Genomic DNA, 261039 nt, shown 5'->3' on the forward strand with positions numbered 1-261039 from the left:
CCTTCTTTATGTAGTACTGCTGGGCAGCCTCAGCAGGTTCAGTATCAACACTGAACTCACTGGAAGTTAGTGGTAAATGTAAGTTTTTCTTAGGCAGAATAGATTGAAGTTTACATTTTCTATACTTGATTTTTTCTCTAGATTTTCTTTCTTTGAAAGTATTTATTTTTCCAGTTTTGTTTTTAATATCAATGTTTCTCCTATTCTATTCATTTTCTCTTTTGACCCGAAACTACTTTTTGTGACTACTTTGCTCTTATTAGACTGTAACATTTGTGATCAATTTCTTTGCAGAAAAAGTAAACTGAACTGCATGTTTTGATCCCTGTTTTTTTCCAGCCTTAAAATGACATTACTAGTTCTTTTACTCATACCAGTCAAGAAGTACTGAAAACGCCTTGACCTTTCTGCTTTTTGCTTTGACATTCGTTAGTCTAAATCAATTGACAAATCTGTGGATAGACCAAGTGGATTAATTAATTTCACATTTCACCTTCTCAGAATTTGTTATCATAAAAAAAAAGTTATATGCTGTAGATGGTGAGTTTGTTATAAAACATGAAAACCATTAAAGCCACACTTACAATTTGTTGCTTATTAATGGCCATAAAAAGAGTTTCTTATTTGCTATATGACATAGTGTTGAGTCCTGAACTGAATTTACAGGAACGTGGTGTAGAAAGGAAGAGTAATCCAGCTCAAATTCTCACTGGTGTCACTGGTGGATTGGAGTCTCTGGAGTCTCCACAGCTCATGAGCACAAGGACTAACAAAAGGCCAGCCATAAATACCTAAATGCACAGAGATAACATAGCCAGAAGCTGAGATGAGAGGGAAAATGAAACCTGGAGGCAGTCATGAGAGAAACTGTTGCAAATTTAGGTGAAAAGTTAAGTAGTTGAACATATGTACACAATTGGAACGTGTTTCGATTTGATCTTAGTATGAGATTTTTCTGTACTATGAGAATTTTAAAGACTTTTTTTCTCCAAGCCTTTTGAGGGTGCTGAGCCCCTTTTCTAGATAACAAAGCTGAGGAAAGGGATGACTGGAAAAAAACAAAAGAAAAGAACAAAAAGCCTTGGCATATCGTGAGACTCCGCTGAATTTTTAAAATGCAAGAGATGTGGAAAAACCGTAGATAAATTGTTTAACTTCACTCTTTTTCTTAGCCAATAGCTGTTTGCCCTAACTTCAGAGGAGATGCCCACCAGGATTTAGCTGGAAGGGATCATCCAGTCCAAGAAGCAGTGTTGAGGATACCCTGGGCTTTCTTTAGAAGTTACTTGTAATATTTATCATTAATGTGAAAAGGATAACAGCTAGTTGCTTGCTTGTTTTTAAATTATAAAGATGAGTCTTTCAATGTTGGTGAACAGTGGTTTGAAATAATAATATTTTTAGTGTGCAACTGTTATTTTTCTACAGAAAATGAGAAAATTTCTTTTATCAGAAGAGAGAAGGAAAGAGATCAGATCTCAGCAGACCTCTACCTCCTCACTCGCTAATTGCCCAAAGAGGAAGAGCTTCATTCCTACTGCCTTCATCTCAAGCAACCCTGTGCCATGGGCTTCACCCATGTCATGCCACAGACATTTGCACATTTTTCAAATTCCTGACTTCAGAAAAATGTGGAAACAAAGTCTCTGGTGGACACATAAATAGTATTTTGTTGTTCTGAGGTTATGCCTTTGCTAATTTTCAGGTGTCTCCTTATGGTTGGGCAAAAGGAAATTCTTTTTCCCATTGCACACTGGGAGCTTAAATAACGATGATTTTCTTTGAAGAGCAGATAAAAAATTAAAGAATATAGAGAAACGGGATGCAAAGGATGATAGTGCACAGTGGGTGAGATAAATTATTCTCAAATACATAAATTGATCCACCTCACTAGCTATTAATATAGCTCTTGCAGAACTAGAACATCCCCCTACTGTAACAACCCTGATAAACTTCTTCTTATCAAGGATCCTAGTTTAAGGGAAACTATGAACATTTTGCTAAAATATTTCCTATAAATTTTGTCGACTTGTTTAAAAAAGAAAAATTAGGGGCAGGAGGGTTTAGAAGGTGGTGTATTGCCTAGTGGGGTGGTGGAGATTACATCTATGGAGGTTTTCAAAACCCAAGTGGACAAGCCTGTGGGCAACCTGCTCTAGCAGATGCTGCTTTGAGCAGGTTAGATATAAATCTTGAGGAGTCCTATTCAACCTTAATTATTCTGTGATTCTGTTATGTATGACATTTGCTGCTTTGTGAATGCACCAGTTGTGTGGGATAAATGAAGGATGATGTCCAAGCAGCACTGAAAAGCCTGCATTCCAGATTAAACCAATAAAAATTAGGTCAGCCTACCTTACTTGCCAGCAGACCTTCTCTCTGAAAACTCATGTAATTTGTTGTTATAAAGTGGCTGGTCTAAGTGCCTTTGCAACTCTAAAAATAGCATTTCTTTTCAAAATTATCATGTTTTCAATTAAGGTTCTCTTGCCTATTACGAAACAGGAAACATATACAATAACTACTAATTGTTCTGTCATGGCAAAATATATTAATTAACCTGAGAAAGGTAAGAATTGAGCTCTCTGTAAGTACAGAAGTTATGTGTCTGAAAGCTTTGAAACAAAGCATGAAGAAGATAAAAAAATTGGTTAAATATAAACCAGAGGAAGATGGCAAAACGAAGGAGGTGAGATATAGTCATCAAGGAGCAATACTGCCCATGGTGTTGGTTATCTTTCCAAATGTTAAGAAATTCTGAAGATTTCTGAAGGTAATCTGTTGAGAAATCGTCTTTGTCATTTCTGCAAAGATGCAGAAGCTGCTTGGAAAAGCAGTGAAGTTGAAAACAAAATGTTGTATTATTTCAGAATTGCTAATTATTCAAAATAGTGATTACTAAGCCCTGCTCATTTACGGAGCCATGTTCATGTGGTCAATTTGGACAGCCTCATACTAGCTCTGTCCAGGTCCAAAATCAATTCTCACCCTAGTCTTGAGTGTTGCTACATGCAGGCCTTGCCCATGCTGTTATCTTCTGCTCCAAGTAGACTTCTCATAGAGTGAGGCTAATGCTTGCAGAGTCTAGATGTAAAACTGGAAAAGGGTCAGGGTGTTATTTTTGCCTTACGTCAAGTTGTAAATAACACAGACTTGTTGCAATCTAAGTTTCTGTAACTACTGTCAATGTAAATATTTTGGGTTGGTTAGAGGGAATTGGCAATTATGCATCAATATTTGCACTTCCAGCTCAACGGTCAGTGACTGATACCACTTTGCTTTAGTTCTGCATGTCATTAGCAGTCCAAGTGACTAGAAACCTGAGCCTAAATAACTGTAAATGGATAAAGTCAAGTAGAAAGACACAAATACTGCCGTTTATAGAGCTGCAGAGCATGAAAGCTAGAGTTACCTACAGTCAGCATGTGCTAAAAAAACTGTTAAAGCTGGTAAGAACTTCTATAGATAATTGTAGTTCTCTCATAAACTTAAAGCACGGGTGAAATCAGAAATGCTTTCATTAATGATGTTATGGACCACTGTGTAGTGATGTTGTCTTGTTGTGATTCAGTGCCATGGAAAGCATTCAAGGATTTCTTATACAGCTGATGCCTTTAGTTTTAAGTTTTCCTATTCTCCTTGGACGTGTTTTTCTGATGTGCTAGGGTGATGAAAATAAAACAGTCCTATTCTAGTTAAGAACTCAAGGACAGTTTCTCCAGACTTCAGGCCCTAAGCACAAACTACGTGGAAAGGTGGAGGGTGGGTTCATGCAAATTAACCAGAACCTATAAAAGTGTAAGATTTTGTGAGCAACCTCCTCCTTTCCTTCCATCTTGGAGCCATCCAGGCAGGGGCCACGACTGTGGCACTTATATTGCTAGGGTGTGGCTTTTGTAGGCCTTTCGTAGGCCTCTCAATAAATACCCATTTTATTCTCCTTAACTCTGTGCATAGCCTCTGTTCCAGCTCCTCAAGGCATCACAGCAAGGAAAATAAGCATTAACAATATTTAACATCTTTGATTCATGGAAGTATTATAAGGAGTTCTCAGAGAGAAGGGTTTGCTTTGATTTCTCAGTCTTATTGACCATTAAAATAATTTTATGTCTTGAAACCTGTGAATCCATTACATGAAAATTTAACTTTTCTCTCTGTGTTGTGTGCTTGATGTGTTCCACATCTTCCCTGTCCTTGTCCCTCAGAAAAAAATTCACAGTTACTGTTGTAGGTAGTAGGATTTTGTTGCTAGTAAAAATGATGCTGAGTTAAGAAATGGTCACTGAACTGCACTGTTTGATGCCTAATTTCTAAGTAAGTGTTACCAAATCATAGCTTCAAATATTGTTACATGTAGGAGTCCAAACACCACTGCATACATACTTTTTCCTCATCCTAGAAAAATATTGCCAAACAATGAAATATAGTACACAGGACCAAGTAGACTTGGTGGTACTGAAAGAAAAATGAGATGGGCAGTAGGCTTGACATCTCTGAGTTTACAGATCATCTTTGTCAGAAAAATGGGCCACAATGATACATACAGGTTGTCCAATTTGCAAAGCGGGCAATTTGAACAGTTACCCAGACAAGAAACTATTTTGTGGTGCTGATCAGGTATTATGACATCAAGACAGATGATTGAAGGAGCTGGGCCTGACACCATAGATTAAACTCAGGTGTGTCCAGAGGAAATTGATTACATATTGCCCAGTAGTATGATGCAGTTAGAGAAAAGGGCAAGGCTGCTCTGTAAGGCCTTGTAGCAGTCCAGTAACACTTATGAATAAGATGCATAGAATTGTCTGAAATGTGCTAGCCCCAAATTGAAGTGGGCCTTATTTGCCAGGAGAAACCAGTAACTGTCTCAGGCTATTTCTACTCTAGAACCAAAATAAGACGGTATTTGAGGTGCTGTATGCACAATATATTTAGTTTGCATACACAGCTTTATCATCTCTCTTGAGGTCTTCTGGGCTGTGCTAGTGATGGCTGTGCTACTGTTTCCTTGGCTTCTCACTTGGTTTCTTCACAAGCTGAACTATTTGACTCTTTCCTTGACAGAAAAGTGCGGAATTTGTGCAAATCATGTGCTTTACAATACCTCTACTTTCTTTGTCTGCAATATTGATTAGGTAATGAATCAGTGCATTGAGTTTATCCCTTTTGCATATCATCTTCCTCTTAATATAAGGAAAGAACTTCCCAAGACAAAGGTGGCACTTGGATTTCTTGTTAAATGATACTGCAGGTCTAATGGGACTAAGTGAGATAAGCTACTCTGAATATAAACGTGGATTCCTGACTTCTCATTTCTTGCTGTGCTGAACTTTGTCTAAAGCAATGTGCTTAAAAATGTTTGAATTGCATCCCAGAAAGCTCCTGTAAAGCCTGAAATAATAAAGTACAATGTGTATGTGTAACAATACCCATACACATAATATAATTCAGCAATAACATGAGAGGGGTTCAGCATGAATTCTCTGCCTCATGGAGTGATGGAGGGATCTCTGTCTTTTTCTACTTTTTACTTTTTGGTATATGGATAAGATGCATGAAATGTTGTTTCGTTTTCCTTTTTTTTTTTTGCTTGAAAACCTCAGGTACCTGGGGTTACAGCAGTAGGCACAAAATAGCACTTAATTTGTATTCTGCAAGGGCTGGAAGAAATATAACCTTGTAATTCATAATTAGCTGTAAGACATTTACAAAACTATGCTCACATTGATGGAATAATTTTTATTTTAACTCTTCACAGTGCTTTTACTCTGAATTCCCCTGCTTTGATCTGTGCTATGGATCTCATACTGGGTTTTCCCATGACCCATTGGGCAGTTTAGGGCCCCTAATAAAGCTGTGCTCTCCTCTTTGTAGCAAGATTTGCAAAAGCCTGTATTCGAGAACTGGTTAAGAAAGCACATCTTACTCCACATGCTAGCGGTCTGGGCATATATGTTGGTTGTTAGGCTTCAGCAGTGTTTTAGTAAATTCTTAACAGCAAAAGCACACACTCCAGTGTATTATACAGAATGATGCTCTATCAGTGGGAATTCCTGTGTTTATTAGACCTGTGAGTTGTTTATCTGCTTTCTTTTTGCCTTGTTTTTGTTTGTTGGGTTTTTTGCCTTTTACTGATCAGTCAGTCCCAAGCATACTTGTAGCTGTACCTGCATAAAAATTTTGTAACCCTGCATCCTATGCTACAGATAAGTTACTTTTAAATATACTTGGAACAATATGGTATATAGGCAAGACTTGTATTTTACTTGTAAAAACAAGTAGATAGAAACAGATTTTTAAGTGTTTCCTCAGAATCTTATTGCTCTGCACTCATTTTTATCACCTTATACAACCAGCTAAAACAACCAGATTACCTGTCAGGTTATCTATGTTTCTCCTCCATCCAGGGCTTGTGTATTCATGGTAAAATATGAAATGATCTTCTGCTTGAATAACTCTCTTCTATTTACAATATGAAGAAGAAATTGTTGGGTGACTTATTTTGTTTTTCCATTAACCAAGAAGCTTAACATCCTGCTTTGTATTTTGCAGCATGCTTTCCATTATACCTGCCAGATGGGTTCAGATGTCTGTAGGGAGCTCTGGGAAAACTAAAACTTGCCAATGTGGAGACATACAGGGAACAATGTAATGAACTCCTATCTTTTATGTTTATTTATACATGTGAAGTTTTTTTCTAGAATTTTCTCTTGGTTCTTCTTATTCAGTCATGTTGATGTTTGGGTAATTGTTTGGGTGAAGCAGGTAAAGAAGCAGGAAGGGCCTTTGCAAGTGTTTTACAGGGTTTTACAGAGATGTTTATTTCAGCCACTTGTGTGCACAGTCCCGGAGTTCAGAGACAAAGGCAAAGGTGCTGGTCTGAGGGTCTGGGTTAAGTACATGGGGGTTTTGGGGTGGGGGAAGTTGTATCAGAGACCAATTACCAGGGAGCATGGGGGTGTTACAAGGATGGGATTAAGGCATGGGGGCCAACACGGAAACAGGGTGGGAGTGACCAAAAGGCTGACGGACAGGGAGAGGGCATGGAGCTGACCCAGGGAACAAGACAGGGGTTGTTCTGACCTGATAGAACAGGATTCGTTATCAAAAGGAGACATCTGAGAGAGAGGCCTCTCATGTCTTTCTAACTAGGAGTGCCTTTCAAGGTCTCCACAACTCCTTGTTTCTTTATTAATTAAAAAGGCTTCTTTTGGGGATTTTAAAATTAAATGTTTGAGGCAACTGAATGAATACAAAATGATAAGACAATCAAAAACATTCATGAGGTAATTTTCAAAATGCAAGCCATCTCCTGAGTCACCAATGTCTGAACAGGTTTCATCTTGGATCTGGTAGAAAGGTGAAGTTTTCTTGGCATGGCTTTTCAGGAAACTGAGTTAGGAAAGGCATTCTTCAGCATAGACTGGTGCTCTGGTGGCTGTTAGCAGTGGGGTCGGCTGTGACTGAGCCATACGAGGCAGAGTGAGGGTGGTGTACCTGTTGGAACTCCAAATAGAAATTGTTAATTTTGAAGGAAAAGGTTGTTGTTACCTTAAGACACTCTCCCTTCTTTCCCCCCTCGTATCATCCCCCACTTTGTATTAAAAAGGAATTTTGGGAAAAGGGATTGCTAGCTGGGTAGCAAAGGTAGGGAGAAGAATGGCTGTGGGAGGGGGACCATGGAGGGGAAGGGGAGGTAGGAATTTGAGGGAACATAAAGAAAGGGTAATAGGATTTGGGGAAATTTTGAAATGAGTTTGACTTACTTTGTGGGTGGAAAAAGGGGAAATTGGGAGGGAGGTAGGGAAGGCAATAGGGATTGAGAGAAGGCACTTAAAGGAGTGTGAGTTATCAATTTGGGAAGTTTGGGAGCTATAGAAAAGGCCTTCTGCTTGCAGAAGGGTTGCTTGGTGTTTTGTGTTGTCTTTGTTTTTGGGTTGCAGCTGCGGCTTGATGCTTGTTGATTTTGGGCTCCATTTCTTTGGTTGTTGTGTGGGGGACAATGTCTTTTAAGATGGGGGTAGTTTGGTGCATGTTTGCTGCCTTGCACTGGGACTCCACCAGGTCCTGTAGCATTGGCTGCTTGGGGGCCTTTTTTCCCTGCACTATATCAAATTCCACAGTCTCTCCATCTCCTACATTGCAAAGATATTTTCTGGGGTGATTTTTCTTGATTGCAGTTTGATGAATAAACACACCTTCCTTGGTGTCATTTTGGATGATGAATCCGTATTTATTTTTTACACTGAACCATTTAACTTTTCCGAAAACTTTGTGGAAATGACTTTTTTACTTTTGTCAGTGAGTTTGCGTCTATGGCTGTGTTGCTGGATGTGCTGGTCTTGACAAGGTTGTTGCTGGTTGTGGCGTTGCTGTTGCGGGCAGGAAGCGCAGGATTGGAGCCCGAGAGGGACGAGCGGCGCCGTGCCGGCAGTGCAGCGTGTGCCGGCGGGGCTGGGTGCGCGGGGCTCCGCGCCGGGCGGGCGGCGTGCGGCTTCCCCCGCTTTTCCCTTCAGCAGCACAGGCATGGGGGCAGCACAGTTGGTGTGCAGGCGATGCAGTGCACTGGCAGTGGCGGCACAGCTCACCCTGCTGCTGCTGCTGCTAGTGGCGTGGCTTGTGGCGCGGCCGGTGCCATGGCTGAAGGGACGCGGCGACTTGCTGCAGGTGTTCTTGTGAGCTGCGCAGAACCTCCGAGGGCAGACAGCTGTTTCCGGCTCCCGTTTTGCCGTTTGGCTGGGAGCCGGTGGGGTTGCCAAGGGTTGTCTCAGTGTGGCCCCGGCCCGAATGGCGGTGGCAGGGTGGCCACAGGTTTTCTGCAGCGGCAGCTGCTTGGCACCAGTTTTCATAACATCAGTTTTCATTACAGACTAGAATGACCAGCACCCAGACCTGCGGAACATTGTACATTGTCAATGGAACTTCAGCCTATTATTAAAGTTGTTCTCCCTTGCAATTCAGCAAGACAGATAACTGTTCTCTCAGAGATGTGCCGTGCAAGTCACTGTTAATGCTTGTTTAGTCTGCTGTCCTTACGGACATTCCAGTAGAAGCATGCAGCCATTTTGTCCACTTGGCTCTTGGGAACTGTAGGTACTTTCATAAAGGACCAAAGTTGATTTCTGCTTAAACCAGAGATTTGAAATATCAGCATGGATTTATTTTGCTCTCTTTTTAACTTTATCTTTTATGGGATTTACTGAATGATTGCATCGGTCACTGGAATCTGGCCTTTTCTTCCAGGACAGCTGTGACATCCATAGTAAATGCTGGCTTAGAAGCTTTGTTATTTCCCCTCATTTCCACCATTCCACAGCCTGCATACAGCATGGCAAATTATTCACAGGTGGGGATAAGCCTAAAACTGGGAATTTTAGGAAACCTAAGGGATTTACATAAATATATGACTGTAGTATAGCACATAGCATTAGCATTGCATTGTCCTGTTACCGATAAGTAAGGCTTTATAAAAGTGAGGCCTTGTAAAATCATGTCTCAGGCCTGTTACTTCAGCTAAGTAAGAAAGGGACTATGGGAAAGACACTCAGCTGAATTAGGGGTAGAAAAACATGTTACATAACCATCGTGTGTTCTCATCATGGTGTATGGTGGCTGGTTGAATTATGTTTGCTATGATTTAAAATGTTGTAACTGATAACCGGCTAATGGCTTAAAAAGGTTGGGTTTTTGGAATAAAGGGGCTCTCCTTTGCACCTACTTGGGGACCCTGCCTCACTTCAGACCCTCACCTGAAGTCCTGTAATGCTCCAGTACTCTAAAATGTCATTAGTAATCATAAGTGCCATTCAGGCTTCTACACAATTGTAAAGCTGCAAGAGAAAGCATATTTGTTTGAAAAGGAGGGCCAAATATACCTTTACAGTTACACTGGTGATCAGTCTCTTCTTTCCTATATCCTAGAATATGTCTAGGAAAACAGTCCCTGAAGCAAAGATTCAACTAGACCGTTGGCAATGCTCAGAAGCTGATCCTTAGGGAGGTATGGCTGATGAGCGGAAACATACCATGCTGTTTCTCTCAAATACTCTCTCATCTTTCAAATAATCTGGGGCTCTGCCACAAAGCTGTTTGGTTTTTTAATGAAGATAGTATCTTTTTAATAGCTTCAAATTGGTTACAGTTTCATGAACCTGTTCAATCAAACCTTGAGACTATGCCAGCACTTACAATATGATGCAGCAAGAAATTTCATTCGTGTGATCTGAAGAATTAATTTTTTCTTTGTCTTCTACCTGGAGCTTATTAGTATTAGTCCATGTCTCTGCTTCTAGGAACACTTGATGATCATTCACGTTTTCTCTTCCAGTCCATCTCATTTGATCAGAAGAGCTTTGTGGCAGTCTCTTCCTGACCTAACTCTGCCCATGTTCCTGCAGTGACCTCTCAGGTTGAGAATTTTAGCTTCAGAAAACTGGAAACCACTACTCACTCTCTCACAATACTTTTTTATCAGGCAGAATGTTCATCATAAATGTACACAAGATGTAGATGTTTAGGAGTGTTAATTAGGAAAGATGGCTTGGGACCCCTCATTCCTAATCACCTTCTTAAATTTTCACATCATTTGTTTGTCGTCTAAGGTCACATCATGTGTGACAGAGTGTCACTTTGAGTGATCATCACTCCACAAAACAAGCCTCTATCCTTCACTGTTCATATTTCACAAACTGAATAGTGTGTCTTCCAAGGTTTTCTGCATAGTCTTGCGCTTTGTGCTGTTTTGGTAATGAAGCTGGGTCGTTGTCTTTGATCAGAGTGACTGGTGTCTTATGGTTTGCTACTGGAAGGAGGGAAATGCACCAAATAAAGAGAGAATTCAGAAGAAATACTAGAGGCAGGGGGAGGGGGGCATGTCGATTCCTTGTCCCTTTAGAGATGAGCTCTGTCTCCCATGCAGGAGCTGTGGAATAACTCCTTCATCAAAGGAGCAGCAGCATCCATTATCATTGCATTAGGGAAGAGATAGGGTACCTTTCTGACTGTCCTCTATGGTTTATAGTCCCTCTGTGTCCTAGAGTTTGAGTGCGCAGAGAAACTCCTTTGATAATGAATTAGCAGTTTTGCAAATTTGCAATTAGCCAATTGTCATTCTAAAGACCTCCTGTTCCTTTATAAATCTTACTTTTCAGGGTAGTAATTTGACAGCAAAGAGGAGGGGAAGAGGGTGAGGAGGGACAGAGTCACATTATTACATGGCCAAACATAGGCCAAATAACTTGGTAGCAGTAGATACTTAATTTTTCCAGTTAATTTTCTTTCTGACACTATTCTGCCAGAACATTTTCATTTATATTGCAGTATAACCTAAGACAGAGATCTCCATGGACTGGGAGCATGCTGCTAGGAACAGAGCTGATACATTGCTAATAGGTTGTGTGTCCAGAAGAGGATCTTAATAGTAATGTGTTAAAATCTTTACAGGTTTCTGGGAGGGAAAAGCAGGAGCAAGAGAGAGTTTAAGCAAAAGATATCACCACCACATGGATCCCTACACTGTCTTGCTGGTCCTTCTTCATCCTGGTCTTACTGTTGGTGGTCCAAGGGTTGTTCTTCTGGATGTATCACTTTTATGCAGTCCAAGTCCCAGATATCCACAGGGTATAGATGCCATTGTGAGTATTTCTGTCTGGATGGTGATCAAACCTTCACCTCCATTAGGCCTGGAATTAGTTCCTTCCTGCTGTGCCATCTGCACTTATCTCAAGTTCCTGTTTGGTGGTTCATCTTATGGGAAGTTCCTTCTTGTGGCTTTGACAGTGTTTTGAGACAGTTCAGCTGCATTGTTTAAGTCCTTACAACTAGGAAGCAGCTTCTTTGCAAATCACTTCTATATTTTTTTGCCAGAATTGCTTTGCAATGCCACATTCTTTCCCCAAATTCTCTTCGGCATGGAGTGTATAAACTTTAAGGAATGTCCTGGTTTAGGGCAAATTTGGGGGAAAACCTCCGGAAGGAGCCCCCAGAAAGCAAACCCCCATGACTCCTCCCCCCACCACCGGGTTTGGGAAGAATTTCCTCAGAGAGAAGTGGAAAAAAAACTTGTTTATTTAACAAGCAAAACACTCCCCAGCACAAAAAAACCCCAACACCAGATGACAAAAAAACTCTTTCACCGTTCTGAAGGGATGACAAACTCAGAAAGTCTCTCTGGAGAGTGGTCTCCCAGTTATCGGTCTCCAGCGCTGGGGCACGACTGCTGCAGGTCACAGAATGCAGACTCCCGGTGTTTCTTGGTGTTTCCCAGGTCCCCGTCCAGAACAGGTTCAGATGGTATCCAGGAAAGGAAGAGGGAGGGAAAAAAACAGTCCAGAAAAAACTAGACTGCCTAGCTGAACTAACTAATAAGCAAAAACAAGAAAAGCAGGAGCCAAAAGCGAGCAAGCGAGCGAGCAAAAGCAAAGCCAAGCCCAGCCAGCCAGCAAGCGAGCAAACCTCTCCTAAACACAGACCATGGGGGAGGTGAGCAGGCTGATAACAAGACAAAACAAACCTTCACTTTCAGATTCAGTCCTGAAAGCACAGGACATAATACCAAGCATAAACAGAGCACATGATTGGAGATACAAACACCATAATGCCACACTAGGACTAGGAGTCTTCCGAAAGACATATTTCATAAGGTATTGCATTCTTTAATTGGCTACATCTCCACTATGCAATCAGCAGTATCTTTCTTCCTTAAGAGTAAGATGAAAGGCAAGAAAAGCTCTTGCTCTGATATCTCAATAAAGAGTTTTTAAAATATAAACACCCTCAGCAGTAGAACTCCATTCCTTCCTTCATTTTATGTTTCCCACTTTTAATTAGTAAGTCTCTGAGCAATTCAATGCCACTTTGACATTGTCTAAGACTGTGCATTGAGTATGAACCAGATTACCTCCAAAGGTTCCTTTCAATCTAAATTACTTCTGTATTCTAAAAACAAATAAATTAAATTATTTTATTATTCTAAAAAAAATAAAACTCAACCCAAATGGCCTAGTCTTAATCTTGTGTAGCAGTGAAAAATAGATACTTATTTCTCTTTTTGCTTTATGTTACTATGAAAAAATTAATGCTAAGCCTAAAATTCTGTATACCTAGAGTGTTTCCAAGGACCAAGAAGAACCAGATGTGAATCACAGAATCATAGAATAATCTGAATTTGAAGGGACCCATAAGGACTATCAAGTCCGACCCCTGGCCCTGCACAGGACACCCCAAGAATCACATCTTGTGCCCATGAGCATTGTCCAAATGCTTCGTGGACTCTGTCAGGCTGATGCTGTGAGCACTTCCCTGGGGAGCCTGTTCAGTGCCTAACCACCCTTTGGGGAAGAACCTTTTTCTAATATGCAACCCAAACCTCCCTGGACACAACTTCAGGCCATTCCGTCAGGTCCTGTCACTAGTCACCACAGAGCAGAGATCAGTGCCATCTCCTCCTCTTTTCCTCGCATGGAAATTGCAGACTGCAATGATGTCTCCCCTCAGTCTCCTCCAGGCTGAACAGACCGGGTGACCTCAGCCACTCCTCATACAGCTTCCCCTCAAGGTTCTTAACCACCTCTGTTGCCCTGGTCTGGGTGCCCTCTGATAATTTAATATTTTTCTTGTATTGTGGTGCCCAAATTTGCACCCAGTATTCAAGGTAAGGCCACACCAGTGAATCTATGAAACAATCTAAATCCAGACTGAGGTTCTCTTGAAATCTGAAACCTTGTCATGTTATATGTAGTCAAGGACAAGATTCTAGGAAAATTAGATCATTGTTTGAAACATATAAAAGCTGTTTATCCTAGCTCCTCATGAAATTCCCATATTGTTCAAAGGGTTGGCAAGCAAACAGGCAACTTGAATTGCAAGTCTGCTATGTCTTCTCAGTGACCCTTTTTGTGAACTGATATGAGTGTCAGAGGAAGAGGTAAATCTGTATCTTTCAGTGTGTGGGGCCTGAATCACAAGCAGACTTTTGAGAACATTTCTCTAGAATGTACTATTACTTTATCTGACAGATGGAGAGCTGTTGGATTAACACCCTGGGGATGTTCCAGTGGATATAATTAGATTTAATGGGCCATGATGGAGGCAGAGGAAATATGGGGAAAATACTGGGGAAGGCTTATTCTTTATTTAGTATTACTTAAACTTCTACATCAGCTTCTTACCTTAAGTGAGTAATGCTGAGTTGGAATACATAGAACAGAAGAAGAGTGCTAAAAATTAAGGGGACTCTTAATCAGATTGTAGTTTGAAGTGCATGAAAAGGAAAGTGTTCATCAACCTTTCCTGGCTTGCCTTCATTACCAATTTGACCGCTATGTCTTCTGCTTGCTTCTCAGCAGAATAAGTGCACCATCACTATGCACCCTAAGTATGTACATTTTATGATAATCCTAGAAATTCCTACTATTTTTTCCTTACTTTTATTTTCTGCAGAGGTTAAGCAGCACAGTGTACTTCTGGTGTCTACTATATTTGCTTTGAAATCAGTTTTTGAAAATATCTTTAAAACTGCATATCTGGAGTAAGTAGCAGAAGAAAAGAGGAATGGAGAGAAGCAGAACTTAAATGTGTTTCTAACTCCATAAATTACTTGCCTACAATTCTCCATTGCTAGGAGCTGGGGTCCTCATTTCAGAAAGCAAATGTGAAAATGCCACTCTGCAAGAGCAATAGTACTTAAACCCACTGTGCAGAAAGGTGACTGAATGTGTGAGATGAAGCCAAATATAGCCAGAGTCTCTGCATATATAGTTTTTCCTTTTTACCCTACCAAAGAAAATCTAATCTGGGAGTGAATAGAGTAATGCTTTGTGTTTCTGATTCCGTACTTTACTTTCCTGTAATGTATACTTATTCTTCTGAAAGTTTGTCTGAACTTCTCTTCTTCTTCTGATCCTCATGATGATGGATGATGACACAGCCATATAAAATATTGCCCAAACTTTTTAATACATAGTACATCATCTATCATCTAGGGTTTATATGTTCTAAAGTCATTGCCCTTCTTTATTTAAACATTATGTGAAATCATAGTTTTTTAAAAGATACGAAATACTACCCACGCCTTTTTCAATATCAAAGATATAGTATGAGTCACTGTTTCATTTAATTCAGCCAGTGACAGCTGTGTTCATGCAGCCTTAAAGCAGGCAGAGCAATGTTACACAGCCCTTGAAAAAAAACACTTTGTGAGAATGATAAAGCCTCCATAGAGTGCCTGATCAGCTGCTTTGGAGGACTTTGTTTAGCAAGACAAGCATCAATTAAAGGAGAGGGCTTGCTCAGCTTTGCTATTGCAGCCAGTTGATTTGGTGGAGTAATCAGAGATTAGAGTCTGAAAAGGAATTACAAAAATGAAGTTGTAGGGAGATGCTTTGTTTAAATCCATTTTGCCTTGAAACTGTTTTTGTAGCATAACACTTTCCCAGAACCACTTGTCTTTCCTTTCAGTCATTGCTACTGGATGAGAGTAGGCATGGTTACAGTACAAAGACATCTGGGAAATAAAGAAAAGTGGGGACTGCTTTCTGTTCCTTTGTATTTTGGTAAGTCAGTGCTGCTCACAAGCAGGTGTGCTTGAGCATGTTGTTCTGTCTCACGCTCTCTTCCTTCGATAACGAAAATGCTAAAAAACATTAACTTCCAACTCATAGAAATTAATTCATCATATGTAAAAGCTTTGGGACTAAGACTGATGAGACTGAGGAAGACGAGACCAATTGTATCTCTCTCTATACTCTGAGGCAGCTGCAGATATATCCCAAATGAGTAGTGTTGAGCAAGTGTGAGGACACAAATGTACTTGTAGTCTCAGCACACAAGAGCAGTGAAAATATTGTGTGTTACTGACCAGGCCCCCAAAATGGAGAATTGAAGAACAGGGATGCAGACAAAACCTTTGCCACCAAGCCAGGGGAGCAGGCTGCTCAAACCCAGCCCACCATGACTCTCTATGCTGACAGGCCTGTGGGGGTGTTCAGGGAACACAGGATTAAACCTGAATTACCTTCAGGAAATACAGCTGTCATAAACCTTTCACCAGTGCAGGACATGGGAAGCCCCAAACTGTGGCTATCCTGGACCATGCCACACATCCATTTCTGTAAACAACCCTTCTCCTAGAAAATTAAGATCTCCTGGGAAAGAATTTTCCTGGGGAAGAGGTACCAGCAAGTGTTTGAGAGGAGGAAAAGTTTAGATAGCATAAAGAACGAGCTGTACAACCTTTTTTCCTTGCTTAATTTTCTTTTTAATTTGTTCAATTAAGGAAGGGTATGGAGGGGAAGGCACATGTTGTGACCCATCATCAGGGGGAGCATGATGTTTGTTATAAATTCTCATCAGTATGAACAAAGACACCAGACTACAGGTCAGGGAATTCCTGTGCTTTATTGTACAGTTGCCTTAACTCCGGTAACCAGCCTATTATTTAGACTCATAAGGTGTTGGCTAACAAGCCCTCGAGTTTATACAGTAGAATTTCACAGGTGGTTCATAACAAGCTGTTAATTCTGTACGGTACCCTTCAATAAGCTCTCAGCTCCTCAAAAGAAATTTCTCAAAGATGCTGGCTCAAAAGCAGAAACATTCTTCCACAAGCTCCCCAGTCCCACAATAAACTTCAGTACAGAGTATGGAGTAGAATATGAGAGCTTTGCTTTGCCCAGGCAAAGCAAGGGAGGAGAAAAATAAAGGTGGAGTAGAGAGAGAGAGAACAGAGAATATAGTCTATAGTCCATAGATTCCATATTTCTCCTGCTGAGTCAATAATGGCTAAAATTCCCTGGAATGTATATGTGTTATTTATACCCAAGACTTTTTAAACCCCACAAATTAACATATTTGACTGCCTTAAGGATGATTCTGCTGAAAACACAGATTGTGTGATATAAAGATTTGCCTCATCTAGTATATGACTATCAAGTGTAGGAAAATCTGCTTTGCTCAGAATTTGTAATAAATCAGCATATGTTATTTTGTCACAGACTTTCATTTGAGAAAAGGAACTTGCTCTTAATCTGTTAGCATAGAGGGCATATATCTATATGGATATCTGCTTGAGAGAGATTTTCTCTTCTTGTATGAATTTTCTTTTAGCAATGTCTAGGCTTATCCCTTTGGAGTTTCTATTTCTACTACAGCGAATTCAGACAGAATATAATTCTATTATAGCTGAACTGCACTGTACCTTTCCTGTAGACTTTTTTTCAGTGAAACAAATGGCTGAAATTAAGCTTGTTTCATTTTATTCTTTTTTAAGAGAAGCTGAATGTCAGCTGCTCATACTGCGTAAGTGTTCACCTACTGGTTTTAAGAATGTGTGGCTAATCAACTAATCAATCAATTAAGAAATACTCCAGATGAACTTTCCTTAATATCCTAACATAGATTAACTCTGATGTCTATGATTTTTTTTCCCATCTAGGAATTGGTGACAATTGCTTTCATCGCTTTTGCTGGTTGAACCCATAGCTGTCAGTTGTTGTCTTGGGTTGCAATGCAGGATGTGACTGGAGGCGTGTATTCTATCACCAGCTGTTGAGGCCAGGTGGGGCAGTGATCCTTATCTCTGTGGGAGGTATTCTCTGCTAATGGGCCATCTGTTAAAAACACGTGGGGCAGTCAACGTTATCCTTTCCACAACCCATCCTTCCTCCAAGATGATATCGTCTGTTAATGGGCCATTGAGTTCTACTGTATGACTGATAAAATTACATCATCCCATTGGGAGGTGCTCCAGCCAGGGGGAGGAGCCACGCCTTTCCTACCTAGATAAAAACTGAGATTTGGAACAGCAAAGCAGCCTTTTCCCACTGGATTCTAGAGGAAAAACCAGACCTTTCCACATCACCACTGGACCTTCAGAAGAAAACTGCACCCTTCTACAGGACCACTGCTTCAACTGAACCACATCTGTTATCCAGGACTGCAGTCACCATTTAATGGGATTACTACCAACACCCTGACTGATGGGGTGTCAGGTTGTATTCTAACTCTGTCACTTTTTAGGTTTCTTCTCTGTAGTACTGTATTTCTATTTTAATTTTCCTAGTAAAGAACTGTTATTCCTATTCCCATATCTTTGCCTGAGAGCTCCTTAATTTCAAAATTATAATAATTTGGAGGGAGAGGGTTTACATTCTCCATTTTAAAAAGAGTCTCCTGCCTTTCTTGGCAGACACCTGTCTTTCAAACCACCACAGCTGTGTACCTCAGAGTCCTGCTGACTGAGCTCTCTATGTAGTTGCTTTCTAGTCTCTTCAAAGTCCAAGTTCTCACAGGCCTATTAACTCTGCTGTGTATTCTGATGAGGGTGCCTGGCTGAAGAGGGTATATGTGCAAAGGCCTATTGCACAAATGTTGCTGAGTGAGCATGTTCACAGAATTATATTGATGATGTGTGGCACACAGCATTGTGTGTATAGACTGGCAGACTATCACAAAGCTGCATATGGACCAGCTTGTATTAAATGTGTTCTCTTCTTCCAGTGGTTTTTGCAGAACTTTTATATAAATTTTTCCTCCTCTTTTCTCACCCCCAAAAAATTCTGAATTTTTCCACTCCACAAATATTCCTTCCCACCTCCACTTTCCTCCCCTTCCCAGCTCCCACTGCTGTGGATGGAGCTGAAATTCTCTGCTATTTTTATTTGATAACTTAAAACTGAAGTACATAGCACCTTTTTTGATAAAACATCGCATTTGTGCACAAGCATCCTTTTTACAAATGGTTTATGTGCAGAAGTACACATTCTTCTATAGATACATTCACCTTGAAGATAGTATTTTGCGTCATAAATCTTACATGGTTGCTTATCTTAGGACTAGTGTTCTCCCCCTCAATCTCTCTCTTACGCCACTGCCCACCACCAGTACTTTATTTATGATTATACTTTAACCTTATCACTAACGGTTCTGCATGCTCTCAGCACAGCACATTCCTAAGTTAGTTTCCCAGGGCCTACTCTGGGAACTGCAGTCTTCAAGCCTTAGCATTACTACTACTATTATGGTTTATACACTTTATATTCTAATATTCAGGATTTCTAGTCCATACGGTAACAATACCAACAGGGATCTGCAAACAGTGTTTGCTCACTAAGTTTTTTATTCTATTAATTGTTAAAATCTTTCCCATTGCTTTCTCCCAACACCCATGGTATTTGTTGAGAAAAAATTTTCTGAAGTCTGAAACTCTGAAGTAATCCATTAATAATTTTACTGCTGGCTTCTTGTGCCAGTTTTAAATGAAAGACAAAGAAAAAAATAGGAAAGTGTGCTTTATTGCAGGTCAAGGTAGCAGCCTAACTTTAGACCTCAGTCACTTTATTTTCCTCTCCTTAGTTAGATGTAGAAAGTTTTGAGTACTGGCTCGTGTGCAATTTGATGGGTCCTTTTTATGCACCTTTGTCATTCAGAAGGTCTTGCAACCTCTACTCTTCTCAGCTTTAACTTCAGTACTGCTGAATTAAACCAGCAGCCCAAGAAGAGTTTGCACTGCTCCATCCCTGGCTCAAGGAAGAGGAGTAAGAGGGAAATTTTAGAAAGTTATGTCAAGGCCAGCCCTGGCTCTCAGAGGGTTCAAAGCTGCTCCAAGTCTGTATTAATTCATGCTATAGAGAAACAGACCCAATAGATCTTGGTGCGGTCATAGATATGATGAAATCCTCTGCAACACTGAGCCTGATGGAGGTCCCAGTGGGAAGAGCAGAGGGAGTCTCTGATACAGCTTTGCTCCTAGTGTTTTTCCTGCAAGCCGTTTCTTGAATGCTTACAGACCTCTTCTGAAAAGGTATTCTACCTCAGCAGCATGCTTTGAATCCAGAATGAAAACTGGAAAATATTTTGCAGTTTGATTGAATGATAAAAAATTGAGAGCCAGGTCCAAATAGCACTGTTTTTTTTTTTTTAGGGACTTGTTTACAGAAGCTGAGCCATTTGCAATGGCTTTAATGTTAAAAGTCTTTTCATTTTCCAGACTACTCTGCAGCCTGTTGATTAATTCATGGGGAAAGAAAGGAAAGTAAAAACACAATAAACCTATTGAGTTTTTTTCAAGTATTCAAATGAGAAAGTCAAAGCAACCAAAATCTTGTGCTTGGCATTCCAACAATCCAGTTCCTGACTCATAATGACAAAACTCAGCCCTAATGAAGTACTGCCAAGCAATTAAAGTAATCTCATGAAGATTAAACTGTTCTTCCCTCTGAAAAACACTGCATTTATCTCATCAAGGATTCTTATCACTTTAAAGGTATTAAAAGGCAAAAGCTTCACCTCTCTTGCTGATGGAAAATTATGTGAAAGGAACATATGCAGTTGTGTTGCCAGACAAAGGCTCACCTGCATTCACAGCATTACTGGTTGCACTGAGCTGGACACAAAGAATTATGACTGTGTGGCTTCCAACAGGGAATTTTAAATATTTTGGTAGGACTGAAATAATAGCTACTATATAAAAAAGAGCTTTTTCTTTTCTATCAAGAGTTTTAATTCAGAAATTCATTTTGTGGCCATTTTGTCTAAAGCATTCCCTGTCTTTTTTCACAACATTTTAACTTGCTTTGTGAGGAAAAACATTTTTTTGAAAAAAGGTACAACATGTAAACTAAAATGCTCCTGTAACATTCAGGAGTGAATACGGATTTTGAGACTATGTCCCTTTACCTAGCCTAATACTGAGCCCAATACAACTGCTAATAGTTCTCTCTTTTCTTCCTTGGAGGCTTTAATCCAAAGCAAGCCTGCACTGATAGAGATTTCACCACTGTTTTTTGCTGCACTTTGGTACTAAGTTGCAGCAAAATGCTGGACTCAATCTCTAGTACTGAATCTACAGATAGTTGGAGCTATTCAGTAAATCTTGTCTTCAGCTTATTTGCTTAGGAAAGGAATAAAATCAACCCAAACACAGTTCAGAATGGTGAAGGACCACTTTTGATTTAGTAGCACCTGTTACAAAACATGAGCTTGTTCATGTTAGATGCAGAAAGATGCCTCAGCTGAGGATATGTTTTGGTGCAATGTGTGGCATGTAGTAACCCCTAGGAAGTAAGGAGAAAATTAGGTCTAAAATTGAAAATCCATGTAGTTTACATATGCTGCTGTCATCTAGAACTCATTAATATGCAATTGATGTGTAGAAGAGGATTCAGTTGTACACTGCAAAGCTTTTGAATTATTTAAACTGAAAAGGTAGCCTTAAAATTAACATTAGTGTGTCTGCATCTCATAGTATTGGATTTTTATGAGAGTCTTACCCTATTGTTCAAATGCTCCTAAAAATTTGGTAAAGAGCACAGGCATCACATAGCAGATAGTATTGTACTACAATTCTTATTAACTTTTATTTAATTCTTTGAACCTACACATTGAACAACAGTCAAGTGTTTGAGTATTTGTCAACTCGTAGAAAGGCCTAGGAGCAAACAGGGATAAAATGTCTATATTTTAATATGATTTCAAGTATGTATAGTTCCCTCCTTGTTCCATTTGACTTATCATGCTGGTCCTTTCTTTGTTTGTTCCTAAAACTTGAATTAGACCATAGGGACAATTTCTCAAAGTTTTCAAAATGGAAATGGATGATGCAAACAGGGCAATGCTGTCCCTAGATGTCCTGGTAGATATGTATCTCCTTTCTGGAGATGAGATATGAAATGTTGCCTGACACCTTGAGAGTGTGTGTGTTTGTGTCTTTGTACGCTGCAAGGAAGGAGAAATTATCCATCTTCCATGAGGAAATTTGAGGTATTTAAATAGGCTTTTTTATAATAATTAAAAAAGAAAAAAAAATTTAAAAATCCCACTGAACTGATGATTTGTTGTGGTTATTAATCCTGATTTATTTATTTTAATAAATCTAAAGAATTTTGCTGAAAAGAATTACTGGAATGTCCTCTGATGAAGACATTAATTAGAAAAATTAATGACATGACAAATACTTGAAACATGAAATGCTTATGTTTTCAACCATTCATTGTTTGTCAATTCAGATGCATCCTTTTCTTAGATGCTCTAATTTCCTTCCGAACACAAGGTATACAAACAATTAGCATTTTGCAAAGCCTTTTAGGCCTTTTGGTTACATACTGAGTTAGATGCTGGTTTATTTTCATGACCACTATGATGCTATCTTTACATGAAGAGATGCAGTTATTTTTAAGTCAGAAGTGGGATTCTCTAAGGAAAATAGTTCAATATTTTTCACCATATGCATAGTTAAACATGCTGCAGCCTTTGATTTTTATGCTGTAGCAATGCTTATTCTCAAGTACCGATTTAGTGGAAGAGCCATGCTGATAATCAACATGGTTTTGCATAGTGGCAAGGAACTACAAGATCAGCTACCTTGGGTATTCCTCTAGGCTGAGCTGCTCTGAAATCTCTTTCCCCCAGTTTTATTCCAGGTCTAAAAGAGGTGGTTCTTTCTCTTACATGTCATCTCTGACCTTTCTGCAAGTTTGGATCCTTCTGACAGGAAACTTTCATGAGAACAATGTTATTGTAGCTGTGGTGAAAACATCAAGTGTTTCACTGTTGTAATACTTGTCTGTGAAGATGGACAGTAAAAAGATGAGTAATAAGATGAGTCTAAACTATACCTTGAGATCCTAGCAACATGAGTTGCTCTTTAATTGCTCTTATGTTTCCCTTAAGCTAAGAAAAGTTAATGACTGAAGGATTTTGACAATTTTGCTTCCAAATTTGCTCTCCATAGAAGCAGAAATTTTTGGAAGTCCCTGTTCCTGGGTTCTTTATTTCAGTGTATCCTTACAGAAGCTTCAAGAAGAGTTTTAGCTCATAGAGTTTTATGATTTTAAAGTTACTTTGCATCTCCTTTTTTAAAATCTTAGCCACTTCTGTAATTGCTGGAAGTAGTTATTTTAAAGAAAACTCATGTCTTGTATTTGGTCCTTTAGTGATGATGTAATAATGTTGCAACATCATTATGGATTACAATAACCATTTAGAAAGAACAGTTTTTATGTCTTCTCTGTGTATTTGGTACTTTTGCGCTATTCTGCTACACCTATACTCATTCTGTATCAGTTAGCTGAAGCAACACTGTACCAGAGCCTCGGTTTTTGAGAACTTGTGAATGCACCCATCTTAAGTGTAAACTGTTCTAGATTGTTCACAGCAAGGTTTTCAAAAGAACTTTCTATTCACATCTGTAAATAAGGGCTACGTTTCTAGGCTGACTCTGTATCTACCACGATGAGCTCTTTGAAAAGCTTGCCATCTATTCTGGCATCTAAGTGAACACTAAAACCTTGAAGAAATTAATTCCCAGTTATGTCTGCTAAGATCTTTCCAATTTAGGTGAACAATTTAGCAAAGTATCATAATCAATCAAATCTACATGTGTTTCACTTCAGTATTGAAATGAAAGCAGGAAAGTGTTAACTGAGAGAAGATGCACGGCTGACTTTTGTTCACAAAGCAGCTCCCAGAGCCATCAATGAGTTAACGTGGAACTAACCAAAGGAGTTAGCATCAAGTTGTCACCAACAGTCCCCTATGGTATAACCTCATACTTCTCTATCACTCTTGTTACAACAGTTGTACTTTTTAGTTTTTGCTTTTGCCATTTTTTCATGATATAGGATACTGTTGAATAGCTATGAAATACACAAAAAGCTCAGATTTCAAATACTTTGAGTGCTGTATAGAAGAAGCTGTTGCAATTGTTTTTATTTCAAGTGTAGGAAGAGATTTCATGATCAAAGGATATTACCTGTAACTCATGTTGCTAGGATCTCAAGGTATAGTTTAAGCTCATCTTATTTTGTATGCTGTATAAAATCTTAGAAATATTTTCCCCCCAGAATTTAGAATAGAAATGCAAGACAGATGAAAAGAATTTTAAAGATGCAAAGAAATACTGGGATGATGATGAGTGCATTTAGCATGTCTATGGTCTACTATTCAAGATTGGTTATGAATATATAAGAAACTCATGGACACTAATGGATGCCTTTTTATAACCTTTGAAGCAAGAGTTTTTGGGAAGCTAGTGGATGTGGATAAAAATGTAGTACTGCAGTTGTTAATAGGTCTCTCATCCCAACCCTCAGATGCAGAATAGCAGAAAGCACACAATAAGAACATTTTCATACCTACCAGGGGAGCAGTGAAAGCCAGCAATGCAGGCTAAAAGTCACGTCCTTCCTTTTGTATAAAATTTGAGATAAAGTGTTGTGCAGGCATAAGCTGGGAAAGAACTGAATGAAAACAAGAGAAATAATTTTTCCAGCTGTCACAAGACCAAACAATAATGGAATATCCTAAAGACAGAGAAGATAAAAAAAAAAATTTAGGAAAAAAGGCCTTCTTTGGGGATTCTCACTAGGAACAAATCAAGACTGCTTCTCTAGGCAAGAGATATGGATATTTAAACTGCCAAATTAATTGATCATGGTTTGGAAGCCTTTGTACTCTGGCAGCAGTAGTTTCATTTCCTAAGAGTCTACTACTCCAAGTAGGCTTAATTTGAACTAGAATAAAGGTGTAGCTGTACCCTATGATAAAATTTGCTTTTCCTTTATTGTTTTCTAAAAATAAGCTCTCTTGCTTACACACAAAATTTTCAGTTCAGCCCATTTCTAAAAATGTCTAAAACTAGGTAGCTGCTAGGTCATCTTGATAATAATCTTATATCTCAGTAGACTTGAAACTTCAGCAAAATCTCATTAGCATGAAAAATATAATTTATATTCCATATTTCCACAGAAAACATTAATTTTCACTATACAGATGTCCATTCAGAGCTCATTTGCTATAGTTTCTATAGTGCATATAATGTATTACCATGCAAGAACAAACTGCAGTCTGTAAGAGTGGCACTGACTGTGAGCAGTAAGAGTTTGAGAGACAAAGTTACATAAAGCAATAAAAGTAACCCTAGGGAAGAGTATCTCAGGATAAGGTTTGAGGGGTATATCAGCTACATTAGGACAACTGCTTTAAAAAATCAAGAGTGTTCTCCTTGACTGCTGTGGTTTATTCTAAATTGATGGCATAAGGCTAAAATATTTTTATTTTTATATTATTTTACACCATTATTTATTTAACCTGTGCAGTCTGATTTGTATTTCAGTTTTACCATTAAAGTGTCTAATGCATAATATATTTTTAATCCATAAACTATTTTAAATAGTAAAATAAGTCTCCAGGTACATTTTTTCTTTCTTTAGTTTTTCTCCACAACTTCCTCTCCCCAGTTGTTTGGTGGTTTTGGTGTTTTTTGTTTTCTAACTACTTGAGCCAGTTTCTCTGGCATGACTCAAATATCCTCTGTCAACAAATAAAAAAGCATCAGAGAAGATGCTGACAGCTCTGTGATTCTCTTCTTGGCTAGAGACTGACTTTGCCACAGTATAGGCCAACTTCAAGACTTTTCTAAAATTTTTTGTCTAAAATTTGCATTAAAAATTTTGTCAGGGATGCAGGGATGGGTACAGTCGTCCTCTTATATCCATCCACCCATGCTCAACATATTCAAAGTCTAGACACGCAGTCCCAAAGGACCTATACAGTCAAACCACCAAACCTTGGGAGAACCAAGACAAATATTCTGATAATGTCTTTTTCATTCACTGCTTTATGGACACTTTACATTTTTATTTTGGTTTGGTTTTGGTTTGGGGGGGGGTGTTTGTTTTTCTTCTTTTTTAATCTCTAAGCTACATTTTGAATGACTAGAAAAGTTGCTATCTTTGGAACATGTCTTAGTTTAGTCATTAAGAGAAATGGCATTTCTTAATAATTTATTCAATAACGAATTAAGTATATCTTCCTGCAAGTGCTAGAATTCATGCCCTCTACCTTTTATCATTAATTATATTAATTTCTGCTAACTTTTTGCACTATTTATTCAGTGAGGCACCACAACTTGATGACAAGCATTTTTCATGTATTGAGGCCATCAGAAGGGGCAGTCCCATGGCTAAAGGCAGAGTATAGAAATTAGACAGAAACTCTACTTTCCATAAACATTGTTTGAGATTTTGAACAAGTCTTCTCCCTCACACCCAAGTTAAAAAAAAAAATAATAGTTTAAGGATTTAATTGCTTGCTTCTTTAAATTTATGACAAGTCCAATTTTGATGTATGGTTATTTATAAAGAGTGAGATTTTTGTTGACTTGGGTATCTAGCTGGAGACCGTCAAGAGCAGTAGATCTTAGAAAAGCTGAATGTCCAAGCTTTTTATAGAGTGTTGCAAATTAAATGTGAAAAATACCTAATTTCTTATTTTTTTCCAAGACTGAGCTGGTTCTGTGAAGGCTATTAAAGAAAAATTGCAAAGTGTCATTATTTAAGTACCCAGACTGGCTTTGTGACTATTTGTATTATATCCACGCTCATGTCTGGCTTATATTACCTTTAATAGGACATAGGACCTCAGGATATAGAAATGGAAACCCATACATTATGCTTAATACACATATTTTAGAGTCATTATGTTATACAGTGAAATTGCATAGCATATAAGACCTCAAGCAGCGAAGTGATTTCTCAGGAATATTGTTAGAAAATGGCAATAGTTTAATGTGGGAGATATGATACTTCACAGAAACTCCCTGTTCTGTGTTTTACTAAGAGCCCCCTAGCAATCCTAGCTGTCCCCTAAATGCCCTATCTTACTTGGATTGTGCTTTAGGTAATTCGTTTTCCTAATGCAATATAGTCAGTTCTCTCTGAAATTTTCTTTTGATGCCTAGAGACACATTATGTCAAAACTTGGTGAGTTTTCTAAGCTTATGTATGGAAAAGATTTATAGTCAAGCTTATTCTTTCTCTATACCAACATAGTGAAGAAAGGAAGGACTAGAACTATAATCCTTTTGACATCCCCAGCAGGAATCCAAACTTATTCTTCTGCCATTATAAGATTAATATCTTGCAATAGTATGAACCAGGGACAATTATCCACCATCACTGAGTATGGTAAGTGTTTTTCATTTCTATATTTCATTTTTGCTGGTGAATCATCAACATCTGTGCTTGTGACTGTATGCATCAGCCATATGCACTGATCACCAAATAGGAGCTGGAGTAGAAAAGGGGGGGGAAAACCTAACGTATTTTACCGCCCCAAAAATTTGCACTTTTGACTTGACCAAATTAATTTTTCAAACCTGTTTATTTTGATGAACGGCTAAAAAAACACAAAATGAGACTTAAATATTTTGTTTGATGCTTCTTGGAGTGACATTTTCCAAACTGATAACACCTCATGTGAAATATGTTTTGCTGTGACTAACATGTTGAAAACCATTAACTTTGTTTGATGAAATCTGAATTTTTTTTATGTCTTTGCTTGCTAGAGATCTTCCTATACCCCCTAAAATGTTGGAAATGTCTAAGAAATCCAAACAGAACTGAAATGCTGAGTTCAACCCTTGAATATGTTAAATTGCTTTAAATTATTTCAGTTGTAGCTTATTTTATTACACTTCTTGAGTATTTATCTAACTTCTAAAAAGTACACAAAGGTTGATAAGATATTTCTTTACATGACATCTGATGATGTTGAAATAAACACTCAAACATTTCCTATCTCATAGAAAAGTATAGGATATTTTGTCAGTTGGTAAAAGTAGTAAAATAAGAATAGCTTTGAGGTAGAAATTCTCAAAAGTCATTCAATTTAGGAATGTTTCAGCTGTTCCAATTAAAGTTCTCAAAGGATGATTCCTTTGAAATCACACAATTCTTTGGAGTAACTTATCACAGTACATTTTCTCATCAGTGTGAATTAAAAAAAAAAAAAAGGAAAAAAGCCCTTTGAATTTCTGGTCTTTCAGCATCTCCCTCCAGACAGAGCATCCTTCCCATGAGATGCATCTCCTACAATTCTCCTATACCTTGTGATCATGAATCAGAAGCCAGATGGATGGCTGCAGGGGCCATTGCACAGGAGCAGTCTGAGAGTGTGCTGCACTTAGGACTGAAGCCAGACTGAGATGCTCTTTCCACACCTCTGTGTTGGTGAAGATTTTGGGGACCACAATGTAACCAGAGTAAAAAGAGGGTTCCAGTACAAAGTACATCTCCAAGAGAATGACATGGGAGGTGAGGAACGGAAACAGGCAGATGTGGAATATCTTCTATAATTTTTGCTATAGAAGGAAAAGTGCTGTATAACCTCACCCTGAAAGAATTACACTTCTAGGAATGCACCACCATGGGGAAAAAAACAGAACTTACACTCATTTTTCTCAAGTCTACACTGTAGTATAAGGAGCAGCACAGTGATTTATCAAACATGATACGTACTTAATGCTTCTTGATGAACTGGATGAACCGAAATATTCTTGGTTGAACAGGCACAAACCACAATAGTTTGTTTTCTGAATGTAAAACAAGGTTTTTTTCGTATTGGAAAACCCTTAACTCCCCTCCTGATAAAATTTCTTTCATAAAGTTATTCAAGTCAAAATTCCCCCACTGGTTTTTGTTAAGTAATATAAAGACAAGATATAAAGGATACATTAAATGAAGGTTTTAATGTTTGTGGTGTCTTTGCCAGATCCAGAGAGTGTGCTCCATTTTAAGTGCAGAGATGGTGCTACAACTCATAATATCCCTAAAATGGGAATGAACTAAAATGAACTCATTACAACAGTAGGCAGAAAAGAACAAGCCTCAAGTAAGTCAGTCAAAATATTGATTTTTCTTGATTTTTCTTTCTCGTGTCACATTAAGGAAAAAGTGCACAAAGAAGAAGAGACCAGTTGTTTTTTTCACTTGTGGACAACATATAACATTGAATCTAAAAAAGAAAACCCCAAGCAACACATTTCCTGAAACTGGGAAAATGAGACCTCAGTATTAAAAAAGTCCATGAAAAGGGAATAATAAAGCAATTTCTCATTTGACTTGCATAGCACATTGCTGCAGCTGTAGCTCAGCTATATCAGACAGGAGTCTGGGGTGAATTTGGTACAGAAAAGGAAGGCTTAGCAGTTAGGCTGTGGTGTGGCTATTTGACTAGCGAGGGACTGGTGCTCTGCAGTCTGGCTGTGACCCACGTGCCCAGCTCCAATTTCCGTGGAAAGCACAGCAAAGGGATGGATGACAGAAAAATGTCTTCTTCTAATCTAAAGTTTAAATGTCACCAGGTTGAGTTCTCAGCTTTGGGAAGTGACTCACAGAGTTTATCTGCAAGTTTCTAGCCTCAGCTTGCATTCCACACAGAAGCAGGGCAAACCCTTAGCACCCTCTCCATGTAGTATGTGGATGTATGCTGAAGATTTTAAGGCCATCTTCCTTATCTTCATAGCACACAACAAAGTTTCTCAAGTCTGTGTGGGTACTTCAAGTGGCATTTTTGTCGTGGGTTGTTTTCTCCCACATATTTTCCATTCACTGGCTCTCCTGCTTAGGGACTTTTTCTCATGCAGATTTCAAAGGCAAGGCAGCCTGGGAATTGGACATTTAGTCTGAGAAGATGATGAGATGTTTAGTTTAACTTACTGCATTCAAGTAGCCTGTACAGTTCTTGGGCACATTTGTATGGCATATAAAGATTGTTACGCAATGTGCAAGAAACACTTGATATAATTTTCACCTTCATTCTGTAGGAAAAAAATACATGTTTGGAACAGTTCCATTGCAACATAGGTCCAACTGATCCTTTTGTGCCCTGTGTAATGGTAAAGAAGGGATGACCATTTTGCATTGCAAAAATCCTCTGTCTTTATTCAAGACCAAAGTTCAATGTCAAAGCTCTCTACCTGGCACAAAAAGAGGGAGATTTCCTTAGGCAGTTTTTCAATCCTTAAGCAACAAATCAATTGCAGATTTTGGGCAGAGCTAAAAGAACCAAAGTCAAATTTCACATCGAAGATGATGCACACAAAGGGTTCACTTAAACGCTTGGCTAGAAATATTAATGGTTATTATAACTCATATTAATTGTTAACTGAACTAATAAAAACTTTGACATTTACAGCATTTTAGGCTTAGGGGAAAGAAAGAGCTTTTCCTCTTATTTCCTAGCACTTAAGGATTTGATCAAAACCTTGGAAAAAAATTATGAAGAGCTTAACCTCCTAAATTAATAAAGGCTCTGAGAAGAACACTATGATGAAAACCCATTCAGCTCTCTCACTACCAACACTGTGATCTTGTCCTGGGGTACAATGCAAAAATGTGTATTCTATCACCATCTGTTAAAATGTAGGAGGGATGGTGATCCTTATCTCTGTGGGAGATATCCTCTGCTGATGTGCCATCTGATAAGATCAGGGGGATGATCATCGTTTTCTTTTCACAACCCATCCTTCCTCCAGAAGATATGTTCCGTTAATGTGCCATTAAGTCCTATTGTGTGACTGATAAGATTACATCATCCCACTGGGAGATGCCCCAGCCAGGGGCAGGAGCCAAGCCTTTCCTACCTAGATAAAAAACTGGGGTTTGGGACCCGAGGGCAGACCTTTCCACTGGATCCCAGAGGAAAGTCGGACCATTTCCACATCATCGCTGGATCTTCGGAGGAAAACTGCACCTCCTACAGGAGCACTGCTTCAACAGAACCACATCTGTCATCCAGGAGGACTGCAGCCACCATTTATACGGACTGCTACCAACACCCTGACTGACAGGGTGTCAGGTTGTATTTCTGACTGTGTCGGTGGTTGTTTCTTTTATATTATTGCATGTATTTTATTTTTTCTCTTTTCTCCTATTAAATTGTATTACTGACTTGGAGTCTCGCACTGGTTTTATTTTCAAACCAACACAGATCTCTTTAATTACGGGCACAGTATGCTTCATAAATATTTGTTTACATCTTCCTGCATGACAGTAAGGGGAAAATGTTGAAAGAAATTTTTATAATCACAGTTTAACGATCTGCATTTTAATTGAGATTTTTACGAATAATTTCATAGGAAGACAGGAATGTTCCAATAGAACTGATTCATGGTTAGGCATTTAGAGTTTAAATTGTCCTACTTTGTTATTTTTGGACCTATAAGGACATGGGGACAGGAGCATCAAAGTATTTCTAACTGTTAGGGGTTTCTCCTCACTTCTATTTGCAATATTCTAGAAAAACACATCTTATTTTCTTATGTCTGCCTACTTCTGAACAGTCAAAGCGCATTATACAGTGTTTTAAAGAAGCACTTTAATTAAAGTTGATAGTGGGGTCTCATACATACTTGCAAAACACTTGACTCTGCTGCTGTTATTCCCTGAGATGCCCTCTCTGTAATTCCACTTTGCTGAAAAAAACCCCACACTTTACTTGTTTTTCATTTGCCTACTTATCCAGTTTCTTCTCTGTTTACTCAGCTGATGCTTACTTGACAGATATTACTGTTACAGTATTGTTACTTACCAAATAGAGAGTTAACAATGAAGTAGTGGAGCTGACAGAACTTCTTCCAAGATAATTTCTGCTGGTGTGAGAGTTCCCGTGTCAGCTAAGCAAGCAGAATTGGACCAAGATGTCTAATGGCCTGTGATACTACTATTGAATCCTTATTTGGAGCTGTAGCAAACTCCTCTCTGCCATCACTTTGGTCTAGAGGATAAGCACAGCACCAGTAATGCTAAACTGAATGCTTAACTCCATTAAATGGTGTTGAAGAACAATTTCAGAGCTTTTGGTTTTTTCAGAGTATTTTTTTTTGGTGTATTTCTAACAAAGTGTACAGAAAAAAAAGTCTGACAACCGATCTTCTCCTTCATTTATCTCTAATATCTGTGATACCATTAGCCAATCTTAACCAAACCTGCCAGAAATGGAACTTCTTTTCATGACAAGCTGTGTGAGAGAGGATGGCTCAAGATTGTGTCACTTTGGAAGAGGTGGTGAGTTTGCTCTCTGTTACCACATTTTAGTTATCACATTTCACTTCAGATACAAATACCAGATTAATGTAGCTCACTGTTTTCAAAGTGGTCGTCTAGTAATTCTTGTTTCCCTACTGCTGTATTCAGAGCTTAAATGTGTTTATTTTCTTTTTGATTTTTCCTTACTGCTGATTGCTTAGATACTTAACAACTCCTACAAGCATATGTTTTGTAATTGTTCATTTACTACAAGTGCAGGAATTTTTTTTTTTCTTAGTATAGACATAGTAAATCCAAATGTTCTTGGCAAGTGCACCAAATAAAAATGCAGTTCTTCCTACCTTCTTGTATAAAACCTTTCAAATACATCTCTTTGGGTATGGTCCTTTTCCAGGTGTGCAAAGGGGTTGCTACCCTTTTGGATTGAAAAGATCACAACTGGGACCAAACACACTGGGAATGCATTGGAAATTCTGCTTCAGTTTGGTTCTTGTAGAGATAAGGTTGTAATGTTGTATCTTTTTATGTTCTACTTTCAGTTTTTCTAATAATCTTTTCAGTATCTCACCTCCAATATCTAGCCTTGCCTTTTCTCTTGTGAGCTCTCATCCATTTAAATTAGTAATCTTGGTCTACAGAAGGATAAACATGAAATCAGAGTATTGTCCTTTCTGGGCATGGAGACCTGCAGTTTGTGAATGTTCACTGATTTCTGCCAAGCCTCCCAAGTTATAGGAGATTCTTTATTTGAGTGTAAACTTGAGTTTCCACTCTTCCCATGAAAAGTTACATTTGGAAGAAACACTGGGGTCACATAAAGTATATGATGAGCAGAAAGCTCATGCTCATTTTACTTCAGGTACTTTTCCAGCTGTGTGCATGTGTAAAAAATAGGTTATTAACTTAACACTATGCATAAAAGTCATCCATAAATAACCTTTTCATTTGGTTAAGAAAGAATCCTCATTTGATTAAGAAAGAATACACACACTTCTCTCTTTTGCACGTAGCTTTTGTAATCCATGCCTTGGATATTATCCTATATCTGATTATAATGAGTATGTGTCAAGTATCTCTTTTGATTGATCATCCTCCTCCGTGGTTTGCCTTACTTTTTGTAAGATACGTTTTCACTTCCAGGCATGATGTATAGCTGTCTGAAGTTATATTGTAGCTGAGAATCTCTGGCTTTCACTTCTTCTGATTACCTTTTTATACCTGTGTTCAGAGACTATATTCCATGTTTTGTCATATGCTAAGCAGCCAGTCTGATGAAAAGCGTGAAATCACCAAACAAACCAGTACTTAAAAACCAGGAAAAGAAATGTTGCACTTAATTATTTGTACTCTCATTTAACCTTAGGTGATACTCTAATAGGCTCTGATTGAAGGTTCCAGCAAGTATGTATGCATCCCAGGAAACAATTAGCAGAGAGTAATACTGCACTCTTCTCCAGAATGAAAATACAATCTCAAAGCAAAATAATGCTACTTACTATTGATGTTCCATCTCAGCTGTTAACAAGAATGCTCACTTTCATTAGATAAATATGTCATGAAGATTCTAAAATTCAGTATCTTAGGCATTTTTCAAATGACATAATAATAATTTTTGTCTTTCTTTACATAAAACTACCCACCAGTGGTGGAAAAAAAGATAATGGCACAAAGTTAATATCACTGTGGTATCCTAAAGATAATTCATGTTTGATCAAATTTAGATATAGTAAGTTGAACTGTTCTTCCTGTACTAAATTCAACAGCAGAATTTCCAATGGGATTGGAGAAAAGCAGCTGAGTCACTTACTGAAGATGTAATTTTTAGAAAAGAAAGAGACCTCAGACTATGATATTGTCCCATGACCAAATATAGGGGAAAACTAAGCCTTTCTGTCTTTTTTGTACAATTGCAGAGTGGTGAAATTCTCAGAGGATGAAAGGACTGAATGTGATATTTCCTGACAGGATATTAGTTTTATGAATCTAAATATAGAGTGGACAGACTGCATGAGAGTCACAAACTCTGAAACTCAGTGTGAGAGAATTATAATCATCAGGACTATAAAACTGCTATTTGTGTAACGTCAAAAGAGTTCTGACCCATGCCAGAAAGAAAGAAACCAGAAAGAATCCATCTTCATAAAGTCATGTTATTCACTGACCGGAGCTCCTAACGTAGGCAAAAGGATGTGCCTTGCCACGTGAGGATGGATTTCCTACACAGAAGATAGATACATATAGAAAATGAGATTATGAGAAAATGCAACTTTCTGAGAATCCAAGATTCAAAAGTTTAGCTGCAGAAACTGAATCTAAAAAAAACCCACTCCACTCTGAAACTGTTTTTATACAGAGAGCCAGATTGTATTCCAGAGCCTTTCAAACTTTTTTTCTCACTTGACATGCATTTGCTTATTACCAGGAAACATAGAGTAAATTAATCTTATTTTATTCTTCCTCCTCTTCAGGGCAAGAATTAGTCTTCATGAGGTTTTGTTCTTTTAGGCTGACTCCTGCATCTCCTTGGTTGCTATTGACTCGAACTCAGAGTTATAGTAAAGATCAGGTAGGTTACTTGAGGAAAGTTTTGTGGGGAGGCATTGTCCTTTTGATTGCAAAGCAGCCTGTAAAGAAAGTACTGTAACTTTGCACAGCTTTTTCCCAGGGTAAAAAAACCTACCAAGAAGGCCCTAAAATCAAGTGATGAGTGTGAGAAACTCCCTTTCAGTCTAGAGAGAGGGTGGTTATTTCACAAGCTGGTGGTCTTCCCTTTTCTGCTGCCAACAGCTATTTCTCTTCTATTGATGAGACAGAGAAACCAGGCTTACTCTTACACTTACTGCTGTCCCCATTCATTTTTTCATACTGTGAGGAATTGGGCAAGAAGCTCATCCCTCTCATTAAATGCAGAATTCGTCTGCCTGAGGCTCAGTGGAGTGATGTTGCATTGAATATACTCCACCGCACTTATCCATTGCACCCAGGGAGGGCTGTTGAGTTGTATCCCTTTGAAAATAAGATGCTTGTTCCCTCTCTACTGACAGGGCTTTTTTCCAACTCCAACAACATGGATAACTGAGTTTTGTGTGAGTTGCTAGTTAGGGAACAGTTAGAAAGTATTATTTACCTTGAGGGAAACTCAGTTAAAAATCCTTTCAAATCAAAAAGCCAATTTTTTAAGACCTCAGACCAAAAAAAATGTTCAAAATGTAATGTGGAAATATTGAGATGGTGAAGAAAATAATTTGGTGGCCTTAATGAGTCATATCACTGCTTTGCTTGCCACGTTTTTCAGTCTCTTATTAGCAGACAAATGGACATACACACAGGAGCATTTCCTCGCCCTGGCTTGTGGCAGAGCTCTAGGTTCAGCTGCTTATGAACTTTCGGCCATCTTCTCTGCCTTTGGATAAGTAACTCCTCAGTATGCTATTGCAATTCTTGGATATTTGGCCATTTCCAAAAATAATTCCTTGTGAATGTCCCTGAGTTTGTAGAATCATTTCAAACTATGAATCACTGAGATGTGCTACAAAGGGAAAAAACAATAGCCCCCGTCACTGTTAAATTTATGGCTTAAAAGCTATCAACTCAAGGCCTGTAGAAATAAGATCCTAATTTGGCTAAATACTCCAAACCCAAGATGGAGAGCGAGCACAAGAGCTGTTTCTGAGCAACTTCTCGTCAAGCAGCTGAAGCTCTTGGCTGTGGTTTGGGGTGCTGAGCTTCAAAGCTCTCCTGTGCTGCTCCCAGGAAATGCAAGCCTTCAACTTTCTCTGCCACTCAGTGTTCAGCAGAGCAAAGATGGGACACTCACATCTCCTGGGAAGCGTTCAGATCTTCTTTAATTCCCACCATATGCAATCAGCACTGGCACTGATGACCGTGACGTTAGTGTGTATTTCAGGCATGGTATCTTCTGCTTGCATTGCCTGCTATATCTGCAGCATGTAAGTTGCCATAATTAAGGCAAATGTGAAATTGCCTCTCCAAAACAAGATTTTTTTGCACTCCCTCCATGAGTTGGCAATATCAGCCACATCCTAGTCAGTTTTAATGAGATTGTTAACACCTTCAAACGGACAAATAAAATAAAATTGCTCTCCTGGCTACAGAAACTGCTATGATTTACATCGAAAAAGGCCCCAAGAATATGGTAGAGCATTTGAATTTCTGCTACACACCATTGTTTTTCCCCTTTATCTGTGAGTTTCAGGTACAGGCAGGGAAATGTCATCATATTTAATTATCTGTTTATATCTGTATGTGTTTTTCTCAGGAGAAACACATTATGGTGTACCTGCCATAGAGCACAGAGCCAGGACATAAAGTTTTATAATAGTTTTATCCTCTCTTCATTAGATCCCCCAAAAATAATCTTACAAATTATTTCTCCATTTTGTCTTCCTCATGCATTTTCCTCCTCTCCCAGACATAGTGGGACTATCTACCATGTTCCTAATTTTTTTATTAACCAGCTGCATTTTTGTAGATTGTTACATATAGGTTGTTTTGCAACCTTTTCTAGCACTGCACTTTTGTAGATATAAGTTTTTTATGTGTGTCCTGGTATTTAGACCATCTTAAAATGTCCCTAACTGACATCACCACATTTTTAAAGTGCACAGAATGCTTGTGTGGGCATTTGTCTGTAAGCATATTTTATAAATACATTCCTGTGTGTGGAGAATTTTTTTTTTCTTCCATGATTACACATTTTTCATATATGATATGATATGATTACATTTAGACGGACCATGAGGGTCCAGTGTGTGAATTCCTAGCAGGTGCTAGTGAATTCTAGGGAATGTGCTAGGGAATTTGCAATCAGAAAAGACCAAAGATTTTAATATACTTCATATAAATGTGTGGTTACTGAAAAACATATGATTTAGTTGAATGTGCAATTACTACTTGATTGAATGGCACATCTATCTTTGAATAAATGTTAGGAGATCTGCAAAGTAACCTATGAAATGAGGTTAGGATCGCTGAACTGTTTGAGATAAAACTGGATGGAATATTAGATTAAAGCAAAATTTTTCAGTCATATTGCTCACTAGCTGGAAAATAAATTTTTGCATGACCTAAACAATCTCCCAGTGGTGAACTAAGTTCAGGAAAGAAATTCTTTTAGTAAAAATGAGGTTCTTATAATATTCTTATTTCTTGCAGCATTTTCAAAGTGAAAGCATTTTCTCTTCAAATTCTAATTTTAGATCATGATAAACAAAAGTACAATTTAAGGAAGAGATATCAGCACTAATAGAAAAGTGCAGCTTTAAATTCTAAAAAAATGGGTATGCTTTTCATTTAATCTAGTGATGAGTTGGAGGAGGAAAGCACCTTTTGCAAATTACATTTTATTTGTTGCTAGCTACTTTATGGTTTCAGTCACTAGCTCAAAATAATCAATTTTTTCTGAAGCTCCACCTTTCCAAGAGCTATGATAAAAAATAGCTTCACATATTTCAGACTTTCATTAATTATTTCTACAACTATGGATTTCTGTGTTCATACAGAATTTGGAAAATAGCAGGAGAAAAGCTTAATGTCTTGCTTTTAAGTATGGAACTAGAAGGATGTGTCTAAGAAAGTCATGAGATTGCCTATTTTTACTAGACACAGAGAACTCATCAAAATTGACCAGAACTTAAAAAAAAAAAAAAAAAAAGATACCTACCCCCCCAAAAAAAAAAAATTAAAAAAACCCCACCACCATCCACCCCAAAACATTGCAACACCTTCAGAAAAATTTTCAAAAGGCCTCATTCTGCTATCCTGCTATAACTGATTTCCGAGTTTCCCAACTATTAAGATTCTGCCACCTTTGATGAATTTGTTTCATTTAAGCAAAAAGAATATCATCCTATCTACCTCTCCCAAGAAGAATCAGCTGTAGGGAAAAATACAAAGTGTTAGGTTGTTTTATGTTGTGGTTTTTTGGCAGGAATTTCAGGTTAATTATTCTATGTGTTTTATCACATTCATCAGGAAAAGAGAAGCCATTTTAGAAAGTGTTCTTGATGCTTGATTCTGAAGTAATAAAAAATGCTATAATAGGAAGTCTGTTTCTTTAATCTTCTTTTCATGTTTTTCTCTAAATACATTGTTTTGGCTACGGAAAAGAAGAGAGAGAAAAAAATTGGTAACAGGAGTTCCTCATATAGTTTCCTTGTCAACCTATTCAGAAATCAACTGTTGGATTAAAAAAAAAAAAGAAACTAGCAAAACAAAACCAAAGAAAACAAACAAACAAAAAACCCACAAACAAACAAATCAACAGGAAAAAACAATGTGCTTTTATGCTGGCACCAGGAAAAAAAATGAACACGAAAAGAGTTTATCTGGGACTTAGCTGTTTATTATCTTGTGCCTGTGCATCTGTAGAAGTGAAAATTGCTTTGACATTTCATGGTAGTGATAGTGTCTACATAGTCCTGTGAAGACATCTCCAGCAGCAAATTCAATGCCAAACGCCTCATCTGTCTGCCTGATGTGAAATTCTGGGAACTATCATGCAAGCACATCACCTGGCATGCTGGGAGTCCACAGAGGACATTTTTGGTGCACCTGCCCCTGTTTTGCTCCTGGCAATAGAAGCTGATAAGATCAGCATGGCTGAAGACAGCTGCAAAAGGCCCCTCATCATTCCTGTGGGTCCCTTCCAACTCAGATTATTCCATGACTTGTGATACCCCTCCCTCCTAGGGCCATGCACTCCTGGAGCACAGCCATGAAGCACCGACCATGTCCCTTGACCACCCTTTGCCTTACTGCACAACCCTGGGGCTGTGGCAACACCAGCCTTTCTGCTGGAGCTGTGCCTTTTGCAGGCACCTTTCCTACTGCCCTCACTTCAGAATAAACATGTCACATCCATATGGGATGCCTGAACTTTGCCCTTTTCTTCCTCATCAGCAGACCCCAAACCACAGAGTCCTAATAGTTTCAAACAGCTTTGCTAAGCAAAGAGCTACAGAAACATTTAATCACTATGGTCTTCCCTGATATGCAAGCAACCTCTCTTTGGCTATTTTTGGGGTTCTTCTCCTTTTATTGTTTTAATGAAATATGAATGCATTTTAAAGTGCCTGTTTTAGTGGTTCTTTAGATGTTTGTGATCTAATCTGAGCACAAATTAGGTGGTCCTCACATTCCAAGCCAGATTCTGCAAATTAGTTTAATTCACAGTAAGTATTTAAGCACCAGGCTAAGAGGCTGGATTTTCAAAAGAACTCAAGAAGCTGGACTGTGTAGACACTTAAAATTCCACCATGAACGATAGAGCAGTAAGATGTTGAGAGTTCTCTAGTTTTCAAAACAGCATACAAAAAAATTATATTTGTCTTGGTAAGAGAAGAGAGGATTTGAAAAATTGTCCTATATTTGCAGACATTAATTCCTGGAAATGTCACTGCAAATACTCCTGGATTGATTGTTCAATATATTTGGTGAAAACCCAGTTCTTCCTATCCCTAATAGAGAATTGCAAGTCTTGTGTATTCTGCCAGCAGAGAAAATTTATCTGCCTTTGTTATCAAGGTTTCTAAATTTTACTTTTCAGATTTTGAGTTAAACTTGTTTTTCAATCCATAACAATGCACAGCCAAGTGCATTCTCATTTCTAGTTTAATTGGAGGCCAGCATGTTTGGCTGGATTTGTTTGATAGCTTTTTCAATTCCTTGAGGTTCCATTGATTTGTGATGTCTTTTATTTGTAAGTAAAGGCACACACAACTTTTTTCCAGGCCTTGTTATTCCATTATAAAGTTACATAAAGGACTAAGTGCCTATTGGTAATGGACAACAACCAGTACTGTTGTGTCCCCAAGTCATCCCCTTCTGCTTCCCATCTTTCTATTTCGTCTTCAAAGTTTCCTTGTCTCTGCAAATATTCTTATTTTTGCTACATAGTTGCTGGTGCTAGGTGGATACAGAAACAGTGAGGCTGGCCTACGAGACATACGGATGGCTAACTCACCTTGTAAGGGCAGGGCTTTAGTGTAAGCCATGCCCAAGTTACTGGATTAAGTTTGCACTTGGGATCATAGGCTAAAAGAGTCCTGGTAGTGGGCTACATGGGCAAGAAAAACTGTGCAAGTACTGATGCTGGCTGCAGATACTGACTCACTTCTTTCCAAGCATGATGTGCAACAGTCTAATGTGGTTTACAGATTTCTTGAGAGACCCATGGGTATTATGCCAACCTTAAGATAAAAATTGAGAGAATGGCTCTTCAATTTCATTTACAGAGAGGAGGGTTTCAGTTGTGTATTGAGGAAATGTAGTATTCCCACAAAGTGGTAGCATTAGGAAAAGGTCTCCATCAAGCATCTAAAATTGTTGGGGTGGGGGTTCTTGTTGAGGTAAAGCACGTGAAGAAACAGAAAGGGCCTTTGTACGGGTTGCACAGAGATGTTTATTTCAGCCACGTGTGTGTACAATCCTGAAGTTCAGAGGAAAAGGCAAAAGTAATGGTCTGGGGCTTTGGGTTAGGTACGTGGGATGAGCAGGGCAGGGAAAGAAGTATCAGACACCAATTATCAGGGGACATAGGGGTGTCACAAGGGTGGGGTTAGGGCACAGGGGCCAACAGGGAAACAGGGTGGGAGTGCCATTCAAGGTCTCCACGTAAAATGTCCTGGATTCAGCTGGGAAAGAATGAGGACTGGAGAAATGGAGAGGAAATGTAGAAAATTGAATTAGGAGATGTAAGACTAGAACTCAGTATCATTCTTTTCCCTTTTCAGCACATTAAAGAGATCATTTTGAAATCTGATAAGAATCAGTTTGTCTTACATGCCCTGTTAGAAACTTTGTTCTCTTTCTTTGTAGTCTCTGGCCCCTCTCTTTCATTCTTATAGGTGACATTAACAGCCATTTGTCAAGAATGCTTCAACAGAGGCTTCTGTTGTGACATCCTCACAGAAACATTGTAAGAAGTCTGCTACTCAGGACACAATTATCAAGCAGTGAGAACAGCACAGAAGGCAAGCATTTCAAAATGGAGTCAAAGCTGTAGTGAAACACTTGCCTCAAGCTAAAATAAACCAGGTAGACTAGAGCTAAAATAAACGCATGGTGCAGACACATGCTGAGTAGATGTAGCATTGTTTTTATAATAAAATCTTCTACACTTCACAGTATAATATAAAAAAAAATTCATTCTCTACTATCTCATGGCAGACTGACACCCTGTACTGGCTCAGGCCTCCCCTGGTATCATCCAGGTCCACATAATAACCACTCAGAATGACTTACCATTTAATATGCTCACATTCTATATAGTGACTATTTTTCTGACTTCTGTAAGATTTTTTCTTGTTCTAAAATTTATTTTAAAGTCCCACTGTTTTCTTTCTATCCCCTCTTTGTTTTTAACCCAAACTATTGGCTGTAGAAGTTTTGTCCAGAGTACCCAGCAAGGTAGCATAGGTAAAACGTGTCTAGCTCCAGCTGAAATTAGTAAGACGACTTTTTATAACAACAGGAATCCTGGCATGCACTTGGGAGCCTGTGAACAGGATGGTGGCTTTTAAGCCAGAGCCCTAGTGTCTAATTCCTCATAGGCAATGGGAGAGAAAGCTTTTAATCTCCATCAGAAACGTTCTCCTTCTCCTATGTGTGGACTTGTTGTGTGGGTGGTGAAAAGGGAAGAAAGCCCTGTCACTCCTCCAGACTTCTTATAAGATTCCTGCTTTCTCTTCATGACAGTAACAGGGAAAGAATAATTTCTGAATGACCTAAAATATAAGGATTGCTCTTCTCTGACCTCCCCAGCTGACTGGCTGCAGAGAGGAAAACTGTGCAATTGAGAGATGTCAGAAAGGTAGATGAGGTAGTTTTTCTTCTTTTAGTTGGTAGTATAGAGACACAAGAGCACTTGAACATATATCTTTCTGGTTGATATAAGCCCTGGAGAGAAAGACTTGAACTAGTCTTACTGTAATATGTGTATACATTATTTCAATTGTGCAGCAATGGAGGAAAAAAAATATATATACCTACCTGTCTCGGTTTGAAAGACAGGTGTCTAGTAAGGAAGTCAGGGGCTTCCCTTGAAGTGGAGAAAGTAAATTCTCTCCCTCTGAATTAGTCTAACTTTGAAATTAAGGGGCTTTCAGGCAAAGATATGGGAATAGGAATAACAGTTCTTTACCAGTATATATAACAAGGCAAACAAAACAACAGCAACTATGGAATCAATAACAAACAGAACAGGAACCCAGTAACAGTTGTCTCGGCCGCAGGCACTTTCCCCCCGGTGCAGTTACCGTCACAGCTGGCAGGGGGCGTTGGTGGCTCCCGGTGGGCGGGGCAGGTGCGATGATTCCCCCGCGCCTGCAGGGGGCGCTGTGGCACGAGCTCGGGGAGCAGGCGGTAGTGGTGGCTGTGTCCCGGATGGGAAGGGATGGAAAAGAGAGACTTTGCTTCACAAACCTCCCTGGGGCAGTATCGGGCCCAGTGCTCCAGTAGGACAATCAGGAACAGCAAGCTGAAGTGGCAGGGCATCCTGGCAGGGCAGGGGTGCAGGGTCCAGCAGCAGAAGAAGAGGCAGCTCCCAGCTGGGCTATGGCGGTGATAGCAGAGACCCTCCTCCTCCAAAGCCAATGGTGAGCGAGAGAGCGCAACTGCCCCCCTCTCTTTTTACCTGTTTCTAAATCTCGCAGTGTCCCCCACCCTCCAAGAGAAACTCCCAAAAGCCAGAGAGGTTCCCCCTCCCCTGTCTCAAATACCTAGTCATCAGTGCTTCTTAGAATGCCAATGGGAAAAATTCCACTGGCAAAGAGAAAAAGAAAAAAAAAAAAACAACCTCCAAGACTGCCTTTATCCCCTTTAACCCTGCTGACCATATATGAGGAGGTCCTAGCATTTGAGAGCAATTGAACTTGTTGTGGTCATACTCTAAACATATGAGAGTAGTAGCTGTCTCTAAGATTCCCATTCTTAAATGTTATGGCAGTACCTGAAATGACTCAAAGTTCACTGTAAATGTTACATACTTTCTGCTCTGTGTTGATATTAGGGTGGCATGTTTCCCAGTAGCAAAGTAAATAATTAGCACATGAAAAGTAGTTATTTTTGTTAATAAACAGCCTACAGTGCCAGTTTGTCCAATATAAACCTAGTGGATCTGTATGCCTAGGCAGCACATATAATCCATGGGGCCATGGCCTCAAAAATTCTGATAATACAGATAGGGTAAGGGTGGTTGCTAAGTGGCTGGAAATCTGGAACCTTGGAGGAAGAGATGATTCTATAGTTGTGCTTCTACTTCAAATTCACCAATGATGAAATTAGCTGTAGGGAATTCTCTCCCTCTGGATGGACTGCCAGATTAATAACACTCAAAACAAAGGCTCTGAAGAACAGCAGGCAGAGCATGGTTTCATATGCCTGGCCATATGAGTGGAGTTTCCTTCCATTCTAGTAAGGATGATTGCATTAATATCTGTCTCAGTTTCTTCTTCTGGTCCGACTGAACAGAATCCAGTGAACCTGTCTTTGTTAACTGGTACAGACTAGCTTGTCACACAGGAAAAGGTAGTCTAGTCTGGCAGAAGAGGCATTGCAGCACCCTTAGAGAAATTTTCCTAGTATACCCTGTACCACAGCTTGATTTGGCTGAGCAGCTGGTTTCTAATCCTTCTTCGACCTCCTCTGGAAGAGGTGAGGGTTTGACTTTTCATACAGGTGTCATTGAAAGGAGGGGATGGAGAATCAAGCCTACCTGCCTGGCAGGCCACCAATCACGTTCACTCTGTTAGTGCAAGGAAGGAGAGCTGACTGTGAAGAGTAGGATGATGATCCCTTTTAAATTAATTTGCAGTGGTCCAGATAAGATTAACAAAGACGTTTCAGCCCCTGAACTTCTTGCTACTTAATGATGAAAGTACAAAAGTGCCAGCAAATTTAAAGATCTCCCAAAGAGCCACCCTCACTAAGCAGGCATTTGCCCAAATATGAGACATGAGGAGGGAGGTATTGTGGGATAGGAGTGAGGTTCAAAAGAAATACATTAAGTTGACTTCTTTTCTAATAGGAATAATAGGGATGAATTTCCTTTTTCTTGAAGATGCGGCTTTCCAGAATCTGTAACACACTCTTGCGGAGGCTGAAAGCCCCGCAGAGAAAGAGCCTGCCTCTCTCCCATGGAGGGAATGCCCTTATGCACTCCCTCCTCATAATGGTTATAATGTTTCCCCTAGCATGAGTGTTTCATGTAAAATGTTTGTAATCTATTGGTCCTTCCCCCTTTGTACTGCCCCTGTGCCTTCAGATGATTCGTTAGTTGTTCTACCCCGACCCCTGGCTCTCCTATATCAAGCCTGCTCCCTCTGCCCCCTCGAGCCATTTCGTCCCTGGACCCTTCGAGAAGGAATAAATTCCGCCTTGGATCACCACACGTGGCTCCCGTCCCTCTCTCCACTGTCGGCAGAAGCGGGGCTCACACAAGAGAGCTGAAATCACTCTCCTCCCGAGAGCGGGAACGTGCCTGTAACCACCAGGACGTCTTTCTAACGATGCTTCTCTGGAAGGTCGCGGCACCAGCGCGCACCCCGTGCCCACCGGCTCCTTCCCGCCGGTGCCGCGCTGCTCCGCTGCCGCGATACACTCTTAACGGTTGCACTAAATGATCTTAGGGGTCTTTTCCAACTTAGAAAATTCTGTTATTCTTAGATTCATTCCATCTGTCATACAGTTATGAGATGAAAGGGTAGTTGGCTCGAGCTTGGAAGTGAAGACTTCTTTACCTTAGGAGTACTATTTCTTACTCCTCTTTGTCATTTTTTAATCACTTCAACATGCAAAACTGCTAACCTTAGCTCTCCTCCTCCTAATTAAGCAACAGCATTAAAACTCTTTATTAATGGCACCCCTCCCAGGTGGCTGCAGATATATATACATTCAGGGAGTAATTGCTTTCTGGCCCTCATTTTAATTGGCGTCTGTGGGGGGCCTGTGGAGTTCCACTGCCTTCATCTCCCACTGGCTCATTGTGCCTGTGACACAAAATTAGAAACAGGGAACTACTTTCCAGATCTACATCTGAAAGAAAATGTGAGGGGGAAAAACTAACAATAGTTAGTAGATGAGATGTAAGAGGAAGTAGACTGAAGAAAACAAAGTCTTTCACTTTAGTTCCTTCTTATATTGGGAGAAAAAGAATTGTAAAATTTTTTCTGGCATTTCTATTTTCTCGCTTTGTCAAACATGATGCAGCTTGTAACTAGGTTAACCAGATCCTGAAGGAACTTAAAGACCATTTAAAGGAAAGCTTAAATAAAACTTACTTTGCAAATATAACCCACAGATTTCTAGGTCCTTGGAGTCTCAGGCAAGGAATGTAACCCAAATATGAAAGGAACTGCCTCTTCCAATTCAGACTTTGTCAATTAAGCTCCAGAAAAAATATTTTAGTTTTATTGAAAGTTCCTATTTTGTTGAAAATTGACCCTTTTAAAGGTGCTGAAAGAAACTTTGCCTGAAGAAAATACTTCTGTCAGAGGAACTCCAAAAAGCAACAGGTTGGAAGAAAAATGTGCGTTTATGCTTGATTATACTGAATTTAGTCAGGAGGGTTTTATGCACAGAGACAATGCTTTGTTTTATGCTTAGAGTTTTTGAGACGTGCTTGAGCTAGGTATTTCAAATTAAATGAACAGTAGTAAAATGGTAATTGTATTGTTCTTATATGTCTTCAGAGTTAATATATTCTAAGACAAACTAATTCATATCCATCCAAGCTATTGTTTCAGGCAGTAACTGCAGACATTTCTACTCTGTAGAGTGTTCCAGTTAATGTTTTCTAAATTTTAATCATAAGGACTGGAAACTATTTTTTAAGTGTGCAGATAAAACATCATGAAAAGAAATTCTGTCTCATTTCAATGTTTTAAAATAAGTTTTGTTCAATTCTTTTTCTATCAACACAGAGATAACTTATAAAACTGCAGATATATAACTGCCTCTTTTGGAGTTGGTTTTTTTTCAACATCTCACAGATTTGACAGTTTTCAATTAATTCAACTAAATGTACATCTCTCATTCTTCTTACTCTTTTTCTCTGTAAGTCTTGCTACTGGAGTAGAGTTTTACCACAACCTAAAAATGCCCCAGGGCCACACACACACGATAGACAAAGTTTTGCACCTGAGTGTCAGTCCATGGTAATTGTGGTAATAGTGTTTTTTTTCTTCTCTCCAACAAAAGGCTGATTACTGTTGCCAGCTCTGTGCACAGTTGGGTCTTTCTAGAGGTCAGTAGCTCCTCATCACATCTGTCTAATTAGGCTGATTGGTTCACAGCTCGAGCCAACCTGATTGAGAGATGTGCTTGGCTCAGTGTCCTTTTTAACATTTCTAGTTAGCACTTCTAACTGCTTTTTTGTGCGTTAAATGAACATTTGCAGAGACCCTTTGGGACCCACTCTGCAGCTTGAAGCAAAGACGCATGACTGGTGTAATGCTGAAGAAGTAAAACCTATCTTGATGACATGCTGCAGGTGAGCTATGCTACAAATACATTGAGATCTTAGTTTTAAGTTGTGGCTACATTAAGAGAAAAAAACAGCCATGGAGTTCAAAGATCAAGGTTTTGGGTACACATTCACAAAGCAGAGATTAAACACAGAGATTAGTGCAGGCTGATTAAACTTATTTTCCATTTAAAGGTAAATTTCCATTTAAAGGTCCATTTAAGTTTGGCCACCCCAGATTGCTTTTAATCTGTTTTGTGGAAAGTATAAACAAAAAGCCCACTGTACTTGTTTCAGGGGTTGTGAGCCTACAGCTGATATAGTTTCAGGCCACAATTCTTGCAGTCCTTTCATAACTCAGTGATGCCATTCAGTTCTTCTCCAGGGCCAGAGACATTTGCTTAGGACCACAGGCCTCAGAAACACAGCTTCCAGTGTTTCATAAGAAATAGATTTTTCTAGTAGAAGTATCATGAAAACACATGAGGAAGCTGATGATGAGTTATGCTGGAGAGCAAGAAGGATGAGACAGGGTTGTGCCTGGAATGAGCTGCCTGACTTCTGTGCAGCAAGACCAAGAGGGAAACAGGGGAGAGAAGGAGGCTGCGTGATGTGAAGCAGAATTCAGACACTGGTTCATCTTTTACATCCAAAACATAGAGATGTTTGGATTAATGAGATTTATTCACTCCATAGTGGTGGCCTGTGAGCTAATTGTTGGCTGTAATTCTTGCGATCAAAATAATTATTTCAACACATTGTGCCTAGGAAAGCATTTGCAGGATATATATACATATATATATATATGTCAGATTGGATTTTGCACTCTTCTAAATGTGCAATTTTTCTGTTCTCAGAGGAACCACAGCACTTACATTACAGCCTTCAAGTTTTCCATTGACTTTGATGAGCAGTCACAGGAATGCTGTAATATTTAATATGCATTGTGAATTTAATATGGCTAAATGTCCCTTTTTGTTGAACCTTGTAATGAAAATGTCTCTAAATCTCTCTAAACCTAGAACTGTCAAGCGCTCTACTGTGTTGGAGTTCTGCTATGGTTAACTAACAGTTAATGTCAAGTGCATCACCATTTGCAGAAATCATGTTCCTCTAAAACAGATGAACCACCTGACAGATCTACATCAAAATCAGAGACTCTTTTTGCAGTTTCATTCGATTACATGTGAGAGTGTTTCATAATCTGATGTTCCACTGTGCAAATTTAGAGTGCTGCCATTAGCTTTGGAAGCACTGCAGTAAGTCCACCATCCATGTATCTGACTCAGCAAAACTAAACCCCACATTCCTTTTCAGAAATTGAGTTCTTAATATTCTACTCTTTTACCTTTGTTTACTCTTAAGGGATGAAAAAAATCAAATTGTTTCATTTTGGAAGAGAAGGAAGGTGTTACAGCCGCAGCAAACTGTACAAATTTGATCCATTTTCCATTTCAAATATACATTCATATGTACAGCTGACTTCTACAAAAAATTTTGCATTCAGAATTAAAGCCTCATTTGAACACAGTATACACAGAGCATTACCTCCTTTTATAGAAGGACTACTGCTCATGGGTAGTTGTCTAGAAAAGGTCTTACTTCAGACACATGACAGATAAGAAATCAAAGTGTTTCCACATGCCTTCCTTCTTCCATGCAGCCACATGGCTTGACCAAGCTGTAGTGACTCACAGGTTTTAAAGGCTTTGTCCGTATCATAAATGTTAAACACTGGAAAGATTTGTCTGAAGAGATGAGAAAAATTCTGCACAATTGCGGTCAAGGGCCAAAAGTAGAGTATGGGTGAGAGAGGGCAGTTTGCACTGGAATAGGAGTGAGGGAGTTTAGAGAGGTGTTTGTTGTCTCAATAAGTATAGGTATAGGTATTAGTCTTCATGCCTACATGGCTAAAGGCATTACACCTGAAAAGCTGGGCCTAGGGAAGGCTCAACAGTCTTTGACAGGATACTTTACATTGTTGAATTAGAATTTCAAGGAATAAAAGACCACCTCTTCCTCTTAACTTTGAATTACAGACCTTCATGCTAGCATCAAGCTGAATGAAGTCTATGAGTCTATAGTGCATCAGTGTTCACTTTTAATAAAGACGAACCAGTTTTTCCTCTCACCTCCATCAGCTAATCACTGACCAAGTCCTAGCTTACTCTGAAACATGTTTTGAAAACTGCCTGCAGTCTGTTCCAGAGTCCACGTGTTGTGAACACAGGCACATAGGTTCTATCAAACATATTGATAGACAAATCACTCTATAATTTCATGGTCCTTCCTTTCCCACCTGAGAATAGAGGGAAAATCCTCAAGCAGCAGCTCAAAGGGACATGTTCACATGCCTTTTAAAAATGTGCCCCAAGAAGTCTTACAGCTCATGGATTTCTTCCAGATCTCCAATGAGTCTTCAACAAAGGTCAGGACACCAGCTCTTGCTGAGCAGCAATTCAGCTCCTCCACATTGGGAAAATTTATCCAGCTGGTTACAATGCTACCTAAGCTGCTTCTTCGCATCTGCCAATAAATCCCAAAAGAATTATAGTGTTGTAGTTTAATCTGAGTGAAAAAATAGTAGGTTAAATTTGTTGAAGAGACCTGGCAAACCATTTGTTAGATAAGGCCCCCAATATCAAAGCTACTGTTGTGGGGATTATATAAAACATTTACATGTCCAGGAAAGATAGTGGAATATGAGCTGATAACTAACGTGAATAATTAAAGCAGAAAACCTTTGCTTCCTGAATTAATATATAACATTTGAATGGAATTAACAGGAACCCCTCAGGCTGAAATAGGAACATGGCTTTTAAACTGTGCTGAAATGCATTGGAATAGTTACACTTCTTTATGAGACAGATGATACAGAAAAATACAGAAAATAGGAATGTACGTGCTAAAAACAGGGACTGTCCTTTCTGCATTGGAATGTATGACAGCTAAAACAAATTGGTTTGGCTTTGTAATTTAAAACAGTGACTGATATTTTGTCAAGTTGCTCCCTTGTGGGAGCAATGAGAGCAATTAATTTGTGTCTCATCTGTGGTCCCAGGTGATGTAGTTAAAATAGTTTCTGTAATTTCAAGTTAATGCTTGTTCCTCCTTTTGGTGAACTCTTTTACAAACTTGCCCTCAGCTTGTATTATACCCTCTGCTAGTAGAAGAGTTGAAACTTGGGAATAGAGACTTTAGACTTGAGCTTAAAAAATTATAAGATCGAAAGAAATTAAACTTCCACATATGTCTTCAAAAGCAAGTTGGGTTACGGCTCCCCTCTTTTCACTGGGGGGCCAACCCTATGCCTGGCATTTCACAGAATTTCACCTCTTCTTCCACTTACTTTCTTTTACATTTTTTTTGTGAAGAGCACAGTCCCATAGCATCTTGACTAAAGAGGAGGACAAGGTATTTCAGCTGGAGACAGTGGGACAAAGTTGCCAAATGCAAACGTGCTGTTGACATGGATATTGCTTCCCAAGAGGCCTGATCCTCGTCCCAGGGACACTCTAGGAGGAAGATGGAAAGAAGTAATATTCAAGTAATACTCATCATCAGAATATCTAACTTATTTCTTGAAACAAGCTGTATGTCTATGCAGAGAAAATTTATGCTTTCAGGAAGAAATTTCCCCTAAAATTTAATTTCTCTTTTAAATATTAATCACAATTGATGGCCTTAACTATTCAACAAAGCAATTATTTGTATTCTTCCACGCCTTTGGGAATTTTTGAGTGGTCTTCTCAGAGATAAAATGAACACTGGTGTAAAACTGTTTCACAGAATGAATTTGTATGTTTCAGGAGATGCTTCTCTCACAGTGATTGAAAGAAAAAAGTAATCGGCATAATTTGGTACAATCAGATGGTGCAAAAAGCACTGGAAAGAAGTAAGTACTTGAGAGTAATAAATCCAAGGATTTTTTTTCTATTTTTTCATTCCACTTGAAAAAAAGCCCACAACATAGTTAAAGCATTATTAGAATAGATGTTGATCTCTCTGGCTAACATTTCAATGAGTTAAAACTTCAGGGATGTTTGGCTATATTCCAGTTTTTTTCAGTTCTGTGCTCTTTTAGGAATTTTAATTTTTCTTGGATAATTAGATCTCTGACATTAGACGCATATAATTAACAGGGAAAATGGCTTGCATGCTGACTATAATAGCACTGTCTGATCTGTTTGCCAGATTACTGTTATGACCTGGTTTTTGGAATAATTTTATTCCCACCAATAGCAGCAGACATGCCTAATTGGAGCCACTTCAATTTGTTGGAAAGGATGAAATCCTGGGGTCTTTTACTGATTTCAGGATTTTGCATGCATCCTCAAAATTTCCTTCTAAGATAATCCTTTTTCAACTCTTTTTTTGATAGTTGAATCTGAATTACTTCCCCACATCAATAGAATAATAGGACTGAAACTTCATGTGCAAAGCTATGTGTGGCTCAGAGATGTTTCTTAGAATTGTCACAGAAGCTTTTACTGTCATTTTCAAAATGTACTTCTCTGGGTGGGAGGGAAATACGTTCTCTTTAAATTAAAATATTAACTTTATCTGTCTGTTGTTAGCCAAAGCTCAGGACTTGAGTGTCATTCACATCTTTTGCAAAATTGTCTCCAAGACTTTTTTAATAGCCTATTTACCAACTGCTAAATAAACACCACCTGACAATAAAGGACTGGAAAAAAATGTTTTCAGCTTCTTGTTACCATATCTTTTATGCTACTTACAACTTACGATTTGCTATTCAGACCAGTTAAAGTTTTGGTTCACTAAAATAAAATTTTCACTTCTCATTCTATAAGGATTAAAAAATATGGCTACGAGGTGAGTGGAGGCAGCACCATATTACTTTTTATTTTTACTTCTGAGCATGGGGTTCAGGAGGAATTTTTAGGTGACTAATATAAATTTTAAAACATAAATAATAACAATAACAGCCAAAAAAATAGGCCTAAAGTGTTTTGGACCAAAGTGGTGTTAGGATTTTCAGCTGAGTGCTTGATTATGGTCCAGCTTTTCAGTCTAGGCCACAGGAAGCATGTGTCATATCTGTGGCATAAGAGAAAGGTCCATTAAGCACGTTTTAAAAATCCCAGGATGATCTGAGTACAGAGTATTACAGTTCCTGGAGAAACAGCTGTTAAGACATGTTCCAAACATTCTTATCATTCCACTGGGTGCAATACATTAAAAACATAGATCACAAATAATTCGAAACCTTTACGAACTCTCTGCAGTTAAAGCATATTATTCACATTACTCCACATTCTTTACTTTTCTATGTGGAAAATAAAAACAGATTTCCTACACAAAGATCATATTAGAGGGTCAACAAATACAGAACAGAATTTTTTTTCTAAATCAGATCACCTTCTACACTACAACTTTTAATAAATGGAGGTCTTTGTGCAGTGATCTTTTCCCCCATCTCTCCTGAGCATAACTCCTTATGTTATGCTCTAACATGCTATGCTCCAGCATGTATGCTCCAACATGTCTACAATACATGAAGCTACAACTGTGCTAAATATGCAGCATGTGAGCATACGTGGAAGTGTGTGCATTTATAGTTACTGTTTAGATTCCACCTTTTTATTTCAATGTCTTTGCTTAAGGTATCAGGTTTGAAAACAACACTGTACTTTTTTCTAAAAAGAAAGATGGCTTTATACTTCTTCCTCCAGTTTCTAGTAGTCAGTGCAGAACAGCACTCTGTTTGTCATAACAAACTGAGAGGAGGGGAGCAGCAAAGGGAAAATTTTTGGTGATAAAATTTTTGAACACAGCCATTTTATTGCACAAGTTAGATTTACAGTGCCACTGGGATTGAATAGACACATGTTGTATTGCACTAAGAAATAGTTTTATATTTACACTGAATGGTTTATCCCACTCTTCCCCCCCAAGTTGTGGAGTGGTAGAGTCCGTCCTTTCGCCCCTCCCCATCAGCGGCGTCCCATTGGTGGCTGGTCTGTTCCTTTCCCCCCCCCCCCCCCCCCCCTTTCCCTGAGTTTAAAAGTGCCCTCCATCTTCTCTCTCACTCTCTCGCTCTTTTTCTCCTTTTGCGACGTGTGTGACACAATAAACTGTGGACCATATTTTCACACGTGAGAAAAGAGTCTTCTTTGGTTTTTTGCCTTTGTCTATGAGGATTTCCCAACCCTTTCTGATCCAGAGCTAGCCAGAGGGACCACAGAGAAAAGGGATTTACCTCAGACGCATACCCACTTTTTAAAAGGTCCTTCTTTTTCTGCAATCTTTAACACCAGACAGAATCCCCCACTATTTGCTGGTTTCTGTACAAGCTCAAATTAGAACAACTGAAGAGCTCACAATTTACATACAAATTTTCTATGTTTGCAGAAGTTCATATCAGAGGGCTGATCACATCCCTTTGCGAAGACAACCTCCTTTCTATTCCAGTTTGATTACTAGAAATTTTCATATTTTCCTGTGAATCAAGGTCATTTCCTGACAGAAACTATCTTTTCCTAATGTCTCATCTTTTGAATGCTGAATGTGGACTGCAGAGTCAGCTGTATTTCCTTATATCTGGCCTTTCAGAGGAATGCCTTAGTCTGAAATAATCCCTTAGGAGATGATGGGTATTCTTTCTGCTGTAAACTTCTGCTTTCCTTAATTTTGGGTCTGTGTTTACCTATGTCCAACCACCGGCGCTCAGTTCTGTTAGTTCTGCTTTTGGCTAAATTTCGACCATCTTAATGATCATTGCTCAGTTGTCTTTTCTTTCTTCATGGTCCAAGTAAAGAGGCTAATAAGACACACAAGTGTTATGGACTACAAAATGAAAATAGAATTTTGAAATTATAGAGATAACATTATTTAAATCATTATTCACATAACTTTAGCTGTCTCAGTTATCTTACCAAAATCATTTTGACTAACTATATGGATAAATCTCCTACATACTTCAGTACCCTACCCAGCTTATTCAAAGTCTGAAATCATAGACCTCAGTGATTAGGCATGTGAATTTGAGATGTCCCTTTCCATGGAAGCAGTGGGAAAGATCCAGTTCTTGCTGTGTCCAGTGTGCAGTCCCCTTCTGCCTGAAGAATTCAGACAGATTTTGAGACATCAGAATGACAGTTACTGAGTGGTTTTCCATCAGGTGGCATGACTAACAAACATAAGGAAACCTAGTGTGATTCTTTCTTTATTCCACAGGAAAGAAATAGTTATGAATGAGGAAGGTAAAGGTACACATACTTTGGACAATTTCCCCCTCAGTTTTCTTTTATTTCTCCTCTTTTATGACATTTGCACTTCTAAAATATTTAATATCTCTGCCAGTAAAATCATAAAATCATTTGGTCTTGTAGCTGAGCTTGACCCCATTGAATAATAAGAGGCTGTGATCTGTAACTCTTAAAAGAAGCGCTGAGCCCGGGATGCTGTGTTAAGATTTCAAATGGACATCAGTTGTCACAGATAAAAAAACTGTATGAAATGAAGCACAATAAAAGTAGGTGTTATTTCTATAAAGAAACCAGGTTTTAAATGTTCTCAACTGCAATGCTTAGTGGTTAAAATACTACTTGTATTCTTAATAGTAAGATCTGATTTTTTTCTATGTAAATTGACCTGAATACTATAAAATGGCATATTTCATAGACTCATAGGATTGTGACAGTCTTGTGTTTATTAAGAAGACAAACTTGCCTTCCTATTATCATTTGTCACTGAGCTATAGGACTTTTTATTGTTTCAAATAAAACAATATAAATCATTATAGATAACCTCTTGCAGTGTTTTTAAAGTTTATGTTTTGTTTATTTAAAATTTTATTTTCATTTCTATTTTGAATTGGTAAATATTTGGAGAGCTAACAACCCAGCTACCATCAATATCTTTTAATTTTTACATCTTTTCAAGAATCAAGGAATAAACCAAATATATTTGGTCTTCAAGATATTAACTTTTTAATCCAATTTATAAAGGGCTGAACAATTACTTTCTTGATTCTTGTATGAGAGCTGTGATAGATCTTTATACTAAATTACATAGTTGCAAGCAACCCTCATCATACACAATTCTATTCTAGTTGACACATGCACTAATCTGATAGGTGAAATGTTAATCTTGATAATAATTTCTTATATTTCTACAAAGTTTTTAATTCTTTAATATCCAAAGGCATTTAAAAGATTTGATGTGCACTACTGAGTTCTACAAACCCTATAGAAGAGCCCCCTTTCCTGACCAAGGTCATTATCACAATAAGAAATATTTTTTTTTCTTCCAAAGCAAAATACTTTAGTACAGCAATTGCAGGTTTGCAGTCAACAGTGAGGTTCATTCTGCATTCAGCATGCATGTTTGTGCCTATATATTACAGTGACAAGCATGCTGTAACTACCTAGGACAGGAAATACACAGCCTGTTAAAAATAAAAAAGCAAACTATATGTGTGTGTGTAGATATATATATATATATATATATATATATATATATATATATATATATATATATATATATATATCCATCCTTGTGTTCACCACCACTTATGCTGGGAATGTTTGCTAGATCTTATTTTGGATTCTATTTACACTCTAAGCAAAACATTGCTGTCAATACATTTTTGCTGACATTAGTTAAGAAATAGCTCATGATGACGGCATTCAATACCAGAGTAAATGGAAAGAACAGGAACCTGAAACAAATCCAGTAAAGCTCTGCAATCTCTAATACCCAGCTCATGTCTGGAAAAGCTAACAACCAGACAAAGGAATTTAAAGAGAAATTCAGGTCAAGAAAGGTCTAGGGAAGAAAGAAGCGATTGAGGCCCCCTTCTACCAAAATCTTTCAGAAAAAAAAAAGCTTGAGATCTATCATGGTTACCCTGTTGGAGCTTCCTCCCACGATATCCTGGAAAATGTTGATGATAAAAGAGACATAGACCTGGCTGAGATGGTATGATTATGTGAGACCATTCTGACTGCTACTGACAGTCACCAGGGAGAGCCTTAATGACCATCCAAGGAAATAGAAGGGAAGCAATCTAGAAAGAGTAGAGATGATTATGTTGTTTATCATAATTCTATTATCTCTTTAAATTTTTTGTGGCATGGATACCCTGAAAGGATTTAGTACGTGGCTAAATCAGCAGTTCAGCAGCCCATTGAACTGGTTCAGGTCATTCCTGTTACAGTCATATTGGACTAAATCAGTAAATGGCTATTAAAAAACAGGAATTTCTAGGAGCATCTGTGAGTTGCAGGAAATGTTGCTACTGATTCTTCTTTTTATATCACATTCCTATAAAAAGTGAGAAGGAATTATTGCCAGCAGAGATGTAAAATCAGGTTGGGACTGTCTCTGGTTATTTAAAGATACTGCCATGCTTTTTGTAGGACTGAACATATTACATGCTGTATCTTGGCTAAATTCCATCTTTTATAATTAAATCCTCTTTTCCCCTTCTCAAATATTTCTCACTTTCACAAGAGGATGCAGCACTCTTCATTTTCCCGGTCTAGATGTCTATGTAGCAGTGTTTCAATCTCATTGTGACCTCCCTAAAAGATACATTCAAGTTGCCGAAGATGCAGTGTGATCTGTGCATCACTCCCTGTGGCATTGTTGTGGATGAAGAGAAAGAGGGCTTTGAAATTAATGCTCAGGCAAAGGTTCCAGTTTTTTTCCTGCTTAAGTACAAGTAGAAATCTGTTGGTTTGGCTTCCTCCAGTTACTCATTCGCTAAACTCCCTGGAGCAGTGGAAGGCTTAATACTTTACCTCTAAAAAATACTTTGAGATGATTTAGTCAAAATGCAAGCCACCAGTGTTCCATTAGTACTGGGGATGTTTTCAGGGCATCGACCAGCTTTTGCTTCCAGCTTGATGAGCTGATGATTGTAGCCCTCAGATGGCATTTAGATAAGCAGGAATCCACAGGGGTTTGTTAGTATATTAGCTGCTCAGTGAACTGCCAAGATTTTCTAGTAAGCAACCAAGGGGTGGGTGATTATAAACAAAAAAACCCAGCCTCATTGTACTATTTTAATCTTGTTTTCTCTGTGGGTACAATGTTTGCTGGAGAGAAGAGCCCACCAGCCTGTCACTTGGAAACACAGAAAGATACTCTGAGCAATGGTCCTTGCAGTCAAGTAGCCAGCTGTGGGTGAAGCAGATATTTGAGAGAAGAGTCCAGTGAAGATATCGACCAGTACATCTGGGCAAAAGCACCATGCCAAAAGTAAAATTCTCATCACAGATGGCACAAGGTACCCTGTTGCCAGTTTCCACAATGACAAAATCTATTCGACAAAGAAACAGAACTATTTCTCACCTGGAGTACTCACAAATTGGACTGAGGGACTTGGGGTGAGGCTGATCAAGTTTCACTACAAGTGCTACTACAACAACATTTTTTTGTGTGTCTAGTGGTTTTCTGTGGCTCTCAGTCTGCATCCTCTTGGAGTTGGACTCAGTGGACTTGATTTGTTTTCCTTCAAGAGTCTGCTTTAGAGGAATCCAGACTGCAGGAACCAGACTGATTCCTCACTGCTTTGTACACTTCTAGTAATTTAAACCAGTGTCATCTACAAGCAATATCATCTCTATATGCTCCCTTAGAACCTCTTTGCTCCAGAAGCATGGGATGATTTATGCACCAAGCTCTGAATATTGAAAATTATATTGCCCTCTTTCCTTATTTTTTCTCTACTAACACAGGAGCCTAACAGAAATAAAATATTTGATAAGTACTGATTTCTTATCATTCCTTTAGTGAAATGGAGCCCTGTGCATGTATATCATTGGCAGAAGTGCTCAAATATTTCAAAGGAATGTCCATACTGAAAAAGCCAAAAAAAGGGAAGCAAAATCTATGACATGGGCCAGATCCCACCAGCTTACTCTCTTACTCCCACCAGCCACTGTGAAGGTCTCCAGCAGGTAGGACTTGGCAGTACAGCAAGTGTGTATTTATATATTCCTGGAGTCGGGAGCCTCGGGGATGTTCTTATCAGGCTGGCTTCAGCCAGAGTTTAGGAAGAACTACAGGAGCCCCAGCGCGGAGGGGGCACCACACCCTGTCACCTTTGTGTGTGGGACCAGAGCTTGGGAGTGAAGGAAGGCAGACAAGACATAGCACCCACACAGCCAACATCAGATCTCCAGAAGAGGAATGGTTGGCAGGGACTCCAGGCAACACACAACAGCCTTTACACAGGGAAACAACTTCAGCTGGGGGCTGGGAATTGGCGCTCATGTTTTATTCATCCAAATTGCTTTTCCCCACTCCAGAAATCTACAGAAGCTGTTCAATTTCCTCTTGTTTAGCACTGTGCTGCAGTGCTCCCATTTCCTCTGCATACCTTCCTGTAGAGACTGATCAGCAGTAATCACAAGTGCAACTTCTCAGGAGTGAAGCGTGGGTTAGAGATGTAGGTTCATCTAACTTGATCAGTCTGTTTTGTTATACTGTGTATTAGATCTTCAACAGCCAGCTCCTGTGGAAGGAAATAAAAATTTAACAAATCAAATTTCTTTTCCTTTTTGCTTTTTTGGTAAAACTTTATGTTTTATTCATCTTTCCCAAGCTAATTGTCAAGAAACTGACAAATCTATCCTGGCTGACAAGTGAGTAATTGGGACGAGTGCAGGAGGTGTTAGTACTAATTTGGTAAAACAATTAAAGAGTGGTATGATAGTCGCACAATCATGACACTACAAGCTCTTCATACAACATGTGTGCAGGATTTTACAACATATAGAGAATTAACTATTAACAAGCCACTCCACATCCATTTCAAAGGTAACCTGCAAGTTCACCATGTTTTTGAGCCTCTTAACAGGAAAGACCAGATGACAAGCCTTGTGGGGAATCAGGCAGAATTTAGTTTTATGATTCTCACCTGTCAGGCTGCTGAGCTCACAGAACAGTCCTTGCAGGGGGCAGGCCATGGCTTGGCTGTTCTAGGCTGGACCATCAGGGAAGGATGCCAGAGCTGGAGTATTCAATTTCTGTTGCCCTGCCAAGATCTCCATTGCCCACAGCTGCCCTAATTCTGCAAAACTGTGGCTCTGACAAGTCGCTGCTCATTGCTAAGAGGATGATTTTACAGCAAAGGCAAAATCTTACTTGCTGGTTGAAGAAATTATCTTCGCATGTAGAGAATTCCTCCAGCACTGAATGGAATGGTCTAAGACACTGCTGCGTTTTAGAAAGCAAGCCCTTGGAAATAAATTCTTCTACTTACCTGCCAAATCTGCCACTCTGAGCTCTGTATTTCCTTCAAGCTCAGTTGTCACTGCCACTGCCTGAAGAGGAAACAGTGTACTCATTTTGATCCTTGTAGTCGTGTTAGTGACTACAGGCCAAATAATAGGTTCTACTGGCAGACCCTTAAGACACTCTTTTGCTCTGAAGTAGCTGTACAAACAAATAGCATTGCAGCATTTCATTTTTATTGTCTGCTAAGGATTTTGGTATCTTACATGCTCTGTTTCAAAAACATAAAGATCTTTTCCCCATCTAAGTTCTAGTCCTGAAGATTCACTGGGGATTCAAAGAGAAGCTGATTTTTTTTATTTCCGTCTTCTGCATACTTATTAAGAATACAGAGGCTGCAGGACAATTTCTGCTCTGGCTTTCATCTGTATAACCCCTATTATCTTGTAAACTTGCTTTCACTTTCACACACTGATTATTTGAGGTGAAGGGGGCCTGCAAGGCAGCTCCAAGTAGTAATTGTGTTTCTAAGGGATGGAGCCAGAGGGGAATCTGGTGTTCTCTCCCAGAGCTACAACGTACTAAAGATCATATCTGACTTAGACCCCATCAAATCACCTCCAAACACCTGCATAGATTCACTAAACAACTACTTCTTTTTCTTCTCACTTTCCAGGATGTAAGTATTGCTATTATAAATATATTTGGGTTCCTTTTTTCTATTTTCTTGACATGAAAGAGTCATCTCCACCAGCCATATAGAGTGGCTCCTGCTCAGCGAAGTGTATCTGGTGGGAAGCACATCCATTCAGCCTTTCACAATACAGACCCTAATTCACCAGGGAAGAAAGCTGACAGGCACCTTTGCAGCAGATTTAAATCAGAGGCAAAACCTCTAGCAATATAAAGCAATCTGAGCCAGACAGCAAAGTTGTGCCGACTTTCTGCTGGTAGTACTGCAGACCCAAGTATGACTTCAGGTGCTGCATCCTCAGGAAAGACGGCACTGGGGGAAACCAACAGACTCTTCCCAATGGCTGCTTCTGCTCTGCTGCTGCCTGATGGAGTGTTATCACTATGACAACCTATAGGTGTAGTATGTGCATGATAGTGGGAGCTCCAGATGACCCAGATTGCGTGTGCATGGCTCAGAGCTGGGCTTCCCTGCCTGGGAGGGGAGCAAGGAACACATGGATCCACAGGTAACTCTCCCCTGACTCTGTCCTGTCATTTGCTAGCAAGTTTGGGATGTGGGCAAGGTGGGAGCCTTAGAGACACTGAGTAGCTAGGATTTTAAACAATCTTCTCTGGGACAAGGAAAAAGAGTCATTTTTCTCCTCTTTTTCTAGAGCCCTTTTGCTGGATTCTTTTTTTCAGTGAAAGACATGAAAGAATATAAGGGTAGCCTTCAACTCTGTCTTCTCAGTCTGTTAAAAGGTAAAATGCTTCCAAATCTCATATACATTGCCTGCCTCTGTGTGTGTGTGCGAGTGTTACTTACTTTCCCTATTATGACAGCACATACTTCTCCAGAGCTATTCACAGCATTAGAAATACAACTCCTCCCTCCAGTACCATGTGTGTGCGTCTGTGTGTGTGTCTGTGTGTGTGTGTCCGTGTCTGTGTATGTCCGTGTCTGTGTGTCCGTGTCTGTGTATGTCCGTGTTTGTGTGTCTGTGTATGTTCGTGTCTGTGTGGTGTGTGCCTGTGTCTGTGTGTGTCTGTGCGTTTGTGTGTCTGTGTGTGTGTGTGTCTGTGCCTGTGTGTCTGTGTCTGTGTCTGTATGTCTGTGTGTCTGTTTGTGCCTGTGTCTGTGTGTGTCTGTGTGCGCGCGCGCGCGGCTCGGGCTTGCTGCTTCAGCTCATTCTCCTCTATGGGGCTGGCGGTCACGACGCTGCTCCACACCTCCAGGCTTCATATGGAGAGGGAGGAGTATCAGGGAAAAGCAGGCACACAATTGACCTACAGAACCATCGATAACTTACTCCCTCGCAGCACAATTGCATAGGAAAGGAGAGGGAGGAAGGAGGAGAAGGGAAGGGAGAAAAAGAAAATCCAGAGAATTCTCATCTGGCAAATACAGTGAAACCAAGCGGTCGGAGTTCATTTGCTCTAGAGGAGCAGCGAAGAGAGAGGACGTTAAATATAAAAAAGCAAGAACCATCTGTAGCTTTTTTTCCCCTGATAGTAGCAGTGTTTTAGAGGTAAAATGATTCCTCCGAGCAGCAAGACTGAAGTCAGCGTGGAGAGTGTGGAGAAAGAGAATGAAGTGGAGAGCACAGAGCAGCCCCCCTCTCCAGCATCAACTACCAGCCAGGAATCAAAGGTACTCAGAGAATGAGATTCTTTCTTCTCCCTCTTTCTTTGTTTTGAAAAGAGATGTATTTCTTTGATTTTCATTTGGAGCCCTGTGTCAGGATCAGTGGCAGTGTGCTATGAGCCATCTCTGACTGCGATGCCTGCTCCGACACCCCTGCTTCTGAATTCTCCCTGTCATCTCAGGAGTCTGAGCTGGGAAAATACCTGCCTTCTGAGATGTTCGGGTTTGTGGATTTTTGCCTGTGTTTTCTCCTCTTTATTACAGTAACATCCTGGAGTAGTGGCAGGTCTCAGGGAGGGGATCACTGTCAATGGATGTTGTTAGCTATTTTCACACCAAGTATCAGACCACTTAAAGGGGTTTTTGTTGGAAAAAATTATTTTTCTCAAAGGTTCAGAGGAAATATTTTTGTCTGGAGGCTTGGGGTATTTCACCTGACTTCTCTGGCAAACTCATCAGTGAACTTTCATGTTTAATGAGCCTTTTAAAACGAGCTAAGCCACAGCTTTATCACAATGTACACCACACAGAAAAGGATTTTTTTTTTTTACAGCCTTTATTCTGTTTGTGAGTTTTTCAGTGTGGTTCAATTTACCTTACTGAAAATCAACTTTCAGCCCAAATGGCGTGACCTCTGAGTTTTTAATTGACTTGCATGTGAAAAGTTTTTCTGACTGCCAGGGTGTTACTTGGAAGACAGAGAGGTAAAAGGTAAAGTATTAACCTTACATAATTAAAGTTCCTTGCAGCTGGCTTGGATAATATGCTTTTACTGATCCTCTGTTACTTATGATTGATACCATGATAGCATCTTACAGATCTTTCTGTGAACTTCATAGTGATGCTGTGTAAACATATAAAAATAGGGAGGTTCTTGTCACTAGGAGCTTACAGGTGGGTAAAGCCTCAGGACTTAGTGTGTGAGCAAAACAGCTGCTTGACAGGGAAGATATGTGCTGGCCTGAGTTTAAAGCCAGTGGGTGGCTGACTGGGTCTAATAAAGAAAGACTGCTACATGTTCTGCAGTTATAGGTCTCTACTTTCTGGAGAGTGAGTTCAAATTTTCTGTCCATGTGGGTAGAGTTTTGATGCAGGCTTTGGGCTTCTTTATTTTATATATTTATTTAGAAGCTATATTCCAAGGAGGAAAGCTGAGGTATTCCCTGTGTAGTACAACCTCTTTAAAAGAAAAGAGTTTTTCCAGTAATAATAGCATACAACATTTACTATATACATTTCTCTACTGGAGTCCCCCTGGTTTATGGAAAATGAAAAATAAATGGATTATTGGTATAAGACCAGGCTCTAAAAGGATATGGTACCTAAATCCTACCCCCCTGAGTCCATTTCTCTGGAATTACTGAAGTGTTATATGGGCAGTGGGAAGCTTTGCCCCTAGTTACTTTTGGGTCCCAAAAGTAACTGCAGCCTTCACTGCACTGCCAGCACCAGCTGCTCAAGAGCTCTGGGCTGTGCATGGGACCTGGTGGGCTGTGTGCTCCCTGTGATCCCAGCTGTGATCCTCATCCTGTGCCAGAATGGTTAAGGAGCTCCATGTGCCACTTGATAACAATGATGCTTGAGGGACTTTCCCGCTGGGTTACAGAATGCTGTGCCCAAAACAGACTGGCATGGATCCAAAACTTAGAGAAAGTGAAGAGCTGCACAGAGGGTTCCTTCTTGCTGTTTTTCCTCCCATGTTCTTCCAAGGATGACAACAGGAATTTGGCACATCTGGCCAGAGAACAAATAGGCTGCAAATTAGTTTACAATCAAACATTATCATCATCAATTTTTTTCAGTCTTTTGAGCATTTGAAGCAATACACTGGAATAGGCAAAAGCTATGACCATGCAGTTGATGCCATTACTTGGATAGAGATATTCGAAGTAAACAAATAATCTGTCTCCTCACATTTTAGAGCTGCAGATATGATCAGATAGCATGATGTATTGTCATTTCAATAGATAGAGTCAAAAGAGCCTTCTGATCACTGGGGTAATAAGCTTTCTTGTTTTGGTCCAAGGAAACAGGAGGATTGAAAAAATTCCGTGATTTTATAACGATGTTGTTTATGCTTGGGTTTTCTTTTATTTGTTAAGATAATTGTTCAAAAACTAGAGTCTGGCAGAAACATAGGTCAGTGCTTTTGTCCTGTGGTGTCCCATGCTGAGGGAGCTGTCCTGTCATTCACAGAAAACTAAGCTTTCTTCAGGTACTCTGCTGCCTAGGTTAACAAGTTCATGTCTGCTGCAGTTACTGCAGAACAGTTTGTGCAGTATCTAATTAGCCCACAATGACTTTTTTTCTGTGGCAAAACACTCCAAACTTGCCAATTTTTTCTGTGGCAAAACACTCCATTTATTATGACTCCAAATATACAAACAGAACCTTCAAAATGCCTTTGAAAACACTTCAGTAGAAAAGCAATTTTGAAAAAAGTAATGTAGAGCTAATATCTCCAAGCTTCCTTTCAGTCCAAAGTAACCATGGACATTGGTAGCACATAATCCCTTGTCATATTAAAGTCTAGAAATTAGTCTTATCTCACACCCTCCAGATTGTACTTAGAAGATGACAGAGAGCAGGTACTGCAACTTTTGAGTAGAGTTTGAGAGGCAGAACTTCAGGCTGCTACCAAGTAGCTGAAATTTGGAAGGATGACTCTCATGTGTTAGTCACACACCTATGTTGCAGGAAAGCAGCTCACTCTTAGACATATGCTAAAGCATCCCAACACCTTTCCTTATGGATTAGGAGTGTAGTTGCAGGTGAGCGCACCCTGGCTGTTGAAAGATCCATTCTGTGGTACTAAATGTACTGCTACTGTGCTAAAAACCCTAAAGCCTGAGTGGCTAAGAATCTTGCAAAACTAATAATTAATTTATTAAACTAATTTCTTGGTTCTTGAAAGAAAATCTACTTCTCACCTCAGTATGACTTGAGTGGATACTTTGAAGTTTATCAGGAGAATGACTTGTAGGACCCACAAATACATGCAATTCCTAAATTTATTACATTCATGTGTTTGTAGTAATGGTTCCCACCTGTTTGGGATATTTACATCTGGTTTCCAAGAGGGCAAATTATTAGTTTGTCAAAGCATTTTGTAAATTTACAACAGCAAGGGAAGAAGTCATTAGTTAATGAATCCTGGGGGAAAATTTCTTCTGGGTGGTAGCAATTAATGACAGACTGCACACTTGTTGAATTACTAACTTAGCAAATAAGCAGAAATCTAGTGGCAGCAGAGATCATATTTCTGATGTCTTTTATCTATATGTACCTTGGAATCTAGTAAAGAAAACTAAAATTTGAATTAATATGTGTCCAAAGACAGGAATCCTACACATGGCGTGATTTCTTTATGTTTTGGCGTAGCTGGCACATAATTCTGTTGACTTTATTCTTGCTTATCTCACTGATGTTTGTATATTAAGAGAAAAGAACCCATCTGCTCATTTCTTTAGGTATGAATCAAGTTGTTATCACTCTCCTGTGAGCAATGGCTGGGATATTCCTGGATAATAGGGTTATCTTTGAAAATTCTCTTAGCATTTTTAGGTTTTAGGGGACACCTGAGCATCTAAAATGTTTGAACTAGTGCCACTAGGCTAGATTAGCACTGCTGATCTTCAAGCTATTAGAGTTCCATGTCAATATGTTAAAAGTCTTTCAGGGTTTCTCAGAAGGGATATCAAGTCCTGCCCCTGCCATTAGGGGTAATCTGTCATGTAAAATTTACTTATTTGAAAATATTGATGGATTTCTGTGAAGACTTTTTTTTTCCCCACATATTTCCCATTTTCATCTACTTTATTTGATAAAATACAACTGTAATTGTGTTGTACTGTAATCACACATCTTTGGAAGGATTCAAAATTTTTCTCTGAACCACAAATTCATGGGTCAAAGAAATTTCTTACACTCAGGTCATCTAGGTAATTTGAACAGCCAAAAAAATTGAAGAAAAAAAAGATAAATTATATCTACAAATAAATATGGTATCTGGACTACGTATTTTTAAAAATAAATGAGTCAGTCTCAGTCTGACACTTTCACACACTGACTACCCACTGGACAATATTCAGGGAAATGCAAACCATTATCTTCAAATTCAGGAGATGCAGAAGCTGTTCCAACATGAGCTAACCTGATAAGCAGTACGTAAACTGGAAGTTGAAAATATTAGGAAGCAAATAAAAGGATTAAACATTGAAGTTCAAGATGCAGACTTCATTTATGAATATCCTATTGAATATCCCCACACTGTTCTGCTGGATCAATAGAGCAATATTGCTGACTTGAGGTTTCAAAACTAGGTGTTAATATTGGATATTGAACTAACATAAACAGCTTAAAACTCTTTGGATTGTGGGGGATTTAAATCACATAGAATTTGTGCTATGCTGTTAAGCAGAAATCTTCCTTGCTTAAAGAGTTAATAATTTATGAGGCTCCATAGATGGTTGCTCATCAATATTTTAAAAGGGCAGGGAGTACAGTGTGCAGTTAGTGTTTCACCCTCCACACCAATGATAAATATCCAGCATGTAAACTGCTGTAGTCTTCAAAGGAATACCAAACAGCTTAAAAAAATCCCGTGAAAAGGGAAGAAAGAAGAGTTTTGCTTCTCAGTATTACTTCCATGCCTCTGTGTAAAGTGGTGAGTAGATGCTGTGAAGGGAAAGAAATTAGATTAAGTATTTTTATGTGGTTTGCGACGAATTATGTAAAGGAAAGTTTCATTAAAGCAGGAAAGTAATACTCTAACCTATCAATGTCTCCTCAGCAGACTCATTCTTGTGTTTACACTTGTTTTGACATTTCTTTCTTGCCCTTGTTCTGATTGAAACTCTCTGGTATTATTTTTACTTTGATATATATGTCATATAAGTTTCTAGGCACTTTGAGATATCTCAGACAAAAGAGAAGTGTGATCAGTGCATTCTCTTCTATCCACACTTTCAATGGTGCCAAAATGGAGAAGACATCTATTACCTTTCAACAACTAAAAATTACTCAACTGAAATCTGGTGTGTTAAAAAAAACCCAGATTTTTAAAATAGTGCTAATTTTCACTGAAACAAAACAAGTTGTTTACACTGATGGAAGAGACTTCAGCCCTCTGTCTCAGTCTCTTACACTGTATTCTTTCTTCTTCATAAAGTAATTCTGTTGAAATCAGCTTTTACCGCTATTTTAAAAGGCTCTGCCAGCGTCTGTATGGTCTAATAATGGCTATGGGATGTCCTCTATGCTTCATCCTCTTCTAATTCCAGTCTGCATTTATTTTTTGCCAGCTTGTGTGGCATTATAATTATAATAATATTGCTTTATCTTAAACATCTCCTTTCCATTCTTGCTGCAGGTTTCCATCGCATAATAGACTTTCATATCTTTCACCAGCCTTTTATTTTTTATACTGAATAATCTGGACTGACATAAATTAAACTCTTCGTTGTTCATCTCATTCTTGTAGCAGAGCAGTGCACCCATTTCAGTATTGTATAATCTTCCTTGAAAAAAAAGTGACTGAGTTTGTGCAAGATATTCTCTATGAGAGCTTGTACAGTATCATTAACTCCCCGAAATCTTGATTCTACTGTTTGTGTCTCCTAGTCACTCACCCCTTGGTGAACCAGAGGTCTGCATTCTGTTTTTCTGGAATTTCCAGGGGATCCAGGCAGGATACATTTTTCTGTCCTCATCTGCGTGGTCTCAGGCACAGAAATTTGCATTTCCAGGGTTGAACTTCACATTTTCTTGACTCCAGGCCTCTCCTTATGTGACAGTGCCTCCCACCTCATATTAAATGTCCCCATCTGACCATGTACCCATCCACCCAAGCTGGAACCAAGGCCCCTTCTCAGCTTCCCATCCTACACTCACACAGTCACACCAGGTTTCCTTACCCACTTGAACCCAGATTTCTCATAGCACATTCTCAGATGTTCCAAGTCTTAAAACAATTTAATCACAGTGCAATAGCAAAATAACAGCTTGAGGCAGTTGCCTCCAAGGAGGGACCCCAAACCAAGGAAGCCCTGGGGGTTTACACCTTTACAGGAAAACGTGGGAAAGTCTGGAGTTCTCTGCTCCTGCCGTGTTTCTGAGGCTGTGCCACAGGTCCCCATACCCTTTGTTATGCAAAGGGTCAGCAGTTCACAGTCTTGCCTGGGGTCCTGCCACCCAGAGCTCAGTCTGCAGCTGTACACAGAGCTGTCTGCGCCAAATCCATTCCTCAGCAATGCCAGAGGGAAATGGCCTTATGGCATGCGTAATCTTAGCAAAAAATCCAGTAACAAAAGTAGAGAGAGCAATATTGACCCTAAGACTATGTCAGTGCTGTTCTTTGAAGAGCGCTAATGACCAACCCTCAATCTCTCCTTTCAACAGTAACCATCTCCCACTGAACTTTCCATAAAACTTATTTACAACTTTCCTTCTTTTCCGTCTTGGCTAATAAATTCCCTTTCAGCAGCGTATTCAATAATTTAAATGAAATCCAAGTAGACGCAATCTACCTTTGACCTAAAACATTTTCTAGAAAATTGTTCATCCTATTCATTACAACTGATCTAGGAGGATTTATCTTTTTTTATTGTTTAGTTTTGATTTGATTTTGTCAAATTATGTTGAGGGCAGGTCTACAAATTTGTATTTGCTGGGATCAAATTTTCTGCTTCTCAACAGAGACCTCTATTTCACTTCACATCATTTCTGTCTTGATAAAGCTTGTTAAGGAAACTTGTTTCTGGACTTTTCAAAATTCTATAGCAGAGTTCAACTAGTTTCTTTTCTCCCTTTCATCTCAACAGACACATTAAACTGCTTTTTTAATGTCATGCCATAAATTTCTGTAATCTCTTTCATATTATTCCTGTTGTTTTTCCCCAGGATCATGGTTCTGGGAAGAAGTTAAGCTGGAGTGTTTGCTGAAAGTCCAAACCAGCCTTTATTCTGTCCTTACTGTACCACAGCTTTTTTCTTCTTTTTCTTTCCCTAGCCCAAATCTGTCCATTGACATTTCCTAAAATACATTTTCAAAGGACTCACTCAGCTTTTCTTTCCAAGTAATATCCTTTTACCTGAAGAACTGTGCTTGAAAAGTCCAGTTTTATCTCCACACCATTTGTTTTATTTGTTTTCTTTCTCTTGTTCCCCTCCTTACCTTCTTTGTAGACTCTTCTTAGTCCAAATTTCCTTTTTGAGATAACTATTTTCCTGCAGTTTTCCAAGAGCATGCATTCACAGAGTCTTTTTATTTATCTTTGTTTCATAGCATTAGTATTAGTATTAACAACTTTGAAGAAATTAAATGTCTCTTACACATCCAAGCACATTCAAGATAGCTCCGCTGCTTTCCAGACCACTGCTGAAACATTCATACCTTCCTATAGTTACTAGTTCGGATCCTTCCATGTCACGCTCCAAAGAGTGAGTGATGTGGTCTAAAATATACCTCTAGGTATATGAGAGTGCTGAAGGCCTGAAATTTCTTCAGGGTAATGGAGTACATCAATTTTGGATTTTTGAAATCCAAAATATGGCTTAGAGATTGGTTTTTCCTGTGCACTTTATTTAGTTTAAATGCAAGTAAATCGTAACCACTTGATAGAAAGCTGTAATTCTTTGTATGACAAGCATTTTGCATATTGCCTAGGAGCCATTGCTGCATACTCGTGATGGGTATAAGATTAGATATTTTACAAATTTATACTCACATTTGTCAGGCAGAGGACTAGGCTTTCGGATGTGAGCCTGAGTTGAATATTCTTAACACAGTACTCAGTCCTGCACAACTTCCAGTTGCATGAGGCAAGTAGTGATTCAGTGTTAAATGAGCACTTCCCAGCAAAGTGCTGAAGCATAAGCAAGCTTTGCATGTTCATTAGCAAAGAGGACCCGCTGTGAAAGTGAGAAATCTATGTGCGAGTGACTGAAATAACTTGACTTTGTTTTCTTTTGACACATGCCTCTGTTGGAGGAAACTCCCTTTGATTCAGTAGACCAACTGAGAGAGTAAATGCTCCTTGTCAGGGAATTTAACTCAGGAGCCCTGTAAAATGTACAATGGATGACTAAAAAACAGATTTCTTGTGTCTCTGACATCAGCAGTTACATGACAAATGGCTTGTCCATCTTCTTATTTATTAAAATGAAATGAGTTTTATGTCGGTAGTCTCACATAAACGTACTGCAGGCTCATGGAATTTTTCTCCCTGACAGGTCAGCATTTCTTAGCTGACATGTTTTTAAGTGATGAGAGTAGTTTGCTAAGTACTGTCAAATGAAAGTGTTACTGTTTAGGGGCCACAGTGGCGTTAAAAATACCATATCATGAATAATTGTAAGACAGAGGTATTTCCCAGCCATAGATGGCTGCAAGTTCAATATGGAATTGCAGTCCTTTAGGTGAATAACAGCAACAACTTTAATGCTTTTCTTTTTTGTAGACAAAATATGCTCCATCTCTGCCATTTAAAAGCTTTATTAAAATACTACACATGCACTGCTTTATTTTAGCAGTCTAGTATTCTGAATAGAAAAGGAAAATGAAGCTGACCTACAGTAACTGATGATTAGGCTTAAGTAACTTCTTTCCTAAGAAAGGAGCAATATACTATAAACTGGTATTCACAGAGCTATTAAAATCTACATTTAGAATATTTTTTTCGCTTTTTCATTGGAGTAAGACAAATGTATGTTTTGGAGGCACAGCTACAGATGAGAGGGCAAAGTCAACCTGACAAATTGTTACAGCAAATGCTGATAGATACAATCTTACAGACAAATACATCAGTTGAATACCTCAGTATTCAAATTTTTTTTCTTTTTTTTTTCTTTTTTTTTTTTTTTTACAAAAATTGCTCATTCATAGTGAAGGGAGAGCTTTGACAGCTTTTGTCAGCCAAGGGTCAGATTTCTGGCATGATGCAAACAACTCACTTTCTAAAAACGTCACATATATAGGTGTACTATTCATCAGTGATTTGCCAATGTTTTCCCCACCAGTTTAAATGCTGTGATTCCCAAAATCAAAATATCTTGAGACTGAAATGAGAGTCTAAAAGCCCTGACTCAGCCTTTATTGCCTTTGTGCACACAGTGAGAAATGGCCTTGTACTGGGCATCTCTATGTTCACAACAAAACATTCAACGTGCTAAACTTGTCAGTGTCCGTCACTTCTTTGCAGTTAAATTCAGAATCCAGTTGTTAAGATGTTTCAAGCTTATATGCATTTTTAAAATGTACCTACTCCTATCAGCTAGTATTAGTCAACTCAAGGACCTGGCATATACATTTTTTGTTTTATCTGCTAGTGTACTTATTTATATTATTTATGTGTGATATTAGATAATTTCTCACTTACATTCACACATCCTCTTTTAATTTAAATTATCTAGTTAAGGAATAATTTACAAATAAACATAAGGTGACTTCTAATGATTTGCCAAATATTCTGATAACGAGCTTTCCAGTGAAAGGTATGCTTGTGGAGTGCTTTTAAAAAAAAAACACTTGCTGCTTATTTTTTAATGTCAAAACATCTGGTCTTGAGGAATTGTTCAGTTTCTTAATTGTGTAAACTTTTGCTAGGGAGCTTTCCCTGATTTCAAGTGAAATTTCCAAACAAAAGAGGAGGGGGAAAAAATTGCATCCTAGGTTACATGGTACAGCTTCACCTATAATTAGAGACCAACTATAGGCAGGTAAGTAAGTAGTTCAGTCCCCCTATGTTATAAATGGAACACAGAACAAAACTGTTTTATCAAAGGTGATTTAGAGGAAAGGCCTGTTTTATGTGATCTGAATTAGCCTCTCTGAGCAGAAATCTTTTTCCATTGACCAGAGTAGGCAGCTACAGCTGAGTTAAAAGCTCACATTTAAGTAAGGTGAACACCAGTGAGATTCTGTCAGAGCAAGGTCTTGAACCTTGCCTACAAAGATTGGTCAGCTGTCTGTTCCCCTGCATGGCTAGTCTTTCTGACTTTCCACTCTCCTGCCCACGTCTCTCAAAGATATTCTGAAAAGCTGCAGTTGTTTTTTTATGCCAATGTGGAACAAAATCATTCAAACTTTGAAACTTTTTGCTAAGCGGAACTGCTGTTTCCAGGTAGTCCTATAATGGAAAGTTATGCACCTATGAGAAAAAGAGAGGGAAGTGTGTGAAAAGCTGCTGTTAAGCTGTAGCCACAAAATGAATCATGTATCAATTTCACGAAGTATGGGCACGCTAGGTTCTCTGGCAGGTTCACAGCAGTTACATCTACCTCCTGTAGTTAATTATTATGACAAATGGATTTCATTCTCCTGACCATTAAAGATCTAGGCAATCGGCTAACTTTTTTGCTGCCTCATCCATTCACACTCTGCCTTTCAATGTTTCCTTCTTCCCTCTCTGTTCCTATTCCCACACTAATGCTTTAAACCATGACCAGGCTCTCTGATATAATGAGTCTTTACAGGAAAAACCTCCATGTTTCCAGGCTTAGCCAAGTTTAGAGATTTCTGTTAAGAAAATAGACGGTGGTTCTTCTGTTAGGGAAAAGGACCTTTCATAAATACTGACGCTTGTGCCATAAGTATTCTTGGGGAAAAAAGCAAACCCCACAGTTTGTACTTTCCATGTCACCTATACTCAAGCTGTCCTTGCATTGTTCACAGAGGAATTCCTTCAGTTACATTTGATTTCCTCATATTTTCTGGTTTTAGTTGGCCTTTTTCCTCGCATGTGGATACCTATTTATCCCTTGACATAACCTCATCGTGTCTTTGTATGTCTATGCAGGAAATTATACACAAATTTAAAACCTGAACAATGAGGTAATACAAAACGTTCCTTATGGAGAGGAAAAAAAGCCCTCTTCCTAGTTTCCCCATCTTGTCTTCTCCTTTTGGGATAGGTAGTTGAGGACCAGTACTATTCAAAAGAGCCCTTTGCAAGTGTGCTGCTGCTGAAGGTCTTTTGAGCTCCAGCCTCACCCAGAAGTTTAGGTTCCCACAGATTTCCTCAGGCTGCAGTTCTGCCTTTCAACAGCATTGGGTTTTTTTAGCAGTACCTGCCTGGCATCCAAGAAAGATACTCTGGACATCTTCCTTGCAGATTATCAAAGCTAACATGAATGCCAACAGCTGTAGTAGATCTACCTGAAGCCTGCTAGAATGTAGAAAAATTAAAGGCATTTCATAATGGTCCAAAAAATTACAGTCAAACCTTAAATGAAAAATCTTAATAGAGTGATTTTCATCAGAGGAGAACGCAACTATGACTAGATGCTGGCCATAAGAAGTAGCCACTCAGTCTAGTAAAGAAAGCATCAGTTCTTTTTAAAACAAGATGAGAAAGCTAGCCTATTTTTTTCTGGCATTGTAGGGAACACAGTGTAATAAAGACAATATTCCCAAAGTAGCAATAGAGGTAATGTCAATTTATTTTTACTACCAGCTGCTGAATTCTAGAATAAAAAAAATCTCCTTTCCATGAGTTAATATGCCTCCAGTACAGTCCTACACATAGCCTCTGCTGCATATAAAAAAAATCAACTGATGGGACAAAATTGATACAAGTCACAGAATTTAGCACTGCACTTGCTCTTTAGTTCAGCAGTAGACAGTAATTGTATTTCTGCTGCAATATTTCACATCCCTTATAAGTCAGTGTTACTCAGGTAATATCAAGATTGAAGAATTGCACCTACTCTAACAGTAGAATAGATGAGACAAAGGAAAGGTCTTCATGGAAAACCCCCCTCTTTCATAGGATTCATATTCACATTCTTTAAAACTCTCTTTCTGTCAACTTGAATTTCCTTTCTTCTTCCTCCTATGTCCCTGCTTTCCTGCCCTACCTGAATCCCTCATGTAGCCCCATGCAATATGCTGTTCCTCTTGAAGTCACAAATATTATTTTTGTCAGACAAGGCGTCACAGTTTTACTGGTTCAAGATCTGACTTTCCTATCAAAGCAGTAATTCTTATTAAGTTAAATAATTGGTAACTTATGTCAATGGCAACAGCTCTTTTTTCTTGCAACATCAAAATTATGAAACTTCATTTATTAGGTGAATACAACATTGTGACAGTATTACAAGCTTTATTTTCAAAAACATTTTTACAATTATTAGATGTTAGTGTGCAAGATTTCATTAGCAACAGTTTAACTTCAGAGACTTTTGAGGAACTTTTAAAAAGTTTTAACATTCAGAAAAAAAAGTAGTTCTTCGGAAAGAGTTATAGTCTTAAATTCTTTACATTTCTACATATGGTATTCTGTATGTAACTATCTTTTTACACAAAACCAACTGTCTCAGTATGAAACCGCATTTTTACAGTTCAGTCATTATAATCTTGAAATTTTGATAGAGGTAATTGGAGAAGGAAAATTGTGCAGCTGGTGAGGATAAAAATATTTTTATTTTGCAGGGCTTATCTTGAAACAGTAGCTGGCTAAAGATATGTTCAGCAGCTTGGAGGTTTAGGTAAAAATATAAAAGAAATGGATTAGCCTGAGGCAAAAAGAGTCAAAGATAGATCATAAATCTCATACTTAAAAATACAGATTAATTAACATCTCCAAATATATGTGTTTACATTGTCAACTCCTTGAAGCAGTGTTCAGCCCTTCAAGTGTCTCCATGAAGTGCCAAGTAACTGTGTGTCATCAGTATGATCAATGTCAATACAATATCATCATATCAAACAATATCATCATCAAGTTAAACAGATTTTCCATGTGGAGAATTGCCCTATTCTTTATGTAGGACATTGAATGTAGTTTTTGCTGGGTATGACTAAAAAGTCATAACAAAAAGACAAAAGACAGAGTGAAACAGAAACTTGGTGTAGCAGTAACAGATTCATTGGAAACTGGTACTACAAGCATAATTTTTCCCAAAATTTTTGGAAGTGCTTTTTTAAAATTAGAGTGCTACTAGAGTAGATTTGTTGAAAGGGATAAAGGTATACTGTAAGTTGCACTTTGAGAAGAGCTTTAATGGAAAATGTAACAGATCTGGACTGGATCTGAAAATAAACATATCTTTGCCATGGTGAACAGTAAGATAACTGGATGCAGAACAAATTACTAAGAAAATGTTATCAAGGTAGAAAAAACTTTAATTGACAGCATTTGTTATGTATGTGGTAGCTGCTATAGGACTTAACAGAAAATACAAGATGAAGGAAACCCTGTGAGTACCCAGGTAAAGCATGGAGAAGTCCAGAGGATTAACTAGCTTTGCTCCTTCTGTGCTATCAGTTCTACCCCTGATCCAGGACTTCATGCCAGAGTGGTTTCAGGGCAGCAATGTGCACCAGGACTGTATGGATCCTTTTAGGCTTGTGGTGTCTGAACAGGCACTGCCCGGGTGGCCAAATGCCCTGGCTTCCTGAGTGGCTGGCAAGAAGCAGTGTTCACATGGTGAGACATTGCTAGTCCTCAGGAGGAGTAAAAGGAAGATAGGAGGCAGCAAATCTGCTACCAGATTGCAAAAATATGCACAAGAAGAGGAACAACGAAAAAGAAAAATTGGAAGGGAGCCAACACACGCTGCTAATATTCTGTAAGGTATAAGTTCCTATGCCATCTCTCACTGAGAAGAGTTTGAAATGGAAGCATGGGAACAAGTTGTAAAATTTGGATCTGAATCTCTGTGAATAGGCAGCAAAGAAGGGAGTGAAGAAACCTGTGGGATCAAGTAAGACAAAATATCAGCCTGTGGGCTTCTTTTAAGCCAATAGGCCATCCAGCATCCAAATTCTGGAGTTGTGTTCTACCTCTTTCTTTGAAAAACAAAGTAATATCATCTCAAAGTTAAATCACAGTAGCTAAGCAAGAATTGGACGGAATTGTTCACACAAAGTATGAATCGATACAAGTGTTTAGGAAGGACAGAAGAAGCAGAAGCATAATGTCGCCTGGATCTGCCTATATTTGGCTGGGGAGCAGCACAGTTTAGAAAAGAGCAGTTAAAGAAAAAGAGGAGGAAATTGAAAAGTCAGATAAAGTCAGCCAGGTAACAGAATGTCAGATGTGGCCGGGTGTTTTTTCATTTTGCATGCAGAAATCCTTTCATTTTAATTGACAGTATAAAATATTTTTAAGAAGTTTTATTTCAAAACATACAAGCAGCAAAAAACCCTCCAATAACCCATCCAAACCCTGAGCCTTTACTCAGGATACATGCTCACTGAAGTCGGTGGGAGTTAGCAGTAAGCAAAGACCTTAAGATTTGGCCCAGTGACAATTATTTTGTTGTAGAGCTGAGCACTTACATGTTTTCATTGCAAAGCAATTTTAACAGTGTCAGTTTTGAGCCCCAGAAGTAAGAGTGGAAACACTGACAGAATATTAATTATAACAACTCTCAGCAGGTCTCGGACTTGTTTTTTGTTTTAAGATGACACAAATGTGATAATTCAGTATGTGGGTTGTGGTGTTCATGTTAATTTACTGTCGATTAGTATCAGCCTCTCTTCAAGATGTATTTCCATATTTGCTTCAAGAGATATATTACCATTTAAAGTATTATAAAACAGCTCTGTTAACAAAAATAAAAGAAAATAAAATGAAAATAAAATTGATAAAATATATTAGTGGAAACTATTGCTGTAGGTAGGCCAGCATTTTTTAGCAGAACACTATTGTGTTTTGGGTTGGTTTTTTTTAGAGGTCCAAGGGTGTCATACTGAGGCATAAGATCAGTAGGGGTACAGACACGAGATACAGTCAAAGATGATTAATCTTACATTCACAACCACATTTGCTCCAGATTATTCATGAGAAGGAAAAGAAGCAAAACTCAGGTCCTATTATTATCAATCTGGGAGACTCTCAGCAGGTAGTTACCAATGTAGCTTTTTTCACCTCTGCGGGGCTACCTGGATTTACATCAGCCTGAAACCCAGCCTTTTAATGTCCAAATTCCATTGTGCCGCATCCACCACAGCAAAGATTAATAAATGACTGAATCAGGAGTTACCAAAGGGGAATGAGTGTTCCATTTAGAAGCTGAAATGGAAAAGAGTATCCAAAAAGAGATGCAAAATATGGGATTCTGAGAAGGGACCTCAGAGATAACAGTCCAAATGCTTTCTACATCAAGAGGCAAGCGATAACAACATCCTAATAGAGGCAAAGTAAGGAGATGACTGGCTGCTTAGCAACCAGGTGCCTGAGGTGAACCTCAAAGTACAAAAAAAAGATATTGCAAACACCTGATTTTCTTGAAATTGAAAGTACAGGGTGATTTTTTTAAAAAATGAAAGGACTATTCCTAACCATCTCTTGCTTTCTTCATGAACTTTCGTTTTGGTTTCAGGAGAAAAAATTGGAGACAGTTCTGTTGTCAGACTATGAAAGGGAGACAGGAGCTACACAGAGGTCGGCCCCAAACACTTTTCGTAACCTGAATTATAAAGGATGTCATGCAGCTGATGCCACCCACGTGGGAACCATTATTCAGCAGCAGGGAGAATAGAATCCTGGATATAGCTACAGGATTTGTAGTCTTTGCCTCTACTCCTGAGAGAAGCAACCGGTCTTTTATTAGGTGAGGAAGCAGTGGAGATCACAGAGACAAAATATTTTGCAGCCCTAATATTTGATAATGACTGAAGGGTTCTTTAGTTTGATTTGCAAAGTGTTTTGATTTATGCACATGTTGACAAAGGAGGGAGAATTGATGATAATTTAGTTCAACATGGTGAACTTAGTAGATCTTACTTTGGAGCTGTTAATCTGATTTTCATCAATTGGATTACAAACTTCAGAAAGCTACAGTACAGATTCTCTGAAAGATATTGTCACTTGTTATCTTGAAATACTGCAAATTTGAGAAAGATTCTCTGCTAGAAGCAGGCTGAATGCAAACCATGGTTGAAGGTTATTACAAGCATTTTCCCCACAAAAAAATAAACTTGAATCAAACGTGTTAGGAAGTTTGAAGAAATACTGATAGACACTAGATCTCATGAAGATAATGTAATATGAACTCTTTTCTTTCTAGATTACAGTTTCTAATACGGCTTGGTTTAAAGAAATACAAAGGAGTACATCAAAGTAGAGCTGTTCCAAAACACAGAAGCAAAAATTATGTTAGATATAAAATTTGAGATTTTGGGTGTGGATTTGTACTGGTTACACCTGGAGGAAGGCAGACTCAGAAAGGTTTTTCTCTATGAGAACTTCCTCTGTAAGCTGATGGGACCAATTGAAGGCTGGTTGAGTTATTGACAGCCTGAGAAACCAACTAGAAAAGTTAGTTCACTCTGTGAACATATATTTTGAAGGAAGTAATGTGGAAAAAAAAGCTCTCATTTATTTCCAGTGGCTGAGCAGGTAATACCTGTCTGGGCTCCCTCCCATGGGGGGCTCGGAAGGCCGCTGGGCCCCGTTTGCAAACCAGGGGACCCGATGGCCGGGGAGAGGAAAGGCTCGTTGGTAAGATCTTGCCCTGCTTCCTCTCCCATGGGCCCGTGGCTCTGGGGGGGCCCGGCTCCTGCTGCTGGCTCGGAGCAGCTTCAGAGGGGCCGAGCCCGCTCAGCTGCCCGCGTGGCCTGGGGAGGAGGCAGTTGGGCCTGTCTGGGGAGCAGGGGTGGCCATGGGCAGTGTGTGCTGCAGCTGAGCCCCAGAAAGGCTGAGATCTCAGTTGCTCCTCAACCCGCAGGCCCGGGCCTGGCCCAGCCTCTGCAACTTCTGTGTGAAACTTTAACTCTTTCAGTGCTCGGATAAGACTTGCAGACCTCCAATCTTCCTTTAAATGAAAGGGAAAAACAGAAAAAATACACCAAGTCAGCGAAGCAAAAGCTAAGTTTTTAGAACTTTTGCTTTGAAACAGTTCATTCTTAAAAGTAACACCCAAGAGTTTAACATGATCCACAAACACAGCTCTGGGAAGGCTGTGAAAATAGAAAAAAAATCTCACAAATTTTTTTTGCAAATTTTCCGCAGATGGCTGCTGTTCATGGAAAAAGTGTAGTCAGAAAAAACTGGGGTTTTTTTCTGTCTTTGAAAAAAGTCCGTATAACCAAACAAGAGGAAGCTCATCTCCCTGAAGTAAACTGAACAGTATTATTTAAGTAAAGAACTGACTGAAGGGCCTTTGTATGTTGTTGTTAAAAAAAAAAAGAGAAAAAGAAAAAAGAAGTGGTCTAAACATCTTATTCTGAATTTACTATTTTCTTTTCCTTTGTGTAGTTAATAAAGTTTTTTATACCCTTTTAAGTTTTAGGCCTGCCTTGCTTTTGCTCCTTGTTCTGTCTCACAACAGAAAATGAATATTTAAATTGACAAATCAAAGCTATAACATTATTAGTGCATTGACCAAAACATTCAAATTAAACCAAGACAGAATTTTACTCAGTTTTTGATTGAAAAAAGCCTTACATTTTTCTTCATTTTCATTCATACAAGTATTTATTTTGCATATATTTCCTTCTTTTTAGAAACTATTGTAAACTTTTAAAATGACTGTGAGTCATTTGAAGTTACAATGAAAATATAATTTTGCAGGGAAGGCAATGTGAGCTCAGGGTTAGTCACAATTGCAGAAAATCTAATAGTATCTACCCTTTTTGTGCCTTAGGACTAAATAGACAGTTCTGAACAAAAGAGAGAGAAAAGGATTTCCCTGAGATTTGATGGCAATTTATATACTTAATAAATTGTGCTTCCTCATATCTATCACTCACTGGACTGCATTACTTTATTCTGTCATATCTGATGCTGAATTTTGAAGATACATAAAGGATTTTGGATCACATAGGAGACTTTTCATATTTTTGGGCTTTAAAACTTCATGTAGTTTGTTTCACATTTACCTTACATATTTGCCAATCCTGTTTCCTTGCAGAGTTAGAAGGTGACACACATTAAAATGTTGGATAAGTTCAAACCAAGTACGGGAGCAATTGTTGAGAACCAAGTGAATTTTTAGCTTGGTCTAAACCAAACCAGAGTCATAAAGAATGAACAGCTCTGCTAAGCAAACTGCCTGTTTGGCTACATGTGCAGGCTGACCCTTTGATAATTCAGAGGTCTGCTAACTCGAGATGCAAACACACAGCTGGAAAGGAAGTAGTACATCAGGAGAGAGCTGAGGGCATGGGATTCACAGAGACATTTGTGGGGGCAGTGACACCTGGACACGCCTTCAGATTTCATGCTTTCAAGCCCTTAGACTCTTTCAAGGATTTTTGCTGCTATGCTTTGTCATGTCAATCAGAGCTTTTCATTGTAGTTTAGGACTCTATGTGTGAAACAGAATCACCGAAAGAGGCCTGTCTAGAAAGGATTATATTCTAAATAAGTCTGAGAATCTGTGAGTGGATTTAAAAAATAATACAAGATAGGAGAATCTGAGGACGATTATCAGAGCTGTGAGAGCCAAACAGATTATTTGAAGGTACCCAATGAATCACCAATAATATTATTGGTAGGTATCATGGAAAATGTCTCCTCTTTGACTATTTCAGTACAATATTCAAGCAGAAAGTTTGAATTATTTAATTTTTGCAACACTAAAAACCATATTTTTTCTAACAACAGCTATGCAATCTATTTGGGAAAACACACAAATATAATACCTAACAGATTCTGCAATAATGAACGCTCCCTCTTTGTCTGTAGTTGAATTAAAAGGATACAGCTTCCAAAAAAGCTGGCTAGAGCAAACCCATCTACATGATAGGGTCAGATTTGCAGACTGTATAAATCATCTACAATTGAAATCAGTTTAGCTAGTTGTACTAGCAGAGTATTTTGACTATTTATTATTTAGAAACAAGATGGTGGAGAAGAAATCAGCTTTGTTTACAAGTTTTATCATGGGTGCTTTGCCAATAAAAAATACAACCCCTCAAGTATTAGAAGTATCCTTTCATCTTGTTACTGTTGTAAGACATGGTACTCCTCTCATCAGGCAAACACACATATTTTTTATGAAATTGCATACTGCCTTTAGGCATGTTATAATCTTATTTTTGCTCATTAAAATGCCAAGGCAGAGCATTTTCAACTCAAACCCAGTAAAAAACCTACTCTTGTCTGTCCTCAAAAATCACTTGCTTTTCTATCTCTCAGTTTTAAGACGAAAAACATTAGCCTTCATGCTCACAAAAAAGTAAGCACTCCTATTTGAGCTGATTCCCTGTTGGCTCTGGACCAGCACAGCTGGCTGGAGCCCAGAAATGCTGTCAGGGTAGCTTACACCCTGGTAACATCCAGTCCTTCAACAATACAAGTAAACAACTGAAGTATGTTCTGAGAGTTGCTAATACAAATTGAATGTTCCTTGACCCAGAAAATGAACTGTACTCAGTGGAGGAGATGCCATGCATCAAGGCTTTGTTCTCTCCCTTATTTGAAAGGCTCTTGGTCCGAGTACCTTTTGGTAATAGCCCCTGTACCTGACATTCTCTCTAGCAAATCTCTACACAACATCATCTGAGCCATGTGTGTTGAAGTCTTTCTTTTATAACAATGTGAGAGCCAAATAATTTAGAAATTTACTCTAAGAAGCTGCAAGGAAGAGGAAATGATTCCTTACAGAAGATGGATGTTTATCTCACAGCAGAGTGAAATCTGTTGACAGAGCATTTTTAGACTGCATTCTAAACAAAATAGCTACATTTTATAAGGCTTGCAGGATTCAAACTGGCTTGATGGTTATTCCAACTCTGTTAATATCCTGAATTATTTGTAGTGGATCTAATGAGATTGTTAACATCAGTGTAAAGAAAGGGATAGAAAGGGATAGAGAACAGCAAGCAATATTTTTTTTTTTGTTTATTGCTAGTCCAGTAAATATATAGTAAACAGCTGATGTCTGAAAATAAGGGCTTGGTTATATAATCAGTCAGTGAATTAGGGTTGATAAGTGGGACTCATTTATTAATTTCTCCTGGAAAATATTTAAGAGTGGAAATGTACGAAACAATCTCCCCATTGGCCTCACACTGCACAGCAGCCTCTGCTGCTAGCAGAGATTGTTAGTAGTGACCAAGAAGGCGACAATACCAAGCGTGTTGGGAAATAACCTGATGCGTGCATGCTGCGTGCTCAACAGCCCCTGATTCATTCTTCCTGTCTGCTTCTACTGAGCCCTGCTGACTGCTAATGTAGACAAGCTGGAGAATCAAGGGGAAAATTATTCCTACATATCAGAGAGCACTTAGGAGCCTGAATAAAGTACTCTGCAGGGTGGATGCATATCTTTGTAATTGCAAAGCTAGGGGTTATAAAACAGCTCAAATCACTTATATTTTTCCGATTTTCATGGGAAGTTCTTAAATTAAAATTGCAGAAAAGTATTGGGTACTTGCAACAATTACATCAAATAAAGTCCTGGTGAGGGCAGGTGCAGTTCCCATTCACAACAAAAGCAGAAGCACGTAGCTAACACTGGCAATGAATCTGAGTATCTGTTCTTTTGCTTCCTCCTGTTTTCTGCTTATAGCAATTAAACAGTTGTAGTATAGAGGAATTAGGAATGGAGGAGTGCTGATAACAGAGCTTTCTGATCCCTTGAAGCATGAACATTCAGTGACTTGGAGGAAAATTGAGATTGTGATGCAAGATACAGAATAAAAGAGGTTGATTAGACTCTGAGGTTGAGCTGTTGCGCTTATCTCTACCTTGCCTGTAGGGTTAATATGTGCAGTCACTGAGAATCTGTGTGACGGAAAAGCTTTTAATTAGAAACAAAGATTTTCCCCTTACTCTAATTTCAAACCACAGGAACATCCTGGCTTTAAAATCAAGGACTCATATTTCTGAAGTGTTAACATTGGGAAGTCTCGTGATGCTGCCATAAGTTTAGAAAACCTCCTGTGCTTTTGGGAATGTTGTTTTCATTTAAATAAAAACTAAATTGTAGCCTTGCTCACAATGGAGAAAATGTGAAAGTCTTAGGAGATTTATTTCAAATGTTTCTTAAAGCCTTTTTGTGCTTGATTTAAAGGTTGTTTCAGTCTCGATACATGATTTTTCAGTGAAGAGTTGAAGTATTGAGTGTAGAACAACCCTAGCTGCAGGATTTTTTCCCAAAGTTTTGTAGTGTTTCTTCATAAGGTTTAACTTTGGACTCATTCATTCTGCAGAAATAAAGTATAAATAATAATATTTGCATACGTTCCTCTCAGTTGAAAGATTTGATTCCTCCCTCAGGCGAATTTTATAGCAACTGTGGCATCACAAGTACATTAACTCCATTTACAGCAGACCAAAATCAGACATATATTACATGCCTGTATTTAATTACATTTGAAATCTTGCAATAAAAGCATGGGGATAATCCACAAAAAATTTCAAAATGAGGAGATGGTGATATTTAAGTAAGGGAAATTATGCTTACTCAACTGCAGTCTAATAATTATTTAAGCTTTTATGGTTTTATAGTTTACACAATATGTATAACAACCAGTCCTCACCCTTGCTCGGGCCAACTTTTCTTAAGTAAACAATCACATACCATTGCCCTATTTCAAATTCTCTCATTAGCCTAATATGAGAAAGTTGGATCTGATTTTAAAACCAGATGCCAATCTTCTGTGGCCCTGTATACTCTCTCTTACGCATGAAGGGCGTAAAACCTGCTGATCTGAGAGGTATTTTTAACAGTAAAAGTGTCTAATTAGCTGCGCAAAATGCTAAATTTTGCTGATATTCTTCATTTTCTCAGAGTCACTTCTCTACACATATAACCTATTTGGGATGTAATAGTCCCAGAATTCCACTGGTGTTTTAGGTATGCAGTGCAAGCCAAACATGTGAGTGTCTTCCAGTTTGAATGCAAATGGACATGAAATCTGTATTTGCCTAATGACAAGGATGCCCATCTTGTCTGGGAATTATTAAACCACATGAACACATAATGATTCTCAGTGAATTTCCGAAAGGACTATCAGCTTGTACAGAGCCTACCAAATATGTGCAAGTAACTTGCTCAACTCATTCTTGGGTATGTGTCCTCTGAACATTCTGGGAGGGAATGCACAGAATACACACAGTTGCATGCTCTTTAGTGTTTATCCATAAGTTTGGGCAGGTATAGCCTAAATAATGGACTATTCTTCTTTGGAAAACTTGACTTTTCTGCTTGGAGGGGGAAAAGCTGCTGGTAGACCCCTTAACTGGTAAATAGCTGTGCACAGGATAATGGGATAAGGATAGCAAATGCAAAGTCTCTTAAAATGTACTTCATACATTGTCCAAATTAGCAGGACTGTTGTTTTATGATAAAAAAAATACCATATTGCACAGCTTAGGTTTCCTTCTCTGGCAGGAACAGCGTTTTGAAATTTAGTTAGCTTCATGGATGGCAAATCAATAATGGATGCCATTTCAGTTACCTTGTGGTGTTGTAATTCTCTGTGTTTTGCTATACTAATTAGGTCTGACTTCAGTGAGAAATGTTTCAGGAGCAAGGAGGTGAATTATTGCTGAGTTCCTGGCTGTCACTGTGGAGATGAAGTAATCTCGGAACTGAATAACCTCAGTGGTTTCAAGAGCTGGTAACTTAACATCCAAGATCTCACATTCTGATGTTGCAGCTGACAGTGAGTTTTAGGCTCAATCAGTCCGTGGCTTATGCTTCAGCTGAAAGAGTATCAGAAATCATAAACTGCACTTACCTCATAGTTGGCATTTAATTACTTAATTGCTCTTATTTTCACATTCCCCTAGAGACTGAAAGTGTCTTGCAAATAGGTATTTCCTTCTTTTGGATCCAAGGCTCCTCTGCTGAAGGAGTTGCAGGTGGGAGAGGTACATGTGGGATGGGCCCCAGGCTCTGATGCCTCCCTACTCCCAAAGCCACTGTGGACGAACAGCTCAGGAAGTAGAATGCAGTTTGCTTCCGTGTAGCAAACCTAAACACTGTTAACTGAAGCCAAAAGCAGCAGCTCTTTGTCTGTTTACTTGACTCTGGGATTTTATTGTGAAACATTGGGTAGAGAGCTAGTGTCTCCCTCTCCAGGTACAAGCTGCTTGTTCCTGAAGGTGGAAAAGAGACTTCCCCTCAGAGTGTCTCGACTTTCCTCTCCAACAGTGTGCTGTCAGCTACATCATAAAGAAAATGGATGGATCAGGAACAGAATCTAGGGAGAGCAAGTACTCTGAAGCGTGACATACCAGTTCTATGCTTTTTTTGGGAAAGCATGTAAACTCCCTTTATATTAGTGTGAATGATGATTCCAAATAATCATTGCTTCTAACATAAACAGTTTCTAATATAAACCATTCCTGCTGGTTACCACAGACGGCCTAAGTGGCATGGAAAATTTCAGTTGTTACATCGCAGTCACCCAGAGAATAGCAGTGGTGATTGAAATTATTTTGCAGTGGTTTGAAAAATGCTGAGTGAAAGGTGATACAGAATTATTGCACTTCACAGAGGGCAAACACAAAGCAGACTCAGAGCCTGCTTTCATTTTACCTGGCCTGTCCTTGTGGGATGTTGGAGCTGACAAAGCCGCAAATTCATGTGGCTAATTTCCTAATCATTTCCATGCCTCAGCCAGTACCCTTCTCAGCCTTATACGAAATTAGGGAGGAGGATGAAAAAAGAGAGGATGGCTGATATTGCACAAGAGCATTTACAGATAAAGACTGTGAGTTAATAACTCTAATTTAGTAATGCCTTATTGTGGTGCTTGATAGTCTGACAATCAACACACAATACAACCTACAAGAACACATGTGAATGTGTGTTAACTAGTATTAATGAATGCATTAACTATCAATTGGCCTACTAATTACATTTTACTGCTGTTAAGACTTCTGTCCTTAAAAAAATAAATAAAAGTAGAATTCTTAGTCAAAACTAATCAAATGTATATAATCTAAAATATATTTAATATAAAATGCATATAATCTTTTTCAGCCAAAGTCAAGAAATATAAGTATATCAAATATATTTACTGAATTCACTTGTCATGTACTACCATTTAACAGCTATTCTTGTAATGGCTTTACAGACTAAGTATTTTTAGAGGATGAGTGCTCTAAGTTCCCTCATGCTTGAATACAAAGTGTCTATTCTCTAATGCCTACATCTTGCAGCAATACATCTTTACTGTCATATCTGCAAATAAAGACCAAAAGAAGCATTCATTAGGACTATCAAGTTTATCATCCATCAGAAAACATATGTAGGGTAGATTGTTTTCTGATGTGTTTTCTTTGCTCAGAAATTGCTAGTTAAATTTTAAAGTCAGTTTTATTGTTCAGGTGGTTCAAGGTCTGACAGAAGCTCCGAGATTTACTCAGCAGCAACACACCCCACAATCAGGAGCCTTGTATTGCTTTTAGAGTAGAAAAAATAGTAGTTATAACTGGTTTATTTGTTGCAGCTTCAGAAACTGAAACGATCCCTCTCCTTCAAGACGAAAAGCTTGCGGAGTAAAAGTGCAGACAATTTCTTCCAGAGGACTAATAGTGATGTGAAACTGCAAGTAGACTTGATGCCTGAGGTGAGCACAAGCACTGGGCAACTCCCCAACTCAGAGAGCCAGGCATCTTCGCCCACCAGAGCCCAACAGCTGCCAGAAAACAAGACTCACATCTTCCAGGAGCACATCTTCAAAAAACCAACCTTCTGTGATGTCTGCAACCATATGATTGTTGGTAAGAAACATTTTGTTTTAAATCTCATTGTGTGTCCATGCTAGAACTTGCAGGATGACCTTTCTCTAACTTCTGTGAGCCCAGATGTCTCCTTGAGAATATTCATGCAGAGACATTGTGGATTTATGTCGTATCTGCCACAGGCTAACACAAGTTCTACGTTTGTTGACAGATGTCTTGCCCTGTAGGCACATATTGTTATCACAAATTACAGGTGAGGGATTCAGCTGGAATCAAACTCTTCTGTCATTCAGGTTATACTGAGCACCAAGCACAAGTTGTATGCTACACTAGAAGCAGCAGAAATCCATATTGCAAATGTGCCCACTGTCCTCACTGTTTCCCACAGCAGTAATTTTAACTCACTTTCTCCTCATGTCTGCCCTCACACCCTGCATCACCCTCAGTTCCCTTTCACTGTGGTGACCATACCTACCTCTCCCAGCTGTCCCACTAGTCACTTAAGGGACAAGCAGTAGCATCTGCTGGGTGGTAGCCTCTTATCTGCTTGTATGGGTGTGAGTTTTGGCTATCTAGGATGAATATTTTGGGAGACTAGGTCAAAAACCAAATATACCAGCCGAATTTACACTGCAGACTTTCTTGGGGTTCTTCTACCTGATCCCTCCTATGCACAAACCTTGCACTACTTTATGTGTTTGAAAGATACGCTTATCTGCTCTCTGAAGATGTCCATGAGTATGTAAGTTCTCGCGAGGGACTGACTGACTGACAGACAGGAGATAATTTTGTTACTGTCTTTAGTATGCAGGAAAAACCTCTCTGCTGAGCCCTGCTTGTAAGGTAATTTTCAGTGCAGTGTGAAGACCTAAAAAGCCAGCATCCATTCAGATCATCCATGAGGCTTTGCAAGGAGAGAGCAAGAGAGAAGTGCAAGTGCCTGGTGGTGCCTGCATGGCCACCACAGTGGGAAGCTGCAGGAGTTGCTATTCAGAAATATGATCCTGGAAATTCACATCCTTGCGGCTAGTGTTATACACATGATTTGGTCTTCCTGCTTACCATCTACTTGTCCCAGCACAGTAGAGCAGGAGTAAATTGAGTGGCAATTTACCAGTGTGAAATTGAGAGACACAATTTCCAAGCTTTTTGGCAGGACAAGGAGCTAAACACTGATTTAGCTTCATGTAGAAGTAGTACAGGTCTTTGAGTTCAATGTCTGTAATTTGAATAGCTCACTGTCAGAAACTTAGTCCCTTGGCATGGAAGTTACTGCCTTTTAGGTAACAGTATGGTAATTTCTTTAAAGATGCTAATAGGACTGATCATCATTTTTCAAATGTGGGTGCTCAGTGCTCCCCACTCGTGTGAGGAATTTGTGGTCTTTTGAAAAGGCAGCTGTCTACAGAACATTAAAATTGATGCAAGACAATCTTGCTTCCATAAATTAACTTATATTCACACTTCACAGCTGTACTGAATCCAAGGAAACTAAGGAATTTTAATCACAATTTTTTGGTGTCACTTTCCTGTCTTTTAAGGTTTCTTTTTACTTAAAGTGGTAAAATAAATAAAAAAGAGAAGCAGTAAAGTATCAGTATCAGGGAAGTTCACAGTCCAGGAATTGACAGGAAGTCTGGAAGAGCGGTTAATTGAAATAAGTTTATATATGGGAAAAGGCCTAGAATTTGTCTGCTTCAGTAATGTGGATGGATGTTCTATCAAAGCTTACTTTCACAAATACATACTGCAATATAAGTTTCTTGAATTTCTGGCAGCTTCTTTTGAAGTTGTATGGACATAAATATCATCACAAATCTGCATGACTCAGTAGTAGTGTTTCAAAATACTGCTGCTCATGACAGATTATTGCTGACAGCAAACTTTGCAGAGAGTAAATCCAGTTCATAAACACTCCTGTCCTTCTTTTCTGGGCAATCTGTGTCCGCCTGGAATAGGAAAGTCCTGAAGCACAGCTCTAAGCATCGAAACATCAGCTTTAATCCCCTGTGCTTTCTGAACTTTTTTCTGTTCTCTCTGCTGAGGGCTTTGTTTTTCTGTTCTATATCTTGGCCACTTCATTAGCTAAAGAAGCCTTTTATAATTGCTGAAGAAAATAACGTGACCTATTTTGTCTGGTGGCAGTCTGAGTCAGGTGAATAGTTCTGGCCTCCTCCACCTCATCTCTGTTTAGAGGTAAGGCAGAAAAGATGTTAAGAGTATTACCTTAAGATGCCTTAGAGTATAGATGCCCTGATTTTCAAAGATAAACATCTTCTCTATTCCTGCCATCTTCTCTCTTTGAACCTTTCTGCAGTCATGCCTGGTTTTGCTGTATTGTATTTTAAGCAGCTTGGTAGATCTCAATGTTACTGTTTGCCATTCAATTAATCCATATAGGTTATGCAGCTGTAGTTTATAGGAATAGAGAAGCAAAATAGGCAGCTTTCAGGAAACTCTGTCAAGCCTGCTCCCAAAGACAGACTGAAAAAGCCTCATTTCTGTTCAGGGACTCTGAATTTATGATTGAAACGTGGAGCCTATTTGTTCTCTCTGTTTGCATTTTTCACAGGCAGCTACACTTAACAGTAATGAGTCTATGACTTTAAATTCCTCATTGATGAGAATAAAGACAAAGACAGCTACATGCTTTGAAGACTGGAGGAAAGATTCCAGGAAAATTGTATCTTGACTTTAGATGGTTTCAATTTTGCCACCAAGAATGATTCCAGGTTAACCTTAAATGGCACTCTCTGAACTAAGCAGCTCTGTTTGGTACACAGCAACGTAATGAGCAGTGAACAGCATGAACGTGCAGTGACTGCTTCAGTCTCACTCATGTGGCAGAATCTGTCTGTAGCTTCAAAGTGAGCAGGACACATGGAGCACAGACAGGAGGTTTCCTGTGCTGCTCTTTCCACAGCAAAATTAAAGAACTTAGAACATTATCTTACTATAAAAAATATGTGCATCATCCCTCTTTGATTCCTGGGCACTATGAGCCAAATACTGCCTTTGGGATGCAGTGGTTCATCCACATATTGGGGTCAGTTGTCCAACCACAGCTTCAGGTTATGAAGTCTCAACCCCCTGTCTTGCCCTCTTCCCTTTGCCGTTGTTTATGCTTTTTGGGTAAGAGTTGTCCTTGATTCTCTAGCTGGGAAGACATTGTTTTTTCTAACTACCCTATGAAGAGAACTTACTAGCACCTAACATGAAGTTTCAGAGTTACACACTAAGCAGCAGAAAATCTGAAAAATATAAAAGCTAAAACCCAAGGCATCATAATCAGTATATATATATATCAGTAAACTTACTCTTTCAAATGTTTTACATGCATCCCAGAGTGCAATGCAACATATTCAAAAGAAAATCTGTTTATTGATTTGATTTCAAAAAAGAAAAAAGAGTATTAATAGTGTGCTTCATACCTCACTTTAAATGCAGGAGTTGGAGTGGTCCTACTAATTGTACTAGATTGAGACTTAAGTTCCACCTCAGTAAACAGAAGAAAAATTTGATACACAAGCAGTAATTTTCTTTCAAATTAAATAATGGAGGAAATTTCACATTTGAGGGAGCTTTGAAGAGTGCATACAGAATCCATTTTGCATTAATGGGGCCTTCTTACAGCAGCTAATTCTCCAATAAAATAATCATTTCTAATAATGAATTCAACAGTAATAATTCACAAAATTTCAGAACAAATCAATAGTGTGTTGGAGCAGACTACATACTCCTTTCTCCCATTCACTGTTTTACCACTGTGAGTGCCTAGAATAAGTTTAAGACTGAGGGTTCAGCTCCATGGAGGACTACATATTTTCCTAAACACCCTTGAACATCCTCTCACAGTTTCTATCTTAGAAAACCATTAACTTGATGGGTTTGGTAGTAGTATTTATCACTATTTTAATATCTAACCCCAGCAAGGGAAAATCAAAATGCCTTTTGGAACGTCTTGTTAGATCATAATTTAGGAGACACTGGTTTTATGGGGTTTTTATTTTACATCACAGTGAAAAGAAAACCGAGTCAGATACCTCTGAGTTGCATCGTATTATCTACCATTTCTTGTGTTTAGTGAGAATATGGTAAGCCTTGGCAATGGCAAATTAAGGGAGACAAAACTGCCTGGCACCAGCAATGATAGATACTATTAAATCAATGTTGCATCAGATTACAGTCTTAAGCTATGCTGGTCAGAAGGAAGTTCTTGCTCTTCTTCAGTCTCTGGTGTGTCATCAATCATCTCTGTGACGCTTCACTGTTGAAGAAAACATGATGTCAGTACTCTATAGTTGAAAAATATTGTGTATTTTTTAAGAAAAACCTCCATCTGTAGAATTCTCAATGTTTTACTCATTTGCAGATCATTTCCTGTGCTGATTCACATGGAAAACATGTTATTTCCCACATATTCCAAGCATATTACATGCAATTAATGTATTCCCATCTAAGTCAAATATAAAGTAAGAAAAAAAGTAAGGCACTTTGCTTTAAAAAATATATTACTTGAAAGTCCATCTTTCAAAGCTGTGTTTTAAAGAAATATCTGCTTGTTTATATTGTATCATTCTTTGTGTTTCCAAAGTGTTCTTAACTGTTTCACTCCATTCTTAACCTCAACTATGGCACAGAATTTTAATCAAACACCTAGGGGTTTTTTGCATACCTGTTAGAACCTGTTAGAAGTCTGCCTGGAACAAATTGAAGGAAGACCAGAAAAAATCGTGGTCTGCAATGTCCAGTAACAGTCAAAACCATGTTCTTCTGGGTCACGCCACCCCTGGCTTAGGTAGCTGAGATATATGCACTTATAGGTATTCTCGGGGCAAACAGATTTCTGGTTTGGATGCAGATTCTCTGGACCTTTGCAGCTCTGGAGGTAAATAGCTCAGTACTTGTCTTCTCAGGAAACTAACCAGACTGCAGTTAGAGAAACCTGTGGAAAACAAAGAAACAAGTAAAAAAGATAAAACCAAAACACAGCAGTAGCATATCTTCCTTTCAGTCTATTAATCAATAGTGCTTAAGCAGTGAAATTGTGTTATTCCTTCAGAATTGACCCATTCCTACCACCGCCTATTCTGATTTGGCCAGTCATTCTGGAGGTTCAGACAGCCAAAAAAGTACCATTAATAATTCTTTCTCACTTCATCTTTTAAAAGCAGCCTGTATTTCACTGTGCAGTTCTGATTGCTAGAACTTTCAACTGCTTTTACCCCCAAAACTGTATTGTAAAATCCTCTAGAGAGTTAGGCTCCAAGTTGATAAACTGACCAAGCTTCTCAAATGCAAGAATAAGGAAAGAGGTCTAGACTGAAGCTATGATTCCCCTTTTCTGTTAAATCCTGCATTTGAACACTTCTCTTAGACTATCAGTAACTGCAACTAATAAGTACTGGAAAACCTCCATGGTTAGAGGAGGTGTTTATATAACTATAATTTATGTGGATGTTTATTAAATATAGAAAAATTTTGCAGGAACTATGACACAGTGCTTTCTGCGTCCAGTCTGATCAGGTCTCTCTTAAAAAATACGCTTGGCTCTTTTTAAGCTTGCTGCCTCATTTCATGAAGTAAGGATTCTAGTTTGGTCCAAACCTGCCTATATCCAGCTTTATCGAGGTAAACAAAGGAGCAGTAAACAGTCACAGATTGATTAGCACTTCCTGGCAGCAAGAAAAAATAGAAGTACTCTTGGAAGCATGACTGTAACTGACTTTTTCCAAGGCTATAGTAGTTTAGAAGATTCTTTTGACAGAGATCTTGGAAAAAACAAAACAAAACAAAAGGCATTTTTTTTATCTTGCAGGATGAAGGAAAAAATAATGTTATTCATTCAGTCCTGCCCCCACTCTTCCTAGTCTCTCTAGCATCTCCCAATATAGATGACCTTGAGGAAAGAGGTTTGTGTCGCCACTTCATCAGAACAAGAGTTGTCCTCTGGAAAGAAGGGTAAAGAGCTTCCAGCGAGGGAGACATACCCCTGGAGCAGGGCTTGTGTAGTCACAGCCAAGCCTTCCCACATCTATTCTCCGGAGACACTATTACTATTACAGAAAAAATTTGTGTTGTTTATTATTAAGAGTTTTCCTATGGAAAGAAGCTTTCAAAAGCAGCTGAAGCCAGACTCCTTTTTTTTCATTTGTGATGAAAAATCATGAAATCATGCCAGACCAATGTGATAGCCTTCTATGATCACATGACTGGCTGGGTAGATGAGGGGAGAGTGGTGGATGTTGACTACCTTGACTTCAGCAAGTCTTTTGACAATGTCTCACATAACACTCTTGTAGGCAAACTCAGGAGGTGTTGGATGAGTGGATTGAGAACTGGTTGAATGGTAGAGACAGAGTCCAGTTGGAGGCTCATTACTAGTGATGTTCCCCAGAGGTTGGTACCAGGTCCTGTCTTGTATAACACATTCACCAATGACCTGGATGAAGGGATGGATGTATCCTCAGCAAGTTCACTGACATTACAAAACCAGGAGGAGTGGTACAGAGTCCTGTGCTAACATCCAGTGAGACCTGGACATCCTGGAGAGTTGTATGGAGGGGAAGCTCCAGAAATTCAACAGAGGCAAATACAGGGTCCTGCACCTGAGTAGGAATAATGCCAGGCACCAGTACAGGCTGGGAGCTGACCTGCCTGAAAGCAGCTCTGCAGGTCCTAGTGGACAACAAGCTGTCCAAGAGCCAGTGTTCTTGTGGCCAAGAAGGCCAATGGTATCCCAGAGTGCATTAGGAAAAGCTTTGCCAACAGGCTGTGGGAGGTGACCCTGCCCCTCTACTCAGCCTTGTTGAGGCCTCCTCTGGAGTGCTGTGTCCAGTTCTGGGTTACCTGGGCAAGAGACACAGGGAGCTCTTGGAGCAGATCCAGTGGAGGGCTACAAATATGATTTGGGGGCCTGGAGCACCTTGCTTAGAGGACAGGCTAAGGGAGCTGTTGTTGTTCAGCCTGGAGTAAAGACAACTGGGAGGGGATCTCATCAATGATCGTAAGTGCCTGAAGGGGGGTTTGCAAGAGGATGAAGCGGGGCTCAGTAGTGCCCTGGGAGAGGACAAGGGACAACAGGCACAAACCGAAACAGGAAGATTCATCTGAAAATGAGGAAGAACTTATTTAGTCTGAGAGTTACAGAGCGCTGGGCCAGGTTGTCCAGAGAGGTTGTGGGGTTTCATGTTACAGAGCTATTCAAGGCCCATCTAGCCATTATCCTGTACAACCTTCTCTAGTAGAACCTGATTCACCAGGGGATTGGACTAGATGATCTCCAGATGTCATTTCCAAACCCAGTCATGCTGTGATTTATTGAAAATGGGCCATTGTGTAACCTTCTAAATAACTGGCATCAGGTGCCATCCCATATATTACTAAATGGTCTACTATCCCTGCGTCTACCTCCTAATCCCCTCCACTAAATTTACTCCTGGATTTAGGATGCTTTGTTTCAGTTGACAACAATTAATGGCTCTGGGCACCTAAATCTTCTAGCACTTTTGAGAGTCAGTGTGAGTGAGACACTTAAGTCATCTCTCTCTGCTGCAGTAAGGTTTAGGGCAAACAAAAACATTGTATTTTTTTAACACACATCTGCTAAAAACTGGTGTAAAATAATCATTTTGCCCTATTAGATTGAAATTGAGCCTAGCTTAATCCTACAATCTCTTTCTTGAGTTTATAAATCTCCATAAGCATAGACCTTCCCACTTCTGAGTGGAGCCCTGTAAGAAGGGCCAAACAAAAGTCTTATGGAAATATGAAGTACTAATTTACCTAAAATGTACAATATGCATTTAACTGCTAGTTATAGACCAGTCAGGTATAGGTAATATCATCTGGACTCTCCAAAATTTCCCAACAGTGGATAATTTGTCTGTTAAAATAAATAAAGTGGGAATAAACAGAAGTAAAGACATAGAAGCACATATAGTATGCACAGTGTAAGTGTGCTCCATCTACTTCTACTCCTATTTTTGATAAACATGACAAAAAGTATCCAATTCATACAGCCCCACATTTGTAGAAAAGCTTCGGGGAGCCACACATTATCCCTGTATTAAATTATTATTTTTCTTTGTTAACAAAGAGTTAAAAATACTTTAAAGCAAATATTAAAAAGAAAATACTTAGTCTGTTTATCCTCTGAAAGGACTTCCTCCTCTGAGATGAGGCAAGAATGTTATTGGTTAATTGGATAATCAGGAACTGCTTAGCTGAGAAAAGAGGGTGGAAATATATTTTAAATTCTCTTCTGCCCTTGAACAGCATCAGACATGTTTCACATTTGTTAGCAGATAATTTTCAAGCAGATAACTTTAATTTGGGGAAAATTGCTATTGATATGAAACTGCAGTTAATCCTCAGTCAGAAGAGACTTTAAAAAATGTTGACCAACATTTGCTGTTTAATTAGATGGAAAACAATAAGCATTTCTAGAACATCTACAATTAATATTTTAATATTATGTTAGCCATGGTGATTTTTAATCAAGAATTACATTAAAAACCACCAAACACTCTACTCAGTAGTGAGTAGGCTTCTGGTATCATTGCTCCTGTTACCAGCTCTAGTGAAAAACACAATGGCAAGCTCAAGGTTTTTTAAAGGCCAAGGGATGAAGCAGAATGCAAGTGGGGTTTTTATGTCCTGCTCTGTACTTTTCCAGAGCTCACATGGAATACTGGGTGTCTTATGGGTAAGCAAATTAAATGCATCTTCTTTAAAGCTGACTTTCTTGTAAAAATATTATTTTTCTCATTAGAGTCCTTATCTACCAGAGTGTGACTGTTATGTGGATAATTACAATGCTGAATATCTGAAAAAAGCATTTTCTAGAAGCAAAATTATTAGAAGCTTTACCTTACTCTGAGTTTCAGAAATCTTAACATGAGGCACCTAACAGAAATGCTTTTGCAGAAATAGCACACTGCCATCATGTAGAGTAAAGTGCCTGCCCACATTCGCTTGTTGCTGTCCTTAATATAGAAGGATGTCTCAGAGAGCAGAGATCCTTGTGGCTCACATGGATCATCGCATGTTTTTCTGCTTTGGTAATAGGAATGCAAGCTACCACAACTTCGCCAATGCTCTTCTCTGAACTGCTGAAATTTTAGTTTTCCAGGTATACACAATCTGGAGCTGTTTTCTTCTTTGACATAAGTTTATGTTATACACGGGAGGATACTGCAAACACATGGATCCTGACTTTTAATTCTGAAGACATGCTCAGTTGAAAATAACATGTTGAAAATTGTGGTGTCATGGTAATTTCCTTTATAACATACAGGGAGTTGTCTGTATCCATGATTTGACAGAAGATTTTCTTATTCATTTAATTAGTAATTGGTGCCACATGGAAGTGTAGCTGTAGGTGTGCTTTTAGGCCAGTACTGCTATGTACCAAGTAATGAATTGTATCAGGTTATAACATCTGTTTGCAGCAGCAAGGTGAGATGTTCTGTCTTGCAATGTTTATTACACAGTAAAAAATTCCAATGTGGAGAGCATCTGGGTACCAGGTTTTATTGAAGAAACAATGACATTACAGATTTTGCCCTCACACTAACTTCTTCCCATTCCACCAGCCTTTAATTCCCTAAGTCTCCGCTTCCCTGCATGAAGGGGTCACTACTAGTGACATTGGGCAAAAAGTAATTTTTTTATCCTCCTGTGATGTGGCTTGAAGATGCCCATCTGGGCATCCCCCGGCATTGATGTCCATCACTGAATGTCCATCACTGATGTACAACATTGATGTCCATGGCTTCCTCATTGTCAGGATCTTTCTGCACTTACCTCCCCAGGCCAGGATCTTCACCTTTGGCCCCCTTCTTTCTGAGACCACTTCTTCCTCTCACAAACTCGTTTCTTGGCATCAGATCTTCTCTCTGGAAACCAAGCTCACAGTTCCTCCAGTCTAAATAACGTATGTGCATAAGAATAGCACATGACCAGCCTTTTTACTAGTGCTCTGGTCTTCTGTCTCTTTATTAATTGGAGGATTTGGGATACACTGCTTTTGTTTAGTCAGTGTTATATCAACATTTCCAGCAGCTAATAGTGGTTGCAGCTTGCAAGTAGCAGCCTCCTGTCTGAAAGTTCAGGGGTTCCATTTCATACATTCACCCATGCACTTACACAGCAGTTACCTGCTGCTTGTTCCTGTTCACAATTTCAGCTGTTCTTGGCCTATGACAGCTCCTGAATCTTTATATCCGTATTGACATTCAGCTCTGTGCAGTACCTTCTGACACAATGACCTGCTTTTTGCTGGACTTTTGTTATATGTTATAGTTTTGTACACTGTACAACAGACAGATAATACCTGCCAAGCCTTTTGCTGCACCTGTGGTTTTCCCTACCCCTGATAGTGGTAGCACAATTATGATTGATGTTAATTTAGTTTTTGGACAACAAACCACGTAGCCATGCTGGTGCAAAGCACATGTGTAAATGAGAAAATCTATGGCTTGTGTTGTCTTGGTTTGTTCCTACTGGAATCCAGGGGGAATTCAGGCAATGCAAATACTGTCTAAATATGGACAGTTTATAAATGATGCATTTAATTATTCATGTGGTAGACAAAATCTTAGAAAGCAGATTTTTGGTGATTTTGATTAATGATTTAAGTATTTAGAGATAGAGTGAAATTTCAGCTTAATGTCCCCATTTTTTTCACTGTCCAGATCGACCCTTGGGCAGGTAATATTCTTTTTGCTTTTTCTGAGCTACATAAACTGTACAATCACTTGACAGAAATTTTTCTTATTCATTTAATTAGTAATTGGTGCCACATGGACGTGTACCTGTAGATGTGCTTTATGCCAGTTCTGCAATGTGTCAAGTAATGAATTCTCTCAGGTTATAACAGAGAAGACTGAGATTACCTCTTTGAGTAGATGCCAGTTGTAAATGAAGTGTTTTTACTGCCCAACCTGTGTGATTTCACTGAAATTGGTAACTATTTCTGAAAAAAAAACCCATCTCCACCCCTCACCCCATCCCCAACCTGCACTTAGTGTGAAAGGTTTTACTTGAATATTTTTCCATTGGTTGGAAATCAGGAAGAATTTACAGAAAACAGGAACAGATATTGGAAGGGGCTGCCAGGGAAGGGACGGAGTCACTCTTCTGGAGTTTAAGGAAAGACTGGATGTAGCATTCAGTGCCATGGTCTGGTTGAAAAGCTTGTGTTAGGTCATGGGTTGGATCGATGATCTCAGAAGTCTTTCCCAAACTAATTGATTCTATGATTGTATATTTTCCACATGGAAAAGAAACTGACACACATTTTGCTATAAAATGTGATTACAAAGTTCTGAAAGATAGAAGCACATTGTGACTAACTGTAGAAATAACTACCCTGAAAACTAATCCCACCAAAGTGGTGTAACTACCCAGTTACTTATGGTGGTGCCCTGAATTCCCTCCAGTCCAAGCAAATCATGATGTCAATTACACCTGTAGCTTCTGGTGATCTTCCTTAGCTATGTGTGGTCCCAGGTAAGAAATGGCTTTGGAATGAAAATCTGCGTGTGTGGCCAAATCCTGACCAAACACTAGATTTTATCCACATGTAGTTATCTTCTTTGCTCCATTTACCATCTCCATCACTAGCTACTGTAAAATGGAAAAAGGAGGAAGAGGAATTGTGGTCCTGGTAAGTCATACATCAGTACTTTTGCATGCAAGGCCCATTACTGCAGGCACTGCCAGTCAGTTTGTGCTAACATAGATGTGCAACAACACTGGGAGCTTGCACTGGTGAGGGAGTGGTTTTACTTCAGGAAGAAAGAGCCCAAACCCTCAGAAAGTCTGAAACAGCAGAATGCCAGTGAACAACCAGCTATATATATATTATGGGGCTTTTTTTTACTAAACATTTTATAATTATAATTGATTTTCCTGGTCTTCTGACAGTCTCTCATTTCAAGCCCATTGATGATGAAAGAGCCACATAAACAACAGGCTGTATTAAAAATCCATTAGCAGAGGAGAAAGGACAATAAATCCCTTTGCTGAGCAGGTCTTCTTTTGTTCTGTAATTCTTTTCCCACATTTTCAGCAAGCTCACCGTTCTGGTCTTCATTTCACATCATAGTTTTTTTTCAGATTCCTTGTTTCTGTTTTCCAACTCCTGTAATGGTACAAGACCCTTGGAAGATAAAGGTTTTGGCACATGTGAGCAGCCTTACAAAATTCAACTGCTTTTTCAAAGCATTTCAAAACACAGGAAAAAAAGGCTACAACTGATAACTTTTCATTACAAAGCATGTAAGAACACAGGTGCAAATAACCTGAGCCTGTCAAAATGGAGATCTTGTTTGAAATCTAAATTTCATCATCTTCACCTCAAGAAGAGTTACTATGTTTACTAATACTACTGAGACCAAGATCAGGAATTTATCTCTGCTTGTCTTCATTTGAGATAACACATCAAGTTTAATTTCTCCATGGTCCCTTGTCCTATTCAGCTCCAGTGCCATCACCTCCCACAGGCAAATCTACGCCTATCTTTTCTGAAATATTTTCCTTCTCAGCAAAGCAGCCCAGTTCAAAGACCTATAAGCACAGGCTCATCAATCTTGAAAATTATCTAGAAAAGTAGGTATTGACATATCAGTTCCAGTTTGTTCAGAGCAAAGAACATTAGACATGATTTAGCATGTTTAGTGTTTAGGGGATGGGGACTTTATCTTTCAATAATAGCTGTTAGTTTATTTACCATGGTGTTCCAGCATCCTAATTAACATTTAGATAATCAAAAACCTGAGATGATATTTTAAGAAGTGAGGAGGTGGATATTTCCTTTCAGGGATAGACTTTTATAGCAAAGCTGCTGAATATGTGAAAAGTGCATTTAAAAAAAATTCTTATGGCCAAATTTTTAAAATACTATTTTAGCAGGGATATTTTTCATCCCTATAGCAGTCTTGTAGAAAAACCTAATACTGCCTAATACTGCCTCATTTTTTTCTCAGCATGTATTTCTAAAGAAAACTATGTCACTAGGAGCTCAGTTCTCATTTTGTGCATTGTTTTGTAGCCTGCCTACATGTAATGCAACTTTTCTTACTATTTAAACTTTGGATATTGTTATGGAGAAACTGGGGTAGGCACTCGAATGGACCCACACCTCTCAGTGACATATAATATAAAATTTATTCATTTGACAGGATAGGTACCATGACTGGATATCGAGTCCTATTCTACAGAACATAAATATTCAAGCTCCAGCTTCTCTCCACATGCTGTTTGGTTTAGAGTGACACAAGGTGGACTCAGGGGAACAGGACATTTCAGGCAGTCAAGGCACCAGGTCAAGACCTGGCAGCTTGCTCCCAAGTTCAGACGTTTCTCCTCTAGCTCCATGTTGCTGGACATCTCTGTAGAGTACCTCATCCCAAGAAATTATAAATTTATTTCTATAAATTTATAATTTATATAAATTATAAATTTAATGCGCCCAAAATTATAATACATTATATAAATAATAAAATTATAATAACTTCTATAAATTATAAATGTAATACACCCACTGTACATTTTGAACTGGCAGATTTAACTGTAAAAAATCCAACCCACAACTTAATAAAGAAAAAAATCTTATTACTAAAGAGTAAATTTATGTCCATCAGTTTGAATTCTCAATCACATATCAGACAGCAATAACTTCCAGTGTTCAGCCCTCCAGTGTGGCTGGGGAAATCTGTTTTCAAGCTTTGGTCTATGACTTACCTGATGAACAGCTGAGGATCTGCACTTCCATACTCTCTAAAATGTCACCTGGGGAAAGTGATGGGGCAGCATGAGCTAAAAATAAAATAATCAGAAGGGTGCCAGGCATTAGGACCGAGCATAGTTCCCAAGGTGGCAGAAGGCACTCAGGGAGGCAGGAGGCTGAGGAAGGGTGAGAAAAGAACTTCCCAGCTCATTCTTACAGAGCAAGTGGCTTGGATGAATTAGACTCAAGGTTTTTAACTTTAAAGATCTGCATGTCTCGTGTAGAAAATGCCATTTTCTGATCTCCTCACAGCTCTTGATTGAGGTAGAGCAAGAGAAGGAGAAGCACTTGTCCAGCAGCAGCCAGCCACAGGGGCATGAAGCAGCTACAGAGGAATTATTTAAAATAGTAATCTCTTTCAGCATCAGAGCTTTTACACAAAACCAATTAATTAAAAACTAAGAAGGGAGCATGAGAGTAGAGTGCACAAATGCTTAGAGATAACTGCAGAGGCACCAGTCCCATTTCAGGGATTTCCTCTCTTTAAGGTGACATCCTAAACCCTTCGCTGCTGCAATACTGTCCAGCTTGCTTAAAGTTCTCCATTTCCCATCATTTTTGGCATGGATGAAGCTTTCTGGTGACAACTGTAAATGCATTTCGTGAGAGAGGGGTAAGGCACTCATTATTTTTATCAGCCTCCCACAGCAGAAGTTGAAGTGCTAGGGAAATTATGTAATCTTAAATGTATTTATTTTTGAAAGTTTTAAATCAAAACAATTTCTGATCAGTATGTTCCTCTCAGTTGGAATAATAAAAAATAGTGGTTTGGTCATAGCTACATTAGCTGGAGGTGACAGTCTCTCTGTGTCTCTTTCCCTTCCCCTTTCTCTCTTTAATAGATCTGAATGTTTTTATCCTCTCCTTTTTGTTTTTTTCCCCACTTTGGTGTAAGTGCCTAATATAGTTATGTTTTTACAGTCAGCATAACATCATGTTGTTACTAACAATTGCAGTTTTCTTTGAAATATCTCCAGGCTGCAGTGCTTGTTCTTCCTCTCCAGTTATTAATCTTATGTTGAAACTTGGATCAATAGGCAAAAAGCATCAGCCAACAGTGCTGTGGCCATAGCTGTACTGGCTAAGAGGATGATACAGGTTCCCTTTTTGTGTGTGTAACAAGCAGATTGTCATTTGCATTCCTTAGGAAAAATACTACTTTCCTGAAATGCACAGTAGTTACTAAAATGCTTTTGTAGGACAGACAAAAAGAGATGGAATCAGATTCTGCCCCGTTCCCTTTGTCTTTCTCTGCCTCCAAATATTTCCTATTCACCTATACTGAGATATTCTGTTTCCATTTAGGCTTCCTCCAAAAAAGATTTAAATTTACAAAAGCGATGCAGTGTGTCCTTTTAGTGGTATTTAAGGTCATATTATCAGAACAGTTTAAGATTCAATTTTGCATGACTGTTCTGGAAAACCTAGCCACTGGTTTAGATATTCAAAGGGGAGCTGACCCAGTCACAGAGTATTTCTAGTGAGGTGTTATTAAACATGACCTGCTTCTCAAAACAGTGCATCCTTCCAGACCTAGGTCACTGGATACATTAGCTGATATCTGAAGAAAATGACTGGGCAGAACCTAATTTGTAAGTTTATTTAAGAGCTACTCCATATTCTGACCTGAAATTTTCTCTTGTTTTCCAGTGAAATACTGTTTCTTTTATCAATTTTGCCTTTTTTTTGTTTGTTTGTTTGAAAAAGTATACCAGCCTGTACAGACTTGGAGATAGTTGGCACATTGATGATTAGGACACAAAGGACATTTGTTCAAATGTCTGTGTGTTTTTACCCTATATGAATTTCATTACTATATTGACACTACTTCATTCACTGAAGAAGACATGTTAAGTGTTCATGGATACTGTGAGTCAGCTGAAGATATCTAGTACTTTCCATTCTAAAACCCCACTTTTAGAGTTTGCGGTTTTTATAACTTTAATCACCAGCATGTGGGCCAAAATAATATTAGTGCAACCTCTGACAGTTTTACCCCTTAGTCCCCTAAATGAGATCCATCTCATACAAGTTTTGGCAAGAGACAAAGACAGTGAGCCCATAAGAAAGCTCAGGAGGCCGTTAACCACTTTGTATTTGGAAAAAGGCTAATATGGTACTCAAGAGATGATGCTTAAAGACACACACTGACTGAGGAGAGTAAAAAATGTTGAATAGAACTGCCCATTCATCAAGCACTGTCTGCTCTATTTGGTGAATATAGTAGTGTCCCTTGAATAAAAATAGTAAAAATCACCATCCCCGGACAGCAAAGAAACCAAAAAGCAACCGAGTAGAATTTTATTTCATCCTGCTCAGTATTTAACAACCAGCTTAAAAGGGTCTTTGTAGAAGAAGATGGGGGGGGTGATTACTCTTTGAAGGTAATAGCAAAGCTATCAAAGCTGTTAGTCTACTCCCCATTTGAATGAAAACCAGAGAAAAAAAGTAGTTAGGTTACTCCAAGTGGAGCTTAATTGTTAAGCCTTTAGTTCCTGTATTTCTGATCCATCACTGATTGAAATTATTCCAGGTGGGCTAAGACATAATAGTGACTACTGTATGTGAGTATTAGTAGCTTCCAGCTTTGCTTTAAGGAAATAGGGGAATATCTGCTGGTGGGCATAAACTAAAAGTAGGCTGCAATCAAGCCATCAGCAATTTAGGGGAACAGCCTAGACGGTGATGGTCAGCTTTGTAGGTCATCAGTATGTGTTCAGCAGACGTCCCTGAGGAGACTGTGTTAGTGTCCAAGGCTTCACTAATTGGAACACTGCACTTTCCAGACAGTGCTGTAACCAGCTCAAATGTGAACTCTCTCATTACCCTTCCTCTGTCCCATGTTTCAATCCACAGAAAGATTAACCTAGTGGGAATAAGCACACCACAGAGAGGCTTTCAACTTCAAACAACAGCTGGTACCCTATGGAAGTGAAAAAAAATTATCCTTAAATAGTCTGCCCTATTCTGTTGTCACAGCTGTTGCTATTATTGTAACTATCTTTGTCATGGTCAATTTTTTTTTAAAGAGTCATTAATATCACTTATTTTATATTATTTAATGTATGTTCAGACCAAATTCCTACCTTTCTTATGATTTTCAGAACTTACTGGAAAATAATGTTTCAACACATTGCTATATCCTGTGCCAGTACTTTAGGCATAATGAAATAACTATCTTATACCAGTGAATGACTGTAGAACTTTCACTGTACTCATTCAGCATTAAATAACTTCCTTGCAAGATCCATGTTCTGCCTGCTTTTTCACTGTTTCAAACTACCAGATGTCTCCTAAAACCTGCCCTATTCAGGCATCTGCAAGGTCAATAAGTTTGCATAAATGAGAAGCCAGAAATTGATGCAATGAGTCAAAACGTGGTCTCATTTACACCAGTACTAAATGCAATCTCTTCTCCGTGATGTGAGCTGTGATTTTGCCTCATTTCTGAATCCCAGGAACTTTTGGTCAGGTACATTGCCAGTATGCAATTATCTGATTCCTGGCATGCACTAGTTTTGAAATAGCTTAGCCATGGTTCTCTGAGTGATTTAGTGTAATGGGGAAGAGAAACCGAAGAAAGAATTATTCTGTGGGAAAAAAATACATGTCTTGTAGAAATGCCATTTTCAGAACTGGAGATATGGTATAAGATGGAGATATGATATAAGCATAAGTACAGCATAAATGCTTCTTCTCCAAGCTCCGTAGTTATTCCTCACTGAGAGGCAGGGAGACACAAGGAAATTATTCCCAAGGTAGCCCTACCATAAACCAAGTAGTTAGAACTGCAAATAGGTTGAAGATTGGAGCTTTTGGTAGTTACAGAGATTTCATTTTGATTTACAAAGACTTCTTATAAACTCCAGTGTGTGACTGAAATACTTCTCTTTGAAGCCTCTACTTAGCTACTCAGATATAAAAATACGGCACTCAGCAATGGAAATACAGTGTTATTCTTTTGTCATTGTCTTACTCATTTTCACATGACCACAGATTTCTGTTCTGAAAAAGTTAGAGTTTGATTTTTGGAAGCAACACAAATGCTTCACATGCATTTTGCCCATCATTTGGGGGCACAGATGTTTTGATAAATGTGTATCTTCTGTGATCACATGGTTATAACATGTAAGGACCAATATCCACCTTGTAAAGTTAACAGTAAAATGGCTGGAAGAGCATAACATAGCCAGCAGGAAGGACTGTGAGACTGTCTGCCTTTTCACAGCTAAGTCTTAGGAGTAACTTGGTACAGACGAGCATGAGAGCAGAATTAGATCCGGTATAAGCACTGGTGTGTTGCATAGGACAACTGTCATTTTCCTTTTTTCATTCTGCCCTATATATATAATGAAAAACTGTGAGGGAACTACTCTTTTCTCAGGGCCAATTGTTGATCGCCAGGAAGGGTGATTCAGCATTTCATCATCAGTAATAAAAGCAAAAAGCCGCAGAAGTCAATAATGGTTTGGGCACATGTAATTGAAAAGAAACTGTAACTGAAAAAATCCTCACAGCACACTAATCCAAGTGCAACTATGCAGGAAATAGAAACCAAACAAACAGACATGTGTTCTTCTAAGAAATCCTGTGTTTGGTAGGGAAAATACCCCAGAAAAGAGGATAGAAAGGATGGCTGCACATAATGAAATGTGGCTGAAAGGAGCAATAAGTGAGGACCAGGCACTGACCCCACTCCCTTGAAGTCCCTGGGGCACACCACACACTCAACCCCACTCAGTTCCTATCTCTCCAGCAGTCCCTGTAGGAAGGTGGGAAGGATCTCAGTTCCCTGTCCTAAAAGAAACACACAGCTGAAACATCTGAGCCTAGCTCATTGCAAAAACCCGTGGCTACCTCAGCCTGCCTTATCTGGCTTGAAAGTGGCCACTCCAGACACCCCTTCCTCTGCAAGTGGAACACAAGGCTTGGGTTTTGGCACCAACTTGATGAAACCTTCCCTGAAGTGCTTCTTTCTGAGGTAGCACTTTGCTGAATGAAACTGGCAGCATGTACATGGTGTTGACTATTCAAATAACCAGTGAGCTAAACGAGTACTTTCAGATATGGGATCTTTCTGACTAATATTTATCATGTCTAACTAATGAGGGCTGGTTAAAATATTAAGAGTGTTTAGTGGTTTATTACCTTGTTTCATACTCATCCTCACAGTAGATACAATGAACAGATACCTTGTTTACTCATTCTGTTTACACAGTCCTGTAGGGATAGAGTTGCTGCAGTGTCACTGCTTCTGTGTAGTTTAGGAAGTGTTATGGTTGGATGAATAAATGTGACTGTTCCTGCCTGGAAGCAAGTAGATTTGGGTCTGTCATTTAAGAGTAGGTCCTCACTGAAACTAATGCAGAACTACATTTGGCCTAGTGGGAGAATTCTGCTTCTTTAAAGCAAAATTTCTGCTGTAGCTCTCCTACCTGTGACACATAACTTTTCCACTAACAAAAAAGGAAAGCGCGGTCAAACTCGTGGCACCCTCACTGCCCCACTCAGGGGCATGCAAGGAGCCCTCCCTGCACCCTCTGAGCACTGGCCCACGATGGTGAGAGCAGCAGTCCCTCAGAGCAATTGTCAGTATTGTTTCGAGCATGTGTAATTGAAAAGAAACTACAACTGAAAAAATCCTCACAGCACAGTAATCCAGTGCAACTATGCAGGAAAAAGAAACCACACAAACAGGGATGTATTTGCCTGTGGGTGGGTGATGGCAAGGGTTAACCCTCTCACACATGCCTGGATGTCTTGGTTTGAAAGACAGGTATGGTCTAAGGAAAGGCAGGAGCCCTTTTTCTGCGATGCAGAGTGCAACCCCCCTCCCTTTTAATTATTTTAGGTCCAATTCAGACGCCTTCAGGCAGGAGATATGGGGATAAGAATAACAGTTCTTTACTGGTATCTAACAAGGCAGAAAACAACAACAGCTATAAAAATTGGCAACAGAACAGTCTAGCTCCGCTCCAGTCCCTTCTGGCCGCAGGCCGTCTCCCTGTGCTGTTACCGGTGCTGTGGGGGCAGGGCAGGTCCCGCGCAGTTGAAGAGGGCTGGGTGATGGCGGCCGCGGCCCAGGGGTGAGAGGGGATGGGGAAAGTGACTCCCCCCTCACGGTGTCGGTCGTGGTGCTCAGCAGAGTGTCCGGAGGTAGTAGGGTGAGATGGGAGAGCAGCAGAGCGATGTCCAAAGGCAGGGAGCGTGGATCTCAGTGCTGGGATGGCAGGGGAAGATGCCAGAGCGGAGCCCAGGTTGTCTTCCCACTCCATGAGCCAAGCGAGAGAGAGTCCCCCGCTCCAGACCCCCCGTCCCACCTTTCCTTTTCCGGTTCCCTCCCCTCCCCCTCCAGCCACCCCCCTTCGAGAGAACATTATCTGTCGTTTCAAGGTGTAGCCACAATTACTTAGCATAACAATGGGAGAAAATTCCACTGAAAGAAAAGGGAATAATTCAACCTCCAACACTGGAGCTACCTCTCACCCACAAAACCTGGGCCTCCACTGATGGTCCAGCTCCCCAGAGCTGCTCCAAAGCCTGGGTGCTCCTTCAGTGGCTCCCTCAGCCATGCACAGCCATGCCGAGACCTTTCAAAGGGGTTTTGCTTGGTGTTCGTGGCGCAGAGATACTGTTGGTCAGATCAGCATATAGCAGAGCATAATCCAATATATATCTAAAGGTAGCAACAGCCTGGGAAAGAGCCTGGGGGACAAATTCCTAAAATTGAGAGGCTGTAAAAAAAATGGGTGTGCCAATGTGCATTTTTAAAAGTAGGTAAGGCAAAGAATGTTGTCAATATTTGCTCTACTGCAACTGACCCCATCAGTTCTTTCAGGTCACTTGTTTAAATGGATGGAAACTATTGATTTTGTCTAACTCAATCTTTCCTGTGTATTTCACAGGGACAAATGCTAAGCACGGACTGCGCTGTAAGGCTTGTAAGATGAGCATCCACCACAAGTGTGCAGACAGTATCAGACAGCAGCGTTGCATGGGCAAGCTGGTAAGTGAGCAGGACAGGCCAGCTTGTGCTAGAGCCACTTCTTTTGTGTGCCTGAGCCCCAGGTGTGCATTTAGCTTCTGCATTAGCAGAACCCACACCAGATCACTTCAGTGAGGTGGGAAAAGTGAAGTCAGGTGGTGCCCTGTTGTCAACTTGGGCAATTGCTGCTGCTGCACAAGAATGCAGACAAAATCAAATCACAAATCTGGTCTGCTTTGTGGATGTTAAAATACAGTTACAGAATAAAAATTTAGCTAGCTAACAGAATTAATTGCCTTGATTTCAACTTTTCTTGCTGTAGTGTAAACCTCTCAAACAATGCTATAAATTAATCATAGTATTTCAGTAGGGTTTAACAAATCTTTCAAAATATGTTTTATTGTTTTCTCCACTGTTAGGGCTTGAATAAAAAAAAAGTAATTCACGTTAAAAAGAAAACCAAAGGATATTTCACAGTAAGACACTACAGAGTTTGAAGCAATCTCTCATCAGGAGAGGCTGGGAAGAGCCTGTCTCTGTATGGACACAGCACTTTAGTGCCTGGGTTGCCTTCTGAGCAGCAAAATCTCATGACTGTCAAAGGCAGTACACTGTGTCTTAGAGAATTCTAACCCACCTTGTTGACTGTTAAGGGAATATGGTTCCTTTTGGTTACTTTTGGGAAAAGAACTTGGAAAAATGCCAATTGGAATATGAAAAGTGAATACATAGATTCATGTTTCAGATGTTCTCAGATTTGTTGCAACTTGAAGGCGCTTAAGACAGCTATAAGGTAAAACCTAACACTTTTACTGTGTTAAGTGATGGGAAAATGCAAGCACTGACTTCAAAAGCTCTACAAACCCCACCTTTCACTGGAAAGATCTTTTCTGTCTAAGAATGTTTACTGAAAGCTATTGTTGTTTATATCGCTGAGGCCAGTCTTTGTGTATCTAAACCATGATCATAGTTCCAGTATGAGGCATTCTGGTATAGGAATGTGGTCTGTGAAGAGCTGAATGACAAGCTCTGGACAAGGCAAATATTATTTCATGTTAATTGATTCATGCATTTCTTGATTCCAGCCTCAGCTCTTGTGGTTACTAGCTTACAAAAACAAAAAAAATAGAGACTAAATTTACAGCAAAGTCATAGGAGTTTTGTGAGTTCATGCTGATGCTCTGTCTGAATCTAGCTTGGGGGTAAACAAAGGCTGAAGAATCTGGAATTTATTCCTATAAGACTCCAAGATTATCAATCCTCTCAGTCTTTTTCAATCTTTTCTGCAGCTCATTACCTGAAGAACTAGTTGTCTATCAGATTTTGATGTACACTGAACAGACGATATGGAAAATATGCACATCTCTGCAAATCTTCCTCACTTCTCACTGTGACTAGAAGTTCTCACCGCCTGCAGACATTAGAAATTGGAGAGACCATTCGTGAAATTCCAATGACTTGGAGGCATTCATTTTGAGTACTAAGCATTTGCCTGAATCGAGATACATTTTTTAGAATGATATAGGCACCATTATTTGCCATATTATGGTATTCTTTAATATAGCTTGAGTTGTTATGATGCATTTCTCTACTGGACACTGTGGGAATATCTGGGAGAGTTTTTGGACCTTACAAGAAAAAGGGAAAAAACAAACCAAAACAAAACAGTGAAGCTGCAGTCAGTCAGCAGTAAACGTTAGAAAAACCTATAGAAAGGTTCTAAATTCCTTGGGTTTGACATGTGCATATGTAGGAACATGAGGATTTGGAGTTAGAATGGGGAAAGATAGTCTCATATTTAACAAATACAACACAATGCAAATTCACATTATGTAAGAAGACAGGGAGAGGGAAACTTCCCAGAACCTCTAATGATTCAGCACTTCTGCTGCAATTAATTAGTGCTGCTTTTGTGTAAAACAAAAGAAAAAGGAAAGCTGAAAATGACCCCCTTCTTCCACATAAATATAAGAAATTGGATTTTTCTAGGACAAAAATCAAATAAACATCTAATCTCTAAACCTCACAGTTTGAACAACAGGAGGCAAATTTCCAGCCTCACCACAATGTTCCACCATTAACCAAAGAACTGAGGCTATTTCTACTTCATCAATCAAGGCAAGCAATGCCTTGATTCACTTGTTTTTGCTTTTTCTTCCTCCAGCCAAAGGGATTTCGACGGTACTACAGCTCACCACTACTCATTCATGAACAGTTTGGCTGCATCAAAGAAGTGATGCCTATTGGTAGGTGTTGACTGCTTTTCCATTCAGTCTTCCTTTGGCAATCCTCTGCAACAGCAGTGGCAGACTCCCAGCCATAGTATTTACCCTCAACAGCTGTCCAGCTCCTTTCAGTGACTGGATGCCCTTCTGCCATCTCAGGAAAGGACCACTTCAAAGATATGAAGCTGGAAGAGGAGAGGGTGTGCTCATTGTGTGTTTCACTCAAAACCCTGTATGCATACCTCTTAGCAATTACACTGTTTATGATAACAACTACCTGAAATCAAGGTTGGTAGCTTAGAAGTGAAGACATACTGAAATATTGAGATGAGGATCTGAACTAGGAAGAAACAGATAAAAGACAGGGCGATCAAAACAGCAGGGGGTACTCAAATCACTGGTCTGGCTTCTGAGGGGTGCTGCTAGCTTCCTGTTCTTTTTCATCCATATTTTTTACTTTCCTTATATTTTTCCCTATTGATCCTGTCTACACATTGTCTGAGTACTTAAAAGGCCACTTTTTTCTCACTGTAATGCCAAATTTCTGAAAAGTAACATTTTGAAATGAAGAAGTTAAGTTTATTCTGGAAAATACTTTTCTCGACTAGTACTCTAACCAGTCAGACCTGGAAGTGCAAAAAATCAAAGCTAAAACTAGGCAGTCAGTTTAAAACTGCTTGTCTGATCACATTTGCATTGTTACTGTCAGCAGTTTTAAAAAATTTAATTACAAGGATTTCATCTAAGTTTCTCTTTCTAAAAAACACCCATCATTTTAATCAGAAGTAATAGAAACATTTTGAATAAACTCTGGCTAAAAAATGAGGTGTGCTTTGCTGTAATCAAAATCCGAAATCTGTTCTATTTTCTCAGTACTTTGCCTAAAATTTCCCTCCTTCTACATAGTGCTACAAATGTGCCTTATTCCACATGCCTGCAGCCTAGTGTCACAAGGGAGGTTGAGCTCCAAGAATGCAATATGTAGAAGAGAGTTTAAACTGAATTTGCTTGTTCCCAGTGAAGACATCCATTTCTCTTCCATGGGAGATGATTTTTGTGGCTATCTGTGAGGGAAAGCTACTGTTGAGAGCAATCCAAGAAGTTACTGATAAAGACAAACGTGGATTAGAACGTCTTGGTACTTTGTGTTTCCTTACCTCCATGTAGGTAGCATCAGTGATGATTAGGGAAGGAGAATAGCAGGTGACAAGAGACAAGGCAATGGCCAAGAATGGAAAAGCCAGTATGAGAGGAGGACGATCTTTATGGGACTAGAGAAGCAGCAGAAAATTGATAGCAATTCCATTAAGTTCAACACTCACTTTTTATCAGGAGAGTCCCTCAAATAGTTTCTAAGCATACAGCTCAACCTCTTGGAGGAGGCAGGTGTTAATCCTGTTAAGCAGGAGCATGACCAGAAAAATCCTCAAGATATTGCTTGATGCATGTTTTGCTCCTTCTGTTGCAGCCTGTGGAAATAAGGTTGACCCTGTGTATGAAACTCTCCGCTTTGGGACTTCTTTAGCACAGAAAACCAAAAAGGGAAGTTCTGGAAGTGGGTCTGACTCTCCCAACAGAAACTCTGTAAGTTTCCCACATCTTTCTTCCGTTTTCTTTCTGGAGGAGCAACAGATATTCATTCACATAAGCTTGTGTCAGAGTTCACAAAACTTGTATTTCAAACTGTAAAAAGACCTAAAATCTTACTCTTAGCTTCCATATTGAGACCAGAAAACTTGTTATCTTTGCCAATTCAAGTTTTATATATCTTTTAGATGACTCTTACGAAAAAGAGAGAAATGCTAATTAAATTAGTAAACTGTTTTTATCAGATTGGGAAAGGAAGTATTAATCTTTTTATTTTACATATCTATATAGAAGTGTAAAAGAGATACTGAACTGTCAGGCTGTAGTAGATGTATAGTCCCTGTTGTTGATGATGGCCATTTGCCCCTCATACAAATGATAATGATGAGTTGGTGTCTTCAGAACCTTGATTGAAAAGTATATGACCCCAGTACAAGCCCAGACAAAATTAAGACACTACTTCTGCAACAAAGCAAGGGACTGGGACCTCCACCCCTGTCTAGTGCAGAATCGTGAGGGAGACATTACAGACTGGGCTTGTCTTTCCAAACTCCAATATAGACAGGTGTGATTAGGTTGTTGTATCCAGACAGGGAAGTTTTAGCCTTAATGCTAATATTTTTCATTCACTCTCTCAAATCATGAAAGTCATTTTCTTAAGGACCATGGCAGAAGAGGTAGAGAGCAAAGGAAGTGATAGCTCCTTTGGCCCTGCCTTTGCTATATCTATACCTTTTTCAACAGTAACAATTGCCAGTTTCTTCCTTACAGAAGTGGTTATTTATCCTAGTAGATGGATCCACAAGATCAGGAGCTCCTTCATGGTGTTGAAAGAATATTTCCTACCCTCTCAGCCTCTCATAAACAGGCGCTTACACGTATGTTTGAGGTTCTCTTCCATTCCCAAGAGATCCTCCCCACTCCACCCCTCCCTCCTCAAAAAAAAAAAAATTTAATTCACACCTGAATCCACTGGAGGCTAAAGCTGATTGTCATCTCTAAAAATCAGACTCATTATCTGGCAATCTCTTCTGCACACACCTCATAAGACAAATCGCTGAGCACAGAGACATAATGAGAGTTGGTCTGCAGGTCTCAAAGCAAATACTTATATGCTTAATATTAAGTCATGCTAATATCTGCATATGTTTGGTACAACATTTCCCTGGCATTTAAATACATGCTCACTCACACGGCTGACTTGCAATCTCAGGTGGTATAGGTGGACTCTAAACAGGCATCAATTCATGTCAGACGGGAAAGAGGACAAACTAATTTAAGCAAGAACTAAGTGAAGCCTGCAAGGGATTTATTAAGGGACATGTCTTCTATCCGCCCCCATTTGTGCCTTAGAAAGGAATTTGCTTACTCCCTTTTTTCTTTCTTAACTCAAAGTGACTCTACTTTCTGTCACATTATTACATTTCTTTCTTTCAATTATTTAATATCCTTTGAAACAAAATTTCTACAAATGTAATTATTGCTTTCTAAATCAATAAAGTTTATGTTGAATTATAAATGAAAACTCAAGCATAGAAATCACTAATGCTGTGTCAGCTTCCTCTAGGGAGGTGTAGGTGTAGAGTTAGGAACGCAAGTTCATTACAGGAAGTTCTCCAGGGTATTGAAGCTGAGAGGGAATGTAACATGTCAGCATACAGAAAATAGAAAACATTAGAGAATTGAATAAGCAGACCTAAGAAACCATAAATTTTTCCAGCACAGCTTTTATGGATTGAGACAAGGATAAAAAACAGGGTCGACACAACCCTGAACGAAATGGTGGAGCGGGGACCTTAAAAACTGATGTGTGGCCTGGGAGTAGGTCCTGACCAGTGATTGCAACAGGGATGTGGCACAGAGCCCTTAGAAGCACGTGTAGTTAGTGGGACTAACTCAGAGGGATTATGACCTTTCTCCAGTGATCCTCACTTCTGAGCTGCTCTGCTCCTCTGCAGCAGAAGCAGCAATGCAGCTGTATGGTTGTGCTGAGTCCCAGCCCTGGGATATGGAATGTGCTTCAAGGTTCTGCCATGTCACCAAACTAGGGATGCCAGGGACATGGGGACACCTGGGATACTACTTCCCTTTGCAGGTGATATGCAAGCTGTCCAAGGCCTTGCTCGGAGTCAGCACAGTAGAGCTGCTCCTGCTGAAGGTTAAAAGTAAAGGTGACAGGCCTAGGAGCTGTACCTTGCCCCTACAGCCGTGAAGCTTTCATGCTGCATGCAGTTCATGTCTCTGCAGAAAGTAGAGACAGCCACCTTCCTCTAAACTAGCCAAAGTATTTTTAACATGACTGAGCTGTGTGGATGTATTTACTGAGTTTTCTGCCCAGATTTTGCATTTCCCATAAAAGAAAGTATCCATATGCTACAGGTTTACTACCTACTACTTGCTCCAAAACTATTTCTGTAACCCACATTTATACAAAAAGTCATTTGAGGTGATGTAAATGTGAATCTAGTTCGTGTTATTTTTTTGTGGATCAGCTGCTCTCAAAATCAGCTTTGCACCTCTATAATTTCTATTAGACCATTTGTCATGTAGTCATTCAGTGAAAAATCATTAAAGGTAAATGAGGTTGCCTCAGAAGGTTTTGGGTGAGGTATATACTGAAGAGACAGTCACTTCACATCCCATATGCATTAAAACTTAATAAAATAACATTAATTGCTAATCAGCAATAATGGAGCTAGTCTGTGAAAACTGAGGAACATGTTGTAGCAATGAACTGAAAAATAGCTGGTAGTTAGTGTTTCAACAAAGCCAGTCTTTCTCTTCTTGACTCAGCAACCGGAATCCATGGATATGCTCTACACTGGATCTGTGTAAACTTTGCTATTGCAGTGCATCCTTGTCCTCAGCATCTTTGGGCAAGATGCAAGACGAACATGACCTGCTGTGAAAGGCGGAGTCTAAAAATAAGAAGCAACAGAGCAGCAAATTATATATTCTTAAAATAGCAAGGGAGACAAGATAGCCACACCTGTGACACAAATCTACTTTCAACCCCTTTGTTCATTGGTTTCCTTCATGGAGAAATAGCTAGGAAAGTACTAGATAGGAGAAATAAAATTGTGAAAGTACTTCCTAAAAAACGTTTTGCTGTCAACACTAGTAAAAGGGAAAAAAACTAGCATGTAAAATCTATAAAGCAATTCAGGTTCTGCTCCCTAAACAAAAACAGGAATGTTCCTGTGATTCAGGCACAGGACTGCAAAGCAATAGAGCAAGCTGTGTGTACAGTATAATTGTAAAATGTCATACAATAACATTAAATCCTTCTTGTGACTTAAAATTTGTGAGCTAGAAACAAATATAACTTAGGAACAGTGTAAGTATTTACATTTATTCAGATTAGAGAAAGCATCTGACTCATGTTCAATCTTTGGGTTTTTTCTGGTTATCAAATATGTAGAGAGTTCAACGACTAAAGTGTTATTAAGGTCAGACTCACACAGAGTTGTTTGGAGCAGCTCCTCATTCCTGTTGGGCTATACAATGAGAAGCTGACCATCCACCCAAGGAATCTGGTGCTGTATTCAAAGTATACTTCTGAGACTTGAGATTATGTCATCCCACATTTTCTTATACCCTGGAACACTGGCTCCCTAATCATGACTGACATTAATATGATACAAAGAAGGAATCATAGTAATTCTAAAAGCAACAGTTAGGTTTCAATTTCCCTAACCATACTGGCTGAAATGACTGTTTAAAAAGAAAATGAGGGCAGATATTTAAAGATTGACTTCATCCACTCCATTGCACTCTAGTTCTTTCTTTTACAGCATTTTAGCAGATTTTAAATGACCCTTATATTACAGTTATTTTACTGAATAATGTATTCAGGGCTGATACATTAAAACCATGTAGTTTCAACTGATGTTCAGTCTCCCTGGATGATAGCTATTTAGTATACATGCAGAAGCTGTAAATTCCCTCATACCCTTTCTGTTTTGTACAGCGAAGCACATTGCTTCATATAATCCTTTGTTCCTTAACTTTGACTTTATTTTACACTGCAGAAATCTTTTGTGCTCCAGACTCCAGACTTGGTCTGGAATTTTTTTCTGGGATTACACTACTCCTTGTGCAGTAGGTATGTGTTGTACATCACCAGATCAAATTTTTCCTTTCATCCCATTAGGCTGATTCTGCTCTGCTGTGACACCACTCAAGTACTGCATTTCCCAAAGACTCCTGCTGTGGTTTTATTTCACTTCATCAGTCCCTTTTTCTGGCTTATCCTGTCTCATTTGCTGTTTCTGTTCCTGCAGACAGCTGACTTGGTGGAAGTTCCAGAGGAAGGCAATAGTTCTGCGGGCACCCTTGACATAAGCAGAAAACGCAGCAACAGTGGTGAGTGCCCTCCAGCCAGGACAGCACCTTAAGGTTTAAAGGCCCATGGACAGCTTGTTTCAGATGAGGGGTTATGGCATGTCCAGGTTTTAGCAGTGTTCTCGTTTTCAAAGCAGGAGGTGTGTTGGTGCAAGAATTTAGGGAATGTTTTTTGCCATTCAGATGAAATTGAAGCCACCACATTCCTTAATGTGGTGTGTCCAAAACTGCAGCTAGACAAGGTTCAGGTCCATTCCCTATGTCCTATCTTTACCTCATGATCATGACTGTAGACTTAACATGCTTCATTTCCACATAGCTAAGTGAAACCAAAAAAACCCTTTATTTTCCATATGTTTGATTTTTTCACATGATTTTGTATATCATAACCTCTTTGGGACAGAAGACGAATCGTAAAATATCTTTGTGTCCGTAAAATACACAGCACAGTGAATTTTGATTATAATTGCAGCTTCTCAGTACAATTGTAGTATGTGCCAAGTAATATTAATGGCCCAATTCCTTCATTTGATTTGCAGTATGAAAGTAATGTTTTTTCACAGCGTTGGCTTGATGAGATTTGAAAACCAGCATAGCATCAAGAGTTTAGTAATGAAATCTCTGCCACTAAGAGTTGGTGTTTGTGACCCTGTTCTTTAATTCAGTCATGGTGGTGGAAGTCATAAACAAAAAGAGTTATTGCTTAGCATAAGTTCAGGCCCAAACCATCAGGGCAACTTCTTTAATAGCAACCAAAATCTGCTTTACTGAATCTCACAAGATGTACAGAACAAAAACCAACCACACTGAGCATAACTTTTTTCTTCATAGTACCCCCAGTGCTCCTCACATACTGCTACCAATTCATGTAGGTGAAAGGCCAGCTTCAGCTGTCTGTTTCTGTATTATGCCACCTCCTTATTCCTTTCCTCCCCTCTTGGTCCTATCATCTCTCCTTGCTGTGTTCAATCATTTCCTTTCTCTCATTTTGTGAACATCTCATCCATATTATCTGAATTCTCTTGAAAATGTTGTTAATTTTTCTGTCTTGCAAGTGAAAGTTGACCTGACCTGGTTAAAGATAGAGAATTCATCCTGCACCACAATGTTTAATCCTGCCCACCTGAGATTAAATAGACCCTTTTTGAATTTTCAGATAACTTTTTATTTATTTGCAAGTCAACAGTTTCATTTCTGAAACCCAAAGAAACGTTTTTTCTCTGAGATCTGTATTCACTGAATGCACAGAAAAGCATTCAATGAACTTATTTAAAGAGATTAGTTTAAATACTCAGCATGTGTCAAACCTCTAAATAACTTCCATGGCACATTAATGATTCCTTTGATCAGCTCAGTACTGGCTTTTTTACAATCCATCCTTTAGAGGCTCAGAGTATAAATTATGCATCAGTCTCTCCAAAAATTTCCTCTTGGTAGATTTTTAACAAAACTGACTGCACTGTTTGCACAAGCTATGGAAATGGTAAAATCCTTTTCAGAGTGTAAAACCCCTTCTTTTTTTTCTCTGCTACTGCTAGGGCAAACAAATATGAAAATAGATGGATTTCTGTTGTGTGGAGATATGAACATACTTCTATGGCTTTCAGATTCAAGTGCTTCCTATTAGCATCCAGAGACCACAAACTAAACATAGATTAAAAATTTAAGTATATTCCAATTATTTTTAGGAAGTGACTCATGACACCTTTTCCCTCAGTTGTCCACTGGCTCTTTATCAGAAAGTTTCCCATTAATGCCTGGATGACTCAGGTCCGTTCTGGTTGAGTTTGTGTTGTTTGTTTGTTTTCCTATTAAAATTCTGTTCTGCAAATAAGTATTTAGGAAAATGTACACGATGCTCTTTGATAACGGGAAACTGCAGAAAAGACAGCTTCCAGAAGGGTAAAAAGATCCAGCACGTGTGGCCCTGTAATTTTCCCTGTAGAACTCCTATGACAACAACTTCAAGGGGAGATTCTTTCATTCAGGCCCTGGCATAAGTCCTATGAAGCAAAGCTTCCCAGTTTACAACTGTGAGATGTCTTACCTAATTTCCAGACCTTCAACCTCATCTAAGCCAGTTATACTCTTTTACTACTGTAAACTGCTCTCTGTAAAGGAAGTCCCAAAAGCAAAAATGTACTTTAGGTGACATTTATAAGTCTGCTATCAACAGAGTTTTGAGCACTTTCCCCTTGAATCTAATATGGGATGTCCTCCCTGCAAACCCAATTTTAGTGAGCACTTCTCAGCCAACACAAGGATACAGTTCATCTTCCTCCCCATGTAGTAGGTCAGCTCCACAGTTCATGAGGCTTTACATTATTAACTTGTCTTATTTTCTGTCACCAAACAGAATTACTCCAGACATGATGTTTAAATACTTTTACTTCATCTGGTGAATGACTTTTTGCAAGTCCAAAAGGCTCCTGGTTACCCAACTCAGTATTCACCAGAAAATCTTTAATTTTCGTCCTAACTCCTGTTCCTCTGAACATGGAAAACAAAGCATAGTGATTTGAGTAAACACTGCCAAACTGTAATAGCACATTTTAAACCCCTTCATACAGATGCCAGACATATATGTACCCCTATATTGATGGTACAGGAAATCAGGTTTATTTCTAAGATTTTCCTTCTGATAGTCTGCAGGGTCAGAGTCCCTTTGCAACAGGACTTGGTGAGGAGCATATTGAGGCCCAGGTCCACTGCAGTCAGGACACTCAGACACAATTAGGGGCATTTTCACAATAAGTGTAGCAGGTATCAGCTCACATGCTCCCTTCACATTGACAGATTGAACTTTATGACTACAACATTGCCTTACATTTTGTCAGAGGTATGTGTTCATGAATGCCTGTCACTTTGTACAAAATCTTTCTCATGCATGTTGTGGCTGCCGTTTTGTCTTTTGTCTGTTACAAGAACACTGTCATGTTTTTCAATATCTAAGTACAGCTCTCTAATATCAAAGAATCTTACTATTTCCCTCATGAAGCTTCTCCACACACTCTGTTAGGTTGTCAACTACCATGTAGATTAGTCCCAGAAATATATGTTAATGAAAGAAAGGATGAGCAGGTGAAAGAACAGAGGAGAAAAATTCAGTGGTGTGGTGTTCCCTGGACCTTTTTCCCCCTAAATGCATGCAACTGTATGACTGAGAAACAAAAAGAAAAACTCCCCAAGTCACCTGATACTACCACTTTGGAGATTTCCAAATGGTTAAACACTACAAAGCCGAGCTTCTGCTCAAAACTCCTACAGAAGTAAATGGTAGGAGAAGACACTGATGGTTGTAGCTGCTCAGAGACTCCAGCTATTTAAAAAAAAAATATTCAGAGTTTATCCAGAAGCAAACACTTAATTCTTAAGGGGCAATTCTTAAAATTTGAAGGGCAAATTCAGTCCAAATGATTAAGCCACTGCATTTTTTCTAGGGAGATAACTGAGGACAAGTATCAGTCAGCTCATGAATCAATTATGATAAAGGGTAACTGATTACTTGTTAGGTATGTCAGGTGCTGTGACTGTTGTCTTATTCTATGAGTTTCGATTTAATAACTTAAAAGCAAATGTTTACATCTACAGGCCTGTGTCTGAGTTTACCCACCCTGATTTGAAAGCAATTCAGGTACCTCCTTTAAATTCAGAGAGAGTAGTGTATCCAGTGCACCCTAGACATGGACTAGAGGAGAGAGGGACCAAAGAAGGCTATCAAACACTTAGACATCAAAGAAGGGAAGGAAGGGGTTTTGCATGCAAACTTTCCCAGTATTGCTCATTTATGATCATCTGCTCTTCCAGGTGCTTTAAAATGGAAATACTGCTTATCCTAAACATGAAAATACAGTACTCAATGTGAGAAAAAGTCTGCTGGACTTTAAATAGTAATGCACTTACAATACCTAGGTTCTGTTCGTAGTCCTATACTTGTCTGTACTTCATCTGATCAAAATGATTCATTTGTTACACTTGTAAATTCTGGAGGACAGATTGTGTCACATGCCAACAGCATCTGTGGTTTTTTTGGGAGTGTAGAAGGGTTCAGAGGAGACCACAAGGAATCAAAGAAAATAAGGGAGAAAGGGAAGAGATCAACAAAATCCCGGTGATCCTGTTAAGATGAAGAGTCTGAAGCTGCTCCTAAAATGTCATATGTTTTCTTTATTTCAGTGTTTACATACTCTGAAAATTGCACAGAACACTTTGGAGAAGAACCAAAAAGTATACATTCCCTGGTATGAGCATAAATTTTGTGATGATGCAATGGTAATGGGAAGTCATGTAAAACTCTAGTTTTTATAGCTGTCTAAGGACCTTGAGTAGCTCTGATGGGTCGCAGATATCTATCGTGTTCTTACACCATTTCTGGGACGTTGGCCATGACTAAAGCAATATACATTACTGGATAGCTTTTTAGTTTATCCTTTGTCATCACTCTATGTTTCTCTGCTTATTGCAAATTGATTTGGGAGTACAAAAGATCCAGTGTGCAGGTCATGCAATTACAACAGAATTGTCAATGTAAATGTAAAAATCACAGATTTTATTTTGAAAGTTACTTAGTGTTTGTTTTAGCTGCTTTTTCTTCCCTCCCTCCCCCACCCCGATTAGCAGTAGAAAAAATAAGAAGAGAGAGTAGCCAGTCTTCTCTGTTGAAAACCCAGCACAAAAAGCTTTCACACATTAAAATCACTTTAAGAAAGTGATTTTCCTGGTCTAAATTTGGACCTGTGCACTGTACAATTCTAGTTCCATCCATAATGAGGACTGTAGACTAGACACCTTATATAATGCCAGTAATACACTACTCAGCTCATAAGAGCTGTCATACATACTAAAGAGAGAAAAAAGGCACACTCATTTTTAAGATCTTGTCCTAAAGACCAGCCAGTGCAAATTTCTGCTTGTGTTCTTTGGAAGCCTAGAATTTGATCTTGGAGTTCAAATACTCTTCTTTCTAAATTAAGATAGTTACTGCCTTAATGAGAGATGATTCTGGCTAATTTATTGTAAGATCAGGTTCTGGTTCCTCTGTCTCTAACAGAGTGAACCAAATTACTTTATGGAGCAGATACTTAAATTTTGTCTTTCTCTTTTTTCTTAAAGGGACCATTTTATAAAAGCATGTTACATGTGAACACCTATGTTGCCTTGTACAAATTTGTACCACAAGAAAATGAAGACTTGGAGATGAGGTAAACTTCAAAATATTTGTTAGTCGATTTGACACATTTGCACTGATGGTCTTTTGGTTATGTATGACTTTGGGGAAGGGAGGGTTTCTTCTGACATTTTTAGTACACATTTTTATAGAGGTAACCATCTAGATACAAAGATGTTCTCACAATTAAAGAGAACAGATGACCAATTTTTTTGGCAAGCATACAGTAGATTAAAAGTTTCAAAAACACTTACATCACTTTAGTGGCGGGGTGGCTTTCAGCTGTAAAATGTTCTCAGTTCCTTTGTTTTTCAACCAGAAGTTTGCAGCTAGGAATTATCCACCAGCTCTCATACTAATGCTACAAATTCTACAGTCCTGTTTGATCCGCCCTCTTAATTCAGTTGTGTCTGAAAAAAGAGAATGGTGTCTAGCTACTGGATGGCAGTGTTTTCACATGAGAACTTATCCAAATAACCTTGTTAATTGCTATTTTTAGCACTTACTTCCTCAGTTCTGCATCAGTTGCTTGCATTACAAGGTCTAATCCAAGCCCATTAAAGGAAAAGGACAGCTTTTGTTTCACAGAAATTATTTTGTTCATGCTGCTCACATTTTGCATGGTCTTACTAGAGTGCTTACTGTGAAACATGTCACCTGTCTTCAAAGGCATACCTATATCAAAACAATCACCCATGTGCCACAGAATTTAGGGAATTTGACAGAGAAATCCCCCTCTCCTCAGTATGTCCAACACTGAAAACCTTTTTCCTGCTCCCAGCTGTGCCTTCTTACTGCTCTGGAGCTAAAGGATGGGAAGTAACACAGAAATTACAAGTTTTCCTATCATTCTGCTTTACTGACATTTCCTGATCATTATTTTAGGAATGTGAGCTCTTCAGGAAATAACCACAGTATATGGGAACCTTTACTAGAAGTTGCCAGCTATTCTGCTTGAAAGATTCCACTTTGCATCCTGCTCTTTAGGAGTGTATTCCATCTTGTTCATTTCTTCCATGACATAGAACATCTCTCAGACAAGCCTGCACTAGACTACCATCCTCATCCAGACACAGAAATCCAGAAAACACATCAACCTTCAAAATCCTCCTGTTCCACATTTTAGGGGGAAAAGCAGCCTGTGGTCTGAAACATACTCTTTCAGGGGAGATCAGGCTCTTTGCAGGAAACAGGAATACTAGGTTTTAGACTAGTGGTACTCAACCACAGCAGAGCTGTTTGTTCATTGGTCAGAAATTCATTAATATACGTGTTAACATTGGTCCATAAGGGATGCCCAATAGCTGGTAATGTTGTTTTGTTACTGTAGAGCCAGGCAGGATCCAACTCAGTTGCATGAATTCCCATCTAGCATAGCTGAGGTATTGGAGGTGGGTTCAGCAGAGCAATGTTGTCAAGACTGACAAGCACTGTCCTGGGAATCCAAGATGGGAACCAGCCAGGCACTGATCAGCTCCATCATAACAAAGGCAAATAGCAGAGGAAGGACCTGAGCTGAGAGGAAGTGTTAGGACAGATTTCCGCAGTTCCCAGCTCATCTCTGAGAGGATACAGTGAGTGGCAGATTACTGCAGTGAAGATGTGCAGCCCTGATTTCAGCTGAAATTATAATTTACCACACCCTGAATTTCTTCCCTAACAACAGGAGCAATCAGTCAGATTTTCCAGTGCTCTGGGATAAATAAAATAGGACATTGCAGTAATACATTTATTCTAAGAGATGGCCTTATATTACAGGAGAGAATCCTGAAGGCAAGCAACCCCATGTTTCAGATGCTGCAGAGAATGGAATGGAATGGAATGGAATGGAATGGAATGGAATGGAATAGAATAGAATAGAATAGAATAGAATAGAATAGAATAGAATAGAATAGAATAGAATAGAATAGAATAGAATAGAATAGAATAGAATAGTTAGAAGGGACCTACATGAGTGCCTATCTTGCCACCTCCTGAAATCTAGATCACTGAGATAGAGCAGACAACTTATCCAGGGTTGTGATTTACAGAAGAAAAATGTAAGACCTGACTGATTTCAACCAGTAGTAAGAACCAAGTGGGTTACCCCTTATCAAGGATTAGCAGCCTAAATCTAGGCTGCAAGAAATACAGGTCCAGATAGGATTTCTATTTTGAATCCTTTCTGGAGGTTAAAGACACCTATATTAGCTCTCTTCTAGGAAAAAAAAACCAACAAAATCAGCAGGCCTTCAACCTAAAATTCTCTGTGCTCAGACAAGTGACAGAGAGAGACTTTAGGTTCAGTTGCCATCTTTCTCTGACAGCCAACTAAATTTATATTTTCTGGGTTATTTTTCTAACAAGCAGGCTGAAGAGTACTGTGTGGACAAGGCTTTCTAAATCCTTCTTATTTAAAGTTTTTTACCTTTCAGTGTAAGGGGCTCAATGCTGTTTGCCCAGTTTATTCACTTTGAAGTTATGGGTTCCCTTAAAACCTCTTTGAGCGTTTAATATTAAATATTAACTGTAGAAAAGGTCTCAGATATTCTTTCCCATTGAAAAAAAATCTTTCACCACTGGGATACCAAGTTGTTAATTTTCTCCAGCTTCATTCCTCACCTCAGCAACATTTAATTATTCCAAATACATTGAAATAGTTTCTTGAGGAGGGCTTGACGAAAATCTTGTTTCAGATTGCGCAGTGTTAGAAGACTAAATGCCTGTTTCTCCAGTTGTCAGCAGCAATGATAACCACTTGGAAAGTGGACCAAAGAGGCCCACCACTGACAACACCTCCAGCTGCATCCTGGACATATCCACATTTTCTATGCATACTCTGAAAGAGCTTGCTAAATTGGACCTGTTTTCCATAACATAACAAAACAGATGCTCCAGGTGTGTTTGCAGGCTCTTGTGCTAATACCTCAGCAATACAGTGAGCCTAATGGGGAAAGATTAATAATTAGGGGTCAACAATTAATTTTATTAAGAACAACATACCACTATTATAATTACATAGGAATGTTGATGAAGTGTCACCAAGGAGGGGGGGAAGGTCAAATAACCGTTTAGCTACCTGCACAAAATCAGCTTAGAAAATTTTGCTATTACTGTTTCCAGCCCAATTATTCTCCAAGCTGTGCTTTGGAACTAGTCAACTGGATGCTGATACGTAGCAATCACAACTCAGCACCACACATTATATAGGTAAATATGTCCCATTCAAATAAAAAAGACATTCTTGGGCAGAATTATATTCCTGCTGACTAATTGCCTTTGTCAATAAAATAGAACTATTTTCCTGCTGCCTTCCTTCTGCAATCACAGCTTGAAAATATAGATAATGAAGTAGTGTGTCCCAACAGTGTGAAATGTCTTAAAATAAAGCAATAATGCCCTTAACAAAGAGGGCCTGTATTTTAAACAGTTCCTTAATAAGCAGGAAACAAAACTTCCAGTTCACAGATGTTGTCTCCAAATAAAGATCTAGCCCCAAGATACAGAGACACTCTTTCTACATAAACAAGTGTGACTGAGGAAAACCTTGCCACCTTATTGAGTCTACCTTCAGTGAGTCCTCAGACAAAATAAACATAGAAGGACCACCTTCCTATTAGAAGGGAATTGTGGAAGCTGATTCAACATGACAATTAAGAGTCATCTTACATACTATTCCTCTTCTAATTACAGGCCAGGGGATATGATCACACTTCTGGAAGACTCTAATGAAGACTGGTGGAAAGTATGTGCTAGTCAGTTTATATATTTTCTTTCTGAAACGAAAAATATCTTGTTTTCAATACTGAACTCTATTAAGGCTGCTACTGTTAACAATCTTCTACTATCAATATGTTTCCTTCATAGGGAAGAATTGATGACAGAACTGGATATTTTCCTGCTAACTTTGTTCAGAGAGTGCAACAAAATGAAAAGATTTACAGGTGTATCAGGACATTCATTGGCTGCAAGGAACAGGGACAGATAACTCTGAAAGAGAACCAGGTAAGATCCTCTATGATGGATCTTCACTGAACTAAAGCATCCAGCAGTCTTACCAATGACTGAAGGGAAAATTGTGCAAGATGAGGGCAGGCAATTTTTTTCACTGCAATTTTACAAGATTTATTATTCATATGGTAACAGTGTCTGGTAGCCAGCTAAGAGCAGTGTTTGCCTTGTACAAACAGATACTTGATGCCTAACATAGCCTGAATTTTCAGTCTCACAGACGTTCGTACTTAACATATACTTAACATATTTCTCACTCTTAATGACTTCAGAGGGATGAACACAGAATCTTAGCAGTAGACTTTGTGTGCCTGAGAAATGATCTGATTTTCTCCTCACTATTAGAGCTAATCTAATAAAAGATAATGCCTGCCTTCCCAGACCTTAACTTACCTAAAGATCTAAATACAGCCCATCGTCTTTGCTTCAACAAGAACAGAGTTAAGACAGCATCACACAAAGCTGTAAATCCTAAATGTAACACTTGTTTGCCAATTGCAAGGTGTATTTAATGGTTTTTTGTGTGTGTGTCACCACTTAAATACTCACTCTATAGACTGTAATATATTTTAAGGTATAAGTGCACCTGTGAACTTAAGTACACGGCATACTGTGAGGACTTGCAGGGTCCATTCACCCTGGTGTATTTTCAGCAGCTCCTTCTGCTTTGTGTCCTTCAGGTGGGTTCACTAGGCACAAGCCGTGACTCAAAACTTGCACTAAGGGACAGGTTGGTGGCATCAGCTCATCTAAATAGGATGATGACATGCTAAGGGTGATGCACAGCTTGAGTTCTCTGAAACCTGGATACAATAAAAAGGTACATTTTATTTCTTAATGTACCTTGCAAAGCCCAGTGTTCTTCCACTTCATTAGGTCTTTCCTTTCCTGTGGAAATTGTGTCACATCACCAGAAATGGTTTACCTTACAGGCTGAGCAGCCACTGATTTTAATGAAGTAGAGAAGAAGTCAGAACCAGTGTGGACTTCAGGGCTGTAGATTTTTCCATACAGAACTTCTTTAATGCTTCACTCCACTGGTAGATAAGATTAACTTACAGCTTGGCTGCTGCTGATTTGTAGCATAGCAAAACATGAAAGTCCTAACAATCCTTGGGCGCACACAGTTTTTCAAGGAAGGCACATAAATACAGTGACCAGAATATATTTTAACTGCCCCTGTACACATAGTACATTGGGCAGCTTTGCAGTTTCTAGAAAGTTTTACATACTTATTACCCAACATCTCGCTTAATTTTTTCTGTCTGTGCACACAGACAAAAGAAGAGTATTACCAGAGCAGAACAAGTGCTTTTGGAGTCTTTATGTTCTAAAATGAGCAATACACAACGGCAAAGGTAGGAAATGGTAGTGTTGGAGTATGGCATGCCAGCATGAGCGAATGGTCAAGATCTGCATCACTTCTCATTAGGGGGCGTACCAGATCATCTCTGTCAGCGTGGCTACTGCTGCAAGCAGTGAGAGCGCAGTTGTTTGCCTCAGTCCTCACAAAATCACGGTTTCCAAGTGGGCAGCTCTGGCAGCTTCATCTGAACACACGGACCTTCCTATTGTCCCTATTTCATAATAGCATCACAAAAGGGGCTCAGAGTCGGGGTGCCTCATTATCTCTGGCAAGGCAGGAGGTAAAGAAAGGGATGAATCTATCCTGTCTCTCTACTACCTCCTTTTATTAAAAAAACTTGTTCAGCTCTATCTCAAGCCCACACAAATGCTGAGGGTTATTATTAATGCTGTCAGGTGCTCACTCCGTATGGGAGAGGCTTCAGAGGAAGAAATATTTGTTGTGAAACAGGGGACGGAGATCAGACTGCACAAACACATGAATGCACAGACATGAGAGGAAAGGAGCATAGCAAAGAGATCCCATTCCACTCTCACACAGAATGGAAAAGGGGGACATTTATGTAGCTTGAAGGCCATTTTGGGTACTTCCCAGGTGGGACGGCCACAGTGAGGCCATGGACACTTACCTGCTTCTGCTGCCCCTCCATATCAGGCCAAATTTTTTGTATTTTTTTAATTAAACAAAAACTTCTGCCTTCACTGTGGAAAAACTCTTATTGTAAAAAACATTTTAATTGTTATTGTGAATATTTTACTTTAAATTTTTATTTGATATTTCCAAAGTCAAATTTCCTTTTTTATTTCTTCAGCTATATCTATTATTTTCTGTCCTTTATTTCTCCATTGTTTTCCGTGTAAAGCAGAAAGAGAGGTGCAATAGGAAAAGGCATAAAAAAAACAAGTCATTTGAATTGGACTTGTGGGAAAGCTTTGGCAGATTTTTTTTTGCTTGTCTTTTGTTCTGTTGGGAATTTCTGTGGGATGTCATCAGCCATGTTACCTGTCTCTGGGCACAGTGTTCAGAGTGCTGTGACTGCAATACATGTACTATGTGAAAAGCACTAACTTCCAGATTAGCAAACAGGGGTTTGCTGAACTACTGATTCCTGTCAAGTCTTACTTTAGCTAGAAAAACTCATTAACTGGTCTAATAAATTCCTGTGACTATAGTATGGCAAAGTTACTTCACTGAGTCACTTTCCATGTGGTCTAATGAGTACCGAACCATTCTGACAATGAAAGCAAGGATGATATACTAACAGAAAAACTTATCCAGTGACAATATGAATTTTCTTTACATTGCTTGATATCTTTCATGGTTTATCCTTCAGGTCTCTGTCCCCTCATGTCCCATATGAATGTTTCTGGGTAGAGGGTCTACTCTTGTAAGGCAAAAGGCAATAAATTCACATCAACAAAGCCACGTGACTACCCTAAGAAAAGCCATTTTAGGCAAGCAGAGATATTTTCAAAGTTTGAGACACAGTGAGTGATACTTTTTCTGGAATCATTTGGCAGTTTCATGCCTTGGAAAGAACATTTGTAGTTTCAGCTTCATGCAAACCTTTCTGGCAAAGCCAATATTCAGGGAGAGGGCTGAAGAATAACTACATTTTGTTCGCCCATCTTGAGCAGTATGCACAAGCTAGTCTTCACAAAGGATCCCTTGAAAATTTCGCTATGCAGTATGAAACCCAAGCTGGAGAAGAAAAAGTGTTCTGCTTCAGAGATGCCAGTATCTTGGAGTTTAGGGTTGACTGACAGATTTTTGAGTCTTAAACCACTTCAGAAAATGACTGGGCACCTCAGGGCTCAGTCAGGGTTCTGTAGGAAGTAGGCAGGCATAGCCCCTGACATCAGTAAAGCAAGATTATCAATAAGGAAACCAGACCTGACCAATTTCAATGGCTTTCCACACTTTTAAGCTGTTCTCACAAAAAATATTAACTGCATAATTTCCAACTCTGATTGATTGTATCATCACTTGTATATATGTAAAATTTTCTCCAGCTTGTAACTTCTGCCCTAGACTACCCAAATTCATTATCAAACATTATACAAATACTTCTTTGCGTGACAACAGGCTCTGATTTAACCTCTGTTCACAAAAGAAAAAAAATGCAATATCTAATATATCAATACTTGGAAAAGCATCTCTTAAAATGTCTTTAAGGTATTTGATCATCCTTATTTTTAAAGAAGTCAAAATAATCTGCTGTTAGAATGTCTGCTTTTACTTTGAAAAAGATCCTACTCACACCTTTGCCTGACTGCCTCTGATATCTAGAGTCACACTAACACAAATTCGTTTAGAGCTGGGCTTTTTTGTAATTAAATAACACAATTTATTTTAAATTGTGCAAGTGATCTTGGGCAACAGAAATTACTCCAAACTTTGACATTTGTAACAAACTGGGAATCAGAAGCTCTTTGCCTCATCCAGAATGCTCTGTGAGTTTACATAAAAGTCAGTGCAACAGACCCATTTTCTGATAGGTGTTTTACAAATGTCACATATCCACAAAGCTAGGCTTAATAAGGCAGGATTGGAGGACAGATCTACAGACCCAGGAAATCAACCCTCTCATCTCTTTTGATTAGCCTGGATGCTGTTTTGCTACCTGGCTTTTCACCTCATTTCCTAGGAGTTGCTTTATGTCTCCATATTTCTGGGATGATGTAAAAGAAGCTGAGCTTCTAAGAGCATGACTCAGCTGTCTTTGAAAATCAGTTTCATTGCAGTGACTTATGCATTCAAATTAAATCACTTAAAAGGCAAACTCATCACTGAAAGTGATGTTGCAGTTCTTCATGTCCTCCCGAGCTCTAAGTGCTGCACTTCACAGCTAGGCTGAAAGGAAAAAGGGTTGTTTTCCAGCTCTCTCTGATTTTCTTTGACATCAGTCTTGCTGAGAAGGGATGGGTGTCCCCCATTCATTCAGGGATGCGGAGTGACATAAAAGATTTGCAAGAGTCCAAAACAAGGGCACAGATCATTATGCATCCAGTCTGGTCCAGGTCTTCTTTAAAACCCTAAATAAGTGATATAGGTATAACAAGACAGTGTTCTAGGTCCAAAAGTTAGTGAAACAGCTGCTATAAAACCCTTCATTATCATTTGCACTACAACTGTATGGGTGTGGAAACTGAACTGCTTAGCATTTCTATCTACAAGGCTCACGTAAGCTAGGACCTTGGTGCACTGGCAGCAACAGATGTAGGAGCTCACAGTGTCCCTGTGCTGTCATTCTTGCAAACAGAAGACATGAACTTACAGATCTCTTGACCTAGCACTGTCTGCAGTCTGCAAGACAGCTCTTGAAACTGTACTGCCCTCATAACCAAATTCCTATTTCATCAGAACCAGTCTGTGGCTGTCAGATGGGTTAATTATGTGGAAGAAAGAAGACAGCTGCAAAAAGTTACAGCAAGTTCAAAATTATTCCCAAAGAGAACTGGCCATTTTAGCCCAAATTGAAAGCACAGGATGTAGAAGAACAGGAATGACCATGCAGGTCAAAGGACTATTTCCTAATTGCTCATCTCCCCTACCTGTTCAGAGCTGACTGACAGATAAAAAATTCTCAGGGCATCTTTTGATAACTTCAGACAGCAGTCACAATCTGAACATTTGTTTGGGGTTTTTTAATGTTTTGACTATTTTTTAAAGAAAATGAGATGAAAGAGTGGGGAAGTAATTTTATAATAATAGATCCCACTTTCAGATAATGCTGAAGATAACTTGTTGAGTGAGAAATAGCCTAAGATGTGGTTTCTTACCCTGTGGCATTCTCCACTGCTAACCTCTTGAGCCAGTGTGCTAGGGAAAAATCCCAACCATCGCCCTTTGTGATCCTACCAAATTGACTGGGGTGTGGTCTCTCTGTCTTACTTTTCTAGCCAGGTCAGCTGCCTGCCACTCAAAGCATGCCTGTCTGAGTAGCTGCCATTGTAAGCAGTTTCCAACTTTATCCAGAAAACCATGACCACTGTCAGTACCTGTGGCACCTCGTGCTTTCACAACTACCATCTTTGCCATCTCTCATCAGGGCTAATCCTCAACAACAGCTGATTCATCGGGTGAAATCCAAAACTCTGAATGCTACCATGTCCTCATCTGGGATTATTCTGAATTTACCCCCACGTAAGAAAATCAAGATCCAAATCTCCATACCACAACTTGTTGGTGAAATCCTTGGCAGCATACATAGAAGGGGATGAGAGCAAAAGTGTCCATAGATGGTGTTTTATTCAGTGTTCTCTGAAAACTGCAGAATTTGGAGCTGCTCCAGGGCTTTGAGAAGTTCCAGCAGCTGTCACAGACAGAGAGGCCTCCTGAGTTGCACAGGATTATGAAAGTGTGGCATATTGTGGCCGAGCTTACTCTGCCCCTGTACCCTACCCTTCCTTGGAAAGTAGTGGAAAAAATCTCTGCCATTTAGGGTCTGGCACACGCAAGGCTTAGTGTCTTTGTATGAGAAAATTACAGCTGGAATTTGGGAGAATTCAGGTGTATCGGTATGTAGAGTGAGAGTTCTCACATTAAGGCACTGTACTCCTCATGCCCAGTGAAAATCTAAAGTTATTGCTGTAGCAGAGTGCTCTCACTGATATCAAGGAACATTCAAACGAGCAACAGAAAAAAAAAAGGTAATACCCCACACCACTGGAAAAAAAGAAGAAATCTGCCATATTTTTCACTCCAAAAACAAAGAAAACCAGTGTTCAGAAAACTCAGTATTTTTCTTTTGTCCACAAATCATTCTCCTGACAATACAAAACAACAGGGAAAACCACTCTGTTCTTGTAATATGCTCTGCACAGCAGCAGGTTAAGCAAAAAAATGCACTAGGGTTAGTGAGCAATGTAGACCTGCTGGAGATGTGATTGTTTTGGGGATCCCGTCAAAAATCTAGATGTCTTGCAGACGTCTTCATTTAGGAGAAAAACACAATCATGTAGTGAATCACTCCTTTTAACCAGCTGGCTCTAGTTAAGGAGAAGCTGCAAAGGCTCATGGCAGTAGGGATCAACTACTGAGGGGTAACTTTTCAACTAATGATCCTTCCCACACTTGGATAATCTTCCATACTTGCCCATCCTTAGTTTTGGGCTTCTTTTCAGGCTTTTTCTCTAATAATTTCTTTCTCAGAGACAAACATGTAGCAGTAATTAGAAACACCTTCCTCTGTCCACGTGCTTTGCACCTCTCTGTTTTGAATGGTGATGTGATTGCAGAGGAAGCAGATGCTGTGCTGGGGATTCATGACATAAATAAGCTTGGCTGTTTTGCAACAGAACCTAAACTAGGCAGCATCAATTCTAGACCTATCCCATGCTTTCCATGTGATTTAGCCCAAACAACAATACATTATTCTTTCTAATTGCATGTCAGCCCTGTTGGTGTACTCAGTCATTCTGCCCCAGGGATCCAAATTCAGTTAGTGTTGAGTAGGCACAATAAGTAGGAAAATTAATGAGTCCATTTGCTTTCCAAAACTTTGTTTGCAGGTACAGAGATCCACCTCCCTATTTCCAAATACTAGAGGAGGTAAATATGAAGCAGCTTCACCTCCTTCTTACAACCTTTCATTTCATTCTGGCAGCATCAGTGCTGCTAATAGATTTTATGTATGCAACAACAGGACAAGCTGGCCCAGAATTCAGATGTGGTATTTAGATGTCACCCATAATAGTCATGCTAAAATGGATTTATTCAGGAACACTTTAGAGCTATTTTTGTTCATTTCATATCCTCTGAATTATTGTAACTATTTTAAATACTTATCAGATAGAGATGAGTGTTAGTCCAGATAGAGGAATGGTACTGACATCATGAGAAATCCGTGTGTGGAGTGGTCTCAATAGGACCATCAGTTTTCCAGCTATATTTTAACCTTGTTTGATTGGTAGGAAATATATAGTTATTTGGCACAGATGTTTGAAAACAAGTCTTTATTCCATGTGGTGCTGTGCCCGGTCTAAAGTGCCTGTGCCACTAGGCTTTCCAAATGGCTCAGCCATTATCAGGTTTCAAGAAGGGCCTTAAAGTGGAAATGCCTGAGATCGCAAAGGTCAGAAGGAAATTAAAACCTTTACCACAATGTAACATTTGTGCTATTATAAAGACCACATGATTTCACAACTGCTTCTCTGTAGAGTAGGTGTTACGGAAACATTCTCACAGAGCTGGATTTGGGTCATACATTTTAGTATCCAAAACAGGCATCTTCAGGTGCAAGGGCTGAGCAAATTACATAATAATTAGTACTGAGGCTCCTTTAACATGCAAAAGAGAATATGCTTGCATTCAGGTCAGCTGCTACAAGTAACCCACGATTACTTTTCTCCACCAGGTGTTGAGGGAGTCAGATGGCTCGTGATCTGAAATACCCATTTCTCTCATACACACACAACCACAGCATGATAATCACAGTAGGCTGAAGTCAAAATTCAAGTTTCAAAATCTTTTATCCACCATAAAGTTCTTAACAACTTTGCTATCTCTCATGCTTATGTGGCAATTCAGAGAGATGGGGGAATGGTAACTCTCTAAATACACGAATTTGAGATTATTATCAAAGCAGTGAGAGTCCAACAGGGATTGCTCTACTTACAGAAGTAACTAGCAGGATGTCTAACCTGCCTGATAAACACCTTGGAATAATTTTTCTCTTTGATCATGGCAAAGAGTTTAACATTTTCATACCTTTTTTGTATTCAGATTTGTGTGACTTCTGAAAAGGAACACGATGGCTTTATCAAGGTATACAGTGGGAAGAAGAAAGGCTTTGTACCCATAGACATCTTAGAAAACATCTGATTCCAACAGCCCAGCCACTGCAGTGGGAGCCCTTTGTTGGCAATGCCTGTCTGCCTCATCTCACACTGTGTCAACCCAGATGGGCTGTCTTGCAGATGTTCAGGGAAATAGTGAAAAAACTGCAACAACATGAAGAAAAAGACATTTAGACTGCCACAGTAACACTAAAAATATGAAAAGTTGAATGTTTGAAAGAAAATGTAGTCAGAAACCACCAGGGAAATGAGAGGTCCTTGGATTCTTAACAGGATTAAGGTAAGGGAGGGAGAAAAACAAAGCCTGGGGTGATTTTTGGTGCAAGATGGCTGCTATAACCCTGACGGAGACAGACAGCTTGTTCTGAAGGACTAAACTAGTATCCTGTTCTTGTGTCTTGGAAAACTGTTGGACTGCTTTCTTGTTTGAAGTGTATATTTTGGGGGAGGGGGGAAAATACTGTTCAAACTGTCCTCGTACTACAGTCCAATGCTTGTAGTAAAGTGTGGCTGTGGTTCTTCAGTTTTGTCCCCAATACCAACCGAGTTTAAGTGTTTAGCCCTGGTATTTAGTCTCATAACAAATAAGTTTGGAGACACCATGTGAATGTCAGTTCAAGAAATGCACTGTGCCCTAGAAGCTGGCAACTTTCTCTTTCTGTGCAATCTTCCCATAAGAAAGACTAATGAATTTGTGTGTCTTTTGTTTTCTCTGTAAATGAACAAAAGCTCTCAGCATATGTTGAGTGTGTGTTGGCTGCTCTCATAGGTCACAAAAATTTCTGGTCCTTGGATTCACAAGCCTGCTTGGAAGCATCACTCTGTGTTTCCTTCACCCATATCTGGTAATACAGAAAATGGGTAAAATACTGGGAGACAGCCACAGGCTTGAAACATTTTATATTTTTCTCTGTTTATTTAACTTAAAACGTTTTATATATTAATCCTATTTGTAAAAAATCAAACTGTTATATAACCCACTGGAAGGCTGAAAATGTTAGGAAAGGACAGGCTGCACACAGGACTGAAGTCTGTAATTATCAAAATGCAGAACTCATGACAGAAAGGCACTGAGTGTCTTGGTGGTGTGTTCACACATCACAGCTCTCTTCTCCATTTGCTAAAGAGAAGTTTTGCAGATTCGGCAGTAAATACACCAACATAGATTTTTCCTTGGCATAAACCGTGATCATCCCTTGAGTCTTTTCCAAGCTACTGAGACCTGTGCAGATATCCCTATTTTGTCCATATAAGCCTCCGTCTTCAAATGTGTTCTGGGAACAGGAACCTTTCAGACCTGGGGGTCTTGATTACACAAGTCAGTCAGTGCCAATAGAGCAAGGGTCCTATGATATTTGAAGACAGGGAACCTAATTTCCAAGTATTTAATTTGATGTAGTTGCACCAAATACACTTGAACAGCTTAGCATGTAGAGATTAAGCCCTATCCTAAAGCTCCCTGCTGAATTCATGCCTTCTTTTACTAGCTTGAAACCGAATGCCTTTTTTTTCTGTGACTAACCACAAACTGGTGTCCTGAATCCTGATACTGCATGCCAGACTAGTACAAGCCTTTGCAAAGTTGATGCTCTTTCTATAAAAAGCAGTTACTGGTCCTGTTCCCATATATTGAGCGAAGCTGAATCTGTGTTGCACAGCCCAGGTCTCAGTAGCTGAATTGCCCTGTTTGAATAGCTGATCTTGCTTAAAGCCTTATAAAATCCAGGTGAACTCTACATTTGACCAGAAGTTATTGGAGCAGATGGTCTTCAGCCTCTCAGAGACATACTTTGCAGCTCTTATGCATCATTTAATTGCAGAGGAAGTTGCAGGGCTGCCAACTGCTGAAACATGGCCCTTTGTAATGCAACTGGTCCATACTGATTATTAACAAACTCCTGGCTGATCAAAAGTATCTGATTTTATATCTTCTCTGGGAATATCAGCAGGGCTTTTTTTCCACTTCAAACAACATTTGCTGAGCTCATTTTCTTAAGTAACCAATAAACTCCATGGGAGAAGATTCTGATGATCCTTAAGGATCAAGAGGAAAAGAAGTAGAGACATATTAATCCAGTCTGCTTTATAAGATTTTTTTTATATATATATTCACCCATTCGAAGTAAAAACTCAAGTGTTTGTTACTACTAAAATATTTGCTATTTTTGATCAGGCCTGTCAAGTGGACAAAAGGAAATCTGTATTAATCTCTACATATTGTTTACATGATTGCATCATACTGTGATTCACCCCTTGTTCAGTCTTCTATGACTTTGATTTATCCCTACAACGTACATCACGCTATTCAAAGAATTATATTAATATTACCTACCAATCACAATGGCCTTTAATCAATGTCAGTTTTATTCCTTTTGATACTGAGCAATAAATAATAAAGTGACTGAGTGAAAACAAAACAGGCCTTATGTGGACTGCATTACATCTGAGAAACTATTGCTTCTGAACCAAAGCTTTAATGTTTTTATTTTCTTTGTATTTTGGTTGATTGATTGGTTTTGTCTTTTTACTGAGATTTTGCTACCATTCAGTATGTGGATGTAATTCACGCATAATTTAGCAAGAAGCACACATCATACATGAGTCTTACTTTAAGCATGTGATTCATTGGCCATTTCCATGCTTAAAGCTCAAGTACGTTGCTAAATTAAGGTCATTTTACTCAAATTTATTTTGGATGCCTTACTCTGAATCCAGACAAGTATCTCATAACTTTTTTTACTACCATATGCTGTTTGCAATAGGTATTGTGTTAGTAAGCAGTTAAAAATCAGACAGAAAATGGAACATATTTTATTCTGATATATGGTCAGAAAAATTGAATTTTAGGAGATTAATGCTGTTCAGATTTAATTTAATATTCTTCTTAATAAAGACTATCTGATGGTTGAAAGGAGAATAGAAGTGTACGTGTCTTGGCTTTTTTGCATCGCCTATGGAATTTTCAGTTACCCACCTTGAAGCACAGTCACTAAACCCATCAGCAACAGACGTTACTGAGCATTTCCATTTCAAATTGATAGCACTTGCATTTGCCACATTTAGCAAACCATTTCTAACATATTTCTGCAATGTACATAATGTGTAGACTCAGAGGGAAGTTTTGTGGTGTGGCCACCCTGAACACTTATTTCTGGCATATCAGAAAGTATTTAGCCATTCAACATCTCATCACAGCATAAAACTGCCTATAGACTATTTTCCTATGTGCTAAGAACAGCTTACCAACACGAATTGAGTATAAGCTGTCCGAATCATGATTTTCTCCCATCAGTAAATAACACAGTATCATACTTTACTATGACCTCTTCCTACACTTGGCCATTAGACTCAGTGACTCCATCTGGAGATGTGCTGCAGCACAACACCATTCAGTTGTGGATTCATTGTCCCAGGGGAACTACTACACTGCCTACAAACACTGGATAGCTTAGGATTGCTTACAGCCCTTTTTTTCTAATTATTTGTTGAGATTCAATTGACTAAATATAGCACTCAGTGCCATCAGACGAATATGCACAGGGTCGGCAGAAAGTGTCATGGGAGATTTCTAAAAACCATAACCTTCTAAAGAAGACACTGGAGAGCATGTAGGTTTTCTAAAATGAAACAGGACAGATGTCTTTGTAGAATGAACCCAACTCATTTTTTTAAATATGTGCAGACAAGTCTGATTTATTGAGCATTTAAAAGACATCTTTCCATAAAGGATGCTGAATAAATGCAGTATGCCATATCAATTTTATCCTGTTTAAATCCGACATAAAAAAGAACTCTTGAATGCTATAGGGACTAAAGTTCATTATCTTGCAAAAGACTTTCCAGTGCTACTGTTCTCCCAAAAACCTATGATGTCATTTGTCTGATCTATTTATATCTGAACCAGGTAACACCTGAATACCACATATCTTGTACTTTTTACCATACCTCTGAAGGTACTGCTCGTGATTATTATTAGAAATGGGAAAAGAGGTGCATTTCTTCCCCTTTTTCTTTTTATAGAATTTCCTTTACTGGCTGGTGGGTAAGGGTCACTTCCTAAATAGTACACATAAAATATAAGGAGGGAGGAGTGTGAATGATATGCCCATGCATACTCCTTTTGTACTTTACTACAAATAGGATCAGACGAACACAAGTTTTTCATTTCATATTTGAGGCATTTCATAATAAATGCAGTCTCCCAATTATCCCAATTTTGCACACTACATTTTGCAACTCAAGGAGAATAAATATTTTCCCCAGCGGGAATATATGTCATCACATTGTTGAGTTTTCCATGGCTAAAAAGAGCATTTGGATCTAAGAGGTACATGAGAATTATTTTAAAAACCATACTTTATATAGAAAGCTGTTATGTGCCTTGAGAATGAACAGTTGGCAGGGTTGGTACAAAAGAGGCCTAGAAAAACCTTAGTAGTAGTGCTGCAGGTCAGCATGAACATCCATCTCCTGAGTGGCCCAAAAAACTCTACACAGCACTTGCCTGCACGAATGTCATTTTTTCAATCAAATGAGCTAAATTGGTTTCATATTTTATTCATATACATACAGGCAACACATGCATAAATATGTATGTATCTATTTATGTATATCTTACATACTTTAACATCAATCGAACTGCAAGAGGACATGCCCTTAAAAGCTGTCATGACTGACTTTTTTCTTATCTTACTGTGTTCAGCACCAAGTTACGGTAATGAATAGTGCCCAGTAAGTACTGACAGGCAGCTAGATGGACAAAGTCTAGAATTTGTCTGTATTAGACAATGTATATAATATATAAAGGCACAGTTGCAGCAGTTGAACTGGAAACAATGCAATACATTGAGCAGAGTCTAGATGCTTACAACTTTGAAGTGCACGTTGTTCATCAGGCAAAGAGAGCACTGCATGCCACATACAAATTGGCAGCTTGAAAACATTGTCAGAACATCATGTAAATCATACTGTTTTGACTCAGTGCCTCACAATTATGAGATATTGAAAATAAAGAGTAACTTCTCCTGGGACCCCTGAAGGAGAGGAAGCCAGGAGGCTTTAAAAAGTGTTAATCAGTCACACATGCACACCATGAGAGCGCACCTAAGTCTACCTTCATTAGAATGAAGTAAATCAATGTCTGGATAATTACTATGCTACCCAGCAGTTTCCCAGCTGACAGGGTCAGAGGCTGACAACACAAAACTGAAAGTCCATGAGAGTTGTTTCAGCTTTGCATCACAAACAGGAAGAAATGAGACATAGCTGTGGGTAAAATTCAATGTTTAACAGAAGCAGTGCAGCAGTGGTACTAAAGCAAACCCTTTAATGTGTGTTGTCTGTTCCATGTAGCCCTGTCTGCCTGGCAGGCCCAGTCTGGGTGGCCATGGCAGCAGATCCCATCCCTTGCTCTCTTCCATGGGCAGCACTGCAGGAACAGTTGAAAAGCAAATTGAAACAATTGAAAAGCAGACCTCTTTCCAGGGCTCTTTCCAGCCTGCCTACCCCATGACAACAGAGCCAGCCACTCTTCATTTCAGCCACTATCTTTCCAGCCATTCTTCATTTCAAGGGTCATGCCAGTTCAGCTTCTTGCTGCCAACTGCTTGCCCTTTTGTCTAGTAGAAGAAAAAAAAAAAAAAAAAAGGAATCCCAAGGAAAACAGCAGCTAAACAAAGCAGCAGTCCCCAAAACCTTGGAGTCTGGCCTTCCTGCATGCCCCTATGGTGTTGCAAACTGCACTGCAAAAAACTGGCAGTTCTTTGTGCCTCCCTGAGAGGTATCAGTCACCTCTTCTGCTCCTGGTCCTTCTCTGTCTGGGCAGGCTGCAGCACCTTTCTCACAAGCTATCCTCATTTTACATCCACTGTGTCTCACTCTATCCTGCCAGGAGAAACCTGTCAGTTCCATCCAATACATCTGCTCTGTTAAATGTTTGCTGTCCAGCTAGTTGTCTCAAAACAGGCTGGTTCAGCAGCTTTCCCACATGGACATCTATGAAGTGCTTGAAAAGGCCTCTTTCAAAGGTGTATGGGCCTGCTGTGAGCCCCATCCTCACCAGCACAGGGGATGGGCAGGGTCCACTTCCATGTGATGAAGGATGGAAGGGGGAGAGCTATTTTATTTTGAGCATTTGCAACAAGTCTGTATCTCTAAGCCCAAGTGTTGCATGAGTCATACTAAACATGGAAGAACAACCCCTGGTTTTAGCCTGTCCACATTCTTTATTACTCTGTATTGCCACATTTTGGCTCAAGAAATGCAAAGTGAATGCAAACTTTTCTTGCTTTCTCTTTCACTCACTCCACATCCTAATAAGCTGTTGCCTCGTGTCTTTCAGCTCAGTCTTGCAAAGGTCTCCCCTCCCTGGCTTTTCCCCTCCTGCGACAGGTGATGCTCTCTGTGAATGATCCAAGGTGCAGCAACAGCATCCAGCCCTATTGCTGTACCTGTATCTCAGCCAGCGCTGAATATGGCCAGCGCAGCCACCTGGTTTACAATTCATCCTGCTGAAAGGCAACATAGGGTCATGTGGGCTTTTTAAAACTCCATAGTAGACCACCTAAACACAAGTAGACCATAGATGAGTACTGGGAAGCTGAATTATTTGATTTCAGGGATTGAGACCCTGATCAGTGTTATTGGTATTTATATAGTTTGTAGTATTTTACCATGTGAATAGAATGGTAAATACACAAAAGTAATTGTCCTGGGGTGCAATGCAAAAATGTGTATTCTATCACCATCTGTTAAAATGTGGGAGGGGTGGTGATCCTTATCTCTGTGGGAGATATCCTCTGCTGATGTGCCATCTGATAAAATCAGGGAGATGATCATCGTTTTCTTTTCACAACCCATCCTTCCTCCAGAAGATATATTCCGTTAATGGGCCATTAAGTCCTATTGTGTGGCTGATAAGATTACATTGGGAGATGCCCCAACCAGGGGCAGGAGCCAAGCCTTTCCTACCTAGATAAAAAACTGGGGTTTGGGACCTGAGGGCAGACCTTTCTACTGGATCCCAGAGGAAAGTCGGACCTTTTCCACATCATCGCTGGATCTTCGGAGGAAAACTGCACCTTCTACAGGAGCACTGCTTCAACTGAACCACATCTGTCATCCAGGAGGACTGCAGCCACCATTTATACGGACTGCTACCAACACCCTGACTGACAGGGTGTCAGGTTGTATTCTGACTCTGTCGGTGGTTTTTTCTTTCATATTATTGCATGTATTTTATTTTTTCTCTCTTTTTTTTTCCTATTAAATTGTATTACTGACTTGGAGTCTCACACTGGTTTTGCTTTCAAACCAACACAGTAATCCAAGACAAAATTATATTATACCTCATCTTATACCTGTAGCTTTTATACTGCCTGCTGTAGCTTTTTCTGTAGAGATGCATACATTCCTATGGCTTCTGGAGGTTACTGTAGTACACATTATTAGTACAACTGGCAGGCAAATCTGTTTTACTGGCATCCTGAATCTAACTTACAGGTGCTTTATGGAAAGAACAGAAAATTTGTTTAATACCTATACATAAATCTTCATTGAATGCTAATGCATTTCTTACAGTTTTTCTTAGGAGTGCAAAAGCTCCCGCATACCTAGACTGGAAGAGAGATGTTTCTTCCTGAAGACTGCAGCACCCAGAGCAGTTCTATCCTCCACATCACTGGCAAGGATCTAGTCTCTAAAGACCCCGTAGATGCCACAAAGAAACCATGCTGATCCTCCACCAAAGTACCAGGAGTGCAAGGGAACATGCAAGCCTGCATGAAATGTTAGCTGGGACAATTTCTGTATCCTGCACAGTTACATGCATTTTGTTCAAATAAAATATGGCAAGCTAGTCATTCCTGTATCTACAGAATACTTAATGCAGAAAATGAAACTTTTTTCTTAGGCTAGGTCTTAGCTGCACTGCAGCAGGACTGGAGGTGCAGGGTCAATGTTAACTGTGCAGAAAGGACCACTTCCCAGTCTGGGGTCAGGCAGCTCCTGCCCAGGGCTGTCCATATTGTTTTTGCAGATCATGATGCTATAGCTTGGTTTCTCAAAAATCCCTTTAGCCTTTATGTCGTCTCATGTGACATTAGTAATGTCACTTCTCTGCATAATGCACCCCCCAACACATAAATTCAATCACCATAACACACAAGCCAAGAGATCAGATTCTGGAGCAGACACACAGTTTTTCATCTGACTGCACTGTACTCACCCCTCAGACTTAAGTTACATGAGGTCTGCTAATTGAGGAGGAAATGCCTTAATTTCTTGAGTTTTAAGTGCTCCTTAAGAAGTCTTCCTGCTTCAGTGCTCCAATTACATGCCTCATTGAGTTAGCTCACTAGTCACATTTAATGTTAGCAATTAATGAAACAATCTGCAGTAGGCCAGAGGCATCAAAGGAGCCTCTTGCCTTTAGTGCTGTCTCCGTGAGTGAATTCCTCTGCCTGCCAGATCAGTGTAGCATTGGGCAGTGAAGGTAATAGGAATGGTCACTTTTGCTCTCTTTCTTTTAAGGGGTTCCAGGTTCCATCTCCAGATTAAGCCCCATCCTCAGCCCCTAAAAGTCCTTTCTGAAGGCAGGCATTGCCAGGTAGTGTTCTTTGCACGTTTTAACTTTAAGATCAGGATGATACCTCCTGGCCCTTCAGAGTAATACCACTTTCATAGCCAACTTTTCAAGATGTCACCATTTTGTAAGTCAGATTTCACTTTCTTTTAAGCAATATCACTGTGGCTTTAGTCTCAGACCAACCAGTAAAGAAAAGTCCTGACAAGTAGATAGAGCAGCATCTAACGTAATGTTGTAGCCCCTGAGTCTCTCCATGAAAAGATGAAGATTCAACACCTGCTTAGTGGAAATCCGACCACAGGTGGGGTAAGTGCCTTACCTTCCCCCCACCATCTTGGGAGCCAAGGAAGGAAGAGCTGACAGTGTTAATGAGCTACATAGCAGATGATGTAATTATCGTCTGAGAGCCTGAGTAGGATGAGACAGATGTTACTTTTAGGGTTCATTGCTCTATTAGTGACACCCGCTAACCAGCTTATGTGATCCACCCCTTGGCACACCAGATACAGACTAATGACTCTTAAATAAAGTAAATATGGCATTCCTGCTTCCTGAGAATCTGTCTCGAATGTATTATGTCACCACAAGTCCCTTATTCTCAAAAAGAGAATCATTAGCTTTGCACAGAGCTGCTGAGGAATGGTGACTCTTTACTCAGGTTTAGGCTGAGAATAATCTAGTTAACCATGGGCTTGAGGTTATTGTAGGAAGGAGGTCCAGCTGACATTGACCAGTCAGATTATGTGTCACTGAAGGAATGGAGGCAGCTCTCACCATGGAGGAGGGAACAGCACAAGGAGCCTTCAAGTGTGTAAAAGCCACAGGTGATTGTCAAATCACAAACACTTGAAAAAATGCCCAACATGACAGATCATCACTCAAATAGGCAGGATGTGTTTGAGTGTTCGGTGTTGCCCTAAAGAAGATGAAGGGAAGCAAGAAGACTTTACAGATCAATTTAATCCCCTGCTTCCTGCATGGAATATCACAACAGTTGTATTCTGTGTGAAGTTTGCATCTGTGTTCGTTCATCCATGCTACTGAGGGCTGAGAACAAGTGGACAAGGGAGACAAAAATCCATTAAACATGGGACAAGGTGAGTTCAGATTGTAAAGCACTTTGAGTCTTGCACCTCCTAAGTCCCAAGTGTTACCACAAAACAGAAACTAGGCAGCAGTTAGTGCTCTATAAATCACTGTAGATTGAATTAGATTAACTCTAAAGTTACACCCACAAAAAGCATTGCTCTTGTTCTTAAGCTTGTCTGGATTTTGAGGAGCAACATAAGAGCTTAAAGGAAGGTGGTGTAAACAGTGTCAACAGGCACTGAACAAATCTATTTTGTGCCACCACTCCAACTTGACAAGAGAAAATAACTTTGTCTTTCTAAGTTGTGCTCCCTCATTTAAGTATTTTTCAGGTAGTTAACACTGGGCACCAACAAAGTTGATGTTCTTGAAGAAGAGTGAAACGTTTATTACCCTTCTTGTCTTCCTTCCTGAAATGATTGAGATGAAAGAAAGGTTAAAAAAGAGTCTTTTTTTGCTTGTCTTATTTCTCTTTTGTCTCTCACATTGGTTCCAGGAATGGAAAGTCATTAATCACCTATCAAGACAGCAGATAGGATTTGCCTTGGGGTTAGAGAGGATTGAAGAAGATCATTTAAGCATGACCGTTAATTGAAATGAGTAAAATGGGGGCAGATTCTTCATTCAAAAATAAGTACCAGGTGATAGGCAACAGGTTTGGACTGCTATTAAGAAAAATTGAGTGAGGATCTTAGCTGATGAAGATGGAAAGTAAAAAATTTGTTGTAAGTTAAAAAGAAAAAACAGTAAAAGAATGGAGAAAAAAGTTTATAGTGATAATCCCAGTTTATTTATAGTTTCAATTTATTCATCTGAAAACTTCTGGCTATGCCTTTCCTCCTCAATATGTTGGCTGAGCCAGTACTACACAGATGAAGCAGTGGGAACCACTCAGCAGCATCTTTCAGGCTCCCAAAGAAGAACATTTCAGGCAGCGATTGCATTATGCATATCTGTGACAAAGTTTTCTCTCCCAGTTAGACTCGGGAGACACTGCAGGTATATACCCTGGAATGCTGCAGCTGCTGAGTTGCATGATCTCTCATTTTATATTTTGCTGAATTTTGATTTTTATTTATCTTGTGCTTTTGGCACAGGTGCTGACAATTCCACCATCTTTCTTGTCACACAAGATTTCCTCTGTGTAAAGGGCTCTCTGTGTAAAGGGGAAGCTTCTGCTGACCACTCACCTCTCCCAGATTTGCTGCAGACTCGCAGGGAGGTTTTTTTACTGGGCAGACAAAATGACTGCAACACCTCCAGCTTTTATGTCCTTTCTGAAGGAGCTGCCAAAAAACTGAGGAAATAGACTTCTTTGAAGAGCCAACACAACACAATAAAACCTGCCCACAACTTAAAAATACCAAACAGATTCCTGTGAGGCCTTTCCTCTGAAAAGTCTTATGTTAAGAATAATTGGGGATGAAATGCTTTTCACCATGTTCAGCAATAAAAAAGCTGCATTCATTAAAGTCACTGGGAGATAAGACTTGACCAGCATACAATCTTTTAACTGCAATCAGTTTTCATATAGGTTACTTTCACCTCTTCATTAAGCTCAATACATTCTCTATGACATAAATTTGATGTACCATATACATGCAAAATGCAAAAAACTTCCTGATGGCGTATTCTGAGTTGGAAGCTCAAACAAATCCCAACTTCAGGTACTACAAATTGACATTTCTATAAGAAAAAAATTGAACATGGCAATGGATGCTGCTTCTTATGTACTTAGATGTTCAAAGACAATGTAGGGGTTACAGAGTTATGTGGTGTCTATTTGCAGGGTCCGCTGTTCTTCCCTGTTGAGATGTGTTTCCAGCCAAGGTCTGGTATGACACAGGGAAAACACACTATGCTGCTGTCACAATCCAAGTTTGCCATTGGAGCAGCTGCCATAAAATCCTTTGGCCTCAGAGGAAACTTGAGAAAGGGAAAAGTTTCCAGGAGGAAAAGTTAATTATAAACTCATCAGTATAATCAGCTGACAATTCATAAATTGTTTTTATCTAGAAGAAAGGAGGAAACAGCACTAAGATATTATTTCAGAGACAGTAATATTTTCAGAATTTCTCTCCTGGCTGTTATTGAACAACTCACAGTCTATAAACTAGAGCAGAGGTTTCATTTTCTCTCGAATGTGCCTCAAATGTGCATCTCTGACTGAATCCTGGCATACAACCATCAAAGGTCAGAGCCTCTTGGAATTTACCTCTTGGAGAGGACTTTGGTCCTGGAATGGTGGTTTTCAGATAAGTTAGTCATTACTCTCCCCTTCTCCTTCATTAAAAAAAAAGAAAAAAAAACCCAAACCAAACCAACAAAAACAAAACATAACAAAACAAAACAACAAAAAAACAAAACAAAACAAAAAAAACCGCAACCCTGAAAGAGTCCTCTTTGAGTTTTGATGGATGACTTTATAAAAAGGCACCCACGCACCCCTTGGAAGTGACAAGAGATTCCTCTGCTACGTGTGTGAAGAATCCAGACATACTTTTTAACTCCTGTTGAAAAAAAGACTAATTTTGATAAATCTTTGATGACTTCTATTCAAAGTTCAATATTTGTTGAAGTGCTTGTTTTTTGCATACATATCATGGTCAGCTCCTAGGTGAAAGCACACAGAGCCAGGTTGATCTAAATCATCAGTCTTGAGGAAATTGGAGAACTTCATAATAAGCTCTCAGACATATTTGTAATGCAAAGCTAAACACCATTTAGGCATTACTTGGTTCATTCTAAGTCCTGAAATACGGGTAACACCCAAAGCAACTGTGACTGAGGTTCACATACTGAGCTATTTAGTGGACATTATACTAATTACAGTCCTGCTGGCTTCAGAGAGGAATTGTTCTGCAATGATCTATGATGTCTTTTAAGGCTGCTATATTATATGTATCACATTTTCATGAATTGGAAATACATCTCAAAGAACTGCAAATAAATCTAGGGGGGAAAAGTTCAGGTAGAAATTTCATTAAGATTGGGAACTTGAAACTAGCTCTGCTGAAACATTGCAGATTCCATTTTCCAAAAATGGTGTTTTCTTCTGATACATTGGCTGGTACAATTCCCTTTGCATGCACTATTACTGCTCAGTATATGGGGCATGACTCATGATAAGAATGATAGCTAAAGAAAATTGAGCTTCTGAAAAGTGAAATTAAGGGGAAAAAGTGCATCTCAGGATAAATTTCAGCCCGTCATCCAACCCCTGGCAGTAGGCTGTGGACACACTTTATTTTTCTAGTACCCTAAGGTGTTGGACCCCAGAAATCTGGAGGTTTTGAGCTTTCTGTGCTTTCAGGCACAGACCCCCTGGAAAACACTGCTTTTAACCTGAGGCCTTGAGGATGGCTTCTAAATATGAGTGGTGAAGTAGAAATCACGAGTGTGTAGTGAATTAGAAGTCTGTGCTTTCACATGGTGATGGGTTTTAAATTTGAGGGTTTTATAGTATAGTAATAGGTATAGGAGAAGATGGTAGATTTGGGGTGTTGTCTCCTTTGTTCATCTTTCTTCTTCTTCCTTCTTCTTCATAGTTTTAAGGTAGTAGTTTCTGGTTGGTCAGTTAGTGTCACTCTAAGGGTCATGGGAATCTAGTTATTGGGTGAAAAGTATAAATAATATAAGTGTTAATTCTCTATTGGACTGTTTAGCCTTAAAAGACCTTGTAGCAATTGCCTCTGCAGCCATTTTTCCTTACTTCTAGCAAGGAGCTGGAAGTGCTGTCATACTTTCTGTACTTTCTGATAAGATATAATAAACATCCAAGCCCAAACATGAGAAAAAATGTTTCAGCCATGTTTTTGTTAATCCTGGCTCTGAGAAGACAGATGAGACTGACTGACAAACCACTGATTAGGTGGTGCAAAGCCCCCTCACCACTGCCCACACTAAGGGAAGAGTCAAATAACTGTAAGGGCAGCATGAAGCCACCTGCTACCAAGTGCAGGTATGCTGGTTCTTGAGGATCAAACACTCCAGCATCCACTCGTCTTTAGTCCTCTGATAAAGAGTCCCAGACTACCAGCCGGCTCTGCCCACCGGCATTCTGCAAGGACAAACACCCACAGCAACTCCCCTGTGACCCAGGTCTCATCACTGCAACCCATTCCCACCCAGCAAACCTCCTGTTTGCTCTGGGCGTAGTGGGTCCAAGCCCAGCTACACACTTTCCCTTGGGAGGAACACTGCAGTCCAGCTTTGCCCCCACAGTAAAAATCTCTGTGGTACAAGTACCACCACAGGTTTTTTAATGTGGTTTTTGATGGTTTATTTGTTTAGGTTTTTTTAATTGAATAATCTGACTTGAACATTTGTTTCAAAGTTCTTCCTATGAACTTTGTATTTGTCAGTTGAGGTCTCTTATGGCATTATGTGACTTCAAGCACTGCTTACAACTACATTACAAATATTACAAATATTTGTGCAAACTTTATCCATTCAAAAAAAACCCTTTTTTTTATTTTCAGTATTTCATACTGAATGGAGTACACAAGCAGAGCACACTGCACGAGCTGAGCAGATCATGACATCACCTCTGCTGCTTCCTTTGAAGAACAGAAGAGATAGCATGTTTTGCAATTGGAAGGCAAACAAAGAGAAGGAACAGTCCTCTCAAATCTCTTGCTGCTGTAGTGGCTCTGTAGATAAACATACAAAACTAAGTTAATTATCAGGCCTCTTTTTTTTTCCCAAATGACTATCACTCAGTAGTAAGGTGCAGAGGCTGATATTATAAAAGGGTGGATGGTTTAAAATCAAATTAAAATAAAACAATAACTTCATAACGGCTTTCCCAGAACATAAGCATCCTTCTAGGAAAAAAAAATCAGATGTTATTGTAATAGCTGGTAAGTTTTCACACCAAATTGCCACAACATTGAAACCTAAATCCAGGGAACTCATGTATTGTTTGTTATCCTTAGCCTTTCACTGGTCATGCCACCTGCCCTTTTGTTCTGCCTTGTTTTCCATACTCAGAAATGAGCTGCTAAAACTCTTCTCAGAAATGCCAGGATATATTTACTCAGGAAAGTCATCTTGTGTTGGCCCATCCACTCACCCTCCCACTTGACCAACATCTTTTGTTAAATCAATACCACAGGAAAGGCAACAGAACAGGTTACAACCTTCTTTGAGCAAGTGCATATAGCACTTCAGCTTTGATTACCCTCAAAACAACTGGGAGTAAAATAACACTGACGATGGCCTCTATTATCTTGAAAAAGAGTGGAATCCCAGAGGAATAAATTAAATACTTGTGCTCCATCCTTGCTTTAAATGTAATGGCCCTCAACTCCATCGAGTAAATTCCCAGAGGTGCTATCAGGACTTTACTTAGGCAAAATTAACTGCCAAAACCTCATGGCTCGGACCAAACAGGTCCTAATCCTGCTTCTCCTGCTGACTTGAGAGTCTTGAAAGACTCTCACAGAGACTGGAATCTGACCTCTCACTTCCTGTTTAGGGCAGGTTAAACAAGATGGATTAAGAAATTTACTTTTCAAAACAGATGTGATGCAAGAGGCAGAGAAGGAAGAGATGGAGATTCATGCCTTTGGGGAAAAGGTTAAAATTTCAAAACGAGTTCCACTAATGGTGTGAGGTTTAGGCAAACCTCTGGGTGCCTCTTGGGCACCCACACTGCCGGGTTATGTTCTTCTTTAAAAAGTCAAACAAGTTAATAGTTGCTATAAAGTTATTTATTGCAGAAGCACATCAGTCTCAAAGGCAAAAACAAAGCAAAACAATGGCATAAAGCAATGGCAAAACTGCAGTGGCAAAATACAATGGCAAAATGCACATGGCATAAAGCCATGGCATAGAGCCCCAGCTCTCCCTGATGCATGTTATTTTATAGAAACTTTCCAACTAACTAAGACACCAACTCGGACCACTACTCCTTAACCTATTAGAATTCTGGTTTCTTAGCATGCCAGGCTACGTATAGACTACGTTCATGGCCTATCTTGTTCTAACTGAAAAATGTAAGCAATATACTTAACTCTGACTCTATTATGTCTGAAGCTAGGTTCTTGGAGCCTCTAAGGAAACACCAGTATGTTTTTCAGCCTTCACTAGAACATGTACTACTTCTCAGGCATCTAAGACCTTTTACTCACTAAAAGCACTTAAAACTTATTCCATTTACGTACTTACTTATTCACTCCATCTATTCACTTACTCATTCCATTCAAAGATTTTAATTTTATCCCTGCACTCTGATTTCTCTCTGAAGAAATCAGAGAGACTCCTGACTTACTGACTCCAACAAATGGAACATCATTGTTAGTAATTGAAATGTTTAGGATGCCTATATACGTACTCCTTAAAGAAAAACATCCTCTACCCAGTGAAGTTCATATACCCACCTAAGAAGATGTTACAGCCAGGGTGAGGGTGTTGATGTATAGATTGTCAGTAGAAAAGAATTAATTTCCAAGTGACTTCTCTGTGAGAAGATACATTCTGGGAAAAAAGGATACTAGCCTAAGGGCACCATCAAATCCCTGTCTCTGTCTATGGAGGAACTCTAGTGCAACCATGTGAAAGCAATCCTTTGCTAAACACTCTCTCTTGTTCTCTAATAAAGGATGCATTTGTGATATTACAAGACAGAAAACTAGAAACTGGTAGAAATGGGCATGGAACAAATTACAACATATAAAAAATTATTCTAGATTTCTCCTTATTCTTTAATTTTAATTTTTTATGTTCTACACATAAAAATCCTGTGCTGAAGATACCAGTTTAAGATCTAGAATGGTCAGGATTGGGAGAGAGGAGTCTTCAAGAGTGCTTCTGTGAAACTGAAGTTATATTAAGAACTGCTAATATTGATGCAGAAGTTCCAGTTCAGCACTAGGCAAATACAGCTCTAATCTTTTTGTAAAGTCATAACAAGAGATACTCACAAGGAGATGAATCACCCATAAACAGACCCATTCAAACATGCTGTGTTCTGACAGCCCACAGACACAAGATCTCTCCCAGACAGACCTTTAGAGGTACCACAGACCTTCAGATCAGGACAGTCACATCCTGGAACTCACTGAAAAGAATATAAATTCTACAGCTTTCCCACCCAGCACAAAAGAAGTTTTGGCAGGAAGTCCTAGGGATTTATTAAAAGATCCTAGAACACTTTTTAAAAATAAGTATGTGACTTGCTGTAAGGAGATTTTGTTACCTGTGCAGACAACACAGAGAAGTCAAATACTAGCTACAGAACTAGTTGCAATATAGGTGCTGAAGACCTAGTGCTGGAAAAGGCATAAAAAATTATGTCAGACACATCAAAAATTACTTTCAATAAGACAGTTACTCAGAAACTCATAAAAAGATGCTTTCTGAGTAATTTTTTTCAGCTGGTGTTATACTGCTTTCAGAGAGCAAAGCCAAGGCCAGTGACAAGTTCTTTCAGCCAAAGAAGACATAAAAAGCCCCAAGACCTCAAAGATGAGAAAAAATCAGATTTTTCTGAAATGTTTTGAGGAGCAAGGGTAACTGACTGATTGAACAAGATGCTAGAAGAATGGTAGAGTTTGACAAAGGTAAGACTTAGAAAACTATCTTCATTCTACACAGAAGTTACTAGCTTCAAAAAACACTGTCAGACCAGGAATAACACAGGAAATGTGAAAGATAGTATAAGGGTCATGTCAGAACTTAACCTCTGAATTATCACTGAAAATCATTGTTATTAACCTGAAACATAAAAGGTATTAAATTACTGAGAGGTATTTCCCTCTAAGTATCCTTACTCCTATGCAGAGTATTCAAAGAACAAAAAGGAACAAGGAGTTCAATTTTCTTTAAGCATTAAAAATAGCACTTACTTTGTCAAGAAGAGCTGCCCAATTGTTTACAGCATTAGCCAGAGTTTTCAATTCTCTAACCACAGTAAATCTCAGCCTCAAAACCACTTAATAGTCAATCAGTCACTGTGAGAGGAAGGGGAGGAGGGGAAGGGTTTGATGTCACACAGGGTGTCAGAGCAACCCTAACAAAGCCAGAAAAATCACAATAATGTAAAGCACATCTAATATAAAACAAACAAATAATACAAACTACACATATTCTAACTGTGGACATTCTGCCCATGCCAGTGTGACTGATATGAGTCAACAGCAGCAAGAAGCAGCCTTCGGTGCTGACAGACATCTGCTCAGTCAGTCCTGCAAAGAACTTCACACAAACATGCTCTCCTAGCCATGGAGGGACAGCAAGCACTTGCAACACTGGCACTGGAGGGAAATTAATTAATCCAATAGCCACTTGTGCTCTCCTATACCCCGAGGCACTGGTTTTATGGAGGAAAAGATGGTGGGATCAGACAAGTTCCCTTGGTGGCCAGACTGGGCCTGGAGTGATCAGCCATGTAAGTTTATATGTCATTGGTGTAGCCAAAGACATGGTGACGTGTCTGCTGGAAATGACTCAGAACATTCTTGATTGGTGCTTTGCAAGTAGCTTTTCTCCTCTTCTACATAACTATGCAATCTTTTAGCATGGTCAGGGAATTATCCTTTATCCAGTATCCTGTTTGACTTTGTTGTTGATGTCATGGAAAAAGTAGTTGGTTGTTTACCAGAGCATTCGATTTCTTATCAGCAGATCTGGCTATGAATAATTATATCACTTATTAATACCCTACTAAGCCAGCTAATGGGCTACAGATGCCTAACAAATAACAGAATGAGAGAAGAAAGGGCAGATTGGCAGGAGTTTGTTTGCCTTTGTGAGGGCTGAATTACAGAACTGGTCAGGATTCAAAACTATGAATCATTAAGAACATGCACACAGTTTTACATCAGTGAGCTCTATTGACTGTAGAGGAGCTAAAGTTGATCTACAAAACATATGGGAATGAGGAAGCAGGTCGTATATAGTTAAAAACGTGTTTTAATGTCTGTCCTTTGAATTGCATTGGTTCCTTGAGACACCCGTGCATTTCTGACATCATGACCAGACCTTTATCCAAAGCCTTTGAAAGGATAGGTGTCTTTTCAGGTTCACAGTGACAGAAATCTTTGAAACATGACTGGAAACAAGATCATTTTGAGTTACCATGCTTATCTTGTCTTGTATCTTCCTTATCACATTTGTTCAGTTTGCAGTACCTACACTGATGTTTCTATTAACTGAGGTGCTTCTGAATATAGAATAAAAATAATTAAAACATTATCTTTCCTTTTCTTAGTAGCTGGAATTTATCTTCATTTGTGAAAATGGGACAAAAACTTGCCTCACTAGGCTGCAGACATAACTGTTGTGAGCTCTGACATCAGAGAAGAAGCTGCTGTACAGCACTTCGTTCTTCACTCCTGAAAGGGAGGAAGAATGAATGTTGCATTCAGGGAAGGGAAGTCAAACTAGGACTGCTTTTCTATCCATAAATACAATTCACTGTCCATTACAGGAGATAGCACAAATTAGCCTAATGCTATTAGACGCTATTTCATGGGGCAACAGAAAAAAAAATTAGACAGAAATTGTATTTTATCTGCTTTATTCACAGGACTTGGAGACCCTGGACTAACATCAATTAGACCAGGATCATATGGGCCTCCACCAGTGTGCTCTATCACATGTTTGCATACAAATAACAAATAAACATTCAACAAGCTGGCATATAAGTAAGCAAACAGTGATTTTGGGATCTTAACTAAAACATGAATTTTCTTCATGTGCTCAGTTCATGCCATGGGTCATACATGGATCTTGAGAACATACTTGTATCTCTCCTCAAATCTTAACATTTGTTTAGATTTGTTCATAAGGCCCTTCAGCATCATAGTCTCCCATCCACAGTGACTTGGTGCTGACACCTTCTTATTTTATTAATCCAAATATCTGTCACATCCCTGTCACTCTGAGCCATAGTACAAGCCTAGATAAATGGGAACTGAACATGATCCTCTTCTTTCATTCTGACAAGCCAGAGCACATCCACATAAATTTAACTGTCTTAGCAGCCTTCAGTAATAATAATTAGCCCTGCTGCCTGTTGAAATACAGAGAAGAAACTCTCTGCAGGGTAGGGTTACTTGAAATACAAGACATTCTTCCGTTCAAATGCTGATTTTCCATCTCTTCACTGTAAAGAAGCAGAAGTGTGAGATATGCATCAGTTTCAAGGCAAAGTCTGTTTGCCACATGACCTCCAGACTTTGTGTCCTGTCCACCAGTAAACAAACTAAGCCTGATGTGTAAGAGCCTGACGGAGAGATGGAGGCTTCAGATGGCTCTCAAGAATGTTGTTTATTGCATAGACGAGGTTACAGCAGTTGAGGGTTGTGAGTGAGCCTATAGCTGCTGGCCATAGGCAAGCCATGTGTTCTGAAGTCCCATTCTAGTTCTGGTTACAATGCATTATATACTTTTCATTACAGAGCATCTTAATACATGGCTACCAATCAGCATCATACACAATACCTTTTACATTTACATACACCCTATCAAAACTGCTAAAATTACCATATTATGTTAGTGACTAGCCAATCATTGGAGTTAGTAGTTACATGTTAAATTTTGGGACTTGTTTTGCTGTGGAAATTTCTGAGATCTTTTCTCTACTTGCAACATTGGCTTTCTTGTTTGCCTCTGAAAATCCTTTTGTTGGGTAAAAACATATTTTGTTTGAGGTGGGTTTATCCTTTGCTCTAAGCCATAAAATCCCCTTCCAATTCACTTTGCTCTTTGCCTTCTAGTTACCCAGCAAGATTGGCTCAGCAATTCTTTCTTCTATATCAAAACTTGCTATCATTTCTATTCCTTCTTCAGATTCTACATCCAAAGATCTTTCTGTTACACATATATATCTGTGAGACCTTCCTGTCAAATCCTTATCCTTCCCAACACTAATGGAAATCTATCATTTCAGCTTTGGCTATTGAAAACCAAGAATACATGTGATTTAATTTCCAGCTCTTTATGAAAAGGATGAACAAAGCACAAAGCTCTTTCATTTCTCCTGTTAATCCAACCTGCCTTGTAGAGAAGCTGAGCCATAGCCCTTTGCTGACTCTTTTCCTTTGCTTTTATGTAAGAGAGAGGGAGACTAAAGGATTTAAAAAAAAAAAAAAAAAAAAACAAACAAGGGAGATAAAGTGATGTCTCAAATGACCAAGGCATTGAAAAAAATTCTAAACCACCAATTCACCTTGAAGTTTCCAAGTCTACAGTTTCCCAGATCCTTTCAGAGAGCCAAACTTCCTGCCTTGCTGTGGACCACAACATTATCAGCCTCTTCTACAGAGAAAGCACATAAGTTTTTAGATGGTGGGCAAAAAATGAATACTTGCTCAAAGATTAATCTTGGCATGAAAGGTCTCAGAAAAGGACTAATTTAGGGCTAATTGGCCCTGGACAGACATTTGGTATTGTAAAGTGTCACCATTTAAAGTCACTCAGTCACAATCAAATTGTACATCTAATTGCATCCCTGCTTTCCCTAAAATGCTTTTGGGAAAAAGCTACATCCCTGAAAAGTTAAGTTAGTGCAGAATATACTAGATATTTACAATCTATGTGCAGTCAAGTAATTATTGCACCATAGAGAGGACAGTATAAGAAAATGGAAATGGCATGACAGAAGCTTTCTTTTACTATCAAGTGCATTTAATGCAACTATTTTATACCTCTGAATAAAATGCAGCCTTTCTGACTGCAATAGAACTGCATCTGCACAAATGAGAAGAAAATCTAGCTTATAAAGCAAGAGACGAAAAAGTAAATGGAAACTCTTATTTCCCTGAAATAAGATGGAAATACTTCACTTAAGGAAGCTGAGCAGCTTTCAAGAACTGAAAGTTATTTATGGTAATTTTACGATGATTAGATTCACACCTTTTGCTATATAATACTATAAGCATAGTGAATCAAAAGCAGTTTGATTAGAAACCAATCTTTGGTATAGGGTCAATTAATCTATTTTGCACATGGCTTCTAGTATTTCTAATTATTGTTGTAATGCTCCTAACACTATTAACTGTCGTCCCCATCAATTTAGCATTCTTTAGCATTGTGACTGCTGGATTTAAACTGCTGAGCAACATTGAATATTCTTGGTCTTTAACAGGTCTTATACCTGCTGGACCTTGAGCAAACTCTATAGAGGTAATTAATCCGGTCCAATTGGAAAAGGAAACTTGAAAGTTGCTCTGTTAGAGGCTTCTGCCACAATGCAGCTGCTTGGCTTGTTGAAAGGGAAGAGCTGGCCAGAATGGTGGGCAGAAACCAGAAGAGGTTAGATTTTCCCCATTTTGCAGCACAGGACAATGTAGTCCTTCAATAACCACAGAGCGGGAGAAGACTCACTTTAAAAGGGATAACAGAAAGCAGAAGCAAGAATTTGAGTGGTCATGAAGACTTGAAATAAAAATAAGGCAAGAAAGATTCTTGTTCTTCTCCATCTGAGCTCTGGATACCATGAGGTTATCCTATTTTCAGTCTTGTGTTTCTCACCATCAATATATTTGATGCTGTCTGAAGTAATACAGTCCAGTGAAATAATATATACCTCCTGCTCCTTTTCACACTGATCCTGCACTCTGCTTAGAGCTTGGATTTCAAAGTTTCTTATTCATTCCCTGTATAGAGAGCTAATTACCTTGGGTAGACAACACACCATGTTACTCACAGAGCTACATTGACGAACCCAGAAAATTAACTGAGGATCACATAAATTTCACAAATGCCATTTCAATGAGATCTTGAAAATCTGAAGAGAGTTCCCATTCTCTGACTCTTCTCCACCTCCCAAAAGAATTCTGTCCAAGAAGGGAGCTGCAAAATGGAGATTGCTATCAAGAAAATAAAATTTAAAAGAGAAAGGGCTATAGTGCTAGCTTCTTAATGGGAGGCTTCAGTTACCTGCACTGTACATTTGCTTATTTAATAGAAATAAGTATGTGGAATTGGAATACAAAGCTGATCATAGGAACTAAACTGAAAATAGAAACATGTACAGTAAGTATTCATGTGGTATTATTCATAATAGAAGTGGAGATATGGCCGCTCATGGAATTAATGACCATTAATGAACAAGAGAACTGAAACTGATCCCCGAAAGAAAATGATTTAGAATGCTGCCCTCATTGCCTCTCCCTGCCCTCATTTTAACACTCAAACTGGTTTACACTGTTAATGGGATAAATATTCAGCATTTTTCTCTCATCTGCCTCTCTTATTTTTACCTTGACAGGCATCATTACCATAATATAGTCTCATTATGTTGTGCATTGGACCTAATTTTGAATGTTTAATAAGAAATCCTCCCTTGTCCATGTACTGCTATTGAACCCAAGGGACTGTTCGTGGGGTGATTATTTACATAATTAAGGATTGTGCTACAAGATGAAGAGTTGACTTAGCAACATGTTCTCTATATTTAGTAATTTATCTTAATATATTTATTAACAAAGTAAACATGTTGAAGCATAATGTAATCATTATTATTTGCATTTTTTACAACAAGTGAGGGAGGCAGAAGGGAGGGGCAGAGAATCCCACACTTACAATAACCACAAGGCAGGTCTCAGAAAAATTGAAGGAAAGGAAGACACCAGGCAAACAGAATACTGAAGAGAGACAATACAGAGGAATATATAAAGAAATGTATGAGATATGGCAAAAGAGCAACTATGATATACAGTGATTTTGCAAAGCATCTAATACCATGTCACAAAATCTCACAGTTAAAAGTCAGTTCAAATTGCTTTGGATGTGAACACTGTCACCTAGACAAAAACTTGATAAACCAGCTATGAATTCTGGGTGATGACAGCAAGCAGCAAGCTGAGAAATCACAGAGTTGTAGAATCATTAAGGTTGCAAAAAACCTCTAAAATCATAGAGATCAGCACTGCCAAGTCCACCACTAAACAATGTCCCTAAGTGCCACATCTAGACATTTATTGAACACTTTCAGGGATGGCAATTCTACCACTTCCCTGGGCATCTTGTTCCGATGTCAGAGCATCCTCTCAGTGAAGAAATTTTTCCTAATATCCAATCTTAACGTGGTGCAACTTAAGCCATTTCCTCAAGCTGCCTCTCCTGTTGTCCTGTTGCTTGTTACTTGGGAGAAGAGACAGATCCTCACCTTGCTACTGCCTCCTTTGAAGTATTTTCAGAGAGCAATAAGGTTTCCTTTTCTCCAGGCTAAATAACCCCACCTCTCTCAGCCTCTCCTCATCAGACCTTTTTCTCCAGAATCTCCCCCAGCTCCATTGCCCTTCTCTGGACATGCTCCAGCACTTTAGTCTTTCTTGTAGTGAGTGCCCAGAACTGGATACAGGTTTCAAAGTGAGGCCTCATCAGTGCTGAGTGAAAGGGAATGATCACTGCCCCTGGCTCTTCTGTTCTTTTCCATTGGACAACTTTCCAGCTAGATTCTACCTGTATCTGAGGTTTTGAGAGTGAGGACACTGTGGCAGTGTACCACAGAAGTGAATTTGAAAGTTTGATTGAAATAAAAAAGTATGGGAAAAAAAAAAAGGTTTAGCAAAAAGGAAAAAAGAGTCAATGAGGAAACAGAGCAAATAGTACTTAAGGAGAAATACACATATTGGTCAGAATGAAAGCACAGGGATTTTTTGATCTGTTGCAGTCTACTTACCAGTTTACATTTTAGTAAATAACCTTTGGAAGGGGAAATGACCTGACACCAAGAATAGGAATGAAACAGGCTTCTGTTGGGGGTTGAATTGTTCCCCTTTTCTTTCAGTGGAATTTTCTCCCATTGTTATGCTAAGTAATTGTGGCTACACCTTAAAATTACAGATAATGTTCTCTCGAAGGGGGGTGGGTGGAGGGGGAGGGGGGTGGAACCAGAAAAGGAAAGGTGGGACGGGGGGTCTGGAGCGGGGCTCTCTCTCTCGCTTGGCTCGTGGAGTGGGAAGACAGCCTGGGCTCCGCTCTGGCATCTCCCCCTGCCATCCCAGCACTGAGATCCACGCTCCCTGCCGTTGGACATCACTCTGCTGCTCTCCCACCTCACCCTACTATCTCCGGACACTCTGCTGAGCACCACGACTGACACCATGAGGGGGGAGTCACTTTCCCATCCCCTCTCACCCCTGGGCCATTGCCACCATCACCCAGCCCTCTTCAACTGCGCGGGACCTGCCCTGCCCCCACAGCACCGGTAACTGAGAGCAGGGAGATGGCCTGTGGCCAAAAGGGACTGGAACTGAGTTATACTGTTCTGTCGTCAATTTTTATAGCTGTTGTTTTTTTCTGCCTTGTTGGATATCAGTAAAGAACTGTTACCCTTATCCCCATATCTCCTGCCTGAAGGCGTCTGATTTGGACCTAAAATAATTAAAAGGAAAGGGGCTCTTGCCTTTCCTTAGACCATACCTGTCTTGCAAACCAAGACAGTTTCTTAATCAGATTGTCTAGTTGCTTTTCCATAGATTCATGGGGGACCACCTCAGGCCTGGAAGATGCACAGACACACCCTGGTGGCAGGGGCTTGTGTCTGCCTCCTGCCCTGAGTCTGTGCTCACAGGGGCACTTCTTTGTTTTCCAGGTCAACATCACACCTTCCTGCCATGCCTCATTGACATGTTTCTTGCCACCTCTCCATCAGCAGAGTTCATCCATCAGGGTTAGGTCAGTGCAGGAAGGCTCACCCTCCTTCTTGTCCCAGGACATGCTTGCTGCAGGATGGGGGGCAGGATATGTTGCTGAGAGCTGAAGTGCCCCTGTTCCAGCTTCAGTTACTTCCCACCAAACTGGGAGAAACGCTCCTGCTGGCCCTTTCCATACCTCTCCACTGGAGAGGTAAAGAAAGGAAAGAGAAAAAGCAGAAATTAATTCCAGCTTGACTTCAGTGCACTCGTTAAGAGTGCTCCCTGCCTGCCAAATGAGAGCACCATGGAAACAGCAACAAGCAAATTAGTGAATTAGAAAACACTGATCTTTGCAATTTGTAGCTGTTGTCAAAAAGCCCCATACAAGGAAAAAACATACAAATTCAGAGGCACGCGACACAGATCTAATACAATTGCAGAGCTCCCTTGCCTGGCCAGAGAAGGATGCCAAATCACAGCCAAATGCAGGGATCTGAAGAACTGATTTCAGATGGGGGATTGTTTTTTTTCTCCACTCTGATGTGCTTTTGTTGCCATTGGATTCTTGCCATGAGAGGCCTTTGAAGGGAGAATTAAATCTCTACCTAACCAGTAGCTGAATTTATGGTGAAAATCATTGAATTATTCTCCATTCCAAATCACCCTGCTTTTACAAGTGCCAGGTTCTTGCTTAAATAGAAATATGAGCAAATTTCAGAAAAACACCTGAATAATTTGAGCCTCAGCTTAGGAAAGCAAGCACAAGTAATTTTAGTTTTTCATGAGGTTCTTGACTTTTTGCTATTTGGTTTTTTGAGGTTTTTTTGGTCTCCCAACAAAAGAGAGTTTTATTGGGAGATTCAACAAAAGATTAAAGATCACTTTTCTGGATGCTTAAGACATATCTTTTAAATGTGAAGACGGAAAGAACAAGCAGAAAACTCGAAATGTTTGGAAAAATATTCATGGACAGCCTAGCAAACAGCAGAGATGCCCCAAAAGAGACAGTTGATAACAGCTAAGAGTTGTGATGAAGGATGAACGCTGAGTTTTAGCTTTCTTGAACGAGCTGGGGGTGACACATCGAGAGGAAATGCCAGACAGACGGGCTGAAATTTCATTTGGACACAAGCAGAGGGGTCTGGAACAGAGATATTGATCTGAGGCTGGTTCATATAAAGACAGTAATTAACTTTGTACTTACAGATAAGTCAGGTTCATGAGCAAAGGGAAGGAACCCACAGGCAGACTGCTCTACAAAGCTCAAAGTGTAAGCTAATATTTTCCTTCCCTGTTTTCATCTCGCATGAAATAATGCGTGCACTTTCACATCACTTGCTTCAGTGATTTCTTCAACACAGAAATCAGATTTTCCACAGACCTGAGCCTTCAGAAGCAAGATACAATACTAAAATAGGGTACTGACAACAGCACACATTGTCAGAAAAGCAAGATATATTTCAGTTTTTGGAATCTAAAGGGTTATTGGCATATGTACAAACAGTGAGTTATGTATTAAATATTGCATGTGAGTGGAAAAACATTTTATATGACACTTTGAGGAAAGTAAGTCCCATTTGTGCACCTTAGTGAGAGACCTGGAGACTGAAACTACTAATCTTCCTTTTCACTCACCAGATGTAGACTTCAAGTTATTTCTGGAGCCTGTCAAGAGAGCTGGCTTAGATGACAGGGCTTAATTCCAACAAAGGACTTGTGTGGGCATGAAGAAGTTCTTTGACTCCTGTGGACACTCAGAAAATGAGCATCCATCACAAGACGGGGTCTGAAGTGCTCTGTGGTCAGCTCATCTTCACAGCTTCTTCAGCGAAATTCCCAATAGGACATGAAAAATGTGGGGTGACCCTTCATACTAACAGTAGGGCACCTTAACAATCAACCTGTTCTGGGATGTTTCAACACCCAGAATTTTGCTGCTTTCACTGGCCAAAATCAATCCTACAAAAGTCCTTTTTTGACAACTTCGAGATAAGACTGTCTTGAGTCTGGTGCTTGGAAATGCAGCCCAGTTGCAATACCTCTAAAAATCTGTGTTCTATCAGAAACAGGCACGTCGATGCTTGTTCTCATCATCTCTGTCAACGTCTGTCCACCTCATGCTTTTGCCAAAGCCCCAATAACCACCCACATGTAGCAGCCCTCAGCTGACTTTGGCAGCTGCAGTCCTCAGCAGCCACCTGTTGGTCAACACAAATGAATACTCTCATTGCTGTTAGCTTCTACACATCCCTTGTGGAGCCTCTCCCACCTGCAACATCTTCAGGTGAAGGCAACGCAGGTGCCCAGACCCCCTGGAGACGTACACAGCACATATGCACTGGCTGTTCTCCACTGGCACCACAGTGTCATTAATGTCCAAGGGAGACACTAAGGTTGTGAGATGGATAAGAGTGTAATGTGCACCTGTACAGACAGCTAAAAAAGGGAGATTCTACTGCTTGTGAATTTTTCAATGCAGGGCTGTATCTTTGGAAGACATCAGTTTTAGCAGATCCAAATTAAGCACATATTGCTAAATTAGTTTGCCATTAAGCACATTTTGCAGCAATCTTTATTAGATGTCTCTTCACTAAATGTAGCTACTTTCACTCAAGTACCAGAATTTTCCTCAGCTTCTTTGTCTCCCTTTTTCCTCTTCATTTGATGATTGACAGCTCAATGTACTGTAGGAATGTCGGAGGGTAAGAGATAACTGTCTGCTGCAGTCAGAAGGTTCACACTGCATAAAAATGTATTCTCTTCATTATTACCTATTTGACAGAGATTTAAGAGGGTTTTGCAGCTAAGGGCCACATATAAAAAGTCTACAGATCATTTCCAAAAGAAAAATTGCATGAAGTCTGGATAATTGACAGTGAGATATGCTCACCTACTTTAAGGAGTAGATGAAAGCACATCTGCAGAGTGCATCTCCACATCATGGGAAGGAAATTGAAATAGCTGATTACAAATTCTGGGGATTAATGTACTTCCACTGGAAAATGGGAAGTTGTTGAACTGAGAATCAGTAAAATCCCCAATGTTTGTTTGTTTCTCTGTTTATTTTACAATTACCAAAGGGAAAGGCACACGTTGTATCTGCAGCTATATGAAAAGGAAAATCTGCTGCTTTTGAGCTGCTACTGAGCACTGCTGGAGTTGCAGTTAGTTTTCCCACTGCTCCTACTTTCCCTGTGGATCCTGGGCACCAACCGGATCAGACATCCCTGGAGCCACATATTCCTTCCCAGAGACACTCCTGAGCATCTCCCAGCAAAGCAAGGGGGAAAGTGTGTCACTGGAGGCACAGCACATCTGCACCAGTGCCAGGGGTGAAACACAAACTTCTGTCCTGTTCTTCTCCTCTGTCCTCACCTTCCTACCCTGGTGCTGGGCCCAAATGCTTGCAATTTCATGGTGGACATGATCCCACGTGGCACAGCCTGACAATCAGTGCTTGGCTAGACAGCAATACAGCAGGGAAGAAGACCGGGAAGCTGGAAGTCCCATGAGGGTAGCTCAGGCAGATGGAAAAATTAATAACAGATCATAATTCACAAAGCACTCAGAGAAAGCCAGTTTTATATTCTTGCATATTGGTACATATTATGGGAATCCCATCAATCTCCTATTTAATTCATGACAGCTCTGTACCACTAGCCATCAGGAGCCTCATGTGCTCCCTATATAATCCAAATGTGCTGGTAGATGTCTTTGATGACCTGAAAGGTCAAAGAGATACTAACCCACAATGCAGTGGATCATCTTATATGTTACAGGAAAAAATAAAATTTTTGAATGGTCAGATGACAGATGCAAGAGGGGCTATCCACAAGCTTCTGAATTCAAGATGATCCCAGTGATACACATACCTTAGTCTGTGGGCTCCTTTGCAGGACTCCTGTATTTAGATAAAACACACCAAACACTGCTTGAATGCTCCATTAAACCAGGCTCACCTTTGCAAGGAGCTGTGCGAGGCCTGTATTACTTTAGCCTGTGAATGCTTTGCTTTTCGTGTTTGTTTTTGAATAGCACTGAAAAGATGTGCTTTCATCTTTGCTGTTTTGCAACATCAAAACAAAAATAACCACTATAAACAATATTATAAATAAATGCAGAAGAAAGTAGGCATGTCATTAGGAAATTTCCCCTCTTGCCTAAATGGCAATTATTCCACTCTAGAAATAATGCCTATGAACAGTATTTCCAATGTCTCCTTACCTTAGTGACTCTCTGATGCCAATGCAGCACAAGCCTCTCCTCTGTGGATGCACCACTCTCCTCCACAAGACATTTTCATAAGACTTGTAGGACACTTTGATACAAATACACGTGTCAGATATGACTGCTGCTGGCAAAGAATTTTTAGGTAGGTAGACACATCCTCTGAGTGCATGCTCACACAGGCTCATTTCCATAAGGAAATTGAGGAGGGCAAACCCTTGTGATAGGAGGCACTTGCAGCCAGACTGTGATGCCATCCCATCAACGTAGATATCTGAAAAAGCTTGCCCACTTGGAGAACGAGAACCAACAAAATGTGGAATAAAGGGGCAGAAAAAAGCTGAGAAGTCTGGATGAGCAATGATTCGGTTATTTGCTTTGGCACATGCAAGGAAATCCACAAACCTCCTTGTTCACAGCAATCCCAGTGCCTGCTTCAAAAGCAGTTTGCTTCCTAGACCCCAGCTAACCCATGTTCAAGGCAGAAACACGAATAGGTGGATTGGCTGCCTGATTCCCATATGCACAGATCTCCCTGTTGTCCTGACTGGCGAGAGCTCGTAGAGAAGAGGGGCAGGAATAGCTGTCAGAGATGACATCACTTGTCTCCCTCTCTGCCTTGCCATGCCAGTGACCTTTCCCCGCCTCAGCAAACAAACTGGAAAGGGAGCATCTCTTGGGGGTCTGGTAGTGGGAGCAGGACTGATGCAGCACAGCTGAGAGGCCACTGAACAGCAGGGAGGATGAGCACGAGGAGAGACATGGGCTGTCAGAGAGCAGCTGAACAGATGGAGTAGCGTGGATGCAGCTCCAGGAGCAGCAAGGGAGGCTGGGGAGCAGGTACTGCCTTGCACAAACGTGTGCAAGGGTTTACTTGCCTGGGACCTGGTGTTGTTCTGGTCATTTCTGACTGAAATAGGGGAAGCACACGAGGAATGAAAGAGGAAGAGAAAGAAGAGCATCTCTAGTGCAAAACTGTCACTGAGTAACTTGGGAGGTTTTGTCCTTAGACAGAGGATCCAATTCAGCTCCATCTCAAATCACAGGAAAAGCTCTCATGCTCTGCTCCTTGCTTAGCAAACTACAGCTCTACAGCTTGGTTTCAAATAATTCCATTCCTCAGTTTTTAGAAAATTCTCTTCACCTTGAAGTCAAGTCAGCAAGAGATATATTCAGGCCTTCTAAAAGTTTTACCCCACAACTCTGTTGCCTCAGGACAGACAAGCATCTACAAGGTCCACTAATCTAGTTTCTGTCTCACTCACCTGACCTATGTATTTCTGCCCAAGAATGCAATCCTGTCCTGCCCTTTCCTCCCTCAAAGATGTCCAAGCAGATAAAATGAGAGTAGTTCTTTTCTTGGTAGGACAAAGGCATATGTTTTCTGTAAGCCACAGTTGGGGGTTGGGTCTCTCAGTGGTATTTTCCCCATTGTAACGTTGAGAGGTTTGCGGGATACACCCTGGCTGGTGATGGGGGCGGGGAGGAAAGAGGAGGAACACCGTGAGATCAGGGGGGCAGCTGCCCTCTCTCGCTCATCTGGCTTGGAGAATCACGGTAGCTAGATATTCCGCTCTGCCATCCCGACGTGGGAGAACCGCCTTCCTTGGCTGTGGGATCCCGCAATCTCCCTGCTCGGACGCTCCCTCTCCTACGTCTCCTGCCAACTTCAGACATCTTTTTGGATCATCGGGATCTGTGAGTAGCGTTTTCCCTCCGGCCTTCCCATCTGGGACACAGACACCATTCACCGCAGCGTCCGTCCCGCCACATGGGATCATCGCATCTCTTCCCTGCTCACCGAGAGCTGGCAGGCAGCGCCAGAACAGTAACTGCACCACAGAGGAAAGGTGTCCGCAACCGGGAGAACTGTTTACTGCGTTTTCTGCTCTGTAGTTGTTGATCTTGCAGTTATTGTTGTTGTGTTTTGTTTTCCTTGTTACATATATATATATATATGTCAGTAAAGAACTGTTATTCCTAGCCCCCATATCTTCTCCCGAGAGCCCTTTAATTTCAAAATCATAGTAAAGTGGGGAGGGGTTTATATTCTCCTTTTCAAAAATGAGGCCCCTGTCTTTTTAGAAAATACCTGTCTTTCAAACCAAGACAGCCACCAAGACAGATAAAGTTGTCTAAAAAATCCCAACCACTCTAAATTTAATAAATGTTAGAGCATTGCTGACGTAGTGCTCAGCTGATGGATGGGGTGCTGAGAGTAACCCAAAAGTCAATGCCACTCTGAATACCATCTGCAGAATAAACTACCCATGTCATTGACATCAATAGGCAGCTGCATTAATGATAACACCTCGTTTAAATCAGGGCCAAGATTTAGTCAAGCAAGGGCAGAAAGGGAAATGAGAGACTGAAGCTGCTACAGTTTGAAGACAGAGCACAACTCAAAGGCCATGTAATGCAATGAAGCAGCACAATGGAATCAATCTCCTACCTTCATCCCAAATTCAGTAAAACTGAAATTATATAATCCCAAACTAATCTTGATGGAACTATTTCACTCAGGCAAAGGACTGCACTGATGCAGCTGTATTTGTTCCGTTATTGGAGCATATAATAAGTGTTTTGTGGAAACAACTTTGTCTTAAACAGGCTTGAGTACCCACTGAAACAGAGGGAAATTTGGCGTTTTCTCCATACCCATATTATTTTTTCTTCATCTGTCTTAACCTATAATTTGGTAAAAAAAGTAGAAAGACATTGAGTTAGTTCTCATATAAAGGAAATATGGAGACTTTTTTTTTTACATTCTTTCTCCATCATCTTTGCTGGATTTTTGTTCCATGGAGTGCTGTGGAGACAGTTACTTAATGTTTCCTCTGGATGGCCCTTGGTTCAGTGTCCAAATTAGATCCCTGATTTGGTTTCCCAAGGGTTTCAAATTTTTTGCATTTGAGAGAAATTCTTTGGGTGTCTAGTAGGAATGAGTGAAACCCAAATGCTATATAAAAACACACAGGTTAGAGGGGTGAAAGAGAGTCTCATGTTGTTAGAACAACAACCAACGTCTTGTCTGAGTCTGGATTGTTGCACACTGTTACCTACTCCTCCGGTTCTACAGCCCAAGTGGTTTTTGCTATCATTACAAAACAAAAGGGAATCTTGAACTTTAGAATTTGCCAGCTAATAAGAATAAAACCAGTGCTAAAGAAGAGTCCTACAGACTCAACAGAGAGTAGAGAGTAGGAGTTTAAGCCAATCAAGCAATAAATTAGGATGCATTAATGGGAGAGCATAAGCAGTTCACAATACTACTGAGCGTACAAAATTATCAGAGCACATGTCTGACCCAAGATCCATCTCTGGGGCTTTTCTGGATTGTTCCATTCACATACTACAAAAAAAAAGTTGGAATAAGATTAAATGAGTATCAGAAAATTCACTTAGGAGAGGAATAAAGAATACAAACACTAACAGATCAGTGCTCTCCATTGCCTAGATGACAGAAAAGTTTTGAGGAGTTACAAAATTATGTCAGTGTGAATGTGATGTTCTGTTTATCAGAAGCCTTCAAGTTTCATCAGGAAAACAGTTCATTAGAAATTCCTCTGCAGCTAGTACAACATGTCTGCATTGAATGACTCAAATGTTCTTCAAACTTACTAAAAATCTCCAATATAAGTATAGTGTGCCTGTAGTTGCAGTAGCAGACACAATAACAGTTATAAAAGTCCATGTGTTATCAGCTTCATGGCAATTATTAAAATGTTAGTATGGAGTGTTACTAGTAGTGTAATTCTGAGAGTATGATAGTTTTGAGTATTTTGTATTTTTAGAGAGCATTATATTCTACTTTTTGATAGACATCTGGATTACCACCATCAAAAAAATACACCAGCTAAAAATATCCCTGTATGTTAAATGGTAGTTGTTTTTAACCTTCTTTTTCTTGGTACCAGTATCAAATTTTCTTACTCCAGTCTTTGACAGTACAAACCTTCGCCTGATTTGTCATCCAGAGGAAGGATGTGGAGAGTGTCTAGCAGGCAGTTAAACAGTCCACATTCTAAAACACGCAGGTGCCAGGCACATTGTACACCAGGAAGTTTGCTTTGCCAGCTCATCCTTTCACCGTCTTTCCTTCTAGTTGTGGAGGGTAATCCAGGTCTCACTGCCTAACATCTGGGTACCTACCTCCACAGAGCAGCTTTCTTCTCTAACTCTGCTGGCTCCTGCCAGATGCCTCTGCTACTGGCAAGAAATCTCTCTGACTGTGGCTGGCACAACTGCTGTCTTGTGCATCTTTGACCTTCCCAGACAGTGCAGAACAGATGTCTATTTCTTATTTGTCCTTGGGCAATGAAACTAGTATGCAGTAACTTTCACTGGATGTCACTAATGTAACACCTCCCCAGTCAAGGAAGACTTCTGCATTATATAATTTCTGGGTTTTTCCAGTAAAATTTAGCAGGACTCACATGCAGATATTTTCATGCATTAGAGCTTACAAAATAAAATCCTGTTGTCATTCATTCTATCTTTCCTTTCAAAGGGAAAAATACAAGCAATAATCAGCTATGGGTAAAGGTAGAATGGATCGCTGTTCCTTGTAAAGAGCACTTTTTACTCTACATTCAGAATTCTGGCTGCTGCAGTTTCATTAAGGTTTGTAAACACCGGTGTTTTCAATGGAGGTATCTCCTCTGCCACCAGAAAAATGCATGCTTACTGCTCAAAGTCACAGGACATGGAGTCAAACACCTTCTTTGCTCTAGCTAGTTGTCTGGCAATCAGGAGCCACAGCATCCCATTGGAGCCTAGCACTTCTCATATACCTCAAATATACAATACTTATCCCCTCTCTGTAGACAGATCACAGGTAAGAGTAACACCACAGTCTGAGCAGCTTTCACATGTTAAGTCTCCTTGCCCCAGAGTTCAGCAAGCTCTGGAACAGGTCGATGCATATGCAGTGGGGCATCAGACATCTACGGTTTTTTTTTTTTTTTTTTTTTTTTGGAAGCACACTCATCCTCCATTACAAATTATCTCTAAGATATGAACATTGTGTATTTTACATTCATCACTCATCACTAGCCAATTAGATTAATAGAGACGAATTATATCAAACTCATTTCCACAACGTCTGTGGACACCATGGGGGCAAGTTTTACTCCTAAAATGTAAGCATTGGCACACCCAACACTGGAAAATCCAGAAAAGAATAAAAGTCCTGTGAATGGCAGCTACATGACAACTATTTAGACCAAGATATGAAGAGGAAATTGGATACAAATGAAGTTCCAGGAAACATTAATATGGGTGGGATACCTTGAAAGAGGAAAGATAAAGTGATGTGCCACAGTCTTTAAAATGCACTGAGTTGAAAGATTCACTGCTAGGAAAGACCAGTATGATCAGAGATGTGCTGCATTACCTTGTGTAACATAACTTGACAGTCTTTTGATGTATTTCAAAATTAGGAAGACCTATTCATCTGTGAGGCCAAAAAAGAAGGAGAAAAGAAAGGAAAAAAATCCTGCCTGGAGAGCTTTTTTTAAGTGGTTATATTTCAGAATGATGACAACTAATTATAGCAACTGCTCTTGTTATGAGTGACCTGTGCTCACAATATGAGGTACCTTGTTACTGGAGCAAGCCAGGGATATTAATTAAATCACCTCAACCTAAGTCCTCACACCTTCAAAGCACATCAGAATCTGACCCCTGGTTAGCTATGCAGCCATCCTGTCCCCACAGATTTCTAGTAGAAAGGACTTACTGCTGTAAAGGAAAACTGCTGCAGTAGTTAATCTCTGTGTGGGCCATCTGAGCCTAGAAAGCTGCAAAAGAATCCCTAACAAAAAGGAAGAGGTAATCAACACACCAAAGGCCTTACTTCAACTTACTGTCAGGGATAAACTTATGGTTGACTTTCTGATAAAGCACTAATGCTCAAGGACTGTCTGTATTCCTGACTTGCTCCTGTCTCCATAAATAAATTCATGTCACAGACTCATGTCACAGCTTGGTTAGCTGGCTACTCATAGACATTAAAGGAAACATAAAACTGTTAAGGGAGGGGTGAGACATCACTGTGAAAGGTGGACAAGAGAGATTTGTCTTGCATATTTGTTAAATGGTCATAGGAAAAAAATTTAAACAAGTTATCTTTTCTCTGGACAGAGGAGGAAAGTTGCGGCTACCTTTCAGTGAGCTAGGAAAATAGAATCCTGTCACAGCACGGTATGAGCACTCAAGCATTATGGAAGAAAAGAAATCCTTCAAAACGCCAAAATATAATTTTTCTTTGAGAAATATTGAAAAGGTTATTTAAAGGTTATTTATTCTTGGGTTTCTTTTTTCCCAAACAGAATTATTTTTGTCTCTGCTGCAATTTTTCTTCAGTCCAGTTTGACTTCCATTTTCATTCCATATGAATCTCCATTAAGCTCTAAGCTTTATTTTCTTATTCTAAGACGAATTAATGTAATCATGTTAGAGACCTGTAGCTTTTTGGCAAAAGAACTATGATAAAACTGAAGTAATTTGAATGCCATGTTACTGTATACCAAATTACTCTGCTAGTCTGCTATACAGACTTCTTTTTCTTTTTTTTTTTTTTACTGTTAGAGAAATTGCTAAGAAGCTTAATACACTGTTCAATATCTGTATTTAGTGATAAAATATTCAAATATGATGATGCAAACATGCACTACAAAAGTAGTTTCAAAGCTTTGATGGAGCACTTAAAAGACATTATGTGCAATGCAAAGGGTTAAAAACTACCAATTTGACACAAAAGGGGAACCAGTAGGCTTTTGTATTTATTGTGATGCACAACAAAGTAACATGTCTTTATTTTTAAAAGTCTGGGACTTATATGTTCAGAAAATGTTAGCAATGCTATTAACCCTGAAGGTTAAGAGAAAGATTTACTTGTCTGTAATGATTTATTGAGCTGACAAGACAGTGTACAAATGGGGCTAGGAAGTGCATAGGCAGAAAATCTTAAAGGAAATCATTGTGTCAGGGCGCTGAGCAGATATAGATCCTTTCAGTAATGAAGCAAGTATTCTAATTCATAAATCATGTTTGTCAGGAATAAATAAAAACAGAATCAAAGCTGGTACCTCCTTGTCTTTAGCAGGCACTGAGCAAAAAGGTTCTCTCCCTGGAGCACAACAGAGGAGGAAGCATTATTTGTTGACCTACTCCAACAAGGCATGTCTTTCTGCCATTTTCCACCTTTCCTGTTGAGTTTGTGCTGTATATTATCAATATAGGCTGTTGATGCCAAGGTCTCAGTTGTCACCTAAGTGCTCTTCTGTGATTTGGGTTTTAAGCAGCAAATTGTCAATGTCCCTCCAAGAGATGGACACTGCAGTAAAACCTGTCATTGACTTTAATAGCCCAGATGTCAGAGAGAAGTTTTCTCATGGCAGATGAGGCAATCTTTTAATTCTCCCCCTCCATACCGAAGCTGATGGGGTTGCATTCTTATTCTTCTGTCAAAGCTCCACACATAAGTTAGCCAGAGCCGTGTCCCAGGGGATGATAAACAACCATCAGCCTCTCACTGATGTTCACTGGATGGCATTACAGATGAGATATATCCAAGGATACTTTACTTCGGTTCAGCAAATTTCAACACTGGGACAAGAGCAATACTTGACATAATGCAAGAACTTACCAGAAATACTTCCCAGATACATACAGGATAAGCATGATTTGAGTGGCATACTCTTCATCTTGTATCTATAACATGGTACAGCCTAGGTCTTGGACCAGTGCTAGATCTTTCCCTGCCATTAAAAGAGAGCAGCTGACAAATGTCACTAGAAAAAAGAAAAATCATCTCTCCTAAGATTTATGATTTAAAATTTAGACAGCTATGTTTAGGCAGCTGTCTGGTTGCCCTCCATAGCTGACAAAGAATCATCTCCATAATGAAATTCATACCACTCCTTTTATGTAGTTCTGCCAGAGTCTTCTTCAAGAGTGCCTCCCTTTTACCTATGGGAAGGAAAAAAATTTACCCATCCTGTTTGAGATGATTTAACATAACAATGCAACTGTGCCCTTGAGCTATAGACACATTTTGTTTGCCTGAGACTGCTCACACTCTGCAAGTCTTCTTCAAACAAGAAGTGCAAACAATTATGCTGAAGCTATTAAATACAGAAGAATAAAGATACTGGGTCAGACCAGAAGTCTAGTTAACACAATATCCTAAATCTAACAATTCCCCCAGGAGGTGGTCAGGGACACATTTTTTTTATAAAACAGGATCACATAGTTTGATATTTCACTGATTTATCTAGCCACCATCTAGCATCATTTTCCTCAGCACAATCTTACCTCTTTATGTACCCCTTATTACACCAGAATTAAATCAGGGACATTTTGCTCAGATCATGTGCAGATTCTCCGTATATCAAATTCATCAAATGTACAGTTTCATGTCTATTTAGACAGATCATCAGTGCATTTACACATTCAGGTAGATTTAAATGTTGTGAGGATTTTTCTTAAAGCCTTTTTTTATGGAAGATTACTTCATTCATCTGCATTTCTGGCACAAAGCAAAGATTAAAAAGACTCCCTATATACCAGACTGCAGGGCTGTATCATGACCTCCCTATATTCAATATAACCAGCAGTGTGAAAATGGGAAACCATTCCTGACGGAAAATGGTCAAAAATGCAACTATCCAGCAGTGGACCTTAGTTTGGAGCAAACGTACTCAAAAACAAAGATGTTCACTGTGCATTAGTGTGTCAGATGGGCTCATGTTAGAGAAAATGAAGAAAAAAAATAAAAGCCATAAGACACAAAAGAGAGACAGGTTTGTGCCATCAGGAATAACCTTTTGTTTTGAACCCCCCACCTTCCCTGAACCTGCCACTCCTAGTAGAGGTGTGTCTTTAATACCATAATTTTGCAGGTTTGGGGCTCTATTTCTTGCACTGCAGTGTAAGAGAAGATTGAGAAAACTGAGACAATCCTCCCCTTCACTGAAGAATATCTTCACCATGACTCCTGTTATCTTTGGAACAGGTGTGAGTGAGGAGTCACAGAAAACACTGTGAGGATGTACAGATGCAGAAATAGCTTGAGCTGAAAGTGACAGTGCATTCTCAGAATATGAATATGTATAAAAATCCACAGGGTTTGCTGCATCACAGCAATGGCAACAAATAGCAGGAGCTGAACAATGAGAGCTACTAATGACTGGCACTTCTACAGGCGAGAGAGAGTAGACAGAAGAGAAATCAACTCCTTGTAGAGGTAAAGGTGGAGGTAGACGTGTTCTTAGCCTAGGCAGGAAATATTTGTGAATCAGGGCACTGCCTATGTGCTATTTCAGCTTGTTTCCTCCAGTAGCAGCAAGCCAGTTCACAGCCACCTATGATGCTCCCACAGATCATTTACAGAGCTGTTGACAGGAACACACACTGCACTTGTCCATGCAGAGCTGCTATGGGGAGCTGTATCTGTCACCCTTCTGCAAGGCACAGAGACACGCTCAGCATTTGCAGTGAGCATGTGAGGGAAGTAAGACTTTTATTAATTTTCTTTCTTCCTCAGGAACTTTCAGTATTTAACCAAGCCTCTGAAAACTGACCAGGAATAATGCTAGGAAGCAGAAATTTGTGCAGGGATGTACTGTGTTAATCCTGTCACTAATGTTTCACTTCCATTCTTACCAGCTGAGAATAATGAGCCAGAAAATTTTTTGACTATTCTAAGAAACTTTCCTTTCTCCAAGGGCACCAGCCACCCACTACTCCATCACTGTCTGTCACTGGCTATTCTGTTCCAAAGAACGCAGGTCAATTTGCAAGACTGACTTAGCCCAATTAAAAAATTTCACTCAGGCTTAAAGTTGTTAGAGTACTATACATTTCACTGGCATTTTAGAGAATAGTAAGCTGATTGAAGGGGTGAAAGAGAAAGATTTGACTGAAGCACAATAGTGTATCATTTCTACTTTTCTTACATTTCCTACAACACTTTGCATCTAGAGAACTTAAACTCCTTTCAGATATTAACAAATTATCTTTATTCATCCTAAATAATGTATCTTCCCATTTTGCAGAGGCATGAAAACATCAAATGAGTTTGCCTGATATCCCCTTCTGAAAGAGCTAGGAACAAACTTGGATTATCGCAGGTCTCAATCCCTTCCTTGGGCCACATGGAAGTATAGGGTCAACCCCTCTATATTACAAAAGATCAAAATTAATCCTTCCCTGCATGCAGGGTGGAAGATTCTTTTATTCCTTCTTGTCTACCTCACATGAAGAGATGAAGGAAGGATAGAAATTGCTCTGTCTAACCTCTAGGAAATAGGTTTAATCATGCTCAGACAAAAGTGGAACCAAAAAACTCTATACATCCAAGATATTTGTTATATTTCCTCATTTTTGCTCTTTCTTCTTCTGTAGAGCTTTCTGGAGCCTTCATCAGAGGAAGGTTGTACTGAATCAAGGTGGAAGATAATAATTCCCCATTTTTCCCCTGTATCTTTGTCATCCTTTGACACATGCAATGTTCTACATGTATATTTTTATGTCTTAATTAAGGTAGTTCTCCACAAATACATCCATATAAAACCACACACATGGAGATAAATTAACAAAACCACTAGCTAAAAAAAAAAAATCAAACCTCAAACAAACAAACAAAAACCAAAGGAAAAAAATTCCAAGAAAATATCCCTTTTTACTTTTTTAAACCACCACCTGAAATACCAAGTGATGCCTAGGAGAAACTGTGTTTTATATGTTTTGCACCTCTATTTTTCCCCAGAGCCTATGCTGGCTGGATCAAGCTACAGCTCCCAATGTTCTCTACAGTATCTCTTGCTGCTCTAAAGGGACTTAAGATGATAGCAATTACACAGCAGCTTTGGGAGCCAGAGAATAACTGTGGCACTGGGGAGGGGTTTGGAGCTATGATGGCTGTAATGTAGTGAAGCATAGAATTCCAGAAATGCTTTGAGTTTAGGCTGAAACGTTTCCATTTGGAAACAAGAAGTGCATGTGCTTGGTTTTAACTGTCAGTTGCTCCCATTTTTTTGAGTAAATAAAAGGCGCTGAAAGGCATACATGGAAGGTTTCAATCGAGCAGAGACAAAAATGTGCAACGAATCACTATTTTTTAATAATGTACTTTCAATAACTGTTCTACCAAAAAAAAAAAAGAAAGAAAGAAAAAAAAGAAAAAGACAAAATAAAAAGGCGACGGCAGGCTAGTACTTCTTTACAGGACCCTTCCACAAAGTGAAACTTCCTCCTCCCCACGGCATCCTGTTGCATCAGGAAACTTCAACTGCTGTCAGTTAAGAGTGACACAACTGTCAGGCTTAAGAAGGCAGAAGAGGAAGGTGTTTTCCTGAGTCTGATCCCTTCAGAGCTAGCTACTGCCTGAGCAAGCACCCAGTGCTCCCACGGCTAATCCCTAGGAACATGAATCGTGCCTGTGAAGTTTTACCCAGAGAGTTTGTTGATGGTGCCCTTTCATTGCAGCTTGAGGGGAAATGCCATCACACTGCCCTCCAGGCATTGTTAAACTCATCTATTGATCTTCTAGAGGGATGTTGTACCAGTAACATATATATCTGTTATTATTGCACAGTTGAGGCAAGTTTACAAGCAATCCATCAAATTGCTAGCTTTCATGCCAAACTCATATTAATTATTTACTGACAGTTTAGTAGCAGCATTTTCTATGAAGTGATAAAAACACCTGATGTATACAGGGTTTGTCTGTGAGAATTTGTAAGAATTCTTCAAATTCTAGTTTTGGAAAAATGATGTTGCCATACTAAGGCTTCAGTATTTATAAAAAATTAATTCAAATAATATTAAATTGAAATTTAGCTTATTTTAGGCAATGCAATGGCCCTTCTGTCCTTCCAATATATTAATCAGAGCTGATGTTAACTGAGAAACTTACTGGAAAGGAAGACAAAATTCAAGGTTTTGAAAAGTAACACCACCATGTCACATTTTTCCAACTGGCTAGGGCATGAATGTTTCAAAACATTTCTAACCATTAAGATCTACAGCAAAATTAAAACTGAACTGTCAGGAAATCACACCATAGGGAAAACTGTGTTTAAAGCAAGTTGCTGTGTTCTCCCTGAGATTCCCATAGGGCAGAAAAGCCATTACACAAAACAAACAAAAAAACAATAAAGTGGCCCAGCCCAGATTTAACAGAGCAGAGTTTATATTCTTGGTGACTACAGATATTACAAGTAGAGCAAATCAGCCTCCCTTAGAGGCTCATGGCTTTTTGGCCATGGGTGGCATCACTGGACCAGTCTTGCACCTCAAGAACTCTGCATGCACCATGTTTCACCTAGGGCAATGGAAGAAGGCTGCAGCATGCTCTTGATGACCAAAGCTACTTTACTCTTCCTCTTGACCCATTTTTTCTCCCCTCTCTCCTTTTTTGTGTTTTGTCAGTCCCTTTTCACTCCCTGCTACAGCCTGCAGGGCTGTGCCAGCCCCTTCCCACTCACAGGATTTTTTGGGCATAACATATCATCACTGCCTTCCACAGGGCAAACTTTTACTCCTGGGGTTGAAGGGCAAGGAAGGGGGAAACAACAGAAACTAAACACAGCCTCTGATGGTCACACATTGGAACAGGCTTCAGAGCTTCCCTGGTGGTTTAACTGCACTGGTTTGTTCAGAGTTGTGCCTGGCAGATCCAGGAGCAGCCAAGAAAAACAATGGAGGTTTTTCCTAAACATCAATAAAAATGCATCAGCTTCTTAAACAAACATTTAGGGAGATTGTGTTGCTCTGCAGCCCTTGTTGTAAACATGATTTTGCTGTTTAATGCACGCATAAACAGCTTGGTGAGAACAGCACCTCTTTTAATGGTCATGAATTAGGTAATTTCAAATTTTTTCTTTTAAACATTTTGTGTTCATTCAAATAATTAAAAAGGTTATAGCCTTTGTAATAGTTATCTCAAATAGAAACATTAATGAATAATTCATCAAAAGGACGGGAATAAGTGTTATATAAAATGCTTTAGAATACTTAGCTTTGTTCCAGTAATTTAGCAGCTGGCAGCTGCCTCATCTTCATGCACACACACACACACACACACACACACACACGAATTAAAACAAGAGAGGAAATGGGCTTAGAGATACCATGGACAAAGATTAGGGGTAAAAATTTCAAAAGACTGTGTAGTTTACGCACTCACATCCTACCCAAGAACACAACTTTTGAATTGCCATGACACTTCCCTTGCAAAATTGTCATGCAGAAATCCAGTTCCCCTGTTGGCACTGCAGCCCCAAGGCACAAACAGTACAGGGACATTCCCACCCACAACCATACTACACTGGCCCAGGAGTATGGGCTCTTCTCAGAGACTGGTCCCTACAGAGAAAGATCACTGTGACCAGCACAAAAGCACCCCATGCCCACAGCTGCTTCTCCAGGCTGAATGTGAGAGAATTTCAATCCAATACTGCAGCTAAAATGCTCCTTCTGCCAAAGGATCAAAGCTTCCCACTTATACAGTCACATCTGCTTGCTTCATACCTGTGTTTTATTATCATTAGCTGCTTAAACAGAAGGCAGATGGCTGCCATTGTGCTGGGCTGGGGATTTTTCCATTTCTCTCCTTAGTGTGATGGGTAGTGTGTTATTGAATAAACAGACAAGACAGATCCTGGGAAAGGTCAGAATTCATTATGAGCAAGACAAAACAACTTATCCCCCACATGCATATAATTGGGCCTGACTTCCATTAACACGAGGCAAACAGGCAGCTTCCAACTGGGTACCTTGAGGCACTGTTATAAATATAGCTGCAGGCTTGACCAAGTTTATTCAGAAAGGAATGACGGCTAACACAATAGCTAACAGGGAACCACAAAGGAGATTAGGAAGATGTGCAAAGCAGACTGCAGGTGACTGCCTGCACCCCAGACAAATGTTTTCTTCTTTCACTGTTAAGCCCCCCATTCATTGCTAAGCCCCCCAACTCAGTCTGGAAGGAACAAAACATGGAATCTTCTATTTTTGCCACCTCTTTTGTGAAGATCTGATACTGAAGCAATATTACTTCTTCTTGCTAATACCCATACGTTTTTGACATTCTTTCCCTGCTGTTAGTTTTCAGACAGTCAGAGTCCAATTCAGTAGTCAGTATCTCAGGAGGATCAGCCGGTCAGATGCCTGTTGGCTTTTGGAAGACTGGATCACCAGCACGATTGATGCTACAGCCAACCTTCCTTTCTGCTGGGGTAAAGGTAATTGTAACTGATGCCTCCAAAAAGTTAATTCAAGTCTTATGATGCCCTTGGAGAAGATAGATGATGGCGATATTTCAATAGCATATTTCTGCTTTGAACTGAGACAAAAGAGAGTGAAACTTAGGCATGACCCACCACAGAGTTTATAATGTACCCAAATCCAGCTCAGATCAGGCTAATTGCGCTATTGTAACTCCCAAGATAAAGAGCTGCACCTGTTTAAGCTGTTTTAATTTAAGTTTGCTTAGCAAAAGATGTTTCAAAACAGTGCAAGCACTCGGTGTAGTCAAATCAGCCACATCAGAACCATTCTGACCGAGAGAGTCACTCATGGGAGGACAGGTACTCAGTATCAAAGGTCTGGGCTTTTCCTGGAATTCTCAAAATCTCATCTGCTTCTCCACTGATTTAATTTGAACATGGACAAATGCAGCAGACTGGATTTTCTCTGCATGGGCTAGAGGCACTGCAGCTATTGTGATGTGATATTGTGGGAATTATGAGCTCACACACTTCCCTGGGCATAGAAGTGGCAGCAATGGAAAGTGGGGGCACTAATCAATTGGCAAGACAGGAAAATAACGGTGATAAAATGATAGGAATAAAGTAAAAGCCCTGATTTCTGACTTAGCTACTACAGGGAAGATTCTCAACATTGAGAAAGCCAGATGAGAGCTTCCTGCAGGTTTCTCACTGACAACAGAAATAGTAGGTTGGAGAAAAAAAACATGTATCTATTTTTATATATCTATCTTACAAAAATATCATAAGAAATCCAATGTAGTATACTGCCAATGGTAGATTCTGCCAATTGGAGATATAACTCTGCCCTCCAAAACACTTTGGTGGCTTTCCTAAGAGAGATGTGATTTTTTTTTTTTTTTTTTACATTGCTGCTTGTCTTGCCAGCAGCAAGCAGAAAAACACAGGCTTTCCCTTGCACCATTTCTGTGCTTATTGATTATATCATTAGGTAAGTAAATTTATTACCCACTTCAGACTTGATGCTAAATTACAGACACAAAGGTTTGCTATCACCTTAATAGGGTATTGACTGCCATGAAAAGAGTATTTTGAAAATCCTTGTATCCCAGAAGAAGTGATTGTGAAGGAGCATTTCCAGCTCAGATATACTTTCCAGCATGACACACATTGTAATAAGTTGTCATTTATATTAAGGTCAAAATTCAAGTCATTGTTTGACTCTGATGGTGGACACAGGAATACATATACCGAAGTTCATGCAGCAACAACCCAAGCTTATTGAGGCACGCCTCCTTTTATTAGGGCTTTGAATTTTCTGCTCATACACAGATGATTGGACAAAGGTCTTAGCACCGCCCAGCTCACTGGCCAATGATACGAGTGCATTCCTAGTACAAAGCGATTGGTTGGGGTCCCCTGTTTGAACTTGAGTTCAACCTATCAGTAACCTATCAGTAACATGCCTGGGGACTTCCTATTCTGTAACGAGCTAGGCTGGTTGAATAAGTGTTTGTCATGGCCAAATATTTTGTACAGCTATAGACCGGCTATAGCTGTCACAATTGTATGCACTGCAAGCATTCATTTTAACGGATCAAGTAAGCTACCCATCAAATTACAGATTTCCCTAATTTCCTAAGTTAAATTGCTCTGTCAATGGACAGGACAGTGGCCTCTCTGCAGACAGAAGCCCTCACAATGTGTGATGTCATGGCTAAACATCCCAAGAGACAGAGATATGGCAGATTTATAGGAGCCTCCATCTGCAGGGATGCTTCTCTGGTCCTGCAGGTCTGCCACTCCTTTTACTGAGGATTTTTGGCTCTGCTCACCTCTGTCCAGGTGAGGCAAGGGGATTGCACTACTTTCACCCACCCGTGAAACAGTCCCAGTGAGTAGAAAAATTGGTCAAAGTGACTAAGCCATACCAGGTACAGGAGTAGCCTAACCCCACATCTGGCTCTTCCTCCTTGAAGAGTACATGCTTTGAGCTGGAGATACAGTGAGCAAATAATGTACTCCAATCAGTGCTCAGACCAAATTTTCACCTTACAGCATAGGTATAATGGATTGGTTGGGGTTTTTTTCCTAGGCTGATCTGCTTAAAATCTTTTAGCAGCCCCAGAAGCAAGTCTGGGATGAAAGCACATACTGACTTCAGCCTCAAGGAAAGCATGCTGTCACTGCTCTGAAAAATGCCCCAGCCTGTATTAAAGGGACAAAATCACAAGGCCAGCTTGGTTAGGTCCTGAAAGCAGAAAGATGGGAAGAGATGGCTTTTGCTTGGGTTGGGATGATACCAGGCATCCCAGAGGTAATGTCTCCATCAAGCACAAACACACATCCTACTTCTGCTGGGCTCTTGGTGAGTGAAAAAGTAGATTAAGTCTTCTGTTAGTCACAGAAAGTGTTCATTGATTTCCATCAGCTTCTAGATTAGTCCCTTAATTATTATTAACTTTGGCTGGAGATTGCAGAGCAACTTAGCAAAGCAGCTTATCAGCAAAAAGGCTGGAAAATACTCAAACTGCTCTGTCCCTTCATGTTTAGGCTCAGTTCAAGTTTGGGGCAAACATACAGGTCATCACCCACTTAACCTAGAGAAAACAGGTTGTCTGCTTTCTGGCTCTGTGTGTATCTCACAAATTAGTATTCCTTCTCCACATCCATGTACAGTTTTCCTGGGGTTTTGCTGTACAAGAGAGTTAGCCAGTGAGTTGTTTGCATTTCCCAAGAAGCAGCATCAATGGTGTGTGACACCCCTGCCTGCAGCATGTGATTACAGTGCCCCCCGGAAGGCTGCACAAGCAGGCCATATGCCACAAACCCCACAGCAGAAGGAGAGCAAGATGTGGAGGAAAGAGGTGGGCATGGAGAACTTTGCATAACTGTGTTGCTAAGTCTGGAAGAAAACAGCTCCTTTGCCATTCTCCATAATCTCAACTTCATTTTTTTCCAAGAAAGAAGCAAAGCTGTGAACTTCCCCATGCAATTAGAAAAATTAATGGAAGACAATGTACAAATAGCTCCCATCATGGGGGAGGCCACATGTCCAAGGCAGGATGTTGAAATGCATACACCAGGGAGGTGCCTCATCCCCTGCAGCTTCCTCCCAAGCTCAGAAGAGACATCAGGAAAACCCATTAAGGAAGGGCCTTATCACAACTACATAGGCCCCAAGAAGTTTATTGCAGGATAAATATAGCCAGCCTTAGCTCTCTGAACCACAGTAACTGGATGATTATTAGTTTCTTTGTAAAGGTATTAAGAACTCTTATCATCATCCCAGGCATTGAATTCAATGGAACATTCACTCAAGCACAAGCAAAATTCTAAGTATCTTCAAGGACAATAGATAACTTAGAAGGCCTGACTTGTACCACAAGAATTAAAGAGTTTGAGGCATATTTATTAGTGGAACAAATACTCTCAGAAGAATGGCCTAATATGTATTGAACTAGTGTCTAAATGGCTTTATCAATACTGGGTGTATTTAATGGATATTTTTTATTATTTAATTTCCATGCAAGGGCCCATGGATCCTGTCAGAAAACAATTCTGCATGGCAAGTTGACATATATCAGATGTGCTTATTTCTGTGACATTTGAATTTCAAAGGAAATTCATTTTTTATGCTACTCATTTTGTTTATTTCCATATTCCCGAGAAGTTGCAAAGCTCAGTGCTTTTTCTGGCAGGGCATCATCAGCCAGAGCAGGGAGAGTGTCCTTCATGCTATCTAGAAAGGAAAATGCAGACAAGAATACCTGTACAGGCAATCTGCAAACACTAACTTCTCTCTCAAAAGATACGGCAGGAGACAGCAATTGTAAGAACAGTGCTGCTGCCTGGGGACCTGGTTGTTCCTCAGGCTTCAGTAACACTGTGCCTGAGCCTGAATGGTTTTGTAAGGAAGCCATCTCACAGTTCTGTGTTGCCCTGAGGAAGATTGCAAGGACATGTAACCCACTAACTGGGCATTAGCATGAGGAATTTATCTCTTCTGGAACGTGGGCCAAGGCTCCCTGTGTGCATTAGTGGTTATTCTGCCACCTGAAACAGTGGTTTCCATGAATCATTGTTTGCAGTGAGGAAGCTCCTTCCCCAGCTCCAGCCACAGAACAATGCACAGCTGGCCAGGCTGAGCTGCCTGTCTTCTGAGGGCAACCTCTTTACATTCCTTTGTAAAATGCTCTAGGATCCAACATGTAAAGTGGGTGGATTATCCTCCAGCTGAGTTTACAAGACCTGAAACTGCACATTTGATGTGTATGCTGAAGCGCTCACAGCATTTTTAACTCAAGGTGCTCTTTGCCGAAAGAGTACTTAGAAAAAATCACAGTGAGCAGCTTTCTCAATAGGATCTTGGGATCCTGAGTCTCAGTTTTATAAAGTGACATGATTTGGTGTGTCTAGGTGTTTAGGTGCTTTAAAATTCTCCATCAAGAGATCCTTTTTTACTTCCAATTTTAGGAAGGAGCAGAAATTACAGCAGCATGGGGGTACCTGCACCTAACAAGGTGGAGGGATAACAAGGGATGATGTGAAAGGGATGCAGGAGTAAATAGTGCTTGCAAGTAAAGGCCTGAGAACCCTGAGGTACTGAGACAGTGCCTACCTCAAAATTCACATTGTCAGGGGAAAATTAACAAGGGTTCACAGAGTTTGCCCAAGACAACACTCAGATGAATACCCAAACAGAAATGGATGGGGAATTCTGTAGAGAGTTGAGGAAAGGCATCAGCTTGGAATTAACTGTGAAATATGCATGAAAATTTACAGGACTGGGGAGAAAAATGGTAACAGTAGCAGGTAAACCTCAGTTGAGCATTGCCAGAAAGTTAGGAAGGTTAGTTATAAGAAGAAGTTTAGGCACTTACAGACTCTAATTAGCATCTTGAAAGTATCTAGTCCCATGGTTTACCTGTTTTGCTGCTAATACTGATGTTCATCAATTGTTGGTTTACTAGATAACCATAAGTGCTTTGATCCTTATTTGATTTAAACCATGCAAGCCAAGCAGTTGTTCCCTACAATACACCAGAAATTTTCTTGACTGCAGGGGACAACATAAGAGGAGGATCAGGCTTCTGGGTCCGAATCCCAAATTCTTAATAATTTCTGAAAACATGACTCACCCAGCAGTAATTATCCCGATCATCTGGAAGTTTCGAGCACCATTGCAGTGCTTCATGGAGTGCTTTGAGATAAAAGCTGCCATATAAAAATATATTATGTTTAACACTTTGGCAGGTGTGATATTCCATCTCATAAAAGATAATCCGAGTGGTATACAGGATAAAATACTACAATTTCATCTTATGAGTCAACCCAATCAGAATTTAAGTGCTTAGCTAACAAATAGGATCGTGCAAAACCAGAAACAACTCAGAAAGGGTTTTTCAAAATGTTATATATATAATTCCCTTTCAAACCCATTTTTTAAAATTATTTTTAAGAGCTGAAAGAATATGATATGTAGAATAGATATGTAAACTCAGATGTCTCTTCAAATGGGAGCAGATCAATTCAGAGCTCAAATTTTAAAAACTAAATAAACCTTAGGGATTTCTAGAGCTTCAAGTAGAACCATATTGCCATTTATGCTCCATTCATGGCAAGACAGATGCAGTCCCAAACCTAAATATGCCTAGATAATACAGACTGGTCTCATTCAGACATTTTCTGGACTTGTGCAATCAGATGTTTCTCTAACAGAAGCTACTTGGCAGCCTTTTTTAACATACATAGATGACCGAATCCCAAAGTTTTATACTTGTGAACTTGTGAGTATGGATTATCTCAAGCCTCATAACTATGTGTTGAGATTTTTTTCACCTTCAGTTAGTTTCTTAATCTCAATATTTTGGGGGGGGGGGGGGGGGGGTTGGTTATTGTTAGGGTGTTTTCTTTTGATTTTCTTTCCAGGGGATTTATAAAACTAACATTAAAAAAAAATAGAAAGAAAGAAGAAAGAAATTTGTATAAGGTACAGTGTATCCACTAAGTATCCACCCAGATTTGAAATGTGATGGACTCAGTACTGGTTTTCTATGTTGGAAACAAACTGCAGGAGAAACCTGGCCCAAAGGAATGTCTGCAACACAGGGGCAGGGGTAAACATTGAGAAAGCACAGGAGTCTCTGATTCGTTTTCTGAAGATTCTCTGTGTCCTTCAAGGATGTAACCAGGCCCCAGGTAATGGACTGCAACAAAATTTGTTTATTCCCACGATTCTTTATTAAGCTGAGGCCGAAAGCTCTACAGTCATGGATGCACTTCCATTAGAAAAAAACCAGTGTCTTTCCAAAAGGCTTCCCTCCAAAATATGTTCCTTGTACACAACTGAATTCTATGCATGGTCTATAAAGCTGGATATCAAACCTACCTTTCAGTGGTGAACAAAAGGAAAAGACCCCCTATTTGCTCATAGATTATGTGTGTACACAAATGCTCAACAAATTGCCAAGGCCGCTTACAGACAGGTGTCACGCATGACACCTGTCAGCTACTAAGAAACTTTCAGGGGCTGCATTGGCCTCTTTTTGGACAAAATCTGCACAGCAGATATAGAAAATTCACCCTTATTCTCTCGTTCTGAACATTCAGACCAGGCAGCCACCACTTATAGAGCAAACACATATTTTTTTCTTGGTTTCATAGAGTTCTGGCCATTTCTTTTCTTTGACATGTGCAAAGCATATTACATTTCATGTATTTTTTTTCCTTCAAGCTATGCATGTGAACAGCTTCTGCAACTCTTTCAAGGGCATCTTCAGAGCATAATTTCTTGTTGAAAGTATGTTTTAGACAGGAAATCTATTTTAAAGTAAGTTACTTGCCAACAATTCAAGTCAGCCCATTTAGTGTCCAGGACACCAAATTAGAGAAATTATGATCCTTTTCAGTACCTGAGTGTCCTTTTACTTATGGCACTACTCCACTGGTGTAATCCCTCACCTGTGCACACACAGTATCCCACATCCATAGGCAGCTATTAATGCCCACCACAGGCTTTCTCAGACAACACCCTGTTTAGAAATCCCAAGATCTTGTGCTTTTTACTAAGAAACAGCCAGCAATGCCAAGGAAACAGAGAAAATACTGTAGAACTCACACCAGAGAAGAGAAAGCAATGCTACCCCCGAGCAAACCTCCTTGCCAGCTCAGTGACCACCTCTGACAGGGGAAGCAGGTCACCCCCAGGGCCTGGGCATGAGCACTCCCCAGTGTCAGATAGTGCCCACAGCACTCTGTCCTTCAGACAATTCCAGCACAGAAAGGGCTTCAACTTCCACCTAGAGGTGAGAAGAGAAAACATAAAGAAAATTAATTTCCATTTTATTTAGCGCCTTCATAAAACTTTATCTCCGCTTGCTTACCCCTTATTTTTGAGACAAGCATGTAAGAAAAAGAGCTACCCATAAGGAGCCTTACAGGTCTACCTCAGGTCACACATCCCTGCCTCTGACTTCACTCCTATATCAGACCCCCTTCTGGTGCAGGGTTTCCACCAGAAATATTGATGATTGAGGGTCTTGGGTTCTGTTTTTGGCCACAGGCTGCAACTAGCAACAAAGCACAAGGCAGAGAGGCGCTGAAAAAGCAAACAGTGTATTTGGAACTGTATACAACCCAAACAAGTTTTAGCTGCTGCATAGACAGCACCACTGTCATTTTGGCAGTTCAAGTTTCTGGGAATAAGACAATTTTTTTTTAATTATCGTTGTTGTTATTGTTGTTGCAACAGAACAGTACACTTAACCCCAAGAACTGGAAAGTTTTTATCTACTATAAGAAGGAGAGGGTCTATAGATCCCATAACCTATTTCCTTTCCAAGCATGATCACTTCAATTCAATTTTATTTTGAAATCCAACAATTCTAACAGTATACGTTACTAAAAGAGATGGTCTATGAAAAGAAAAAAATCAGAGTAGAATACAAAACACATTTTCCCTAGCCCAGTCCAGCAGCATTTTATGTCTCCAAAACATTTTTTATAAATAATAATAATAATAATAATAATAATAATAATCTGTAGAGGGGCTCCCTCATAGCTGAACTTTTTATTAGCAAATTCATCTCCCCTGAGCTTTGGAAGGCAACAGAGAGACCTCTTATGAAAGAATGTATTGCAAGCACACACACCACAACATCTTCTAGGCAACTTCCTTGTCTTTTCCCTCTTTCTGTACTAATGGGCTCATTAAGTGAACAACCCCACCACAGTCTTTTTCTCAAATAACAGAAGGAAACAACCTCCTACTTCTCTTGTCCTGCCCATTTGTTAGGACATCCCTAGAGGAAGGTCTTTTTAACTCAAGAATGAGAATGAATTGTCACCCATCATAAAAATTCAGATTTATTTCAACAGACTTGAAATCAGATCTATATGTTTGCAAAGTGCACTCCACCAAGCCCAGTGATGGCCATTTCTGACACAGGCTCAAACCCCAGATTCAAGAGCACAAGTCCTGCACTCAGTGTGGGACAGGGACCTGCAGTTTGTCCCTCAGTGCTGCCCTACAGCATCAATGGAATAGCTGGAATCCATGACTTGGGTGATCAGATATCAAAACCTGAGAAAAATAACCCAGCACAATTCCTGACATGGCCCAAAGAATCAGGAACCAGAGGTTGCTTCAATTGTTTTACTGGACATTGCAAGGGCAATATAAATAACTGAGGCGCCCCAGCTACATTCTGGAAATAAATAAATAAATTTGTTGCCAGACCCTGGCTGTTCATCAGTTAAGAGGAGTCATGAGCCATTCAAGGATGGCTGCATGCAGACAATCCAGTGTTTCATTCTGATGTCATATTTGCATTTTTTAGTGTCACCTGTTACAACAGTGTCCTGGGGTACAATGCAAAAATGTGTATTCTATCACCATCTGTTAAAATGTGGGAGGGGTGGTGATCCTTATCTCTGTGGGAGATATCCTCTGCTGATGTGCCATCTGATAAGATCAGGGGATGATCATCGTTATCTTTTCACAACCCATCCTTCCTCCAGAAGATATATTCCGTTAATGGGCCATTAAGTCCTATTGTGTGGCTGATAAGATTACATTGGGAGATGCCCCAACCGGGGGCAGGAGCCAAGCCTTTCCTACCTAGATAAAAAACTGGAGTTTGGGACCTGAGGGCAGACCTTTCTACTGGATCCCAGAGGAAAGTCGGACCTTTTCCACATCATCGCTGGATCTTCGGAGGAAAACTGCACCTTCTAGAGGAGCACTGCTTCAACAGAACCACATCCTTCATCCAGGAGGACTGCAGCCACCATTTATACGGACGTCTACCAACACCCTGACTGACAGGGTGTCAGGTTGTATTTCTGACTGTGTTGGTGGTTGTTTCTTTCATATTATTGCATGTATTTTATTGTTTCTCTTTTCTCCTATTAAATTGTATTACTGACTTGGAGTCTCGCACTGGTTTTACTTTCAAACCAACACATTAATTGGCGCCCAATGTGGGGCACGAAGGGTACTGAGAAAAGTCAGTATTACAATTTTGTTTTCACCATGATTCTCAACATGCTTACATGGGTTTTATATCTTGCTCTCTATATTTTTCCACACATGGGGAACTATCTGCCAGCTGTGATGCTCCTGTGTAGACCAGGATATGGTATAAAAATTGCTTTACTGGCCTATTATGTCTACTGCATGATAACCTCTGAGGCAATGAACATAATCCAGAATATATACTCGACTTTGTTTGCTTGTCCTAGTCTAGGTTGCTACATCCGGGGTTTTAACAATCACACCCAGCGCTTGGGGGGAGGGGTAAAGGCTGATTTTTTCCAATCTTTCCGGCCTGATACAGTAGTTTTCGGAAATGTTGAGTTCCTGCTGGATGCTAAGGACAGCATAATATTATTGTAAGTTCTGCTTTGTCTCCTCTGCACAGCCTTTACAGCCTACAACATGCTTAGAAACAAAACACTACATGGCGTATTGATGCGTATTCTTGAGGAAGAGGAAAAAAGAAACAAATCAACTTCGTCCACGTCTGCACAGAATGTCACAAAGAGGAGAAGAATCAAACAAAAAGCAACAGTGTCCGTGTCTATGCAGACTGCCACAGAGGAGGAAAAAGCCAAAAGCAAAGCAACAGTGTCCGTGTCTATGCAGACTGCCACAGAGGAGGAAAAAGACAGAAGCACCATCAGCATCTCCACACAAACCATCACTGAGCCAGAACAGCCTAGACCAGTAGCAGTTGCCCCTGTTCAGAAGAAGAAATCAAAGAGCAAATCAGTTCGCATAGTGACTGACGAGGACGTGGCAGGACCTTCGCACCCAGCAGAAGTTACAGAGCCAGAAATCATCACTCGGTCTCTATCCCTGGGTGAGCTGCGTGACCTGCGGAGGGAATTCACCCGCCAGACAAATGAGTCCATCTTGACCTGGCTGCTCCGCATCTGGGACGCTGCAGCCAATGACACCATTCTGGATGGATGTGAGGCCAGGCAACTGGGATCTCTGTCCCGGGATGTGGTCATTGACCAGGGGATTGGGAGAACCCAAGAAACTCTCAGCCTCTGGCAGCGACTGCTGACAAGTGTGAAGGACAGATACCTTTGTAAATAAGATCTCCAGGTGCACCAAGGAAAATGGAGCACAATAGAACAAGGTATCCGATGCCTGAGGGAATTGGCCGTGCTGGAGATCATTTTCTCAGAAGATGAGAGATTTCCTAAGAGCCCAGACTGTGTCCAGTGCACGTCACAGATGTGGTTGAGATTTGCACGGCTTGGACCAGAGATGTATTCCCATTACCTGGCAACGCTGCAGTGGAGGGAAGGTGAGGACATGGTAGGCGTCTTGGCCAATAACCTAAGAATTTATGAGGACACTGTCACAGCCCCATTTCGTACCCATGTCTCATCCGTGGAAACAAGGCTGGTGGAGCAAGTCCGAAACCTGATTGAAGAGGGCCATCAGAAACTAAAAAAAGAACTTAAGGAAAACAACTACCAGATCTCTCCAGAACCAACAAGAGTTTCTGCCATTAGGAGCCAGCGTTCCTCAGGCAGGGAGAGAGGACACACTCTACGAGGTAACCTCTGTTTTTTCCTTCAGGAGCATGGAGAAGACATGAGGAAGTGGGATGGAAAACCCACCTCCTCCTTAGCAGCCCAGGTACGTGAGCTGAAAAGAGGGACACCTACCCCAAGAAGCTCATCTAGAGTCAATGCTGCTCCAGTCTCTCGTGAACAGAACTCCAGACAGTATCAGAATGATGATATGACTGATCCTCTTGAAGGAACCTCAAGAACCTATTTACAGGGAGAGAGCAACATGTACCAGGATCAGGAATAGAGGAGCCCTGCCTCTAGCCAGGTAGAGGAGAGGGATAATCGGATCTATTGGATTGTGTGGATCCACTGGTCTGGCACATCTGACCCACAAAAACATAAGGCTTTGGTTGACACCGGCGCCCAGTGTACTCTGATGCCATCAAAGTATGTAGGAGAAGAATCCATCTCTATTTTTGGGGTAACAGGAGGATCCCAGCAGCTGACTGTAGTGGAGGCCGAAGTTAGTTTAACTGGGAACAGGTGGCAGAAATACCCCATCGTGACTGGCCCAGAGGCCCCATGCATCCTTGGCATAGACTATCTTAGAAATGGATGCTTCAAAGACCCAAAAGGATATCGCTGGGCTTTTAGGATAGCTGCTGTAGAGACAGACGACATTAGAAAACTGAGCACCTTGCCTGGTCTTGCAGATGACCCCTCTGCTGTGGGACTACTGAGAGTTGAAGAGCAACAGGTACCAATCGCCAGAACAACAGTACACCATCGGCAATACCGTACTGACAGAGACTCAGTGATTCCCATCCATGAAATGATCCGTGAGCTGGAGAGCCAAGGGGTGGTCAGCAAAACCCACTCACCCTTCAACAGCCCCATCTGGCCTGTGCGTAAATCAGAAGGAGAATGGAGATTGACCGTAGACTATTCGTGCATTGAATGAGGTGACTCCACTGCTGAGCGCTGCTGTGCCAGACATGCTGGAACTCCAGTATGAGCTGGAGTCCAAGGCAGCAAAGTGGTATGCCACTATCGATATCGCCAATGCATTTTTCTCCATTCCTCTGGCAGCAGAATGCAGGCCTCAGTTTGCTTTCACCTGGAGGGGCGTGCAGTACACCTGGAATCGTCTGCCCCAGGGGTGGAAGCACAGTCCCACCATCTGTCATGGACTGATCCAGGCTGCACTGGAAAAGGGTGAGGCCCCCGAACATCTACAGTATATCGATGACATCATTGTATGGGGCAGCACAGCAGGGGAAGTCTTCAAGAAAGGAGAGAAGATTATCCAGATTCTGCTGAAAGCTGGTTTTGCCATTAAGCGAAGTAAAGTTAAGGGACCGGCTCAGGAAATTCAGTTTCTAGGAGTCAAGTGGCAAGATGGACGTCGTCAGATCCCAACAGAGGTAATTAATAAGATCACCGCTATGTCTCCACCTACCAACAAGAAGGAAACACAAGCTTTCCTAGGTGCCATAGGCTTTTGGAGAATGCACATTCCTGAGTACAGTCAGATTGTGAGCCCTCTTTACCTGGTCACCCGCAAGAAGAACGATTTCCACTGGGGCCCTGAGCAGCAGCAAGCCTTCGCCCAGATCAAGCAAGAGATTGCTCATGCAGTAGCCCTTGGCCCAGTCAGGACGGGACCAGATGTGAAGAATGTGCTCTACTCTGCAGCCGGGAACCATGGTTTGTCTTGGAGCCTGTGGCAGAAGGTGCCTGGTGAGACTCGGGGTCGACCACTGGGATTCTGGAGCAGAAGCTACAAAGGATCTGAAGCCAACTACACTCCCACAGAGAAGGAGATCTTGGCCGCCTATGAAGGAGTTCAAGCGGCCTCAGAGGTGATTGGCACAGAAACACAACTCCTCCTGGCACCCCGACTACCAGTGCTGGGCTGGATGTTCAAGGGAAAGGTGCCTTCCACACATCACGCCACTGACACCACATGGAGCAAGTGGATTGCTCTCATCACTCAGCACGCCCGTATTGGGAATCCAAATCACCCTGGGATTCTGGAAATAATTACAAACTGGCCTGAAGGTGAGACTTTTGGATTGTCTTCTGAAGAAGAAGAGGAGCAAGTGGCACATGCTGAGGAAGCCCCACCATCTAATGAGCTACCGGAGACTGAAAGACGATATGCCCTCTTCACTGATGGTTCCTGCCGAATTGTAGGCACTAACCGGGAATGGAAAGCTGCAGTATGGAGCCCCACACAAGTTGCACAAGCTACCGAGGAACAAGGTGGATCAAGTCAGGTCGCAGAGCTAAAAAGCCGTCCAGTTGGCTTTGGATATTGCTGAACGAGAGAAGTGGCCAAGGCTCTATCTCTACACTGACTCATGGATGGTAGCTAATGCTCTGTGGGGATGGCTGGATCGCTGGAAAAAGGCCAACTGGCAACGCAGAGGGAAACCCATCTGGGCAGCTGAGATTTGGCAGGACATTGCTGCCCGAGTAGAGAAATTGACCATAACGGTTCGACATGTGGATGCACATGTACCCAAAAGCCGGGCTAATGAAGAACATCACAACAACGAGCAGGTGGACCGAGCTGCCAAAGTGAAAGTATCACAGGTGGATCTAGACTGGCAGCACAAGGGAGAATCATTCCTAGCTCGTTGGGCCCATGATGCCTCTGGTCATCAGGGGAGAGATGCAACGTACCGATGGGCCCATGACCGAGGGGTGGACCTTACCATGGACAGCATCTCACAAGTCATCCATGACTGCGAGACCTGTGCCGCAATCAAACAGGCCAAGCGGGTGAAGCCTCTGTGGTACGGTGGACGATGGTTGAAGTACAGGTATGGGGAAGCCTGGCAAATTGACTACATCACCCTTCCCCAAACTCGCCAGGGCAAACGCTATGTACTGACCATGGTGGAAGCAACTACAGGATGGTTAGAGACCTACCCTGTGCCTCATGCCACTGCCCGGAACACCATCTTGGGCCTAGAAAAACAAGTCCTTTGGAGGCATGGTACCCCTGAGAGAATTGAATCAGACAACGGAACCCATTTCAAGAACGGCCTTATCAACACCTGGGCCAAAGAACATGGTATTGAATGGATATATCACATCCCTTACCATGCACCAGCTGCTGGGAAAGTTGAACGGTGTAATGGACTCCTTAAGACTACTTTGAAAGCACTTGGTGGTGGAACCTTCAGAAATTGGGAAATGAACTTGGCCAAAGCCACCTGTATGGTTAACACCCGAGGGTCCATCAATCGAGCCGGTCCTGCCCACTCTGAACCCCTGCACACAGTGGATGGGGACAAGGTCCCTGTGGTACACATGAAAGGTATTTTAGGAAAGACTGTTTGGATTAATCCCACCACAGGCAAAGGCAAACCAATCCGTGGGATTGTTTTTGCTCAAGGACCTGGTTGCACTTGGTGGGTAATGCAGAAAGATGGGGAAACCCGTTGTGTACCGCAAAGAGACCTAATTTTTAGTGAGAACTGTATGTAAGGTTTCATTTTGTATTATATATCTGTAAGAGGGTATTGGTTTGGGTGTGATGTAGATGGTAATAGAATAAGGGGTGGATTATGTCCTGGGGTACAATGCAAAAATGTGTATTCTATCACCATCTGTTAAAATGTGGGAGGGGTGGTGATCCTTATCTCTGTGGGAGATATCCTCTGCTGATGTGCCATCTGATAAGATCAGGGGATGATCATTGTTATCTTTTCACAACCCATCCTTCCTCCAGAAGATATATTCCGTTAATGGGCCATTAAGTCCTATTGTGTGGCTGATAAGATTACATTGGGAGATGCCCCAACCGGGGGCAGGAGCCAAGCCTTTCCTACCTAGATAAAAAACTGGAGTTTGGGACCTGAGGGCAGACCTTTCTACTGGATCCCAGAGGAAAGTCGGACCTTTTCCACATCATCGCTGGATCTTCGGAGGAAAACTGCACCTTCTAGAGGAGCACTGCTTCAACAGAACCACATCCTTCATCCAGGAGGACTGCAGCCACCATTTATACGGACGTCTACCAACACCCTGACTGACAGGGTGTCAGGTTGTATTTCTGACTGTGTTGGTGGTTGTTTCTTTCATATTATTGCATGTATTTTATTGTTTCTCTTTTCTCCTATTAAATTGTATTACTGACTTGGAGTCTCGCACTGGTTTTACTTTCAAACCAACACAAACAGTAACACCAGTGATCTTTTTTTTTCTAATATAGGGACATATTATTATTTTTTTAATTATTATAATTATTTTTAATATAGGTATTTTTTTAAATATACTGCTTCCTGCAGTAATTTGGAGAGTGCTGTTGCAACACCTGTTCCATGCCCAAAATGAAAGATAGTAACTATGTACTGGGCTGCCAGCAGGAAGAGAACTGCTCACCACACTTCAAAAGCCTTTACTCTGCCAGGTGCCTCACCTTCTCGTGAGGATGCTGGAGGCCATGAGAAGAAGCTGAGTAGCTTGAGAGGAACTTGAAAAAGCAAAGTGCTATAAAAATTCAGTACTTCCTCCTAGGAGAAGTAAAATATCAGAAAAAAAAAAGGAAAAAAAAGGCTGAGAAAAGGGAGGTTGCTGAGGTCCCGAGTCCTCCTTTGATACTCTGCCTGGCAACAAGCCCGAATTTCAGCTGATTCCTGCCTATCAAAGCAGTTTCAGCTGCTACAGAATGGCTGGTCCAGGACCAGTGTTTGAGCTCCAGTAGCATCCGTTAGCCTTGGTATAGCACAGGAATAAAGCTCCTCAGCTCTGACTCAGATAAAAGAAAACAGCCCACATTGCTCAGTAAGACAGAACAAAACAACACATTTTATCTCCAGCATCTCCATCCACCCTCAATCTGTTTATCACTTGGGGACATAATTTAGAAGACTGTCACCTGCTCAACTCTGGATCCTTCTTTGTATCTGACAGCATCAGATGGCACATCACTGGCAATAGTTCTACTCATTTCAGCAATAGGCACAAGTCTTGGATTTAATCTCTAAATCAGACAAGCTGAATGGAAGGTGAGGGCAAAATAATGGCCAAAATAGCCAAGTCTTCAAATTGTGAAAAACACAGGGTGCCATTTGCTGCCAAAGGGTTACTTCTGCAGGCAGAGTTTGCAACAGGAAACCATTCCAGAAAAACAGGGCTGTAGAGGTTTCCAGTAGGAAAGCCTTAAGGCAACCACATTTGAGGTGTCAGCCCAGGTCTCACAGAAGGCAGCCAAGGGCTCTAACTGACCACTGGCGCAGGGCCATCCCTGCTGGGAGCTCCCCACCAGGACAGGCACTGTGTAAGCTCCCCCGGGGCAGACTCTTGAGACCAGAATACTAGAGAGTTTCCCCAGGGAAGCAGGCAGAAGGAAGACATCTTTGCATTTTTCCCCTGGGGAGATTTAAAACAAAAATACCAAATTTCCACACCCACTGCCCATGGTAGCTATGGTACCTGTAAGAAAAGCTATGCTATAGCAACTGATCTCCCACACCTCTCTTGTGCAGAAGTCGAGGCATCATCAGAGCCATCCTCTGGACCACACTCTTTGCTGAGGGGGTGTCAAGAAGATTCCCATTTCAAAACTGGTCTTTTTTTCCCCTTTGAGAGACACTGAAAGAAGATGTCTGTATTTAAAATGTTTTTTTCAGGACTAATTTCAAAATCAGGAAACGTTTGTGCATTCTGTAGAGGAACAGCTGTTGGTGTCAAACATTTGTAAATTACTGCTGCAGCCAAGCCCAAACCTTTGCACGGAGCTCAATCCCGAGTAGAGAGTGGCGTCCCAAGTCCCCCATTTCTGTGCCAAGAACACCACCTGGTGGCCTCACTGGCCATGGCGCTCTCCCTCAGAAACCGTAATAAAACTGAAACATTTGAAGGGGAAGGAAAAATCAGAAGCCTGTAGCTGTGCACAGAGCTGTATGGATAAGCTCGGTATAAACCCTAGTGTGCTTATTGAATGAAACCCAGAAAATTAAAAACTCCTGCATTACAGCTGTGTTGAAGAAGAGGAAAGAGCCACAGGATGGATTTTGCTGGGACCAGGTGAATGTGCAGGGCTGCAGAGGCTTTGAGAGAGCAAGCCATGGTCCTACTATAGCTGGCACTTACCTCCTCCTCCTCTGGCACCTCACCTCCCAGGACAGCAGCTCTGCTGCTCATGGGGGGTGAGTAGCCACATCCCAAAGGTGCTGCATTGCACAGCAGTTGTCCCTTCTCTCTACACAGCTCTCTGCACTCTCAGCAAGCCAAGACAGGTCTGGTATTGCTGACCTGGGCAGTGATGGGCCACCATGTCCCCTTTTCTACCCTCCCTTTACTATCAGTTTACTTCTATCCAGTGTGTTTCACAGGGTCACTGCAAGTTTTTCTGAAGCCTTGATGATCTTGAGGCCTGAAAGTGAGGCTTTGACAAGTGTTCATTAGTATTTTTCCATACACTGTTCATAGGCTTTGGTTGGAGTTGTGCACTCATTGGGTTGCCCTGGGGCATGCTCATCAGAGAAGACCTCCCTGAGCACTGCGGGATTTCTGTGTGCATCCTCCTGCTGCCTGAAGCAGGAATACATTAAACAATTCAGTCCTGGCAAGAAGACAGCCCTGTGGGAAGCACAGTGTTACTGGCTGTTAATGGAAATCTTTGGGAAGAAAAAGAAAATGTACACTTCTATTAAGATGGAAAAGGTTATGTCCTTATAATAAATAATTCCCAGTAGCTATGCCTCGAGGCCCATGTGCAAAGAATAAGGAAGGTCCCTTGCTTTTAGTCGTCTGTTCTGGAGGTTTTATATAAGAGCTGAATGGATTAGAGGGAAAATTGAAGAGGGTTGAAGAAAGTCATGCTTTGCCTGGCACTAAAGACCTTATCAAGCAAGCAAGAGAACTCACCAGTTACCTGAAGTATTAACAAATAAAAAGAGCTCACAACAACATGAGCATGAAGGAGGCAAGGGTCAGACATGGCTAATTTGGAAGTGAGCAGCCTACACCAAACACCTGAGGGCCCAGCCTGGCAGTACAGCCTGATGTGTAGGATCTGGTAACCCAAGGCACCTTTAGCTCATAGGTCATGGGAACCATAGCAAAAGCCTCCTGTTAGCTAAGACAGTCCTTCACCTTTCTTCCTTCTCTCATTTATTTTTGCTTTCCTGTCCTTTGCACTTTCATTTTCCTTACAAGTTTAGGAAGAGCACTTTGTCTCATCTGCAGACAGACCAGCTGGCAGGTCACACAGCCATAGCTATGACAAATACTACACATGTGGGATGAATACATGTTCTGTATATCTTCTGGATGTCACTTGGCCTAAATACAACCACACCATGAGAGGAGTTTTCTTACTAAAATATCAAAGCTGCTTTAGTAAAGACAGAATTACCGAAAAGGCTCTTCACTTCAAGAGACACTTCAAGACACCACAGCACTGTAAACCTTTATCATTTTGGTTAATAGAAAAATCGAGTGTTTTGTACTGTGAGCAGTTATAATTTCTTGGACAAGTCAGCATCACTGGAAAAAATGAGATAAGTACACGTGCAGGAACATGGTGTGTAACAAAATGTAGTGTCACTTTCATTTCCTAAAATTGCAAGGGCCCAATTTTATTGAGAGACACTGAAAATTGAAGCCCACACTAATTAGAAACCTAGAGTAATACTACCTGTGTACATACTTTTTTCCCAGGTTTAGCAGATGTTTGATGAACATCATCTAAATTACCTGTTTTATGCTTAAAGCTCTTTGGAAATGTATTCAGTTATTTTTGTTTCAAACCACCCTTCCTTTGTTCATAAGAAACGGGTGAACACAAAAGGAACATCTGTGTTTAAAACACAGTAACATTATTGGATTTTACTTTGACATAAAGGTTCTTGATGTTACAATATGCAAAGCAACATTTTTCACCAATTAATACAGCTTCCTGAGTCATGTCCTTTCGTAGACATCCTTTTTCAAATTTTCTTTTATTTTCTGTCTGAAATGAATTTCATATTGCAATTCTTGTCAGCTTGAAGTTACAACCATATCTCTTTTTCAAAGCTGTTTGCACATTGTAGAAAGGGATGCAGGCAAGAAGATGGTTTCTTTGCAGCAACTGCAAAATTACCTACTGTTTACTTTCATTGTGGATTTCTACAAGGATTGCTTGTATTAGTGAAATTTTGAAGAATGGCATTGGATTTGTATGTTTATTTGTTTCTAAGCTGCTCTTTAGACTCTACTTATACATCCCCTACCACAACAAAGGTGGTCTCTTGTGGAGACCCTAAAGGGTAGTTAGGGAACACGAGAGGCCTCTCTCAGCTGCCCTCTTGATAATAAATCCTGTTCTATAAGGCCAAAGCAACCTCTGTTCTGTTCATTGGGACAGCTCCCTGCCCTTTCCCTGTCCGTCAGCCTTTTGGTCACTCCCACCCTGTTTCCCTGTTGGCCCCTATGCCCTAACCCCATCCTTGTGACACTCCCATGTCCCCTGGTAATTGGTCTCTGATACTTCTTTCCCTGCCCTGCTCTTCCCATGTACTTAACCCAAAGCCCTAAATCAGGCCTTGCCTTTGCCTCTGAACGCTGGACTAGTTCACATGTGTGGCTGAAATAAACATCTCTGTAAAACCCCTGCAAAGGCCCTTGCTACTTCTTTACCTGTACCACCTCAACAATCACCCCAACCTCAACAGTCTCTGGATTCTGCTCCACAGAAGATATTTTAAAGTCTTTGTAGATCTCCTTCTTCTTAAACCTCATAGAACTCATCTAAGAAAAGTAGGTAAAATATTCATATAAAGTACCACCAAAACTCAGTCCTCAGAAGTATTTCTCCAGCAGCAATGTCCCAAGCTATAAAGGTTTGCTTGTGCTTGAAGCCACACAGAAAGGAATGAGACTTGCACGAAGTAGGAGGAAAGACCCAATCTGGAAAGTGTTTGCAGCTTACTCACAGCTCTGTAATGAGGCACAGACAGTGAAGGAGGATGTAACATATTCCAGCATAGACAGCAGTCCCACTCTAGCCTTGATCAACACAAGCCATTGTCGATGACCGAGAAAAGGATCCTTTTCCTTAAGCTTTTAAAGATCCGGCTTGCCAGTGGCCATAAGGAAGGCCACAGGAATCTTACCTTGGAAGAAGACAGATGTGTGACTTCCTGAAACACTTTCTAGTTCCCTGAAGTTTCACAGAAAATGTCTGGAGGAGACCATAGCACAGAAGACCACAGCACAACACCTCTTTGAGCCTGGGGGTTTCCCTTTGCAACATCTCTCAGCTCAGGTCTCCCATTTTTAACTTTTTCCCCTTCTCCACAACCCTGCGGCAACTTGGTCATGCAGCACATTTGGACACTACCATTCAGCACCACAGTAAGAAATGTTAGAATCATAAAATGTTTTGGGTCAGAAGGGCCCTCTAAAAATCATCTTGTTTCAAAATGCCAGCCTCCTGCAAGATGCAGAGGGCAGCTGTCATTCTCTAGACAAAGTGCAGATGAGAGAGTCAGAACTCATGCCCAGAGTGGCCTCATCAGTCCCTCACCACTCTCCTGATACTACTACTCATTGCTACTGGGGATTTTCTCTTTGAATTTTTCCTTTTGAAACCAACCCATTTACAAAGACTGATTAATTCTAGGTTATTTGAGCCTCTTTGAAGATACTTTGCAGCAATGAAAACATAGCCCCTGTCTCCCCAACTGCTTTTAAAACCACCATGGACAGTTGTCCTTGCCTTTTTTTGGCTGAGGATTTCCTCTTGCAATGTTTTTCTCCCCTGCATAGTTCTCTCCCCCAGGCTAATCTTTCTTAAGAACTTACTTGAGGGAATCTACACAATTAGACATTTAAATCAATTAGGCTGATTGACAGGAGGATTAAGTCTAGCATATTGTTGATTGCAGACACAAACACTCAGCTGGAATAAATACCTGCCTCATAGGGACTTGCTGAGGCTTAATTAGTTGATGTTTGTTAAGAGCTTTGAACACATGAAATGCTGGACCTGGACTTGCACTCTTATTCTCTCTCTTCCTAGTAATGGAGGATTCAAATTTGGACATGGGAAAAACAAGGAGGACAGATGGGGACTGTGACTCAAGGCTACTGGGGACCACAACTGCAGTAGAGGACAGTGATGTCTGTCAGGGCTTTGCTCTAACTAAACATCACTGCTGCTCTGTGCTTATGAAGCCTCTCATTCCTCTACAGAATGGCAGCAGCCTCTGACCTCCAGACCTCACACCAGGACTTTTCCCACACTGGAACCACACCAGCATCAGCAGGCAGGGCATAAGTGAATTCTGGATCCCAGTTGTTCTGCACCTTGTTCTCCAGCATTTTTCCCCGGAAGAAATTCAGGTTGTATGTGCTTTTAAAGAAATGCCATTCACTAAGGTATCAAGGCACTCATTCCTAATAAATAAACAAGAGCTCAAGTTCATTAACACCTTTGGGGCTGCCCAAAGGCAGCACTGGTATTATTAAACAGCTAACATGCACCTAGGAAATCTTCACATTAACATAAAATGTCCACACACTTCAGCAATACAAAAGATCTCTTCTCAAAGAAGCATACATAAAGTGTCACGCTGAAACCTAAATTTCTCTGGTTATTATATGGGGTTAAATATAGATTCAGTTTTGCAAGTTGTATGCTTCACCAAAAAAGACTACACTTGAAAATCAGTAAAATAACTAAGTATATTAACTAATATACCAACTAAAATAAGTCGTTTTTTCCGCCCACACAGAATTGTCTTACTCAAGTTGCAAATGTGTACACATATGTGAACTGAAAAACTTCAATAAACTCACAAAATATAGTTTGGACTGGCATTAAAAAAAAAAAAAAGCTCAGAATCCAAATCATTGTAGCCTGCCAGTAAGGAGGCTCTGTAAAAAACAAAGCTGTCCCATCCTTACCTTTCCTCTTTTAGCCCTTTGACATTGAAAACAAATTGAACAACAGTCAGTCCTGATGATTTACCTTGCCAGAACGAAGCTGCTGAATCCTTCGTCTGTCAGCCTCCCAGAATCCTATGTATAGGATCTGTCCAAAAGTATATCCAAAATATCTTCCTGATAAAGGTTGTTTAGTTTCTAGTACAATTCACAGCAGCCCCATCACTGATGCATTAAAGCAATGACATGATGACACTATTTCTGCCAGTGCATTTTGAATAAGGTTACGATTTTTTTCTGTTGCATGGAGAAGTAGTAACACTGGCAGTGCTTTTCCTGGTCATTAAGGGATTTATCTGCACATCCTTGTTAGTTTTCCTCATATATCCTGCTTCCTTTCCCCAGGTAACTGTATACCTACACAGAGGTTTTGGAAATTCTGTTTTATAACCTTACCAGCTATTAGCCAATAATATATGTAAGGCTTCAGCTGTTAGGAGGAGTTTATTCCTGTCACATTCTAACATGAAGCTCTAACTTCTGTCCCCTGAACATTAACTGTGTGAGTTATGAAAGCATGTAAAAATAAACTTCCATAAAATTCTCCTGTCAAAATTACTTACATAATGGAGTAGTTTTGCTTTTATTTCTTTTAAGGGATTCTTCTCCTGTCCTGTCACTAGAAAATTATGATCCAGGTGAGATAATCTAGTGGTTGCCATAGTATCTGCTTGGAATCAGCTAAGTAACTGGGGAACCACCACAGGAATGTTACACAGCAGCAAAGGGAAATATTTTTTTATTTCACTGATAAAGCTGTATTAGATTTGTCTAGAGCATTGATTTACTTAAGAAAATAAAATATTTTGAAAAAAACGCTGTTTTTCTTCAGCTTTTCCTCCTCTTGTTTTATTTCCCACTTTTTTCTGTCAGAATCTTTTTTGTTTGTTTCAAATCACAAGGGGCTACATAATATGTTGTCTCTCCCTCTTTATTTGAAGAAATAATACCTTACCAGGACACATGCTGACTTTTAGCCAAACAACCAACATACTCTCATTTTCAAGAACAATTTTATGCTTTCATTGGAAATACTGGTCAATAATACATTTATCATCCATCACTCACCATGTGAACAATACTCTGGCCAGTATGTTGCCAGGCAAGCTGAAATTATTAAAGCATATTCAACCCATTTAGTTCCAGCCTTACACTAGGCACAAATCTTTCTTCTTCTATTTAACAGTAAGTTTTTATGCTGTAGCAATGCAATGTCATTGAAAGTATCAACATTGCAAGCTGGGTAGTTGAAAATGCTTAGGATCACAAAACTGTACTCTTTTTGAAACTCCAGCAATAAGGTTTTCTTGACAACTTACCATAGGGGTTAACAATCATACACTTCCATTTTCTAGGAAAATTATATTCATTGCTGGAATCCTTTATGTTAAACATTATCTAAAATGTTCTGTGTTGCAATTCTTCATGGGAAATGCCTTCTTATGGCCCAGTGCTTGTCACTGAAATTTAGAAAGCTTTTATAAAGACAGCAATGACAATGCACAATTAACCTTTTATGATTCAATACATTTTTCCAGTGGTTATAAGGAGCATCCCGTTTTCAGACCTATACTCCTTATCCAATCTAGCAATCTCACACAGCTCCTGTTGCAGCATCTGCTCAGCCCTCCCAAGGTACTTCATAATCTTACTGCACCAAACATTCTTACTGTTTTAATTGCTGAAACACTCTGGAAATAATTCCTGTATTTCTCTGGGTTTTAAAACGCTTCCAGCTCTGCATATCAATTTCTGAATTCAGAAAAAAAATGTATTTTCAATTATAGGTTATTTGCTTAAAGGTTATCTGCTTTAGTATTTCTGATTTTCCAATTCCTACTTTGTCAAAACAGTTCTAATTTAAAAGAAAAATTCTGCAAGAATACAACGTCTGACTTTTATGATAATCACATAAATTCATTGCACTGCTGGACTCTGCCTTCAAATACTTCAGAACAGGAAACACATCTGAATCTCACTCCTAACAGAAAAGCATTAAATCAGATTTAATTAGTTGCCTATACAAATTGTTAAAATGAGGTGCAATAAATGTGTGTGATTATCATAAAAGTCAGTCATTCCAAAGAGTTTACAGTTATTCTTAGATTAATGAGGAGGCGGTGATGTCTTTAAGGACCAATATGCAATAAACCTTTCTCACTGGCAGCCACTTTATCTGCAGAGAAGGTAACTTCTTCAAAAATACCATCAATATCCTAAACACAATTTTATTTCCACTGCTTCAGACAATACTGCAGGCCTCTGGGAAAATACCACTTCAGAACTGAAATATACACAGGCTACTATGAAACAGTCTCCTTTGAAAAAGCCACTTTTTGCAAGCAACTCAATTTCAAATGAAATGCCCGTTTCCACAAAGAAAGCAAACCTTTTTCTAAACAAACTTGAATTTTACAGAAAAAGATTTAATGATAGGAGAAATCAGTCCTGTGTGCATTAAGCATAAGTGAAGCTTATGCTTGTCATGATCACTCTAACATCACAGCATATATGATTAAAACAATACAGGGCAAAAATGGTGGTAGAATAAATCTCAGCTCCAGTTCTGCAAAGACTTAATTGATTTTAATGGGATTACGTGCAGCAGCAAAGAAAAACACATCTGTAAGTATTCAAAGGACTAGCAGCATTAGGGTGGGTTCTCCTACTCATATATGAACGTGCACACAATACTTACTGAAATTGCAAACCTTTTAAAACAAGCATTTCCCAGATACATTACTATAAGGAAAAAGCCAACCAAACAACCAACCAAAAAAACAAAAATAAACTCAAAATACTTGGCAACACATTTGTTTCCTAATTTATTGGAAAGAACTGAAACATAACATTTACTCTATAATTTACCTTTATTGGAGATACATGAGAGGAATAACAGCTTTTCTGCTGAAGTCTACAATGTATTTTAATTTAGAAAATTACATCTTCAGCCTAGTTGCAAATAAACCATGTTAGAGAACAAACAGTGCCATTATTCACTGTAAGTCCAGTTAAAGTGCCCATAATTCCTTTCAGGAGCAAGAATGTCAACATTAAAGTATTACAAGTGGACTCAAACAGAAAAACACATGTCCAGAAACATAAACAACATTTTCCTTACATTGCTTAAATTAAAAGAAATCCAGGTGACAGAAGAATTATAGGAAAAAATATTTAAGAGTGATACTTATGTTTCTTTGGGAAGATTACTTTATAAGCACAGCAAATTCACTATCTTTTCAAGCAGACTGTATACCTCCCCAAATCTGAGTACTTGCCAAAAAGCAAGCAGACAACTCCTGATAGTTCACTTTAACAAGATGACCAAAACCCAAGAGCCTAAGCTCAAGGGGCTAACATCCCATTATCCATCCATTACTCTACAGCCAAAAATGCAGTAACAGAGATATAGGAAATCCACCTATAATTCCAGTCAGAAGCGAGGTGGCAGATTTGATGCTGCTTGAGTCCAGCTATTCCACACAGCTGTTAAACAACCTTTGATTTAGAAGGTCCCTGAATAAAAGAAGTTAAAGTGCCTATGTCTCAGAGGAAAAAGTCTCTGCTGTACTGCCTTCAATCACGAGTCTCTTGGGCGGGCATATACTTTTAAATATTAGGAGACTAAATATATGAGCAATATCCAAATTCCCTTTGTTCATTTTCAGGCAGTGATGCACCACGCAGCGTGAAGCACCAGTTTTTGCACAGTTTCACATGCCTAAACACTTCCAAAATATTTTGCTCATTCCCATTTCTAAGGCCAGAATTTCCTGAAGAAAAACATTAATATGTGAATATTTCACCATGTTTCAGTTATGGGAGTGATTCAAGGGAATAAGAGGCAATGACAGTAGGCAGATGACAGGTAATAGAAAATATGTAGGTGAGGTCTAGGACCAATGAAATGTAATAGCATATGGGAAAGTGAAGAAGTTGACCTTGGTGGTAAATGGAGGGGATATCCAGGAACCACTTTATCTTCAGGCAGTTGAAAAGCTTAAAAAGTAACTCTCTCTATTACGTATGTGTTTCACTACATAATGAAATACTGATGACTTGATTATATATGCTTGGATCTTTGTGCTTGCTTCAAGTCTGAGAAATATTACATTTAGAACATGAAAATATGCAAGCATGCTTAAAAGCTGCAACCAACTAAAGAAGAGCCAAGTCAATGATTAAAGAGGATGAAGAGCCTCTGATTTCTAAAAGGAGACTAATAATACCAGATAGTAAAGAAACAACCCTGAAATAATTAGAACTTGATCAGGATCTCCATTATGAGTTAGGAACCAAACAATACCTTTTAAGAGGCATGGAAGGATTCCGACTCAGCTGATTTGCTAAAGCTTGCACTAAACAAACAGGTTCTTGCCTTCTATTTCCTTAGACCCTGCAAATCCTCTGAAAGTGGAACTTTCCTGTTGAGGTCTGCAATAATTTGCACTTAGCTCTTGGAGGGAAGGTTGTTTTTCTTGGTGATACATTCAGACTCTCTTCATTGTTAGCATTTAGAGAGATGAGGACACCATAACTTGTTTTATTTTCAGTGGAATATAAAGCCATGTGAGAGTCTAATCCATAAAGACTTAAGGAAGAACAAGAAGGGATATTTCTTCTTCCTAACAAATCAGCAAGAATTTGCTCTGAGTCTATAATCTCCCCTAGCTTTGAGCTTCCTCAGATGTATTATAGAGAAAGGAACCATTCAAGAAATGAAAACATTACAGGGAAGAAGACTCCAGAACCCAAGGAGACAAACCTCAGGAAAGGAAGAACAGTGATAATGCTCAGTCATAGAGTGTGAACATGGTTCATATACTAGAAACCCTCTTACAGAGCATAAATATCAGGTCTGCATTCAAAAGTCACAGCGAGCGAAAAGAAAAGCCTGAGAAAAGGCAGTAGGAGATGACTGGGGATTGCACCATTTTTTGTCTTAGTCCTGCCTAATACTACTTTCAACATCAGCAAACAAAGATTGAGGCTGCGCTCTCCAAAATCATAAGGGTTTTCATTGCTACAAGTAACATAAACCATAATATCTGGAGACCTGGACTCCCTCGGTCAACATAGAGGCAGAGCAAGAACCCTGGAAGCAAAAAGAGAAAAGAAGGAATAACGAAGTAGGAGAGAAAGAAAGAGGTAAAAACCCTGAGAAGCACCTGGAAGCTTTTTCAGCCTCCAACCTGAAGGAGGAGGGCCTAATGCCACGTCTATTAGCAACAGTGACAAACCAGTGCCTCAGCACTGCCACAGCAGCATCTGTACTTACAGGTGCCATGCAGTAACCACCTGGCACAGTCCATGTTTAGCCTGTCTGGAACACAGAGAACTTGAATGAAAAACAAAATCATTGAAAAAATAACTATTTTTATAACCATTACAAGCAAATTCTCCATCTTCTGCACTATGAATAAGGCTGCAGACAGGTTCTTAAAGGTAAAAAAGGCAACTTGCTACACAAACTCTAAACTTTCAGATGCATTGTTGATTACATTTTTTTTGTCACTTCAGACTTTATTCCTAAACAACTATATTAAAAATAAGATAATTACAAAATATAGTATTGCCCATCAGAAGCTATTTTTCCACAATTTCCTATCCAAAATAGACTTAAATTAACAGAGGATACATTATTACTAGTACTCAAATACAATGTAATGCTTTTATAATATTAGGTTACATGAGGTTCCCTTAACTCAGGGAAGCACTTAAATCCATTCTCATTTTCCGGAAAACGAAAGTTTTCCTGACTCAAAGACTCCAAAGCAGAAGTATGACATATCATACAGCTAGTACCTGGGCATACAGTAAAGATATGACTGGTTTGTTTCACCAATTCTTGAACTCCACAGCAAGTCTTATTCCAGTAAGTATTAGAAATAAGCCAATTCAATTTAAAGTGCAATTTTCTTTTAAGAGTCAAGTGATGTCTACTTTTATACATAATTCTCGCACAAAAGTCACAAGATGAAACAGGAACATCATGACAGCACCCTACACTTTTTGCTTATTCAGCAAGTTCACACAAAATATTAGCACTCACCAAAAAAATATTCTGGTTCATATAGTTGTGAAAATGTTCCACTAATTCTAAAATGCTTCTGACATTTCTCACTATGAAATACATAGGCAGAGCAGCAGCTCTCCAAGTGTAAAGGCTGTGTATTCAATGCCAACACCACTGATATTCTAACATCAATATTATTTGCTAGCCCATGGAGCTTGAGAACAAAGAATTATAAAATAGAAAACTCAAGTGCTTCTTGAATTGAATTAGTTAATCGGAAACTCTGAGATTCAAATGCTGGTCTAGGTCATGGCCCCTCTTTGGGCTGTATCCTTTCTCCCCACAGGATTTCTTTAAAACTGCATCCAATAAAAATATTAAAAAACACATGCAATAGAGCATCTGATGATTCCCCAGGAAGACCTCTCCACAGTCAACAAGTTGTTTATCCCGAAGCTGGATTTTAGTCTACTTTCACCCCACAGGACACAGCACCACCTTCTTGTAATAGGAACATTGTACCATCTTATTACCCTGAACAATCAATGAAAGATGTCGCCAAGGGAGATGATATCATAAAACACAAGATTTCGTCAATAAGGATTTGTATTCCCTCCCAACTTAATAAATACAGTATTTGGCTTCTTATTTAATATATCCTACAGCTAAAGAATACATTTACTTTTTATTCTTCCTACTCTGTGGCAAGAAAGAATTAGTGAAAAGACTGTTTAAAGAATGAGTGCAAAATGTGTATGCAGACGGCTATTTTGAAAACATTACAAACACGAAACTCCTGAAGGATATAATAAAAAAAGGATGAGAGAAGAGTCACCACTAGCGTCAGTCACAGAAGCAAACATTTGTAAAAGATGTAAAAGTACAAGTACTTAAATAATAGACACCCTCCAGAATTTATCTAGTCCCCACTGCTTTCAACAGAGAGACTGCCAACATCAGATGAAGTGGATGTGAATTTGATCTCTGTCCTTCAGAATCTCAGAATCAAAACAAAAAGGCATGGCAATAGCCACCAATACCTATACATTAAATTCCCAATTGATTTAGAAAACATAAATGATTTATTGATCAATAAAAAGAAGACAAAATGAGCTTGAAAGATTTCATGTGTCCTCATCAACAACTTCCTTTCGACGCTGGGCCCGGAAATGGCGCTCAATGTTTATTGTCACTTCCCTCTGCAAATTCCTGCTGTTAGTTTTCCCAGCTGTTCTGATCCAGGGGTGGTGAAGTACTTGACGTGCTGTGTAGCGCTTCTGGGGATCCACTATCAACAGCCTGGTGATGAGGTCTTTCGCTGCTATTATGGAAGAAAGCAGAGAGGGGTGAAGCAGAGAGGGGTGAAGCACAGTGGTGTGTAACATGCTCTAGGATGTGCAATCCTGTGCAATATGATCTAGAATGACCCTGCTCGAGCAGGGTGAAACACATCACCCACCATGGTCACTGCCAACCTTACCCATTCTGTCACCCATGGTGACAGTCATACCCACACAAAATGTCCTTACATTTTTTCATCCGTTTTGTTATGGTTTTTGTAACTATCCCCAGGAGCTATTCTAAAAACTGCAGTTAGTGACAGAAAATATTACATTTCTATGACTGATGTCATTCTCCCGTTCAGAAATGGAGGAGAAAGTGAAGAGAATTTAATCTCAAGTGTGCTGAAGGCATCAAGCTAAGTGTTCACATTCATAGGAATGAGCACTGGGTATGTCATTCCTTAAGAGGCATAAATGTTGTAAAATGCTGTGGAACATGTTCTTTAAAAGACTGTATGGGCAGTAAAGGAATTTTAGGGTTTCTGAAGAGTGCACAAAAGACATTGTACTAGCCTGTGAAAACGAAAAAAACTACTACATGCAGACCCATTGCAAACAGGAAATTGACACTGTTCTGCGGGGCAAGGATTTCATTCTCATCTTTTAAGATTTTTAAAAACATCTTTAAAATCTAACGTAACCCTTGAGATTATTTTGACATCTTTTTCTGCAGAGGCACATAAACAAGATTAGGAAAATCCTTGCTTTTGCTTAGAAAGGGAAGAATTGACAACTCCATTAAAGCATTCAGAACTAATATGCAGAAACACAGCCATGAATAGTACCAGAGGACTAAATTCACATTTAAAGCATTAAAGATTCACACAAGAGAGACCTATAAAACACCCCAAGTTGATCAAGCTCACTGCCCTAAAAAAGAGCTTTTCCCACTGCAGGGAAGAAGACTGCCACTTCTGCTATAAGTGCAGAATCTTACCTGCAGAAATATTGTCCCAGTAAGGGGATAGGAACTCGTAGTGACCCAGCTGTATGATCTGAAACAGCTCCTCTTGATCACGGTCCTGACTGCGGAAAGGGGGGAAACCACAGAGCAGGATGTAAAGGATCACACCAGCTGCCCACATGTCTACTTCGAGGCCATAGCCTAAGGAAGAAGGGACAAAAGACTTCTAAAAGTCTTATTTTAGAAATAAAACTCACAAATGCAAGGGAAATGTTTACTGGAAATAGAATGAAAAAGAAACACAGAATCTCTCTGCTCAGTTCCTCAAAAAGATGTGGTTATTAGCTACAGCTCTCACAGAGTCTTTTCCACATGTTCACAAACACTGTCTCACAAGGCCAGTGTCAACTGGAGACTAATTGAGAAAACAGAGCGTTTATTTCTAAATCCTCAGATTCTCTTCACAAAAGAACTAAGAGTGCTAAGTTTTCACTGAAATTGGATATAACCGGAGATGTGCAACCCCGCTCCACAGAACAAAAACCAGAAATAGATTTGCTTGAGTCACCAACAAAACTGACTTCTTTCCAGGTCTGAATCTTTCCTGAGATGAAATCTTCAAAATTCCTTGTGATGTGAAACATGTTTTGAATTGTTACATAAATTTAAAATACATGTTCATAACGACTTTGCATCATCAGGGACTTTGGAAAGTTGTTTAGATTACAGTAATAAAATGGGGCTAGCTACTCTTAGGTTCCAACATGAACTTTTGGTCATTTCCCCCCTCCAACTATTATTATCTATGATATTTTATGGCTTATCTGCTTGGAAATCAGTGATATATTAGCACAGACACTAATAATGTAAATTATTAAATGTAAGCAACTGATATCATGCTTGTGTTTGTTAAAGACTAAGAGGTCTCCCTTCCCAAATTACACTGCTAGCAAATCTCCTACCCTGAAAAGATATTTCAGTAGGTTGAAACATTCTGGACTATTTCCATTATTAGAAAGTTTAGCACAATTGAAAGATTTATGAAAAATTAAAAATATATATACTCACCCTTCTCAGCAAGTATTTCAGGAGCAACATACGTTGGTGTTCCACAGACAGTAAATATTGGTTTTGTAACCTGCTTAGCAAGGCCAAAATCTGCCAGTTTCAGTGTAGTAGATTTATCTGCATTGTGCTGAACCTATATCGAACAAAAATATATATATATATGTTGAATCCAGATGCATTTTAAAACAGCAAAATATAAAGAAAGCAGAAAACCAAACAGGAGGGAATTCTAATAATAGTACTAATAATGGAAACAGTCTTTAGAATATGGTTATTTTCCCCCATACACTAAGAAGGTGCATTTATTTTAGAGGATAAGCAATTATGGAAAAAAGAAAACTTTGCTCTACAAACTCTGGCACACTGCAATTTCCAAGAAATTAATAGAAGGAGCACAAAAAATAACCAAGAGTCAATTAAATATTATTATTTCCTCTTGAGAAAAGAAACTGTTCTTTTTCCCTGGGAAAGCAAAGAGGATAGTGTGGATGTCTTTATGCTTAAAACTACTAACTTTATCCTTGTGTTTTAGCCCCAGATAGCAACTAAGTACGACACAACTGCTCAGCCATTCATCCCCTATCTGCCCTAAGGGGGATGGGAAGGAGAATACAAAAAAACCAGTATGTTGAGATAACAATTTAATAATTGAAATAAAAGTATAATTATAATAATAATAATAACAGTAGGAATGGTAACAACTATAATGAGAAGGGGGATGGGGAGAGAGAGAAAGAGAAAGGAATAAAACCCGAGAAAAACAAGCATTGCACAATACAATTGCCCACTGCCCCTCAGCCCAGCCCAGATCATTCCCCACCACAGATCAGCAACTCCTGGCCAACTCTCCTCAGTTTATTTACTGAGCATAATGTTCCATGGCATGGAATATCCTTTTGGGTCAGCTGCCCTGGCCATGCTCTCTCCCAGGTTTTGGTACACCCACTACCTGGCAGAGCATGGGACACTGAGAATTCCTTGAGTTAAGCAGCGCTCAGCAACAACCAAAACATTACTGTGTTATCAATGTTATTTTCATACTAAATCCAAAGTACAGCACTGTACCAGCTAAAACCAAGACACATGGAAAGTGTATTTTCATCATACTTGTCTAGCAACAAAATACAAACCAACAAAAGCTTTACATTCTTTCCAAATTACTCTGCTACTCTACCTGCTGCCCTGAAACTAGCCAAAATACTTCCTCCAATTCTAATTTTGTATGCACGGGTCTTTAGCATTACTTTATAATGTAGTTAATGAGGGGTTATTTAAGAAATGAAATATGTTAGTGACAGTGGGATTGAGCAGACCCTCAGCAAGCTGGCAAGCAATACCAGGCTGAGTGATGAGTTTGACATGTCTGGAGGACGGGATGTCATCCAGAGGCAGCTGAACAAGCTCAAGAAGGCTGAGCCTCATGAGGTTCAAAAAGGAAAAGTGCAGGGTCCTACACCTGAGCTGGGGCAATCCCTGGTATCAAGACAGACTGAGTTATGGATTGAGAGCAGCCCTGTGAAGAGCAATTTGGGGTAGGTGGTGGATGAAAAACTGGAATGAGCCAGCAATGTGCATTTACAGCATTCTGCAAATCATATCCTGGGCTGCATCCAAAGCAGTGTGGCCAGCCAGGCAAGGGAGGTGATTCTGTGCCTCTGCTCTGCTGCAGTGCTGCATCCAGCTCTGGGATCCCAGCATAGGAGAGACATTGACTTATTGGAGCGAGTCCAAAGGAGGGCCAGAAAAGACTGATGGAGCACCTCTCCTGTAAGGAAAGGCTGGGAGAATTGTGGCTGTTCAGCCTGAAGAAGGTTCCTGACAGACCTTATTGCCACTTTTCAATAATTAAAGGAGGCTTAAAAGAAAAGTGGGGACAGGCTTTTTAGCAGGGATGAAGCAACAGGAAAAGGGGCAATAACTTTAAACTGAAGGAGAGTAGACTGGGACTAGATACTAAAAAGAAATGTTTTATGATGAGAGTAGCAAAATATCAGATGCTCACAGAGGTGGTGGATACTCTGTCTCTGGGAACATTCAAAGTCAGGTTGGACAGGGCTCTGAGCAATCTGGTCTAGTTGAGATGCCCCTGCTCATTACAACGGTTTGGGCCAGATGACCTTTAAAGGTCCCTTCCAACCCAAACCATTCTAGGATCCCATATTCAAAGGCCAAGTAATAAACAATGCTGCAGTATAATTTAATAAATCAGTATGCTTAATACTAGTGACTGACACTCAAATATTCTTTGAGAGGTAAAAAAACGTCATTAATATCTTTTAAATGAAAATTGTTTGTCCCTGGAACTATGCGGAACAGATCAGCAGCTAAAATGTCTACAAAAAAGCCAAGTAAACCTAGACTTGGTTTTGAATGGACAAACTGGAATATAATGTGACAGGTATACTCCGTGCTTTAACACCTCATACTTTGTCATCAGACATCACTTAAGAAAGTAAAAAATTCAGGATGGTCCCTATTACCAGATAACTAAAGCACAGATGTGACGAAATTTGCTCTTGTACATTACGGTTGACTAATACCCATTAATCATCAATAAGCAAAATAGATTGGGACTTTTTCGTGGGGCTTTTTCTTTTTTCTTTTTTTTAGGAAACAACAAGTATTGCACTACAACATAATACAGTAAAGCCTACTAATCTCTTTTCACCTTCTTTATAAAAAATGCACAAAACTGGAAGGAGTGACTGATGTCCCACAGTGCTATGCGGCCATTTAGAAGGCTCTCAACAGACCGGAGAGACAGGCAAGACAGAACCTTTGGAAATTTAATAGACAAGTGCAGGGTCCAAAACCTGGGCAGGAATAACCCACGCATCAGTACCGGCTAGGGGCTGACCAGGTGGAAAGCAGCTCTGCTGAGAAGGAGCCAGGGCTGCTGGGAGACAACAAGTTGTCTGTAAACCAGCAGTGCCCTTGTGCACTCTTCTAGTTTTCATTAAGTAAAATATTTTGGTTTTTTTTTTTCTGGTCTTCCATGAAAAAATATTTTTTTTCAGTATGAAACTGAAAACAAAGCTTACTACAACCATGCAGTCAAAACTTCTGCAAGAAGAAGCTAAAATGCCACAGCCATTTTCTCTACTATATTAGGCCAACTACGTGACAATCTTTTGCCATCATGCGCTGTGAACACAAACTGACAAAAATGACAAAAAAAATATAAAAGTATCACTTGCTTTATAGAACAACATCTATCTATAGGATTTATATTCTAACAATAGGGGTAATAGGGGTAAGATGTTACAAAAATTCACAACTGAAATGCTCAATTTTATATGCAATACGAAAACATGAGCATGAATGTATTTTCCTATTCTATATATATATTTTTTTTAATTATATAAGAAAAGCATGCCACACAGAATTTCAATTACCCTGCATGCTACTGCTCTAAGACAAAAAATACGGAAAGATTGATATACATTTTTAGGAAACAGCAGGGTGGTGGAAAGGGTGGAGAACACAGTGGTCTTAATTCCAGTCCCAAACTCTACAGGAGATTTCTTGCTTTGTAAAATGCACTGCTGCACTTCTTCTTTTCTCAGGATGCCAGACTCTTAATCTCCCATTACAGCACAAGGTGGCAACACAGCATCATCTGTTCTTTCAGGACATAACCACTGAGCTTCCACTTCACTTAATAACAGAGCAGGAACAGCAGGCACGGTGGGTATATTTTCACAGCTTGGTGACAATCACTTCAGAGACAGCATGTAACCTGTCAGCAAGCCTGGAAACCCCAGCCCAGAACTTCTCAGCAGCTTCACTAACACTGTGCTCAGAACAACTCAGTAAGCTCAGAGAATTCCCTTCATCCCCAACTTCCTACTGTCCCATCTACCCTTCTGTCACCTGGCATCACCTTGAGCATGCAAATGTGCTTCACTGTAGAAACAAAAGCTTCTCATGCTCTTTTCAATCATTCCTGAGACCAGACAACTTCCTCATAGCACTATGGCAGAAATGCACAATCCGCTCAAGAGAAATCTAACCTCTGATATCCACAGTACGTATTCCATGCAATAGTGAAAACAAAGCAAAAATAGTGCTGCCTGCCTATAGACTTAATTGAGGTAAGAAAGACCAGTACACTTCAATACACTTTCTATGGATAGCCAATTTAGGCCATACAAATACTTGTCCTTTAACTGCCATCATCTAGTGGTCTTAGACTAAAGGCTGTCAATTGCACACTACTTTCTCAAATATAGATGACATGTCAGAATATTAGAATATTGTCTGAGGATTTCTAGCTATCCCAGTCATACAACCAGAAGATTATAATATAAGGCCAAATTCATCTTCAAAAGGAAAAAAAATAATCTTTCTCTCCTGTCTGTGGGTGACTCCCAGTACTTAATGCTCTTGTTTGATTTCATATCTACCTTGTGAAATCCATCAGTGTGTTTAAGATGATGATTTATGACATTAATATTTCTGTGTATGCACATGTATATGGTAGCACAGATTCTTCTTATGGACATCATGAAAGCCAGTTAGCCCATGTGACATTGTGTATATGGGAAATAGAGCTTAAGAAAAATTACTGCTTACATATTTGAGTTTCAGACATCCCTTGATGCTAGCCAGAAGAATCTCTATGAAAATTCTGACAGTTATGACAGGTAAGTGGTTAAACAGGAGCTTGACTCACATGCACTCAGAAAATTTGCAGTGCTTTGTATTTATGTAAATAGTGTCAAAAAATGGACAGTCCTCTGTATATATGTAAATAGTGTCATAAAGGGCAGAAAGGCTACATTTGAAGTTCTCACATATGCATGAAAACCTATGAGATAGAAAAAGGGGCAGGGGGGTAATCTCAATGCATAAAAAGCTGTAACATTTATGAAGACGAGTGTTGAAGAATTACCACATTAGCATGCGAGGGAAATGCACAAGGAAATGAGTACACAGCCACAAACTGGAAGGAGCCCTGTCCCTTCTCCCTGAAAAGGAGTGACTTTATGTCTTTTACAGTTACAATCTGGAAAAACACCACCACATTTTGGACATTAATTTCTCACTCACAAGTGAAGAAATGTCAGCAGCTGTAGAATTAAACAGTCCCTTACCTAAAAACCTTGCCAGTAAATCTTGTTCCACGAGGTAGCATGAAAGAAGCGACTGGCTTCATTTGTGAGACCAAACACACCACATTGCCCATCCTCAGCAGCAAAGGTTTTCTTGCTGAACACCTAGTTCTAAACGAGGTGATTCTGTTAGCAGATGGGAGGGAGTTGTAGCAGCTGTCTTCACACCAGCTGACAAACAGATTTTGTTTTGTAGCACAAGTCTACAAAACTTCCACCTCACAGCTGCAAGGAGCCTGATCAATGTGGGCAGACACAGCAGTGAAAGAGGGAGGGGAAAAAGCAGAAAGGATGATAGTGTCCTGGTACAGAAGTGTATAACTAGAGGACAGTTCTATAAGAGTAACTGAAGTGCAGTGAACTAATAGCTAAACCAGGTTTCCAACTTTCCCCTTTGTCAATAATTTTATAATTTACTAGACATCAAGGTATATTTCTACTTTTTCTTCTCTGGGGACAGAAACTGCTTGCTTTCTTTCCCCGGTTGCTTATTTTCATGAAACTTAGGGAAATATTTTTTCCCAGATTGCTGCTTCTTTGTCACCTCTTATGACAATTAGTCAATATGTTAAAAAGTCATTAGGAACAGGGTTAGATTCTCATACAAAGCAGATTCAGAGTAGACATACATATTTCCTTAGTTAAATAGACAAAGGATCCTTTCTTCTCCATTTCCCATTTTCTTGAAGGGGAAAAATAGTAGATAAAGATTACAAGGTTCACCTGACCAAAAGCAGACCTAAAGTAGGACAAACAAGTCAACAGCCTAAAAGTACATACCTATATTTTGACCTCTGTGTACAAAGTCCAGGTAGACTAATTCAGATTTAAACATTCTCACTGTAACAAGAGGTATTCCACAAACAGGGACATCTCTGCAGAATGCTGGAACTTGAAGCACTTTGCTTCATCTCCTGATGCTCCTGCTCCATCAACAGCCAATGAACCCATGAAATTTGCTTCAATACTGTTTGTTACTGTTCAGCACTGGCTGATAGTAAGATTAGTGGCAGCTCTCCTTCCTTCCTTGCTGGACCAGACACTCTAAAGAGACAGAGGCAGCACACTAAAAAGACAGAAACCCCAGAATCTTTTTCAAGTGGCCTGTATTTATAGGAATACTTACTTGATAGCAGGTGACCTATCCAATACTATCAGGACCTTATAAACTCATTTGCATGGTTGAATAGATTTGCTTTTCAAAGGATTCTTTGTGTGCATGGTATCTAATACTGGTGTGCACAGAAAATTTACAGCAAGTTGAAACTACAACAGGTAAAATTTTATTTCCTGCAGTGTTTAGGTAATACTGTTCTTGTATGACAAAATACCTACAGTCTGGGACCTGCTCTGTCCTTGAAAAACGTATTCTGACTTTCAGAATGGGCAATATGATTATTTCAGAGATACTGACCAGCATTTCTCTGTTTTGCAGTTCTGTGAACTAAATGTGAAAACAAGCAGAACAAACCTTTATCTTGCCCTTCTTTGCCTATCTACATCACTATGATGATTACGCATTATAGAGGGAAATGAAGCACCAGATCTCAGGTGTTTCACATGCACTACCTTATTTTCAGCAAATAGGAAGCAGCAGGACTTGGTTCATAATGAAAAATCAGCCTCTGGAGAAAGCCATGCAGTTCTACGTGAAGTTTTGTTCAAACTTTGTGCAAACAAAGCACAAAGGCAAACTGCTTAAACGTTTGGGATCAAACTGTTCCAGCCCAGCCTTGTACAACCTCTGCATTATCCTTGAGGCTACACTGCTTCTTTTCTCCAGAAATTCACATTGATCTCTGTGCAAAATTAATTCACTTAAAAGCACTGAATGGCCCATAGCACTAAATAATCTATTACTTTTTTTGCTTGGCTAACCATGAACTTCCACAATAGCTGATAAAATACAATTTGTTAAAGACTGGCAAATACTTACTATTTATCTGTTTATTAGGAAATCTGGAACCCTAATACAAGAGTGTAACACACACTTAGCAAGAGAGAGGTGTTTACTGTTACAGTTATCTTGTGAAGTGTCAATACTACAAACATTTCTATGCAAATTCACACGTCAGTAACTCTTCAGTGCTGGATGCAAAGAATGCAGCCTCAGAAATGTGATGGAAACAACAATTTTTCTCTTTGGCATGAAGTGATTATTTGAGCTGACTTTAATGCTGTATTCACCAAAACATTTTACTATCAGATTATTTCAATCAACTGCATAATACTTCTGCTTCTAAGCAAAAAAAAATGTCACAAGATAGAAATTACTATAGTAGAGGACTACCACATCTAAAAGTCAGATGCTAAGTAACAGGTCTGATTTCTGAAAAATACAAATGCTCACTATCCCTGAAAGTCTGGTAATTTTTACTTGAATTCTTTTCTGCAACCACTGCTATCTGCAATGCACAGCAGATCTATGTAAAGCAAACTGCAATTGTAACTTCACTTCAAAATTGTACCCATTTTTTCAAACAGTCCTGCCACAGCACATTATTTTTGCATGGGATTTGCTTAAAACAATTCAAAGAACCATAATTGAAAGGAAAATAAATTCAATTCCTGCACAAATGCAAATGTTTGACTATACTTACCAAAAGATTCTCTGGTTTGAGGTCCCTGTGGACAATGTTCTTGCTGTGAATATAAACCAGTGCTTCACACAGATCAGTGATCATGACAGCAGCATCATGCTCCGTGAACTTCACACTTTCTATGATTGCATCAAATAAGTCCCCTCCTGGGACATACTCTAAGATTAAGTAGATTTCAGCTTCTGTCTCATACACCTCAATTAAGCTTACTATATTGGGATGAGAGAGACTCCGAATAATCAGGATTTCACTTTCCATCATGTCCTCCTTCCCTTTCAGCTTGGATTTATCAACAATTTTCATTGCATAGATCTGATTGGAATCACAGTGGCGACATTCCTTCACCACTGCAAAGTTCCCATCCCCAATAGTTCTGCCAATTTCATAGTGTTTTTCTACATCAGTTCTGCTTTTAATGGCATACCTCTGGCTTGTGCTTTCCAATGCCTGAGCTTTGTTGTCTTCTTTATTCACTCTGCACTCCCCTGTTTTTTCTTGTCGAGTCATGTCACTCTCTCTACACATGGCATTCCCCTCTCTTCTGGCAGCTTCTTCTTTAGCCCTTTGCCCATCTCTGCCCTCCCTATATGTTTTAGATATTTTCTCAGCATCCCTCAGAGTGTCTTTCTTTAGCCAACCACTTGGGTTCACTACACAGCTACTTCCATTATCTTCCTTCACTTCATGAGATAGCTGGAGCCCTTCTACAGCATTCTTCCTGATTTTTACTACTTCCTTCCCATGGTTTTCATGCTTCTCCACATCCCTGTCTTTCTTAATGCTCCTTTTTGGCTTCTCCAGCCCTTCATTAACAATCCTGTGCAGCGATTTCCACATCCTCCTACTGCCATTATCTTTCCATCCAACTTCCTCACCCTCCAGACAAGTTTCAGGGGATTTTTGGCAGTTCCCAACTTTTGTATTTCTTTCAACATCATACCTCTGACACACACCTGTGTTCAAGTCTCTATTCTCAAATGAGGCCTCAGCCTGCCTTTCCCTCCATAACTTCTCTCTGGCCTGCCTTTCCTGTTCGCATTTCTCACACCTCAGCACCTCCTCCGAACTCTCCTCTAAGCCTTCCTCGGAACTCCTCTCATGGTTAAGGTACTTTCCACTTTCTCGTGTTTTCCTAGAAGGTTTCACTCCATATTCACCACCCCAGCTCCCTCTAGTCCACTTTTTTTTGGTTCTCATTTTTTCCTCTTGCTTTGTCTTGGCTTGACTTTTTCCTTCATGTCCAGCCACCAGTTGGGAAGACAAGCCATTGCTGCAGTTCTTGGTAATTTCTGTCTCATCAAAGCCACTGTCTACCTTCGAGGCCTTGTCATACAGCCTGCTCTTCAGTTTTTGGGACTGCTCCTCATTCTGCTGAATGGCAGCACTGGCACCATAAGGATTTTCAGGATAAACTTCTTGTAATACCACCTCCAGGTCCTTGAAAGTGAGGGGCTCCTTCCCCATAGCTATGAAAGCATCACCTTCCCTGAAGAACTCAGAAACACTTTGGATTTCTCTGCCTCTCAGATTGTACAGCTTTCTCACACGGTCATTCTTCCAACAAGGAAATCCCAGAGCTTCTGAAATGTCAGCCATCAGCTGCTCAAAGGTCTGGACTGATCTCCTGTTGAGAAGTAAGGTTATCCTTCTGAGCGTGCGTCCCCCAGGTTTCACCACTGTAATTATCCTTGGCTTCATAGGACTGTGCTCTGAATGTATCGTGTGAAAACCACTGCGGGGACTGAAAAACCTGTGGCTGCTTTCACCCAAGCATGGTTTTCCATAGTTTCCACAACCAACAGGAGGACAAGTCCCATGTAGTTTCCTCTCTTTTACTTTTGAGTCTGCATTGTGTGGCGAATGGTCCAACAAGCCTTGGCATCCTAAGACAAACAAAAAGCAGGCATATTAATCATTTTGCATCATCAGACCTCTTGCAACAATAGTTTTCTACATGTCAGTGCATGTCACCTCAGAGAGTAAGGGTAGGTGACTTCAAGGCTTATAAAGAACTTTTAACTACTACTACAGAGTATCTCCACATAGTTGCAACCACAAACATTGTCCAGTTTGTGAGAAAATCTAAATTCATTTTGTGACAGGGAAATGTCATTAAAAAAATAATAATATTGAACACAAACAGATCTTTCTTCTAAATCTTCACCTCTTTCAGAAATCCTCAAAGAATAGCAGCATTGCATCCAGATTGTTTAGTATTCTCTTATTAATACATCTGCCATAAACTCACTCAACTCCTTTCTGAACTCAATTGCAATTCTGGCCTCTGTAAACCCTGTGGTGACAAGTTCCACAACTACAATGCATGAAGTAAAAGAAACTAATTACTTGTGTTTTAAAATTACTACCAGATGGTACTCTGTGTGCAATCTTAGATTTTTACAAATAATTATCTCCTCTTCATTCTCCCTGAACCTACTATAACAAATAAAATAAATTATTTTAAAAAAACATTACTTCTGCTATAATTTTTACAGTCATTTGATAGGTCATCTAATAGTAATGCAATTTAATCTTTTGCCTTAAAGAACAGCAGTTTAGTTTGATAATTGAAGTCATGGTTTTCAATACTTTGGGTTGACTTTTTAATTCTAAAAATTATTTATAATCACACACAGTTCTGAGTATTTTCTGGGGACATGGATATTTCATCTTAGAACATCATTAAAGAAAATGGCACCATTTGTTATGCACAACTGTGAAAAGAACAAACGGAAAACCTAACATATGGTTATAGACAAACCAGGCTATAACGTAATTCCCTGTCTACCAACAATAAGCTAAGAATAAAAATGTCTCACAAAAGTATTAGGGACTGTTGTACTTGCTAGGATTAAAAGCTGTTTACAATGCATTTATTTTCAGCCTCAAGGAATAAGCTTTCAGAATGAGATCACAGCATGTTTCCAACTCCATTTAATAGCCTTGCTCTTCAGTTGGGAACAAACATTCAATATATATGAACTAACAGGACCATGACAAAAGGAAACAGCCAGAATAGTTAACGAATCATTAAAAGGAAATTTCTGTAGACCAATGGCTTATCTCCCAGAGAACTAGGTCCATTTTCATACATTACTATGATTCCAGTCACAGTGCAGTGGCCAAATCTTCAAAGGAAAATCTGCACATATCAGCATTTCTCTTGGTTTTAGGCTCATGCCTACTACATTTTGGGTTTCAAGTGCAAGAGAAGCCATTTTCAGTATTTCATGCTACATATTTTTATTTGTCCTTTCCATCGAGGCATAATAGAGTTAAGAAGAAATACACCTCCTCTCCTAGAACAACAAACAAAAAGGAAAACTGCAGAAGTGCTGCAGCACAGCATTCACTTGCTCTGCATCAAAAACTACCCAACAGGCCAGGGCTTGAGTGCGAAAAGCACATAAGGAGACACTACTATAGAATCCACTCTGCTGTTCGCTCTGCTTGATGCAGGACTGTTTTGGTTTGAAAGACAGGTATTTGCTACGGAAAGGCAAGAACTCTTTTTTTTGAGATGGAGAGTGCAACCCCCTCCCTTTTAATTATTATAGTTTCAAATCAGAGGCTTTCAGGCAGAAGATATAGGGATAGGAATAACAGTTCTTTACTAATACATTTAACAAGGCAACCCGCAGAAACAACAGCTATAAAAATTGACAACAAAACAGAACAGTATAGTTCAGTTCCAGTCCTTTTTGGCCACAGGCTCCATCTCCCTGCACTCAGTTACCGGTGCTGTGGGGGCAGGGCAGGTCTCAATCAGCTGAAGGGCTGGAGTGATGGCGGCAGCGGCCCAGGGGTGAGAGGGATGGAGGAGCGACTCCCCCCTCACGGTGTCGGTCGTGGTGCTCGGCAGAGTGTCCAGAGGTAGTAGGATGAAGTGGGAAGGCAGCAGAGCGATGTCCGACAGCAGGGAATGTGGCTCCCAGCGTTGGGATGGGGGGGAAGATGCTAGGTAGGAGCCCTGGCTGTCTTCCTTCCACTCCACGAGTGAGCGAGAGAATGAGAATGAGAGCCCAGACCCCGTCCCACCTTTCCTTTTCTGGTCTCCCCCTATCCCCCACCTCCCTGCGAGAGAAAACTATTGCTACTAAGGAGTAGCCACAAATACTTAGCATAACAATGGGAAAAGTTCCACAGAAAGAAAAGGGAACAATTCAACTCCCAACATCATCCACCTTTGAATTTTTCTCATACTAATATGCTGTATCAAATTAAAACTGTTACATTATATACATACATGCAGTTACAGATATAGGCACAGCCATAGGTATTTCACCTTAAAACAAGGTCTTCTTGGAGCATGCATTAGGTTTTTCCATCTTTTTGCATCACCCACCAGGTGCAACCTGGTCCCTGAGCAAATACAACTCCCCGGATGGGATTGTCTTTGCTGGAGGCAGGATTCACCTAAACAGTTTTTCTTAGTATACTTTTCATGTGTACTACTGGAACCTTATCTCCATCTGGTGTTCCCAAGGCCGCAGATTGGGCAAAGTCTGCTCAGTTAGTGGAAACTCGGGTGTTCACTAACCAGGTGGCCTTTGGTAGATTAATCTCCCAGTTCTTGAAAGTTCCCCCACCCAGTGCCTTCAAGGTGGTTTTAAGCAGGCCATTGCAGCATTCAACTTTCCCTGCAGCTGGTGCGTGGTAGGGGATATGGTACACCCACTCAATGCCATGTTCTCTAGCCCAGGTGTTTATAAGGCTGTTCTTGAAATGAGTCCCGTTGTCTGACTCAGTTTTCTTAGGGGTACCATGCTTCCAAAGAATTTGTTTTTTAAGGCCTAAGATGGTGTTTCGAGCAGTGGCATGGGGCACAGGGTAGGTTTCCAACCATCCAGTGGTGGCTTCCACCATGGTCAGTACATAGCACTTGCCCTGGCGAGTTTGAGGCAGTGTGATGAAGCCAGTCTGCCAGGCCTCCCCATACTTATATTTGGATCATCGCCCCCCATACCAGAGGGGCTTCACCCACTTGGCCTGCTTGATGGCAGCACACGTCTCACAGTCATGGATAACCTGAGAAATACTGTCCATGGTTAGATCCACCCTTTGGTCTTGTGCTCACTTATAGGTGGCATCTCTGCCCTGATGATCTGAAGTATCATGGGCCAATCGAGTAAGGAACAACTTTCTCTTGTGTTGCCAATTTAAATTTATTTTTGACACTTTTATCTGTGCAGTCTGATCTACCTGCTCATTGTGTCAGTGTTTCTTATTAGCCTGATTTTTGGGGACATGGGCATCTACATGACAGACTTTTACAGGTAGCTTTTCTACCTGGGTGGCAATGTCTTTCTACTCATCAGCAGCTTGGATTAGTTTTCCCCTAGGTTGCCAGTTAGCCTTTTTCCACTTTTCCAGCTAACCCCACAGAGCATTGGCTATTATCCATGAATTAGTGTAAAGATAGAGGTTTGTTCACTTTTTTCTTTTAGCAATGTCTAGGGTCAGCTGAACAGCTTTGAGTTCAGCAAGTTGACTCGATCCACTTTCTTCTTCAGTAGCTTGTGCAACCTGTCGTGTTGGGCTCCATATGGCTGTTTTTTACTTCTGGTTCATCCTCACGATGTGGCAAGAACTATCAGTGAAAACAGCATAGCATGTTTTATCTGTTGGCAGTTGGTTATATGGTTGGACTTGGTTACTTGTTTTTGTTCCTCTTAGTCAGCAAGACCAAAGTTTTCACTTTCTGGTTAGGTGGTAATTATTTCCAAAATCTCACGGCAATTTGGGTTTTTAATATGGGCGGGTTGTGTGATGAGGGCAATCCACTTGCTCCATGTGGCGTCAGTGGCATGGGTAGAGGGAACCTTTCCTTTAAACATCCACCCCAGCATTGGTAATTGGGGTGCCAGGAAGAGTTGTGTTTCTGTGCCAATCACCTCTGAGGCAGCTGGAACTCCTTCATAGGCAGCCAAGATTTCCTTTTCTGTTGGAGTATAGTTGGCCTCAGACCCTCTGTAGCTTCGACTCCAGAACCCCAGTGGTCAGCCTCGTGTCTCACCAGGCACCTTTTGCCAAAGGCTCCAGGACAGACCATGGTTTTCAGCTGCAGAGTAAAGCACGTTCCTCACTTCTGGTCCCGTCCTGACTGGGCCAAGGGCTACTGCATGAGCAATCTCTTGCTTGATCTGGGCGAAGGCTTGCTGCTGCTCAGGGCCCCAGTGGAAATCGTTCTTCTTGCGGGTGACCAGGTAAAGAGGGCTCACAATCTGGCTGTACTCAGGAATGTGCATTCTCCAAAAGCCTATGGCACTTAGGAAGGCTTGTGTTTCCTTCTTGCTGGTTGGTGGAGACATTGCAGTGATCTTATTGATGACCTCACTGGGAATCTGGTGCCATCCATCTTGACACTTTACTCCCAGGAACTGGAACTCTTGGGCAGGCCTTTTGACTTTGTTCTTTTTAATGGCGAAGCCGGCTCCCAGCAGAATCTCAATGATCTTTTCTCCTTTCTGAAATACCTCCATTGCCATGTCGCCCCACACAATGATGTCATCAATGTACTGCAGATGTTCTGGAGCTCCACCTTTCTCCAGTGTAGCCTGGATCAATCCATGACAGATGGTGGGACTGTGTTTCCACCCCGGGGTAGTCGGTTCTAGGTGTACTGCACACCCCTCCATGTGAAAGCAAACTGAGGCCTGCACTCTACTGACAGAGGAATGGAGAAAAATGCATTGGCAATGTCAGTGGTGGCGTACCACTTGGCTGCCTTGGACTCCAGCTCATATTGGAGTTCCAGCATGTCTGGCACAGCAGCGCTCAGCAGTGGAGTAACTTCATTGAATGCATGACAGTCCACTGTCAATCTCCATTCTCCATCAGATTTACACACAGGCCAGATGGGGCTGTTGAAGGGTGAGTGGGCCTTACTGACCACCCCTTGGCTCTCCAGCTCACAGATCATCTTGTGGATGGGGATCATGGCATTTTGATTCATCTGGTCCTGCCAGCAGTGCACTGTTGGTGCAGGTAGCAATTGGTACCTGTTGCTTTTATACCTCCAGGAGTCCTACTGCAGATGGGTTTTCTGATAGCCCAGGCAGAGTGTCCAACTGCTTAATGCCCTCTGCTGCCACAGCAGCTATTCCAAAAGCCCACCTGAGTCCCTTTGGGTCTTTGTAATAGCTGTTCCTGAGGAAGTCTATGCCTAGGATACATGGTGCCTCTGTGCCAGTCACAATTGGATGTTTTTGCCACTCCTTCCCAGTCAGGCTCACCTCAGCCTCCAGCAAAGTCAATTCCTGAGATCCCCCTGTAACTCTGGCAATTGAAACAGGTTCTTCCCTGACGTGCCCCGATGGTATTAATGTACAATGGGAACCAGTGTCAACCAATGCCCTGTGTTCCTGTGGCTCTTATGAGCCAGGCCATCAGATCCACACCATCCAAAAGACCCGGTTTTCCCGTGCCTCTCCCTGGCTAGAGAGCATACATACTGGAGGTTCCTTCAAGGGGATCTGACAGATCATCCTCCCTTTTGTAATACCTTGCACCTTGGTCATGGGAGGTTGAGGCTACCTTCACTTTAGTGGAGCTCTTTCGGTCGGTGTTTCTTTCCTTGAGTTGACCCACCCATGCTGCCAGGACAGAAGTGGGTTTTCCATCTTACCTTCTCATGTCTTCCCCGTGGTCACGCAGAAAGAACCACAGGTCAGCTCATGGGGTGTACGCCCTCGCCTTAGCTGGGGGGCGTTGGGCTCTAATTTTGGGGTCCATGACTCGCACTGGTGCTGCACTGATCTTCCTCACCTCTTCCCTTATCTCCTTTATCTCTTTAAACTCCTCTTTGAGTTACTTAATCACAGTAGAGACACGAGCCTGCTCTGGGCCAGCCATCATACTCTCAAAATTTCTGAGCCTGTTGGCAACAGAACCCACTGTCACTTGGTTGTTATCAGCATTAATCATTGCAATAAAGGTGGTGTATTGAGATGGCCCCAGGTTTGCCAGATTCCACAACATCTGTCCTGTGCACCTGACCTTGTCGGGGTCATTATCATGCTGTCTATCCCTTCCAGAGAGCACCTCCAGTACTGCCACTTCTCTCAGCTGTTGGATCCCTTCCTCAAGGGTCTTTGAACATATTCTATGGTGGTACTCCTGCATTCTCTTTCTGTGGACAAACTTTTCTCTTACACTCATTAAAAGTCACTCTCAGAGGGAAAGGAGGCCTGGCTCCCTTACAAATACCTGGTCCACACCTGAGTCCTGGGTCAAGCATCCTAAATTCCTTGCCTCAGTACCATCCAGTTGCACACCTGTACCCACAAGGTCCCAGACCTGCAGTAACCAGGTTGTAAAAGCCTCACGGCCCCATCGTACAATGTTTTTTTGCAGGTTACAGAGATTCTTGTATGACAGTGACTCGGTGATGATCTCAACTTCTGGCTCCCCTGCTGGTTGTGAGGGGTCTCCTTCCTGACCCTTATTATCTAGGTGCTTTGTTTTCATCTTAGACTTCCTAGTTTCCACAGGGTGAACTGCTGCTGGCTGTGAGTGCCCTCGCAGTTCAGCTGGAAACTGGACAGATGTAACGTCTGTGAGTTCCACTGGTGCACCATCATAGTCTCTGTCTTTAAGGCAGGGAGAGAGTTTCTCACCAACTGGGGAAAGGTACTCCTTCAGCATCTGGCTAATCTCACATATCTCCTTTGCTAGAACCCCCACCCACTCCGGGTGGTTCCTTTCTGAGGTGGGCTGTGGGGCAGGATCAGGCTCTGGGGCATAAGTAGGATAAGTATTAGGGTCGTTATCCAAGTCAATCTCCCCTTATCTCTGAATGTTAGATAGAACAGGTTTAACAGAGATATCAGCAACACCAGCCACAGTATAATGTCATTAGCATTTGGAGCAGATTTGAACCCCTTGAAGACTGGTGGGGTGAACTTCAAAAACGGTGTGATGGGTTGGGAGAAAATTTCACCTGCTGTCACTTCCTCGCAGTAACTACCATTATTGAAGTAGCCCCAGAAACTTAGAGTGCAATAGCTCTGAATCCATGTGGCCATCTTCCAGAAAAAATTAAAAATCCATGAATTCCTCAACTGATCAACCCACAAAACGAACTGGATAATAGCCACAGTAACCTTGGTTATGAGACTCATGTTTAAAAAAGGGCTTTCAAATGGGAGAGATATAGCAGTGACCACATGGAGGCCAATCCAGGGTAAGCTGGACAGCATGGTGTCACCTACCACAAACTTGCGTAACTCAAGAACTGTTATCCCCTTTTCTACCCCTCTCTCAATGCCCTCAGGCAATGCCCCATGTTCTGGGCGCCAAAATCTGTCTTGGTTTGAAAGATAGGTATTTGCTACGGAAAGGCAAGAAGCCCTTTTTCTGAGATGGAGAATGAAATCTCCTCCCTGCTAATTATTACAGTTTCAAATCAGAGGCTTTCAGGCAGAAGATATAGGGATAGGAATAACAGTTCTTTACTAATACATTTAACAAGGCAACCCGCAGAAACAACAGCTATAAAAATTGACAACAAAACAGAACAGTATAGTTCAGTTCCAGTCCTTTTTGGCCACAGGCTCCATCTCCCTGCGCTCACTTACCAGTGCTGTGGGGGCAGGGCAGGTCCCATGCAGTCAAAGAGGGCTGGAGTGATGGCGGCAGCGGCCCAGGGGTGAGAGGGATGGAGGAGCGACTCCCCCCTCACGGTGTCGGTCGTGGTGCTCGGCAGAGTGCCCGGAGGTAGTAGGATGAAGTGGGAAGGCAGCAGAGTGATGTCTGACATCAGGGAACGTGGCTCCCAGCGTTGGGATGGTGGGGAAGATGCTAGGTAGGAGCCCTGGCCGTCTTCCTTCCACTCCACGAGCAAGTGAGAGAGCGAGCCCAGGCCCCCGTCCCACCTTTCCTTTTCTGGTCTCCCCCTATCCCCCACCTCCCTGCGAGAGAAAACTATTGCTACTAAGGAGTAGCCACAAATACTTAGCATAACAATGGGAAAAGTTCCACAGAAAGAAAAGGGAACAATTCAACTCTCTACAAGGATGATGGACACTTCTTAGTTGTAATACTCTCCCCAGCTAAGTACTGTGTGGCCTTGACATGTCCCTTAACTTTTGGCTTCATTTTCTTCCCCTGCTAAATTAGATAGATGCTTCTTCTCCAAAAATTACATAGAAGCCCAGCTGCCAGCATGCTGCTTGAAGACATAAGCATTATATAACAGCTACGTGTGACTAATGCTTGGTGGTTGTACAAGTTATTTCTGTCTTCATTCTGCTTTTTAAGGATGATCTCCTGTTATCAAAAGATGACTACATACATGTTAGTGGTTTTTCAACAGTTGCGTATTTACATTCCACCCAAAATAAAGCTCACTGTGAATGGAGAAGAAGAAAATCAGCTGTAATAAACAGTTCTCTGAAACATAAATCAACTCCACGTTAGTTACCAGGAACTGAGGAAGCTCTGAATTTAACCAATATTTCCAGGTTTCTGCGTACTCACTAATCAAAGCTTTATCTTGCTTATGGGAACTGTGAGTGACGTTTTTACTGCTTATAATCTTTGTAAAACATAAAAACAATGGTGCACTAATAATTACTTTTCCAAAAGATTATGTTCCTCCTGGTTATGTTGTTATTATCATGCCTTTTTATAAACCATTGACTTTAAGTGCTTGGTTGTACTGTTGATTGTTTCAATTAGCCAGGCATCAGTTATGTTTCCTTTATTCACTAAATTGGCAAAGCCTGGAGAAGAAGACAAGCTTATTTTTCCCTTCTGTAATTCATGGAATAAGAGCAATTTTTTTGTCATTATTAACAACAATACAGAAATACTTTGTTCTCTTTAAACTGACTTGATTCCCAGCCAAAAAAGCTTTGACAAAAGCCACGAGTTGATATATAACAATGTCTGCTATAAGAATAGAATTGCATATTCTTCTATGATGAGAAAGGAATTAACTGCTTAAATCATTGCATGAAAGAATCTTCTAATATTTTCCAAGAAAAGAGGAGGTGTCAAATTTTATCAAAGTGGTGGTCACAATGACTTTTAATTACACACAACTGAAATTCACTTCAGTTGCCTGTTACAACTATTTCAGTCATAATTTTTGTTATTTTCCAGTTATGCTATATTTAACTGATACACAAGAAGCAAGCCTCAATCTGTCAGGAAAGTGCATATACTTAAAGCAGTAACAAGCATTTCTAGAAAGCCTTCAAAGGTCACACACATACCCAAATCCTATAGCTACAATTTATATGGCTTCAAAATCTTGTTTCCATATTTATAAACAAGTGGGAAAAGGAGGAAGTGAGAGGTGGTATGAGAAATACACTTCAATGAGTTCAAGCACTTGCATTATATATCTGAGAATAAAATGTGCTTTTTCTTTTACTGTCCTCCTGAGACCTAATAATTATTAAATATAAATATTCCTTAGAAATGTTAAGATGCATCAATGAGTGTGTCTGTTTTATCTGTATACACATCTATCCATATATTCTAGTGTATTATGGATTATCAATGGTGCAGCATGGCCAAGGAGGATGCTGAGGATGCTGCTGTGGACAGGCAGGGGTGAGGCAGCATAACTGATCAAAGGCACCCTCCACACCACCTAAACTGTGCACATGAGCACAAGGAAATGGAAACTAGAACCCACAGAGCAATACAAACCTCCACATGATCAAGACATTATGGTCTTGTAGGGCAAATACTGACACCAACTCTCTAGAGAAGCACAGAAGATGGAAGAAACTAGGATTTGGGGGCTCAAACAGGTATCAGAAACAAGAAATTCAGCATCTATGACCAAAGCACAGGTGCTCCCTAGGGAGAAAATGTCGTCCCTTGCAGGGAGCACAGCTTCTGTGATTCATTTTTTAGTTTTACAAATCACTTGTGATCATCGCAGTCCATCCCATGTGGGGGTGGGGAGAAATCACAAAAATTCCTCTAGAAGACATTTCCTTGGAGTGTTTTAGATCATATTCTGGACATGGAGTACAATTAAATGAATCTTAAATTCATCTTAAATTAAATGAATCTTAAATGAGACTTAAGCCGTGAAGAAGTTGTGTATACAAAGCATCAACATCTATATCTTAAGGAATTGCCTGGTTATACCAGCTAAAACAGCAGATATCAGGGTTTTGCAGAGGTCACCCATTGCAACTAAAAATGTATTACTGCCATTTGTATTTCAAAACTTATCCTTTCCCTTGACCATCAACTTTTGTTCATTAATTAAAATATTGCCACTCAGTTTGCATTCTTCTTGGCTCTCCTGCTGGAGATCACAGTTTCAGTAATTAACTGAAAATTAACTGAATGATTCACCATTCTGCGATCAAGACACAGCTTGAAGGGGAATTAAATTTTTACAAGGAGTTTTACAGCACAATTTAAAACAGAAGGCAGCCGTGAAATAGGATCTAGGTATGGCATTGCTGTGAATAAGATAGTGTTATTTAAGCCCTTCAATTTCTTTAGGAGGCTTCCACTTAGAAAAGCAACAAACACCCCTAAACTTTAGCAGCAACTAAACTTGCACGACAGAAACCACGTATCTGGGAATTGTTTTAATATATTGGTCCCAATATAGCATAAACAAAACACAGTTTAAGTGGGCAGAGGAAAGACAGCAGTAAAAATGTCTGTTTTTTTCCTTAAGAAAATTTCTGCTGAAGGCATGTAAAATAAAGACCATAGGGGGAAAAAAAAGAATAATTTTACTTGGAACAGAAAACATTTGATTCATTTCATAGTACTAACAAGTATCTTCAAGTACTTGAGTATGAAGAATGCCTCTGGCACTGAGCTCAGAGCAGCCAGGAATGTAGCTCACACAGGTTACCAGTGTGCATCAGCAGCTGGCTCCAGGATGCAAAATGAGTCCTCTAGAAATGCGCCATCTTGATCTCCTCTCCTTGCTGTAAATTATTTAAAGTTGCAACTTCCAGGGCGAGTGCACACTGTTAGTGCCCAGGACTGAAGCAGTAACATGTCAAGTACCAGTTCACTAGATTAGATGTACAGAAACAAAACACAATCACAGGCATCCTTTTACAGCAAGTAAATTTTACATTATCTACAGCCCCACTGTTGGAAAAACTACTGGTGATTTTTTTTGAGGAGTCATACCCTCTCTTTCCTCCCTGTTGTTCATCCTTGCCTCCTCTGCCATGTTTTACACCATATCAGGACAGAGATTTTGAGTCAGGACTGGTGGTTATTTCAGCAACAATAGGCAGACATACGGCATCAGTTTAGACCAGATAAAATCCTGAGTAGAAAAAGAAAGTCAAATTTCACAAGGACTGGATCAAGACAGTGTCAAATGCAGCAGGACAGTTGCTGTTAGTTCCAGCCTGAACAAGCTCCAAATGCTCACTCAGCTCAGAGGTATGGAATTGAAAACAGAAAAGGAAACCTAGTGAAGAACTGGACTGTGAGGATATGAGAAAAGAGGAATTGCGACAGACTGCAGAGAAGGAAGCAATAGTGCCATAGTCAGACACTGTCTGACACAGCAGTTCCTATGAACTTTTATACCAGCTGATAGCAATTTCCCTGAACTTTACTGACACAGTGGAAGCATATGGAGACTGTAATAGGGAAGCAGTAAAACATGAGAATAAGAGTGGATCAAGAAGTCAGGTAGAATGCCAAACTTAGACAAAGAAATGGGATTGGAAGTCAGCAACAGAACTATCCTCACATGGTCTACTCCTTTGCAGTTTTCCATAGAGAACATCTACCTGCTTTTGTTGTCACTTGCCATATCAGCTTACATTGATTTATAACTTTTTTAAATAACAGGAAGAAGTACATGCACACAATGCGGGAATATATTAAGAGAACATTAGTAAGGTACTCAGTGAGACAGGAGAAAACTAGAGTTATCGCCCACATCCTGCATTGCATCAAAAGCAGCATGGCCAGCAAGTGAAGGGAGGTAGTTCTCCCCCACCTTTCCAGTCTCATGAGACCTGCAGTGCAGCACCCAGCTCTGGGGCCCTTGACATATAAAGGATGTGGATCCGTTGGAACAACTCCAATGGAGGGCATGATGGTGATCAAAGGGCTGGAGAACTCCTCCTATGAAGACAGAGCTTGGGATGTCCAGCCTGGAGAAGGCAGCAGCTCTGGGGATACCTTAGAATGGCCTTTCAGTACCTAAAGGGACCTAGGAGAGAGTTGCAGAGGGATATTTACAAGGGCATGGAGTGATAGGACAAGGGAGAACGGCTTTAAACTGAAAAAGGAGAGACTTAGACTAGATATGAGGTAGAAATTTTTACTGTGAGGGTGGTGATACAGGTTGTCAGAGAAGCTGTGGATGCCTCATCACTGGCAGTGTTCAAGATGGGGCTCTTAGCAAGCTGGGGTAGTATAAGGTCCCCCTGCCTGTAGCAGAAGCCTTGGAATTAGATCATCTTCAAGGTCACTTCAAATCCAAATAATTTCTTTTGTGAATTCACTTCCTCCTTGCATATAAGACAATTTAGATATATATACAATTTTTCTTGTGTCTACTCCAAAGTACATTGGACCCTCCTTTTCAGGTAAACTGCATTAAGGACCATGTTGTAAAGAAATATATGTAACTAGAAGAGCTGAAAAGTGTGTGAAAAAATATAGGAAGATCAGTTACTCTCCTTAAGGCACTGCAGCCCTGAAGAACTGGATTTTGTCTCAACTAATTCCATTGAGTTTCAAAGCAATTTATTTAATCTACACTTTTCAGAGAGGATCAGTCTGGTAGTCAAAACATCCTGAGACCTGATCCACAAACTTGCTTAGTGCTCACAGCTGCAAGGGCATATACCTTGCAGGGAAGAGGTACTTCAGACCACAAGGTAATATATCACAACACATAGTTAACGTTAAGTCATCCCAAAATTCAGGACTGGAGAATCTCAAGTTGCTTTCTTGCCTAGATTAAAGTACTTTTGACTTTATTTTCTGCACCTTGGCTGCCACTGAATGCAGTACAAGCCCTCCCTTTGCAGGTATCACAGATAGGCTAATCCATATTTGTTACTGTAGAAACAGCCATGACAAAAAAGCCCAGAAGTTAATAAGCTTGTATTAACAGCAAGATCCAAAAAACACACAGCAAGAGGCATGAAGAGCCAGGGTAAACAGCAGAGTAGAGGCTCATTAGGAAAGCTTTGTCCATCACATATACTGGTGGAGAGAGAGTCCCTGTGGATAAAAAAAGCAGCATGTGATAATGTAATTAAATATGTATATCTTAATGCACAGGAACATGGGTTGGGGCGAACAGCAGTGCTAATTAACAGTCATAAAAGCTTGACTTCGTAACCTGAATAATAGATTTTTAACTATCTGGCCTCGTAGAAATATATTTTTTAATACAGTGAAGAAATACATTGGACAAGCCTTTTGTGCTCAGAATGCAGTTGATGATAAGGCAGTTATAAACTATACTATGCAATATTATTGTAAAGCACATGGTATCATAACCATGGTTTACATAACCAAATAAAAGAAGCACAGTCTTTTTAGATTACCAAAGTGTATTTTATTCAATAAGATTAGCTGAACTTGAAAAAAAAAAACAAACCACAAACTCATCGTGGTATTTACGGGAAATCTTACCTGCATTAGCTACTGGAGCAGAAGGAAAACAAAACGATGTTTCAGTATCATTTATCAGCTGAATTCTTTCAAAAACAGTTTTAATACTATCACAAGGAAAAGAAAAAAAAAAAAAAAAAGGAGGGGTGTCAGTTATCAGTTTAATTTCTATAACATCTTTTCTGCTACCCTAATGGGCATTTCCATGCCAGCACTTCCATGTCTGATATGCACCAGTGTAGGGGAAATCAACTGCTGACCCGGTCTAACCCAGTCTGTAGAAAATGAAAATCACTCAGCAGTTCAGACAGTGTTCTAAGTTCGCTGAAGAAAAAGTAATTTGGCCTTACATAAAAAAGAAAAATAATCCAAATAATATCTCTACACAGTCTTAGCCCTAAAAGATCATATAAAATTAGCATGATGGGATTCCAAGTTCTTTATCTTTCACAATTTCACATCAAGCATGCTTAAATTTGCATGCAATATTATTTTTCCTTTAACTGTCAGCCCTGCAAACTCAGCTATATGTCAAGTTGGGCTCCTTTTGTCCCACACATCACCAACAGAACTAAAGTTTCTCTCAGCCAAATCTGTCTGGTCCCCTTATGTGAATTTCCAGAGTGTCAACTACAAGAAAATGTCCTTAGTGGTTACACCTAGACTGAGGACTACAGGAGACATGCACCTCTGGACCCTCTCTCTGGCCTCAAGAGGGCAAGCAAGAAGACTTCAAAACTTTGTATTGTACACTTTATCTTCAGCACATCTGCTTTTTATTTTAAAAACAAACATATATTGTGTCATGCAAACTGCAAACCAGAGATCCCCAAATTTTTCAGTCCCATAAGTTTCCGTTCTCATTCCTCCCCAGTCTCTCATGCTAGAAAGAAAGGAGTGAGTCTACTCTTTTCCCCCTGACCATTTATCTCACTCCCTTTTCACCTCCTGTTTTGGGACATGGACCTTGGAGTTAATGGGAGATCCTAGAGGACAAAGAGCACCAGGGCAGCTAAAATCAGGCAGATGTTGCAGCAAAGGAGTTCCTAAGATGAGAAGGACTGTCTAGAGTGACAGTCTGATGGAAAACCTTTGCAGCTGGCTGAACTTCAGCAGAAGGAGGGAGCCTGAGGGATGCTCATACTGGAAAACCCTCCCCGTGGCTATTGGAACTCTGGACTTTCCCATTCTGAGGATGTATGGTGCCTCTGTGACACCCTCAGCCCCAGTGCAAGTGTCATCCCACAGCAAAACGCTTGTAGGAGGCTCAGCATGTCACAATATACGACCATATTTACTGTATGAGAATCACGATGGCTAAGTGACATTTAGCAGCCACCTTTCCTTCTTTCTCCTGAAAGGTAAGATAAACTCAAGAGTTTTCTCTGCCTTATTTCCCCCCTCCACGTTCTCCTTCACTAAATGTTCACAGCTGGAACATTTGCAGTCTGTGCTGGTGTTCTCCTGTCCAGCTCCTCCAAGAAGGGAGCAGCAGGGTCTGGATTGCTGCAGGGCAGCCTGGGTTGCTCTGTTACATTCCCCTTTCCAACCAGAAACAGCGCTTGGGCAAAAATTAAGCACCTTCCTAGGTGCTTATCTTCTTCCACTGCAGGCCCACAACCACCCCACTGTACCACTGCAGGTTTTCTAAATCAAGCCATTTGTAATTAAAAAATAAAATATTTACAGCAAACACAGATGGTTACTGACACGTGTTAATGTTAAACTGAGCTGAATCACACCCGGAGCAGCAGATGAAGATAAAGATTTCATGAAGACTGGTAATGACTCACAAGTGTCATAATTTTTACTTTTTTTGGAGCAGAACCCCACTTTAATTACCTTTTCTGACATTTTAAGGGTAGCAAATTAAAAAGCGAGCATAAAGAAAGGTCTTATAGAGAAGTATACAGATGCATAATCTGTAAAGAATTATGTGAAATATGTAAGACTGCACATGAAATGAATCAGTGCCTTTGGAGGTGTGAGGCTTGGTTTAAGCTGAATAAAACAAAAAAATAATATCATGAAACTTCTCATTTATTTAATTTCTTTCAAAGATGACAGACTGTGTGTTTTACCGGGAACAGCCAAGGCTGCTTTTTGCAGTTTGCCTGCTTTACATCTGCCCCAGTAACCAGGGAAGTCAGTTCTACAGTCCAGGACCTTCCATCAAGGATCTTTCAGGAGAAGGACACAGCTGACAAGAGGGAAATAAAAACATCTTACAAAACTCTGGCATTTGCTAGAATCCTTCTGGCAAAGTCCTCCATGTGTTTCTCAAGGTTCACTGTACAGGGAGTTTCATGTTGATGCTCTTGACTCCTGAAGTACCACATATTTCAAATTAATTATTCATGTTTCATTACAAAGTAAGTTTTTTTAGTCCTGTTAGCCAACAATGCCTCAGTCAGAGGAGTAGGATTCTGCTTCTTCTTGTGGGAGACTTTATTTGCATTGCTTCCTAAATCTCAACTTGATGACTCATCAGTTGCAACTGAACAAACCCAGTGAAAATAAAAGAGCCTGCAGAGGTGTCACTGAGAGTTTAATTAAGCTTCCAGATCCTTTATTACCAATAACCTCATTGCGTAACTAAAGGAAAGACTCGCCCGAGTCTGATTCTCCATATGGTTTGCAAAAGGGGAAATCACACAAGTTTTTTTTTTTGTAAATATAGCACATTTAAGAGATGCTAACTCACAACCCCATTATTACAGAACCACTTTTTCAGAAGAGACTCGTATATTAAAGGCAACATTGCAAACAAAAAAAATTGTTTCACAGGACTTATAAAGGAAGATGGGTTTCTCAGGGAAAACTGTAAGCCAGTGCTAATTAGACTCAAAAGCATGATGACAAGGAGAAAGATCACGATTTTCACATCACCAGACATTTCCCAGCATTTCTATTAATTACTATTTGGGGTGATGAGAAAACTAAAAGCTGGAAAATAGGTGCAGGCTAGCACTATTGATGTTGTGGGAGATGGTGTTTTCAGAATGTCTACTGAGAGTTTCCTCCATGAATACATGGCATAATTGTTTTGCATTCTTACAATAATTAGACTGCATAAACAGTACTAGCAACAGAGAGAAGATGGTAAACATGCCTGACTTTCATTTGCAGTGAAAGCCAACCACTGCTAGGTAAGATGAACAATGTGTAAGCATTACCAAAACTCCAAATTTACATTAGAATCAATCAAGGCAGTAGCTCCCACTCTTTTCTCATTGTTTCCAGAATCTAGTGAACACTCCAAAAGTTGGAGTTTGCCCATACCCTGAAATTGAGAAAAACATGGAAAACAGTATACTGTTACAGAGAAATGTCACATTCACCTCTTCAACTCCCCCATTTTCAGCTCTGATTCCAGTTGTATTGAAGCTAATTAAAAGATTCACATTAGCTTCAGTGAGATCTGGATCAGATCTGAGGCAGTTAAAGTCATCATACTGTTCTTATTCTATTTGCAAGAAAGATTCTAATTTTATTTACAAGAAAATCTATGTAACACTAATTTCAAAGGTTGTTAAATGTCAAGGAATCACTAAGTTAAAGGAAATGAAAAAAGCAGTGACAGAAACCAACTCAATTCGCCCTAGAGCTGTCGGAAGAGAAGGAAGGACCACAAACTTCCCTTATTTTTACAAAATTATAGATATTTCTGCAGAAAACAAAGCAAGCTAGGTTATCTTATAAATGGGGAAATGAATCCCACACAACTTCCCTTAGTCACTGTACGCTGTAAGTCCAGCTGGTGCCAAAATTGTGACGCTTTGGAGAACATGACCAGAAAAAGCAGCAGTGAAAACAGATACAAAGCTTGTAGAGACACTACCAGATAAAGATACATTCAAAAGTCAGGCTAGCATGCCCAAGGTAATTAACTTGAGTATTAAAAAAATATATATAGACAAGGTAACTAAAGCACAGCTCAAATTCAGAGGTTTGAACAGCTGCCACTAACTTGAATTGAACTAAGTTATCTTTGCTGACAATTTAAGGCCATTAGCCAATTCAGGTTAAGCCACAGGTAGAGATTTATCAGACGCTAACTCTTAGCTGATGTGTCCAAACATCCAACAAAAATTTTAATGGAAAAGGTCATGCTATTTCAGAAGGTCAGCATTACTACAAGAAAGGGACTAACACAGGAGGATCAGTTTTATCTGGAGAGCTGAAGGGTGGATTCCCGAGATAAAATTCAGTCAACCTCTTGAGAAGAGAGTGAGTTGCTATAATAATTGCACTTCTACTACATAACGCAGCTGTAATATGTTTTGTAAGCTTCATTTCACTTGCTGTTTTGGGAGTTTGCTAAGCTCTCAACATTTCAGTGTCAAAACTGTATTCAAAGCATATAGAAAACCGCAAGAAGCATCAAAAGAAAAAAGGGGAGCTAAAGAAAAAGGAAACAAGGAAATGGAAAGACAAACTTGCATGCAAACTTACATATATGCAGGTTTTCATGTCTCTATAAGGTTAGTAACAAAAGTATGTGTAACAAATTACCAGGTTCAAGGATAAACTCTTAGCTTATACCCTCACACAGGATGGGTTTCAATGTAAATGCTCAGAGGAAGGAGCTAGAAACTTTTTGCGCTATTGCGAGGCCTGGTTCTTGTTGGGTTTGGGTTTGCTCTTTTTTGAAACAGGAAACCTTTTAGTACTCGGTGTAGCAAAAGTTCAGTTTATGGGGTTGTTCCCAAATACTGTGTCTCACAACCTGAAAACTGCTCCATTAGCTCAAACCAGTGGCCTGTCCAGTCCTGCTGACATTGCATACTGTGAATGTACCCTGAGGAAGGCAGAAAATAATGCTGCATAGTGAAACGTTATGGAGCAGTTCTCCTATAAATAATCTGCTCAGTTATTAAATAGAAGCAGACACAAGTGATATAACTACAGAAACCGGGGGATGCAAGGGCACAGCCAGCATTCTACCCGGGAGAGGTCTCGCTGTCACATGTCACAGCATCTCCATCTGACACAAGAACCCTCTCTACCCTTTGAGCCCCTGCCTGTAACCCACATACCTCCGGCCGTGGAGATTTCGCAGATGAGGGAAGATTCATCAGCCTCAAATATGTTTTAATACACGGTTGTGCAATGGTTTAAAACCCTTACACCGCATTTTATTTACTTTTTTTTTTTTTTTTTTGCACAGCACCAGTGTGCTCTGAGCAGCCCACAAGCATTCGCCCCGAGTGAAGTACTCTCATGCTGACTATTAAGAGTGCAAGTTACTTCAAATCTTCTATTTTTATGGAAGAACAGATGACACCGTGCGTGCCTCTCTGAGCGACAACCCTGACTTCACACTCAGACTTCAAAGCTTGCCCCGGGACTCGCGCGGCTGCCGCGGCGTTTTCTCAGACTCGGAAAGGGGCGCAGGCGGCGTGACCCGCACCCAGCAGCATGGACTAGCTCTCCGCGCTGCAGCAGCCCCTTGTTCTGCTTCCCCAAGCAGCCCACTTCTCTACTCTCCTCTACAACACAAAACGGGAGGGAAGTGGCTCCTCTTTAATCCAAAATATAGGTAATTAAAGGAGCACAGTGAAATAACCACCCTAACTTCGGACCTTCGGGGATCTCTCTCCTCTCCCAAAGCTCTCGCCTCAATCCCACGGCCGAGAGGCATCGCACCTTCCTCCGTCATCTCCAGCCCCATTTTCCAGCCCAAACGGCCCCGAAAGCTTCCCCCGCTCTCCGCAGCCCCGCAGACAGGCAAGAACCTGGGCAGGAACTTTCGCCGCCGCCGCTTCATGTCCCCCTACAGCCGGGGCGCCGCGCCGCCAGCCCCCCCCCTCCTCCCGGAACGAGCTGGCGACCTGTCGGAGAACGGTCTCGATGGGACGGCGCGGAGGCTGCCCCCGGGTAAGGGGACGAGGGAAGGGGCACTCACCCCGACAGTGACAGCAGGAGCCCGCCGCGGGGTGGAGCGGGGGCGGTGCGGCGGCTGGCATGGTGCGGAGGCAAGGCGAGGCGAGGCTCCGGCTACGGGCTGCCCGCACGGAACAGCACGCTTTCTCCCATCCACCTCCCGCCTGCTAGGGCAGTCGGGGAGCGGGAAGGAGGGGAGCCGGCGGAGAGGCGGCGCCTCGCACCAGCCACACTGGCGGTCGCACCTCCTTGGGTTGCCCGCCCTCCCCGGGGCTGCCCCGCAGGCGGCACCGCCCCTCCGCGGCAGCCTCAGAGCCTGCCCGCCCCCGGACTGCTGCCCGCCCGCTTCCCGCCTTTCCCCAGCGCCCGGCTCGGCCCCAGCCGCCAGGATGTCCTCGTTCGCCCCCCAGCCGGGCGCCCGCACGCCGGGCGCGGGTGTTTTCTTACGTGCCCGGGGGCTCCATGCGTCCCCGAGGGTGTCCCCAGGTGGCAGGATGTAGGGCACTGCTCCCAGTCCGCTCATGAGTGAAAATACTTTTACTGTCGCCCTGTAGATGCCAAGTAGACTTGGAAAATAATTCACAGAATCACAGAATATGCTGAGACCCTCAAGGATCATCGAATCCAACTCCTGGCCCTGCACACTAACATCCCCAAGAGTCACGCCATTGACCTAAGAGCACTGCCCAAACATTTCTTGAACTCTGTCCTGCTTGGAGCTGTGACCACTTCTCTAAGGAGCCTGTTCCAGTGCCCAATCACCCTCTGGGGGAACAACCTTTTCCTGATACCCAACCAAAACGTCCCCTAACACAACTTCAGTTTCGCTTGGATTAAAAGAGGCAAGGACTAAACAATGTAAATAACGTACACACTGGATGCAAGAACAACTGGTTGCCCAGTATCTACTTAAAATATGAGAAGGGAGTTTATTTCATCCAGACTGGATGCTGGCTACCTGGCTGGCACACCTGAAAAATAGGCAAGTGATGAGCCACAAGGTTGATTTAAGGGTTGTAAAAATAGAAATTGGTCCCTATACCCTGCTACAAAAGGAGATGCAACTTGATAACAGCACATATATACCTTCACAGGGGAAAATACCGCAAATTAAAAGGCCCCTCAACTTTGTAGTTAAAATGGATATGAAAGTCTATGTTTGGAAGCTGAAGGTGGGTAAATACGAATAAGAAATTTTATCAATGGGAGTGAATAATCACTGGCATAAATTCTAGAGGGAAGCTGTATTTTATTCTTTGGAAATCTCCTAAAAACACAAGATGTCTCTGTGGAAAATAATATGTAAATACTGTATGAATAACTGATAAATACAGTATCCCAAAAAATAAGCTGGACTTACATGAAAAATTTAGTGGCCAGAGATATCTAATAGGTCAGACTAAAAGATGTAGTGTTACATCATTCTGGCCTCAAACTGTATGAACAAGACAAAGCAGAATATGCTAAACATGTATCTTATACTCTGATTTTTGTCATTTACTAAAAGTATTGTCAAGCTTCCCTGTTTAATGGCTTGTCTCCTATGATTTTACTTCCAGGGTATTTAATAATTTTGGGGGCAACAGAGTCTTACACAAACACCTTTGTAAAAGTAGATGTTGAACAATATTTTCCCTAAAATGTATTTCATTGTACTTATAAAGAAATTAGTATCAAGTTCAAATATCTTTACTCACTGTTTAACATGGAGAATTAGTATTTGGCTAGATAAGTGATGAGTGAAACTATGTAAAATAAAAGCACAGACAAAAGCTGTCTTATAAACTAGTCAAAACTCAAGTTGTCAAAACCCTGCAACACATTATAATACCAAAAAGGTAGCATAATTTCACCATCTTTTGACATTTTCCTGTTTGTTTAAAAACTAAGAAACTGTCAAATTCCATAATTATTTTCTTATTTTTGCCTTACTCCTTTATCTATAGCTTGTTGATTGCTCCAATCCTGCAGTCATCATTATCTATTTGCCCTGTGTATCAAAGTTAGTTTCAAACAACAGATCTTTAGGATTAGAACTGCCTGAAGAAACGTAACTAAGGTGTTGCTTTCCAGTCATTTTCACACATATGGTTTGTGTTGTATGACAGATCACCTTTTCTGACACATCTGCTGCCCATGTGGAATTTTGGCTTCAGTAAAGGCAGTGGCAGGTTTCTTCTGCTATTCTCCATCTTTCACCCTGTCCTTTAAACAATGTTACAACAATTCCTGCAGTTGTTGGCATCTCAATTATTAACCTTGTCTTAAGAAATCAGAGACTGTGTTCAGTTCCTGTCTCTGGGCCTCCTCCACCAGGTCATTCCACTTTTCTGCGTGTGACCTTTTCAATGTGAAATGTCAATAACAACATCAGTTAAAGAGATTTGCTGTTGATAGATGCAAAATCCTTAGAACAGCTAAGTATCACTCTTAATTATTGGCAGTTGGCATCCAAAATAAGAATGCAACAGGACCCAAAAATAAACACTAGATCAGTGGTACCCTCATTTCTTATCATAAAATTAAAAACAGATGAGGAGTGAATACAGACTTCTGAATACACCTCATTTCTACTGGCCTCTGGAAAATTATCACCTCTGCCTTCATCAGTTAGTGAAGTGGTTTTTCCTTCAATCCACTTTTTAACCAGTTGGTGGCCTCAACCACTCCATACCCCTACTAAACCATCTGCTACTTCCTTGGCATTTCTTAATAAGTATAAACAAGAACCACGAGATTTGCTTCCCAGTGATACCTTTTTAACCTGTAAGAAAGCTGAATTTCACAGAAGGAATTTCAGCAGGAAGTTCTCAAATACACATCTCTGTGTTTTGCACACCAGCTCATACACAGTATCTGCAGACGGCTATGACTGACAACAAATACGTCGGTATACCCTTGGAAATTAGATGTTCAGTCTCTTTTAGTAAGAAATCCTACTTTCTTTTGGCCTTGTCCTAAAATCAGCAATTTTATTCTGCCTTACAAACCACCTCTGTCTCCCTTTTCTCTTCCTTTGAGACCCAGGATTCTACTGGCACCTGTTCTGTTTCAAGGGCTGTACTTTAATTAAAGGAGATATGTAAAACAAAAATTCCATCTGATCTCCTCGATGAATTACTCTCTCTAGATGATCATGCTCGGAAATTGCATTTTATTTGTTTCTTGTCATATTCTTAAAATATATCACTAAAAATGAATCCACATTATTTCATGGTGGACCTAGTAACTTATACCCCAGATAGGATCATCCCTTCTGTTATCACAACACATCATTGTTTTGAAAATGATAAATCACCTATACACACCATACAAAGTGAGGAAGAAGTAGCAAGAGCTACTATATATATTTATTTGACTCTGTTTTGCATATTTTAAAATAACTTGCAATTGCTTTGTGACAAGAAAAAATCAACTACTTTAATCAGTTTATTCACAAAGTCTAATGAGAGCTTGTCTTCTAATACCCAAAAATTTAATCTAGGATATTGAATAAATCAGCATAGAAATAGCAGTTTCATAATGTAGTTTCACTAACAAAAATGCTAGTCTGTCATTTTTATGTGAAAGTCATTCATACACAGTGGTTTTTCCAATTTGCTAATAGTCCCTGAGGTGGCAAATTAGGCTTGAAGTCTTGGAGCCCAGTGCTATAATGTAATTTTTCTACAGTCTACTAAGATAAGTGTGTGTATCGTTTTCAGATGAATATGAATATCCCATGTAGCTGGGATACTCCAAACACCCAGGAGCCAATGGTTGCTTAGGGCACATTAAACTTTGTCACATCACGTCGTGTATAGTAGCTTCCACTGACACAGAAGATGAAATACAAATGTGTGAAAGGCACCCTGACACTGCTGCTTCTGGCAGAACTATCAGGGATTACTTCATATTTGCAAAAATATCTATAATGTAAATAAGACAGCAGTTAATATGGCTCCCTTTAAAGAAAAAAATAAACCCAGTGCATTTAATATAAGAATGAAAGACAAAAAAACATTAACCTTTACAGAGGACTAAAAATAAGACTGAGTTCTCTCTAAACCACATTTGTATCTCATCTTCTATGGCTTGAGTATATGAAATACAAGGGGCAAAAGATGAAGGAATTAATCTGAAAGAAGGTGATGGTAGCTAACAGTCTGCTGCCGTTAGAGCTCCATAAGCTAATATTTCAGACCTCTTCGATATGAAATCAAAAGCCAGCAATATATTGGCTTTTATTTGGTAAAATACCAAAAATGACAGGCATTTTTCAAATCATAAAAAACAAATGCCAAGCTATATGTGAACAACACAGGATTTACTCTCCACTCTGAAAAATATTTATTTTTAAAAATCAACGAGTTTACATCCATGCTACTCCTTAAATGCCATGAAGGAAAGAGTTCCCAATAGAAACAAACTTCTAATACCAAAGTGTAATCAAGACAATGTATAATTTTGCCATAATAGTGATATTATGGGCATTTACATAACAATAGCACTGAACAAATTCACAAGATCAAATAAAAAAGGATCCAAAGCTTCCTCAGCCACAGTCAGCAGGCCAGCCAGCAGATATGTAAAGTAAAAACCAGACTTTGGCAATTTATTACCTAACCAAAAAAGAAGATAATGAACATAATTGACTACTTCTTTCCAGAATTAACTTTTCGTTTAAAGGACATAGTTAGAAAAGAGCATTGTACTCTCACCAAAGTAAGGTCTGTTATCTTCCTCTAATATGCTACCTTATTTCAGCTTCTAAGTCATGAAAATACTTAATCAGCGTCAAATTCAGATAATTAGAAACTGCAATGGAAAAGGACATGGATAATAGGTGTATTATAAATGGCAATGTTTTGATGATGTAGGATAATTATCCATGACTTGTTATAGAAAGTGTTCATGTATTAAAGAGACACTCAATGGTATCAAATGAGTAGAAATTGCGACCGCCTGACATCCCCTGACATTCCAGATTTCAGCTTTACCTGTGCTAAACAATGCATAAAGGATTATGATTTCGAGTAAGACTCACAGAATTGCATGCTTATCATTAGGACACTTCTCTAAGAAGACATTTTATATTGTATTTATATTTATTATATTTTACATTTAATAATATTTTTAATTCAAGTATCACAAAAGTCATCAATATTCAGTGAAACCTTGCACAATTATATCAGTCACATAGGAGCTTCATTAACAGATGAACCTAGAGCTGGAGAAAAACATTGAAGGTACATAAAGTGTATTTAGGTACCTTAAATGAAAATTAAAAGCAAGAAATTTCAAACATGGAGACACTCAACGAGGGTCACATAGCAAGTTACAGAAATAGAATTCAAAGCCCAACTGCCTGACTTTTTGTGCCTCAATATTTGCATTGTTATTATAATATTTGATGCTGGATGTGCTTTTTTGAAAGTACCCTGGGTATTTATGCACCTACATAAGCTCTTTGTGGATTTTTTAGAATCTATATCCTCTGTCTGACAGTATAGTTTTAAAAATACACTCCTCTCCTTGCTTAGAAGTTTCTCTCCCTTCCTTGCTTTGAACTTTTGAACATGGTTCCTGCTGTGAATACTTGTATTTGCTACAGGTCAGCTTATTTCATGCCTCATGTAAAATGAAGAGGAACCTTATCTTCTCGGAGACACTGGTTTTCACTGCCACTGATGGCTCAGGCAACAGAAAATTTAGTTGCAAAGAATGTGAGACAGTGTTTGTACAGATACATTTTAAATTACACAATTCACTAGCGTTTGGAAGCAGGCAGTTCATACTTATTAATCATGTCTCCATTGTTACCGTAGAAATGGAACACTACTGGAAAAACAGACCAGTTAACCAGAAATAGCAATACCAGTCTGACATCATCTTTTACTCCAAGGTCATTTAATCTAACACTCGTCAGTACTGATTAACAAGCTGGAGTTGTGAATGACGCCAGAGCAAAGGGGCTGTACTGGGAAGCCAAGAGAGGCATCACTGATTTTCAGGTCACCTCTTCAGGTAAACTGAGAGGCAATATAAGTTTCTCTCCACATGTTCAGCAGCTGGGCTTAATGAATAAATTCAATTCCTCACTTTGCACTGAATGAAAAGGCCAGATCACGGAAGGTGTTCGTTTTCAGGAGTGGGTGAACAGGACTCAAGCTGCTCAGCCTCTGCTGCATCTTCAGGAAACGTCGCCACAACCTGTTGTGTTTAGACATATAAAAGGATGGGGCCAAGATACTGCAGTCAATCTTCTGTGTAATATAGCTGTAGATCATCCTTAAATTCTTTCTCACGTCTCTTTTGAAATAAGGACTTCTCATGCAAACAATGTCTGTGGTTGGTGGGGAAACAAAGAACTTGAAAACGGCAGATTTTATCTGAGAAACTTCCCAAATAATATACAATGTGGAGTTTAGTATAATTATAAAAAACATCATCTTCTGTGTTTCCATTAAGAATACTTGAAAACTGTCTTTTGTGCAAGCTCCAGTCAGATTAATAATGCTTATGATTTTTTTCTTAGGAAAAATAGATAAAGAATCCGTATTTTCCTCATCACTCTTGAATACTTTACACTGTAATTAAAATTCTGACAGTAAAAAGGGCACTAAGACCTCTACTTTCTGATTGCTTGCAGCATCACTTTTACATTTCTTACCCAGGACAGAACTTGTTTCTTGCCAATGCTTTTGCAGAGTCAGACATAGCAGCATTCCTGATGGCCTTCTCCATCTCACATGTCATGGAGGGAGCCTAGGCACACAGGGGTTCGACATTTTCAAACTTCTCCCCAAGGAGAGATAATGGGGAAGGCCTACACAGGTGATGATCTCATGGACAAGAGACCTCAGTGGGACTTGTAAGCAATCACATCAGGCAGATGAAACCATCTAGAAAGATAGGACCAGCCAGCTCTTACTGAGAGCTGAAGAGAGACAGATCTCTCTCTATATGGAAATAAAAAGTCCCTGCAAAAAGAGTTTTGTACTCAACAGGGAGGAAAATTTAACAGGGAGGAGCATGTAACTTACCTTCACTTTTATTACACTAACCCCCTAAAAGACCGCCTTGCAATCCCAGTTATTCAATCCATTATTGTCACAGTACAGCAATATTAAGGTGACAATGTAAAGTGGCATCTGGAATTATATGAATGCATTGCAACACACAGTTCTGACAGTCTGATGAGATGAGTCCAAATTTACACTTCAATTAATTGATGATTGTCACTTATAATAGGAAGAAAGTACAAGGTTAAGCCACACGGAATAAGAATGTTTCTAATGGATTACAGCACGCTCAAGAAGTTAACATATTTTTGTTTGTATGATTCATAACCCCTTTCACATCCACAGGAACCTGCATTTAGCTATTTAGTTCAGAAGAATAGGGAAATGAAGACCATTTGTGATCCAAGTCACTATCAAAGAAAGAATCATTCTACAAAATAGAGAAGTATATTAAAGAACAGGATGTGTTGGGAGAAAAAATTCTGTTGCTTTGACACGGCCAAGAGACAAGACAAGCCTGTGCATGGTAAATGCATAGAGTGTTCACACATTTATGCTAATGACAATGTAAACACAAATATATTTATTAGGAATGTAATTCATAAGTCACATCCAAATGACAAATCATGAGTGTCTGAAAAGCACACAATGAAGCAGAATCCTTGAAAATAAATTACTTTCCTCCTGCCTTGTCTCAATAAAGATTTTAACAACCTTGCATTAAAGTGAATGAATACTGCTCAGCTGTACCCAGAGTATTTCAAGTGTTCTCTAGAGTTGTCTATATTTACGAAGTTTTTATAATGTTTCCTTAAAACTTTTGAGTTTTGTAACACCATATTAGAAATGCAACACTTTATTTGGGACCTTGAGATACAGCTAAGCAATCCAGGGAGGAGATTCCCATTGGGCAGCAGGAGACTGAACTCTATTCTCAGCACACACAAACTGATCTGCTCTGGAGCCTAGGACAAGGCATCTGATTTCACAGCACCTGCCTTTCCTCTTTCAGCTAAGACATCTTGGTATTACTGAGATATAAATAATAATACCACATTGAAAAGCACCCTCTAATATTTAGAGTATCACAGTATAACTAGGTTGGACCTCCAAGATCATCAAGTCCAACCCATACCCTAACACCTCAACTAGACCATGGCACCAAGTGCTACATCCAGTCTTTTGTTAAATACATCCAGGGATCGTGACTCCACCATGTCCCCAGGCAAAGCACTCCAATACTTTATTATTCTTTCCATTAATAACTTCTTCCTAGTATCCAACCTGTATCTCCCTTGGCGCAGCTTGAGACTGTGTCCTCTGTTCTGTCAGTTGCTTCCCGGTGAAAGAGACCAACCCCCACCTGACTACAACCACCTTTCAGGAAGTTGTAGAGAGTGATAAGGCCACCTCTGAGTCTCCTTTTCTCCAGGCTAAACACCCCCAGCTCCCTCAGCTGTTCCTCATAAGGCTTGTGTTCCAAGCCCCTCACCAGCCTCGTTGCCCTTCTCTGGATGCTCTCAAGCATCTCAATGTCCTTCCTAAACTGAGAGGCCCAGAACTGGACAGCACTCAAGGTGTGACTTCACCAATGCTGAGTACAGGGGCAGAATGACCTCCCTGCTCCTGCTGGCCACACTATTGCTGATACAGGATGCCGTTGGCCTTCTTGGCCACGAGGTAACAGTGCTGGCTCATGTTCAGTCGACTGTCAACCACGTCCCTTTCTGCTGGGGCACTGTCCATCCACACCATCCCCAGCCTATAACATTGCAGGGGTTATAGTGGCCAAAATGTGGGACTCAGCATTTGGACTAATTAAACCTCATCCTATTGAACTCTGCCCATCCATCCAACCATTCTAGGTCTCTCTGCAGAGCCCTCCTACCTTCCAACAGATCAACATATGCTCTCAGCTTAGTGTCATCTGCAAGTTTACTAATGAAGGACTCAATACCCTCATCCATGCCATCAATAAAAATATTGAACAGAGCTGGACCCAGCACAGATCCCTGAGGGACACCACTGGTGACTGGTCCCAGCTGGATGCAGCACCATTCACCACCACTCTCTGGGCCCGGCCATCCAGCCAGTTCTTAACCCCTCAAAGAGTGCTCCTGCCCAAGCTGTGGGCTGCCAGCTTTTCCAGGAGTATCCTGTGGGAGACAGTGTCAAAGTCCTTGCTGAAGTCCAAATAGACAACATCCACAGCCTTTCCTGCATCCAACAAGCAAGTCACCTAAAGGTAAAAGAAGATTAGGTTGGTTAAACATGACCTACCCCTCCTAAACCCATGCTGGCTGGGTCTGCTACCCTGGCCATCTTGTAAATTCTGCATGATGGCACTTAGTATAAACTGCTCCATAACCTTACCTGGTACCGAGGTCAGGCTAACTGGCCTATAATTACTAGGATGCTCCTTCCCGCCCTTCTTATAAATGGGTGTCACATTGGCCAGCTTCCAGTCATCTGGAACCTCACCAGTGAGCCAGGACTGTTGGTAAATGATGGAGAGTGGCTTCACAAGGTTGGTCTTACTCTTTCTTTTACCATTAAAATATTTGCAGAAACATTTTTTATTATCCTTTACAGAAGTTGCCATTTTAAGTTCATACTGAGCTTTGGCCTCCTTAATTTTTTTCCTACATGCCCTAGCAGCCCCCTTAAATACTTCCTGAGACACCTGACCCTCCTTCCAAAGATGATACATCCTCTTTCTATTCCTAAGTTCCTTCAAAACCTCGTTGCCCATCCCAGCTGGATGTTTGCTTTGTCAACTTATTTTTTGGCACGCAGGGACAGTCTACTCCTCAAGACTTCTGTTTTGAAGCACATCCACCTTTCCTGAACTCGTTTGTTTTTAACGGCTGCTTCCCAAAGAACTCTTTGAATAAGTCTCCTAAACAGGCCAAAGTCTGCCCTCCAGAAATCCAATGTAAAAATCTTATTGATGTTCCTCTTGATATCACCAAATATGGAGAATTCTCTAATGTCATGATCACTATGCCCCAAGTGGCCTCCAACCACCACATCTCCCACCAGCCCATCTCTATTTACAAACAACAGATCTAACATAGTCTCTCCCCTGGTGGGCTCACTCACTAGCTACAACAAAAAGTTATTCTCCACACACTAAAAACTTCCTGGACTGCCTTTGTTCTGTTGTAGTAAGTTCCCAGCAGATGTCTGGCAGGTTAAAGTCACCTACAAGAAACAAGGGCTGATGATCCTGAAACAGTCTCTAGCTGCCTAAAAAATAACTTGTCCGCCTCTCCTTCCTGATTGGGTGGACGATAACAGACTCCCAGTAGGATGTCAGCCTTGTTGGCCTTCCCCTTAATTCTTACCCGTAGGCATTCAACTCCATCATCATAGGTTTCAATACCTATGGCATCAAAGGCCTCCCTAATATAAAGGGCCACCTTTCCACCTCTTCTCCTTTTCCTGCCTCTTCTGGAGAGCTTGTAGCCATCCAGTGCAGTGCTCCAGCTGTGTGAGTCGTCCCACCATGTTTCTGTGATGGTAACTACATCATAGCTCTGCTGTTGCACCATGGCCTCCAGCTCTTCTTGTTTGTTACCCATGCTGCATGTATTGGTATACATGCACCTCAGCTGGGCTACTGACTTCACCCCTAGCTCAGGTTTATCACCCTTGAGCCTGCTTTCAGACAGCCCAGCTGCACCCCCTTCCCCCTTCAAACATAGTTTAAAGCTCTCTCACCAAGTTCTGCCAATTCATAAACTAAAATCCTTCTGCCCTCAACAGACAGATGGAGCCCATCCAGTACCAGTAGGCCAGGTGCTGTAAAAGTTGCCCCATGATCAAAGAACCCGAAATTCAATGACACCAACTCTTGAGCCACATGTTAACAATGTGAGCTCTCCTATTCCTTTCACTGTTTTTCTCAGCCACCAAAGGGACTGAGGAAAACACTACCTGTGCCCCTGCCCTATCAGCCAATTGACCCAGTACCCTAAAGTCCCTTTTCATTGCCCTAACACTCCTCTTTCCAATCTCATCACTACCAGCCTGGAGTATCAGCAGTGGGTAGTAATCACACGGCTGAATCAGCCTGTGAAATCTCTTGGTGATGTCCCTCACCCGGGCCCCAGGGAGGCAGCGCACCTCCCTGTGGAATGGGTCCTGTCAACATATGGGCCCCTCTGTTCCCCTCAGAAGGGAGTTACCCACCACGACTACCCTTCTTTTCTTTTTGATATTGGAGGTGGTGATCCCTCTCACAGATGAAGCGTAATTGGGAGGCTCACTGTTCAGATAATTTTCTTCTAAATCATCTGGCTGACTCTCTAAATCCAGGATCTTGTACCTATTCTGAAGTGACACCTGGCTAGGGGATGGGGGGGCAGGAGGAGTTTTTATTACGCCCTCTCCAGCCAGAGACCCATTTCCACTCCCCTTCATCGACCAAGTGTCCTCCTTTTGCCTCACAATGGGAGGTTTGGGAGTCTTCTGACTCCTGATGGGTCTCCCTCAAGGATGGGAGGGCAGAGCTCCACCAATATATTTCCCTTTCACTTTCCCTAATATTCCTTATTCTTTCAACTTCCACCCGGCAAAAGGAGATCATTCACACCACAGGCAGACTTCATCTGCAATGCCCCCTGGTACCAGTCATAACCTCAAACACTCCACACATGAATGGATCTGTACAGACACGTTCTTTTTGGAGGGTTCTATTTGGTTATACACACTTGTACTTACTACAGTTTTCGATCGTGTACAGACCTTTACTAAGAGAAACTCGAACACCAACCAACCAACAGAAACACAGGAAACAACACACAGCAAGCCTTGCTACCAGGAAGAAACCTGCAACCCTACCTGCTTGCCGTGCCTGCACGAACTAAAAAAAAAATGTTTTGACACTCCAAAGGGATATTTACTGCCCGAGAGATGCCCGACCTGAGGTTGTTTCCTTCCAGCCACATCAGGGCCCGTGCCCCCTGCTCTGTGGGTCTTCTTCCAAGAGGAATTCCAGTGGGAATCATTGCCTGGGCTCCTCCTTGCCCATGTGGTACTCGGGGGGGTGTGTACTTCCCTTGCTTGATCATCCCATCCCGCTGCTCCAAGATGACCCGGAGCCAGGGTCATCAGTTGGGCCAGGTTGGTGCGCTTCCTGCACTCCATGAAATCCTCATACGCGAGCTGGCATCGCGGCCGGCGCAGGTCTGGCCCAGCCGTGCCCTCACTCCGCCCACTCGCGCTCGAAGGCGTGGCCGCGCGGCTCCGGCGTGGATTGCCGCCCCAGCCCGCCGTCCACATCGACGCCGGGCTGTTTCTGCAGGCTCTAGAGCGGCATGGCTGCGCTCCTGTCGCGCCCCCGACACCGCCCCGCCTCGCGAGCCCGCCGGCGTCCTTCACGAGCCTTTCGCATCCTATTTGGAGGAAGATTGTGTGTAAAAACAGTCACCAGCTGCTCTTCTCTGCACGCTTAGGACAACTGGTGCCGTAAGTTTTGGGAGCCCCAGTTAGAATTCGCTGCGTATTCTGGACTGTTATAAATACATACTATGGTATTGGCTTTTCGCAAATATTAGGGTAGATACTATATGTGTGGTGTTGAAATGGTTTTTAAGATATAGTTTTCTTCAGGAGTAACATAAGCTGATAGTATCTTCGTAGTAAGTGAACTGCCTGCTTGGTTGGATAACACCCAGTGAAGATACCTGCTACTGATATACCAGTTAGCAGCACCGACTGTCTGTAGAAATTGAAGACCACAGCCCAAATTAAGACTGATAAGAAAAATAAATTAAAACCACAGCCAAGAAACACGCACGCTCTAAAAAGGCGGAGTCAAGGAGTGGCCATGCAAAATAATTCCTAGAATATGGAAAATAGTTTACAGAAATGTTTGAATATGCGTGACAGGTCTATGAATATGCAAAGTGGTGTCTCCAAAAGAGCAGGTGTGCTCTTGGCTGAATGCCAAGCACCCGGCTTTATAACCTTTTGCTTTATTGTTTGTCTCTTATTGACTTTTATTAAACTTTTTAAATTTTACCAGGAAAGTGAACCTCGTTTTTCACATGGACTTTGAGGAACAAGATATCAAATCAGCAAGAGAACCAAAACAGGGGACGTTGTTCTGGCTACTTTTTATATTTCATTAATCTCACAATCTAACAACTATGGTTTTTTTAAGCCTCAGCTACAGTTATATGAGAATTTGCGTTACCATAAAAAAAATGCTTGGCCCTCCTGATTGAGAAAGAGTATCTTGAAAATACCAGCATTACCAGTTAAAGGAGCAGCAGAGAACTATGCAATACTGGCATTAACTGCTTCAGGCCTGAATCCCCAAGAAAGAATTTTGAGGCTGTGGTTTTCTCTTCAATTTCTCATTTGTCTCTTTCCCTCTCTTTGCCCAATAATTATGATAGCACTGACTAATTTCTACCGAAATTGACAAGAGAGTAGACATTTGAAGTATAACTGCCTTGTATACATTTTGTGAAAACTTCAAGCTGACTAGCACAGAGTGATACAAATTATTTTCCCTCACGAGAGCAAAGCAACCAGGATGTAGCTGCTTTTCACATATGCAACTGCCGACAACCAAATGGCAGTAGAACATGTGTAATCATCCATGGGCAGCTTCACATTAGTCCTGGCCCTGTTTTTCTGGCATACTATCGACAGCTGCTGCATCAACAGCACATAGGGGAGGGCTGACATTATTCAAATTGGATGAAAACATAAAGGAAGAGATAACAGACTGCAGGCAAAGGATAATTTATAGGAAACAAGATTGGTTAGCCCCTCTGCTCACAGAAAAACTCACTTAAATTTCATTGGCTTTTGCATAGGGACCACAGCACAGACACACTGTCAATCTTAGGGCAACACAGTAAAATGAACACATGGCATTAATTTTGACTCCTCAGAAAAGCACCTTAAAAGCCTTGTCACCTTCTTTTGCTACCACTTTCTTTGCTTCCTAGGCCAATATGATGTAATAAATTATTTATAAGCTTTTTAGCTCTTTATGCAATAATTTCATTGCTTTCCTGACTTAGCCTCCAAAACAAGAGTGCAAGAGATGCACATGGTGAAAATTCATGAGAAAGTGTGTGGTTTTCCACTGGCCTTAATGAACCCCAGAGAAAGCAGAAGTACTAAAAGTGCTTCTATGTAGCTGCCAGTATATTCATACCCAAGTAAAAGAGAAAGATGCAAAAGTCAAGAACAGACAGTTAAGTCCTTTATTAGGATTTTTGATGGATATGGTGCTTTAGCACACAGTCACATGGTAGTAAGATAATTTTTTTCTGGTTTTGTCCCTCTCTTCATGGTGTCGTAAAAGAAAGTGGAGAAAAATTTGAGGGGCATACCAAACCATACAATTCTTACTCAGACAAGAGGACTCTGCCTAGTATAGCCTTTCCTTTGCCACATGTCCTTCAGACACACAATGAGTACACCCATCAAATGGTGTGGGCATAATCCGTCATTCCACCTCCCAGATCAGGCAGATCAGAGCTGACCCTATCTCAGAGATATTTTGTTGGAGCAGAACTTGGCATAAGATGTTCTGTTAAAGTTTTCCATCCCTCCTTCCCTGATACAAATTTGTGGTTCCAGCTCCTTCTCTACTGCTCTACCCAATGCTATTTTTTATGTCCTGCTTTGGTGGGAGATTCAAACTGAAACAGTTAATGCAGGTGCACGTTGCAGAAATGACCTGCTACAGTGTTAAATTAGCCATTTTGAAAGAGATGAAAACTGTCTTTCTACCAGACCTCCTCTCAAATGTAATTCCTAAACAGGTATGCCAAGATTTAAACTGCTTTGAACTCAAAGACCTGAGACTAGACAATTTTCCTCCTCCTGAAAGGGATGAAATTCTTCTGTATGTGCAGAATAATGAGAAATAATAATGAGTGCTTTTTCAGTCTTCTTGGACAGCAGACATGGATTAAGTATTAACTCTCCGATGATATTTATTGTTATGATTGCAGATGGCTACAACCTTTAGTTTTGTATTTTTCTGGTTTTCCAGTGTTCCTGACACTCTCTGTCTAAAAAAACATGCGAAGTCCCCAAAAAGTGAAGTTCACTTCTAAATTGTCCCCTGCAAACCTGTTTTCCCTCCCTTAAATTATCCATAAATCTGTCTCAAGCAAGGAGGCAGAAGTGAAGCAGTTCAAAGTAAGCAATCACTTTCTAATTCCTCTAAGTTTATTAGAAACAGGCCTGCAGTGTTGTACGTGCTCTCAGCCTGGGAGCCTGGGGACAATATTCTGCTACCCAGGCAATTTCTCGTCAGCATTAAAGCCTTGTGGATAGTATGTGCCAGCTAATCTGAATGAGAAGCCCTACATCTCACCAGTTATGTCTTTTATTTACTTAACAAGATACAAATACAGCATCTCTCTTAGGGGTTTTGTAGAGAAAGGAGTGAAGTTTACAATGAAAACTTGATCAGAGTTGTTAGCCAGGCTTTATCCTTCCATGCCTATGCCGAAGATCACCATAAGACTGTGAAGCACACTCCCAGAATGCATTTCCCTTACAAGAAGATGGTGTTGAAATGCAGCATACATGAGACACTTGTGTGAAACTGCAGATGTAGATCAATATTCCATCTTTTATCTCAGTAATTAGAATTATCTACTGAGTTTTCCACCAAATACGAGCAAAAGAGAGAGTCAGCGTTAACTAAAGATGTAAAAACTCCCAGTCTATCTGCTTAAACCAAGCAAACCTTTTATGGATAATTTTCCTCATTTTATGGACAAATGTAAAGACTCTACAGAGAAAATGGGTATTCCTTGTATAAACTTCAGCTACTTCAAGTTATAGATTGAGAATATCTCGATTTTCAGGTATTTTTAAATACAGATCTAGATACATAGATTATACATATACCATTGCACACATTGGTCATACATCAATACTGTCCAATGTGTGAGAAACTCCCAAAAACTGGTGATGAGGAACTGAACTCATTCTGTGCAGAACTATTTTTAATATTATGTTTTGAAAAGAGTTCAGTTCCCCGGCCGTTTCCACCAGAAGATTGAAGAAAGCTACACCCATTATTTCTTTCTACTCAGTGCTTCATGTCCTGTGGTGAGTGTGAACTACGCTTGAAAATCAAGATTGTAACAAAATTTTACCTCCCCAGTGAGCTGATAAGGGAAAGAGCAGTGCCATGTCAACAAATTCTTGCTTTATATTTTAAATTGGGGGGGTTTAAGACAGTTACGTGAATTAATTATTTTAGACATATAAAAAAATAAGGTTTTGATCACATTTCTGTGTTACAGTAATACAAGTAACTATATTGCAAGGACATAGAAAATTTCTGGAGGCAATATTATCAGCTTATTATCAGCTTATTAGTTTGAATGTTCAGTAAGCACTCCAAAGGAGGACAATTTAAAGAGAATCATGCTGTGGTATATACTGAAAAATTTCAATAAGAATTATTTCAGAATAGAATCTATCTGAGCCTGGGATGTTTTATGGCCACTTTTCCAAGAGAGAATTTAGAGGAAAGCTAGGTCTCTGTTAAGAAGTCCATAAGTGGGTGCTGTTAATAACTCCACTAGGCTGGGGATGATTGCACATGAATTACAACTTTGTTTATTCACTGAATATTAGATGGCATGGCATAAATCCAAACGGAAACAGTTAGTTTTCATGTGCTGAGAAACAAAGCAGAGCTGGTTCTTTTACTACTAAACTCTCAGAACAGTGACCAAGCATGTGATTTAAGAGCGAGCTAAAAGTCACAGAAATGAGACTTAAGTTAAGTTCACCAAACCAAAATCACACTCTTAAGCATCTCCCCTCCCCCTCAGCCATGTCTAATTTCAGTCAGCACCTTTGTTTTATCCAGAAGCTGTATAGTGCAGAATTCATAACCACAGAGAGGTGATCAGGCTTCACCACGCCAGCACAGGGCAATGAGATTTTGGTCCATGGACACCCTGACTTTGTCACCCAGGAAGTCTCTTAATTACTTGTTTACATGAAAGGACTAGGCTTAAGAGGGAACTTTGCCTCCAGTTTGGCTTTGTGTTACAGTCTCAGAGTGGGAGATTCTGATAGTCGGAATATTCTGGGTGAGAAAAGGCTCTTTCTGCTACCATTTTGTGTACAAATGTTGTCTTCAAGATGGAGTTCTGGGAAGCATCTCAGGGATATGGATCCCACCTAGACACCAGAGCACCACCAGAGCATCTCAGGCAGAGATTCATTCGTCTCTCCATTATTTCCACATTCCCAGCTTGAGGCAGCTTTACATTTTAGCTGATCTCATAAAATAAGTGTAATGGCTGCACTGGATTGTGTCCTGAAGAGTTTTATTCTCCACATGAATTGCATATATTTCTGAACAGAAGATTTTGGATTTCATTGTGGAGCCAAGCACCAGCCATTTGAGTACCTAACACATTCACTGAACACATTTGCTTTAATGTGCTTTCACTAAACAGAAAAGGAAGATGTACATTTGAGATCTGCACATCATTTGAGGTCATCTATTAATTGTTTATTACTCAACTGATACCAAAAAGAAAACCTAAAAAACCCAATAAACTCACAAATGCAACTACCATCAAATGCACGAAAATCCTACAAAAGCTCAAAGAGAAAGGCAACATATGGGTAAGGCTGGAAAAGCTAATTTTAACATGACTTAGTTCAGCAAAGAACACATGTGATTTAAAATGTGGTTTTATTCTTATCTCACATTGGTTATACTTAGTTATTTTTCTGAAGATTGATTCTCACTTTTAGCAATTATTAAGGCATGCTGTTTTGCAAGTAAGTGAGGCGTTCTTACTAAATTTGGAACCTTCGTTTGGTAACTAGAAGAATGTATATTAGTGTTCTGGTTTAGGGCAAATTTAGGGAGGAAATTTCTGAAGGGGTCCCTTTAGAAAGCAAATTCAAGTGGCCCCTCCCCCATGCAGTTGGGGAGACAAAAATCTCCTTTGAGAAAAGTGGAATAAACTGTTTATTTAAAAAGCAAAGTATTCACAAGCATTAAAATAAATAAATAAATAAATAAATAAATATGTGTGTGTGTGTGCGTGTGTGTGTGTGCAAAGAAGAAGAATAAGAATATTTAGAAGAAGTATATTTATTCCTTCAGCAAATCCTACACATCAAATCATGGGAGGTGATTTCACACTGACTGGACTTCTGTGACTGATAGCAAATACAGACATTGTCCTTGGTGTAATTTACAAGGATTTAGTAAATATCTCTAATCTGCAATATACATTTTCATGGTAAAATTCAGGACATAAGAAGTAAACACATTTTAGTAGAAAATATTCATGACAGTAGGCCTAGTTGCATGCCTTCTTTGAAGCCACTGTTGTTTTATTCTGTCTTTTCATACCAGGGCAGAAAAAATAATCCAGCAAATATACGTTTTAGTTTCTTTGTTAACCTACTCATACCTTAGTCTGGAAATGGGTCAGCTAATGCTCTTTCATTCTGCTTAAAATATTTTTCTGATACATGAAGCAAAGTAATTTTCTATCAATGTTTATAAGGCTGTTTTTGCTCAAGGCTCTTTATCATGTCAGTCAGCCAGGGCTAATGTGTGTGACAGAAAGTAGGACAGAGATCCCTGAAGAGGGACGAAAAAATGGAATGACAAATAAGCTGGAAAAGATGCAGGGTCATTTCCCTTTCAGTCTCAGTGAAATACTTTGCTTTATGAGTCAGCATTGAAGATATAAATAGTTTGCAAATATAAATATAGACAGATGAGGAATGGCAGACATTGGCAGAATGTATTTTGTTGCTTTGGTTTAGCAACACAGGAACAAACAGGACTGATTGATGTGAGATACCACAGTTCAAAAGCATAAACCCAGGGGATGAATCCATGTTTTGATTACCTTATCAATCAGTCAGAACACCAGGCCCTTGTGCAACACAGGCAGAATCATTTCACAAAGGCTGAAAAACAGCTATCAGTCTTTACATTTGAGAACATCAGCCTAGGAAATCTTCCTATGTACAGAGACACACTCTCCCAGCCACAGCAATAAACACTTTCCAGAATCTGAGAAAGCAAACAATAGGTTCATTGTCCTGCCTTCTATTAAATACTATCGATGTCCAGTCCAATTGGCAAGAGAACATCCCTGTTTTGATTTCTGACTAAATGAACAGGTCAGAAAGTCAGAGTAATTCAGAAAGTACACCTCAGCTTGTACATTGAGACCTGACTGCCCTTGCACCTGAAGAATCTGACTCTGGTTTTGCTTGTTTTCCCTTTATGGTAATGAAAGTAATTTGATTTTTACCAGGTTTACTTCACTTTTGTATAAATATAAATAAGATTGTGTTTGGAAGCATTTTTGCTGAGTGCAAATAAAGTTCCTTCCAGTGCAGGGGCAGGGCATCAGAACTTACAGCTCTCTCTGAGTTCATGGTTAAACATTTCACCCAAATAAGTATATCTTCATGTAACCATGGTTTTGACCTTGTTTTAAAACAGCAGCCCTTTTTTGACGAAATGTGGAAAGCTGATTAATTCGTATTGCAACAAATTATCAGAGATGATTTTTCACTACCCCTGCCCCCTATTTAAAACAAATGTTGAGGGAGGAGTAAGAAAATTTTGCAGGTGGAAACAGCACAGATACTCTTGCTTCGTGATTTTCTACCTGCCATTTTCAGATGAGAACATTTGCTTTCCAGGAGAGTTTTAAATTCATCAGTTCTAATGAAAACGACAGATAAATTAAGCCTGATCATGGAAAGCAAATGGAAGTGTATTCCAGGGGGAGGCTGGGTCAGGCAGAATTGTCCATGCTAATCCAGGCAGCTAGTCAAAGTCTGAAGAATATACAGGGAGTGAGGTCCTGCAGTAGAAGAGGAGATGACAGTAGGATGAAGTCCAGCCCTACAAATCAATATTCTTTTGCACCTAAATCTTGTCAGCACTCCTATTCCTGAATTTCTTCATCTCAAAATAGGAATGATTAATACCTGTGCACTGGGATATCACAAAGCTCAGCTGTCCAGTGTTTGTAAAGCATTTTGACAGTCCCAGATGGAAGCTGCTTCATGGAGAGTTGCCGCTACCTCCTTAATGCTGCTACACTTTTTAATCGACCCTTTTATCAACTAGTATTTCATGCCCTCTCCCTTACAGACGAAGCAGTGAGCGAAAATAAATTACAAAGTGCATTTCCAAACTTCCCTCCCACTCACCTCTCCTCCATCTGTTGGAGAGAGAGATTTTATTTGCTGCAGAACTGCTGTCTGGCTAAAAATGTGAGCACTTTTTACAGCATGATCCCACTCTCTCCTCCACACACACCCACTGCCTAAGTGCTTCATTTTGAAATATGGCATTGCTTCTGAGCTAACCCCCTGTGTAAGAAGAGGCTTCTACAGCCCATTTTATTAGGTGACGACTAAAAAGCTGCTGTAGAATCCTACACGATGTTCACTGCTGATCACCTCCACCCTACCTATTAGGAACAGAAAGAAACAGAGGATATTTGACAATAAAAACTATTTTTCTTCCTCTTTTCCCTGTCACAAACAGTCGAATTCAGTCATATGCCCCATTGTTTCCAAATGTTGAGGTTTAACCCTGAGGCTTATGGCAAATTGGTATTTATCTTTAATAACTAGCTCCTGGAAGGAAGTGTTCAGTTCAGATTTTCTGTTTCTTTTAAATAAAGCAGTAACTCTAGTATTCCTGGATAGAGAGGAAAACCAGGTTTGGTTGAAGACAGTCAAAAAGACTCAGGAAATAAAGGTATATAAGAAAATACCAAATTTCAATAAACTCACAATACAATCCTATGGCTTTAAGCTCACAGCTGTGCAACAATTCAAAATTGTGGATCTGACAGTATGAGGAGTGGGGGGAAGTTTTTGGTCATGGAATACAAAATTGTCTACCATGTGTAACTAGGCAGCATATCCAAACCTGTGTTCGGATAGTATTTTAGTCCAGACCTCAAGGTCTGGATGTGAGATGCTGCTGAAAGAGAAAACGTAAGATAAAATAGACAAAAAAGAGAGACATTGTCTCATTCATCACTGAGGTGAAACCTCTTAACTTCAAAAACCTCCCGACTTCATTCTTACTTTGGATATTGTAGCTTTCATAAAGAGAAAGGTTTGCATAATTTGGGACTTTTTTGAGTTTTCATGGTCAAAGGAAGTATTTTTCCTCCAAATACCTATAATGGTCTATTTATCAATTAACCTAGGTTGACAGATACTTTTATTCCACATTTTCAGGTAATTGTTTTAGTACTCTTTGCAGAACAAATCACAAAATGGGGATGGCTGTGATATCCAGGCATTAAAAATGTCAGTTACTTTTTGGTGGAATTGCCTTGTTAAGATTTAGAGCTTGAACATTTCAATGATCTCCGACTTAGGGGAGGACAAACTACTATAGTAGACACAAAGAATGCAGAATTTACAGGCCACAAGGACATTTGGAAAAACTCCCAAGATAAGGAAGAAACTAACAAGAAAACTCAAGCAACTGTGCTAAAATCAGCTCTGAGTGGGAAAAGGTAATTCTGACAGGGGGAGTTCATGACGACTGACTCAAAAAACCCACCAACTGAAGAGAAAAATTGAGCACATGGACTAATCAGCATAAGAAGTAAGGGACTTAATCAATAGAAGACAAAATACTAAGAGGACTGTGCAACTTGAAGCAAGTGAACATTAATGCCATTGTTTGCTAAAATGTATAAATAGTGAAAAGTTTTGATAGCTGTTGTGATGGCTTTGTGGATTTGCCACCCAGCAGGTTTTTTTGCAGAACTACAAATAAATACCTCAACTCTGCATGTGGGATGAACTCATGCATGCTGGGTTAAAGAACCATATTTTGGGACAACATTTGGAAGGGAAGATAAGCATCAGACAAGACATGGCATTTTCTCTTTTTACTCACCCCAATTTAGTTAGAAGAAATATGGAGATGGAGGTCCATACTACAACTTTGAATCTGGAAAGACAGTCCCTTTTTCTATAAGGACACAACTTCTTCAGATTGTGCTCTAACAATTTCAATCAAAAAACTTCAGTCAGACAAGCAGATGCATCCCTGTTTCCAGTTAGAGGCCCAGGCTAAATTACTAGGTGATTACAGTTCCTATTAAAAACTCATTACACCTAGAAGAAAATGAAGAAAATGTTTTTACTTGGGGAATGGTGACTAGTCCCAAGTGATGACCCCAGCCTTAGACAAGATTCAGTCAATCCTGAGCTCAAGAGAACTGCTCAAGAGAGTTATAGCTCCTGCCAGACGAAGGGGATTGTCTAACCTAGGTCCTCAAAACGGAGAAGGAAGTTCAGCATGTTTTTCTTGCCTATTCACAAGCCACAAGAACGTCAGAAAGATCCTCCAGCAAAAAACCGGGCAGAGTTAGCAATTTTTGAACTAGACAACACAAAGTGGGCAAGGTGAGGATAAAGAAGGACTTATGTCTTTAGGCAGGTGGTGGAAATAGGAAGAAAATCCCTTCTCCATATCGATATTCACTGATCACTAAAAAACAGTAACCTAAATTTAATTTACTACACAAAACATACTCCACACAACAACCAAAGCCTTTTGTACGCCCCTGCAATCAGACTGCTGCATAGAGCTATAAATACCCCAGCTCACAGGTACAGTTCATTGTACTACAAGTTTATTATTTTTTTCAACATCAGACTCCTCAAAAGTAAAGAATGGTGACAACTGTGAATGTAACATCAGCAAATTCCTTCCTACTAGCGGTGTTTAATCTTGTCTGAGTAACATTGGCTTGAACAGTAGAGACATTCAGAGTGATAGGGTCAAGAAAAAGTGAGTTACCAAGCATGTTATTTACAGAGACAAGTAGAGCAACTTGGAAACTGGTTTTTGGCACTTATTTATTTCAGCTTGATCTTTCTATTCCTTATGCAGGGCTCTAGCCAAGAGTTCCTTATTAACTGCTCAAAGTGCATCTTTTAGGGCAACTTGACCATGTTTTATCTAGCAACTGTGGAAAACATGGTTCTGCATTATTTGTTAAAACGAAGTATTTAAGTGCTTTATATCTTCCCAATAATCATGGTTCAAATACATTCAATAGCACTGCTAACTTACTCCAGTGAAAGATTATCATTAAAGATTGCAAAGCTGCCCTAAGATTTCCCAATTCCAAAACTGATGAAGTTATGTGAGCAATGTTAATATCTGCATTTAAGGGACACAAGGGTAGGAGTAGCCTCATCAGTATGGGGATGGCCATCAGTATGGGAATGAGGAAGCATTCCTTACCTTGAAGATAATGCCACTTTCCCACTAACTCTGACAGCAGCAGACTGACGGGGAAGGAAAGGGCTTCAGAAGAAAATGAATGGGATTAGCAACTGGCCAGTATCAAACCCAAGATACTGGTCTGCACCACATTTGGTTTGACCTTGTACCTCTATTATATGTCCAGAACTGCTATATTTGACAAATACGTTAGCTCAGCATGTCACCTACACCCTAAGTCCAAACAGGTTTCAGAAAATAGGCAGCTCTTTCTCATCATCTACTTTAGTTCAGTAAAGTACTCCCTAGAGTTATTGCATACCATGGGCATCTTCATAAAATAGCTACTGTTGACTAGCTCCTGAATCACAGTATTCTCCCAGGGAACAGGAGATCCAGGCTTAACTCCACATCCACTTATCACTTAAAAATGATGAGCCTGGTTGGGAGTGCTACTGGTAAACCCATCTCTCCTACTGAAACTGTTTCACTGCACAATGAATTCAGCAGTGATTTACCAAAGAAATGGTACTCAACCCTGCTGTGGAAACCAGGCACGACCAGCACTGGAGGTGCAGGTTCCCTTCCAAGATTGGGTGGATCTTTTTCACATGTAGGACTACTGTGTTGACACCTGCACCTCAAATGCTTATATTCCCTTCCTGAATAGGTCCCACTTCCACCCTCTCTCTGGCTCCAAAATATCCTGCATTAGGCATCTTCAGCAGTAGCTGCAGTGAATGTTTTCTAGTCAAATTGGCATCTGAGGGTTCAGCATCCTCCCGAGAGGGCTGAGTTTGAAACCTGGCCACCTCAGCAGCTCAGAGAAGTATTCCAGCCACTTAGCTGTTACGCAAGTATTCATTATCACATATTCCTCCAAGCAAACTTTTTCTGTCTGTGTCCTGGTGAAAGTAAAAAAACTCTGATCTATTATTTTGACAGAGATGCCTGAAGGTTTCCATGCTCCACAGTTCAGATACTCCTTCACCAGACTTCCCTAGTCAAAGCTCCAGTGATACTGATGGTCTGTAACTCACCTGTATTCAGCAGCTTCCTTTCTGCACGTCTTCTGACATCTGAAACACCATTTTAGATCACCAGCACCTTTCAGCTCAGTGTTCTTTTCCTCCGTAAACCATGAGGTACCCACCTTTCGTCACAAAAATTAGGCACCTGAATTACTCTGCTTCAGCATCCTGTCAAGGATGTCCTGTCTGTGTTCAAGGGCTCTTCTAGTTTTGCATACCCTGTCCATAACTACTATTAATGTAGTACAAGACCAGCTAATTCTGCAATGAATAGTACAGAGAGATATATAGCACTAAACTCATGTAATGTAGCTTCAGTAAAGATATACTCACCCCTTCACAAAAGAGAATTGCAAACATTTACTTCAACAAGACCTAATGAAAACTACTTTCTGGTATCACTACTATTTATTTGCCTGCAGAATGTTGAAGAGGCATCCTAAATCTGTCAATTGTTTGCCAAAGTTTCAGCTCTGGTTTACATAGGATAGTTTAGAAACTAGTTGATCAGAAGACCACAAAAAGTAATTTCTAAATGTCTAGGTATGAACATCATTTAAATCACTAGCAACTACACCTTTAAAGCATGAAACTGTGTGTGGCCTAAGCAGAAGATGGGCTGTAGGGAGGTAAGAATCTCCTACCAATCTCTTTCCAAAGAAATTGAAACTATTTCCATAGATCAAGCAGCACAGAATGACCTCAACAGGCTTCCAAGACACTGCAACCCATCCTCTTGCAACAAGGCAGGATGAACATAGCAAAGAGTATGAATACACACTACCTGTGCCCATGCATATACCATGTT

General features: G+C 40.1%; 3 protein-coding genes and 1 pseudogene across 25 annotated transcripts; 1 reads left to right on the top strand and 3 right to left on the bottom strand.

The window, feature by feature from the left end:
• The first annotated feature begins 59616 nt into the window (after positions 1-59616).
• Positions 59617-138967, top strand: STAC (SH3 and cysteine rich domain). 7 transcript variants are annotated; one of them, XM_088167134.1, is made up of 12 exons: positions 59617-59717; positions 59865-59952; positions 85194-85467; positions 106129-106229; positions 108373-108454; positions 109902-110017; positions 114304-114385; positions 118541-118605; positions 119477-119565; positions 123204-123255; positions 123378-123515; positions 131614-138967. In XM_088167134.1, exons 3-12 carry the CDS (start codon positions 85305-85307, stop codon positions 131710-131712), a joined length of 987 nt encoding a protein of 328 aa, XP_088023260.1. In that variant the 5' UTR covers positions 59617-59717; positions 59865-59952; positions 85194-85304; the 3' UTR covers positions 131713-138967. The 7 variants fall into 7 exon arrangements, with proteins under 7 accessions (XP_088023260.1, XP_014747156.1, XP_088023250.1 ...); XM_014891670.2 differs by lacking the exons at positions 59617-59717; positions 59865-59952 and adding exons at positions 60361-60841; positions 124202-124341; XM_088167124.1 differs by lacking the exons at positions 59617-59717; positions 59865-59952 and adding an exon at positions 60362-60841 and having other exon boundaries at positions 138028-138967.
• Positions 88790-197817, bottom strand: LOC148225207 (uncharacterized). 15 transcript variants are annotated; one of them, XM_088167185.1, is made up of 8 exons: positions 197427-197817; positions 182538-182718; positions 180559-180634; positions 157014-157156; positions 99178-99252; positions 97514-97594; positions 90104-90373; positions 88790-89695 (listed from the first exon to the last, which is right to left on the bottom strand). In XM_088167185.1, exons 3-6 carry the CDS (start codon positions 180612-180614, stop codon positions 97548-97550), a joined length of 321 nt encoding a protein of 106 aa, XP_088023311.1. In that variant the 5' UTR covers positions 180615-180634; positions 182538-182718; positions 197427-197817; the 3' UTR covers positions 88790-89695; positions 90104-90373; positions 97514-97547. The 15 variants fall into 15 exon arrangements, 6 of the variants coding, with proteins under 6 accessions (XP_088023311.1, XP_088023316.1, XP_088023327.1 ...); XM_088167190.1 differs by having other exon boundaries at positions 97514-97576; positions 197427-197816; XM_088167201.1 differs by having other exon boundaries at positions 97514-97576; positions 99178-99225; positions 197427-197815.
• Positions 197818-199965: 2148 nt separating this feature from the next.
• DCLK3 (doublecortin like kinase 3) lies at positions 199966-236024 on the bottom strand. Of its 3 annotated transcripts, none has more exons than XM_014891668.2 (5): positions 235946-236024; positions 214447-216329; positions 206733-206865; positions 205698-205865; positions 199966-204738 (listed from the first exon to the last, which is right to left on the bottom strand). In XM_014891668.2, the coding sequence occupies exons 1-5, from the start codon at positions 236004-236006 to the stop codon at positions 204542-204544; spliced, it is 2442 nt and encodes an 813-aa protein (XP_014747154.2). In that variant the 5' UTR covers positions 236007-236024; the 3' UTR covers positions 199966-204541. The 3 variants fall into 3 exon arrangements, 1 of the variants encoding a protein (XP_014747154.2); XR_015804460.1 differs by lacking the exons at positions 199966-204738; positions 205698-205865 and adding exons at positions 211829-211957; positions 212627-212890 and having other exon boundaries at positions 206732-206865; XR_015804457.1 differs by lacking the exons at positions 199966-204738; positions 205698-205865 and adding an exon at positions 211829-212890 and having other exon boundaries at positions 206732-206865.
• Positions 236025-247935: 11911 nt separating this feature from the next.
• On the bottom strand, positions 247936-248250 carry LOC148225208 (NADH dehydrogenase [ubiquinone] iron-sulfur protein 5 pseudogene; annotated as a pseudogene).
• Positions 248251-261039: the final 12789 nt, after the last annotated feature.

This window comes from Sturnus vulgaris, chromosome 1, assembly GCF_052056855.1.
Source record: "Sturnus vulgaris isolate bStuVul1 chromosome 1, bStuVul1.hap1, whole genome shotgun sequence".
Taxonomy (NCBI): domain Eukaryota; kingdom Metazoa; phylum Chordata; class Aves; order Passeriformes; family Sturnidae; genus Sturnus; species Sturnus vulgaris.

What these genes read in the sequence shown, in the direction of transcription:
- LOC148225207 (XM_088167176.1), bottom strand. Translation starts at nt 180,614, where the DNA reads ATGAAGCACTGCAATGGTGCTCGAAACTTCCAGATGATCGGGATAATT. An exon ending in ATCGGGATAATTACTGCTGG is followed by an intron (nt 157,157 to 180,558) that starts GTGAGTCATGTT and finishes TTACCTCTCCAG; the next exon opens with TGGAGAGGTATGGAAAGGGC. An exon ending in GATCCTCAGCTGTTCATCAG is followed by an intron (nt 90,374 to 99,177) that starts GTAAGTCATAGA and finishes TGTTTTCCACAG; the next exon opens with GTTTCTCTAACTGCAGTCTG.
- DCLK3 (XM_014891668.2), bottom strand. Translation starts at nt 236,006, where the DNA reads ATGCCAGCCGCCGCACCGCCCCCGCTCCACCCCGCGGCGGGCTCCTGC. An exon ending in CTCCTGCTGTCACTGTCGGG is followed by an intron (nt 216,330 to 235,945) that starts GTGAGTGCCCCT and finishes TGTTTGTCTTAG; the next exon opens with GATGCCAAGGCTTGTTGGAC. An exon ending in CTGGGACAATATTTCTGCAG is followed by an intron (nt 204,739 to 205,697) that starts GTAAGATTCTGC and finishes CTTCCATAATAG; the next exon opens with CAGCGAAAGACCTCATCACC.
- STAC (XM_014891669.2), top strand. Translation starts at nt 60,725, where the DNA reads ATGATTCCTCCGAGCAGCAAGACTGAAGTCAGCGTGGAGAGTGTGGAG. An exon ending in CTACCAGCCAGGAATCAAAG is followed by an intron (nt 60,842 to 85,193) that starts GTACTCAGAGAA and finishes TATTTGTTGCAG; the next exon opens with CTTCAGAAACTGAAACGATC. An exon ending in TAACTCTGAAAGAGAACCAG is followed by an intron (nt 123,516 to 131,613) that starts GTAAGATCCTCT and finishes TTTTGTATTCAG; the next exon opens with ATTTGTGTGACTTCTGAAAA.